Source organism: Macaca mulatta, chromosome 18, assembly GCF_049350105.2.
Source record: "Macaca mulatta isolate MMU2019108-1 chromosome 18, T2T-MMU8v2.0, whole genome shotgun sequence".
NCBI lineage: Eukaryota > Metazoa > Chordata > Mammalia > Primates > Cercopithecidae > Macaca > Macaca mulatta.
The window spans coordinates 23,195,334-23,412,343 of record NC_133423.1 but is presented as its reverse complement, the minus strand read 5'-3'; the positions used below and the strand labels follow the sequence as shown (position 1 = coordinate 23,412,343).

At 43.8% G+C, this 217,010-nt stretch overlaps 2 protein-coding genes, 3 long non-coding RNA genes and 1 other non-coding gene across 14 annotated transcripts; 2 read left to right on the top strand and 4 right to left on the bottom strand.

The window, feature by feature from the left end:
- Positions 1 to 7,417: 7,417 nt before the first annotated feature.
- NARS1 (asparaginyl-tRNA synthetase 1) lies at positions 7,418 to 199,028 on the bottom strand. Of its 2 annotated transcripts, XM_077974754.1 has the most exons (15): positions 199,000 to 199,028; positions 28,619 to 28,677; positions 27,497 to 27,576; positions 22,924 to 23,082; positions 22,748 to 22,837; positions 21,020 to 21,098; positions 18,148 to 18,218; positions 15,853 to 15,939; positions 14,802 to 15,023; positions 14,491 to 14,690; positions 13,970 to 14,105; positions 13,166 to 13,279; positions 10,118 to 10,249; positions 9,103 to 9,234; positions 7,418 to 8,521 (listed from the first exon to the last, which is right to left on the bottom strand). In XM_077974754.1, the coding sequence occupies exons 1-15, from the start codon at positions 199,011 to 199,013 to the stop codon at positions 8,390 to 8,392; spliced, it is 1,707 nt and encodes a 568-aa protein (XP_077830880.1). In that variant the 5' UTR covers positions 199,014 to 199,028; the 3' UTR covers positions 7,418 to 8,389. The 2 variants fall into 2 exon arrangements, with proteins under 2 accessions (XP_077830880.1, XP_014977553.2); XM_015122067.3 differs by lacking the exon at positions 199,000 to 199,028 and having other exon boundaries at positions 28,619 to 28,739.
- Positions 34,685 to 37,304, bottom strand: LOC114673824 (uncharacterized). 3 transcript variants are annotated; one of them, XR_003724640.2, is made up of 3 exons: positions 37,033 to 37,304; positions 36,161 to 36,254; positions 34,685 to 35,422 (listed from the first exon to the last, which is right to left on the bottom strand). It is a non-coding gene; the product is annotated as an uncharacterized LOC114673824 (long non-coding RNA). The 3 variants fall into 3 exon arrangements; XR_013408116.1 differs by having other exon boundaries at positions 36,165 to 36,254; XR_013408117.1 differs by having other exon boundaries at positions 35,316 to 35,438.
- LOC114673825 (uncharacterized) lies at positions 37,424 to 56,604 on the top strand. Its single transcript, XR_013408118.1, has 4 exons — positions 37,424 to 37,563; positions 41,200 to 41,295; positions 41,931 to 42,050; positions 56,470 to 56,604. It is a non-coding gene; the product is annotated as an uncharacterized LOC114673825 (long non-coding RNA).
- Positions 48,323 to 209,220, bottom strand: ATP8B1 (ATPase phospholipid transporting 8B1). Of its 6 annotated transcripts, none has more exons than XM_028838128.2 (28): positions 208,292 to 209,220; positions 131,791 to 131,996; positions 112,119 to 112,216; positions 110,167 to 110,280; positions 106,556 to 106,654; positions 106,380 to 106,441; positions 103,111 to 103,183; positions 102,934 to 103,004; positions 100,461 to 100,543; positions 100,182 to 100,340; positions 99,614 to 99,702; positions 96,537 to 96,727; positions 92,721 to 92,929; positions 89,387 to 89,430; positions 88,346 to 88,502; positions 79,799 to 79,987; positions 76,761 to 76,873; positions 73,969 to 74,133; positions 72,985 to 73,096; positions 71,647 to 71,722; positions 67,435 to 67,567; positions 66,150 to 66,438; positions 60,171 to 60,394; positions 58,950 to 59,033; positions 57,295 to 57,540; positions 56,847 to 56,985; positions 52,226 to 52,356; positions 48,323 to 50,614 (listed from the first exon to the last, which is right to left on the bottom strand). In XM_028838128.2, exons 2-28 carry the CDS (start codon positions 131,969 to 131,971, stop codon positions 50,390 to 50,392), a joined length of 3,756 nt encoding a protein of 1,251 aa, XP_028693961.2. In that variant the 5' UTR covers positions 131,972 to 131,996; positions 208,292 to 209,220; the 3' UTR covers positions 48,323 to 50,389. The 6 variants fall into 6 exon arrangements, with proteins under 6 accessions (XP_028693961.2, XP_028693960.2, XP_077830875.1 ...); XM_028838127.2 differs by having other exon boundaries at positions 131,791 to 131,993; XM_077974749.1 differs by lacking the exon at positions 208,292 to 209,220 and adding an exon at positions 207,247 to 207,364 and having other exon boundaries at positions 131,791 to 131,993.
- LOC144336383 (uncharacterized) lies at positions 94,778 to 95,706 on the bottom strand. The gene is made up of 2 exons (XR_013408120.1): positions 95,155 to 95,706; positions 94,778 to 94,835 (listed from the first exon to the last, which is right to left on the bottom strand). It is a non-coding gene; the product is annotated as an uncharacterized LOC144336383 (long non-coding RNA).
- Positions 155,522 to 155,628, top strand: LOC114673949 (U6 spliceosomal RNA). The gene has a single exon (XR_003724787.1). It is a non-coding gene; the product is annotated as a U6 spliceosomal RNA (small nuclear RNA).
- Positions 209,221 to 217,010: the final 7,790 nt, after the last annotated feature.

Genomic DNA, 217,010 nt, shown 5'->3' with positions numbered 1-217,010 from the left:
GTCAGGACAGCCCCGAGGGAGAGGCTGCTGGTGCCCCGCATCATTTCCAGGAAGAGGGGGCAGCTGCTAGGGGACAAGCCTTGCAAGTCAGGAGAACAGCAAGCACTGTGACAGCAAGATATGTTCTGCAGCTGCTGGTTGGTCAGCGGGAGGGGGACTATCTGAAGGATTTAGCGAGGCGAGCACTGAGTCCTGGAGGCGGGCAGGGGGCAGCTCACAGGGAGCCTGGTGAGCCAGGGTCAAGGTCTGGGCTGGGTCCTGTGTGCCACAAACTAAAGTAGCTGCAACAAGGAAAGTCAAGACAGGCTTCTGGGTCACACACACATTTAGCCCGTTGGAAAAGGAGTCACAATAACTGTAACGGCTTCCATTTATTTATTTATTTATTTATTTTTTTTTTTTGAGACGGAGTCTCGCTCTGTCGCCCAGGCTGGAGTGCAGTGGCCGGATCTCAGCTCACTGCAAGCTCCGCCCCCCGGGTTTACGCCATTCTCCTGCCTCAGCCTCCCGAGTAGCTGGGACTACAGGCGCCCGCCACCTTGCCCGGCTAGTTTTTTGTATTTTTTAGTAGAGACGGGGTTTCACCGTGTTAAGTGCCAGACATTGAATCACTGCAACTGGCTTATAAAGAGAAGGCACCACCCTATTTTACAGATGTGGATAACAGAGTCACACAGGTCCCCTGACTTGCCTGAATCCAGCTAGCAAGGGGCAGAGCCAGTATTTGGACCCAGGTATGTTTGGCTCCCAAGCCGGGGCTGGCTCCATACCTTCAGCGTGCATCTCACAAGAGAAAAGATGACAGAAAACAAAGGTCAGGTCAGGCGTGGTGGCTCACACCTGTTATCCCACACTTTGAGAGGCTGAGGCAGGTGGATCACTTAAAGTCAGGAGTCCAAGACTAGCCTGGTCAACATGGAAAAACTGCATGTCTACTAAAAACACAAAAATTAGCCTGGCATGGTGGTGTACGCCTGTAATCCCAGCTACTAGGGAGGCTGAGGCAGGAGAATCACTTGAACCCAGGAGGCAGAGGTTGTAGTGAGCCAAGATCACACCACTGCACTCCAGCCTGGGCAACAGAGCAAGACTGTCTCAAACAAAAAAAAGAAAGAAAGCAGGGGTCAGAGAGCTCCAATGGAGTTCTCACCACTCACCCAGGTGTTCCTGTCACCGATGTCTTGGATTTGTTAGAGGCACTGTAGGAAGCTATGAGACAATTATGAATTCAAATTTGTCAGTGAACCTGAATGCACTAAGGAAATTCTTTTTTAACAGACATAGTCAAAGAATAATAAGTATCTACCCATTCCCATAACCCAGTTAAATTTCACTTATAACCTTTCAGAGTTATATACTGCTTTTTTCCCCATTTACAGAGAATTCATCATTCTCCTTGCTATTTTTTCCTTCCTAATAGCTAATAACTGAACATTTCTTCCCTTTTGTTTATGCCCACTCCCTTTTGATTGGTCTTCAAATACAGAGTAATGACCTCTGGGTAAAGATGGGGCTTGAACACAGGGGTATAGTTTCACTCGCTCCCCAAAACCCCACTAAAATGACGGTAGGGGTTTTGTTCATGATGGTTCATATTTTTTGTTTGTTTTTAAGCACAAACCTAAAAGGATGGGAAAAAAGAAAAAGTGAACCACAATAGAATTTTTAAAGCGGCAGCAGATGAATAAATACTTAATGTTTTAGCAGACCCAAGAAAATTGAATCCTAAGCTGGCCATCCTTAGACAAGAACCATCCAGATTACACTAGGGTGCTTGGGACTGGCAATAGCAGTTACCACTGGAAGTAGGGATGAAAGGAGATGCTAGAATGAAATATACCGAAAGTCTGTTAAAGCAGGCTGGGCATGGTGGCTCACTCCTGTAATCCTAGCACTTTGGGAGGCTAAGACAGGAGGATCCCTTGAGCCCAGGAGTTTGAGACCAGCCTGGGAAACACAGGGAGACCCTGTCTCAAAAAAATAAAATAAAATAAATAAAATAAAATAGTCTGTTAAAGCAGCAGATTGCCTAGATTCCCACCCTGCAGTGGGGTGACTGTTCCCCCAGAACCCCCAAAGCCAACTAGATGTTTGGTTCCTGGAGAGGTAACCGAGGGCTATGGACTGCAGATCCCAAGCACAGCTGAGAGCAGGGCGACCACAGAAAACAGCTTAGTGAACTGTACTAACTGAAGGTGCAGAGACCCAGCCCTCTTCTTTTTCCCTCCACAGGAAACCCAATCAGCCTAAGAAGAAAGACCTAACAGACAATGGCATGGGCCTCCCCTGCTAGCCCGCCTAGGGCAGATAGCTTACAGTAAGGCTCACATCTATTCACATGCTTGGAGCATCCAATGGACATTTTAATCTCCTATCCTGAATTATCTCTGAATTATCAGCAGATAACCAAGCAGCACCTGCCATCTGAAGAAAGCCTCTAACAGGAAAACCAGAGACCAAACAAAGCAGAAAAAAAAAAAAAGAAAAAGAAAAAAGGCAATCCAACATGGAGGAAACGGGAATGATACAGGAAGAAAACTAGAAAACTTAGATAAAAAAACTAAAGATAGAACTTTCTGAAACCAGAATAAGGATTTTTAAAAATATATTTTTACTATGGTTAACAGAAATAAAATACTCAATCAAAGGACTGGGGAAGAGTTGAGGAAAACTCCCCACATTAGCAGCTCAATAAAGAAGATGGCCAGGCCCGGTGGCTCACGCCTGTATTCCCAGCACTTTGGGAGGCTGAGGCAGGTGGATCACTTGAGGTCAGGATTTTGAGACCAGCCTGACAGACACAGTGAAACCCCATCTCTACAAAAAAAAAAAAAAAACGAAAATTAGCTGGGCATGGTGCCATATGCCTGTAATCCCAGCTACCTGGGAGGCTGAGGCAGGAGAATTGCTTCAACCCAGGAGGCAGAGGTTGCAGTGAGCTGAGATCATGCCATTGCACTGCACTCCAGCCTAGGCAACAAGAGCAAAACTCTGTGTCAAAATAAAATAAAGATAAGGGCCAGGTGTGGTGGCTCCCACTGTAATACCAGCGCTTTGGGAGGCCAAGGTGAAGATTGCTTCAAGCCAGGAATTCAAGACCAGCCTGGGCAACATAGGGAGACCCCATCTCTACAGATAATTTTAAAAATTAGCTGAGTGTGCTGCATGCACCTATAGTCCCAGCTACCCAGGAGGCTGAGGCAGGATCACTTGAGCCCGCGAGGTCGAGGCTGCAGTGAGCTATGATCATGCCACTACACTCCAGCTTCAGCGACAGAGTGATAATTTGTCTCAAAAAAAGAGAGAGAGAGAGAGAGAGAGAGAGAGAAAGAAAGAAAGAAAGAAAGAGAGAGAGAGAGAGAGAGAGAAAGGAAGGAAGGAAGGAAGGAAGGAAGGAAGGAAGGAAGGAAGGAAGGAAGGAAGGAAGGAAGGAAGGAAGGAAAGAAAGGAGAAAGAAGAAAATTAAAAGGAGGAGGTCTAGTATGTAGCAGTTGTAGAAAGAAAACAAAAAAAACAGAGGGGAGATCTTTAATGAAATAATTTAAGAAACTTTTTCACAATTGAAGGGCATGACTTTCTGTATTGAAAGGGCCAATTAGAATGGATAGTCTCAATACATATTACCATGAACTATCAAACACTGAACTAAGCTCATGTATCAGAATGCTTAGGAATTCTCAATAACACCACCAGAAAGCCAAACTTCAAAATTCTGAAGGAAAAATTTTTTTATTATTATTTTTAGAGACAAGGGTCTCACTCTGTCACCCAGGCTGGAGTACAGTGACACAATCATGGCTCCCTATAGCCTCAAACTCCTCAGGGCAAAAGATCCTCCTGCCTCAGCCTCCCAAGTAACTAGGATTAAAAGTGGGTGCACCATCACACCTAGCTAACATTTTAATTTTTTTGTAGAGACTGGATCTCGCACCAGTCTGGCCAACATGGCAAAACCCCGTCTCTACTAAAAATACAAAATATTAGCCAGGGATGGTGACTCGTGACTGTAGTTCCAGCTACTTGGAAGGCTGAGACATGAGAATCACTTGAACCCGGGAGGCGGAGGTTGCAGTGAGCCAAGATCACGCCACTGCACTCCAGCCTGGGTGACAGAGTGAGACAAAAAAGACCAGGTCTCAAACACCTGGCCTCAAGCAATCCTCCCACCTTGGCCTCCCAAAGTGCTGGAATTACAGGCATGAGTTATTGCACCCCACTGGAAAATGTTTTCTAACCCACAATTCTTTACGGAGAGTATGTGAAGATAGATTTAAAACATTTTTAGACAAAGAAGGTCTCAGTGAATTTACCTTCCATGAACCCTTTCTCAAAAATTACCGGACAGTCAGGAGCAGTGGCCCGGGCCTGTAATCCCAACACTTTGGGAGGCCGAGGCGGGCAGATCACCTGAGTTCAGGAGTTTGAGACCAGCCTGGCCAATGTGGTAAAACCCCGTCTCTACTAAAAACACACAAATAAGCTGGGCGTGGTGGCAGACGCCTGTAATCCCAGCTGCTTGGGAGGCTGAGGCAGAAGAATTGTTTGAACCCAGTTGGTGGAGGCTGCAGTGAGCCAAAATCGTGCCACTGCACTCCAGCCTGGGCAACAGAGCCAGACCTTGTCTCAAAAAAAAAAAAAAAAAAAAAAAAAATTACCAGAGGATGTGCCCAACCACAATGAGGATGTAAACTGAAAAACACAGGAAACAAGATGTCCAGTACAAAAAAAAAGGTGAAGGGAACACCCAGGATGGTAATGAGAGATCTCAAGATGACAGCTGCGTTCCTAGAGGGCAACTCGTTCAAATTAAAGCAGGCAAAGGCTCCAGAAGACGGGAAGAAGTAACTGATAGACAACCCAATATATGCGAACATCTTTTGTGATTGAATTATTAAAGGAAAAAAATAAGACAAATTTATTATAGGGAAAATAAAAAGTTGGGCAGAAAGAGAAAAGCAATTATTGTGAACTACGCACCCAACCAAAATTATAATTGAACTAAGTTGGAAATATGACGACATGGTTTGAATGTTTGTCCCCTCCACATCTCATGTTGAAATGCAATCTCCAGTGTTGGAGAGGGGGCGCCTGGTGGGAGGTGGTGGTCATGGGGACGGATCCCTCATAAATGGCTTGGTGCTCCTCATGAAGTGATATGTAAGTTCTTGCACTGAGTTCACAGCAGATCTGGTTGCTTAAGAGTGTGGCACCTCCCCCATCTCTTGCTCCCTCTCATCATGTGACATGCTGGCTCCCCCTTGGCCTTCTGCCATGATTGGAAGTTTCCTGAGGCCTCACCAGAAGCAGATGGCAACACCATGCTTCCTGTACAGTCTGCAGAACGGCAAGCCAAAATAAACCACTTTTCTTTGTAAATTACCCAGCTGCAGGTTATTTCTTTATAGCAACCCCAAAACAGCCTAATACAGTTGGGGAGATGAAAAGGGTGAACACGAATGGTGGGGATAGGAAAAGGAAGAAATGAAATAGTCGTATGCCAGAGAAGGGCAATAAATAACGCCTAAAACTGAAAAATCAATGAAGTAATATAAGTCTGTTATTTAGCAATATGGAGGTAAATACTGAAAAAAAGCTAAAACTTTTGAACACCATTTCTGTAAGTTGGGGTACTAAGACAAGTTATATCCAATCAAACTTGACTTTGACTCTAGAAACTAGTCTTTGTCCCACATACCAAGTTTATCAATCTCTTCAAAGATGTTCCTCACCTGATCATCACGTTGGTTACGATCCATAAGGTAGAAGGAAACTGAATCATTAACCAGCAATTTCCAAATACTAGAAATTGCAGTATTTGTATATCATGACATCCCTTCTTTTTTCCCAGAAGGGCTGGATGAAATATACTGATTCTATGGCAGTTCAAAATTCAAGCTTTAAAGTTTCTCAGCCCTGCTTCAGTGTTCCCATTTCAACTACAGAGATTAATATGAAATCAAGAGAGAACCTACAGCAATAATAAGAGAGGCTTAAGGTTGAGTTTAGGAGTAGGAGGAAGTTACCTGGCGACTGTCCACCTCACTGTGCAACAACCTCCCCTGGGGAGCTTTTAAAAAATACCCTGGTCCCATTTCTGAAATTCACATTCAACTGGTCTGGGGTAAGGCCCAAACACCATTATTTTTGAGGTCCCCAAATGACCCCAATGTTCTGCCGAGATTGCTTCTTCACAGAGTTGAAGTACTCTACGTATTAAGGACATTTTTAGGAACTGTTACGAGGCAGCAAGATGGCAGGGACTGAACGGCAAGGTGGGAAACTGGGTCACTTGAAATGGCTGAAGGACATTTAAGAGGGCAAGCTGATACTTAAGCAATTGAATTAGCCTCCTGATTTGTCTCCAAAACTGAGCAGGTCACACAAGTGCCAAAGGTGAAGGGGGCTTTTGGTATAAAAAACAGGGAGTTTCAGGGAGAAAGTCATGAGATGGGGAGTCCTGAGAGGGTAGGGTTGTCTGTGAGCTGTCCAAGGAAGCGGGATGGCATCTGTGACACCTGGATTAGGGTAGTAACTACACAACGAAGGAGTGAAGTCCACACCTGTGAGGTTTGCTGCTCACCGTGCTCAGTCTCTCGGCCTGAGGTCACGACCTTAACTCCCTTATCCATACCTTATCCTGGCTCTCCTTTAATATTTTAAAACTCTCGACCTGTTTACACCATTAAAATTTAGGCTGAGCCTAACCTCTTCACTTAAATTCTGATAAAATGAATTGCCTAGTTCAATCTATAGCTCATTCACATTCTTCCAAGCATTTTTTATTTAAAGATGCAGGCCGAATAGATTATAAATGCCTCATTTCTTCCTTTTCTTTTCTTTTTTTTTTTTTTTTGAGACAGAGTCTTGCTCTGTCGCCCAGGCTGGAGTGCAACGGTGCGATCTTGGCTCTCTGCAAGCTCTGCCTCCTGAGTTCAAGCAATTCACCCACCTCAGTCTCCTGGGTAACTGGGATTACAGGCACCCACCATCATGCCTGGCTAATTTTTGTATTTTTGTAGAGATAGGGTTTTACCATGTTGCCCAGGCTGGTCTTGAACTCCTGACCTCAGGTGATCCACCCGCCTTGGTCTCCCAAAGTGGTGGGATTACAGGTGTGAGCCACCACGCCCAGCCTAAATGCCTCATTTTGACCTGTCATTTCACTTAATTGCAAAACAGGATAAAATCTAATGTCTCCAAAAGTAACACAAAAATGATTACAAAAAAGATGTAACCATGACCCACATATCTAATTTAAAAAAATCATTCCTTCTCATCACCATGTAACATTAGCAATACCTAAATTTAGTAGTACTTAATTTCACATATATACATCAAAAAAAGATAAAATAATTGCAAAAGCATGAACTAATGTGACAGAGATGTTTAGCTTCAAGAAAATTATGCCAGCAAAGAGTTTTTACGGATGTTCATTTATTGACTGCTGGGAATACAGCCTATTGAGAATACATGACATGCATTTGGTGGAGAAATCAACTAAATCTGAAATGAAGCCATTCAGTAAGCCTGCTGTGAGTTAATAAGGTAGCACAGATTAGATCTAAGGACATGGTGGGGGCAACTCAAACAGCCACCAACAATTGTTATTAAGATTCCAGCTACAAATTCTTTTGGAACTTACTCTTAATTACTCAGGAATTACCAGGAAAGAGGGAACATCAGTCTGCCTCTTTACCTTAAACTAATGCTAAGAGGGATATTGTGAATCACTAAAGAACTCTCCCCAAAATTATGCTCTTACTTAAAATCCTTTAAGGCAATTCTGTTTTTACAAATTCTTCCATATCAATTTGTATGCCTCAGAATTATAAGCAGCTATGCAGACTTAGAAAAGATTAATAACTGATACAAAAGACTATCATTTGATTCTAGTGTCTGCTGCTGAATTATACTGTGTTCTAATATGAGCAGATTTTTATACCATATTGCCAATTTCTTCCCCCAAGATTTTTGCTTTAACTCATTAATGCAATAAAATAAATCAAAGAATTCCAGGTACACTTAAAAGCACAGATAGATTAAGTTACCGGAATATCTTACACCATAATCTAAAATTGTTGAATTATATATACATATAACTTGAATAAAATGAATAACTTGAATAAAGTGAATAAAATGCTGGAATGTATCCCTAACTACAGTTTCATGCCAGGTATTTCCCCCAAACTTCATAATGGATATTTTTTCTTACGATGATAACCTTAACTCGATGTTCAGGTGATCTGAGGTACTTTTTATGGTAGTAGAAAGAAACACAGACAGAGAAAACCCCAATGAAACAGAAAAACGAAGATTCTGGCTTTTTGTTTTCTTTTTTAAAGAGCCTGTTCCTTTCACAACCTTTCCTCCACACTTCTGGAGAAATTGGTTATGGCGTGCAGCGCTGGACAAATCGAGGGTATAAGCACACGTCTCGGATGTGATACCTATTCAGAATCCATGTTAAGAATCGTTCCAAGCCCAGGCCATATCCTCCATGTGGACACGTGCCATATTTTCTCTGTTTAAAAAAAAAGAAAGAAAGAAAGAAAGAGGAGTAAATACTTAGTTAAAAATTTCATCTGAGGTAGTTAAGATTTTCCACCATGAAAGGAGTTAGCTCACTGTGATTAAGAATTCAACTACGGCCAGATTCAGTGGCTTGTGCCTGTAATCTCAGCACTTAATCTCTGTGCCTTCATGAACCATGTGTAACGAAATAATTTGGTATGAAAAATCAACCAGGGAATAAGTACCACCCTGGAAAGAAGAAATTCTTAAAAATTTTTAAAATAAGTCAATGTCTCTTTATGAGAGGAAAATGAAGAAGGGTACTAGATACTGGGAGGATCAATTTTTTAAAACTCAGTTGCAATCAACAAGCCAGGCGTTAAACAGGTTTTCCAATGAAATCAACATATAACTTGGCCAAGACAAAGCTGGCAATATTCACACACCACATTATTATAACCTGGAAGCTGAACACATACAGCTCATTCAAATACCAAAGTACTACCCTGAATTCTCCCCTTTAAAAAATTTCAATATATACAGAATTATTACAATGAAAAAAATTTTGAGTGCTTAAAAAATTGGTTTTACCTGATCTGTATACCAGTAATAGGGAGCAGGGTCAATCCCTTCCCTTTTATAACCTGCCAGTATTTCTTCAGCATCGCTGGTACGCATTGAGCCTCCCACAATCTCACCAACATTGGGCATCAACACGTCGACCTTTAAATGTAAGTGAAAGAAGATACACAATTACTCTCAAGCGATCAGACACAGGATTGCTCTAGAGTTCAAATGAAAATTACGATTGGCCGGGCGCGGTGGCTCAAGCCTGTAATCCCAGCACTTTGGGAGGCCGAGACGGGCGGATCACGAGGTCAGGAGTTCGAGACCATCCTGGCTAACATGGTGAAACCCCGTCTCTACTAAAAAATACAAAAAACTAGCCGGGCGAGGTGGCGGGCGCCTGTAGTCCCGGCTACTCGGGAGGCTGAGGCAGGAGAATGGCGTAAAAACCCGGGAGGCAGAGCTTGCAGTGAGCTGAGATCCGGCCACTGCACTCCAGCCTGGGCGACACAGCGAGACTCCGTCTCAAAAAAAAAAAAAAAAAAAAAAAGAAAATTACGATTAAGCTCCAAGGGCTAAAGGAGGCACTATGATTACGTAATATTCAAATATTTACATTTCTCTAATTTAACCAAGCATGTTAACCTCAATCAGGGGAGGGGGAAAAACCCAACGTCTTTAACTATTGTCATTCTAGATAGAGAATGATATATTTGCCATGAGCTGTATCTGATTCCAGATGACAGTCCCCATCCCCTTAGAAAGCAAAATTATGTATCCTGGCTAACACGGTGAAACCCCGTCTCTACTAAAAAATACAAAAAACTAGCCGGGCGAGGTGGCGGGCGCCTGTAGTCCCAGCTACTCGGGAGGCTGAGGCAGGAGAATGGCGTGAACCCAGGAGGCGGAGCTTGCAGTGAGCTGAGATCCGGCCACTGCACTCCAGCCTGGGCGACAGAGCGAGACTCCGTCTTAAAAAAAAAAAAAAAAAAAAAAAAAGAAAGCAAAATTATGAATACTCTTTGAAACAGAAACTGACAGATTCAGTAAGACAGGAATCCTCAGGACATCGCTGCATGTAGAAGGACTTGATCTCCACGGGAAATCGACACAGCAAGATTGGTTCATTAATGGTGTCTGTCATCAGTCTCTCAGGAGCTTCTGGGATATCCTGAGGTTAAACAAGACTTCATTAACATTTACAACTTAGATCGCAACAAGACAGAAGCAGCTCCTTCACCCTGTACCAGTCCTTCCTCCTATCAATTCAACAGAGTAGAGACACACCTACCCTTAACCCATACACGTTTGTGTAAAGAATAATTTCTTTCAAAAAGAAATAAACATATTCTTAAAACTCAGTTATTTAATGAAGTGTAAAAGATCTGTCTCCCTTGACAGCATATCTCAAGCACTATGCTGCTTGACGAAGGAAAATCAAAAAAACAAAAACAAAAGCCAGCCTCAAGCTGTAACTAGACACAGCTCAGTAGTTTTCTCAGTGGCCTGTTTTGTCTAGCTCTGAAGCAAATGAGGTCCACTTAGTCCCATAAGGCATACGGTAATCATGAATGCTCTAGAACATCATTGATCTACACACAGAGTATATTACTAATGACACTAATCTTTAAACTCTCTGTTATCTGCCCTTCTTTCCTGTTGTAATTAATCAGTTATGCCTTCAATGACAGAAAGGCACAATCATGAGACAAATAACCAATGTCAAACTGGTAAGGGTAAGCACACCTGGAATAGTTAGCCAAACAATGTTAGATGATGACTCAAGCTCATTAGTTTCTCTCTCAAAACATCCTTCCGTACCACACATAAAGTTAACACATAAGTTAAAACTGAAAAGTCTTGTCCCAGTAAAAACGGATTGAGAGAACTGGAGAAGACTCGTAGATTTGTTTAATGAAGAAGTGAAATGGAGGTAGCAATCACCCAGCACACCTGTTTTCAAGCTCCGGGCCCTGGAGCCCTTGCGTCCTTGGAGACGCCGAGAGGCAACAGGAGATGAGCAGGAGAGCTCTAGTCTCTCAGCTTGCATCTGCATTACACAGCAGGGTTCTGCATAAGATTTAGTTAGGGGAAAACAGGTCTTATTTCATACCCCTCAAAAGCCTGAAGGCCATGTATCTACTCTAGTGTCCTCATGTGTGTGGAATAGCAATGTATAGTAAATGCTGACAGGCTCCCCTGCCATTGTCCCGGCTAGGCATTTTGCTCCCTTAGTCCCCACAATCTTACAAAATGGATGTTACTTCCAACGTAAAGATAAGGAACCTGAGAGGGGGTCACTGGTCTTCAGTTACACAGCACAAAAGAGGTGGGAGCTAAGCCCACCTGGGGGGCTTCTGACTCCACAGCTTGTGTTCCTTCCACTCAACTACACTATTTTACTAAGTATTAAGTACACTAAAAGTATTCAAGTTCTCAATACAAAATTTTGTCATTATACATCATAAACTGAATTCACAGGCTGGGCACAGTGTGGCTCACATCTACAATATCAACACTATACAGTGTGGCTCATGCCTATAATCTCAACACTATAATCTCAACACTCAGGAGGCTGAGGTGAGAGGATTGCTTGAGGCCAGGAGTTTGAGACCAGCCCAGTCAACAAAGCAATACCTCCATCTCTTTAAAAAAGAAAAAAAACTGAATTCACAGAAACAATAAGAGTGCTTTACATAGACCTAGTATATTGTTTCTATTAATTCCTTCTAAAACCCAAAAGTAGTAGCAGCTACACACATTTCAACTGTAAAACAATTAGATGTGCAAATATTATGTAAGTAATGGTTAAATGCATAGGAAAGAGGGCCTAGCATAGTGTTGAAAACTTGAACCGGACGCGGTGGCTCACGCCCGTGATCCCAACACTTTGGGAGGCCGGGGTAGGAGGATTGCTTGAGCCAAGGAGTTTGAGACCAGCCTGGGCCAACATAGGGAGATGCCATCTCTACAAATAATAAAAAATTAGCTGGGCGTGGTGGCTCACATCTGTAATCCCAGCACTTTTGGAGGCTGATGTAGGAGGATCACTTGAACTCTGGAGTTCAAGGTTGTAGCCAGCTATGATCGCACCCATGCATTCCAGCCTGGATGACAGATGGAGACGCTGTCCCAAAGAAAGAAAACTTGCAATCCAAGTGCATGCTGGGAGAGTGGTTCTCAGGCAAAACCGAAATGCTAAGTTTATCTGGGGCACTAGGCTACCTTTTCCAACACCTTCTCTCTTGGTTTTGCATTTTTAACCAATGGCTATCTTCTTTCTCATCTTCCACATTAAGGAGCTTTAAATCACTGTTTTGGGGGAGGTGATGAACCTCTTTTTAAAAGCAAAAGATACATTCTCCAGAAAAAAAATATACATATATATCTATATACCATCATTTTGCATGTGATTTCAAAGGCTTCACAACCTTCTAAAGCACTCCTGCCAGCCTAGAGAATAAGGAGAGTTTATAAGCTGTGGCCAAGGAAGAACAATGAAGGAAGAGGGAAGAGGCAAAGCAGGAGACGTGAAGGCAGCTTAGAAACTCACACTTGGCCAGGAGCGGTGGCTCACACTTATAATCCCAGCACTTTGGGAGGCTGAGGCGGGCGGATCATGAGGTCAAGAGATCGAGACCATCTTGGCCAACATGGTGAAACCCTGTCTCTACTAAAAATAATAAAATTAGCTGGGCGTGGTGGTATGCGCCTGTAGTCCCAGCTACTCGGGAGGCTGAGGCAGGAGAATTGCTTGAATCCAGGAGGCAGAGGCTGCAGTGAGCCGAGATCATGCCACTGCATTCTAGCCTGGGCAACAGAGTGAGACTCTGTCTCAAAACAAACAAACAAACAAAAAACAAAAAAAGAAACTCACTCACACTTACTGGACGCTACAGAACTGGCACTGTCCTAAGGCTGACTCTGTTAACTCAGTGAATCTGCAGGCAACCCCATGAAGCAGGTTCTGCTGTTACCATTTATTTGAGGACAGGCAGATGCCACCCACATTACTAGTTCATTAACCAGAAAAAGAGAACTGGAGCCCAATCCCACCTTGGAAACAATGAGAGAAAGGAATACATACTTCTCCAAATTCATAGAAAGTTCCATCTTCTTTCTTTATATCATGTTCTTTTAGCCAAATGATAGCATCTGAATAGTTCATCCGTTTGAAAGGCCGTTTGGGGGGCTGAAAGTTCTATAGAAGAAAGGAAAAATATAATGTGTATATACGTAAATGTAAACATTAACACTAAAATTTCCATTAAAAACTATTATTATAAAATATTATTATTATAAAATATTACTTCAGTTAGGGGTGGTGGCTTATGCCTGTAATCCCAGCATTTTGGGAAGCTGCGGTGGGCAGATCACTTGAGGTCAGGAGTTTGGGACTAGCCTGGCCAACACAGTAAAACCCCATCTCTACTAAAAATACAAAAATTAGCTGGGGGTAGTGGTAGGCTCCTGTAATCCCACCTACTCAGGAGGCTGAGGCAGGAGAATCGCTTGAACCTGGGAGACAGAGGTTGCAGTGAGCAGAGATCGCGCCACTGTACTCCAGCCTGGGTGACAGAGTGAGACTCCGTCTCAAAAAAAAAATACATATATACACACACACACACACACACACACATATATATATAGAAAACGTCAGACTAGAAAACTATGTAGACATTCCTAAAATGGAAAACATGAGTCTCTTCTTACATAACTGAAAACATTATAAAATTATCGACAATGACTAACATCAAATTCTAGTCTTCAAAATAATTAGTCACTTATTTCAGCTCACCAAGCCATCAAATCTACAAAAACTGAGGATGACGACTTCATTGTCTTCCAAAAAAGGACTGTGACTTTTTCTTTCCATAAACACTGCACCTACCGGGTTGAGCTCATACACTATGCTCCCTGCAGGAGACTTCAATATTCGATCTACCACATCACAAACCAAGTCCTCCAACCGGTTCAGGAGGTCATCAAAGGTCAGGAAAGGACACTCAGCTTCCACGTGAGTGTACCTGAAGAACAAGACACTAGTTCAGAACTGCTTTTCTCCTGCACTGTTTTTTCCTCCAGCAAGGCTTTTAACATCGGGAAGCTGTCCATAAAATTCCAACAATGCTACCAATTCCCAGCTTTGCAAATTAGCTGTGGACTCCCCTCTTCTCCACTGAGTAGCAATTTCCCGTTTGTTCCTTCATATATAAAAGATCAAGTCAAAGTGAAAAAAGAGACCTTAGCTATGATCTAAGGTGGCAAAACTTTGTTACATGTTCTTCCGTTAACCACTTAATGTATCAGTTTTTTGTTTTTTTTTTAAACAGACATAATTTACCTACACTAAGATTTCTTCTCTAAAGATATGAACTAAAAAGAAATAAAAACAAAAAGGCAATTTCATACTCAGCCAGGTGCCTTCGTGTTCTGGACTGCTCTGCCCGGTATGACTGCGCAATACAAAAAACATCTCCCAGGGCTGGGAGGCAGGTCTCCAAGTACAACTGAGAGGATTGAGTCAAAAATGCCTCTTCTCCAAAATAGTTAAGCTTGAAGAGTGTGGCACCACCTTCTACTTGTGTTTGAACTAATGATGGAGGAGTAATCTGTTCAAATGCAAAGAAGGAGTAAATCAATGTCTATCGTGAGCACCACTATTCAAGTTTCAAAATGGCAAAAAACGTATTGTTTGCAAAAGCTGACGAACACATACTTACTTCATGGTACCCCCTATCAAAGAAGTGATCTCTAAAGCACCTGGTGATCATGGATCGCGCTTTTAGGATTTTGGACATGTTTTCTCCTCGGATCATCATGTGTCTGTTGTTGAGCTGGACGTCAACGTCGGACTCCTCATTGATCAGGTTGTCAGCTCCTCCAGCAGGGGCCAACCCAATTAGCTCCCAGAAGTCACAACTCAGCTCATGGCCACCTGGAGCCTGCATTTTTAAAAAGTGGGGTCCAGAGAAAGAAGGAAAAGGAAATAAAAAATTAACAGTATTGAGGATTTTAATTTATGTCAAAGTTTTGGTAAGCTGAGATTTTTAAGAACCTCATAATTCTCTTACTTTAGTTTTATATTGATATTTTTATGAATATTCTTTCTGGATCCACACTCACATACACACAAATATCTTTTTTGAGATGGAGTCTCGCTCTGTTGCCCAGGTTGCAGTGCAGTGGCACAATCTTGGCTCACAGCAACCTCTGCCTCCTGGGTTCAAGTGATTCTCCTGCCTCAGCCTACTGAGCAGATCCACCCACAGTGTGGATGGGCATCACCCAAACGGCTACCAGCCTCGCTAGAAAGAGCAGGAGGAAGATGGTGGAAGTGCAGACCTGCCAGGTCTTCCGGCCTTCATCTTTCTCCCATGCTGGATGCTTCCTGTCATCGAACATCAGACTCCAAGTTCTCCAGCTTGTGGACTCTTGGACTTACACTAGTACTTTGCCAGGGGCTCTGGGGCCTTCGGCCACAGACTGAAGGCTGCCCTGTCCACTTCCCTACTTTTGAGGCTTTTGAACTTGGACTCAGCCACTACTGGCTTCCTTGCTCCATAGCTTGCAGATGGTCTATCGTGGGACTTCATCTTGTGATCTTCTGAGTGAATTCTCCTTAAAAACTCCCTTTCATATATACATCTATCCCACCAGCTCTGTCCCTCTGAAGAACCCTAATACATATGCCAAATGTACAAACCAAGACACTGGAAAACAAACCAATAAATAAACTATTCGTTCACCCAGTGCAAAACTCAATCCACTCACCTGCTTGCCCTTTGGGGTAAGATTTAGCATTCCATACACTGCAACACTGCTCTCCGTGGACAACAATACTCCATTGTAGCACTGACACTATAAAAAGGTCAAAGCTCAACTTTAGTTATTCACATTGATTTAAAAATTCTACCATATAGAAAATCAAAGGGATTATTTACAAACAAGTTATCTGATCAAATACTAGTAAAATAAAGAGTGAGATGGCCACATATTATTAATATTAAAATATAGCTATTTTTGTGGAAGACAGAGGTTTATCTATACATACACAAATACATGTAAATATAAACATATACATGTAAATACACACTTTACATACATATGAATAAACAACACTGACCCACATCACTTAAAAATATCTGGACAGTTTATTTATTTATTTATAAAAATCTAGACTATTAAAGTAACATACAGGTTGGGCACAGTGGCTCATGCCTGTAATCCCAACACTTTGGGAGGCTGAGGTGGGAGGCTCACTGGAGTTCAAAACCAGCCTGGACAACAAAGGGAGAGAGAAATAAAAATTAGCTGGGTGTGGTGGTTCTTGCCTATAGTCCTAACTACTTGGGAGGCTGAGATGGGAGAATTGCTTGGTCCTGGGAAGTCGAGGCTGCAATGAGCCATGATGATGCCACTGCACTCTTTTTGAGAAACCCTGTGTCTCAAAACAACAAACAAACAAACAAAAACCATACAGAGCCCATCTACACTATAATCACTTCTTACTAAAGTCATTAGGAAAAAATTGATAGGGGACTCTGAAAGGAAGAAGTCAGGCTGCCAACACCTGAACCCACTAGTCATAAAAAAGACAACCAGCCAGGCATGGTGGCTCACACCTGTAATCACAGCACTTTGGGAGGCTGAGGCGGGTAGATCACCTGAGGTCAGGAGTTCAAGACCAGCCTGGCCAATATGGCAAAAACCTGTCTCTACTAAAAACAAAAAAAATAGCTGGGTGTAGTGGCATATGCCTGTAGTCCCAGCTACTTGGGAAGCTGAGGCAAGAGAATCACTTGAATCTGTGAGGCAGAGGTTGCACCAAGCTGAGATCACGCCACTGCACTCCAGCATAGGTGACAGAGCAAGAATCTGTCTCAAAAAAGAAAAAAAAAAAAAAAAAACATAACCACACCTTACGTGCCTCTTGACGTGATGCAACTAAAAGAACGTAGCTTTGCCCAAGTAGTTGTGCCAAAAAACTGAACCTAATCAGACTTAACCTGCAACTTCCAATTTATAAAAAATACAGAGACTAGAAGAACATGCTAAAGAACACCACAAGGATGCAAACAACCAAATCCAGAATGTGAGAAGTTCCACAGGACAATCCACCAGGGTTTTCCCAACAAATCTATATCAGTGGGTGGGTGAGAGCAGAAAAGAGCATGCAAAGGGAGCAGCAGAGTTATAAAGAAAATGTCAAAGTCATATTACTAAATGCAGCATGTTAATCTTGTTAGAATGCTCATTCCAATCAACCAACTATAAAAAGGCAGTATGAACTGGTAAGAATCTGGATATTAGATCATATTTAGTAGTTGTATTAATTTGGTGGAGGGTGTGATAATAGTAGGTGACTATATTATCTGTCCTTCTTTCTTTCTTTTTTTTTTTTTTTGAGACAAGGTTTCACTCTATTGCCTAGGCTGGAGGGTGGTGGCATCGTCTTGGCTCACTGCAACCTCTGCCTCCCTGGCTCAAGCCATCCTCCCACCTCAGCCTCCTGAGTAGCTGAGACTACAGATATGCACCACCACACGTGACTAATTTTTGTATCTTTTGTAGAGACAGGATTTCACCATGCTGCCAGGCTGGTCTCAAATTCCTGGGTTCAAGCAATCTGCCCACTTCAGCCTCCCGAAGTGTTGAGATTACAGGTGTGAGCCACCATGCCCAGCCACATTATTTTTCTTAGAGATGCATAAGCATGTGTATTTAAATGATATGATGTCTGAGACGCAATATCTTACCAGGATTAGCCATATACTGGTAGTTACAGAAGCTGGGTGATGAGCATTTGAGGATTTTTTTATATGGTTCTATTTTTTAATGTGCTGGAAATTTTCCATAAAAGTTTTCTTCCCCTAGCCTTATTAAGGTATAATAAACAAATAAAAATTGCATGTTTATAGTATACAATGTGATGTTTTGATTTATTGACATTCATTGTCAACAAAATAAAAATTTTAAATAAATGTATAGATTCTAGAAGTCCCAGAACAATAGAGGAATCTACTGAAAACATCTAATTTTCAGGCATAAGTAAGAGAAAATATTTACCAACTCATCCGCCAAGACACACTGAAGATAACCTGTACCATCTCGCAACACCAGAAACATTAAATTCTTTCCTAAAAATGAGAAATAATAATTTAGGCAGACTGTTCTCAAAGCACCAAATTTTTTATATATATATATAAATAATTTTAAAGATAGGGTCTCACTTTGTCACTCAGGCTAGAGTGCAGCGGCACAATCACAGCTCACAGCAGCCTCCTGGGCTCCAGCAAACCTCTCACCTTATCCTCCCAGATAGCTGGGACTACAGGCACATGCCACCACACCTGGCTAATTATTTTGTAGTGACAGAGGTCTCACTGTGTTGCCCAGACTGGTCTCAAACTCCTGGGCTCAAGCAGTCCTCCTACCTCAGGCTCCCAAAGTGCTGAGATTACAGGTATGAGCCATTGCACCCAGCCATGACTTAATCTTATCTAAAGGAAACTCCAAGGTTAAACACTGAAGTTCAGACCTCCCACATGGCTCCCTACCCGTGAAGTAACCACTGGTAATACCACTACTCAGTATTTGTAAAATATTTTATTTTCAGTGTTTTAGACTTTCAAATCCTACATGATCCCCAAGATCCATACAACCAGGGGAAAGCAAGACAGAAGGCAACATGAGTTAAGGCATTACGCCTTATCCACCCTTGAATCCCCTGCAATGTCTGGTGTAGTACTGTGCACTCAGTGGGTGATGCATAAATGTTCTTGAACAAAATCACTTTTTCTTATTTATGTCTCAAAGGTCCATTACTGAAATCTACTTAAAACATTTCATTTGTATTTTTTGTCCCCTCCTGACCGCTTTTTTTTTCAGAGGAAGTTTCGCTTTTGTTGCCCAGGCTGGAGTACAATGGCATGATCTCAGCTCACTGCAACCTCCGCCTCCCAGGTTCAACTGCTTCTCCTGCCTCAGCCTCTCGAGTAGCTGGGATTACAGGTGCCCACAACCACACCCGGCTAATTTTTGTATTTTTAGTAGAGACAAGGTTTCACCATGTTGGCCAGGCTGGTTTTGAGCTCCTGACCTCAGGCAATCCACCCACCTTGGCCTCCCAAAGTAGTGGGATTATAGGCGTGAGTCACGGCACCTGGCCCATCCCACCTTTTTTTTTTTTTTTTTGAGACAGAGTCTCGCTCTGTCGCCCAGGCTGGAGTGCAGTGGCCGGATCTCAGCTCACTTCAAGCTCTGCCTCCCAGGTTTACGCCATTCTCCTGCCTCAGCCTCCCGAGTAGCTGGGACTACAGGCGCCCGCCACCTCGCCCGGCTAGTTTTTTTTGTATTTTTAGTAGAGACGGGGTTTCACCGTGTTAGCCAGGATGGTCTCGATCTCCTGACCTCGTGATCCGCCCATCTCGGCCTCCCAAAGTGCTGGGATTACAGGCTTGAGCCACCGTGCCCGGCCCCATCCCACTTTTTTTTTTTTTTTTTTTTTTTGAGATGGAGTCTCGCTCTGTCGCCCAGGCTGGAGTGCAGTGGCCGGACCTCAGCTCACTGCAAGCTCCGCCTCCCGGGTTTACGCCATTCTCCTGCCTCAGCCTCCCGAGTAGCTGGGACTACAGGCGCCCACCACCTCGCCCGGCTAGTTTTTTTTGTATTTTTAGTAGAGACGGGATTTCACCATATTAGCCAGGATGGTCTCGATCTCCTGACCTCGTGATCCGCCCGTCTCGGCCTCCCAAAGTGCTGGGATTACAGGCTTGAGCCACCGCGCCCGGCCCCATCCCACTTTTTTATGAAAGATTTGCTAATCCCTCATAATAAATAGTAAAAGTAATAATGTTTATATATTATAATAATAAAAAGGGAAAGAGGAAACAAAACGTCAGAGCCAAGCGAGAATGCAAATACACTGTTTATAAGAGTCAAAACTATGGCCAAGTTTCAGACTCAGATGTAAACTTCCTATGGTAACACCCCTTGGTTTTTGCTAAATAATTAAAACTGGTCTCAAACTCCTGACCTCAGGTGATCTGCCCACCTCAGCCTCCCAAAGTGCTGGGATTACAGGCTTGAGCTACCACGCCCAGCCAGATTTCCAGTAGTTCTTATTGCTGATGAATTTTTCTATTATTTCCTTAGTGATGGAGCTGGGGTTTTTTGGCTACATTCACCAGCCCCTTCCTCTACTCATCTCCTTTCTCGCTCTGTTGCTCAGGCTGGAGTGCAGCGGTGCAGTTTCTGCTCACTGCAACCTCTGCCTCCTGGGCTCAAGCGATCCTCCCAGTTTGACAAATACTTGACAAATATTTACTGGACATGTCTTCATCACTGTAATTGCTAACTGTTAAAATAGCATTTAAAAATTTTTATACTTTCAATAGTCATTTTAAACAAGAACAAATTTAAGATATAAATCACTCTATCCTTTAAAGCCAGGTGAGGTGCTATGTGCCTGTAAGCGCAGCTGCTCAGGCTGAGGCAGCAGGATGGCTGGGGGGAGTTCTAGCCAGCATACCAAAAAAAAAAAAAAAGAGGGCCGGGCATAAGCGCTCATACCTGTAATCTCAGCACTTTGGGATCCCGGCCAAGACGATGGATCACATGAGGCCAGGAGTTCCAGACAAGACTGGCCAACATGGTGAAACACTGTCTCTACTAAAATTACAAAAATCAGCCAGGTGTGGTGGCAGGTAACCTGTAATCTCAGCTACTCAGGAGGCTGAGGCAGGAGAATTGTTTGAACCTGAGAGGCGGACGTTGCAGTGAGCCAAGATAGCACAACTGCACTCCAGCCTGTGCAACAAAGTGAGACTCTGTCTCAAAAAAAAAAAGGCAGAAAAAAACCCCTGCAAATCTGTGTTTTTCTTCATCTAAGACCAGAGATATTTAAAAATTAGAAAGAAGGAAAAGCTTTGCCATTTACCTTGCCTACGCAGCCTGTGGACCCAGCCAAACACCTTTACTCTTTGGCCTCTATATCCTTCTAATGCACTAATCTTCACCTGTCAAATTGAAATAAATAACATTTGTTCAATAATGTCATTTATATACACCAACTTTTTCACTAATATTAGACAGACGGTAGTAAAGTGTTAAAAATCACAAATGGTTCAAAACTGGAGACAGCCCCTCTACTGCAGGTCAGAACCAAACACATTTCACTGTACTGGAGTGGTTTAAAACAAAAAAACACTTCAAGTCAGTCTTCTTTCTTAGGGTAAAACTGGTAATGAGAAACACCCAGAAGAATTTCAGGTATTGCTAGATGAAATTAATTAATAAATGAATTCATTTGTCATAAGTGGAGCACTTGCGTCCCACAATAGCAACAATCCCAGTCCACACGGAGCCTTTTCGTGACCCCACAGTTCTTCGATACCTTCCAGAACCTGGTATCTAAAAAGGCTAACTTTTGTTTGGGGGATGAAGGAGAAAGGAGATGAGTAGAGGAAGGGGCTGGTGAATGTAGCCAAAAAACCCCAGCTCCATCAATAAGAAAATAATAGAAAAATTCATCAGCAGTAAGAACTACTAGAAATCTGGCTGGGCGTGGTGGCTCAAGCCTGTAATCCCAGCACTTTGGGAGGCTGAGGTGGGCAGATCACCTGAGGTCAGCAGTTTGAGACCAGTCTGGCCAACATGGTGAAACCCCATCTCTACTAAAAACATAAAAATTAGTCAGGCATGGTGGCGGGCACCTGTAATCCCAGCTACCTGGGAGTCTGAGACAGGACGATCACTCGAATCTGGGAGGTGGAGGTTACAGTGAGCTGACATCTCCCCACTGCACTCTAGCCCGGGTGACAACAGCGAAACTCTGTCTCATAAATAAATAAATAATAAAATAAAATAAGAACTACTGGAAATCAAACCATTTTCATTCATAGTCCAGCAATCTATTTGGGTTCCAGAAAGAACAGAAGGAAGAAGAGTGAATCTAATTTCACAATTCACAAACTTTTACTCTATTTAAATAAACATGAAACTCATGGATTTCAACCTCTTCGTTTTATAAGCAAACCGACACTAGAGAGGGTTAAATCACTTGACCAACATCATGAAGCGCAGTCAGGCCTGGGTCCCCCATCTGCTGGCATTCAATTGGGACAGAATTCATTCAACATGCATTTACTTGACTGTGTAATAAAATGAACCCCTAAAGAACTAGCCTCATAACTCTAAAACATTATTTTTCTATGTCCCTTCTGAAAGGAAAGTAGGCCAGGCATGGTGGCTCATGCCTGAATTCCCAGCACTTTGGGAGGCTGAGGTGAGAGGATCCCTTGAGCCCAGGAGTTTGAAACCAGCCTGGGCAATATGGGAGCCTGTTTCTACAAAAATTAAAAATAAATAAAAGTTAGCCAGGTGTGGTGGTGCATGCCTGTGGTCCCCGCTACTTGGGAGGCTCGCTTGAGCCCAGGAGGCAGAGGTTGTAGTAAGCAGAAACTGCACCACTGTACTCCAGCCTGAGCAACAGACCGAGATTCTGTCTCAAAATAAATAAATTAAAATTTAAAATTAAGAAATAAAAAATAAAAGGAAAGTAAAAACAAAATGTAAAGGAACAAACCACATGGCATGCCCCTCACACACAGAAATAATGATCTGAGGTAGCCAAGTCCACGGTATTTGAAAAGATAAACAAACTTACACATTTTGGCTCTGGGAGAGCTGGATCGTTTTTAATGGTAATCTTCTTTGCTTCTTCCAGGTTCTTTTCTCTTCGTAAACTATCTTCTGCCTAATTTTAAAGATGAAGCAGTTGGTTAACATTGTTTCCAGAGTTCTAACTTTAACAACGTTCAATGTGGCAAGTTCAGGACTCACCTCTTTCTTTTCCCGGGATTCACTCTTCATTTGTTCCCTATGCCACATCTTTTTAATGTTCTTCAACTGTGATTTAGAAATAACATTCCACCTCTCATTTTCTTTTTGTGAATCTACGTAAATGGTAGGAAATGGTTCTTTTCCTACTGTCATCAAAGCCTTGGGTAGGGAGGAGAAAAAAAGACAGTTCTTGAACATCGTACAACACTTAAAATCAAAATAACATCTCAAGTATAAGGCAACTTGAACAATCTAAGCATAAAGACCCCAACAACCAAAAGCTGATGTCGGCGGAGTGACTGGTTGAACATTTAAGCAGCACACTGGTTGGCTGGGCATGGTGGCTCACGCCTGTAATCCCAACACTTTGGGAGGCCGAGGTGGGCGAGGTCAGGAGATTGACACCATCCTGGCTAACATGGTGAAACCCCGTCTCTACTAAAAACAATATACAAAATTAGCTGGGTGTGGTGGTAGGCACCTGTAGTCTCAGCTACTCAGGAGGCTGAGGCAGGAGAATGGTGTGAACCCAGGAGGCAGAGCTTGCAGTGAGCCGAGATCACGCCACTGCGCTCCAGCCTGGGCAACAAAGCAAGACTCCATCTCAAGAAAAGAAAAAACAAAAGCAGCACACTGGCTAAAGCTCAAGCTCTGAGGTCCTCTCACAAACAATTCCAGCAAGTTCGGGCATACACTATACAGTTCTCCAGGACAAGCAGACTACAAGCAACAGATCTTAAGTGGCTGTAGCAACCAGCACAGATATACAGACAACAGAAGAGACACCTGACAGCAAAAGCCAACTGCAGGTGACATCTAAAACGTAGTCCTCTGTGAGAAATCAGAGAAGTGTCAGACATTTTTGAAACTTTCAACAAAACAATGGTTAAGAACACAAAAAGGGGCTGGGTGCGGTGGCTCACGCCTGTAATCCCAGCACTTTGGGAGGCCGAGGCAGGAGGATCACAAGATCAGGAGATCGAGACCATCCTGGCTAGCACAGTGAAACCCCGTCTCTACTAAAAATACAAAAAATTAGCCAGGCGTGGTGGCAGGCGCCTGTAGTCCCAGCACTTTGGGAGGCCGAGGCAGGAGGATCACAAGATCAGGAGATTGAGACCATCCTGGCCAACACAGTGAAACCCCGTCTCTACTAAAAATACAAAAAATTAGCCAGGCGTGGTGGCGGGGGCCCGTAGTCCCAGCTACTTGGGAGGCTGAGGCAGGAGAATGGCGTGAGATGAAGCTTGCAGTGAGCCGAGATCGCACCACTGCACTCCAGCCTGGGTGACAGAGTGAGACTCCGTCTCAAAAAAAAAAAAAAAAAAAAAAAAAAAAACCCCCAAAAAGCTAAACTCATTTAATCTGAAAAATTCCCACACTGTAGAATACCTCTTTGCAACAATGGAACATATCAGGCATTGCTGTGTTACATATCATTTGATAGTTTATCGTTTGTGGTTTTTAAAACACAGTTGAAAGTATATAAAAGATGAATACTTTAAAGCCTCAAATAATCTTTCGAAATCTCTTCCAAGTTATTAAACCAAACAAGAAATGCAATGAATTACTCTCTTGTTGCAAGATCTGCAGCCTGTAAAAACGGACTTTTTCTCAGTTCTATGACTGCTGCAGAGAAAGAGGGAATCTGGATCTTTTGAAAACATTCAAGGGCTGGGTGTGGTGGCTCACGCCTGTAATCCTAGCACTTTGGGAGGTTGAGGTGGGCGGATCATGAGGTCAGGAGTTCGAGACCAGCCTGGCCAATATGATGAAACTCCGTCTCTACTAAAAATACAAAAACTGGCCAGGCGTGATGGCACACGCCTGTGGTCCCAGTCACTCGGGTGGCTGAGGCAAAAGAATCTCTTGAACCTGGGAGGCAGAGGTTGCAGTGGACTGAGATTGCACCACTGCACTCCAGCCTGGGTGACAGTGTGAGACTCTTTCTCAAAAAAAGAAAAAAAAAAAAGAAAAAAAAAGAAAACATTCAATAGTCCATCCTTTTAACAACTAGACATTGTAAGAATACATGTAGGGGCTGGGCGCAGTGGCACACGCCTGTAATCCCAGCCTTTAGGAGGCAAGGTGAGTGGATCACCTGAGGTCAAGAGTTCGAGACCAGCCTGGCCAACATGGTGAAACACCATCTCTACTAGAAATAATAATAATATTAAAAAAAAATTAGCCAGGCATGGTGGCGGGTGCCTGTAATCCCAGCTACTCAGGAGGCTGAGGCAGGGAGAACTGCTTGAATCCAGAAGGCAGAGGTTGCAGTGAGCCGAGATCATGCCACTGCACTCCAGCCTGGGCAAGAAGAACGAAAGTCTGTCTCAAAAAAAAAAAAAGCCATTGATTAAAATGCAAAACCAGGAGAGAAGGTCCCATGAATACATCTAAGTCCTTCAGAATTCACTTACTACCCGACAGTCTGTACTGATCCCTCCTTTTGTATCACTGAAATTGAAAGAGCCAAACTATCAGTTCCCAAATCAGAATGCTACGCTTTTGTTAAGAGTGACATTCTGCAAACGTTCATCTAAACAGTGTTGCTAGTTTTTGGGAGCTGCAAAATGAGGCAACCAACAATCCAGAAATTAAAGATTTCCCCTTAAGAGTGGTTAAAAAGTAAAACCCAGCCAGGAGTGGTGGCTCACACCTGTAGCCCCAGCACTTTGGGAGGCCAAGGCAGCAGGACTGCTTAAGCCCAGGAGTTTAAGACCAGCCTGGGCAACATTTGTAGACCTCATATCTACATATAAGAAACAAATTAACTGGGTGTGGTAACATGCCCCTGTGGTCTGGGCTACTTGGAAGGCTGAGGTGGGAGGATCCCTTAAGCCCAGGGTTGAAGCTGCAGTGAGCCATGATGGTGCTACTGCAATCCAGCCTGGGCAACAAAGTAAGATCCTGTCTCAGAAAAAAAAAAAAAAAAAATTAAAAACAAGTACCCATGTATGACACACCAAAGTATAACCATATGGTATGATCTACAAGAGGAGAGAGGAGAATGCTCCCAGGTTAGGAGGACTTGACAGTAACTATAAATGTTGTAACACAGTTAACAAAAGGGAGGCACAGAAAAAGGAGGGTCAAGGCACCGCTTTTCCTAACATACTTCAAGGAAGGAACTTTTTTGTTGTTGCTGTCCAGGGTGCAAAGCAGTGACACAATCACAGCTCACTGCAGCCTCAACCTCCTGGGCTGAAATAGTACCCTCATCTCAGTCTCCCGAGTAGCTGGGGCCACAGGTGCATACCACCATGCCTGGCTAATCTTTTTTTTTTTAAATTTTTGTAGTTGGCAGGGTGTGATGGCTCACTCCTATAATCCCAGCACTTTGGGAGCGTTAATATCCTATCTTTATTTTTTAAATTAAATTTATTTAAAAAGTTTTAAGAAGTTAAATTTTTTGTAGAGATGAGGGTCTTATCACGTTGCTCAGGCTGTTCTCAAACTTCTGGGCTCAAGCAATCCTCCAGTCTCAGCCTCCCAAAGTGCTGGGATTACAGACCTGAGGCACCAAAGCCCAGACCCAAGAAACTTTTAACCATCTTCCTTATGTGGCAGTTGTAGCCAATGGATTCTAGCATATGAGTTCACAGCTAAGTCCATGGTCTATTTTAAGAAGGTTGTCTTAGGCCACACTTTACCCTGATACAATCAACTACCTAACACCCACGTTGTGAGTCCAAGCACCCCCCCCCTTTTTTTTTTTTTTTTTTTTTTACTTTTGAGACAGGGTCTCAGGCTAGAGTGCAGTGGCACAATCATGGCTCACTGCAACCTCCACCTTCCAGGCTAAAGCAATCCTCCCACCTCAGTCTCTGGAGTAGCTGGGACCACAGGCACGCACCACCATGCCATGCTAATTTTTATGTTTCTTTTAGAGACAGGATTTCACCAAGTTGCCCAAGCTGGTCTCAAACTCTTGGGCTGAAGCGATCCATCTACCCCAGCCTCCCAAACTGTTGAGATTATAGGCGTGAGCCACTGCACCTGGCCTGAGTCCAAGTTCTTGACAAACCTCTTTGAGAATGAGCTAAACTCATTCAAGGATTCTAGATCCTGAGAAATAATTGCACGTTAATAAATTGGCATTCTAGCTTCAAGCTCCAAGTCATGAGTCAGCTCCAAGAATCCATTCTTGGTGTGCTGGTATAAACCAGGTCTTGGAGTCAAATCTCAGGATCATACTCTGAATTGTGGTAAATTCACCAAAAGTCCTCTCAGGAGCCCCCTGGTCATGAGCTCACTGTGATTGAGGAAAGAACTTTTATCTTTACAAGAATTGAAAATCCAGCAATCTGACTCATTGCAGAGAAAGATTCCAAGAAGCAATGCCATGTGGTAAAAAAGAAGATACCTTTTTTTAAAAATGTTAAAGTAAGTTTAGACTTCCATCATCTAACAATCTTAAAGTCACATATCTGTCCGCATTCCTTACTTTCCCTTTTCTGAAAATTCTCTTTGGAACTCAGGGTTTGAAATTAAATTTTTGACAAGTCACATGATAATTGACATAAGTCATTAACAAATGCAGTCTCATTTTCCTAATGAGAAGAGACTCTACCTTTAGACCAGTTTTAAATGGTTTCTCCTTGGTTCCATCTCCCGTGGCATCGCTTCCCTCTCGGTCAGAGACGTACAGCTCTGTTGTTTGACAAAATGAGGGTAAGTTGTGGTCTGACCATTAACTATTAGTCACCTTACTACTTTATTCATTCCTTACCTTTGTAAACAGAACAAGCATCGATTAGTAAAAATTACTGAGGTCCATAAGAAATTAATGTCCTAATTATTTCCCCACTCCATTTCAATAACATCCATCTCATTAAAAACATTAGTTAACAATCCAGGTTTTCAAAATGAACTCTCATCATTTCACTTTGTGATATTTATTCTATCCAACTGGGCACCCAAAAATAAAACAAGGGCTTTGAAGTTGGTCAGACATATGCTGGAATCTTCGATTTTGTACCTTAAAAGGAAGGGTGATTCTGGAGAATTTACTTAGCCTTTCTGAGCTTATTTCTTTATCTATAAAATAAGAAAAACAATCCCCATCTTGAAAGGCTGTACTGAGGATGAAATAAAATAACACATACAAATCAGATATCCCAGTGCCAGTTTTTGTAGAGATGGCAAATAAACACCAGCTCCCTCTGATCTTCAAAGGAAACAGAAGCTCTGAGGTTGGAAAATTTCAGGCCTCACAACTAGTAGGTCTGAACAGTGACATCCATACAGGTCTCTCTCTTTTTTTTTCTACTGCACAGTATGGTCTCCCCGGAAACCTCAATAAAAAAATGAGGCTGGGAGAAAACAACTGGAATCCTAAAGCCTCTTCCTGACGATCACTTTGAAGATCTGCGGGAGTAGGGGCTACCCTGTGTCTGAACCCCTCCCAGCGCCTGAGTCTCAGCGTAATCGGGATGTTTCTCAACGGCGCAGGGGCAGGGCCCGGAGCCATCGCCATTGCAGCCCGGGAGAACGACGGACTCGGGGAAGCCCGGCCTGGCCCTTCAAGTCCCGGGCCCAGCGAGGGCCAGGACCCTCCCTTCCTCCCTGTAATCGGTCCCCAAACATTCGCGGGGCGCCCACTCTAGTACGCACTAAGGAAAGCGCCGGAACCCGGATGGAGCAGAGTTCCTGCCCCAGGCAGGGAACACCGCGCCACACGAGTCTCACCCACCTAGCACCATGCCTGCAGTGGCCCTGGTCACCTCCAAGGACATAGACTGCAATACCGCCGACGTCTTGCCACGCCGACGTGCACCAACGGCTTCCGCGACTCCGGCGTTGCATCAGAGAGCTCAGAGCAGAGACCGCCTGCGCGAATCAACCGACCGCCGCGGTTCCATTGGTTACGAGAGGCGGGCGAGCGGCGCCGGGGCCGCCATATTTGGTGAGGGCAGAGGCAACTTCCGGATCCGGAGACGCACCGACCCACGCGTTTGCGCAGGTCGGAGTGCACAGCCTGGCCCGGGGCTGCTTGGCCCTGGAGACCGTGGCACAGCGTCACTTTTGCACTCTTCCTTCCCCACCTCCCCAGCTTTCCTTTCTGAACCTTTCAATTCTGTCCCAGCTGGAGGCGTGCGGGTCCTCTTGCAAACCAGACCAAAGGATGTCACCCCGATCCCCAGATGCTGGAGGCTGGTTGAGTTCATGTCACCAGCAAACACCATGCCAGCTGCGAGACTGGGTGCGCGGCGGTGGAGGGGACGCAGCGGGATGCGTTAACTTTCTCACCTCCGTGAACCAACGTCTCTCGGTGTTCAGGACAGGAACTATGGTGTATGTTCATTTAAAAATTACAAGGATTACTGTTAGGGAGTCCATAATAATGTGGTGGAAAAGAACAAAAGGGCTTCGGAATACAAACCTGGGTTCTGCCTTTTACTAACCGTGTGTCTTCAGATAAATTATCTAATCTGAATGAGCTTCATTCAGCGAGTTTGGGGACCGATTGCAGGGAGGGAGGGAGGGTCCTGGCCCTTGCTGGGCCCGGGACTTGAAGGGCCAGGCTGAGCTTCCCCGAATCCGTCGTTCCCCCAGGCTGCCATGGCGGTGGCTCCGGGCCCTGCCCCTGCCCCGCTGCGAAGCATCCCGATTGCGCCGAGACTCAGGCGCTGGGAGGGGTTTATCTGTGTCTTCAGATAAATTACCTAATCTGAATGAGGTTCAGTTTCTCTGTTTGTGAAAGATGATGTAAGTTCACTGCCCGGGCATGTAAGAGGTGCTAATAAAGGATCTGTCATCATTTTCAACTTTTTTTTTTTGGTGGTTTTTTTTTTTTTTTTTTTTTTTTTTTTTTTTTTTTTTTGGAGACTGGGTCTTCTCTGTTGCTCAGGCTGGAGTGCAGTGGTGCTGTCATAGCTCACTGCAGCCTCGAACTCCTGGGCTCAAGCGAGCCTCCCACTTCAGCCTCCCAAGTAGCTGGGACTATAGGTGCACGCCACCATGCCTGGCTCGTTTATTTTTATTTTTATTTTTTTTTTTTGTGGAGATGGAGGAGGGGAGGGGTCTCTCTGTGTTGCCCAGGCTGGTTTCCAACTTCTAGGATCAAGTGATCCTCCTGCCTCAGCATCCCAAAGTGCCCGGCCCTTTATTCTCTATTTAGTGGACTACCAGAGTTTGTCCCTGAAGCAAAAGAAAACCCTTTTTTTATGAAAGGTCCTCAAAAAAATAACTCCATATATAGGTTCAGGGCCTATCAAGAATATGAACCAGGTCCAGGCGCAGTGGCTCACACCTGTAATCAACCCCAGCACTTTGGGAGGCCAAGGTGGGTGGATCACTTGAGGTCAGGAGTTTCAGACCAGTCTGGCCAACGTGGTGAAACCCCGTGTCTACTGAAAATACAAAAATTAGCCAGGCGTGGTGGCACGCGCCAGTAATCCCAGTTACTCAGGAGGCTGAGACAAGACAATCACTTGAACTCGGGAGGCAGAGGTTGCAGTGAGCCGAGATCGTGCCACTGCACTCCAGTCTGGGTAACAGAGTGAGACTCCATCTCAGGAAAAAAAAAAAAGTACCAAATACTATTCCTAAGGAATATTTCACCTAATTTTATGAACTTCTCTCTTTTCCTCTTTGCTGAATGTTTTCTGTTGGCTCATGAATTAGTATCAATTGCTGCAAAGCAAATTATCCCACACCTTAGCAGCTTAAAACCCCAAACATTTATTACCTTAGCAGTTTCTTTTGAGACAGTCTCAGTTCTGTCACCCAGGCTGGAGTGTGCAGTGGTGCAATCTCAGCTCACTGCAACCTCCACCTACCAGATTCAAGAGATTCTCCTGTCTCAGCCTCCCGAGAAGCTGGGATTACAGGTGTGTACCACTACACCTGGCTAATTTTTGTATTTTGAGTAGACACGAGGTTTCACCATGTTGGCCGGGCTGGTCTCGAACTCCAGACCTCAAGTGATCTGTCCACCTCGGCCTCCCAAAATGCTCGGATTACAGGCCTGAGCCACCACGCCAGGCCCTACCTTGCACAGTGTCTGATGGTCAGGAATAAGGTAGTGGGTTAGCTGGAGATCCTGGCTCAGGTCTCTCATGAATCATGCTGAGGGCAGGGTCTGCAGTCATCTGAAGGCTTGGGTGGGTGGGATCTGCCTCCAGGCTCAGTCACAAGCTGTGGTCAGAAAACCTCAGTTCCTTGCCAGATGGGCTCCCCGTAGAGCTGCTAATGACACAGCCGCTGACTTCACCTAAAGCAGGTGATCAGAGAGAGAGAGAATATTAGTTACCTTTGTTTTATAATAAATTACCCCAAAGCATCAAATGGCATTTGTTATCTCACATTTCTGTGGACTAGGAATCTGGGCACGGTTTAGCTGAAGACTCGGAGCTGAGTCTCTCCAAAGGCTACAGTCAGCTTAACTTGAGATTCTTAAGTCTCACCTGGGGTGGATCCCCTTCCACACGCACTCAGGTGGGTGTTGGCCAAAGGTCTCCCTCAATTCTTTCCACACAGGCCTCTTGCTTGGCTAAAGCCAGCAACCAAGATGGAATTTAGAACCTTTAGTTGCCTGATCTCACAAGGGATATATCCCAATACTTTTGCCATATTTGATTAATTAGGATCAAGTCACTTGGTCCAGCATACACTCGAAGGAAGGGTATTACACATGGGCATGGATGCCAGCAGGTGGGAGTCATGGGCCATGAAAAGCTCCCCACTGCAGTGACCAAAACTGAGGTTTCAGTGCCTTTTCTAACCTGGCTTGTTAGGTGAAATGTCATTGTCTCTGCCATATTCTACTGGTTACACAGACCAGCCCTGGAGGTGAATACCAGGGGTGCAGCTCACTGGGTACTATCTTAGAGGCTGCCCACCGTAGCCTGTCCAGATGAATTTCTCCACTTCATCCTGCTCTGCCCCAGAGGCTGACTCACGTGAACCACATTGATGGGCTCCCTCGTTCTCTGACTCCTGATCAGCTGCAGCCAATGGGGAACACTTGTGGAAGAACAGAAGTGGGATGTGAGGTTGGGGTCCTTATTCCCCTAGCTCCTCATTGCAGGCTGGCTGCATCCTCACTTGAGGGCTGCCGCTCCTGCCAGGTGGCACCAAGAGATTCATCTGAACTGCCCTTCATGAATTTAGTTTCATCTGAACATTAAAACTGAATTTACTGGCCGGGCATGGTGGCTCACATCTGTAGTCCCAGCACTTTGGGTGGCTGAGGCAGGCAGATCACTTGAGGCCAGGAGTTCAAGACCAGCCTGGGCAACATGGCAACATCCCGTCTCTATTAAAAATACAAAAATTAGCTGGGTGTGGTGGCGTGCTCCTATAATCTAGCTACTCAGGAAGCTGAGGCAGGAGAGTTGCTTGAACCCGGGAGGTGGAAGTTCCAGTAAGCCAAGATCAGGCCACTGTATTCCAGCCTTGGTGACAAAGTGAAATTCTGTCTAAAAAACAAAAAAATAAAAATTGAATTTACACAGCAACATTCCGTTGTGAAATAAAAAGTGTATGTAGAACTGTACAAGCAGGCTGTACAAGAGGGTCATTTAAATTCCCACCTCTGCCTCAGCCCACACCTATAAACTCATAGGATTTCTCTATGTCCAGTTAGTGCAGGATGGAAAAATGAGCCTAGTGTTGACATCTGCATAATATTCTGGCACGTGCCAGACATGAACAACCAGTCTACTCTAGCCTCACTTGGAAGAAGCCCTAAAAAGACAGTGGTGAAGCTGGGCGAGGTGGCTCACACCTGTAACCCCAGCATTTTGGGAGGCTGAGGCGGGCGGATCACTTGAGGTCAGGAGTTCGAGACCAGCCTGGCCAACATGGTGAAACCCCATCTCTACTAAAAGTACAAAAATTAGTTGGGCGTGGTGGCAGGTGCCTGTAATCCCAGCTACTCAGGAGGCTGAGGCAGGAGAATCACTTGAACATGGGAGGCAGAGGTTGTAGTGAGCCAAGATCACACCACTGCACTCCAGCCTGGGCGACAAGAGGGAGACTCCATCTCAAAAAAAAAGACAGTGGTGAAGGGAAGTCATCTCAGATGGTGGAACTCTGAGCACTGTGCCTGGTTTTCCACTTCTCAGCTAAGTAGGGATGGCCTGAAGGACCAGGCTGGGAATGGTGGCTCACGCCTGTAATCCCAGCACTTTGGGAGGCCTAGGCGAGTGGATCACCTGAGGTTGGAAGTTCGAGACCAGCCTGACCAACAAGGAGAAACCCCGCCTCTACTAATAATACAAAAATTAGCTAGGCACAGTGGGACATACCTGTAATCCCAGCTACTCAGGAGGCTGAGGCACAAGAATCGCTTGAACCTGGAAGGCGGAGGTTGCAGTGAGCCAAGATTGCACCATTGCACTCCAGCCTACACAGCAAGAGCAAAACTCCATCTCAAAAAAAAAAAAAAAAAAAAGGACTGATGGACACTGGCTCGAGGGTTGGCCAGTTGATCAGGGACTAAGAAAGAACAAGATTAAAAATTAGGTACAGGAGGTCTGGTGGGGATGTGGATAGACCTTTTTGAATGGGCATTGAATGTGAAGATTTCTTGTCCTCTGCAAACATCCATCAGAAGGCATTCGGTATGGAGGAGGTTTCTGTCATCTGTGGGTGTTGGACTTTTCCTCCCAAAACATCTCAGTTCTTGCTCAAAGAGCCCATATGCGAAGTGGCTATAGTAACAGGATAGAGGGTATGCATGTGTTCAGCCTCATGAACTGCCCTTCATCCTGGCTGATCTGGCTGGCCACTGTCACTGTTAGGTGCCCAGCCTGCCAACAGCAGAAGCCAAGTTTGAGAACCTGATAGGCCACGATTCTTTTTTTTTTCTTTTTTCTTTTTTTGAGACAGAGTCTCACTCTGTTGCCCAGGCTGGAGTGCAGTGGTGCAATCTTGGCTCACTGCAACCTCTGCCTCCCTGGTTCAATCAATTCTCCTGTCTCAGCCTCCCGAGTAGCTGGGACTACAGGCGGCCACCACCACACCTGGCTAATTTTTGTACTTTTAGTAGAGACGGGGTTTCACCATATTGGCCAGGCTGGTCTCTAACTCCTGACCTTGTGATCCTCCCGCCTCGGCCTCCCAAAGTGCTGGGATTATAGGCGTGAGCCACCGCATCCAGCCAGGACACGATTCTTTAGGGGGACCAGCTGGCCACTTGACGGCAAGTAAATTACATCAGACTCTTGGAGGAGGCAGCAATATGCCTCCCAGGTATAGACTCTGTCCACATAGGGATGTGCCTTCTCTGCCTGCAGCACCCACATCTATGGACTTATAGAAGGCTGCATGTGTCTTTACGGTATACAGCATCTCTCACCCTGGGACACATTTTTAGTAAAGAAAGTGTGAGGCCGGGCACGGTGGCTCAAGCCTGTAATCCCAGCACTTTGGGAGGCCGAGACGGGCGGATCACGAGGTCAGGGGATCGAGACCATCCTGGCTAACACGGTGAAACCCCGTCTCTGCTAAAAAATACAAAAAACTAGCCGGGCGCGGTGGCGGGCGCCTGTAGTCCCAACTACTCGGGAGGCTGAGGCAGGAGAATGGTGTGAACCCGGGAGGCGGAGCTTGCAGTGAGCTGAGATCCGGCCACTGCACTCCAGCCTGGGCGACAGAGCGAGACTCCGTCTCAAAAAAAAAAAAAAAGAAAGTGTGACAGTGAGCTCATACCTATGGAATTAATTCGTGGTCTAACCATGTGCTTTGTGTTAGATTATTATATAAAGTAATCAGACATGCTCCTGTGAACCCAGAAAATCAGAGACAGGTCTCAGTTAATTTAGAAAGTTTATTTTGCCAAGGTTAAGGGTGCATCCATGACACAGCCTCAGGAAGTCCTGATGACATGTGCCCAAGGTGGTGGGGCACAGCTTGCTTTTATACGTTTTAGGGAGACATGAGACATCAATCAATAGAAGAATTACATTGGTTAGGTCTGGAAAGGCAGGACAATTTGAAGCAAAGGCAGGAAGACTCGAAGCACGGAGGGGTATTCCAGGTCACAGATAAGTGAGACACAAACGGTTGCATTCTTTTGAGTTTCTGATTACCGTTTCCAAAGCAGGCAAGTAAGATGTGCATATATCTCAGTGAGCAGAGGGATAACTTCGAATAGAATGAGAGGCAGGTTTGCCTTAAGCAGTTTCCAGCTTGAGTTTTCCTTCATAAAAAGGAAAATATTTTCGGGGTCCAAAATATATTCTTTTCACACTCCCCTCTCCCATACAGAAGGAATATACTTCCCTGCTTCATTTCTGCTGGGCTTAGCCATGTGCATTGACTTTGGCCATAGGATATTGGCAGGTCTGATGCAAGCAAAGGTTTACAATGTGTTTGTGCAGTTGAACTTGTGTTTTTGCTTCTGCCATTATTAGGGAAGCTGGGGCCTGGGAAGGCCAGAGTGACACCATTTTCAGTTCAGCTCCATCTTGAGACTAAGGCACATTCCTTGCCAGTCATGACCCATGGTCATAAGATGTTTACAGTCGAGAAAACAGCCTAAAGATACCTGCAAGGACACAATCCTGTAACAACAGAACGACCAGATGTCCCAATATTCGCAATATATGCTTTCAAGATAATTATAGTTATGCTTACTTACACACTAAAATGTCAAAGACAGTTTTCTTTACATCAACAAAATAATAAATTTTGTCATGCTGTCAGCCCACATGCACATAGGTACAGCCTTTACATAGACAAAACCCCTATATAAGAAAAAGTTAAAACAGGTGGGGCGCAGTGGCCCAGCAGTTTGGGAGGCCGAGGCGGGTGGATCACCTGGGGTCAGGAGTTTGAGACCAGCCTGGCCAACATGGCGAAGCCCTGTCTCTACTAAAACTACAAAAATTCGCCGGGCATGGTGGCAGGCGCCTGTAATCCCAGCTACTCAGGAGGCTGAGGCAGGAGAATCACTTGAACCCAGGAGGCAGAGGTTGCAAACCGAGATTGCACCAGTGCACTCCAGCCTGGGCAAAAGAGCAAGAGTCCCTCTCAAAAAACAAAACAAAACAAAAAAAAAACAAAAAGAAGGAAAGAAAAAGTTAAAACAAAGATGGGGCATTCCTTTGCTTGCTTCCTGAGGATACCCTACTCTAATGGAGGAGCTTTCAATAAACTCTCACTGCACCCTGCAACTTGTCTTGAATTCCTTCCTGCGTATAATTCAGGAGCCCTCTCTTGGGGTCTGGATCAAGACCGCTTTTTCTGTGAACAATCACCATGAGAAGAACACGCCCTGACTGACCCACTGGTCCAAGGAAGGTGAGAGACATGGAGAAGACAGGGACCAGTCTTCAGCTTGAGGACACGTCCAGCTGAACTCAGCCCACATCAGTGACCTGCAGATGCATGAGAGAGAATAAACGATTGTTGGGTTAGGCCTCTGAGTTTGGGAGGCATTTTGTTACACCTCTTTTTTTTTTTTTTTTTTTTTTTTTTGAGACGGGGTCTCGCTCTGTCACCCAGGCTGGAGTGCAGTGGCCGGATCTCAGCTCACTGCAAGCTCCGCCTCCCGGGTTCACGCCATTCTCCTGCCTCAGCCTCCTGAGTAGCTGGGACTACAGGCGCCCGCCACCTCGCCCGGCTAGTTTTTTGTATTTTTTAGTAGAGACGGGGTTTCACCGGGTTCGCCAGGATGGTCTCGATCTCCTGACCTTGTGATCCGCCTCTTTATTGTGGCAATAGTAGACTAATACATGCTCTATTATCCAGAAGTGTGTGGCCTAAAATAATAGTTGAATGGCCAGGTGCGGTGGCTTAGGCCTTTGGGAGGCCACGGTGGGAGGATCACATGAGGCCAGGAGTTCAAGAGCAGCCTGGGCAACATAGTGCGACCCCCGTCTCCACACATTTTTTTTTTAAATTAGCCTGGCATGGTGGGCGCACGCCTATAGTCCCAGCTACTCGGGACGGCCAGAATGAACAGCATTGTTCGTGTCTCTTCATTCCGATTCTGGCCAGCAAGGGGCGGCCTCCCGCTGCGGTCCTTGCTGTTAGGTCTCCGCGCCCACTCATATTTGCGCTCAAGGTCGCTTCACCGGCCCCCACTTCGCTCTTCCAGGCGCAGGATGAGCGTCTCTGTTCTTTTAATGTGGCGTCCCCCACAGGCCACCGTACCTGGCCGCCGGCTCGAGGTTAGGGTACTTGACGCCTGCGCCGCCATGTTGTCTCCGGGCCACTTCCGCGTTTCAGGCGCGTTGTGCTGTATTTCTTACTTGGTCCTGCTCGCGGCGCCGCGCCTTTGGGTGTTGGGGAGTCTGGGATGGTGGGGAGTCCGGGGCTCGCCCTAGTCGCGGGGACACTGCCTTCCAGGAGCTGTCCTCAGGCAAACTCACAGACATCTTCAAAGAGCCTTCCTGGACATTCTGTTTTTTGCTCCTCAAAACAGGCTTCGGAAAGAGAACAGGCAAACATCTCTGCGAGCGCCCCTAGGGCTCCGTTCCCTGTCCCAAGACCGGGAATCGGGGAGGGGGTCCAAGCCGAGTGCACTTAATTAACAAATCAATGAAACAGTTGGAAAATCTCAGTAATATTTTACATGAGATCGAGGGCGGTGACTCACGCCTGTAGTCCCAGCACTTTGGGAGGCCGAGGCGGAGGTGGAGGGTCGCTTGAGGCCAGGAGTTCGAGACCAGCCTGGGCAACATGGTGAGCTTCCCCTCGCCCCCACCCCTCTACAAAAATTACAAAAATTAGCCGGGCTGATTGGCATGGGATTGTGGTCCTAACTACTTAGGAGGCTGAGGTGGGAGGATCGCTTGAGCCAGGGATGTCGAGGCTGCAGTGAACTGTGATCACACCACTGCACTCCAGCCTGGGGCTACAGAGAGAAACCCTGTCTCTAATTAATAAATAAATTATAGATAGATGATAGATGCAATAAAAAATAAAATTGGCTTGTAAATGGCAAACTAAAAGTGGGAATTATCATTACGATGAAACTATTAATTTGAGGAACCGAAAACTTAACTTTCCTTTTCCTGTAGTTAAGTTTAAGCACTGAGATTTGCTTCAGTGATTCCCAGGCTTCTTCGTTATTGCAAGCTGCTTCCTTGTAAGCACTTTGTCTCTCACTAAAAAAATTACAATTATTTTAAAGTCCCCCTGGATGCTCACTCTTTAAGGAGGGTGAACAATGGTAACTCCTGTACAGTTAGAGCTCTGAATGAAGCCAGAGAGATGCATTCCATAGATCACAGAACTCATTTTCTGGCTTGGTGAGCCTGGTCAAGTTTCTTAACCTTTCTAAGCCACAGATGTTTCAATTGTAAAGTGATAATAAACCGTAGGGCCTTCCCACAGCCCCAGATCTCAGCAAATTACCAGTCTTTTGTTTCAAGCTATTAAATGGGTGCTGTCTGACAGCCCTCCCTTGACACCTATACTCTTGTGCTTTGGCATCCATCCTTTCCCTCTAGTGCAATGCAAGTCGCATCCTCCCTCTGGCTAGCCTCTCCACCTATCTTCTGGATCCCCCACACCTCTCCAATCTAATCTCCACACTCCAGCCAGGGCGAACACTTTCAAATATAAACAGTCATTTCATTCTCTATCTAGCAGCCTTTTCCATGGACTTACTTTTGCTCTCAGGGTTCACCTCAACATCCTTACAGGCTTACCAGGCTGTGTATGCTCTGGCTTGCCACTGCTTCTTATTTTTATTTTTCTTCTTTTTTTTTTTTTTTGAGACAGAATTTTGCTCTTGTTGCCCAGGCTGGAGTGCAATGGAGCAATCTCAGCTCACCGCAACCTCTGCCTCCCAGGTTCAAGTGATTCTCCTACCTCAGCCTCCGGAATAGCTGGGATTACAGGCATGCACCACCATGCTGGCTAATTTTGTATTTTTAGTGGAGACGGGGTTTCTCCATGTTGGTCAGGCTGGTCTCAAACACTTGACCTCAGCTGATCCACCCACCTCGGCCTCCCAAAGTGCTGGGATTACAAGTGTGAGCCACCACGCCCAGCTATTTTTTTTTTTTTAATTCTTTTGAGACAGGGGTGATCCTCCCACCTCAGCCTCAAAAGTAGCTGGGACTACACGCACACACCATCACACCTGGCTGATTTTTTCTTTCTTTCTTTTTTTTTTTTTTTGTAGAGACAGGGTTTGGGGAGTTTTGCCCTGTTGCCCAGGTTGGTCTCGAACTCCTGGGCTCAAGGGATGCGCGCACCTTAACCTCCCAAAGTCTTGGGATTACAGGCGTGAGCCACTGCGCCCAGCCCTATTGCTTTTTAAAGGTACAATTAACTTTAGCCCAGGCTAGCTGCTTCACGGAATTGATCTGGGTATGATGTGGGATTTGGGATAGCTGTTAAGAAAGGTGAAGACAGAGTCAAATAGAGAAGAACATTTTCTCTATAGAGGTGGGGAAACTTTCAAAGCAGAATTAATTGTGTCCTCTAAAAGCAATGAAGTCCTCTTGGTTAGCTTGAAGAACGATCTTGTATCAGTTTATAGAAATTGAGACTTTTTTTTTTTTTTTTTTTTGAAACGAAGTCTCACTCTGTCCCCCAGGCTGGAGTGCAATGGCATGATCTCGGCTCACTGCAACCTCCACCTCCCAGGTTCAAGCAATTCTCCTGCCTCAGCCTCCCGAGTAGCTGGGATTACAGGTATCTGCCACCATGCTCGGCTAATTTTTGTATTTTTAGTAGAGACGGGGTTTTTCCATGTTGGCCAGGCTGGTCTCGAACTCCTGACCTCAAGTGATCCACTTGCCTTGGCCCCCCAAAGTGCTGGGATTACAGGCGTTAGCCACCGTGCCCAGCTGGAATTGAGAGTCTTAAGGGGTCTCTGGGGGTCTCAGAAGCTCAGCTGATGATATTTTAGTTAATCAGGTTTGGGTTTTTGTTTTGTTTTGTTTTGTTTTTTGCTGTTAGGTCATAAAAATATTTTCACCCCAAGCCACAAAATCCTATAAAATAGCTCATTCTTGGACAAATTCAGTAAATATAAAGAGCCCTTTTGAGTTTCTATTTACTCAAGATGTTTGCAGTGATAAAATCTTGATGTAAATTTTCTAGAACTTTCAAAGCTCCTTTAGAAACAGTCCTTTGTGTTGTTTTTATTAAACTCTTCGATGAGCACAAAGTTTTTATGTTTTTCACACAAAATTTAAATAAGGAAGCCAAAGGTAGGTGGGAACCCCCAAATGGATGGTAACAGAAAACCTCCGATAGCATTTCCATAGATTGGTTTATTCATTATGCAGCTTGGCTCAGCAGAACCATTTTATAATGAAACTGCAAGATGACTCCCAGTGGGCAAATCAACCTCTATTCTAAAGGTTGATTCTTATCAACTGGGAGAATTGATTCCTGATGAGAAATGCTAGACAAAAAACCCTCGCACGTTCACTCTACAAGCCAGATCCAATATCTTTAATCCTCTCATGGAAAAGAAACAAGGAGACATTTCAGGGCTTACAACAGCCTTCCAGAATAATTGCAACAGTCTCGGCATCAGGGGCCAAAGGAATATTGACATCTTTCCAACTGGAAGTCATAAACAGGTTATCTGGAGTGAGACAATCTATATTTTAAACTTGGCCAGAGCACCTTGGATTTTGGAATTTTTTTTTTTTAAACGGAGTCTTGCTTTGTCGCCCAGGCTGGAGTGCAGTGATGTGACCTTGGCTCACTGCAACCTCCGCCTCCTGGGTTCAAGCGATTCTCCTGCCTCAGCCTCCCCTGTAGCTGGGACTACAGGCATGCGCCACCATGCCTGGCTAATATTTTTGTACTTTTAGTAGAGATGGGGTTTCACCATGTTGATCAGGCTGGTCTCCAACTCCTGACCTCAAATGATCCATCCATCTCAGCCTCCCAAAATGCTGGGATTACAGGCATGAGCCACCGTGCTAGGCCAGCACCTTGGATTTTTAACCACCATCCTAGATCAGGAAGTTTAAATTTCTCTCCATATTAAAATTTTCCTTCCTCATATTTATTAACACATTACTATTTGATTAATACAAATTATTTGTTAATACAAATACATTCTATTTGATTCACGTTTTGAAGCAAAATTCCTGATAATTTTAAAATTGTGAGAGTTATTTCTTTCTATGCATCTTATTGCTAAGGTCATCTTAGCTGATAATTAATTGGACAATATGGTGGTAAATCCATACTGGTCTTTGACTCTGAAAACAGTCTTTCAAATTCCACTGGTCCTTTCCACTATTTTGACACGACTTTAAGTTGTTACCCAGACTCTTCTGAGGGCAAAGAATATGTGTGTGTATATAAATGGCCTAACAAAACACACCACTCTGTCTGTAGCAACAGGAAGTCCCCATCTCTGGGCACTGGCAGTCCCCCAAGAGGACAATGTGAAGAGCTGCGGTTGCTGCTCTAGGGAGAAGCTTGTGGGCTTGGGTGAGTCTCAGTTTGGGAGGCTTTGTGACTTAAGCAGGAAAAATATTAACTCAAATTACTCCTTCTGGCCTAAAAATCATTTTTATTTTTTATTGTTTAATTTTTGAAATAGAAAATGTGTCCATATGGTTCAGTATTTTTAATTTTAAAACTATGAAAAGATAATTCAATATTTAAAGGTCTCACTCCTCTTAACAACTTTCACTAGTCTCTTTTTTTTTTTTTTTTTGAGACGGAGTCTCACTCTGTCACCCAGGCTGGAGTGCAGGGGTATGATCTGAGCTCACTGCAAACCTCCGCCTCCTGGGTTCAAGCGATTCTCTGCCTCAGCCTCCCGAGTAGCTGGGATTGCAGGCATCCACCACCACACCCAGCTAATTTTTATATTTTTGGTAGAGACAGGGTTTCACCATGTTGGCCAGACTGGTCTCGAACTCCTGACCTCGTGATCCACCCACCTCAGCCTCCCAAAGTGCTGGGATTACAGGCATGAGCCGCCATGCACGCCCTACTAGTCTCTTTTTTATATCTAGAGATTCTTGTTGAAAATATGACTATATTCCTCTCAATCTACCTCCTTTATTCCTTCCTTCCTTTCCTTAAAACAGCTTTTTTCTGGTTTTGTTTTGTTTTAGGCATAAATAATATACAACAGCCTGAGCACTGTGGCTCATGCCTGTAATACCAGCACTTTGGGAGACTGAGGCAGGCGGATCACCTGAGATCAGGAGTTCAAGACCAGCCTGGCCAACACGGTAAAACCCCGTCTCTACTGAAAATACAAAAATTAGCTGGGCATGGTGATGCATGCCTGTAATCCCAGCTACTCAGGAGGCTGAGGCAGGAGAATCTCTTGAACCCAGGAGTTGGAGGTTGCAGTGAGCCAAGATGGTGCCCCTGCACTCCAGCCTGGGCAACAAAGTGAGACCCTATCTCAAAAGGAAAAAAAAATATATGACAAAGTGCACACATTTAAAATGTGCAATTTGATATGTTTTAACTTATATGTATACCTGTGAAACCATCACCACAATTGGGGATAGGGAACAAATCCATCACCCCAAAAAGTTTTCTTATGTATTTCCCTAGTGACTAATGATGTTGAGCATCTTCTCATGTGCTTTTTTGCCTTACCTATATCTTCTGTGTTGAAGTGTCTGTTCAGATCTTTTGTGAGGACAAAGTACGGTTCCAGGTAGGGATCCGAGTTCATTTCTTCGCATGTGAATATCAAATGTCCCGGCACCATTTATTGAGAAGGCCATCCTTTCTCCACCTCATCGCTTTTGTAACCTTGTTCAGTATCAGTTGTCCACTGATGTATGGATTTATTTATGGACTCTATTAGGTTCCATTGATCTACCTGCTCTCTTTAAGCCAATACTATGCTGTTTTGATTGCTGTAGCTTTATAACAGTTTCCTCTTTTTTGGCCCTAATTTCACATTTATTTTATTTTTAAAATTTTGACTTGTATTATAGATTAAAGGGTATATGTGCAGCTTTGTGGCATGGGTAAATCGGATGACTCTGAGGCTTGAGGTCCCAACGATCCTGTCCCCCAGGCAGTCAGCATAGTACTTAACAGGTGGTTCTTCAGCCCATGCCAGTAACAACTTTCAAAATCAAGTCGTGTTCTTCCTCCAACTTGTTTTTCTTCTGCAGAGTTATTTTGGCTATTTTAGGTCCTTTGCATTTCCAGATGAATTTTAGAATCAAATTATCAATTTTTACCAAAAAAAAATCTCATGGGATTTCAACTGGAATTGCATTGACTCTACACATCAATTTAATCGCCTCCTCTTTTTTCTTTTTTATATGAAAGGTTGTCGCCACATACACAGTTCTGTACCTGACTCTTCCCACTCCACAATGAATGGAGATCTTTTATTCTTCTCCCTTAGCTCCCATTATAGTTTCATTGTATCCTGTTATTGGGATGGAACTTATTTCATTTAACTGTAGTTAAACTGATGGATTGCTAGCTTACTGCCTGCCAATATTTTGATTATACAATCACTGTACATGTCATTTCCGTTGTGGGCAAATATATCTGCAAGATGAATTTGAGAAGTGTGATTGCCAAGTCAAAGGGAATATACACTTAAAATTTTAATGGCAAGGACTGAGCGTGGTGGCTCACACCTGTAATCCCAACACTTTGGCAATCTGAGGCGGGCGGATCACAAGGTCAGGAGATCGAGACCATCCTGGCTAACATGGTGAAACCCCATCTCTACTAAAAAAAAAAATACAAAAAATTAGCTGGGAGTGGTGGCACGTGCCTGTAGTCCCAGCTACTCGGGAGGCTGAGGCAGGAGAATAGCTTGAACCTGGGAGGCGGAGGTTGCAGTGAGCTGAGATTGCACCACTGCACTCCAGCCTAGGTGACAGAGCTAAACTCTGTCTCAAAAAAAAAATAATGGTTATGGCTAAATTGCCTTTCCTAGAGTTTCAATTTATATGCTTTTCAGTAATAAATTAGAAGGCTTGTTTTGCCACAGCCTTAATAGTGCATTACCAAACTTTCTTGTTTTTGCCAAATTAATAGGTGAAGATGGCTTGTCAAAATCATTTTGATTTGCACTGCTTTATTTCGGGTAAGTTTAAAGATCGTTTCATGTGTTTAAGAGCCATTTGTATTTCTTTTTTTTTGAGACAGAGTCTAGCTCTATTGCCCAAGCTGGAGTGCAGTGCTGCAATCTCAATTCACTGCAACCTCCACCTCCCAGGTTCAAGTTATTCTCCTGCCTCAGCCTCCCTAGTAGCTGGGACTACAGTTGCACACCCAGTTAATTTTTGTATTTTTAATGGAGACGGGTTTTCACCATGTTAGCCTGGCTGGTCTCGAACTCCTGGCCTCAAGTAATACGCCCACCTTGACCTCCCAAAGTGCTGGGATTACAGGGATGAGCCACCGTACCCCGCCCCATTTGTATTTCTTTTTCTCTGACTTTTTTTTTTTTTCACAACCTTGACTGCTATGGTCTGAAGGTTTGTGCCCCCTTAAAATTCATATGCTGAAATGCTAACCTCCAAGGTGATATTAGGAGGTGGAGACGTTCAGAGGTGATTAAATCAGGAGGGATTATGTCTTTATAAAATAGTCCTGAAGGAGCTTGTTGGCCCCTTCCACCATGTAAAGACAGAGTCAGAAGGCACTATTTGCGAACCAGAAAGCATTTCCTCAGCAGGCACCAAATCTGTCAATCCCTTGACCTAAGACTTCTAGCTTCTGCCAGAACTGTGAGAAAAAATTTCTGTTGCTTATATAAACCATACAGTTTGTGGTATTTTGTCACAGCAGCCTGAACTAAGACTTGCACACTTTTTCTCCATTTTGCCATTTGTCTTTGCTTATACCTTTTTTTCTTTTTCTTTTTTTTTGCCATAATGGGGGTTTTAAAAATATTGATGTATTTGAAATTATTAGCCTTTCCTTTGAGGCTTTAGATTTTTAGTCTTAATTAGAAAGTCTTTCCCCACTCCGGTATTTGAATTTCCTCGTGATTTTCTTCAAGTACTTTTATGAGTTTTTTTTTGTTTTACATTTAAATCTCTTTATTATTTGGAGTCTATTCTACTACAGTGCATGATATCTAATTTGTTTCCCTCTTGTCTCAACACCATCTATTTAAAAGCCCATCTTTCCCCCACCCACCTTTGATGCCACTTTATATAGTAAATGTTCACGTGTTTGTGTCTATTTCTGGATTTTCTATTCTGTTCCGTGGAATGTCTGTGTCATCATGCATCAGAACCATACCACTGAAACTGTTTTTCAAATTACAATATGGCGTAATATCTGGTAGGAGTAGTCTCACCTCATTGCTTACAGTTTTCTGACATTAATTTTTCCATATGAACTTTTGAATCAGCCTGTCTATTACAGGAAACTGTTGGCATTTTTATGAGGAATATATGCCATTTTTAAATTATTGTAGGGAGAATCAACCCTTTCTAGTATGATGTGTTTTTTTTTTCTTTTTGTTTTTTTTTTCTTTGACACAGAGTCTTACTTTGTCACCCAGGCTGGAGTGCGGTGATGCAATCTCGGCTCACCACAACCTCTGCCTCCTGGGTTCAAACGATTCTCCTGCCTCAGCCTCCCAGGTAGCTGGGATTACAGGTACATGCCACCACCCCTGGCTCATTTTTGTATTTTTAGTAGAGATGGGATTTCGCCATGTTGGCCAGGCTGGTCTCCAACTCCTGGCCTCAGGTGATCCGCCTACCTCAGCCTCCCATAGTGCTGGGATTACAGGCATAAGCCACCGCACCCAGCCTCAATTTTGATGACTTTCCCTGATGACTAATGATGTTGAGCATATTTTCATATGCTTATTGACCATTTATATCTCTTTTTTTTTTTTTTTTTTTTTTGAGGTGGAGTTTCTCTCTTGTTTTCTAGGCTGGAGTGCAGTGGCTTGATCTCGGCTCACTGCAGCCTCCACCTTCCAGGTTCAAGCAATTCTCCTGTCTCAGCCTCCCGAGTAGCTGGGATTACAGGCACACGCCACCATTCCCAGCTAATTTTTGTATTTTTAGTAGAGACAGTGTTACATCATATTGGTCAGGCTGGTCTCAAACCCTGGACCTCAGGTGATCTGCCTTGGCCTCCCAAAGTGTTGGGATTACAGGCGTGAGCTACCCACTGTGCCCGGCTATATCTCTTCTTTGGAGAAATATCTAATCAAGAAAATCATTTTTGCTGTTTCTTTTTGTTTGTTTTTTTCTCTGAGATGGAGTGTCACTCTTGTTGCCCAGCCTGGAGTACAATGGCGTGATCTCGGCTCACTTCAAACTCTGCCTCCTGGGTTCAAGTGATTCTCGTGCCTCAGCCTCCCAAGTAGCTGGGATTACAGGCGTGCACCACCATGCCCTGCTAATTTTTATTTTTAGTAGAGATGGGTTTCTCCATGTTGGTCAGGCTGGTCTCGAACTCCTGGCCTCAGGTGATCCGCCCGCCCGGGCCTCCCAAAGTGCTGGGATTACAGGCGTGAACCACCGCGCCCGGCCTTTACTGTATTTTTTAGCAGAAAGAAAATGATTGCATTACAGTGGTTATTTTTAAGGGCCCCAACCTCCACTTTGTCCTGAGATCTACGTTGTATTGTTTTCAGTGTTTTGACAGGCCTTTTCATTTTTATAAATGCCCCAGAAGTTATAGTGCAGCCCTAACTTTCTAGCAGGACTCTTAGGAGCTGACGGTTTTCCTAAGTTTCATTCACATCACATGAAGGCAGCAATTGTTAAAATATATTTCGATTCCATTAGGGTACATTTTGCTATCCCATTGAAGTCTCTCAAGAATCATTTTATTCCCATCAGATGTTGTTACTGAGCAGTTTCTGGTGCTGAACATGAGTAAGAACCTTTAGGTGGTGCTCTTTGATTGAAAACATTTATCCGTCAAACAACTTAAATACAGAAGTATATTGCAGGAAAAAGTGACTTTTATTTTTTTAGGGATGATCTCCCAGGTTTACTTGATTTTCCTGCCATTTATATTGCAGAGGCTAGTAATTTGCCCATCTCCTCCAACCCCAAGCACCTCAAGACTGATATTTTTCTATCACCTGCTGCTAATTATGCCTCCCAAAGAGTCTCCCATCTCTGACGCAGAGAGAACCTTCTTAGTGGGGTCACGGCTTCCCTTGCATCCAAGAGCTGTCTGTCCCACAGCCTGGTCAGACTCCCGCAGCCTCAAACCCCAGGTCTCCCATCCACTTCCTTACTCACTCCTCTTTGCTCATTTTTCTGCCAACGATTCATCATGTATTTCTAGGACTCTCTGCTCACTTCCCAGCCCTTACTTTTTTTGTTTTGTTTTTTGAGATAGAGTCTTGCTTTGTCACCCAGGCTAGAGTGCAGTGTCACAATCTCAGCCCACTGCAACCTTCATCTCCCAGGTTCAAGTGATTCTTCTGCCTCAGCTTCCCAAGTAGCTGGGATTACAGGCATGCACCGCCATGCCTGGCTGATTTTTTTATTCTTAGAAGAGATGGGGTTTCGCCATGTTGGCCGTGCTGGTCTCGAATTCCTAACCTCAGGTGACCTACCCACCTTGGCCTTCCAAAGTGCTGGGATTACATGCGTGAGCCACCATGCCCAGTCCCAGCCCTTACTTTTGGTTGAGGGTTACCTTTCCTTTCATTCTGGCTAAAGAGTTGAAGTCAGTTGGAAAAACCCAGAGTTAATCCTTTTTTTTTTTTTTTTTTTTTTTGAGAGAGTCTCACTCCATTGCCCAGGCTGGAGAACAGTGGCACAATCATGGCTCACTGCAACCTCCGCTTCCTGGGTTCCAGCAATTCTCCTGCCTCAGCCACCAGAGTAGCTGGGACTACAGATGTGCACCACCTCACCCGGCTAAGTTTTTGTATTTTTAGTAGAGCCAGAGTTTTGCCATGTTGGCCAGACTGGTCTCGAACTCCTGGCCTCAAGTGACCCACCCACTTCAGCCTCCTAAAGTGCTGGGATTATAGGCATGAGCCACCATGCCCGGCTGACCTCCCTAACTCTAAATCTTTACCCCTCTGTCTCTAAAGTCTGACCAACTTTTTAATTCTTTTAGAGACAGAGTCTTGCTCTGTCACCCAGGCTTCAGTACAGTGGCATGAGCAAAGCTCACTGCAGCCTCAAACTCCTGGGCTCAAGTTATCCTCCCACCTCAGCCGCCCAAGCAACAGGGACTACAGGCACATGCCACTACACCCAGTTTTTTTTTTTTTTTTTTTTTTTTTTTTTTTTAAAGACGGAGTCTTGCTATGTTGCCCAGGCTGGTCTCAAACTCCTGGCCTCAAGTGATTCTCCTGCCTCAGCCTTCCAAAGTACTGAGATTATAGGCGTGAGCCACAGTGCCTGGTCCTGATCACCTTTTCTCCATCACTTCTTCCCTAACACTTAGTTTCCCTGTCCCTGACTTTCTCACCACTAAAGGACCCCTGCATTCCTCTAGAAACCTTGTGGGACTAGATTCTTCTGTCACATACCCTATTCTTAAAAATAACAACAACAACAAAAGCCAATTTAAATACTTTAGAAGATTATACTTTTCAAAGCTTTTACTAAATCATTTTTTTAACAAAATATACATTAAATCTCAGATTTACAGAATATAGAAATAATTTATCCAAAGAAATTTGCATTTTAAAATTGTTAGTATTGCACCCAACAGTATGTCTTTGACACATTTGCATTGTCAATCTTTCCCACAATTTGCGAAAACAGGAGAGAAATCTGAAACTAACAGAATTATACAAGCTAACTTTTCTGTAAAAAAAAAAAAAAACTTACAATTTTTTATTTACAAGGAAAAGTTGTAAACGTTCAGCATTTTACTTCCACAGAATAAAAAGCCATACATTCTTTTATCAAACCTAGAAAATGAACTATATACACATTGTGATTACCTCATAGGAATTCAACGGGACTGATATTGTGAACATTCACAGCCCGATGGTAAAAAACAGAAATATTGAACTATTGAACTGTGTGTGAAAGACACAGAATGAGAAAAATGTCTGGAAAAAAATTACTTTTACCTCTTTGAGGAGTTTCCATAATTACCTAAAGTTATCTTCAAATTTAAAAGGACACACCATTCCCCAGTCTTAGGAATGTGGCTGCCAATAGCCTTTTCTCTCAAGACATAAGACAAGTGAAAAAGAGTGAGGTCTCTGTTCAAGTCCCTTATAAAATACTTTACATACAGGCAGGCACAAAAGTTTGCTTTCCAAAAGAAAGCTTTACAAAATATTCTGCAATTTATTACTGATATCCTCAGTTTTTAAAAACCCTTTTTTTAAGCCCAGAAATATTTAGATGCTTTAAAAAATGAGAGTAGGGAATTAAATCATTTGGTATTATGGGAAGCTGCTAAAATAATATTTGATAGTAAAAGTATGTAATGTGCTGTCTCACCCAGTAGTAAACCAAAAATAAACTGAAACTTTATGGAATCTGAAGTTATTTTCCTTGATTAAATAGAATTATTAAACCAATATGAGGAGAACATGAAACCATGCAATCTACTATCAACTTTGAAAAAGTGATTGAACCACTTAGCTTTCAGATGATGAACACTGATGTCATTTGTCGTTACTATTATAAATTTAAAAATATGTTAAGGTGGCCTAGGGAGGGTAAACAGGAGCCTCTGGGAAATTATGCTGAAGATCACAGAAAGGAAAATGTAACTAATTTTATAATACAATACCATTTGAACTGAAATACAACATGCTTTGTAATTCTATTGCCCTGGATTGAGACCGGATTAGAACGTTCCCTTTCAACCATAGTGTACATAATCAGTTGAATAATAGGACTTTTATTATTATTAAAAAAATTTTTTTTGGAGATGGAGTCTCACTCTCTTGCCCAGGCTGGAGTGCAGTGCCACGATCTCGGCTCACTGGAACCTCCACCTCCCAGGTAAAGCAATTTCCAGCTAATTTTTATATTTTTAGTAGAGACGGCGTTTCACTGTGTTGGCCAGGCTGGTCTGGAACTCCTGACCTCAAGTGATCCACCCGCCTTGGCCTCCCAAAGTGCTAGGATGACAGGCATGAGCCACCGTGCCCGGCCTATTTTTAAATTTTTCTTAAGACATAGTCTTGCTCTGTTACCCAGGCTAGAGTGCAGTGGCACAGTCTTGGCTCACTGTAACCTCCATCTCCCAGGTTCAAGCGATTCTCCTGCTTCAGCCTCTCAAACAGGTGGGATTACAGGTGCCCACCACCAAGCCCGGCTCATTTTTAATTTATGGTAGAGACAGGGTTTCACCATGTTGGCTGAACTGGTCTCGAACTCCGGGCCTCAGGTAATCTCCCCTCCTCAGCCTCCCAAAGTGCTGGGATTACAGACATGAGCCACCACGCCCAGCCGAATAATAGGACTTTTAAAAGTCCTATTTCTTGGCTCTGCTATTGTTCAATAGTTCAACCCAAGGAGTTATAAAGGTTATTTATTGTCTTCAATATCTTTGTGACGAATGCAATTCACACACACACACACACACACACACGAAGTCCTGAGAATCTTTCATAAAAAAATAGACGTGCTCTGTGGCCGCGTCCCGGCCTGGGGGTGAGGGATCAGCTGTCCCCGGTGCGCCTGTACTCCGCGGTGCCATCGGCCACGATGGCATCAAGCGGCGAGCGCTTCTTGCGGATGCTGCGCCCGGAGGAGATGAGGTCCGCATAGCCCCGCTGGTGCGAGAAGGCGTAGGCCGAGCGCCGCGATGACACGCCCCGGCGGAACACCTGCTGCCGCCGCTGCCACTGCTCCTCCGCCTTCAACCGCTTGCGATGCTTCTGGATCTGCAAGAGGGAGAGATGGGGAGGGATGAAGATAAGGTCCACTCCAGGGAGGAGGGCTGGCCAGACGCCTGCCCCATTTTGATGCAGGCAGCTCTGTCCCCACTTTATAGTGTGTGTGTGTATGTGTGTGTCTATATCTTTTTTTTTTTTTTTTTGAGATGGAGTCTCGCTCTGTCACCCAGGCTGTAGTGCAATGGTGCGATCTTGGCTCACTGCAACCTCTGCCTCCCAGGTTCAAGCGATCCTCCTGCCTCAGCCTCCTGAGTAGCTGAGGTTACACGCGCTGCTACACCTAATTTTTGTATTTTTATTATGTTGTATATTTAGTATGTATTTTTACCATGTTGGCCAGGCTGGTCCTGTCCTCCTGAACTCCTGACCTCAAGTGATCTACCTGCCTCGGCCTCCCAAAGTACTGGGATTACAGGTGTGAGTCACAATGCTTGGCTATATCTGTTTATCTATAGAGAGCTATATTGACATATAGATATGATGATATAGATCTATATCCATCTCTCTATAGTTATACATAGATTGATCGATCGTTCTACCTACCTACCTGGAGATATATATAGAAGCTGAGGGAAGGTTATCTAACTTTGCCAAGGTCACACAGCTAGAAAATGCAAAGCCGAGATTCCCACTCCCCGGAAGCTAGTGCCCTTTTCTAGTTCAGACCAGATGGGTACAGCCAAAGAGAAAACTCAGTAGGGCCTTTCCGGGTTGTTACTGTGTACTGTTGGAACTGCAAAAGGGAGACCCGAGGGATACTGAAGGTTGCCTCACTAGCCTCTGCTCTCTCCTTCTTTCTAATGGAAATTGATTGTGTTCATATCACCCCCCCAACCCCCCACAGCCACATTTCTCATGGGCGGTGGGCAGGTTGATTTCCTTTACTAAACTAGTCCAGAATGGGCAAGTGACCTAATTTTGGCACATGAGACCTGAAGGCACTGTACTGGGGCCCTTGGGTGAGAAGTTCCATGGCCCCTAAGGAGCTACAGAATAGTATCTTATCTCTCCCCGACACTGATATGTCAGGATGTGATGCCCAGAACTGCTCTGGCCATCTTCCAGCATCCATATGAAGCTAATAATGAGGGTTTCTGGGAGGAGAGATGGCAAGAACCTGCCCAATCCTTTTTTGACATTAAGTTGCTCAATCCGCTGGGCCTGAAGTCTGCTAATGATTAATGATGACGCACTACTGTAGAGATATTTTGAGTCACAGATTTCGGTTCCTTGTAGCTCAAAGGGTCCTGCTACAGAAGGTACATTTTTATTTAAATAAAGAAAAAAACCCAATCTGATTTGTATGACAAAATGTTAACACAGTAATTGTTAAACTGAGGGGATAGATATACGGGGCTCATTATTCTATTCTCCCTTTTTTGTTTATGTTTGGTAATCTTTGTATTAAAAAGAAAGTACACTAAATTCCCAATTCCAAAAGACTTATTTGTGAGATAGAGTTAAAGAAAGAGAAACAATCATGAAAAATCATTCTTACAAAACTTCCCATGAGCTTAGAATTTTGCAGGAAAGGTGCTGTTGGGAAACGCTTTGGTTTCTGTGAGGGACAGATTTGGGAGAGGACTATATTCGATATACCTTATCACTTTCTGATGGCCAAATGGTCATTGACAGGAATCTGATGGCAACGACGGGCAGTAAGCACACGGCAACGGTCAGGATTATAGTTAACCAAATGTATGGCTGTCTCAGAGCGTTTGAAGCTGTGCCTGTAAAGAACATGGCAAATGAATCACTGTGGTCCCTTTTTCCTAAGAACATAGTTAATATTTCACGAGGTGCGGTGGCTCATGCCTGTAATCCTAGCACTTTGGGAGGCCAAGGTGGGTGGATTGCCAGAGCTCAGGAGTTCGAGACCAGCCTGGGCAACATGGTGAAACCCCGTCTCTACTAAAATACAAAAAATCAGCTGGGTGTGGTGGCATTCACCTGTAGTCCCAGCTACTCAGGAGGCAGGAGAATTGCTTGAACCTGGAAGGCGGAGGTTGCAGTGAGCCGAGATCATGCCACTGCACTCCAGCCTGGGTGACAAAGCAAAAGCAAAACTCTGTCTCAAAAAAAAAAAAAAAAAGTTAATATTTCATAATCTATAAATAGATCATTTATGGTAAAGTTTTACCACCAGATTGGACTCCCCAAAATATCCATTATGACTCAAAGAAAAGACATTTTAAAATCAGACTAAGCAAAGCAAAATTGGGAAGGTAAATTATTTGAAACAAGGCAAATGTACATAAGTGAGCAAATAAGGAAAAAAAGCACATTTGTTGACATTGCATTGATTAAAAATGCAAAGTTAGGTGATCAAGACTTCTGACTTTTTTTCTGAGATAGGGTCTCACTCTGTTACCCAGGCTGGAGTACAGTGGTGTTATCATGGCTCACTGCAGCCTCAACTTGCTGGGCTCAAGTGACCTCCTACCTCAGTGTCCTAAATAGCTGGGACTATAGGTGTGCACCACCACACTTGGCTAACTGTTGTATTTTTTGTGGAGATGGGGTTTCACCATGTTGCCCAGGCTGGTCTCAAACTCCTGAACTCAAGTGATTCGCCCACATTGGCCTCCCAAAGTGCTGGGATTACAGGCATAAGCCACGGCACCTGGCCTTCTGAATTTAAGGATTTAAAAAAGCACTTTTCAGCCGGGCGTGGTGGCTCACACCTGTAATCCCAGTACTTTGGGAGGCCGAGGTGGGTGGATCACCTGAGGTGGGAAGTTCGAGACCAGCCTGGCCACCATGGTGAAACCGTCTCTACTAAAAATACAAAATTAGCCGGGCGTGGTGATGCATGCCTGTAATCCCAGCTATTTGGGAGGCTGAGGCATGAGAATCACTTGAACCTGGGAGGTGGAGATTGCAGTGAGCCAAGATCGTGCCACTGCACTCCAGCCTGGGCTCCATCTCAAAAAAAAAAAAAAAAAAAAAAGCGCTTTTCAATTTTAGTTCTGGTTTGAAACTCCAAATAATAAAAGCTATAGCATTACCAGGCTGGGCGTGGTAGCTCACGCCTGTAATCCCAGCACTTTGGGAGGCCGAGGTGGGCAGATCACCTGAGGTCAGGAGTTCAAGACCAGCCTGGTCAACATGGTGAAACCCTGTCTCTACAAAAATACAAAAATTAGCCAGGATGAAGGCAGGTGCCTGTAGTCCCATCTACTCCGGAGGCTTGAAACCAGGAGGTGGAGGTTGTAGTGAGCCAAGATTGTGCCACTGTACTCCAGCCTGGGTGACAAAGCGAGACTCCATCTCAAAAAAAAAAAAAAAAAAAAAATGCTAGTACTGCCAGTACCTGGTGTTTTATACAGATCATGTCATTGAATCAGATCTGAGAGATGGGTATTATCCCTGTGTCACATAAGTAAATTGTGTTATGGAGAAGTTAAAAAGTTTGCCCAAGCTAACAAAACCAACCATGGCAATGCCTGAATTAAAACCTCCTTCTGCCTGACTGGAGCCGTGCTTTTCCACTGCAATTTGTTTTCTGAATTTTTATGTCAGATGAAGTAATAACTCAATTCAATAATACAATCACATAATCACAGACATGACCCAATTTTCAAAATCAAATGACCATCTTTTAGAGCCATGTTTCTCATCATGTTTTCTGTACTTACACTCTCAGTTTGTAAAAACAATGGTCTTAGCCGGGCGCGGTGGCTCAAGCCTGTAATCCCAGCACTTTGGGAGGCCGAGACGGGCGGATCACGAGGTCAGGAGATCGAGACCATCCTGGCTAACACAGTGAAACCCCGTCTCTACTAAAAAATACAAAAAACTAGCCGGGCGAGGTGGTGGGTGCCTGTAGTCCCAGCTACTCGGGAGGCTGAGGCAGGAGAATGGCGTAGACCCGGGAGGCGGAGCTTGCAGTGAGCTGAGATCCGGCCACTGCACTCCAGCCTGGGCGACAGAGCGAGACTCCGTCTCCAGAAAAAAAAAAAAAAAAAAACAATGGTCTTTATTTATTTTAAATGTGGTTTTTACCCTGCTAAGTGTGTATGGGATTAAAAAACTCCCTATGGGAATATGCTAAGTAACTGGGTTACTAGTATTTTAAAACACAGAGTTAGTAAAGGAAATCACAAAAAGCTGAGCTGAATCCCAAGAAGGAAAGGGTTACCACAGCAACGGACTTTTACAACCCAACAACTGGTCATAAAAATCTAAATCTTTTACAGGGAAACTAGTTTTTTTTTTTTTTTTTGAGACTGAGTCTCACTCTGTCGCTCAGGCTGGAGTGCAGTGGCACGGTCTCGGCTCACTGCAAGCTCCACCTCCTGGGTTCACGCCATTCTCCTGCCTCAGCCTCTCGAGTAGCTGGGACTATAGGTGCCCACCAACACACCTGGCTAATTTTTTCTATTTATTAGTAGAGATGGGGTTTCACCATATTAGCCAGGATGGTCTCAATCTCCTGACTTCGTGATCTGCCCACTTTAGCCTCCCAAAGTGCTGGGTTTACAGGCATGAGCCACCGCGCCCGGCCAGGGAAACTAGTTTATGGGGATTGTTTTTCATTGTGAGTCCAAGCTCTCTATTCAAAATAAGAAGCTCATGAATTCCAGTTCATAATTAATTTTTATTAATATTTTATATTTATAATATTTATGATATTTTTATCACTTCAAATTCATTCTAGCATTTGTCATTTTGTTGTATATTTTATGCAATTGTAATCATTGGTCACGTAACTATTTTGTTTTCTATCAATTTACTTATTGCTCTGCACACATATTTCTTATTTGTCTCTTTTTTATTACTTTATTATTATTTTTTTTAAGAGACAGGGTCTCGCTATGTTGCCAGGCTGGTCTTGAACACCTAGGCTCAAGTGATCTTCCTGTCTCAGCCTCCCAAACTGCTGGGACTATAGGGGTGAGCCACTGTGCCTGGCCTGCGCACATATTTCTAATAATGTTGACTACTTTTGAATTCTAGAATTTCATCATACTGGTATTTCATGGTATGATTAGCTAATTTAATAATATTCTTAGGTCTTGGGTTATTTCCATTTTTTCCTCTTGTTTACAATTAGAAATGTTATGGTGGAGCCATCTGTACAAATTAGCTTTGCCAAAACTTCGTGTGTTTTATTATCTTAGGATACTTTCCCCAAGTAGAAATACCTGGCCAAAATGTGTAAAAAGTTTTATAATCCCTTATGCATTTTCAGATGTTTGAAAAACTTAAAATATATTTCAGTGTTACCAGCAATACTTGTATACTCACTTTTCCAAAAACCTACCAATACTAGGTTTTGGGGATTTTTTTTTTAAGAAAGGGTCTCACTCTGTCACCCAGGCTGGGGTGGCATAATCATGGCTCACTGTAGCCTCGATCTCCCAGGCTCAAGCAATCCTTCCCACCTCAGCCTCCTGAGGAGCTGGAATCACCAGTGTGTAGTGTGTACCACCATGCCCATTAATTTTTTTTCAATTTTTTTTTTGGGGGGGGTAGAAACAAGTTCTCCTTATGTTGCTTAGGCTTGTCTTGAACTCCTGGATTCAAGAGATCCTGCTGTGTTGGCCTCCCAAAGTGCTGGGATTATAGGCATGAGCCACCACATGTCGCCCCAATATTAGGTTTTATGAGAAAGAAAGAATAGGCTTTTATTTAGCCTTTTAAATCTTAAGTTATCTAATTCAACCATGTACAGCGCTATTGTAAAGCTATTTTAATTTGTTTTCCTCCCATCACGTTACGCACTTTTAACGCACCATCACCACTTAATTTCCAGACAGAACATTAATTTTTCACTAGCAATACTTAATACTTTGTATATATTTGTTTTGTTTTGCTTTGTTTTTTTCTTTTTGAGACAGGGTCCCGCTCTGTCAGCTGGGCTGGAGTACAGCAGTGCGATCACCGCTCACTGTAGCTGCAACGTCCAGGTCAAGCAATCCTCCCATTTCAGCCTCTCCAGTAGCTAGAACTACAGGCATGTGCCACCATGCATGGCTAATTTTTTTTGTATTTTTTGTAGAGATAGGGTTTTGCCATGTTGTCCAGGCTGGTCTTGAACTGCTGGGCTCAAGCAATCCACCTGACTCGGCCTCCCAAAGTGCTGGGATTATAGGTGTGAGCCACTGCGCCTGGCCATTCCACCTTGTATATTTTATTACTTACCAGAAGTTATGTCAAAATCTAAACTACTGACATTTGTCTGTACATTTATTTTTGGAATTTTGAAAATACCAACCTGTAAATTGAAACATAGATGGAAAGAGAACATGTATTCCAGCACTATGAAAGTCAAACATGATGCCAAAATAAAGTGCAATGCTTCCAAAAATTGAAAAAGCATTCACAAAAGTCCAATAAGAAGTATCCAAGCCAATCTGTTGAGAAACCAGAGAAAAACAGCATTCATTTTGGGGAGTTAGCAAGAAATAAAGGCTCTAACAATCCTGAAAACAGAATTCAGCACATTAGGCATGATGTGACTTGAATACTGGACCAGAAACTAAACCATCCTTGACTCAGGCAAGAAATAGAAAATGTGCTTGGTATAAGAGATGAAAATAGCATTTATATTTTGTAAGTGGCACAGGTGCAGTGGGAGTCAGTTGGATGTGCACGCCACCCTATATACAGAAATATAGATAGGTACCAATAGACACTGAATACGGCCAATGCAAGCCACGTACCTGGAAATTGACTGTTATTACAAGAGCAGAGGCAATGGTGACAGCAAAAGACTGGTAGTCAGAAGGTGCCTCTCCATCCTGCCCTACGGTTTGCAGATAAGCTCCAAGAGGTATGAAGAAGAGGATCATCGATGTTAGGACCCCATGCAACAAGCTTACGAAGAATCTCTTATAGTTGAATAGTAAGTCTCTTTGTCCCACTATGTATAACCCAGGGAATCGGAGGCTCAGTTTGTCACTCACATCCTTAAGGAGAAAACAAAATGATGATATTTGATTCATCAGGTCAAAGCAGTCAGAGATACATTATAATGAATATCTCACAAAAAGTTGCAGCCTGCTGTTAAATTTTAGGAAGGCACAAACTAAACAAGATAATCGATCAATCCTGCAATATTTGTGGTGTGCAGAGCTCCACCTCATTGTTTCGACCACCATTACTTAATATTTAATTTAGAGATGGGCTAGGTATAAGTTTATTACTTTGCTACTTATGAAAAGAAAACAAATTAGTAATGTCAAAAAATATTTTTTTTCCTGAGTGAATTTTTACCTCCTGAGGCTATTTTTACCTCCTGAGTGAATATATATTGTTGCAAATCCTTTGGGGAAAAATTTTCTCATGCAAGTTGATGAGTTAATTATAAATTATTATTTTTTAGTCTTTATAGTACTTCTTTTTAAGAATTGGTATTAGATAAAAATATACACTGGCTACATAAATTTTGGAAAGGATTTAAACTTACTTTAAAATGAGTAAATTATTATTGTAGAGACATATTGGACTCTTAGGTGCTTTTTTTTCTTTTCTTTTTTCCTTTTCTTTCTTCCTTTCTTCCTTTCTTCCTTCCTTTCTTCCTTTCTTCCTTTCTTCCTTTCTTCCTTCCTTTCTTCCTTTCTTCCTTTCTTCCTTCCTTTCTTCCTTTCTTCCTTTCTTCCTTTCTTTCTTTTTTTTTTTTTTGAGACAGTTTGTTGCCCAGCCTGGAGCGCAGTGGCACAAACATAACTCACTGCAGCTTCAACCTTCCAGGCTCAAGTGATCCTCCCACCTCATCTTCCCAAGTAGCTGGGACTTCACAGGTATGCACTACCATGCCTACTAATTTTTAAGTTTTTCTGTAGAGATGGGGTCTCCCTATGTTGCCAGGACTGGTCTCAAACTCCTAACCTCAAGCAATTTGCCTGCCTCAGCCTCCTAAAGTGCTGGGATTACAGGTATGATCCACCATGCCTTCAGGTATCTTCATAGTAAGGTCTTACTGTCTAAAAGGAACATAACAAATATATGTGCCAATGAATTCAACCCCAGTCACAGAAATCCTCTTTTCTCTCTTTCTGTCTTTTTTTTTTTTTTTTTTTTTTTTTTTTTGCCTTAGAGATGGGGTCTCACTTTGTTGCCCAGGCTAGACTTGAACACCTGGGCTCAAATCATACTCCTGCATCAGCCTACTGAGTAGCAGGGACTACAGAGAAATCCTCTTTCCTTACTACAAAACAAGAAGCATAGCCTTGACCCTTGATGCCTGACAACAGAATTATAATAGGGTTTGATCAGAAAGAAGTAAACCAGAAGAATGCATTGAAACATTTGCTTGGGACTTCTCTAACGCGTGCTCATCTGTCCTGAAGTGTCCCTGCTCGTGCGAGGCTCCTACCTGGTCGAGCAGTCCCATGAGGAGCACGGGCAGGCTGGAGTATAGCACGTTGTAGAGAGTGATGAACCAGTCCTCGTATGCAGTCTGTGAGGGGAGGACAGAGGCTCCACGTCACCAACAAAGACACATGCCAGCCTAGTTAGCACATACTCCTCTACTTCCTTTATTTAACATTTTGTTTGTTTGTTTTAATAGAGATGGGGTCTTGCTATGTTGCCTAGGCTGGCCTCGAACTCCCGGCCTTAAGCGATTTCCCCTTCTCAGCCTCCCAAAGTGTTGGGATTATAGGCAAAAGTCTATGCGCCTGGCCTGTTATCACTATTCTTTTTTTTTTTTTTTTTTTTCCTGACACAGGTCTCACTCTGCCGCCCAGGCTAGAGTACAGTGGCACAATCTTGGCCCACTGTAACCTCTGCTTCCCAGGTTCAAGCAATTCTTCTGCCTCAGCCTCCCAAGTAGGTGGGATTACAAACACACGCCACCATGTCTGGCTAATTTTTATATATTTTGTTGAGACGGGGTTTCACCATGTTGGCCAGGTTGGTCTCCAACTCTTGACCTCAGGTGATCCGCCCACCTCGGCCTTCCAAAGTGCTGGGATTATAAGCATGAGCCACTGCACCCAGCCCTGTTATCACTACTATTAATGGCAAGGTAACATGAAAAAATAACCAAAGATAAAGACAAAAGCATACAAGCAAATCCCCTCCTTTTTTTTTTTTTTTTTTTTTAAAAAAAGACAAAGTCTTGCCCAGGCTGGAGTGCAATGGCACAATCTTGGCTCACCCGCAACCTCTGCCTCCCGGGCTCAAGTGATTCTCCTGCCTTAGCCTCCCGAGTAGCTGGGATTACAGGTGCCTGCCATCACACCCGGCTAATTTTTGTATTTTTAGTAGAGACCGGGTTTCACCGTGTTGGCCAGACTGATCTCGAACTCCTGACCTCAGGATATCTACCTGCCACAGCCTCCCAAAGTGCTGGGATTATAGGCATGAGCCACTGTGCCCGGCCAAACCCCTTCCTTTCTAAGGCAAAATGTTTTTACAGCACCAGAAACATTTAGAGAAGTCATGATCATTCTTAATTATGCCCCAACTGTAAGGAGACACAGCCCCAAAATTACAAATATAGAAGAAACAATTTGGTTTTTCAGAACGAGAATTTTATTCATTTAAGAGCTCTACTTAGTAAATGACAACAATAACAACAACATTACATTACCTGTGCAGAGTAGCCATTGAAGAAGGAGTACCAGAAATGAACCAAAGTAAAGGCAAAGTTTTTGTAAAAGAAGTATCGTAGGAACTTGCACATCCTTATGTAAGACCACCGGCCATGCACCAGCAGTAGCCTCTGCAGATAGCGGAACTGAGCAAAGGAATAGTCACTCGACATGACAGCTTGCATTCCTTCTTGTCCACTTATTCCAACGCCAATGTGGGCAGCTATAGGGCAGAGGGAGAAAACACTGTGAATCATAAGCCGATTGTGAGGCAAAACATCAGATGATAAAAAGGTTTCATAGCAAACAAAAAACAAAGACAGACATTGATGGAACAATAATACAGAAGCTCTTGCTCACCATCCCTCGCCCCCAGCTCTTGAACTCAACTCAAAGTCAGTTACAAGTTGCTAAACAGAGCACATAGTAGGGCCTCCATAAATATTTGGGAAAGGATCTCATGTGGGTGGTGAATTCCATTTGGATTATCTGCCCAGATCACAGCCATCCCTTCCACCCACAGGGTGAGCCCCAGGCACCCATGTGTACACTGTGTCCTTGCCTCTCTGGCAGCAGCTGTATCAGTCATGGGCAGATACATAATTTGTGGTAGGTACTACAAATCGGCTCCCCCAACTTGATTCCACCATCTCTCTAATTAGAGAGATGGGAAAGGAAATAAAAACCCTACATTTCCCAGACTCCCTTGCAGCTAGGCTCTTTGTGAATTAGGTTCCACTGTTTAGATCCACTTATGACTTGGAAGCAGAAGTGAATCGGAGCCCAGCATCCCTTCCTCTTTTGGCATTTCTGCAGCAGAGCTCATATCTACTTTCCAGCTACCTGAATGTTGACAGGCTTCTTAATTAGAAGCTCTTTAGAGGAACCTCTTACCACTTACCAGAAGGGTAGAAGCTCTTCTGGTCAGTGACCCAGCCTAGAACCTGCTTCTGTAGACCATCCAGAGCTTTTGAAAGTACCTAGTCCCCTGTCTTAATCATTTCTTGCTTAAATACCAACTGAGGTCTGTTTCCCATGCTAAACCCTGACTGACAGAAAACCCAAGTTGAGCCAGTCTCTCTCTTGATATTCTGGAATTAGAAGTCAGTTATTTTGTGTCTAGAATTTTAAGGTCTAAATTCTTGAGGTAAAAAATAGTTATATTTCTTTCTCTCTCTCTCTCTTTTTTTTTTTTTTTGAGATGAAATCTTGCTCTGTCACCCAGGCTGCAGTGCAATGGTGCAGTCTCGCCTCGCTGCAACCTCTGCCTCCTGGGTTCAAACAATACTCGTGCCTCAGCCTCCCGAGTAGCTAGGATTACAGGTGTGTGCCACCACACCCAGCTAATTTTTGTAGAGACAGGGTTTCATCATGTTGTCCAGGCAGGTCTTGAACTCCTGAACTCACGTGATCCACCACCTTGGCCTCCCAAAATGCTGGGGTATTACATGCATGAACCACTGTGCCTGGCCAAAATAGATATATTTCTTCCTGAAGATTTCTAAGGGGCAGAGAAAAAAACTAGGAGGGGAGAGTTGTGGGGAGAAGGGAGAGAATGGAGGGAGAAAATGGGGAGAGAGAATGAGGGGAGAGAAGGGTGGGGAGAAGGGAGGGAGGGGAGAGAGGGAAGGAGGGGAAGAAGAAGGAAAGGGAGACAGAGGGGGAGAGAGAGAGATAGACACCGGGTTCCTGGTGCAAATCTATGTCCTTGTTCCAGTATCTTCCTGAGGCCTAGCTGCTTCTTGGACAACAGGAGGTGTCTTTGTATCTTTTTAAATAAATTTACTTTTTTCTTTTTTTTCTTTTAAGTTCCAGGATACCTGTGCAGAACGTGCAGGTTTGTTACTTGGGTATACGTGTTCCATGGTGGTTTGCTATACCTATTGACCCGTCCTCTAGGTTCCCTCCCCTCGCCTCCCACCCCCCCCAAATTTACTTTTTTCTTAAGCTAGCTTTGGTTGTTCTCCAATACTTGTAATCAAAAGAGTTTTAACTAAGAAACTATTAAACTTTCAAAATCTTATTCATGGCCCTCCAGGACCTTAAGACATTTTTTTTTTTTTCTTTACAGGGGGAAGGTTTGCAGAATGTATAAAATCCTTCCAATAGTCATAAATAACACTTTCAAATTAGAGAATGATTAGTTTTGTCTGGGTCTTAAAAGTAATGAATGTGAAGATAGACAAGATCATTTAGAAAAGATATGTTGGAGAACACAACCTATTGTTACTCAGACCCTGAACAGTGGCTGCAAAGCTGAGGCGTTTCTAACTAAAAAGAAGCTTCAAAAATCCTGCCCTAGTTATAGAACACAAGGTCTGGCAATTCAAAACACAACTGTGATGATGTTTCCAAACCTACGTTTTCAGTAACACTTTGCAGTTCTAAAAAAACAGAACAAATTGCATCTCATATAATATTTACGATCTCTTTGAAAACACACAAATATTTCCTATGACCAGCATGGTTGCCAAACTGTGCTTTCCTGCCAAACCATGGCCTTTTCTTTCCCGAACAAGCCACCGAGGAAAATGCTGAGATTCTCTTGGCTGATGCGGCTGAGGAAGAGGAACCCCTGTCCCGGGCCCTGGTCCTGCCCCAGTCCTCAACTTTCCCACTGAGGAGACGAAGGACAAATGTGAAATGAACACTGTCATAGTTCCCAGGGCAACCAAAAGCACTGAACAGATACACTACAAGGTGACATTGGTCTTTTTTGTAATATTTAAGTATAGGCACTTAGAGTTTCCTGAAATCTCAAATGGGGTGTTAGGTGATTCACTGGTAGGCACTCCTTTATCATTCCTTAACAAAAGGATTATTTCCTCACTGCAGCAATAATCCCTCTTGCCGTTTTTTGTGTGTGTGTTTTGTTTGTTTGTTTTTTGTTTTTTTTTTTTTTTGTGAGATGGAGTCTTGCTCTGTCGCCCAGGCTGGAGTGCAGTGGCGCGATCTTGGCTCAGTGCAACCTCTGCCTCCCAGGTTCCAGTGATTCTCCTGCCTCAGACTCCCAAGTAGCTGGGATTACAGGTGCCCGCCACCATGCCTGGCTAATTTTTGTATTTTTAGTGGAGACGGGGTTTCGTCATGTTGGCCAGGCTGGTCTCGAACTCCCAACCTAAAGTGATCTGCCTGCCTTGGCCTCCCAAAGTGCTGGGATTACAGGCGTGAGCCACCATGTCCCACCTTGCCTTTATCTCTCTCCTGCTTCATGTATATTCTCAGGGTCTAAGACCAAGAAAAGACAACATCCACCCAGCTGGTATGAGATATCTTCAGGTAGGATAGAGGGAGAAGGCAGTCTGTGATAGTCTTTGGATCCTTGCTAGGGGCAAAAACATGGTGGGTCATGATTCCTTCACTTCTTCCAGACTATACTGCTAAACATGAATGTTAGCAAATGCTCAGATTATTTTTTGACACTTGAATTTCACTTGACTACTTTATGACCAACAATTTCTCTCTCTGTGTGTGTGTGTGTGTGCGCTTTTGTGTGTGTGTGCTTTTTTGTTGTTGTTGGGGAAAGGGTCTTGCTGTGTCACCCAGGCTGGAGTGCAGTGGCGCAAACATGGCTCGCTGTAGTCTCAACCTCCCAGGCTCAAGTGATCCTCCTGTCTCAGCCTCCCAAGTAGCTGGGACTACCTGTGCATGCCACCATACTTGGCTAATCTTTCTGTATATTGTTCTTGATGCAGTTGGAAGAAATGACAGCTTTTACAAAGTACATAAAGGCACTAATACTACTTGTATTAGTTAGTCTAAGGAGACCCCCAAAGTTTCCTATATTATTATCCCAAAGGGATGCTCTACAACTTACATATAAAAGTACCTGGGACAAGGTGCGGAGGCTCATGCCTGTAATCCCAGCACTTTGGGAGACTGAGGCAGGCAGATTGAGCCCAGGAGTTCGAGACCAGCCTGAGCAACATGGCAAATTCCCAATTCTACAAAAAACATAAAAATTAGCTAGGCCTGGTGGCTCATGCCTGTAGTCCCAGCTACTTGGGAGGCTGAGATGGGAGGATTGCTTGAGGCCAGGAGGTAGAGGTTGCAGTGAGCCAAGGTTGTGCCACTGTACTCCAGCCTGGGTCACAGAGGGAGACCTTTTTAATTTTTTCTTTTTTTTCTAAATGCACCTGGCATATAACAGTGCTTAATAAAAATTTTAAAACAACTTGAGGAAAACAAGCCCCTCTAAGATTATCTATGTTGACTTTGTGCAATCCCTCTCATTGCTGAACTCAGAGGAACAAAATGTTTTAAGCCTAAGTCACATAATCAGTTGATAAATCTCCAAAGCAAACCCGTCCCCTTCCATTATCTAGAAGACTACTTTATAACTGAATAAAAATCATGTTTGACTTGTCCTTTTGGCACAGCTAGTTATGTTAAAGGTACGTAATGGAAAATAAACTAGAGCTGGCTGGCTATGGAGGAAAGAGATAGATCTAATTCCAAGCAAGCAATACCATTTGCATGGTAGGGCAAGCACATGCAAAAAAAAAAAAAACCCCGTGTGGATGAATTAAACTGCTAGTGACGACAGACATACGCACTGGTAAAGAAGGCAAGATGACATACATCATACAGCTGACTCCTGTTGAGGAAGATAAAGTTGGAATATTCTTAGTATACATCGAGGAGGAGGAGGAGACTAAGAAAAGAAAGAGACAGACTCATGAGCCACAAAATAGACTGAAAAGTCTAGTTATATATAATGCATTTAAGCACCACAGGAACATGCAATTACCTATGTACAGTCAGGTAATACTTCAGCTCAGTGATAATACGACAGAGCTGGAGGTGACATTGGGGATTATTTTCTTTTCCGATGAGAAAACTGAAACCTGAGCATAAGCCCGAGGTGACACCAGATTTTGGCAATAGGATGAGGATGAATATCCAGGTCATTAGTTTAAGTATTTTTATTACAAGATACTCCCTTATAGTAACAGAGGGAGGAAAAAGGAACAGGATTCAGACATAGAGATGAGGGCCGCGGGTGTGGTTCTGCAGGCTTTGATACCAGCACAACTGTATTTCTGCAAGGCAGGACTCAATCTTTTACTTGTGTGGACTTAACTTCTAGCATCCAGCAAAAGGCAGCCTTCTAGGGAGGTCAGGAGGATGGTGAGAAAACATGGAAGCTTTTCTTCAATGCTAAAACTCTAAACTCACTCCAGGTGACCCAATGATGAAGTTCCCACAGATTTACCAAAGGTAGGAAGAAAGTCCCAGAAAGAAATGCTTAGGTGAAGGAGAATGACATTGTCAAAGCAAGCACCAGAGCTCAACAATTTATGTCTTACAAAACTTATTAAATATCAGGGTTTTGTTTTGTTTTGTTTTTTTGAAATGGAGTCTCACTCTGTCGCCCAGGCTGGAGTGCAGTGGCGCAATCTCAGCTCACTGTAACCTCCGCCTCCTGGGTTCGAGTGATTCTCCTGCCTCAGCCTCCCGAGTAGCTGGGATTACAAGTGTGCACCACCACACCTGGCTAATTTTTGTATTTTTAGTAGAGATGGGGTTTCACCATCTTGTCAGGCTGGTCTCGAACTCCTGACCTTGTGATCCGCCCACCTTGGCCTCCCAAAGTGCTGGGATTATAGGCGTGAGCCACTGTGCCCAGCCAATATCAGGGCTTTTAATAAACCCAAAATATGGGATAGAGGGGAAAAAATACACCACATCTATGTAAAAGAAGAAAAATATAAGGATAAATTCCCCCCTCCATAGACCTTATCTTCCTCTTAGCATCCTTCAGGAGCCCTGTTAGCGATACTCTTTCCTCCTGATGGGCTATGGGCTTTCTGGGGGTAGGGTCACAGGCGTTGTCATGGTTAAGTTGCTTTATGAAACATCTGTTCTATGAAAACTAAAGCTGTAAAATCTACCAAAAAAAAACCACCCCCTACACATTCCAGCCATTTTTCCTCTCCAGCACGTTGGGCCCCACTGGCCGTCGGTGCATGACTCACTTTTGATCATGTTCACATCATTGGCCCCATCTCCGATGGCCAGCGTAATGGCTTTCTTGTACCTCTTCACCAGGTCCACCACCATGGCCTTCTGCTTGGGGGTGACGCGGCAGCAGATGACTGCGCTGCACTCGCAGGCCAGGTCCACAAAGTTTTTCTGCTGCTGCTCTTTCTTAGCTTCTAGCCTCCTTTTACTTTGGGTCCGCATCCGTCTTTCTTCTTCCGTTCTTGGGAACTTCAGCTTCAGAATCTTACTTCTCTTGGTCTTTTTCTCGAGAAGAATTTCATTCTGTGAAATCAGAGAGGGAAAAGGTTACATTCATTTTAGTTTTACCCCAGGAGTACCATTCCCAAGATTTAAATTATGTGAAGGATAATTTTTGGGTTATATCACTGATTGTATTTGACAAACAAATTTGATTTTATAATCAAAATATGTATATGTATGTGTATACATATATATACACACACACACACACATATATATATATGTATTTTTTTGAGACGGAGTCTCTGTTGCCAGGCTGGAATGCAGTGGCACGATCTTGGCTCACTGTAACCTCCACCTCCCAGGTTCAAGCGATTTCCCTGCCTCAGCCTCCCGAGTAGCTGGGACTACAGGTGTGCGCCACCACGCCTGGCTAATTTTTTTTTTTTTTTTTTTTTTTTGTATTTTAGTAGAGACAGGGCTTCACCATGTTGGCCAGGATGGTCTCCATCTCCTGACCTTGTGATCTGCCCACCTTGGCCTCCCAAAGTGCTGGGAGTACAGGCGTGAGCCACCGTGCTTGGCTATATATATATATATATATATATATTTTTTTTTTTTTTTTTAATGGAGATGGTGTCTTGCTGTGTAGCCTGGGTTGAAGTGCAGTGGCTATTCATTCACAAGTGTGATCATTGCATGCTGCAGCCTTGAACACCTAAGCTCAAACCACCCTCCTGTTTCAGCCTCCGGAGTAGCTAGGACTACAGGCGCATGCTACCACATCCAGCTTATAAAATATATATGCAACAAAAATTTAGAAAATCCAACAATCTATAAAGAAGAAAATGGAAAATACCCATTAATTAATAAACCAAGATAAACACTTTGACCTCTTTGGTATACATCCTTTCATATATCATATACTATTAAGTCTTAAACTTGGAAAAATCGCACTTTCATGTATAGGCTAAGAGACTTTTAGGTTGGCAGTTAACATGTGAAAACATCTAAAAGTGGCCCCAAAAGAACTTCTTTCTTCTGAGTTAAAGGCACAGATACACTAATGATACATACCAACCAAGAACCAGTGATGATTAACGCACGGTTTCCACCGGGTGGAAAAAAACGTTCCTGCACAGGAGGTGCAAACTTTGCATAGACTCCACCTCTATTCCTCTGGTTTTCCATCCTTGCATGGAGAAGAGAACTAGGGGAAAGCAAATTTAAGTGTTTAATAGGCCCTTGATTCTGAGATAATTTTGACTTAAAAAAAAGGTGACAAAAAACCAAAGTTTACCATCTTAACTATTTTTGTTTATTTTATTTTCATTATAATTTTTTTGAGAGAGGGTCTCACTCTGTCACCCAGGCTGGAGGGCAGTGGCATGATCATGGGTCACTGCAGCCTTGACCTCCCAGGCTCAAGTGATTCTCCTGCCTCAGCCTTCTGAATTGCTGGGACTATAGGCACACGCTATCATGCCTGGCTAATTTTTGTATTTTTTGTAGCAATAGGGTTTCGCCATATCCCAGGCTTTGGCCATTTTTAAGTGTACAGCTTAGTAGTATTAACTATAGTCACATTGTTATCTAACCAATCTCTAGAACTTTTTCATCTTAAAAAACTGAAACTCTATACCTATTACACAATAACACCTCATCTCACTCACCCTCCAGTCCCTGGTAACTTCCAGTTTACTTTCTGTTTGAATGAATTTGAGCACTCTAGATACCTCATATATGTGAAATCAAACAGTATTTGTCTTTTTGTGACTGGTTTATTTCACTTAGCATAATGTCTTCAAGGTTCATCTATATAACATGTCATAATTTCCTTCTTTTTTAAAGTTGAATATATTCCATTATGTGGAGGCACCACATTCTGTTTATTCATTCACACAATGATGGGCACCTGGGTTGTGTCCACCTCTTGGCTACTGTGAACAGTGTTGCTATGAACATGGGTGTGCATGTATCTCTTTGAGATCCTGCTTTCAATTATTTTGTGGATATACCCAGAAGTGGGATTGTTGAATTATATGGTAATCTTTTTTAAAATTTTTTTGAAGCATCACCATACTGTTTTGCATAGTGGCTGCACCATTTTATATATTTCATCAACAACACACAAAGGTTCCTTCAACAATGCTTATTTTCTATTGTGTTTTGTTTTTGATAGTATCCATCCTAAACGGTGTGAGGTATTATCTTGCTTTGGTTTTGATTTCTCTTCCCCTAATAGTGATGATGAGCATCCTTTCACATGTTTATCAGCCATTTGTATGTCCTTTTTGGAAAAATGTCTACTCAAAGTGCTTTACCCATTATTATTTTTTTTTAGACAGAGTCTCGCTCTGTCACCAGGCTGGAGTGCAGTGGTGTGATCTCAGCTCACTGCAACATCCGCTTCCCAGGTTCAAGCAATTCTCCTGCCTCAGCCACCCAAGTAGCTGGGACTACAGGTGTGTGCCACCACGCCTGGCTAATTTTTGTATTTTTAGTAGAGACAGGGTTTCACCATATTGGCCAGGATGGTCTCAATCTCTTGATCTCACAATCCGCCCGCCTCAGCCCCCCACAGTGCTGGGATTACAGGCATGAGCCACCGTGTCCAGCCAGCCTTTTTTTTTTTTTAACTGAGTGACATGTAATTTTACTAAGTCTTGATTCGTCCACCATGGGGGGGCACCATGTTGTTGGTAATTCACCATTTTTCAAAGACAGCTAAAGGAAGATACAGTTGAAAATGTATACACAGCAACAGAAGAAAGGCAATCTTAGGCCAGGCACTGTGGCTTACACCTGTAATCCCAGCACTTTGGGAGGCTGAGGCGGGCAGATCATCTGAGGTCAGGAGTTCCAAGCCAGGCTGGCCAACATAGTGAAACTCTGTCTCTACTAAAAATACAAAAATTAGCCAGGCATAGTGGTGGTGCCTGTAATCCCAGCTACTTGGGAGGCTGAGGCATGAGGATCACTTGAACCCAGGAGGTAGAGTTTGCAAAGAGACAAGATTGCACCACTGCACCCCAGCCTGGGTGGCAGAAATAGTCTTTTTCATTAAAAAAAAAAAAAAGGAAAGGCAATCTTGATCTGAATTAGAATACTATTGTTGTTAGGAAGAAACTTATTTTCATATAAACAAAATTATATCTGTGAGAAATTCTCAGTGCTTTATATCAACAAATTGAATGTTTATGTTAAAATGATATATGTGACAAGGCCACATATAACACTTTCATGTGATAGAAAAATGAGTCATGAAACTTTGGAGTGGAAGGGACCTTAAATATCTTGTCCAATCTCTTCATGTTACAAATAAGGAAATCAAGCCAGAGGAAGGTGATGTGATTTGCCTGCTGCGAGTTGATAGGAAGAATGGAATGAGGACTCAGTTATCTTGTAACTCCTGGCTCAGGACTCTTACTATTACACGCAAAAAGCCATTGTTCTTCTCCTTCCAAAGAAGGTTTCTCAGCCTTGGCACTCTTGATGTCCTGGGCCTAATAATCCTTTATTTTATGTGGCCATCCCTTGCACTGGAGGATGTTCAGCAGCATCCCTGGCCTCTACCCATTAGAAGCCAGGAGTACTTCTCCTCCGCAGTTGAAACAAACAAGTGTCTCTGGACAGTGTCAAAAAGGGTCCCTGGAAGGCAGAGTGACTCCCCACTGAGAATCATTGCATATAGTAATTAACCGAATTACTTGAAACCCAGAACTAAAAGTAAACTCATTAAGCATTTATTTGTCTGTTGCTACCTTTTTTTTTTTTTTTTTTTTTTTGAGATAGAGTCTCGCTCTGTCACCCAGGAGGGCTGGAGTGCAGTGGCACGATCTTGGCTCACTGCAACCTGTGCCTCCCAGGTTCAAGCGATTCTCCTGCCTCAGTCTCCCGAGTAGCTGGGATGACAGGCACCCGCCACCACGCCCGGCTAATCTTTGTATTTTTAGTAGAGAGGGGTTTCATCATATTGGTCAGGCCCTCAAACTCCTGACCTCGTGATCCACCCGCCTCAGCCTCCCAGTGTGCTGGGATTACAGGCATGAGCCACCGTGCCTAGCCTGTTGCTACTTTTTTAAAACCTAAAAACACTAAGGGGCATGGTTAATGTGCCTCTACTCAGGCACACAAACTAAATCAGTTCTAAATGGAACTGAGTTAGATCATAAGGCTACTGATTTTGTCTAATTTAACGGAACACCTAATATACTAGAACAACTAGAAAACACTTTATCACCGTCATGAGAAATAAGACGAATATTGACCATCAATTCCCTCATCACTTTATCACACCTCGCAAGTGTGTATGTTAACAGCTTAATCTGACCTCATGCTGGCCTGAGAGAGGTGTTGTAGGGAAAAAGCTGAGGAACTGTCAGGCCATCAGTAAACACAGTAACTGTGTGCAGCGTATTATAGCTTCAGAACAAGACATGGCTTTTTCATCATACATTTCCAGGTCTGCTGCGACTCTGATTTAAAGCTAACAAATGTTTCAGCATATGCTGACATTTGAATTATCAGGCCTGCCCCACCTAGACTAGATTACAGAGGACCTACATGATGTAACCCACCCACACATTTCCTTCCGGGCAAAAGCTTTTTTTTCCTTTCTTCTATTTCCCTTTCAAAAGTAAAAGTTCCTAGAAAAAGCAAAACAGGACTATAATTCATATTAATTTGCTAGGGATATGACAGGCTCACTTCCTTTTCCAGTAGGTGAACAGAGAAGACTTTTTTTTTAATGAGAGAGTTTCGCTGTTGTCACCCAGGCTGGAGTGCAGTGGCGTGATCTTGGCTCACTGCAACCTCTGCTGCCTGGGTTCAAGTGATCCTCCTGCCTCAGCCTCCCGAGTAGCTGAGATTACACTTGCCAGCCACCACACCCAGCTGATTTTTGTAGTTTTAGTAGAGGTGGGGTTTCACCATGTTGGCCAGGCTGGTCTAGAACTCCTGACCTCAGGTGATCCACCCACCTCAGCCTCCCAAAGGGCTGGGATTACAGGCATGAGCCACTGCGCCTGGCCTGAGCTAAGAAGGAATGGAGAAAAGTGGCCTCTGAAGGGCCCCAAGTTTCCCTAAAAGTAAAATCTGCTCAAATTTAGGCTGAACCTTGATTACTTGGAACTGCCTGTTGTTGTCTTGCTTCATTTAAACTTGAGGAAACTGCCCCAAGTGACATATCGTAGCCCCTATTTCTCCATATCTGCTATCTTCTACAGACAGCCTTGCATTTGAAAAGATGAGCTCTTATGTAATTTCATACTGCAGGCTTTTACTCACTTAATATCTTCCCCATAGCAGATGGTGGTGTCTTCAGTCAGAAGTTCACAAGCAAATCCTATATTTTCAGCAGTTTCTACAATAGAATAAAATTAAGTCAATGTCATTCCTGCTGTTTTTATTTTGTGTTTTTGAGACAGCATCTCACTCCCATTGCCTAGACTGGAGTGCAGTGACACGGTATCTGCTCACTGCAGCCTCAACCTCTAGGGCTCAAGTGATCTTCCCATCTCAGCACTGTCCCCAGCCCCCAAGTAGCTGGGACTACACAACTCGCTACCAAGCTACCAATAGAAAATACTTTTGTATTTTTTCTAGAGACAGGATTTCGTCATGTTTGCCAGGCTCATTCTTACTGTTGAACTGAATAATTGATTTTACCTAGTAATGATAATTTTTAGTTCATGAACATAACCAGATTCACACAAATATGCTGTTTTTCTATAGCGATCTATAGGAATCACATGCAGAAAAAAAATGCTGTTCTCTATAAGAAAACAAGTGAAAGTCAAAGTCTAATTTGAAATGTTTTCAATAAATAAAATGTGCTATATTATCAAACATATAAACTGGTTATTTAATAAACCAATGTTCACTAAATTACTAAACACTTTCAGTTCATGGTTTAATTACTCTGTTATTGGCAGGGGGAGGGGGGCAGAGGGAAGCATAATAATTTCCACCAACCCTTACGTGAAGATTTTTTTCTTCCTTTTAAATTACCACCCAATTTGGCATTTATTTAAGGTCAGGGCTGTGCCTCCTGTAATTTTGCAGAGTGTATAACCCATTGACGATTTCAGAGCAAGAGACGTTATTTGATTTCTTGTGGAAGGCTTGCAAAGTAAAGTGTCAATACCAAACAAGTGCTTGTTGAGTTCTAAAGTTAAAAAATTAAAATCGTTCTTTCCTTAGGTATACAATTTTATTGCCAAGCAATAAAATTGGCAAGAAAACCGAAGTTATTGTTCAGCACTTTGTATTGTTCTACTCTGTACCCACCAAATGTCAAAGCACTGGAAGGACAGAGGGATAAGAGGGATGGCCCTTTCAGGACGGGAGCCCATGTCTGGCTGGAGAGATAAGACCAATTATAATCATCAAGACATGGCCAGGAGCTAAATTATGAGGAAGAAACTGCTGCTGAGGGGGACCAGGAAGGGATGCAGAAGGGTGTGCTGGAAAAACAGAGGAGAGTTTCTCAGAAAAAGCATCTTCCGCCCAAAGAAACAGTGTTTGTACAGGATGAAAAGTCTGAGGAGGTCATCTTGGGCAAAGGAAACGGCAGCTATAAATATTTGTGAATTAACAGATATGCTTCCCTGCACAATGAATTACCCTTTTTGTCTCCAGTAAGCACCCAGATCTTAATGTCAGCTTTTGCAAGTTTTGAAATGGTTTCTGGAACGCCATCCTGTAGCTTGTCTTCAATAGCTGTAGCTCCCAGGAGCTAGAATGTATATTTAAAAAAAGGGGGGGGGATTAGCAAATAAACCAAAAGTTTTCTGTAATTACAGGTTGCCAACCTGTAAAAAGAAGGGCAAATTATACTTCCTGGTTGCTGCTCTCCTGGTGCCAATGGCCAGTGTTGACAGGGAAGGCTGCCATGTTTCTCAATTATTGCAAACCAACACAGCTAAAAACATTTTCCCTAAAGGATGAACTATTTAATTTAGCAAGATAAAAATGCAAGTACAAAATCAAGGATGTTAAAAATACTTTCCTTGTGTATTTGTGGGCACCCGCCACCACGCCCGGCTAATCTTTGTATTTTTAGTAGAGAGGGGTTTCATCATATTGGTCAGGCCCTCAAACTCCTGACCTCGTGATCCACCCGCCTCAGCCTTTACACTGACATTAACCAGTTGCAACACTAGCTATTTGTTGAATATTTTCCACTGATCTAAACTCTATGAAAACTATGTATTAAATTTGGAAAACTTTTAGAAACAATATATTTTTCTTATTTCAAGATTTTGCAGAATATGAATTGTTTCAGTAATTCCCCCAATGTAATAAGTATTAGATGCAGATTCGTTATTGTTTAAAAATTATAATGAATTTTAATAAGTGATATACAAATTATGGAATTGAATTAGAATCTCTCCTAATGTATTTTGTCTTTTGGTTTCTCATAATGGCAACTTCTGTTCTGCTCCTATTTTGGTGAACAAAAGAAATTACCTTCTTCCATTGTGCCAGTGTCAAATGTTGAAGTTGCAATTATCTCTTAAGCATGAGATCAAATATTCAATAAAACTTAATAAAAATTTCAATTCTGCTTAGAATATCAAAGAAAAAGTTATTAAGGCTAAAACTCACAATTAAGTCTTTTTCAATCTCCTCATATACTTTATCCAGAGCTTCATCCCGGTTGGTGGAGGCCACACTGGCAGCCATAAACTTTTTATTCCATTGTGCAAATTCTTTTTCTTCAATTTCCTTGTAGCAAAGGCATAGGGTTCTAAGAGTTTCATTTGCAAAGATCTGTTTTATTTAAAAAAATAAATCCACCAATGCAAAGAATAGTTAATTTTATGTAATTCAGGATCAAGTATGAAATTTTACTTTGAAGTAATATACTAACAGAATTTAAAAAGAGACCATTAAAGATGACGGATTCTGTACAAATACATTTTAGAGAGGGGATTAAATGTCACTTCTTTTTTTTTTTTTTTGAGACAAGGTTTGGGTTTATCATCCAGGCTGGGATGCAGTGATGCAATCCTGGCTCACTGCAACCTCTGCCTTGCAGGCTGAAGTCATCCTCTCACCTCAGCCTCCCAAGTAGCTGGGACTACAGGTGTGCACCACAACGCCTGGTAACTTTTGTACTTTTTTTGTAAAGACAGGGTTTCATCATGCTGGTCTTGAACTCATGAGCTTATGTGATTTGCCCAACTCAGCCTTCCAGCATGCTGGGATTATAGGCATGAGCCACTGCGCCCGGCCTAAACGTCACTTTATAATAGACTTTGCTTTTCTAAACTTCTGTAGGGTCCAGGACTGTACTTCTAGTTTCCAAAGGGAAAAGTTTGTCTTTCTTCTAAGTCTTCTATTACCTTTCTCTTTTTCTCTTAATGATTTTTCTCTTAAAGATTTTCTCTTTTTCTCTTAATGACTAGGAAAATATCAGACTAAGGGAGCTGCCTTGTAGTGTAATGACGTAAGCATGAACCTGACAACTTTATAACTTGTTCCAACAAACTGTGATACGAGTCCAATCACCTATGAACTCTCCACCAAGCATGATTCCCTCAAACCAATTCTAAAATACAGAAGCCATTATTAAAGCTGAGGTCAAACCTTTTAATGGTAAAGAGTATCTGGCAATTTTTCAATGGTGAACGATTTGAACATTTTCTTTTTTTTTTTTTTTCTTTTCTTTTTTTCTTTTTTTTGAGATGGAGTCTTGCTCTGTTGCCCAGGCTTGAGTGCAGTGGTGCAATCTCGGCTCACTGCAACCTCTGGCTCCCGGATTCACGCCATAATCCTGCCTCAGCTTCCTGAGTAGCTGGGACTACAGGCACGCGCCACTGCGCCCAGCTAATTTTTGTATTTTTAGTAGAGATGAGGTTTCACCATGTTGGCCAGGATGGTCTCGATTTGTTGACCTTGTGATCTGCCCGCCTCACCCTCCCAAAGTGCTGGGATTGCAGGTGCAAGCTACTGTGCCCAGCCCGATTTAAACATTTTAAGCAGTTTCAACAAGAACCAGTAAATATCTCATTACTTTATAGTCACATCTTTTTTTTTAAATTAAATTAAATTTTTTATTTTTTGAGACCAAGCTTTGCTCTTGTCACCCAGGCTGGAGTGCAATGGTATGATCTCGGCTCACTGTACCCTCTGCCTCCCAGGTTCAAGCAATTCTCCTGCCTCAGCCTCCCAAGTAGCTGGGATTACAGGTGCCCGCCACCACACCTGGCTAATTTTTTGTATTTTAAGTGGAGACGGGGTTTCACCATGTTTGGTCAGGCTGGTCTTGAACTCCTACCCTCAGTTGATACACCCACCTTGGCCTCCCAAAGTGCTGGGATTATAGGCGTGAGACACCACGCCTGGCCTATAGTCACATCTTGTCTAGCCAAGATGGCAGAAGTGGTTCAACTGGTTGAGTATTTGCTTTCAAGATTCTTTGGAAGGTTCTGCATTTATTTGATTAGATTGTCATCGTTCATATCCTCATAAGATCTCATCAGTTTTAAGTGCATCAACATCAGTATATAATCTTAAAATGTGACTCTATCTAGGAGACAATATATTAATCAGGCTCTTCTCTGAAGAATGTTTGGGTGGTTCTAAAACTCAATCGATCCTTAAAGCAAAGGGGAAAAATCTCCAACCTTTATTAAGTACCTCCTAGGTGCTAGCCAGTATGGAAGATGCTTTCTCTTGCAATGGTCCTCCAAGATAGGAATTATCCCTTCCCTCTTTCACAGGGGGAATTAATGATTCATATGATATATCTACCATTTTTTCCAAAGACACAAGCTAGTAAAGAGGCAGGGACACCAGGTCTGCCTGATCTCCTCCATGCCTCCCTGCCATTGTTGTACCAAACAACAGTGCAAGATCCAGAGATATTCTGAGTAGTGGCAACATCACGGGACTAAACATATAGACAGCTTCCTAAGGACTTGGAAGTAATTAAGATCAAAGTGATTTTACCAACAAAGCTATCAAAAGTCAATGATCCAACACATTGCTCTGTCATCCTGCCACATATGAATGCTTTCCTTCCTTCACACTACACCTTGAAGTTAGTGGAGTTCTTGGGGGCCACATACATAGTAAGACTACAACCTAGTATGGTTGTGTAGCTTGCTTAAGGTCACTGGAAGAGAGCTAAGTCATTCTCCTGCCTCAGTCCTATAGACCCTGAAGACCCACATGCTGGGAGAAGGCACCACGGTGATATCCCAGAAAGTCAGCAGTAGGGGCAGAACTGGAACCCAGATGGCTATATTTCTACTTTGCTGCTCTTTCCACCCCAACTATTCCAAAGCAAAGGGAGGGTCAATAGTTAACATACAGCTTTCATGCAAACTTAACAGACAGCGTCAGAGAGTAAGATCAGAATCCCTTGCAGAAAGAATAAAAGTGGAACTTACATCCAGGGCATCCTGTGTTTCTTGCTTAGTAGGATTCATTCGATGTAACCGTTCATAAATAACTGTGTCAGCACCTTTACAGTAAAGCCTGATATTGCCTTCTGGGGTTCTTACTGGCAGTAAAAGAAGGAAATAAACACAACAAAGTTTGATTTTTTTAATATATATTTTTTGAGACAGGGTCTTGCTCTGTCGCCCAGGGAGGAGTGCAGCAGTGTAATATTGGCTCACTGTAGCCTTGACCTCCCAGGTTTGCAATCCTCCCATCTCAGCCTCCCGAGTAGCTGGGACTACAGGTGCATGCCACCATGCCTGGCTAATTTTTATTTTTATAGATATGGAGGCCTCACTATGTTATCCAGGCTGGTCTTGAACTCTTGGGCTCAAGTAATCCTCCTGCCTCAGCCTCCCACAGTGCTGGGATTACAGATGTGAGCTACAGCACCCAGCTAAGTTTGATTTCTTAATATAAAACTACATTTACAAAGTTAATTTGAAGTGTTACTATCTCATAATTCACTATTAGCTTAAAACCATCAGTTCCTCTAGAAAAGTGTTGCCTTCAACAAAACTGGTAAGTCATTATCTACATTGAATATAATAGTGAAATAAATATAAAAATATTCCTTCACAGTCAGCTCTGTTTTTCATAACCTTAGTTATCCTTCCAACAAATATTTACTGATTCCCTACCATATGCTATGCCATGTGCTAGTTACTTTCTTTCATAGAATTTTTCTCCATCCAACCAACAGGAAGTTTCTTACCTATGAACTCACAACACTTACTGCCTTTAATACTTGGACCACAACACCCCTCCTTGTGACCTTTTTATTTTTTTGTTTTTTTGATTAATGCAATAATTGTAATACATCCCTCATTGCTAACTAGATTTTAAGTCAAGGTAGATGGCAAGCATGATAATCAGTCTAGATCTGTGTGAGGGACACAGAAAGCATTCAGTAAGTGTGCCTAAGGAGAGTGTAATAGACAGTTAAACCTATATATTTTTATTGGTTAAAAATTCAGTCATAGTGGAGAAGGCTTGTAGACACCACCTTAACCAAGTGTTCAAAGTTAACATCTCCAATAATGAGACAAACCAATAATATATACCTTCTGGCCAGGCAGGGTGGCTCATGCCTGTAATCCCAGCACTCTGGGAGGCCAAGGTGGGCCGATCACCTGAGGTCAGGAGTTGGAGACTAGCCTGACCACCATGGAGAAACCTTGTTTCTACTAAAAAATACAAAATTAGCTGGAAGTGGTGGCACATGCCTGTAATCCCAGCTACTCAGGAGGCTGAGGCAGGAGAATTGCTTGAACCTGGGAGGTGGAGGTTGTGGTGAGCTGAGATCATACCATTGCACTCCAGCCTGGGCAACAAGAGTGAAACTCAGTCTCAAAAAAAAAAAAAAAATATATATATATATATATATATATATATAAAATATATATACACACATATATACACACATATATACATATATACACATATATGTATATACACACATATATACACATGTGTATATACACACATATACACATATATGTATATATACACACATATATACATATATGTATATATACACACATATATACACATAAATATATACATATGTGTGTGTGTATATATATATATACACCTTCTGATGTGATACTTAAAGAAGAGCACAGCATCACTTACGGACTCTTCCTGCCAACAATGTGTAACCTAGCTTTAATCATGAGGGAATATCAGACAAACCCAAGTTGGGGAATAGCCTATAAAATAACCAGTGTGTGGTTTTTAAAAATGTCAATGGATGAAAGATCAAAAAGAGATTGAACCATCCTTGACTCAGAGTCATGATCACCTAACGTAACCTGTGATCTTGGATTGGATCCTGGATGAGAAAAACAAAGAATGAACTTCCCTAGTAAAATCTGAAAAAGTCTATTGATTAGATAATATTGTATTGTGTTAAATTTTCTGGTTCTGATCATTGGACTGTATATATAAGTGAGTGTTCCTATTCTTAGGAAATACCTACTATGGTATACAGTATAGTATTTAGGGGAAAGGACATTAGGCCTGCAATTTAGTCTCTTTTTTATATTTTTATTTTCTTTTTTTATTATGTAATCTTGCTCCTTCTAGTGCAATTTATTCTCAAATGGCTCAGAAAACAATAATCTGTATGTATGTGTGTGTACATATATATGTATGTGTATATATAGATATATATAAAATGAAATTATATATATATGGCAAATGTTAACAATTGCTGGATACGGAAGAGTATGAGAGTTCTTTAAACCATTCTTGCAACTTTTCTGTAAGTTTGAGATTATTTCAAACTTCAAATTTAAAGCAGTTCAGTAGTAGGAAGTGATTTTCATCTTCACTTGGTGGTCTGCTATGTGCCTGCATTGCAGGCATGATTTTGATTCATAAGCATAGCCTTGATTTTCTCAGAAATCTTTTCTTGCTGAGCCCTCCCTTCCCTGCCATCAAGTACAGAAGACAGCACTCAGAGGTGCTCAAAAAATAAAAGAGCTTGTGTTGTTTAAAATAAAAGACTGCTACAAATGTCCATCTGCTACTTCAGAAGCGTTCCACCTGCCACCCCAGATTCAGCATCTGGCAGCCCACATGGTTAAAGAATGTCAGCAGCTGTAATCCCAGCTACTCAGGAGGCTGAGGCAGGAGAATCGCTTGAACCCGGGAGGCAGAGGTTTCAGTGACCTGAGATCACACCACTGCACTCCTGGGTGACAGAGCAAGACTCCATCTCAAAAAAAAAAAAAAAAAAAGAGAGAGATTAAAAAAGAATATCAGCAGCATTTGCAAGATTCAGAGATACTGCGGCTGTCCCTTTGAGTAGGGAACACAGTGAAGAATGAAGAAAACAATACTAGTTTCAAAAAATCTGCAGAAATCTCCCAGGAGCCAAGTAGCTTGTTTGCTGGCTGCTTTATCCTGGTGCCATTCAATACAATGGGCACAAGCAATATCTAAATGAGCGATTCATAGACAGACTCTGAGGGGGACTTACCAATGATAGACATTCGCTTCCGGTCACTGTTGAAGTCCAAAATGGCAAGAACATTATAAGTCCTTTCAGTGCCCAGCTCACTGATGGTGATGGTGTTCTGGGTCCTGGCGAGGAAGGCAAAGCCGAAGTTCCTGGCAGCGTTTACCAGGGCACCTTCATCTGGAGAGGCTGCCTGGTAGTTGAGCTGACCTAACAAGGAAGCGAGAGAAATCCCAGAAAAGCTGTAAAATCAAATGCAGAGCTCGTTGTTGAGGCCTCCGCTGAGGCTCCTGTGGGGGTCAGCTGGGCTGCAAAGCCCAAAGCATCCCCAGGAAAACAAGTCATTGACTCTGAAGGGTTATGCCAAGATGGAAACTTCTTTGTTTTATCTTGACTTATAAACAGTAATACAAACTAAAAGTGAAACATTGGCGAAGAATGGGGGAAAATTCCCATAATCCCACTATCCACAGGAAAAACAACAGGTGTCGACACTTTATCATTCCTTCCAGCGCCTTTTAAAATGTCTGTATCTGAAATTGTTTCTATCAAGCTGAATATACATTTACATCTTGATTATTTTAATGCTGTATCTGAGTATATTGCCATCCCTTTTTAAATTCTTTATAAACATTTGAACAGATGTAAACATGTTATCATTTTCCCATTACAGACACTTAGTTTATTTCCAAAGTTTTTTACTCTCAAAAAATAACATTTTAATAACCCTTTTGTATGTGTGCAAAGACTTTTCTGTTTCTTTTTTCCTTTTAGAGACAGAGGTCTCCCTATGTTGTCCAGGCTGGTCCTGATCTCCGGGGCCCAAGTGATCCTTCTGCCTCAGCCTAATGAGTAGCTAGGACTACAGGCGCATGTCACCACACCTGGCTTATTCTCTTTCTTTCTTGTTTTTCTGAAACAGGGTCTCACCCTGTTGCCCAGGCTGCAGTGCAGTGGCACGATCATGGCTCACTGCAGCCTCAATCTCCCCAGGCTCAGTGATCCTCCTACCTCATCCTCCCAAGTAGCTGGGATTACAGGTACATGCCACCACACCTAGATAATTTTTTGTATTTTTTTATAAAGACAGGGTTTCACCATGTTGCTCAGGCTTTTCTCAAACTCCTGGACTCAAGTGATTCACCTGCCTCGGTCCCTGAAGTGTTGGGATTACAGGCGTGAGCCACTGCCCCGGCCCCTGGCTTATTTTCTAAGAGCAGATTCCTATTAGGAAAATACTGAGCCACAGAACACCGACAATTTTAAAACTCATTGGTATACATTACTAATTTGTTTTCCAAGAAGGTTGTACCAGTTTATCCTCCCTCTGAAAGAGTATGTTTTCTTTCTTTCTTTTGTTTTTTTGAGACAGGGTCTTACTCTGGCACCAAGGCTGTAGTGCAGTGGCACAATCTCAGCTCACTGAAGCCTCAACCACCCCTGGCGCAAGTGATCCTCCTACCTCAGCTTCCCAAGTAGCTGGGACTATTGGCGCATATCACCACGCCCAGCTAATGTTGGTATTTTTTTGTAGAGATGGGATCTCACCACGTTGCCCAGGCTATTTTTTTCTTTACCATAGCCATATTCTCCTTATAAAAAAACAAAACAAAACAAAACACAAAACAAAAAAACACAGGCTAGGTGTGTTGGCTCACACCTGTAATCCCAGCACTTTGGGAGGCTGAGGTCAGGAGATCGAGACCATCCTGGGTAACATGGTGAAACCCTGTCTGTACTAAAAATACAGAAAGTTAGCCAGGCATGGTGACGCGTGCCTATAGTCCCAGCTACTCGGGAGGCTGAGGCAGGAGAATCACTTGAACCCAGGAGGCGGAGGTTGCAGTGAGTCGAGATCGCACCACTGCGCTCCAACCTGGTGACAGAGCAAGACTCCATCTCAGAAAAAAAAAAAAAAGAAAGAAAAGAAAAGAAAAGTTGAAACCAACCAACCAACCAACCAACCAACCGACCAACCAACCAACCAACCTTAGTTTGATCACTATCCGATATCTTAATGTTTAAAAGTTAAATAATGGGAAATTATCTTCTATTCACAACTACATTTCAACAATAAGAATAAGCTAGGTTCAGTGGCACATGCCTGTAATCCCAACTATTCAGGAGGCTGAGGCAGGAGGATCACTTGAGCCCAGGAGTGTGAGGTTATAGTGATCTTTGATCATTCCACTGCACTCCAGCCTGGCAGACAGAGTTAGATGCAGTCTCTTTTAGGAAAAAGGAAAAAACCAATAAGAATAGGAATAAATCTCACAGCCAGATACACAAAAGAGTACATATGCTACATGATTCCACTTATATAAGCCAAAAACTGACGAAGCTAATCTGTGTTATTCCTAGTCAGGAAAGTACTTTTCTTGGAGAGTTAATAACTGGAAAGGAATGTAAAGGGAATTCTAGGGGGATTGACAAGGGTTTTTTTTTTTTTTTTTTTTTTTTAAATCTGAGTGCTCATTACAAGAGTATTAGTTTGTGAAAATTCATTGAGTTATGTACTTATGATATGTACGTATCTCTGTATACGCATGTTGTACTTCAGTAAAAAGTTTAAAAAATACTCTGCCTACCCAAGATCTTCTATTTTTCTACTCTAGTTATTTTGTCTCAAAATAGAAGGAAAAGCATTTCCATGGCCAGATGACTTTGGACAGAAAGAGCATTTAGTTTTCCAGAATACTTTGACCAGGATGAAGGCCACAGATGCATGAGCAGCTGTTTATCCCCTAGTCTCACTTGGAATCGTCAGTGCTCTGGGGTAATGGTGGCAGAGAGAGCTAAACACACCTCCTTCCTTCACAATTGGCTCAGAAGATTCACTCTTTAAGTCAGTATTAATCACTTCCTAATTAATAATTAAAGATGACACTTTAGGATGTCTCTATATTAGTTCACCCAGAAAGTCATTCACTAGAAGCTATAAATGCACTTCCTAAATCCGGCCACGTAGCAAACATATACAAGTGCCAGAGGGCAAAGTATTCAACCAGAGACAAATCAGCAGCGGTGAGAACAAAGCCTTTCCCTTCAGCAATTTAAGCTGGCACAGCGATATATGGCATAAGTGACAGCAAATGCATTTCCAGTAGAAAAAAGAAACAAAATAATAAAAGGTGGTAAGGTTCCCACAAGTAAGACAATCATATCTAGAGCAAACACCTTAATCTTTTTATCATTAAAGAAAAAAGAAATGTTTTCCATTACCTTCCGATAATGGAATCACAGAATTGTAGACTAACAGAGATGGGAAGAATGTCAGAGACTTGGTCCAAATTCCAACCTTGTGACTGCTGGAAGACACTTGGACTAAAAAACTATGCAGCCATAAAAAAGAACAAAATCATGTCCTTTGTCACAATAGAGATTAGGCCATTATCCTAAGCAAATTAACTCAGGAACAGAAGACCACATACCTAACACATGTTCTCACTTAACATTGGGTACTCATGGACATAAAGATTGCAAAAATAGATAGTGGGGACTTCAAGAGAGAGGAGCGAGGGAGGGCAACAAGGGTTGAAAAACTTATTATCAGGGCCAGGCGCGGTGGCTCACGCCTGTAATCCCAGCACTTTGGGAGGCCGAGGCCGGTGGATCATGAGGTCAGGAGTTTGAGACCAGCCTGGCCAACATAATGAAACCCCGTCTCTACTAAAAATATGAAAACTTAGCCAGGTGTGGTGGTGTGCACCTGTAATCCCAGCTACTCAGGAGGTTGAGGCAGGAGAATAGTGTGAACCCAGGAGGCAGAGGTTGCAGTGAACCGAGATCGTACCATTGCACTCCAGCCCGGGCGATAGTTTGAGACTCCATCTCAAAAAAAAAAGAAAAAAGAAAAGAAAAAAACTATTAAGTTCTGTGTTCACTACCTGGATGATGGGATCAATTGTACTCCAAACTTCAGGATCATGCAATATACCCATGTAACAAACATGCACATGTATATCCTGAACCTAAAATAAAAGTTGAAGGTGTAAAAACAAACTAAAACAAAACAAAGCCACCTTCCTAAGAAAACTCTTTATGGCAAACTCTTTATTTATGGCACATTTAGAGGCAACTAGAAAGACCTTCTTTGTGTTTCACACACAATTTGTGACTCGTGAAATTGATGTAATCAAAGAAAGATGCTCCAACCACAAATCCTACCTCTCAGTTCTCATTATCCTGATTCCCTAGCCTCAGGGTAATGGTGGCAGGAGAAAGCTAAATGCACCTTTCTTCCCTCCTTCATGACTGCCTCAGCTGATTCCCTCTACTATTTTTTTGAGACGGAGTCTTGCTTTGTCACCCAGGCTGGAGTGCAGTGGCACGATCTTGGCTCACTGCAACCTCCGACTCCCAGGTTAAAGCAAGTCTCCTGTCTCAGCCTCCCGAGTACCTGGGACTACAAGTGCCCGCCACCATGCCCACCTAATTTTTGTATGTTTAGTAGAGATGGGGTTTCACCATATTGGTCAGGCTGGTCTTGAACTCCTGACCTCAGGTGATCCGCCTGCCTCAGCCTCCCAAAGTGCTGGGATTACAGGCGTGAGCCACTGCACCCGGCTCACTCTAATTAAGTGACAACAAACTACCTGGCCGGGCATGGTGGCACACACCTGTAATCCCAGTGCTTTGGGAGGCCAAAGCAGGTGGATAGACCAGCCTGGGCAACATGGGGAAATTCCATCTCTACTGAAAATACAAAAAGTTAGCCGGGGTTTGGTGGTGGGCACCTGTAATCCCAGCTACTCAGGAGACTGAGGCAGAAGAATCGCTTGAACCTGGGAGGCGGAGGTTGCAGTGAGCTGAGATTGTGGCACTGCACTCCAGCCTGGGCAACAAGAGTGAAATTCAGTCTTAAAAAAAAATCCGGGCACAGTGGCTCACACCCCGTAATCCCAGCACTTTTGGGAGGCCAAGGCTGGAGGATTACTTGAGGTCGGGAATTCAAGACCAGCCTAACCAATATGGAGAAACCCCGTCTCTATTAAACATGCAAAATTAGCTGGGCGTGGTGGAGCGTGCCTGTAATCCCAGCTAGTCGGAGACTGAGGCAGGAGAATCGACTGAACCCAGGAGGCGGAGGTTGCAGTGAGCCAAGATCATGCCATTGCACTCCAGCCTGGGCAATAAGAGTGAAATTTGGTCTCAAAACAAAAACAAAAACAAATAAACAATAAAACCCTACCTCTCAGATGTCTTTTTGTCCTCAATCCTCTCACCCCCTTTAAATGATTTGCCAAGTGTCTCCCACATTCATGGCTTTGTCATCCTTCCCAAAGACCCCATGCTAATACAAACCTTCAGCCTCTGTGCCAATCTCCAGTGCCTGCCTGCTTCAGACTCTCGCACCCAATGTGATGCGCAAAACTCCTGAGACAAGCTCTCTGATCATTGATTCAAAACCTCCAGGTGAAGTGAAGGCTTCCAAGTCTTCCACACTCTGCTCTCACATGACCTCTGTGCAGGCGGGAGTCTGCAATGGCCTTAAGGTTCCCATCCTAGGGATGTACATTCACTTTCTCCCAGTCAGACAATCAAGCACTAATCTAGGTACTGCTGTGAAGGGAATTTGCAGATGTACGATCCTAATCAGCTGACCTTAAAAATAGATTATCCAGGTGTTCCTGACTTAATTAGATGAGCTTAGCACAGGCCTCTTCTTGTGGGGAGACTTGGAGCAGTATGAAAAAGGCCCAATTTAAGGGAGATTCTCCACTGCTGGCTTTGCAGATGGAGTGGACCAGCTGGCAGGGAATGAGGACAGTCTCTAGGAGGGGAAAGCAAGCCAGCTGACAGCCAATAAAGAAATGGGGACTTCAATTCTACAAGCATAGCGAACTGAATCCTGCTGCAACCACACTGAATGTGGAAGACACTGAGCTCCAGATGAGAACATGGCCCAAACTTGATTTTAGTCAGATGCTGAGCGGAGAACCCAGTCATGCCATGCTAAGAATTCTGCCCTACAGAACCGTAAGCTAATGAACGGGTGTTTTCAGTAGCTGAGTTACACTAATTCACTACAGAGTAGCAGAAAACTAATGCATGTGGCCGGGCACGGTGGCTCACGCCTGTAATCCCAGCACTTTGGGAGGTCAAGGTGGGCAGATCACTTGAAGTCAGGAATTGGAGACCAGCCTGGCCAACATGGGAAACCCCATCTCTACTAAAAATACAAAAATCAGCTGGGTGTGGTTGTGGGCACCTCTAGTCCCAGCTACTCAGGAGGCTGAGGCATGAGAATTATGCTTGAACCCGGGAGGTGGAGGTTGCAGTGAGCTGAGATCGTGCCATTGAACTCCAGCCTGGGTGACAAGAGCAAGACTGTCTCAAAAAAAAAAAAAAAATTGGAGGCGTAGTCCTCAAGGTCCTTTCAAGGGATCCTTTCCTGGTACTTTATGGTTAAAAGCCAAAATCAATTTCTCTAAGCTCCTGCACTAGAAACGTAACATGTCTCTATTCTGTACAACCCTTGACCTCACCTGACAGTGGACAAAGAGTTGCAATAGGTTAGGCTGGAGGGACTTTGTGTTCTTGTTTTTTTTTGAGACCGAGTCTTGCACTGTTGCCCAGGCTGGAGTGTAGTGGCATGATCTCGGCTCACTGCAACCTCCGCCTGCCAAGTTCAAGCAATTCTCCTATTCAGGCTCCTAAGTAGCTGGGATTACAGGCACATGCCACCATGCTAGGCTAATTTTTTGTATTTTTAGTAGAAACGGGTTTTCACCATGTTGGCCATGCTGGTCTCCAACTCCTGACCTCGTGATCTGCCCGCCTCGGTCTCCCAAAGTGCTGGGATTACAGGTGTGAGCCACCACACCCAGCCCTGCTGGAAGGAACTTTGTACATCCAACCTTCTTACTACAACACCGAGGAAGGTGGTTCTCAGACAGGGACCCAAACTGGACTGACTCATCTCTAGCACGTAGTCCAGGGCTCTTCCCATAATATCCCACTGGGGAAAAATAGAATAGGGACTACAGGATGAATTTACATTGGCCTAAGTTGACCAGTTAGCCCTTAAAATACTATCATGTACTCAGAGAAGAGTACAACAATTGTACTAATGAGTCAAAACCAAAGAGAACCAGGTGACTTTGTAACGTCATACTTTATGCTTACAGACTGAGTAAAATTGGCTTGGCGAGTCAAATAGACTTTGACCTCTGCTTCCATGATTCATGACCTGGTATCATCCCTTTCTATCTTTCCCCACATTGTCTGCTGATAAACGCTTCCATGTATCCACCCTAATCTGAACTCTGTTACCTTGCTTCATTGCAATATTAGATTCATCTTTGGAAAATGGGTTTCTTTGCAACTTGCTGAAAAGTATCACATACAGCTTCTATACATTTAGGTGTTTTTTGTTTTGTTTTGCTTTTTGTTTTTTTGAGATAGGGTCTCACTCCATCACCCAGGCTGGAGTGTAATGGTGAGACTATGGCTCACTGCAGCCTTGACCTCCTGGGTTCAAGTGATCCCCACCTGAGCAGCTGGCGCTACAGACATGTGCTATCACGCCTGGCTAATTTTTGGTATTTTTTGGTGAGATGGGGTTTTGCCATGTTGCTCGGGCTGGTCTTGAACTCCTGAGCTCAAGCAATCCACTCACCTCGACCTTTCAAATGCTAGGATTACAGGTGTGAGCCACCATGCGTTGGCCTACACATTTAGTTTTTATGCATATTCCTTCTCTAGAAATTTCATACCTGCTACATATGAAACATCAAGGTTGAGAAGAGAGACTTATGTATGCTGCACTGACTGAAGTAAAAAGTGGAAGATGTAGTGAAGTGGATGAAGTGAATGAATGAAGTGAAGGCAGACTATGCTTCATTACAGAAACACCAAAGGAACTCCTTTTGCTCTTTCTATAAAGTGCACGTGTGTCTATATAACTTATCATTATGTCTATTTGTGATAAAATGACTAGCTTTCCTTGATATAGGACAAACTTGCTGTGACAAAGCTGGCACAAACTGCATTGAAGGATTCTGCAAAGGAACTTACAAGTCATTCTGCTTGTTCCCATGAAATTCACATTAATTATGCTCCTTTAAATGGAAAAGGCACCCAGAAGAGATCCAGGCTGAGGCTGATATTATTTCAAACCCAAACTATAACAGAATCTAGTAAATAAGAGCATATATCTAAAATTATTTGGTAGAAAAGATTAGTCAAGTTCAGAGTCCATTTCTGATATAGATAAGGCTTGACTTTTCACACTCAGTAAATGCTCAGTAATAAATGTGCTAAGAAAAGTTAGATTCTTCTATCATAATTCAAGTATCAATCATTTCAATAAGATTTCATTTGCAAAGTGAAAAAAATACACCTGGAGCCATAACTATGAATAAGATGTAAATTTTCAGGGACAAGAAGCTTGTTTCCTACTTTGCTCTTCCATAAACCCTCTAGTGGTAAGTGCTGAAAAACATTCACTGCATTCGAATATGCGACAGATTTGTACTACTTGACATGCATTTGAGTCATAAGCAGGAGTTACCCGGAAACAAAAAACCTGGTCTCTAATGCCTGAGATGCCAGAGAAACACTCACCGTCAATCCTATCCACCATGACCGTGTGGCAAACTGCGAGCAAGAAGAAGAACTGTCGTACTTCTGGCTCTTTCCCCGACTGGATTTGCTCAATAAGATAGTGGTCATAAAATGCAAGCTTCCCATCAGCATATGTATTCCAGCTAAAATCAACTTGCTGAAAGAAATGGAGAAAAACAAAATATAATTTTATAAAATATTTTTCACTTAACACATGACATGAACTTTCCTTGAAAGGCAAGGTTTCAATTATGCAAAAACCACCTTAGGATTTTAGCACATTCTTAAATGTCAAGAGGCTCACAACTGTCTTCAATAAAAAGATACCTTTTTTTTTTTTTTGGAAACATATATGACCATATATGGGTCTCACTCTGTCACCCAGGCTGGACTGCAGTGGCTTGATCTCAGTTCTCTGCAACCTCCGCCTCCTGGGCTCAAGCAATCCTTCTGAGTAGACGGGCCTATGGGCGTGCACCACCATACCTGGCTAATTTTTGTATTTTTTTTGTAGAGATGGGGTTTCTCTGGTTTCACACTCCTTGACTCAATTGATCTGCCCATCTCAGCCTCCCGAAGTACTGGGATTACAGGCATGAGCCACCAGGACCAGTCAAAAAGGTACTTTGTGGTGGACTAGACTCTGTTCCCCCAAAAGATATGCTGAAGTTCTAACCTCTGGTACCTATGAATGTGACCTTATTTAGAAACAGGGTCTTTACAGATGTAATCAAGATAAAATGAGGTGACACTCAATTAGGGTGGGTCCTAATCCAATGATTGGTATCCTTATTAGAAGGGGAAGTGTGGACACAGAGACACACAGACACACAAGGGGACACCATGTGACAACAAAAGCAGAGATACAGAGTTGTGTTTCCAAGTCTCCAAGCCAAGGAACACCAAGGACTGTGGACAACCACCAGGAGCAGGGAAGGGGCAACGAAAAGAGTCTTCCCTAGACCTTCAAAGGAAGCATGGCCCTGCTGGGACCCTGACATCCCTAGCATCCCAAACAATTCTTCAGCTTAAAGGCCTTACCTCTATTTTGTTATGGTTGTGTTGAGAGGCATCCCGATGGTCCCCTGAGAAACAAACAGGACAAAACAAATTGATTCCCCGCCTGTGTCCAGAGGCCCCTCCTTACATGGCTTTGCTTATGTAGTGGTGGAGGTAAGACCATATATGGCCTGCACGGGCTAACATTTTTATTATCTGGCTCTTTACAGAAAACATTAGGTGACCCCTGGTCTAGTTATTCAAATACTGGTGCCTGTCGCTCCCTACTACTTTCTCCTAGGGGCCTGGGTCATATCCTTTAAAATGCTTTACCTCCCCCAAGTCAGAAGGATCCACACATGTGAGCCACGTCCTCAGCCCCTCAGTGCCCCACCATCTTCACTGATACTCCTTATGAGAAAAGGCACTCACGGTGTACAGTTTCCTACAAGTAGGAAGTATATATACATATCCCTATATCATTTTAAACAATTGTGTTTTTAAGTCTATTTAAAATAGAGAACACCCTATTTGAATCTAGTATTAACCTTAATATTATTTGTAAATTTACAGAAAATTAAATTTCTAAATGTTTCAGAAAATTAGAACCGAAATCAACTTTTAAAACTATTGGCTGGGTGTGGTGGCTCACGCCTGTAATCCCAGCACTTTGGGAGGCTAAGATGGGTGGATCACCTGGGGTCAGGAGTTCAAGATCAGCCTGGCTAGCATGGTGAAACTCCATCTCTATTAAAAACACAAAAATTAGCTGGAAATGGTGGTACACACCTGTAGTCCCAGCTACTCAGGAGGCTGAGGCAGGATAATCACTTGAACCCGGAAGGCAGAGGTTTCAGTGAGCCAAGATTGCGCCACTGCACTCCGGCCTGGGTGACAAAGCGAGACTCTGTCTCAAAAAAACAAAAACAAAAACAAACAAAAAAAACAATTGTAGGCCAGGTGTGGTGGCTCATGCCTGTAACTCCAGCACTTTGGGAGGCTTAGGCAGGTGGTTCACTTGAGGTCAGGGGTTCGATACCAGCCTGGTCAACATGGTGAAACCCCATCTCTACTGAAAAAAAAAAAAAAAAAAAAAAAATTAGCCAGGGGCGGTGGTGTGCGCCTGTAATCCCAGCTACCCAGGAAGCTGAGGGAGGAGAATCATGTGAACCTGGGAGGTGGAGGGGTTGCAGTGAGCTGAGATCGCGCCACTGCACTCTAGCCTGGGTGACAGTGAGACACTGTCTTAAAAACAAAAACAACAAAGAAAACAAAACAACTGTAGTGAAATACACATAATAAAATTTACCATCTTAACCAATTTTTGGTTTGATTTTTTGAGTCAGGGTTTCACTCTGTCACCCAGGCTGGAGTGCACTGGTGTAAACCCAGCTCACAATAACCTTGATGTCCCCGGGCTCAGGTGATCCTACCTCAGCCTCTCAAGTAACTGGAACTACAAGCACATACCACCATGCCTGGCTAATTTTTGCATTATTATCATTTTATTATTGTTTTTTGTAGAGGCGTGTGTTTTTTTTTGTTTGTTTGTTTGTTTTTGAGACGGAATTTCGCTCTGTCACCCAGGCTGGAGTGCAGTGGCACAATCTTGCTCACTGCAACCTCTACCTCCCGGGTTCAAGTGATTCTCCTGCCTCAGCCTCCTGAGTAGCTGAGACTACAGGTGCCTACCACCACGCCCAGGTAATTTTTGTATTTTTAGTAGAGATGGAGTTTCATCATATTGGCCAGGCTGGTCTCGAACTCCTGACTTGGTGATCCACCCACCTCAGCTTCCCAAAGTGCTGGGATTACAGGCGTGAGCCACAGTACCTGGCCAGAGATGGGATTTTGTCATGTTGCCCAGGCTGGTCTCAAACTCCTGGTCTCAAGGGATGTGCCTGCCTCAGCCTCCCAAGGTGCTGGGATTGCAGACGTGAGCCCCTGCACACCAGCCAACCAATTTTTGTGGTTGCTGTTTTGAGACAGGGTCTTGCTCCGTCACCCGTGCTGGAGTGCAGTGGTGTACTCACTGTAGCCTTCAACTCGCAGGCTTAAGGGATCTTCCTGCCTCAGCCTCCCAGGTAACTGGAACTATAGGCATGCGCACCAAACTCTGCTAATTTTTTAAAAATTTTTGCTTTGTTACCCAAGCTGGTCTAGAATTCTAGGCCTCGAAGTCTTATCATTTTAGGCATGAGACACTGCACCCAGCCCATTTTAACCACTTTTAAGCATACGGTTCAGTGGCATCAAGTATATTCACAATGTCGTGCAGCTATTTCATCTTGCCAAATTGAAACTCTGTACCCATTAAACAGTAACTCCCAATTCCCCTGACCCCGGCCCCTGGTAACCATCATCCTACTTTGTCTGTATAAATTTGATTATACTAAGTACTTCATATAAGTAGAATTATACAATATTTGTCCTTTTGTGACTGGCTTACTTCACTTAGCATAATGTCCTTAACTCATTTATGCCTAGTGTTCCATTATTGGAACACTAAGCATGTGGGAGTTATTTATATCCTACTGCTCAAGGTCATCACCAAGTTCTGATTGCAAAAATTCAAAAAAATTTAACCTCTGGCATAAATGAGTTCAGGTTCATCTGTGTTGTAGCATGTGTCAAATTTTCCTTCCTTTCTTAGACTGAATAATATTCCATTGTGTGTATCCACATTTTGTTTATCCATTCATCCACTGATCAACGTTTGGGTTGCTTCTATCTTTTGGCTATTGTGAATAATGCTGTTATGAACACAGGTGTACAAATACCTCTTTGAGCCCCTGTTTCAGTATTTTTGAGTATATAACCTGAAGTGGAATTGCTGGATCATATAGTAATGAGACTTCTAATTTTTTTCTTTTTTTTTAGACAGAGTCTCGCTCTGTCGCCAGGCTGGAGTGCAGCGGTGCGATCTCAGCTCACTGCAACCTCCGCCTCCCGGGTTCAAGCAATTCTCCTGCCTCAGCCTCCTAAGTAGCTGGGATTATAGGTGTGTGCCACCACCATACCTGGTTAATTTTTGTATTATTAGTAGAGATGGGGTTTTGCCACGTTGGCAAGGCTGGTCTTGAATCCCTGACCTCATGGGATCTGTCCGCTTCACCCTCCCAAAGTGCTGGGATTACAAGCATGAGCCACTGCCCCGGTCGTGATCCCACTTCTGGCCGCTGTCCTCTCCCACGCATGTGTCCCCAGTGCTGTCCATGGTGCTCCTCTGGTGCTCAGCTGGAGAATGGTCCCAGCAGCAGGACTCCGCATTGGGAGGGCACCAGCAATGCCAGGAGACAGGCTCTGGTCCAGGTAGTGCCCTGCACACGGCAGGCAGCCCCACTCCCCCAGAAAATGAGTGACGGCTTCCACTCACCGTATATCTGCCCGTTGATACAGCACTTTTTAAAGGTCATGATATTTTGTGTGAGTGTCCCCGTCTTATCAGAGAAGATATAATGGATCTGCCCGAGCTGTTCATTGAGTGTGGTGGTTCTAGCTTTTGCAGGTGTGTCCTTCTCAGCATAGTACATTTGCAGGTCCCAGTTGATGAAGTGACTCTGTCCAAGACGAATCACTTCCACGCTAGGAAGACAGAAGAGTATTTTCCGTAGGGAGCTCAGATATGAGTGGCAAGTAGTAGAGATTTTATTCTCATTGTACAGACAAGAGCAAGCTGCTTATTTACTGCTATGGTCTGAATGTTAGAATCCCCCTCCAAATTCATATGTTGAAACCCAGTCCCCAATTCAACAGTATTGAGGTGGGGCCTTTCGAAGGTCATTAGGTCACGAGGGCTCCACCCTTACGAATGGGAATAGTGCCCTTAATAAGGGGCTCAAAGGAGCTTGCTTGCCCCTTCTGCCATGTGAGGATGTAGCTGGAAGGCACCGGCTGTGCCTATAAAGCAGGAAGTGAGCCATTGCCAGACCCTGAATCTGCCGATGCTTTGATTTGAGACTTCCCAGCCTCCAGAACTGTGAGCAATAAATTTCAAAGATCTTTTGTTACATCAGCCCAAACTAAGCCCTCTCCAAGGAGACAAGCCATGCACTCAGCCTCTGGTTTCTCCTAACCACATGCATCATTCTCAGGCGTCAGGGTCAAGCTGATTTTAGACAAGTAATTTCCATTCAAAATTGCTCAGTGAGATTTGCCACTCACTCCTGGGCACATTTAGCCAAGGCACCCATGTTCAGAATCCACAGCCCAGCAGAATGGATGACACAGCAACACTGCAGACAGAGCAGTGGACACAGCAAGACTGACTCTTCTCCCCCATTCCCCATAGCACCCAGGGGCACTGGAATGGTCGCGTTCACCTTTGCCCTCAGTGGTAGGGCAGAGGGAGTGAGAATATCCTAGGGTACAGACTCCTCTGCGCTCTCAAATAGGGCAAAAGGCTTTTGGCAAATACCCCAAATCGTGATCCCTAAATTATGATAAGGTTATAGAATATCCAAAATAAGATATTATAAAAGGATCATGTGAATTTTAAAACTGTAAGGGACATTACCTATCTCAGTTATAAGGAAGCTGTTTACATAGCCCGCAATTGTTAGGTGGGCAAAGGAAGTCCATAACAAGTTAAACAGATGGAAAAATAATGCTCTCCCCACTTCTTTCCCTTCCATAAATATTTCTTAAGTGCCTACTATGTACCAGATACCATTCTAGGTGCAGGGGACGTGTCTGTAAACAAAACAAAGTCCGTTCTCTTAAGGAGGTTACTTTCTAGTAGAGACAGACAAATATATAAACTAATAAAGAGAGGCTGTATCAGAGACAGAAGTTCTCTGCGGAAAATCAAAGCAGAGGCCAGGTATGGTGGCTCATGCCTGTAATCCCAACACTTTGGGAGGTTGAGGTGGGCAGATCATGAGGTCAGGAGTTCAAGACCAGCCTGACCAACATGGTGAAACCCCATCTCTACTAAAAACACAAAAAGTAGCCAGGCATGGTAGCATGTGCTTGTAATCCCACCTACTAGGGAGGCTGAGGTAGCGGAATCACTTGAACCCGGCAGGCGGAGGTTGCAGTGAGCTGAGATCGTGCTACTGCATTCCAGCCTGGGAAACAGAGCCAGACTCTGTCTCAAAACAAAACAAACAACAAACAAACAAAAATCAAAGCAAAGCAAGGTAAGGAGATATGAAGATCTCCATGAAGGAGAAGTGGTCAGAAACAGAATGAATCAGGAAAGGCCATGGTAATAAGGTGTTGTCTGAGTAGAAGCCTTTTTAGTGAAAGGGGAGCAGATAGATACCTACATAAGGATGCTCCTGGCAGAGAAAAGAGCAGGTACAAAGGCCCTGTGGCAGGAAGAGTATCAAGGGGCCAGAGTGGCAGAAGCACAGGGAGGTGGGCTGAGATGCAAAAGGTACGGGCAGAGTGGAAGGCTGAGCACCAGATCACACTTGGGGCCTTGCGGGGTGGGTTTATTCTGAATGAGGGTTGAAGTCAAAGCAGAGATACTATCTGGAAGAACTTGCTCCAGCATGTTTTCTTTTTTTTTTTTTTTTTTTTTTTTGAGACGGAGTCTTGCTCTGTCACCCAGGCTGGAGTGCAGTGGCGGGATCTCAGCTCACTGCAAGCTCCGCCTCCCGGGTTTACGCCATTCTCCTGCCTCAGCCTCCCGAGTAGCTGGGACTACAGGCGCCCGCCACCGCGCCCGGCTAGTTTTTTGTATTTTTAGTAGAGACGGGGTTTCACCCTGTTAGCCAGGATGGTCTCGATCTCCTGACCTCGTGATCCGCCCGCCTCGGCCTCCCAAAGTGCTGGGATTACAGGCTTGAGCCACCGCGCCCGGCCTCCAGCATGTTTTCAAAGGACCTTTATCTCCAAGAAAATAAATCATATTTGTCATGTGACATACCTTTATACAAAATTATGTATACAGTTTCTTTTATAATACACATTGATAGTTTTAGGCAAAATTATCTGTGTAACAGTTCCCTTGACAAAGGTAACACTCATCTCAGTTTTTCTCAAAGTAGCCGTGGAACGGATGGCTGCCCCAGGGCTTTCCTTCATGTTAGAAGAACAACAGTAACTACATGTAATCAAATTAAAAGTAAAGCAAATGCACATATAATGACACTAAAATAAAATAAATGCCTCTAATTATAGGTGTGTATGTGATCCCTATGTCTCTGGGCTATTCTTTATCAGAACTAAGAATGAACTCTGGCTGCTGGGTTTATTCCAAAGCACTAACCCTCCCAAAAAGCTCTCAAAGTCAGTTTGGCCAAGGGCAGTGAACTTTCCTATTAAAAAGAGAAAAATCCCGGGCGTGGTGACTCACGCCTGTAATCCCAACACTTTGGGAGGCGAGGTGGGCAGGTCACCTGAGGTCAGGAGTTCAAGACCAGCCTGGCCAACTTGGTGAAACCCATCTCTACTAAAAATACAAAAAAGTAGCCAGGCGTGGTGGCGGGCACCTGTGATCCCAGCTACTCAGGAGGCTGAGGCAGGAGAATCGCTTGAACCCGGGAGGCGGAAGTTGCAGTGAGCCAAGATCATGCCATTGCACTCCTGCCTGGGCAACAAGAGTGAAACTCCATCTCAAAAAAAAAAAGTAAAAGTGAAAAATTAAGAAATATCACCAAATCAGCTGCTTACCACTTATCAGAGATATTGCCCCTGACTTTGTTGTTGTGATTGAGATTTGAGATGAAAAGAGAACATTTTGAGAGGTTGATGAAGGACAGGAAATTTCTTTCCTACCAGGAGGTAGTGGCCAGAAAGCACAAGTTCTCCACCTTAGGTGTGGCAGATGATAATAAGGAAGGCTCAGATAAGAGGTGAGGACCACTTTCGAAAGGGAAAACTAAGTTTTTCCATCACATGCTAAATCTTCCCCTCCTCCCAGGTTCTTTCTGAAGTCTGGGCTTTGGAACCCGGTGTGAAGGGAACCTCACTAATAAAACAATGACTACAGGAGTATCAATCGATCTTTGAAATTCCCTAGCCTTATCTGCAAACAGGATGAGATAAAAGGTGCCTGGCACAGAGTGGATACTCAAATGTTAATTTCCTTTTCCTCTCTTACCCTCAGTTCTGAAATGAATGAGATTTTCTTACCTGTTCTTTGTGACCTTTGAAACAATGATTGTTAGAAATGAAGGCACTATGTTGGGAGAAGGTACAACATTCTTCCATTAAAGCAAAATGCCAGAGAGGACAGCCTTACCTGACATACAGAGAGATGGGTACCATGGTATTGAGAACAATGATATAGCCCCAGAAATTGAGGAATCCACGGTAGGAGGGTGTAAAGTCTTCTCCATCATAGAGGTACCAAGAGTAATTGCCCACCTGTGCTTCCCAATAAGCATGGCCGATGGCAAGACCAGCAGAAAGCAGACTAAGAACAACAAAGATCTAGAAGACAGAAAACATTTAAATGCATTCTGAAGATGGATTTCCAACCTCTTGCATTTCCTAGATGCTAATTAACTTTACTCAATACTTCATACGTTTGAGAATTTAGTAGTCTGTAAAAATAATGTATGTCAAATAAAAACAGCGCCAACATAACGCTTTGAAAGTCTATTTAATTGCTACGATTGACTGATGTATCCTACATCTCCCACAGAAGGTGAGGTTTTGTTCCCAAAATTATCTTTCAAAAGAGAAGGTGGTGTCTTATATTCAAATCCTTGAAGAGTCTTATATTATAGGGCATTCTCTCAATTATGTTTACTTTGAACAATAACATACTGTTTGGGGAAGATATCTTGCTTAGCATGAAACAACTTCCAACAAGGCTGAATTGGAAAACTGGAATGCTTATAGAAAATATTCAACAGATTTTTTAAAAGACAGTCTCACTGTATCGCCCAGGCTGGAGTGCAGTGGTGCCACTGTGGCTCACTACAACCTCCGCCTCCCTGGTTCAAACAATTCTCATGCCTCAGCCTCCTGAGTGGCTGGGATTACAGGCATGCGCCACCATGCCTGGCTAATTTTTGTCTTTTTAGTAGAGATGAGTTTCACCATGTTGGTCAGGCTGGTCTGGAACTCCTGGCCTCAAGTGATTTGCCTGCCTCAGTCTCCCAAATTGCTGGGATTACAGGTGGCCCTCGCCCAATCAGAATTTTTTTTTCAGGGTAACAAAATTTCACCTATATTTGGGCCATTATTCCTTAAGGTGTAATGTCACAAGTATTGCATAACATTGTAAAATAAGATCACTTAAGAAGCAATATGATAAGTATTATGTTGTAGAAGTTATGAGCATATATTTATGGAAGGAATAAAAAGTCAACTCTGCTAGTGGTACTCAGAGATTCGCAACTGGGAATAAAATTCCAGAGACAAATTTAAATTTCTGAACAAAGACTACAAAAGTGCTGTATCTCACAACTTTGTCATGGAAATAGCAGAGTGCCAACAGGCTTTTGAGAGTGCCGCACTCATAACCACAACCATGACACCAGCGATGACTGTGAAAAGTTCAAATACAATTCTCATGAAACGAGAAAGCAGGGGAAAAGGTTTCTTAAATTATTATTTTTATCTGATTTTAAATATGTATATGCAATCAAAGAGTAAGTATTAGAAGTATGCATTCAAATTGAACTAAATACTTGAAAAAATTTTCGTTGGGAAGTAGAAGGAGTGCTTAATATTTGGGGTCACCACATGGGCAGAAAAGAGCGAACATAGCAGGTCTGAGACTGCTTCCTCCGAAGCCTGCTTGCAGGGTTTGCCCTGGGCTGGTATCTGGTAACTTAGATGTTTGGAGGATTTCCCGGTTATTTTTTATTCTCTGATGAGAATAGCTCATGGGCTGGGTGCAGTGGCTCATGCTCGTAATCCCAGCACTTTGGGAGGCCAAGGCGGGCAGATCACTTGAGGTCAGGGGTTCCAGACCAGCCTGGCCAACATGGTGAAACCCCATCTCTACCAAAAATACAAAAATTAGCCAGGTGGGGTGGCGGCTGCCTGTAATCCCAGCTACTTGGGAGGCTGAGGCAGGAGAGTCCCTTGAACCTGGGAGGCGGAGAGTGTAGTGAACCAAGATCATGCCATTGCACTCTAGCCTGGGCAGATGGGCGAAACTCCATCTCAAAAAAAAAAAAAAAAAAAAAAGGAATAACTCATGATGCCTAACTGTGCAAACAGCATGGTTTATGCTGACCATCTGTATTCTTTTGGGGAGTCTAGAGTTTTTTTTGTTAAAAACCCTTGACACCGAGTCTCTCATGGGCTTCCTTGGTATAGACAACATTTCACTTGTGGTGTCATTAACTGCTGCTGGGAGAATTAAGTGCCTATTGTGTGTGTGGCTTGGTGGGGAGTGCGGGCGGGATGGCAGACTTTTGGAAGCTTGCGCCTGGTTTCCTTTGCACTTTGCTCCATGAGCCTCTGGCTGATCTTGCTCTGTGTCCTTTTGTTGTAATGAGTCACAGCTATGAATACAATGATGTGTTGGGGCCTATAAGTCCTTCCAGTGAATCATCAAACCTGGGAGTGATCTTGGGGGTCCTCGACATACTTTATTTTAAGCCTTGCCTTGTATTTGGAGCTATACAGTAGATGTTGCGGGGTGGGGGGGCCAGGGGAGGTTTGCTTCTAAGAGAACTGCCACTATGGGAAAGTAACAGCAATGAAACCAACCCTACATTGATTTCAGGAGCCCAGCTTCACTAATTTATCTAGGGCTTCCGGGTTTTCCAGTTCCCGTCATCAAAGCACTCAGGGCACCCTACAACTGAAATTTCCCTTCCCAAGGGGATTCTCCTGTTAAAAGTGTAGCATTTCTGAGAAAAAGTGAGGTGTTTTTGAGGAAAATCCCTTCTTCCTGCATTTGAAGCTTGGAGTGCCCAAGAATTTTTCTGTTCCACCTAAAGAGGTAAGATTTCTTTGTATTAGAAAAACATATAATGGCCGGGCGCGGTGGCTCAAGCCTGTAATCCCAGCACTTTGGGAGGCCGAGATGGGCGGATCACGAGGTCAGGAGATCGAGACCATCCTGGCTAACACGGTGAAACCCCGTCTCTACTAAGAAATACAAAAAATAGCCGGGTGAGGTGGCAGCGCCTGTAGTCCCAGCTACTCGGGAGGCTGAGGCCGGAGAATGGCGTGAACCCGGGAGGCGGAGCTTGCAGTGAGCTGAGATCCGGCCACTGCACTCCAGCCTGGGCTACAGAGCAAGACTCCGTCTCAAAAAAAAAAAAAAAAAAAAAAAGAAAAACATATAATAATATTAGCGCAAAAGACAGCAATCTAGATGAGAGATCTACTGAGATGAAAAATAAATACCGTGTAAACCATGTAGTTCATCAAGTAATCAATTTTAGTTCTTTTAAATCTGGTTTTCCCACTATTCTTCATTATTTTAGTGTCAGCACCTGAAAATAGAAAATTCAATGTAATTATCAATTGGGAAAAAAAATCAATTCACTGGCTCACCAATTAAATTACTCGTCTTGGCCAGGCATGGTGGTTTACGCCTGTAATCCCAGCACTTTTAGAGGCTGAGGTGGACAGATCACCTGAGGTCAGGGGTTCGAGGCCAGCCTGGCCAACATGGCAAACCCTGTCTCTACTAAAAATACAAAAATTAGCCGGGCATGGTAGCACATGCCTATAATCCCAGCTACTCTGGAGGCTGAGACAGGAGAATCACTTGAACCCAGGAGGCAGAGGTTGCAGTGAGCTGAGATCGCACTACTGCACTCCAGCCTGGGCTACAGAGTCAGACTCTGTCTCCAAAAAAAAAAAAAAAAAAAAAGGAATAGCTCGATGGAGAAAGGACAGAAAAGCAATCCCCTCCTTTAAGTCTTTAAAGATCATAGCTGATTAATTTCCCAAGAAACTCTGAAAGTACCTGCAAAAATGACTAAGCCATGGCAGAAATCGGTGTTCCTAATTACACAGCCACGTAACAAAATTTTATCAGCATCCAAAGGAAAACTTGTGTTTCTCCAAAATAGTGTTCCCGTAAACTTATCTAGTCGGTTATTGGGTTCTTCACATTCAACAAGACCTTTTAAAAATATAAGATTCACATAATTAATCACATACAAAACTCTTTCTGGTGTTAATCAATAGGAATTGAACCAAGCAACTAAAATTTAAAGCAAAGTAAGACATGTTTTGTACAAACCATCAAATGTTGCCAATGTATCTTCTCTTTGGAGGTACTGGTCTGTGATTTCAAGTGACATCTTAAATTTTAAATTGGTTTCTCTAAAGGAAGGGGGAAAAATGAAAGAATTAAATGAACAAATTTTCGAGTTCGAAATGGATGTTAATTATCCAAAGTTACATTAGCTGTATCTGGATATGAAGGCTAAATAATTAGCTGTTTCTATTTTCAAACTCTGTTCACCTTGGAATTTCAGGCTTGGATAAAGTTATGCCCTGAACTAGAGAACATTTCCGACCTTGGGAAATGTTGGTTCCCTTCACTGTTGTTGTGATGGTTAGCACAGAGGTGCCCACAAACATCCTTCTCACTGACTTGACCTTTACCACCAGCGGGGACTACCAAAGGGCTATTTGAAAAGGTAGCGTCTACTATTTAATCATATTAAGATGATTCTATAACACGTATTTGTTACAGAAATTCTGTTTCGCCTCTGTCAAATTCTTTTCCAGAGTGAATAACTGGATCACATGTTTTTGAAAGACAATTTCATTTGGAAAAGGAGGTGGTAGCTTTACTCCCAATTGCCCCACCATAGCGCAAGGTAAGGTCGTGGGTGAGCACAAGGGCAGGCTGGGGACAGGATGAGGCTGCCTTCTCATGACTGATGGCTTTATATAGGATTCAGGAACACTCAGGAATTTCCATGGACTAGATAAGTTCATTCTCAACCTCACCATTCTGTTCTGACAGGGCATATTAGGATCTTATGTCTTTGTAAAGCTTTAGAATCTCTCATGGAAATAATAGCAGTTTTATAGTTCAGAATAAACAGTCAGTTGGGCGCGGTGGCTCACGCTTGTAATCCCAGCACTTTGGGAGGCAGAGGCAGGCAGATCACTTGAGGTCAGGAGTTTGAGACCAACCTGACAACACAAAACTCCATCAGGCAACTGCCCAGACTCCAATTTGGGTATAGCCTCAAGGCCTTAAAGGGAATGCAGTGTCTTTGTCAGTTAAGTCTTTACAATTAAGAAGTGGTTAATTGTTTTTTAACCAATTAGCCTTTACAATTAAGAAGTGGTTAATTGGTTTGAAGTTTTTCTCAAAAAAAAAAAAAAGGGTGATAGATTTCCAACAGTCAATTGACTGATCTATGAAGCAAAGACAGCCCTAGCTTTTTGTTTTTTGTTTTTTTAATTGAGACGGAGTCTCTCTCTGTCGCCCAGGCTGGAGTGCAGTGGTGCGATCTCGGCTCACTGCAAGCTCCGCCTCCCGGGTTCACGCCATTCTCCTGCCTCAGCCTCCAGAGTAGCTGGGACTACAGGCGCCCGCCACCATGCCTGGCTAATTTTTTGTATTTTTAGTAGAGACGGGGTTTCAGTGTGTTAGCCAGGATGGTCTCGATCTCCTGACCTCGTGATCTGCCCGCCTCGGCCTCCCAAAGTGCTGGGATAACAGGCGTGAGCCACCGCGCCTGGCCAGCCCTAGTTTTCAGTCTCATGATTTCGGCTCTCTGTAAAGCAGTGTATGCATATCTGGAGCATGAGGCACGAGGAGCAGAGGGAGCAATGTCCCGACTCTACCACTCACTGTGTGACCTTGGGCAGGCTGCTGCACCTCCCTGGGCCTCCGATTCCTCATGGGTAATACAGACCAGTAATATTCATCTCACATGGTCATTTAGAGGATTCAATGAGCTAATATGTAAAGTGCCTGCAACCTCGTGAGCACTCAATAAATGCCTTGAAAACTGGTCAGAAAACTGGTCAAAAACAGAACTTTATTCTCTTTTAAATGATAGCATAATAACCAAAACCAACACAAGAAGAATTCAGAATTGCCTATTGAGGCCAGGTGCAGTGGCTCACCCCTGTAATCCCAGCACTTTGGCAGGCCGAGACAGGCAGATCACTTGAGGTCAGGAGTTCGAGACCAGCCTGGCTAACATGGTGAAACCCCATCTCTACTAAAAATACAAAAATTAGCTGGGTGTGGGGGCTGGCGCCTGTAATCTCAGTTACTCAAGAGGCTGAGGCAGGAGAATTGTTTGAACCTAGCGGGTGTGGAGGTTGCAGTGAGCTGAGATAGCTCCACTACACTCCAACCTGCGCAACAGAGTGAGACTCTGTCTCAAAAATAAGTAAATAAATTGCCTATTGGTAAAGACCTTAAAAATCTGTTCCATTCTCTGACACAGATAATAACCTCAGTATTATTCATATCTGTCTGGACACTGCTCAGCAGTTGATAAAGGGCTCAGACAGATATGCGCCTGTCTGATCCTTTTACCTTCCCTGAGAGGTGGTGACAGGCAGGTGGGTAGAGCTCTGCTTCACAGAGGGGCAAAGGTGAGATCGGTAGGGACAGGCAGCAGGTGGCAGAGGCAACGCCAGATACCAATCCCTCTGGTCCAGAATGCTCCGATTTCAATGGAATGAATGTGCCTTCAAAGGCCAGCTTTAAATGAGGCCCATTGAGACACACTTACCCATCCAGTTCTGCTGTTTCCACATAGCAGAGGCTGTTAGGCTCAGAGCTAGACAGCAGGAGAATGTCAGCCTGTCCAAAAGAAAACACACCGATAACACCGAGACCCTGAGGGAGAAGCCGAGCGCAGGGGCTGGGGGAGAACAAGGAACGAGAGAAGCAGAAGTTGGTCACTTACTGGAACAAAATCATTTTTTTTCAGACGAATGACGTCTCCAACTTGAATGTCTTTCCATTTGGCAACTTTGAACCTAAGGATTAAAAATAATGAGGACTTATTGAAATTTTAAGTTACAGGCAAGGGAATTACTATTCTTTCTGGATGTTACAGATTCTGGAAAATGTGTAAGTCACAGAGAAAATGATAAAATTTTGCTTTTTCATGACGTAAACATATTAAGTGGGCATGAAAATCGTATTGACCTCTGAAGGAAGCAATGATGATGACTTTGATATGCTCTTTCCCTCTACGTCATGTAAGGAAGAGTTTATGGGGGCCACTTATGTGTGTAGCAGGGAAATACTTGCCACCGCCTTTTGTTTTTGCTTATGTCCAACTCGCCTCCCTGCTGTGTTCCTTCTCAGTGACCCATCACTTGCTCCGTGCTGGTCCCGGGACAGGAGCACCTACGTTATGGCACCCACGTGGGCCTGCCAGAGTCTTCGTGGGGGCTTCAGAGCTTGCCTACTCTCTACTGTTTAAATTATCTTTATTATTTATTTATTAATTATCATTATTATTTTTTATTGAAACAGAGTCTCGCTCTGTTGCCCAGGCTGGAGTGCAGTGGCACGATCTCAGCTCACTGCAACCAGTGGCACGATCTCAGCTCACTGCAGCTTCTGCCTTCTGGGGTTCAAGAGATTCTCCTGCCTCAGGCTCCCGAGTCGCTGCGACTACAGGCACGTGCCACCACGCCCGACTAATTTTTGTATTTTTAGCAGAGATGGGTTTTTACCATGTTGGCCAGGCTGGTCTCGAACTCCTGACCTCAGGTGATCAACACAGCTGGGCCTCCCAAAGTGCTGGGATTAGAGGCATGAGCCACCTCACCTGGCCTGTTAACTTCTTAATTGTAAAGGCTTAACTGGCAAAGACACTGCATTCCCTTTAAGGCCCCGAGGCTATACACAAATTGGATTACGGTCAGTTGTCTAATGGAGCTTTGTATTGTCAGCACAACTTGTGTTTACACAACTCCTTCAGCCTCCCTAGCACATCATCTTCAGGGCTTTGCTCAGTCTTGACATCTTTCCCCACATTCCCTTGCTAAAGTGACTTTTGCCTTCCCTGAACTGTCAGAGCATTTTGTTTTTATCGTTTTTTATTCTGATATGGATTTTATTAGAATGATGTGTGTAGGTGTCTCATCTTCTGTCTTGACCTGTAAGTTTCTCAAGGATACTGTCCTGCCTCCAACATGCAGAAAGTGCTCCATAAGTGTTTGTTAATTTAATGTAGTCAACTGTAACGAAAGCACCAACTCAGCGATCAGTAATGAGTTGTTTTTTGAGCAAGAGCCTCCAGGCAGAACTGCAAATTCAAGTGCTAAAAATAGTAACTAAGGCCTAATTCCAAGACTTTTTAATGTGTCAACACTGAGGAAAATAACCTGACTTACAGCCGTACTTCCACCCTGTATAATTCAAATATAGACTATACCAAGCTATAAATATGTTTAGGTGGCTTTTTTTCCCTTGCAAATAAAAAAATTATGTTCCAAAGTTACCTTTCAAGTGTCAAAAGACAAAATCACAACAATTTAAAGATCTTAATTGGCTTTGTTTACAATTCTAGGATTAGGAAACACTTCATTCAGTAAAACAGAATAAGTGTCCCAATGAGCCTAGCAGAAGAGGTTGTTGTTGTTGTTAAGACAGGAGTCTCACTAAGTTGGCCAGGCTGGCCTCGAAGTCCTGGCCTCAAGTGATCCTCCTGCCTTGGCCTCCCAAAGTACTGAGATTACAGGTGTGAGCCACCGTGCCTGGCCAGCCCATATGTTTAGCCTGTACCATAGCTACTACACTGGTAAAGACGAGCTCTGGGTTGCCCTGAATTGGAAGTCTAGGGTGCATGTCTGGAAGGGCCATGGCTTGAGCAGCCCTTGCAGTGGGGTCACAATTCTAACAGAATTGCCTCCAATATTTCAGTATTCAGAATTGCCTTCTAATAGCCCTGCCAAGAAGGTGCAGGCCTATCCATTTGTCATTTCAGACTTACATAAATAGACTTACTTCTATTTTAAAATTTCAGAAATATTGAAATGTAAAACATCTACAATTTCGTTTATTGAAAGATAAGCCAAATTTTTTTTTTAATCCTGGAGTTAAGAATTGTATACCAAATTCTTGTGACATTAGGGGAACTGGGGCATAAACATATATTAAAAATGTGTTTTAAATCTCCAGGTCATTTTTGGCCATAAATGAATGGCAGATAAACATATAGTGATTAGATGTCTGCCTCCAAATAAATTAATTTTATTATTATAGTAGGTTCATTATGTCCACTGGGTATATCGTTTGTATATGTGAAAATCTTTTTTTTTTTTTTTTTTTTTTTTTTTTTTTTTGAGACGGAGTCTCGCTTTGTAGCCCAGGCTGGAGTGCAGTGGCGGGATTTCAGCTCACTGCAAGCTCTGCCTCCCGGGTTCACGCCATTCTCCTGCCTCAGCCTCCAGAGTAGCTGGGACTACAGGCGCCCGCCACCTCGCCCGGCTAGTTTTTTGTATTTCTTTAGTAGAGACGGGGTTTCACCGTGTTCGCCAGGATGGTCTCGATCTCCTGACCTCGTGATCCGCCCGTCTCGGCCTCCCAAAGTGCTGGGATTACAGGCTTGAGCCACCGCGCCCGGCCTGAAAATCTTTAAAACAATATTATAGTTTAAAACTTTTAAAAGTGTTGATATGTTAAAAATGTTAATGAATATTTCCTATGGAATTTAGTACCCAAAGTAGTCATCTTTTTATCTATTTTTATCACTATCCTTATTAGATATATTATAACAGGGGTACATACTCATTAAAAAGATAATTTAAGGCCAGGTGTGGTGGCTCATGCCTGTAATCCCAACACTTTGGGAGATCGAGGAGGGCAGATAACTTGAGGTCAGGAGTTTGAGACCAGCCTGGCCAACGTGGTGAAACCCCGTCTCTACTAAAAGTACAAAAATTAGTTGAGTGTGGTGGTGCATGCCTGTAATTCCATCTACTCGGGAGGCTGAGGCAGGAAAATTGCTTGAACCTGGAAGGTGGAGTTTGCAGTGAACCAAGATCGCGCTGCTGCACTCCAGCCTGAGCGACAGAGCGAGACTCTGTCTCGAAAAAAAAAAAAAGTTAATGTACTAATAGCCTTCTACATTGTAATAATTATCTCTGAATATGTTTCTAGGCAGAATTGTGCATTACATCCTTGAAACTCAGTTACTAATTAAAGAAGACACAGTACCTGCCATCCTTAATGACTTCACACGTCCTATTGTTGATTTCCTTATCCATTTTATGGCGAGCCTTGAGAAGGAAGATGGGGAAATGCTGTTTTAAACATCTCAATACAGAAGGAAGGCATGAGAACTTAAAGTCAATTCAAAGCAATGAGTAGAAGGTTGTATGAGAAATCCTCACCACATCGTCCACCAGGTCTTTGATTGCGGTGACGCCCAGCACCAGAAGCAGGGGCACTAGTGTGGTGTACCAAGCCAGGGTAGAGATTTGAGGAATTGCCTAAAAGAATAAAAGGGCTTATGTGTGTGTCCATGAAGGCATATCAAGCTTACAGGTAACTTATTGCTAATTCTAAGCTTGCTAATTCCAAGTCTCATCTCCGTCATCACATAAGTCTACATCCTGCAGAGTGTGTAGGAAAGGCTCTTTAAGCATCTGGACAACCTCCTTCTAGTGGTTCTCTCTAGCTTCTGGACACCTGGAACAGAGCCTAGAGGGCAGTGGCTCCTGAAATCATCTCATTGCGACCTTAACTGGACACCAAGGAAGTTTTGTATCATGATACCTAAAAGAGAGTTGCTCTAAATTTTTTGTGAAAATTATATTTAACTGGGGGTGAGGGGGTAGGAATGGCAAAGGAAAAGTCTCGTCTTAACTTTTTTTTTTGAGATGGAGTCTCCCTCTGTCACCCAGGCTGGAGTGTAGTGGCACAATTTTGGCTCACTGCAACCTCCACCTCCCAGGTTCAAGTGATTCTCCTGCCTCAGCCTCCTGAGCAGCTGGGATTACAGGTGTGTGCCACCACACCTGGCTAATTTTTTTGTATTTTTAGTAGAGATGGGTTTTCACCATGTTGGCCAGGTTGGTCTCGAACTCCTGACCTCAGGCAATCTTCCTGCCTCAGTCTCCCAAAGTGCTGGCATTACAGGTGTGAGCCACCGTGCCTGGCCAAAGCCATCTTAACTTGTAAGGAATGCATGCATAGTAGGTTCTCCACTGCAGGTTTCTCAGCCAGTGGTTTCTGAGGATCCCATGTTAGAGGCAAAGATGGCAGGAGGTACTAGCTGCCTCTGAAAGTGAGGGATTAGGGAGAGTATCTCTGAGGGCATTAGAAGAAAGTGCTTCCTTCATGATCATCACTATTGGCCTATCCGAGAAAGTGAGATGGCCTTGCAAGAAGCCCTACCTCCATCAAGATAGCCTCTAAGTTTGGATAAAGATTGGGACACAAGTTTAATAAAGTTATTTCCTAACCGTCCTCCTGATCAGTGGGCTATATAAGGTAGTGGTTAAAATGACAGGCTTTGAAGTCAACTCCTAGATCCAAGGCTTAGTCAGCTCTACCATTTATGGCTTATGGGACTTTGAGCAAGTTACTTTAGCTTACTAGGCCTCAGCTCTTCTCTGCAAAATGGAGGTCACACCAGGCCTGACCTTCTAGACTAGAAGAATTAAGTGTAGTGACAACACAAGTTAAGAAGCTACCTACGGCTATTACTGTTACCCTAATTTGGATTGCTGACCTTAAGAGAAGATAACTGGGCCAGATGTGGTGGTTCACGCCTGTAATTCCAACATTTTGGGATGCCGAGGTAGGCAGATCACCTGAGGTTGGAAGTTTGAGACCAGCCTGACCAACATAGAGAAACCCCATCTCTACTAAAAATACAAAATTAGCCAGGTGTGGTGGCACATGCCGGTAATCCCAGCTACTCAGGAAGCTGAGACAGAAGAATGGCTTGAACCTGGGAGGCAGTGGTTGTGGTGAGCTGAGATCACACCATTGCACTCCAGGCTTGACAACAAAAGCGAAAGTCCATTTCAAAAAAAAAGAGAAGATAACTGGGGTACAGTTGGAAGACAGAAAGATCCTTCTTCCCATATCATGGTGAATATGTGAAACTCCTATCCCCTGCTAGAAGGAAGTAAGGAAAAATGGCCTACTTCCTATAGAGCTGCACCTTAGAGTTTGCAGTGCTAACCTCTACACACAGCTGTCTAAGCATCTCCTTTGATAACAGGGCCATCCTTTACTATCTGACTTGCAGGTCTTTCAGTTTCCTAAATCATTGCGTATTCATTTCTCCTTAGCATCGCCTCTTCTTTTTCCCTCCTCTCCACGCATCCTCCATCCCCACCTAGACACACATTCTACCCCATTTTCATAAAACCTTAGAGGGTGAATCCCAGCAGGTGTAAGTTTTCCAAATCCAACGCTTGCTGTAAAGAATCTGATAAAGTACCAGGCACAGTGGCTCATGCCTGTAATCCCAGCACTTGGGGAGGCTGAGGCGGGTGGATTAACTGAAGTCAGGAGTCTGAGACTAGCCTGGTCAACATAGTGAAACCCTGTCTCTACTAAAAATACAAAAATTAGCTGGACGTGGCAGCGGGCAACTGTGATCCCAGCTACTCGGGGGGGGGCTGAGGCAGGAGAATCGCTTGAACCCAGGAGAAGGAGGAGGAGGTGGCAGTGAGCCAAGGTGGCGCCACCGCACTCCAGCCTGGGCAACAAGAGCGAAAAAAAAAAAAAAAGAGAATCTGGTGAAACCAGGTGTATATTCTGGGCTTGAGCTTTGTAATCTGCACAGCAGACACTAAAGGTTGATTCTGGCGCTAACTAGTGTGTGTGGAGTTCCCTCGATTACAGTTAAACTCATGCTCTCCGGATAACTGGATCCTTTGCCACAATTAGGAAAAAAAAAAAATTTAAGTAGGCCTTTTAAAATGTAAAAACAGTTCACAAAAATAACTTACTGAAATTTATGACCAAAATTTTAATAAAAAATCAACGATCTTTTTTTGGGGAAATTCAGCATGTAAATACAATAATAAAAGACAAGCACAAAAATAGGTTTAACGTTAAGGTGCAAATAATTTTACAAAGTAAGGATTTTATTTTATTTTTTTTTTTTGAGATGGAGTTTAGCTCTTGCTGTCCAAGCTGGAGTGCGATGGTGGGATCTCAGCTCACTGCAACCTCTGCCTCCTGGGTTCAAGCGCTTCTCTTGCCTCAGCCTCCTGAGTAGCTGGGATTACAGGCACGCACCATCATGCCTGGCTAATTTTTTGTATTTTTAGTAGAAACGGGGTTTCACCATGTTAGCCAGGCTGGTCTCGAGCTACTGACTTCAGGTGATCCACCTTCTTCAGCCTCCCAAAGTGTTGAGATTGCAGGGGTGAGCCACCGCGCCCAGCCTTTTTTTTTTTTCTTTTTTTTTTTGAGACAGAGTCTCGCTCTGTGGCCCAGGCTGGAATGCAATGGCATGATCTCGGCTCACTGCAACCACCGCCTCCCAGCTTCAAGTGATTCTCCCACCTCAGCCTTCCAAGTAGCTGGGATTACAGGCATCCGCCATCATGCCCTGCTAATTTTTGTATTTTTGTAGACATGGGGTTTCACCATGTTGGCCAGGCTGGCCTCAAACTCCTCACCTGAGGTGATCCACTCGCCTCGGCCTCCCAAAGTGCGGGGATTACAGGCGTAGGCCACTGCGCCTGGCTGGATTTTAGTTTTATTCACTTCAGGGATAGCAGTTTTAACACCAATATCAGTATAACATGAAATTTTTAATAATACAGAATTAGAATAATATTTCCATTTGCTCCCTTTCCCTGTTCATGTGGCACTGATTGAGCTGGTTCTGTGTATGAGGCACTGTTCCTTTATATACAGAACCCTGATGCTAATATAAAACACTTTCAAGATTATTCGCATTATATGTGTCTACAGCTTAAATGTTATTGAGTCACTATAATTCAAACAGATTTAAGATAGCAAAAGGCATTACCTGTAAGATAAGAAGAACCAGGAAATATATATTGGCTGCTCTCTTAAATTGCTCAAACAGATTCATTGGTATAAAGGTAAGTGCGTTGTACTTGTATGTTTTAATTGCATTATTCTGTTGGAAAAAATAAGAGTCATTCTAAATGATGCTGTATTTATCACAATGTATACACATCTGCAAAAATCACTAAGTCCCACAGCTTACAGTGACAAAGGAACATAATCTATCAGAAAGATATTGAGGATTTTGGCTGAGTGCGGTGGCTCATGCCTATAATCCCAGCACTTTGGGAGACCGAGGTGGGTGGATCACTTGAGCCTAGCAGTTTGATACCAGCCTGGCCAACATGGTGAAACCCCATCTGTACTAAAAATACAAAAATTAGCCAGGCGTGGTGGTGCACACCTGTAGTCCCAGATACTTGGGAGGCTGAGGCAGGAGAATCACTTGAACCCGGGAGGCAGAGGTTGCAGATCGTCCCACTGCACTCCAGCCTGTGCGACAGAGTGAAACTCTGCCTTATAAAAAAAGAAAAGAAAAAAAGAAAAGAAAAGAAAAGAAAGATGCTGAGATTTCGTTTAAGCTTTTAATTCTAGCCAAGCAGCCAAGCCTCAAAATGACTACTTGGAGTCTTATGACAGAGGCAGTAAGAAGAAACATACATCAGACTGTGTCCAAATAAATCACGCTATCAGATTCCTTGACCCATTGGAGACTGTTAGAAAACAGGGTAAAGGTAGACAACAACATGGCAAAAGCCAGGAAAAGTGACGCTTTTATTTAAGTGAGGAGACAGAAGACCTACTACGTAAGAAAGAGCAAAAGGCACTGTAGTGGGTTGCATTGTGTCCTGCAAAAGGTATATTCAGGTCTTAACGCTAATACCTACGAGTGGGATCTTATTTGGAAATAAGATCTTCGCAGAGACAATCAAGATGAAGTCAGACGTGATTAGGACAGGCTCTAATTTAATGAGGTGCTTATTCGGACTGGGGTCCCCATAAGAGGAAAGCTGCCACACAGACACACACAGGAAGAGTGCCCCTTGAAGATGGAAGCAGAGATTGCATTGACTTCATCTGAAAGCCAAGGAACTCCAAGGATTGCCAGTGGCCACCAGAAGCCAGGGGAGAGGCAGGGAACAGATTCTCCTGCAGAGGCTCCAGAAGGAGCCAACCCTACCAACACCGAGATTTCAGACTTCTGATCCCTGCATCGGGAGAGAGTGAACTTCTGTTGTTTTAAGCCATCCAGTTGTGGTACTCTGTTATGGAAGCCCTTGGAACTAAAACACACATCTTACAACATTTAAGCCCACAGTTAATATTTATTATTATTATTATTGAGACAGGGTCTCACTCCTGTCACCTAGGCAGGAATGCAATGGCACAATCTCAGTTCACTGAAATCTCTGCCTCCTGGGCTCAAGCGATTCTCCTGCCTCAGCCTCCCGAGTAGCTGAGACCATGGGCACATGCCACCGCGCCAGGCTAATTTTTGCAATTCACGTTTAATCTTTAAGCATTCTTTATCACATTCCAAAGGTAATAAGTATTTCTGAGTCGAAAATATGTTTAAAATCTCTAAATCCATTCCAGGCAGAGAAGGGGAAGATAAGTTCTTAAGAGATTCCTTTGAAACCCATTACTTTTGAACAGGAGGCTTCTGTGCCGTCATTGTATATTCTTTCATAAAACATTTTTAGAGAGCTTAAAATTTAAAAAAGAGAGACAATTTCAATCTACATAATTCTGTTTTGTTTCAAGTCACCCTCTACGCACCCCAAAGATAAACATCAATAAAAATGACATTCTATAGAAATAATAATGATTATCAATAGCCCCAGGCAGGTGGTTACATAGAAGGCAGGTATAGCAAGAAGGTAGTAAGCATGCCAGCTACTGGAAGAAACTGCATTTTAATAAAAACAATTCAGAAAGTTAACAACTCACCGCATATTTACTCTTCTTAATACAAAAGAACTTTGTGTTCATAAAGTGAGGTTGTCCATGGTACTTGCGATCATTTGCTTTGACTTGCCATGTACATTCTTTATAAAAAAGGGAGAGAAGTTCATAAGTACCAAATTAACATGTTGTTATGAGTTGAATTGTGTCTTCCCCAGATTCAAATGTTGAAGTCCTAAATCTCCACCCCTCAGAATGTGACCTTATTTGAGGAAACTGCTCACTGCAGATGTAATCAAATGAAAGTGAAGTCATTAGAGAGGACCCTAATTCAACATGACTGATACCTTTACAAAAAGGGAAATTTGGACACAGAGATAGACGGAAGACAATGTGAAGTCACAGGGAGAAAATGGCCATCTGCAAGCCAAGGAGAGAGGGCTAGAACAGACCTCTCCCTTGTAGCTCTCAGAAGAAATTGATCCTGCTGATACCTTGATGCCTAGAGGAAGGAATAAGCATGCCGCTGCTATGAAAGCGGAGGCAAGCATACTATAAATCAGGAAGAAAATGAGGAAGCAGGCCGGGCACAGTGGCTCACGCCTGTAATCCCAGCACTTTGGGAGGCCAAGGCGGGTGGATCACGAGGTCAGGAGTTCAAGACCAGCCTGGCCAAGATGATGAAACCCTGTCTCTACTAAAAATACAAAAATTAGCCGGGTGCAGTGGTGGGCACCTGTAATCCCATCTCCTCAGGAGGCTGAGACAGGAGAATTGTTTGAACCCGAGAGGTGGAGGTTGCAGTGAGCTCAGATTGCACCACTGCACTCTAGCCTGGGCAACAGAGCAAGACTCCATTTCAAAAAAAAAAAGAAAAGAAAGAAAACGAGGAAGCACCTCTTTGGCATCAAGTTCTCCATGAACATGCATGCTGGATGAAGCTCCCTTGAGTGACGCACATAATGGAGTGAACTAGGTTTTGACGAATCCCCACCAAATTGGCAGAGAGGAGAAATGAATGATGGATGTGGCACAACTATTTGTGGAGATAGGAATATATTCAAAGACACTTGAAAGTAAAAAATTACAAAAATATCAGTCTTAACAACTATAATAATAAAAATATATACGTTTGAAAATATTATATTTCACTTTTAAAATAATGTATTATCCTTTTTTTTTTTTTTTCCTTTGAGACAGTCTCACTCTGTCACCCAGACTGGAGTGCAGTATGTGATCTCGGCTCACCGCAACCTCTGCCTCCCGGGTTCAAGCGATTCTTCTGCCTCAGCCTCCTGAGTAGCTGGGATTACAGGTGCCTGCCACCACACCTGGCTAATTTTTGTATTTTTAGTGGAGACGGGGTTTCACCATATTGGCCAGTCTGGTCTCGAACTTCTAACCTGGTGATCCGCCCGCCTTGGCCTCCCAAAGTGCTGGGATTACAGGCATGAGCCAGGGATTACAGGCGTGAGCCACTGTGCCCAGCAAAATGATGTATTTTCTAGACTCCTACTCCAAAGGAAATACAGACTATATGGCAAGAGTAACAAGTGTAGGCCAAGCATGGTGGCTCACGCCTGTAATCCTAGCACTTTGGGAGGCCAAGGAGGGTGGATCACTTGGGGTCAGGCATTCAAAACCAGCCTGGCCAACACAGTGAAACCCCACCTCTACTAAAAACACAAAAAATTAGTGGGGTGTGGTGGTGTATGCCTATAATCCCAGCTACTTGGAAGGCTGAGGCAGGAGAATCTCTTGAACCTGGGAGGCAGAGGTTGCAGTGAGCCGAGATAGTGCCGCTGCACTCCAGCCTGGGTGACAGAGCGAGACTCTGTCTCAAAAAAAAAAAAAAAAAAAAAAAAAGAAAGTAACAAGTGTAGACTATTGAGGAATGCAAATAGTTAACCTGATTGCTTTTTTAAAGCCACAATATCACTATTGAACATTTTTCTCGCATCATTTTGGCTGCCTTTCATCGGGTAATCATAACAGTTGTGTTATTACAAATGAAAATGTTCCTGGTATCTTTGTAGCTCAAGTGCAATCTTATCAAAAGCGAAAATAAAAATGGAAATATAAAGCCACTCATAAGCACTGTAATCATGTATGCAATCAGAACAGCGCCTTCCACTCAAAAAGGAGATCTCAAAGTAGGTAGACAAGATCTTATATAAGGTACTCTTGAATCCATTCTATTTGGTGGTAATTTGCAAATGCATGCACTTTTCACGGTTTACTTTAGCTCACAGATGACTTGTGACACATCCCAGCCACCAGTGTTCTAGAACACTGTTCAGAACCACTGTTCCAAATTTCAGGAAGGCTGAGAAGAACAACAGACAAGATTCTTCAAGAAGACAGAAAAGGCCAATAAGGGATTTTTTTAAAGTCAATTTTAGAAATACTCAAGCAGAAAGAAGAAACTGCCCTGTTAAGGAGCTGGACATAAATAGCTTTCCCACCCTGCCTCTGGTCCATACCCCTTGTGGCTCTGTAAATTGGCTTCATAATTAAGCCATCAGCTGGTGGTGGCTCTGACTGGTCCCAGCACTATACCCTCATCCCTGGCCAATTTTGGTTTGGATGATTCAGACAGAGAGGCTGGCATCTGACTTCGAGTAGGAGCAGTGAGGGGTTACCAGAAATGACCTTGATCTCTTAATTTTACGCTTCTGCCAATACTGTGGGGAGCCTGGAGAAAGTAACCAGTATGTCTTCGTCTGCAATTGAACCACAAACACGCTTTTACTCAATTTTAGAAATCTGACTGCAGTCAAGCAATCAATAACCCTATTCCCAGTTAAAGATCCTTGTTTGGCCTAATTCAGACAAATCAGGGGACAAAGAAATTGATGTCTACTCGGTTCATCTATGAGTTTAGGCTAATTGCTTGAGCTGTATTTCGATGAGATACCATGAAAGTATGAAAACAGAGTTCTGTGGACAAACACACTTGCAGAAGACAGCACGTTGCAACCCTCTCTTGGAAGTTCAATGGATTTGCTGGTACATTAAAGGCTGTGAGAAAGCCCTGTAGCAAATAAACTGATTGTATTTTATAAGTTAAATGTTTCAAAATGCTTTAATATTTAAAATAGCTTTTCTAAAATTAATATAATCCCAGGCACTTTTAAAAAAATCACAGAACACCTGTTAACATGAGTCAAGAAGTGCTGCACTGACGCACATGCCTTTTGGAAGGGCAACAAAACAGCACGCAGAGGAATTGACCTTTTTGAGCAAACATTTATTTTAAGTGTCTGCTTGGAACAGAGAACTTTACTGAACACTTGGACTACAAAGATAATTTACAGAAAAAGTAGGCATCTTGCCCCATTTTCTTTTTTGTCCTTTCTTTTTCTTTGTTCTTTTCTTTTTTTTTTTTGAGACGGAGTCTTGCTCTGTCGTCCAGGGTGGAGTGTAGTGGCGCGATCTCAGCTCACTGTAGCCTCTGTCTCCCAGGTTCAAGCAATTCTCCTATCTCAGCCTTCCCAGTAGCTGGGACGACAGGCGCACACCACCATGCCCGGCTAATTTTTGTATTTTTAGTAGAGCTGGGGTTTCACCATATTGATCAGGCTGGTCTCAAACTCCTGACCTCAGGTGGTCCACCTGCCTCGGCCTTCCAAAGTGCTGAGATTACAGGCTTGAGCCACCATGCCTGGCCACTTTTTCTTTTTCTGTTCTTTTCTTCTTCTCCTTTTTTTTTTTTTTTTAAGAGATGGAGTCTCACTATGTTGCCCAGTGCCTATGCTGGTCTCAAATTCCTGGGCTCAAGTGATCCTCCTGCCTCAGCCTTCAGAGCAGCTGGGATTACAGGCATGCACCACACTGTGCCTGGCTCATCTCATTTTCTAGAATGGATATATTGACAAAGAAAAGAGAAGAAATAAGAAATGTACCAGCAAAAAATGCACCTTCACCATATGGCCCTTTACCTAAAAGCTACAAAGCTAACAAGGGTGTGTCATCAAAACCATCCATGTACATGTAGAGATGATTTTAACAGCTGCCACGTGACATGTGGCTCAAAGTCAGCCCGAGTCTACTAAATGGATGTGTTGTCAATATATTTAAATGTGGCTACGTGCTCTCCACAGTGTTCCCATGATCACCACGTCCTTTGATCACTTCCATCTGGAAGAGCAGATGAGTGCAGCCCTCCCCTCATCCTCTCTGTGCTGGCACCAAATGCTTGCTTACAGACCTACCAACAACCAAGAAGCTGCGCCGGTTGGTACACACTGCAGCAAACAAGGAAAACAAGAAGATAAAAAGTCTAACATCAAAAGAAGAAGAAAAAAAACAATAGAAATAATTGAAGAGAGAATGGGTAAAGGACATGAAAAGACAGTTCATACAAAGGGAAATTCAAATGCTGCTCTCGCTGAGGCTGGAGTGCAATGATGCAACCTCAGCTCACTGCAACCTCTGACTCCCGGGTTGAAGAGATTCTCCTGCCTCAGTCTCCCGAGTAGCTGGGATTACAGGTGCCCGCCATCACGCCTGGCTAATTTCTGCATTTTTAGTAGCGACCGGGTTTCATCATGTTGGCCAGACTGCTCTTGAACTCCTAACCTCAGGTGATCTGCCCACCTCGGCCTCCCAAAGTGCTGGGATAAAGGACATGAGCCACTGCACCTGGCCTCAAATGACTCTTAAACCTGTGAGAAGATATTCAAGTTCCTAAAAGAGAAATGCAATTCTTCACAGAGACAGTAGTTTTTACCCTGTAATAGCAAAATATTGGCACATGGTAATGATTGGGATGACATTCTAGGTTGAAAAGAGAGCAGAGACACAGATGCTCCGAGGTAACCTTTATGGAGAGCAATTTGGCCAGATCTGAAAATTTAACACGCACATATGCACTGAGCGAACAATCGCATTTCTAGGAAATATCCCCCACGTACCTACTGCAGGGCTTTTCAATGCAGCCCTATTTATCAGAAAGACTAGAAACAACACAAATGCCTACTAGGAGTAGCCAGTTAAACACGATTACAATAAAAGCCTATGCGGTGCGCAAAAAAACGATGAGGTGACCCCATAAATATGATAGGAATGACCTCCAAATTACACTGTTAAGAGGCAAAAGCATAAGGGTATCTGCCATCTTGTGCTTTCAGCTATGTGATGCACAGAATTCATACACAATATGAATGCATATGTGTACACACATACGCACAAGTATGTTTCTGCATATGTGTATGGGCACATAAGGAAACAAGTTTGTAAGCATTCTTTGTGCATGCAAGCATGTGTATCTCTCTGGAAGGATATATTTTGAGAAACTGGTAGCCGTAGTTTCTTTTTGTTATTTTTTTAAAAGACAAAGTCTCATTGTGGCACCTGGGCTGGAGTGCAGTGGCAAGTGGCATGCTCACAGCTCACTGCAGCCTCTGAACTCCTGGGCTCAAGCGATCCTCCCACCTCAACTTCTGGAGTAGCTGAGACAAAAGTGCACCTAATTTTTAAAAATTTTTGTAAATATGAGGTCTTGCTTTGTAGACCAGGCTGAACTTGAACTGCTGCCCTCAAGCTATCCTCCTGACTTGTCCTCCCAGAGTGCTGGGATTACAGGTGTGAGCCACCGTGCCCAGTCCAGCAGTATTTTTTTGGAAAGGAAACTGCATGACTGAAGGACAGAAGAGGCAGGAAGGAAAACTTCATTTTCATTCTGGACCCTTTTCTTTTTTTTTTTTTGAGATGGAGTCTCGCTTTGTCACCCAGGCTGGAGTGCAGTGGCTGGATCTCAGCTCACTGCAAGCTCCGCCTCCCGGGTTCACGCCATTCTCCTGCCTCAGCCTCCCGAGTAGCTGGGACTACAGGCGCCCGCCACCTCGCCCGGCTAGTTTTTTTGTATTTTTTAGTAGAGACGGGGTTTCACTGTATTAGCCAGGATGGTCTCGATCTCCTGACCTCGTGATCCGCCCGTCTCGGCCTCCCAAAGTGCTGGGATTACAGGCTTGAGCCACCGTGCCCGGCCCATTCTGGGCCCTTTTCTAATTGGATTCATTTACATGTATTACTGTTTTAAAGCAATGTTTGTGATTCCACTCCTTCCCTCTATTGGCTTATATATATAGCGAATATGGAGAGGAGCAAGATGGCCAAATAGAAGCTTGCGCTAATTGTAACTCCCATAGGAAGTTCAAATTTAACAACTCTCTACAAATAAAAAAGCACCTTTAAAAGAACCAAAACATCAGGCACTCACAGCACCTGGTTTTAACTTTATATTGTTGAAAAAGGACTGAAGAGGGTAGGAAAGATAGTCTTGAATTGCCAAGGCCACCCCTCCCCCAACCCCAGCACCAGGCTTTGCATTAAACTCCGTGCTGCCCTATTACAGACAGTAGAAAGCAAAACCAGGCTGAACTCAGCTGTTGCCAGACCATAGAGGGAGCATTTAGACCAGCCCTAGCCAGAGGGAAATCTCCCGTACCTTGGTCAGAACTTGAATTCTCGCAAGCCTCGTCACCGAGGGCCAAAGTTCTCTGGGGCTCTAAATAAACTCGAAAGGCAGTGTAGGCCAACATGAACGACAACTCTTAGGCAAGTCCTAGCGCTGAGCTGGACTTGGAGCAGTTGACTTAGCAGGCACATGACCTACTGAGACACCAGCCAGAGCAGCCGGCGGAACGCTTAGGCGGCCGCTCCCTGCCAACCTCACTGCTCCAAAAGAGACCCCTTCCTTCCGCTTGAGTTGATGAGAGGGAAGAGTAAAGAGAACCTTGTCTTACATCTTGGATACCAGCTCAGTCACAGTAGGATAGGGCACCAGGCAGAGTCATGAGGCTATTTCAGGCCCTAGCTCCCAGACAACATTTCTAGACACATCCTGGGTCAGAAGGGAGCCTGCTGCCTTGCAGGGCAAGGACCCGGCTCTGGCAGTCCATCACCTGCTGATGAAAGAGCCTCTGAGCCCCGAATAATCAGTAGCAATACCCAGTTAATATCCGAGGCTGCGGGCCTTAATTGAGGCTGAGACGTCCTGGCTTTAGGTGTGACCCAGTACATTCCCAGCTGTGGTGGCCATGGTGAGAGATTCCTTCTGCTCGAGAAAAGCAGAGGGAAAAGTAAAGGGTACTTTGTCTTGCACTTACTTTATTTATTTATTTATTTTCAGAGATGGAGTCCCGCTATGTTGCCCAGGCTGGAGTGCAATGGTGTGATCTCAGCTCACTGCAACCTCTACCTCCTGGGCTCAAACAATTCTCATGCCTCAGCCTCCTGAGTAGCTGGGATTACAGGTGTGCACTACCATGCCCAGCTAATTTTTAAAAAATTTAATTTAATTTAGTTTAATTTTTGAGACAGAATCTTGCTCTTTTACCCAGGCTGGAGTGCAGTGGTGCAATCTCAGCTCACTGCAACCTCTGCCTCCCAGGTTCAAGCAATTCTCCTGCCTCAGCCTCCTGAGTAGCTGGGATTACAGGTGCATGCCACCATCCCTGGCTAATTTTTGGTTTTTTTTGAGACGGAGTTACACTCTTGTTGCCTAGGCTGGAGTACAGTGGTGCGATCTTGGCTTACTGCAACCTCTGCCTCCCGGGTTCAAGTGATTCTCCTGCCTCAGCCTCCCGAGTAGCTGGGATTACAGGCATGCGCTACCATGCTTGGCTAATTTTGTATTTTTAGTAGAGACAGGGTTTCACCATGTTGGTTAGGCCGGTCTCAAACTCCTGACCTCAAGTGATCCACCCATCTCGGCCTCCCAAAGTCCCGGGATTACATGCACCACCGTGCCCAGCTGTGTCCGGCTAGTTTTTGTATTTTTTGTAGAGATGGCGTTTCACCATGTTGATCAGGCTAGTCTCAAACTCCTGACCTCGTGATCCAACCACCTTGGCCTCCCAAAGTGTTGGGATTACAGGTGTGAGCCACCACACCCAGCCTATTTTTTTTTAAATTTTTTTATTTTTAGTACAGACAGGGTTTCACCATATCGGCCAGGCTGGTCTTGAGCTCCTGGCCTCAAGTGGTCTGCCTGCCTCGGCCTCCCCAAATGCTGGGATTACAGGCATGAGTCACTGCGCCCAGCCTGTGTTGCACTTTAGGTACCACCTTGGTCACAGTGAGGTAAAGCAACAAACAGGCTCTTGGGGTCCCTGAGTCTAGGCCTTAGGTTCTTGGATGACACCTCTGGACTTGCTTTTTGCCAGAAGGGAGCTCACTGCCCTGAAGGGTGACTGAAAGCATTTACCACAAGCTGACTGAAGAGGCTGTAGGCCTTTATTGAACATCAGCAGTAACCTGGCAGCCCTCCTCATGGGCCTGTGTTGGTGGTGAAATGGGGAGAGGCCCCTGAGCCTATGGAAAGGAGAAGGAAGAGTGGGAAGGACTGGCTAATGGTTTGAGGCCAGCTCAGCCACAGTAGAATAGATAGGACACCAGGTAGATTTCTAAGATTTTGGACTCCAATCCATGGCTCCCAGATGGCATCTCTGGATCTGGCTACAGCCTGGGGGAACACACTGGCTTAAAGCTAGCCTGACTGGTTTCAAGACCTGCTTATTGCAGAGCCCCAGGGCATTGAGTGAACATAGGCAGTAGCCAGATCACGGTTAGAGTGGGCCATGGTGAGACCCAATGCGGTGCCGGCTTGAGGTCTGACTCAGTACATTTTCAGTGGTGATGGCCACAGTGGTGCTTGTATCACCACACCCCTAGCTCTGGGTGGCCCAGCACAGAGGGACAGAGAGAGGGAGAGGGGGAGAGGGAAGAGGGGAGAGAGGGGGAAGGGGGAGAGAGAGATAGTGAAAAAGAGAGAGAGAGATTGAGATTGATTCTGTTTGGGAGAAAGTAAACAACAAGAACAAGAGTCTGGGCTTGATGATCCAGATAATTCTTCCAGATAGTCTGCAAGAAATGCAGTGTTACTGAGCTTGAGATGCCCCCTAAGGCAGATATGGGTTTGATCATAATATCCAAGTTCTTTTGAATACCCGGAAATCTTTCCCAAGAAGAATGTGTATAAACAAACCCAGACTGTGAAGGCTACAGTAAATATCTAACTCTTCAATGCCCAGACTGATGAACATCCACAAGCATCGAAAACATGACTTTACCAAACAAACTAAATAAGGCACTAGGGGTCAAGCCTGCAGAAACAAAACTTCATGACCTTTCAGACAGAAAATTCAAAATTGCCATTTTGAGGAAACTCAAAGAAATTCAAGATAGTACAGAGAAGACATTCAGAATTCTATCAGATAAACTCAACAAAGAGGAAACTCAAAGATATTCAAGACAACACCAAAAAAATTAGAATTCTATCAGATAAATGTAACAGAGATTGAAATAATTAAAAAGAGTCAAGCTGAAATTCTGGAGCTGAAAAATGCAACTGACATACTGAAGAATGCATCAGAGTCTTTTAATAGCAGGATTGATTAAGTGGAACAAAGAGTTAGTGAGATGGAAGACAAGCTATTGGAAAATATGGTCAGAGGAGACAAAAGAAAAAAAGAATGAAGTACACCTACAAGATCTAGAAAATAGACTTTAAAAAGCAAATCTAAGAGTTATTGGCCTTAAAGTGGAGGTGGAGAAAGAGAAAGGGGTAGAAAGTTTATTCAAGGGGGTAATAACAGAAAACTTCCCAAACCTAGAGGAAGATATCAATATCCAAGAACTAGAAGGTTGTAGAACACCAAGCAGATTAACCCAAAGAAGACTACCTCAGGCATTTAGTAATCAAATTCCTAAAAGTCAAGGATAAAAGGAAGGATCCTAAAAGCAGCAAAAGAAAAGAAACAAATAAAATACACTGGCACTCCAATACGTCTGGCAGCAGACTTTTCAGTGGAAACTTTATAGGCCAGGAGACAGTGGCATGACATATTTAAAGTGCTGAAGGAAAAAACTCTTACCCTAGAAAATATATTTCAAGCATAAAGGAGAAATGAAGACCTTTCCAGACAAATAAAAGCTGAGGGATTTCATCAACACTAGATCTGTCCTACAAGAAATGCTAAAGAGAGTACATTAATCAGAAAGAAAAAGGATGTTAGTGAGCAATAAGAAATCACCTGAAGGCACAAAACTCACTGGTAACAGTTAAGTATACAGAAAAACCCAGAATAGTGTAACACTGTGACTGTGATATGTAAAATACTCTTCAGTAGAAAGACCAAAAGATGAACTGATAAAAAATAGTAACTAGAACAACTTTTCAAGACATAGCACAATAAGATATAAATAGAAATAATAAAAAGTTAAAAAGCAGAGGGAGGAAGTTAAAGTGTAGAGTTTTTATTAGTTTTCTTTTAGCTTAAAATAATGAGTTATTAGACAGTTTTTACAAACCTCATGGTAACCTCAACTCAAAAAACATACAATGGATACATACAAAATAAAAAGCAGGAAATTAAAGCATACCACAAGAGAAAACCACCTTCACTAAAAGGCAGAAAGGAAGGGAGGAAAGAAGGAAGAGAAGACCACAAAGCCACCAGAAAACATAGCAAAATGGCAAGAGTAAGTCCTTACTTATCAATATAACATTGAATGTAAATGGACTAAACTCTCAATCAAAAGACATAGAGTGGCTGAATAGAATTTTTTTTTTTTTTTTAAAGACCCAATTATCTGTTGCCTACAACAGATACTCCACCTAGACTGAAAATGAAGGGATGGAAGAAGATATTCCATGCCAATGGAAAGCAAAAAAGAACAGGATACCTATATTTACATCAGACAAAATATATAGACAAAACTGTAAGAAGAGTCAAAGAAAGTCACTATATATTGATAGAGAGGTCAATTCAGCAAGAGGATATAATAATTGTAAATATTTATCCACCTTACACTGGAGCACCCAGATATGTAAAGCAAATATTACTAGAGCTAAAGAGAGTTTTAGACCCCAGTAAAATAACAGCCAGAGACATCAACACTACACTTTCAGCATTGGACAGATCTTCCAGACAGAAAATCAACAAAGAAACATCAGACTTAATCTGCACTATAGACCAAATAGATATTTATAAAATATTTCATACAACAGCTGTAGAATACACATTCTTTTCCTCAGCACATGGATCATTCTCAAAGACAGAACATATATAAAGTCACATATATGACTTAACAAGTCTTAAAACATTCAAATAAATTGAAATAATATCAAACATCTCTGACTGACCACAATGGAATAAAACTGGAAATCAATAATAAGAGGAATTTTGGAAACTATACAAAAACATGGAAATTAAACATGTTCCTAAATGACCAGTGGGGTCAATGAAGAAATTAAACAGGAAACTGAAAAATTTCTTCAAACAAATGATAATGGAAACATGATACACCAAAACCTGTGGGACACAATGAAAGCAGAACTATGAGGGAAGTTTATAGCTATAAGTGCCTACATCAAAAAATAAAAAAAACTTCAAACAACCTAATGATGCATCTGAAAGAACTAGAGCTGGGTGCAGTGGCTCATGCCTGTAATCCCAGCACTTTGGGAGGCCAAGGTGGGCAGATCACGAGGTCAGGAGATTGAGACCATCCTGGCTAACACAGTGAAACACCGTCTCAACTAAAAAATAAAAAAAAATTAGCTGGGCATGGTGGCAGGCACCTGTAGTCCCAGCTACTTGGGAGGCTGAGGCAGGAGAATGGTGTGACCCAGGAGGCAGAGCTTGCAGTGAGCCGAGATCGCACCACTGCACTCCAACCTGGGCAACAGAGCGAGACTCTGTCTCAAAAAAAAAAAAAAAAAAAGAACTAGAAAAGCAAGAGCAAACCAAACCCAAAGTTACTAGAAGAAAAGAAACAATAAAAATCAAAGCAGAGACAAATGACATTGAAGCAAAGAAAACAATACAAAAGATCAATGAAACAAAAATTGTTTTGTTTGTTTTGGTTTGTTTTTTTTTTTTTTGGAGACAGAGTCTCACTGTTGCCCAGGTTGGAGTGCAGTGGTGTGATCTCGGCTCACTGCAACATCCGCCTCCCAGGTTCAAGCGATTCTTGTGCCTCAGCTTCCTGAGTAGCTAGGAGCAGCCAGGACTATAGGCAAGTGCTACCACGCCTGGCTAATTTTTGTAGTTTTAGTAGAGTCAGGGTTCCACCCTGTTGGCCAGGCTGGTCTCAAACTCCTGCCCTCAAGTGATCCACCTACCTCAGCCTCCCAAAGTGCTGGGATTACAGGTGTGAGCCACTGTGCCTGATCAAGAAGTTAGTTTCTTGAAAAGATAAGCAAAATTGACAAACCTTTAGCTGGACTACCAAAAAATAAAAAATAAAAAAAAAAAAAAGCAAAAAAAGAGAGACCCAAATAAATGAAATCAGAGCTGAAAAAGGACACATTACAACTGTTACCACGGAAATTCAAAGATCAATAGTGGCTACTATGAGCAACTATTTGCCAATAAATTGGAAAATGTAGAACAAAAGGGATTAATTCCTAGATAGATAAAACCTACCAAGATTGAATCATGAAGAAATCCAAAACCCAAACAGACAAATAACAAGTAACAAGATCAAAGCTGTAATAAAAAGTCTCTCAGCAAAGAAAAGCCCAGGACCCAATGGCTTCACTACTGAATACTACCAATCATTTAAAGAAGAACTAATACCAATCCCACTCGATCTATTCTAAAATATACAGGAGGAGGAAATACTTCCAAACTCATTCTACAAGGCCAGTATTACCCTGATGCCAAAACCAGACAAAGACACATCAAAAAACAAAAACAAACAAACAAACAAAACCAAAAAAACCTACAGGCCAATATCATTGATGAATATTGATGCAAAAATCCTCAACAAAATACTAGAAAATCAAATTCAACAACACATTAAAAAGATCATTCATCATGACCAAGTGGGATTTATCCCAGAAATGCAAAGATGGTTCAACATACACAAATGAATTAATGTGGTATGTCATGTCAACAGAATGAAGGGCAAAAACCATATGATCATTTCAATAGATGCTGAAAAATAATTGATACAATTCAACATCCCTTCATGATAAACATCCTCAAAAAACTGGGTATAGAAGGAACATACCTCAATATAATAAAAGCCATATATGACAGACCCATAGCAAGTATCAAACTGAATGGGGAAAAACTAAAGGCCTTTCCTCCTAGATCTGGAACATGTGAAGGATGCCCACTTTCAACAGAAGTGCTAGCTAGAGTCATCAGACAAGAGAAAGAAATAAAGGGCATCCAAATTGGAAAGGAATAAGTCAAATTATCCTTGTTTGTAGGTGATATGAGCTCATATTTGGAAAAGCCTAAAGACTCCACCAAAAAACTATTAGAACTGATAAACAAATTCTGTAATGTTGCAAAATACAAAATCAACATACAGAAATCAGTAGCCTTTCTATTTGCCAATGAAAAACAATCTGAAAAAGAAATCAAGAAATTAATCCAATTTACAATAGCTATGAATAAAATACCTAAGAATTAAGTTTACCAAAGAAGTAAAAGATCTCTGCAATGAAAACTATAAATTGATTGCAATGATGCTAGAAACTAAAGAGGACACCAGAAAAATGGAGTGATAGTCCATGCTCATGGATTGGAATATTGTTAAAATGTTCATACTACCCAAAGCAATCTACAGATTCAATGCAATCTTTATGAAAATACCCATGGCAGTCTTCACAGAAATAGAAAAAACAATCCTAAAATTTGTATGGGAACCACAAAAGACCCAGAATAGCCACAGCTAATCTAAGCCAAAAGAACAGAACTGGAGGAATCACATTACCTGACTTCAAATTATACAACAGAGCTATAATAACCAAAACAACATGGTATTGGCATAAAAACAGACACATAGATCAATGGAACAGAATAGAGAACTCAGAGATAAATTCATCATCCTCAGTGAACTTATTTTCAGCAAAGGTGCCAAGAACATACACTGGGGAAAGGCAGTCTCTTCAGTAAAAGATGCAGGGAAAAACTGCATATTTATATGTAGATGAATGAAAGTAGACCCCATATCTTGCCATATGCAAAAATTGAATCAAAATGGATGGATTAAAGAATTAAATCTAAGACCAAACTATGAAACGACTACAAGAAAACCCTGGGGAAGGCCAGGCGTGGTGGCTCATGCCTGTAATTCCAGCACTTTGGGAAGCCAGGGTGGGTGGATCACGAGGTCAAGAGATTAAGACCATCCTGGCCAACATGGTAAAGCCCTGTCCCTACTAAATACAAAAAGTTAGCCGGGCATGGTGGCGCATGCCTGTAGTCCCAGCTACTTGGGAGGCTGAGGCAAGGGAATCGCTGGAACCCAGGAATTAGAGGTTGCAGTGAGCCAAGATCGTGCCACTGCACTCCAGCCTGGTGACCGAGCAAGACTTGGTCTCAAAAAAAACCCCAAAAAACAAAAAACACACACACACACTGGGGAAGCTCTCCAGGACACTAAACAGGGCAAAGATTTGTTGAGTAATACTTCACAAGCAAGGCAACAAAGGCAAAAACGGACTAATGAGATCACAAGTTAAAAACCTTCTGTAAAGCAAAGGAAACAATCAACAAAGTAAAGAGACAACAGAAAGGGAGAAAATATTCAGGCCACTGAATTCATTTTCAATGATAGATTCTTCCCCTTGTCTCATCCCAGAACCACTCTATATCTGCAGGGACTGGGTCCAGGCACCTAGAGAGTTTGTAAAAATTCCACAAGAGGTTCTGATGTACAGGCAGGACTGAGAACCTCCAGTTAGTGCAAGGGAGAGTGTCTTCCTATGGTGACTTCTGTCATTAAAAATCTACTTCTGAACTTGGGCTGCAAAGTAGCAGGAAGAAAACCAACAGCTGAGTTAGGTTTCCATGAGCAAGAGATTCGTACCCAAGGTTCAATCATAAATTACATGACTCGAAAGCAAATTCTCTAAAATGAGCATGTTGCCCAAGATCTTAAAAATAAATAGAATAGACTGGGCACAGTGGTTCACGCCTGTAATCCCAGCACTTTGGGAGGCCAAGGTGGGCGGATCACCTTAGGTCAGGAGTTCAAGACCAGCCTGGCCAACATGGCAAAACTCCATCCCTACTAAAAATACAAAAATTAGCTGGGCATGATGGTGGGCGCTGGTAATCCCAGCTACTTGGGAGGCTGAGGCAGGAGAATCGCTTGAACCCGGGAGACGGAGTTTGCAGTGAGCTGAGATCGCACCACTTCACTCCAGCCTGGGCAACAAGAGCGAGACTCTATCATATAAATAAATAAATAAATAAATAAATAAATAAATAAATGAATAAATAGAATAAAATGAGATGGCACAGTATCACCACCCTTCCCCATCAGTAATCACTCAGTGCAGGAACACCCCTCACCCCGCGGCTTTACAAGCTTCAATTACTCGTGTCCTTAGGCTATGGAGGTGGATGGCAATTTACAACCAATCAGAGAAAGAAGGAAATTAAGTAGCCAGAGTAGACTACCAAATGTGGTATGTGCCAAAAATGGAAAATGCATCTTATTAAGTGGAACAGCTCCCTCAGCACTTTTCACAGATTCCCTAGGATATCCTATGATTGATATGTTTCAATGAGCCGTCTTTATCTGTGTGTTGGTTCCAACTAAATATTAATTCATAGATGCTCTAAAGACCCCACATTCTTAATTTCAGATTATTTTATGAAGATATCACTTTAAGGCTGGGTGCGGTGACTCACGCCTGTAATCCCAGCACTTTGGGAGGCTGAGGCTGGCGGATCACAAGGTCAGGAGATCGAGACCATCCTGGCCAAAATGGTGAAACCCTGTCTCTACCAAAAATACAAAAAATTAGCCAGGCATGGTGGCACACGCCTGTAATCCCAGCTACCCTAGAGGCTGAGGCAGGAGAATCGTTTAAACCCGGGAGGGAGAGGTTGCAGTGAGCCGAGATAGCGCCACTGCACTCCAGTCTGGGTGACAGAGAGAGACTCCGTCTCAAAACAAAAACAAAAACAAACAAACAACAAAACTCCAAAAATACAAAAACTAGTGTTTCCTAGAACACATGCTGAGAAGTGTGTTCATCAGGAAACGAAGGAGCTCATCCCATAGCACTGAAAACATTGCTGCTCATTTCTGAGAATCTTTGCTCCATCTTTAGACAAAGGGTAAAGTTACTCCACTCAAACCTGTGGGCTTATCTTTCTCCATGGCACATTCTAACAGCATGTTTGTGCCTGTCCTTCTTTCTCACAAAACACAATAAAGGTCCTTTTACTGAAAAGTACTCCGAATGGGTCTCTCAAAACACTTGTTTAACAGGAAAGCTTAGTTGGGCTAGGGGATTTCCTTTCTTTAAGAAAAAAGAAAGCAACTTCTACAATCCTCATTAAAGAAACGAGCGCGGTTCAGGCCGCTTAGGCAGTGCTTTGCTGGAACGGGTGCTGGTCCCTGGTGATACTCAGCCTGGTGGTACCTCGCCGGGTGACTCATATTCTGATGTCTTAAAGAACTGATCCTCTGCAGGAAATTATTCAGGATGTGAAATGTCAAGAAAGACAGATGATGATTAAAAAAAGAAAGAGAAGTCAGGGTTACACTGAACTTAATTGGGAAATTGTCGAAATGAGAATATGGCAGGAAAGGAAAGAGGAGGAAAGAGGGATGAAGAGGGCAAAGAGAGGAAGGGAGGAAAGAGGGAGAGCAGACTGGCTGTGAGGGAGGCAGGGCAGACGGGAAATGGGAGGAAAGAGGTCTGGCATTTACTGAACATCATCTGTGTGCTTGGGAAGGGCACAGAGAGGTACTAGAATAAGAATTTTTGTAAAAAGTCACAGGCAAAGTCATTTGATATGGGTTTTGAGAAGTGAGAACCACCCACATCCCCTAGGAATATAAACCATCCTTGGAAAACACGACTAAGATTCAAAACTGAGATTTTTTTTTTTTTTTTTTTTTGAGATGGAGTCTCGCTTTGTCACCCAGGATAGAGTGCAGTGGTGAGATCTCAGTTCACTGCAACCTCCACTTTCCAGGTTCAAGCGATTCTCCTGCCTCAGCCTCCTGAGTAGCTGGGATTATAGGTGTGCGCCACCATGCTGGGCTAATTTTTGTATTTTTAGTAGAGATGGGGTTTCACTATGTTGGCCAGGCTAGTCTCGAACTCCTGACCTCAAGTGACCCAACTGCCTCGGCCTCCCAAAGTGCTGGGATTACAGGCATGAGTCACTGTGCCCGGCCAAGACTGAGCTCTTTTAATGCCCATATGCTGAGAGTAGAAATCTACAAAACATATGACCTGCAAACTGAACCATCAGGAAAGGACCCTAACCACCAGAATGGGCAGGCAGAGTTGGTAAAAAACAGGGGATGAGAGTTTCCACCCACTACATGCTTCTCTGACATTTCTGCAGGCACCCAATCCCGGTCCCTTTGCTGTGTCCCAGACTACACGTCTGATGGCGTGCCACCAAGCACCAAGAGCGAAGTTGACCCTTGACCCCATGGAGCCAATTCTCCTGCCACCCCATCAGATATCTACATTTGGTAGAGATACCAAAATTGTGATAGGAGACTAAGCAGTGCAGTTGTGGGGGAAAGGAATGAGGAAGAAGCATATTTTATTCACTGTTTGGGCAATCAACTAGAACTTCCTTGTAACTTGTCCGGCTGCTTCAGCTTTAGCTAGTTCACCAATATCCAGTCTGGACCTGTTATGACAGAGGCCACCTTCCTGTTCAGGTGGGTGGGAATTCCATTTTCTTTCTTTCTTTCTTTCTTTTTTTCTTTTTTGAGACGGAGTTTCACTCTTGTTGCCCAGGCTGGAGTGCAATGGTGCCATCTCGGCTCACTGCAACCTCCGCCTCCTGGGTTCTAGTGATTCTCCTGTAGTCCCAAGTAGCTGGGACTACAGGTACATGCCACCACACCTGGCTAATTTTTGTATTTTTAGTAGAGATGGGGTTTCCCCATGTTGGTCTGGCTGGTCTCGAACTCCTAATCTCAGGTGATCCACCCACCTTAGCCTACCAAAGTGCTGGGATGGCAGGCGTGAGCCACTGTGCCCGGCGGGAATTCCATTTTAATTCTGGTCAAATATCATGATTTTAGTACCTTCTGCTTCAGGGCAGAAGGCACTTAAGCTCAATCCTCAACAGCTTGAAATTAAATCCAGAAACCCACTGTAAGAGGTAATGCATCTAAATGTTTACTATGGAGAGGTAGGGGACAAACGACATACAGGAGTCAATGGCCTCCCCAAATTTAGGTGAGATGGGGCTCCCAAGGGTACATGCACTCCCCACACTGAGAATCTCCCCACAGGGAGAACAGAAACAGGAAGAATCATTGCAGAAATGGGATTTCATGGCATGTCACATTTTCTACAGGTGAAAATTATTAGAAAAAAATAGCTCATCCAGGTAGCAGAACTCAAGAAAGAGAAACTGGGGTGGGGGCTGGCATGGGGGAAAAACAGGCTTCTAGAAAACGTGCAAGGGCAGAATGGCAGGAACAGAGACCTCGGGAAAACCAGCTAAAATCTGAGGCTTCTCTGACTAAGGCTGCAGGGAGGCGTGTCTGGAGGGCTGAAACCGGAACAGTATGATAATGATTTCTGTGAATGTGATCCTAAGGTTGTTCAGTTAGAATTTTAGGGAACACCGTGGAAGAAATATTTTCAGCCTGATATCAAACCTGGGGTCCAGAGAGAAAAGTCTCAGCTTGCTCATGGAGAAGAGCTACAAGAGAAGCACACATCTGTTTGCCAGGGTGGGAGAACCAGTAGCAGATGAAATAGAAAAGCCACAAACGAAAAGGTGTTATGGTAAAAGCAAGCCAAGTTCTACTGCCCTCAGTGATGTACTGTCTATGGCTACTTACGCACAACATTGGCAGAGACCACGTGGTCCACAAAGCCTAAAATGTTTACTTGCTGGCCCTTTACAGAAAAAGTTTGCTGGCCTTGGTCTAGACCCTGCCTCTGATGCTGACCTGACCCGGGGCAGACCATACATACATACACACACACACACACAAGGGTGGTTATTTATATAACTCATACCGCCAGTTTAACAATACCAATAGTAAACATCTAAAGATTGATTGATATGTATCCTTTAAAAATTTCTGGGTGCAGTAACATGCAGATTCTCGTACACATAACTCCGTTTTAAGAATATATACACTGGCTAGGCATCCTAGCTCTCATGCCTGTAATTCCAGGAGTTTGAGAGATTGAGGTGGGCGGATCCCTTGAGCTCAGGAGTTTGAGACCAGCCTGGGCAACATAGTGAAATACCATCTACACACACAAACACACGCACAAATACAAAAATTAGCTGGACATAGTGGTGCATGCCTGTAGTCCAGCTACTCAGGAGGCTGAGGTAGGAGGATCGCTTGAGTCCAGGAGGTCGAGGCTGCAGTGAGCCAAGTTCATACCACTGGACTCCAGCTGGGGAGACACAGTGAGACCCTGTCTCAAAAAACAAACACACACACACAAAACAAACAAACAAACAAACAAACAAATATACACACTAACAAAGACCTTAATGTATTTTCTCTGCAGAACTTGTCAGATATGCTCTCCCAGCCCTTCATATTAAGCACAATGGGTACTTGTCCAAGCCCATCCACCATTCTGTCAGTCGCATCCTAAGAAGACATCAGAGAAGATTCCCTCCTAGACCACACAAAATGGACCGATCATCTTTGGCACGTGTGGCCACGACCCACATGAGGATTTATAAGCAACCTAGTCACCGGGACTTCATTTGGTTACCTTTTCTGAATGGCTCCTGGTTCTCCTCCGCTTCCCTGTTGACTCGGTTTTGTTCTGGTTCAACAGTAGACCCCTGGTCATCAAGTTCATCTTCTGTTTCATCATCACTATAGGGAACCACTTCGTCATTAGGCTGAGAATCCTCATCAAATGTCGTTTCTGAGTCTCTTTCTGTACTCATTCTGCCGGCAAATTGGAACTACCTGCTTAAAAGGAAAGAGAAATCAGAGTGGATTATGACTCTTGCCCAGTTTTTGGTTGAATCCTGCCTGTATCGCGTTACAATGCCCCTTTTACAGAACATTGTCTTACTCACATGTAAATATTCTGGAATAGTACCCCCAAATTCAACTTAACATGCAAATAAGAACAAAACCATTCAGTACTGATTAAATGCTTGGGTAAGATTTTTAAAAAATATGTAACTGCAAACCTTTTATTTTTAAACAAGGGTATATATATATATATATATATATTTTTTTTTTAAGGCAATATTTAAAATTAGGGGGTCTCTACCCAATGAAATAAATTTAGTGGGTAACAATCAACATTAAACTAAAATGAAACAGACTATAAAATATCTGATTATAGCACATATAATAAGAATAAGTACTGCTTGATAACACAGTTGTACACATTCACACGTTTATTTGCATTGTGGGTGTTAATGGAGTTGAATTTCTTCCTGTGGATTGCTGGCAAAGTTGACAAACCACTGCTCTAAGATATCTGGTTTCTGCTAACACTAACATTCCGAGCCTTTGTTCTGACACAACATTTTTAATATAACCTTAGATCTTCCAAGTTTACTGACTTCCCAGGAACACTCCCTAGCTTTTCTATCTTCCCAACTACCGCTGCCCACTCTGTATCTGCAATTTGTGCTTGAGCATCTACTGCATAAGATGACTCCAAACAAGTGCGAAGAACAACCTTAGTTATATTTATTTTAGGAAAATATTTACACAAATACCTCAGGTTACAGACACACAGCCTGACATTTACATAAGCATCACGGTGCCGTGTAGTCAGTATTGTTAATGACAGCAGCTCACATTTATTTTGTGTTAACTGCATGCCAAGCCTTGTACTAAGCACTTTATAGACATGGGCTCATTGAAACTTCCCACACCACCATGGTGAATAACAGTTTTATTGTTATTCCTACCCAGCAGAGGAGAAAAATCAAAACACTGGAATGCTAAATAACTTGCACAATAATTATTAAAAATTTAAGGCAGCCACGCACTGTGGCTCACGCCTGTAATCCCAGCACTTTGGGAGGCCGAGGTGGGTAGGTCAGGAGATCGAGACCATCCTGGCTAACACAGTGAAACCCCATATCTATGAAAAATACAAAAAATTAGCCGGGTGTGGCAGCGGTCGCCTGTAGTCCCAGCTGCTCGGGAGGCTGAGGCAGGAGAATGGCGTGAATCCGGGAGGCGGAGCTTGCAGTGAGCCGAGCTAGCACCACTGCACTCCAGCCTGGGCAACAGAGCAGGACTCCATCTCAAAAAAAAAAAAAAAAAAAAGGCAAAAACAACTGCTTCACAAGGAGAGGTCTACGCTCTATTTTTGTATTATGGTTTATGATATATTTTGAACGAAAATTGCCTCAAGTAGAACTATGTAGCTGATTGCACGTTTTGCACCAAATCTTAGACCTCTAAAATAATTTTTACATTCACAAATGCACACTTACGAAATTTTCAAATATTTATATGAGGATTTTTGCCAAGTATTATGTAAAACAGTAAAAGCCAAAAGCAAGCTGGGTTACAATTGTCGACTATATAAATAAATTGTGGCATCTGATATTCTAGGATAATGTGCAACAATTTAGATGATCAGAAGAGTATTTGATGACATTGCATTAATGACCTTAATAGGTAAGTTATTAAGCCATATGTATAGCATACACCCAGTTATTCACACACACACTTGTTCATTTTCCAAAATCTCAACAATTGACATACATTATTTTATTATTATTATCTTTTGAGACAGAGTATTGCTCTGTCGCCCAGGCTAGAGTGCAGTGGTGCAATCTTGGCTCACTGCAACCTCTGCCTCCCAGGTTCAAGCAATTCTCCTGCCTCAGCCTCCTGAGTAGCTGGGATTACAGGTGTGTACCACCACGCCTGGCTAATTTTTGTATTTTTAGTAGAGACAGGGTTTCACCGTGTTGGCCAGGCTGGGACATACATGATTTTAAGTGAGATGATGCATGCAAAATGCTCAACTCAGTGCATAGCCTACAATAAGTACTCAATAAACATTAACCATTAATTTTTCATATACTTCTTGGTGATTTGTATGTTTCCTTTTGAAAAATGTCTATTCATGTCCTTTGCTCACTTTTTAATGGTATTATTATTATTTTAAAATATTGTTGGCATTCATTACAAAGAATAACTTAGATTCTATTGCATGATGCTGTACGGTGGCACAGTTCTAAAGAGCCCTATAGTCACAGAGGCAGAGTTCCTAGCACTCCCGGTCCTCAGCACCTCAGGCCATTCTCTTCCGCCTTCAAAGAATATTTACTCCCCAAATCCATAGTCTTTACCTCTGGCCTTAGCTTTTCAGTAGCAAGCACAAGCTTTCCTGGCAGTACTTACAATTTCATTGGTTATGCTTATGCTTTCCTGGTTATATGTATACTTTCCTGGCAGTACATATACTTTCATGGTTTATACTATTTTAAAATTATTTTTTATTAAATGGAGCTAAATTTTTAAAAAGTCATCTTTTCCACTAAATCGGCATCGCCATGTTAAATCTAAAGTTCCCTACTAAGTCTTTCTTTTCTTTTCTTTTCTTTTACTTTAAGTTCTAGGATACATGTGCAGAACACGCAGGTTTGTTACATAGGTATACATGTGCCATGGTGATTTGCTGCACCCATCAACTCGTCAGCTAGGTTTTAAGCCCTGCATGCATTAGGTATTTGTCCTAAAGCGCTCCCACTCCTTGACCCACCCCCCTGCCCCCGACAAGCCCCAGTGGGTGATGTTCCCCTCCCTGTGTTCATGTGTTCTCATTGTTCAACTCCTGCTTATGAGTGAGAACATGCAGTGTTTGGTTTTCTGTTCCCGTGTTAGTTTGCTGAGAAAGATGGCTTCCAGCTTCATCCATGTCCATGAAAAGACCACCATCTCATTCTTTTTTATGGCTGCAGGGATTATTTGTTTTTGAGTTGTTTGAGTTCCTTGTATATTCTGGATACTAGCCCTTAGTTGGATGAATAGTTTGCAAATATTTTCTCCTATTCAACAGGAAACATTGCACTCTGTTGATTGCTTCTCTTGCTGAGTAGAAGCTTTTTAGTTTAATATAGTCCTATTTGTCTATTTTTGTTGTTGTTGTTGCCTGTGCTTTTGAGGCCTTAGCCATAAAATCTTTGCCTAGACCAATGTCCTAAACATTTTCCCTATGTTTCCTTCTAGTATAAAGTTTTATTAGTTTTTTTTTTTTTTTTTAAGAGAGAGATAGGTTTTCACTCTGTCACCCAGGCTACAGTGTAGCAGGACGATCATAGCTCATTGCAACATTGAACTCTTGGGCTCAAGGAATCTTCCTACCTCTGCATCCCAAGTAGCTGGGACTACAAGCACATGCCATCATGCCATTTTTTTTTTTTTTTGGTAGAGATGGGGTCTCACTGCATTGTCCAGACTGATCTTGAATTCCTGGGTCAAATGATCCTCCAGGCTTGGGCTCCCAAAGGGCTAGGATTATAGGTGTGAGCCACCACAGCTGGTCCCCTTTAAGTCTTTAATCCATCTTGAGTTGACTTTTGTGTATGGTGAGAGACAGGAGCCCAGTTTCATTCTTTTGCATGTGGAGATTTATTTCTGGGTTCTCTAGTCTGTTCCATTGGTTTATGTGTCTGTTTTTTTGCCCATATTATGTTTTGGTTACTACAGCCTTGAGAGAGAGATATATATATATATATAAAACAATGTGTATATATATACATTGATATATATATCTATATCTATAGTTATATGTATATAACAATGTGACTCTGAAAGTATCATATGGAAACATTTTTTATTGTTGCAAATTATACGTAACAAAATTTACCATTTTTGCCATTTTGTTTTGTTTTTCTCATTGCAGCCTCCTGGGCTCAAGCAATTCTCCCCCCCAGCCTCCTGAGTAGTTGGGACTACAGGTACAAGCTGCAACATCCAGCTGATTTTTGTATTTTTAGAAGAGGCAGGGTTTTGCCATGTTGCCTAGGCTGGTCTCAAACTTCTGGGCTCAAGTAATCTACCTGCCTAAGCCTCCCAAAGTGCTGGGATTACGAGCATGAGCCACCATGCCAGGCCTTGTTTCACCCTGTTTTTTTTTTTTTCAAATTTCTTAAAGGTGTACTATTGGAGAGTTTAAACTTTTTGTTGGTTGGTCGATTTTCTTTCTCTCTCTCTCTCTCTCTCTCTTATTTTTTTGCATCTCAGATGACACAAACCATTGTTTGTTTTCTCAGACACGGTTTCACTCTGCCACCCAGGCTGCAGTGCAGTGGCATGATCCTAGTTCACTACACTCTCAAATCTGTGGGCTCCAGCAATCCTCCTACCCTGCTCCCCAGCCTCCTGAGTAACTAAGACTAGAAGCACGAGCCACCATGCCTGGCTTTTTTTTTTTTTTTTTTTTTTTTTTTTTTTTTTTTTTTAAAGAGATACGCTCTCCCTATGTTCCTCAGGCTGGTCTCAAACTCTTGGCCCCAAGCGATCCTCCCATCTCAGCTTCCTTTTAGCCATTTTCAAGTGTAGGGTTCTGTGGCATTAAGTGCATTTTATACAAACATTTTGTAAGTTATCCTTTTCATCATTGCTTCCAAACTGCCAGGCATCTGGATATTAACACTGTCTCCAGCCCTGTGAGGTTAAGAGAGGAAGCAAGCACAAAGGAATGGATTTGACAACCCACATGTCCGTGACTCAAAGCAAGCAAGGCCTTGCACAACCAACTCGCCACCCACACAATCTGCACAGGCTCAGTGAGAAAGCAGGGGCAGGGAGCTCTACACTGAGAGTGAAGAAATGTCCTCAACTTGATTTCTCTACAGTGTGCATGTGTGTGAAACACACACACACGGGAGGAATTTGGCTGTCATTTTAGCGTACCAAAGAGAAAAACAGGGAGAAATCACTTGTTTGAAGCCCTAAATGACATAAAGAATTTTTTCCCAGGTCTAAATAATGATTCCTAAGGTCAGGTGCTGTGTCCGGTATGGATTTGGAAACTTGACAGTGTCTCTCACTGCCACTCCAGGACACTGTAGACAGGTGTGCATCTACTCAGCACCCAGGAAACACCTGCAAGATGCAGAGTACTACGCTAGGCACAGGGAACAGAGCCACTGACTGACTGCGAGTTTTGAGGAATGCAGATAAGTCAACTATTAAAGCTAGGAAACAGGCAGGGTGCAGTGGATCACGCCTGTAATCCCAGCACTTTGGAAGGCTGAGGCAGGTGGATCACCTGAGGTCAAGAGTTCGAGACCAGCCTGCCAACATGGTGAAACCCCATCTCTACTAATAATACAAAAAAATTAGCCAGGCGTGGTGGCACATGCCTGTAAGCCCAGCTACTTGGGAGGCTGAGGCAGGAGAATTGCTTGAACCCGGGAGGGTGGAGGTTACAGTGAGCCAAGATTACGCCACTGCACTCCAGCCTGGGCAACAAAATCTAGTTAGAGGGATCTGGTAGCATTTCCAGGGAGAGGTGATGGTGGCCATGGAGATGGAGAGGAGGGGATGAATTGGAGGAGTATTTGAGGCAAAAATGACTGGCTTTGCTGTTTTATAGCTTTATTTTATTTTATTTTATTTGTTTATTGGAGGTGGAGTTTCGCTCTGTTGCCCAGGCTGGAGTGCAGTGGCGCGATCTCGGCTCACTGCAACCTCCACCTTCCGGGTTCAAGTGATTCTCCTGCCTCAGTCTCTCGAGTAGCTGGGATTACAGGTGCCTACCACCACGGCAATTTTTGTATTTTTAGTAGAGACGGGGTTTCACCATGTTGGCCAGGCTGGTCTTGAACTCCTGACCTCAAGTGATCTGCCTGCCTCAGCCTCCCAAAGTGCTGCACCCGGCCATGGACTGGTGTCTTTAGAAGAGGAGAAATAGACACATGATCTCTCCTTCTCCATGCACACAGAGGAAGGGCCATGTGAGAACACAGCAGGATGGCAGCCAACTACAAGCCAAAGAGAGGCCTCACCAGAAACCAACCCTGCTGGCACCTCCATCTTGGACTTCCAGTCTGCAGAACTGTGAGAAAATAAACGACTGTTGTTTAAGTCAACCAGTACATGGCATTTTGTTATGGCAGCCCAAGTGGATTAACACTAATCCACTATGGATTCCCATCACTTTAAATTAAGTCCAAACTCTTTTCACGACTCTAAGGGCTCTCCACACTTCTATACCCTCCTTCTTGCTCACGATTGCTGAGCCCCACGGCCCTGCTTTCAGCTCCTCAAGCAAACAAAGCATTTCCTGCCCCAGAGCCTCTGCATATGCTCTTCCTAGTACCTGGAATGCTCTTCTCCCAGTTCTTTGTATGACTGCTATTTCTCACTCTTATTTTACTTTTTATTTTATTTTATTTGAGACAGAGTTTCTCTCTTTTTGCCCAGGCTGGAGTGCAATGGTGTAGTCTAGGCTCAGCACAACCTCCGCCTCCCAGGTTCAAGCGATTCTCCTGCCTCAGCCTCCCAAGTAGCTGGGATAACAGGCTGGGATAACATGCCTGGTTAATTTTGTATTTTTAGTAGAGACAGGATTTCTCCTTGTTGGTCAGGCTGGTCTCAAACTTCTGACCTCAGGTGATCTGCTCACCTTGGCCTCCCAAAGTGCTGAGATTACAGGCATGGGCCACCACGCCCGGCCGATTTCTCATTCGTTAGGTCTCCACTTCAGTGTCCTCTTCCACTCATGGTATTGAACAGGATTCTGCCCTCCTCTTCCTGCTACCACTGGCCCCCTTGAGCACTTACATTTCTGTTTCCTTCCTAGCACTTGCCATGATTTGTAAATATGTATTTGCTTTTATTTATCTGCCTCTCCCACCAGACCATAAGCTCTACAAGAACAGACTGGTCTGTGAATACTCAGTGCCTACTACACAGTTGACACTGAAAGATCTGGGGAAAGAGCAAACCAACTTTCAATAAAGTCCTCAAGGGCTCAGAGAGTTGTCTGACACCGAAGTTCTTTACCGTCTTTACACAGATCACACCTACCACATGGTAACAGATTCACAAAGTCACTGGACTAAGGATGAAAGATCGAGGGCAATGATGGGAGAGAACAGCAACAGCTAAGTACAGAAGTCATACAAGATGGAACTTTTTAGGAGTCTGAGTCATTTGAGGCCATCCAAAAACCACTGCCCAAGATTTTACCATGTACAGAAAACTAAACCAGCCTTCTGGTAGGGTACTAAAGATATCACAGGTGAGGACCGATCTTTCTTGTTCATCACTAGCCCCTACCAGAGTCTGTCATATAGGAGGCTCGTTTGCTTCTGTCCTTAGGAGGCTTGACTAGACCAGACTATAGTCTAGATAAGAATTGGCAAATTATAGCCTATGGGCCAAATTCGGCCCACTAACTGTTTTTTAAATAAAGTTTTATTAGAATACACCCTTACTCATTACTGACATACTACTGGCTATGATAGGTTTCTTCCTTTTTTTTTTTTTTTTTTTGAGACGGAGTTTTGCTCTTGTTGCCCAGGCTGGAGTTCAATGGTGCGATCTCAGCTTCGCCTCCTGTGTTCGAGCAATTATCCTGTCTCAGCCTCCTAAAATGCTAGGATTACAGGTGTTAGCCACCATGCCTGGTCCTTCATCATTTTTTTTTTAATGGCTTTTAAAGTTCACAAGAAGAAAGACTATTTCTGAAATGTGTTTTTCCTCATTTTGTTTATTATTATTATTAAAGACAATGCTGTAAAATATTTAACATATCATAATTTATAAGTATGAATTATATTTCTATATGTTCTATGCTATATGTGTTTATTACTATATGTTCCATACTAAATATAAATTACTACTCTAAGATGGCCCCTGGTGATCCCACCTTCTGGTGTTCACATCTTTAATTCCTTGTGAGTGTGGCATACACATGAGGTGCTTTGCTTCTTTTTTCTTCCTTTTTTTTTTTTTTTTTTGGTGTTGGTGTTGTCATTGATACAAGTTCTTGCTCTGTCACCCAGGCTGGAGTACAATGGTGTGATCAAGCTCACTGCAGCCTCAATCTCCTGGGCTCAAGTGATCCTCCCGTCCCAGCCTCCTAAGTAGCTGAGACTATAGGTGTGCACCATCACACCCAGCTAATTTTTTTGGTTTTTAGTAGAGATGAGGTCTTGCTAGTTTGCTCAGGATGGTCTTGAACTCCTGAGGTCAAGCAATCCTCCCTCCTTGGCCTCACAAAGTACTGGGATTACAGGCATGAGCTACCGTATCCAGCCCCTTTTCCTTCTTTCTTCTTCTTCTTCTTCTTTTTTTTTTTTTTTAATAAGCCTGAGTTCCTGAACCTTGCTTCTTTTTTGTTTTTGAGATGGAGTCTCGCTCTGTTGCCCAGGCTGGAGTGCAGTGGTGTGATCTCGGCTCACTGCAACCTCCGTCTCCCGGGTTCAAGCAATTCTCCTGCCTCAGCCTCCCGAGTAGCTGGGATTACAGGAGTGCGCCACCATGCTGGGCTAATTTTTTGTATTTTTAGTAGAGACAGGGTTTCACCATGTGGGTCAGGCTGGTCTTTAACTCCTGACCTTGTGATCTACCCACCTTGGCCTCCCAAAGTGCTGGGATTACAGGCATGATCCACTGCCCCCAGCCTTGAACCTTGCTTCTAACCAATAGAATATGGTGCAGGTAATGGGATGTCACTTCCATGATTATGTTATAAAAAACCATGACTCCCTTCTTGCCAGTCAACTCTTTCCCCTTCCTGGCTTTGGTGAAGCAGCTGCCCTATGGAGAGGCTCACATGGCAAGACACGAAGTGAGCACTGACCAACAGCCAGCAGGGACTGGAGTCCTCAGTCCCTTAAGGAATGCAGTGAATTTTGCAATCACTATATGAACTTGGAAGCAGATCCTTCCTCAGTCCTGCCTTCAGATGAGACATCTGGCTGGGCTGACACCTTAATTGTAGCCTTGTGAGAAATCCTGATATGGAGAACCCAGTTAAGCTGTGCTCAGACACTTGATTCATGGAAACCATGAGATAATAAATGCATGTTGGTTTAAGTTGCTAAGTTTTGGAGTAGCTTGTTACACAGCAATCGATAACCAATACACATACCATTAGTCACAAGTAATAATTCTAGGGTCAGGCACGCAATGTGGCCACTATTATTCCCAAGGTATTCCATAGAGCTCCCATCTAAAAGGCAGCAGAAATCTTCTCTATTATCCTAGTTAGTCCAGACCCTGTTTGGAATCTGCCCAGTATTCTTTTATTTACTTCTTTGAGACAAAGTCTCATTCTGTGGCCCAGGCTGGAGTCCAGTGTTGTGATCTCAGCTCACTGCAACCTCTGCCTCCCAAGTTCAAATGATTCTCTTGCTTCAGACTTTCCAGTAGCTGGGACTACAAGTGCATGCCACCACACCTGGCTGATTTTTGTATTTTTAGTAGAAACGGGTTTTACCTTGTTGGCCAGGCGGGTCTCGAACTCCTGACCTCAAGTGATCTACCCACCTCGGCCTCCCAAAGTGCTGGGATTACAGGCATGAGCCACTGCACCCGGCCAATGCTCAATTATTCTTGAAAGTAAAATGACAAACTTGATGACAGTTGTAATTAGATAAAGAATCTCATGAAGCAATAGTAATAAAATGTATCTAAGATCTACATTAAATTTAAACTTTATACTATTATAGAAACAGCATAATTACAGTTCCCAGCAGGAACAGGATTACATCTTTTTTCCTCCCAAGGCAGGACCGAAAAAAATCTAGAAGCCTGGGATAAGTAACATAAAACTAAGGGATCAACAGTATCAATGTAGTGGGGACAATTCAGCCAGGATCTTTACACATGATAGAAAAGGCTGCCCTGGGTCCACAGCTTCACCCCCTATTCCTCAGAAAGTCCACCCCAGAGCCCTTTCTCACAAAGGAAGATTGGCTCCCTGGGTGCGGCGGCTCACACCTGCAATCCCAGCACTTTGGGAAGCTGAGGCAGGAGGATAATTTGAGGCCAGGAGTTCAAGAGGAGTCTGGGCAATATGGCAAGACCCCATCTCTACAAATAATAATTTAAAGAACTAGCTGGGCACCTCTAGTCCCAGCTATTTGGGAGGCTGAGGCAGAAAGATCGCTTGAGCCCAGGAGCTCAAGGCTGCAGTGAGTTAGGATCATGCCACCGAACTTCAGGGTAGGTGACAGAACAAGACCCCGTCTCTATTTTTTTTAAAAAAAAAAAAGCCTGGCTCTTGTTTCATTCTGCACAATTTCAATGGCGGTCATTAGAAAAGATACAGGGGAAATTTCAACACCTTGGCCTTTCAGAGATGAGCAGATTTTTCATTCCCCTGGCTAAGGTTCAAAGGATTTCTTAGTCCAACATTGCCATGGGCTCCCAGCATTTCCTAGTAATATTGTATTTCTTCTAATCCATATAAGGTAGCCCCTTCCAGGACAAAGGATTTTTCATACACATTGTCTCATGCAATTGTCATGGAATTATGCTGAGGCGAGTCGCCAGGCAATGTCATTACCTTCTTACTAATGGAAAAATCTGGGGTGGTTTCAAAGCTTGCCCGAGGTGATTTAACTCCTAGCTATTCAGGCGCTCTCCACACACATCCCAGCTCTGCGCTCTCTGTGGTACAGTGAACGCAAATCGTGGATTCAGACTGGAATACAGGCTCTGCCCAGGAAGCATCAGAGCCTGCTCCCACTCCCAACATCACCTGCTTCCCTCCCTTCCCCACGCCTGCTAACAACATCATTAATCACAAGAAAACCCTAAGCAAAGGAAGAATTTGACAAGCAAAATCAATCAACCTTTGAGGCCCACAGGCAGATCTATCCCACGCTAATGAATTCTAAAATGTAAAATGCTTCCCAGTGTATGCCACCGAAGAGTGAAGTGAGATCAATCATTATTTCCTAGGCGGTTTTTGAGCTGGGCAACCTGGGAGTCACAGACGTGAGCAAGAACTTGGGGTGGGTGGGAGAGAGATACTAAGGAACCAAAAGAAAAAACTCAGAGGCAGGAAAATGCAATGGAAAGGCCCAGGACCAGTACAGCTGGGAGATGTGGGGGAAAGAGCAGAGCTGGGGAAAGGTCGTTTTGGAGTCACCTTCAAAAGTAAGGTGGCCCATGCAGCCTTGACAAGGCTTTATTCTAGGGAGTGAGAGGGCCCGTGGAAGGCAAAAGAAAGAAATCTGATCTGCACAGCGCTCATCTGACAGGGGGAAGAGTGTGAGTAGCAGGGAAGGTAAGATCCTAGGAGGGAGACTGTTCAAAAGTCACCCTCGAAACAGCATCTCCTTGTCACAGTTTCTTCACCGGGAACACCAAGTGGTTCCACCTTATTACCTCCACCATCACACTCAGCAGCAACACTCAGTGCGTGAATCTAACCACAGCAAGAAGAAACACAGGTCTGGGCCAAACGCGGTGGCTCACGCCTGCAATCCTAACACTTTGAGAGGCCAAGGCGGGCTGATTGCCTGAGGTCAGGAGTTTGACACCAGCCTAGCCAACATGGTGAAACCCCATCTGTACTTAAAATACAAAAATTAGCTGGGCATGGTGGTGTGCACCTGTAGTCCCAGCTACTTGGGAGGCTGAGGCAGGAGAATCGCTTGAACCCGGGAGGCGGAGGTTGCAGTGAGCCAAGATCACGCCACTGCTCTCCAGCCTGGGCGACAGAGTGAGACTCTGTACCAAAATAAATAAATAAATAAATAAATATATAAAAAATAGAAAAAAGAAATACCGGCCTGAATTGGGGTGGTGGCAGCTAGAAAAATGTGCTTAAAATGAAGGCAGGGTGGGGCTGCCATTCTTTTGTCTAGAAAATGAAGGGAAAAAAAGTAAATAAAAGACTGGGCTGGTTCCCATAGGATAAGAATGCTGTAGTTCCCCAGATGTTTATTTTGGAGACTCCGCCTCAATCCACAATGTACTTTTTATAGTAAATAATGAAAGTTACCAGGATAAAAGCCTTGTTATTTTTATATTCAAGCGTCATCCTTACTTGTTAGGGACAATAGTCTCATTTTTACCCCATTACTATTGACTCTATAATTAGGCTTTAAAGTTATATTCACATTTGAATAAAACAAAGTCATAGGAGCTTTATAATTGACAGCTACTTGGAAGCAAACCCTCCAGGGTAAAATAAGTCTGTCAAGCTGAATTCATTTTAATGTTAGAAGAGTCACCAAGCTATTAACACAAGGATTGCACTCCCGAAAGACATACGAATCATCATAGCTTTCTGGAACAAAATATAAACTTTGAAACTTTTGATCTACAGAGAGACAACTTATATTACCCATCCAGACTCACTAGGAATGGCTTGTTTGAATGAAAAGGCAGTAGAAGAGGCAGATAAGTAAATAGAAATAATAAACACATAAAATGATACAATAAAAGATTACTCTTACTAGTAATCAAAGAATGGCAAGTTGATGAAAACATAGACACTATTTTATGCCTATTCAGTTGACGCTATTCAATATTTTCTTTTTCTTTTCTTTTTTTTTTTTTTTGAGAAAGAGTCTTGCTCTGTCGCCCAGGCTGGAGTGCAGTGGCACGATCTTGGCTCACTGCAAGCTCCGCCTCCCAGGTTCACGCCATTCTCCTGCCTCAGCCTCCCAAGTAGCTGGGACTACAGGCACCCGCCACCACACCTGGCTAATTTTTTGTATTTTTAGTAGAGATGGGGTTTCACCATGTTAGCCAGGATGGTCTCGATCTCCTGACCTTGTGATCTGCCCGCCTCAGCCTCCCAAAGTGCTAGGATTACAGGCATGAGCCACCATGCCCAGCTACTATTCAATATTTTCAGTGTCAGCAGTGGAGATGAATGAATCCTCACCCACCTTGCTACTGACCTTGAAATTAATATATACATTACTGATGGCAACGCTTTATGTACCCAAAACACTAAAGATATATTTGAAGCAATCACCTCATTTACAGAGCCTTTTCCAACAGGAACACTTCAATAAAAGGACTCTTACTCAAACTTTTTTTTTTTTGAGACAGAGTCTTGCTCTGTCACCCAGGCTGTAGTGCAGTGGGGAGATCTCGGCTCACTGCAACCTCTGCCTCCCAGGCTCAAGCAATTCTCCTGCCTCAGCCTCCCAAGTAGTTGGGATTACAGGCATGCACCACCATGCTTGACTAGTTTTTTATTTATAGTAGAGACAGTGTTTCTCCATGTTGACAAGGCTGGTCTTAAACTCCTGACCTCAGGTGATCTGCCCGCCTCAGCCTCCCAAAATGCTGGGATTACAGGGCTGAGCCACCGCACCTGGCCACAAATTTTTTGATTGGCATCATTGGTTATAAAAAGCAGAAATGGAAACCACATGAGTGTCCAACAAGATCTCATGGTTTTACAATTTTTTTTTTTTTTCTGACGCAGGGCCTTGCACTGTCACCCAGGCTGGAGCTCAGTGGCGTGATCATGGCTCACTGCAGCCTCAACCTCCTGGGCGTCAGCGATCCTCCCACCTCAGTCTCCCCAAGTAGCTGGGACCACAGGCACATGACACCACAACTGGCTAATATTTTGGGAAAATTTTTGTAAAGACGAGGTTTCACTGCATTGCCCGGGCTGATCCCAAATTCCTGGCCTCAAGCAATCCTCCCACCTCAGCCTCCCAAGGTGTTGGGATTATATGCATGAGCCATGACACCTGACCTATAAATTTTTACGTTTTAGTGTAGCTATTAAAAATAACAGCTATTTGTAATAACACTATGAGATCAAACATAGGAAATGTTTTACAGTATTAACCGTGGGGGCGAGGCAGAAATCAGAATTGTGTTCTATAACTGCAGCTTTGTAAATAATACGTTTGTTTTTAGAGCTAACATTTGCACTGAAAAATACATAATTCTCTGTGTGTTTTTCCTTCCAAAATAATCAGCAATTAATAATAGCTATCCACCCCCTATATCCAAACACTGCTGAGCAATTGCTCATATACTGGGTACATTTTGTGCAATTTTTACAGCACACACAAAAGGAAGGGCTTATCCTCATTTTGTGGGCTTAGAGAGGTTAGGTGACTTACTTCTCTAGGGTCACATATTGAGGTTTCTACCAGGTCTGTTTGTCCCCAGCTCTCTTATGATTTGTCCCAGTGCTGTTCAAAGGGGGTGAAAAGTTGGATCAGGCGATTAGGATTATGCCCACTGATGCTTACTTTTTTTTTTTTTTTTTTTTTTTGAGACAGAGTCTCACTCTGTCACCCAGGCTGGAGTGCAGTGGTGCGATCTCTGCTCACTGCAACCTCCGCCTCCCTGGTTCAGGCAATTCTCTCCTGCCTCAGCCTCCTGAGTAGCTGGGATTACAGGTGCACGTCACCACGCTCAGTTAATTTTTGTATTTTTAGTAGAGACAGGGTTTAACTGTATTGTCTAGCCTGGTCTCAAACTCCTGACCTCAAGTGTTGCACCTGCCTTGACCTCCCAAAGTGCTGGGATTATAGGTGTGAGGCACTACCGTGCCCGGCCACCGATACTGTCTTAATATCTTTCTGTCTCTTTGTCAATGATTACTAAAACAAAAATGGTAGCATGGAAGTGGGTTCATGGAACCCAGTGTCCATGGTGCACGGAAGTGAGCTCAGAAGGGATGGTTTACATGTCAAGGCAGAAGAGATGAAACTTGCCACATTTTGTCCCTTGTATTATATCTTTCCGGTACGTTAGTAAACCGAAGATTCCATCTCCCTCCTAAGGATGGTGAGCTGCACGACATGTAGTCTGGGTCCACCTTTTCCTCCAAGAGCCCTTTCTGATCCTCAGCAAAGATCCCCAACCATTGCTTAGCACTAAGGACAATGGACCTTGAGTGCCCTGGAGAGGGGCCAGTGACAAAGACAGCTGGAGAGGGGCCAGTGACAAAGACACTGACAAAGACAGTCAGTGGCCCTGGCTGGGTGCAGTGGCTTACACCTGTAATCCCAGCACTTTGGGAGGCCGAGATGGGTGGATCACCTCAGGTCAGGAGTTCAAGACCAGCCTGGCCAAACATGGTGAAACCCTATCTCTACTAAAAATACAAAAATTAGCTGGGCATGGTGACAGGCACCTGTAATCCTAGCTACATGGGAGGCTGAGGCAGGAGAATTGCTTGAACCTGGAAGGCGGAGGTTGCAGTGAGCTGAGATCGCACCACTGCACTCCAGTCTGGGTGACAAGAGCCAGACTCCGTCTCAAAAAAAAAAAAGAAAGAAAAGTCAGTGGCTGTCCCTAGTGATCTGCATCCAAAGCTGTGGCTTAGCTGAAAATGCTAACAGATGCTCTTAAAATTCCCACATGGCACCTTTTCATATGTAAATGTCTGAAATTTCCAAATATTTATATGTAAACACGTTCCAAAGCTTAAACAGACACTAAGGTGACTGGCATAGTAAGTATGATTAGGGCACTTACTTGGTATCTTTTCTAGATACTACCATGGTTTCCTGAACATCTAAGACTGGTCAACAGTCTTACCTCTCATTCCATCTGAAGGTTAACACCTTTACAAATTCTGGGTCTGAGATATTTAATCACTGTCTCTTGTGCTGTATTTCAAGTCAGGTTAGAGTTCTCAACTTAGATTACAAATTCTTCCAAGGCAGCAGAGTTCACATCCTAAGTTTTTGACCAAGATTCTACTACAAACATATGGTTAATATTTTATAGGTCCCTTGGAAATATTTGCATTTGGCTTGAAATACCTACAGAGCTTCCTACCAACAGTCAGCAATTCTATCTGTTCTGGCTTTCGGAGTTTGAACAGGTCAAATAAAAGGAGTGTGTCCAAGCTTCTCCTACAAATCTATCAGTTTAAGGACCCATGGTAAGACTTCTGATGTAAGGCTTCTGAAACTTCCCAGGAAGTTTTCCTAGGATGACGGTGCGTGCGTTTACAGAGAGCTAACTATGTGTTCTATGCATCAGGCTCTGCACTATGTATTCGCATTAGCTTAGTTTGTTTGTTGAGGATCGAATTATTATCCCCATTCTACAGATAAAGAAACCTAACTGAGTAGATTGCAAAAATTTTCTCCCATTCTGTAGGTTGCCTGTTCACTCTGATGGTAGTTTCTTTTGCTGTGCAGAAGCTCTTTAGTTTAATTAGATCCCATTTGTCTATTTTGGCTTTTGTTGCCGTTGCTTTTCAATCATCCATTGATCCCAAGTAGTACCAATTTATTAGGAACAAGAAATGTGACCATATTATTTGTTCTGAAATTACAAATAGTGTCTTATATAAAATCATTAATAGCCCAGAAACAAAGTCAAAAATCAGTTAGACTGTATTGCAAGTTTCTAATATTAATCCTCAATAAAGATTTTTAGAAATCCAAAAAAAAAAAAAAAAAAGAAAAAGAAACCTAACTGAGAGGTTAAGTTCTTTGCCCAAGGACATACGAGGGGTAACAGGAATAAAATCCCTTGGAGACATGCTGCCACAAGCCAAGGAACTTCCAGAAACTAGGAGAGAATCCTGAAACAGATCCTTCCCCAGCACCCTCACAGGGAAGATGGCCCTTCAAAACCTTCATCTTGAACTTCTGGCTTCGAGATTTGTGATACGATAAACTTCTGTTCTTTAAGCTGCTCTGTGTGTGGTACCTTGTTACAGCAGCCCCAGCTAACTAATATATGGCTTTAATGTGTAGCTTTAACATTGCAGAGGGCTTTTCAAATTCCTTAATTCCAACAAACAGAGGCTTCACAGTCAGGTACTGCAAATTTGTTACTTGATGTCTTTAAATTCTGAATCCACCTTTGCCAATGACTATGTACACAAAAGGAAAAACTGTGGTTACCTTTCATAACAAGTTATATAAATAAGACCTAAATGACCATGTTTTCTTTTCTCTCTTCTAATTACCCAAAGGTTAAGCATGCTGTTTTAAAGTTTAATTTAATTTGATTTAATTTTGCAGCTTACCCAGGTTTAAGAGTTATTTGCAGAGAATAACCAGAAGGAACTGCAACTGGTGTTTAATGCAAATAAGGCCAGGCTACTGAACTAGGGATGACTCATGCAGGCCTTGTGCAAACATCTATTTTGATTTGCATTTAAGAGAAAAGGTACACCTGTAAAAGTATCCAACATGTATTAAAATATCTTTGAAATGTTTTGGAGTTTTCTGTTCCACCTCTTAAAAAACGCATGACCCCAGGAAAAATGCTAATGTATTCTAGAACGTTTTCTGCTGTGATATTTTCTCCTCCCAACCAATGTTTGCTTCCCCTTTAAAATCTCTGTGTACTTTCATGGGTGCGGTAGCACATGGTGATGAGGGCTTGGGTTTGATTGGGTAATGCTCACCCCATCTCCAGTCCCTGCCCCACAGAGGCAAGTAGTACAGAGAATATATATACATGATTCTGACATAAAATACAATGTAAAGCCAACCAAAATGTTTGCGTATTTTTTGCTTTTCCACATTCCCCCTTCTCCATAGACCTAGACGTCAATCAACCTGCATCTCCTATAAAGAGAAAATGACTTTCTTGAATGCAACTGGACTCCAGTGATAAAGAAAACAATCCTCTTTAACTTTATTGTTATCAAACTACTATTTACGACTTTTATCTTACTCAATTAATGCTATTATAAGCTCTTATATATTCAACATGTTATTAACCTGAAAACTTACCCCCAAATTAACCTGATTTGGGTGAAGACTCCCTATAGAACTCTGAGTTGAGTCAGGAAGATTGATCCATTATTTAGGAAACAGAGCTCACTGTCATTGTCCCCTGTAGGTCTGGGGACAAAGCAAGCTCTGGCTGAATTGTCTAGGGGATTCTCTCCCTTCCAGCAAACTCATCTCCTTCCTACCCCACCTCTACTCTTGTGAGCAAACCCTCGGCTGTCCATCAATAAATCAATGCCAGGGATAAATTCCCAACAATAGCAAATCTAACTGGTCTGAACTCGATACTTTAACACATTGATCCTCCTGACTTCCCAGAGCTCTTTTTAAAAAGAAAGGAAAGAAAATGGAATTAGTGTAAGAATAGAGAGAAGAACATTAAGGATAAACTAGGGGTTTAGGGCCAGGGGCAGTGGCTCACACCTGTAATCTTAGCACTTTGGGAGGCCAAGTTGGGAGGATCTTGAGGTCAGGAGTTTGAGACCAGCCTGGCCAACACAGTGAATCCCCATCTCTACTAAAAATACAAAAATTTGCCAGGCGTGGTGGCGTGAGCCTGTAATCCCAGCTACTTGGGAGGCTGAAGTACGAAAATCTCTTGAACCTGGGAGGTGAAGGTTATGGTGAGCCAAGATCATGCCACTGCACTCCAGCCTGGGCAGCACAAATGAGACTCCATCTCAAAAAAAAAAAAAAAAAAAAAAAGAAAAACAGAAAAAAAAGAAAAGAAAGAAAGAAAGACAGAATAAACTAGGGGTTTAAATAGTCCCTAAATCGGCAGTCAGAAATAAATCAGGAGTACTCGCACACTGCACAACTCAAAGAAAATTACTGAAAAGCCTTTAAATGTCACATGGATTTGAACTTTACTATTAGATATCTGGGGCTAATTAACATATTTTCAAAGATGTTTTAAAAGCGCTGTGAATAGACTGTGCTCTGGATTTATATGATGCCATCCTTTCAAATATTTCAGTGTTGTGACGTAGGTTCTTTTGCAGTATTCATCAATGAAAACCTGGGCTACACTCAAGATCAAAAGCTGGTGTTTGGGCCACAAAACAGGTCACCTCCAAGTGCTCCTCAGCTAGGCCTGCCTTGCATGTCTGTTCCTAGGCTCGTTCTGGCTATGGCCCCATCCATCCTCAAAGTCCAACCTACTCTTTTCCTCCTTCATCTTAAGAGATCTGTCTACAGTGAATTTGTGTCTTAGTTTTCCAAAGCTCAAACCTCACGCACAGAACAATGTTGCACTAACCACGACAACTAACTTTGTGCATGTGTCACATGAGTATTTAAATATTATCAATGTTTGGCTTGGGCACGATGGCTCACGCCTGTAATCCGAGCACTTTGGGAGGCCAAGGTGGGTGGAACACTTGAGACTGGACTTCGAGACCAGGCTGGCCAACATGGGGAAACCCTGTCTCTACTAAAAATACAAAAAGTTTAGCAGGGCGTGGTGGCGCACACCTGCTGTAATCCCAGCTACTTGGGAGTCCGAGGCACAAGAATCGCTTGAGCCCAGGAGGTAGAGGTTGCAGTGAGGAGAGATCGTGCCACCGCACTTCAGCCTGGGTGTGAGAGCAAAACTATCTCAAAAAATAAAATAGAATAAGAAAATAAATATTATCAATGCACGTTATGGTTTAAACATTAGTAATTTAGGCTATCAATAAGGAATTTTGGGTTGTGCCTGTGGCTCACACCTGTAACCCAGCACTTTGGGAGGCCAAAGCAGGAGGATCACATGAGCTTAGAAGACCAGGCTGGGCAGTATGGTGAAACCACAGCTCTACAAAAAAATGTAAAAACTAGCAGGGCACGGTGGTGTAGCTGTAGTCCCAATTACTTGGGTGGCTGAGGGAGGAGTATCACTTGATCCAAGGAGGCAGAGGTTTCAGTGAGCCAAGATACTGTCTCAAAAAAATAAAAAAAATAAATAAAAAAGGGAATTTAGTTTGCTGTCTGGACCAAACACAAAATACAATTACACTCACCATATTCTGAAATCAGAATCAAGGACTCTCAAGAAACGGCTTCCATAAGTCAAATGGGGATCTGCAAGGCTTTCAAATTATCTTCAAAATCTATTTGATAGACATTTCTGTTGTGCTTCATTATGGAAATTACTAGATTTTCATACACGCGTTAGAACTTGGAGAGGCTCTATCTGCTCTGGCCCTGCCCGTTGCAGGCCCTACCCTAGCTCCAGCCACCTTCTGCCCACCTCACAAGTACACTCACAAGGGCAGCTAGGCACCTTCATTCCTTTTCCAGGTCCTCAAATCCCAATGTAATGGCTTTATCATTTGTGCTTTAACAACTTATTGCCTGAACCATTCTTTGCATTATGGCTTGTACTGTGGTTGTTTTTCTTTCTAACATAGTAAAAATCCAAAGGTGCAGGCAAGGCATGGTGGCTCATGCCTATAATCCCAGCACTTTGGAGGGCCGAGGTGGGCAGATTGCTTGAACTCAGGAGTTCAAGACCAGCCTGGGCAACATGGTGAAACCCCATCTCTACAAAAAAATACAAAAATTAGCTCGGAGTTATGGCGCACACCTGTGGTCCCAGCTACTTGGGAGGCTGAGGTGGGAGGATTGTTTGACCCCAGGAGGCAGAGGTTGCAGTGAGCCATGATTGCACCATTACACTCCACCCTGGGCAACAGAGTGAGACCCTGTCTCAAATAATAATAATAATAATGAAAATCTAAAGGTGCAAGACCATTGCCTATTCCTCTTATTTCTCAAGTGGGGCAGAATCAAGAGATGGTTAAAGGCTCCTGTCTGAGGATAGACAGACAGGGGATGAAATCCCAGCTCTAAGGCCTACCACCTGCAGAAGCTTGGGAAAAATATTCTTACTAAGCTCCCACTTCTCCATTTATAACATGAAGATAATGGTTACCTTACAGGGTCCTCGTGAAGCTTAATCTTGATCCCATGTAAAGCCCTTAGCAGTGGGCACAGTATGTGGCCCCAGATATCCACTTAGTGAGGCATTCCAGTGATGCGTTTCATCAGAAATTCAGTAAGACACATAGATATAATTCATAATATTTCCTCCTTCAATAAAACTTAGTTTATTATTAACTATTGTAAACCTGAAACATCAGGGAACTTAAGTTTTCAAGTGAAAAACAGAGTAGGAAAACAATAAAAACCTTTATAATTGCACTTCACAGCTTGCAAAAGCTTTTCACATACCATTAACATATTATCTATAAAACATCGTTGAAAAGTAGATTATTTTCATTTTATTCTCTACAATAGCTCCATTGTCCAAAACAGCATGTAACACACAGTAGAGCTTTCATAAAGAACTACCAAATGTAGAATCGAGCTCGGAGTTCAAGGCTGTATCCAGATTCTCAGAAATGATAAGATGTAGAGGAACCAGAACCAGATCTTAGCATCTGAATCCAAATCCTGCATCCTTTCCCCTCAATCACACTGTCTCCTGCCCCCAGGGTAAGGTTTCACAGAACTGTAATTATTTAAGACATTCTATATTTTCTAGATGACAATAACTTCAAGATAAGTGGAGTGCTTAAAAAACCCCGATTAAACGACAACAAAAAAAGATCACTCTTGTGTCAAAAGGGAAGAGATAGCCAGTAATATAACTACTTTGATACACATTTTTGCTTTCCTCAAAGTATACTCAGCAAACCACCTTGATTTTTCACCTGTATGAACAAGTGAAACAAACCAAATTTCAAAACCAGGTTGAATGGAAAGATGCATTGGTTGAACTTGCTTGGAAATAATATGAAGAGAGAGGAAGTGGACAGATCTATAGATAAAAACAACATTGGCCTTTGCCATGAACAAGGGGGTTCATTTTCCTATTTCTACATACATTTGAAATCTTTCTAAATCAAAACAACACCAATAACAACAACAACAACAACTCTCCTTCAAATAAACCAGTGTATTAACATTAGGTCACCATTGTGTAAGGCACATGTGTACTAATCACTAACACAGGCTCTGAAGGGAACACATGCTTTGTGCAGCCATTGGCTCCATCTTGAAAACTCAGATATTAAATAATTTTTTCATAGACAGTTAGAAGGAGATTATTTTAAAAAATGAAATATAGGCCGGGCACAGTGGCTCATGCCTGTAATCCCAGTGCTTTGGGAGGCTGAAGCAGATGGATCACCTAAGGTCAGGAGTTCATGACCAGCTTGGTCAACATGGTGAAACCCCATCTCTACTAAAAATACAAAAATTAGCTGGTTGTAGTGGCGCACTCCTGTAGTCCCAGCTACTCGGGAGGCTGAGGTAGGAGAATTGCTTGAACCTGGGAGGCGGAGGTTTCAGTGAGCCAAGATCACACCACTACACATCACCCTGGGCTACAGACAGAACAAGACTCTGTCTCAAAAAAAAAAAAAAAAAAAAAAAGAAATACTCCTGAATATTTAATAAAATGAAAATGTTATAGAAAACCATGTTTTATGAGTTGGGGCCACTGCATTTGCACTGGACTTGAGGAGGCATATTTGCTCTTTGGTTAAACAGGAATATTTAGCATTTACTTGTTTTTTTTGTGCATTACAATTTTTTTCTTTTAAGAATCAGTTTCGGCCTGGCACAGTGGCTCACGCCTGTAATCCTAGCACTTCGGGAACCTGAGGCAGGTGGATCACTTGAAGTCAAGAGTTTGAGACCAGCCTGGCCAACATGGTAAAACCCTGTCTCCACTAAAAATGCAAAACTTAGCCAGGCATGGTGGCACATGCCTGTAATCCCAGCTACTCAGGAGGCTGAGGCAGGAGAATTGCTTGAACCCTGGAGGGGGAGGTTGCAGTATGCCAAGATCGCACCACTGCACTCCAGCCTGGGTGACAGAGTGAGACTCTGTCTCAAAAAAAAAAAAAAAAAAAAAAAAAAAAAAAGGTTATGAAGTAATATTGCTGTTCTTCAGTTTATCATCTGTAAAATGAATAAAAACAATAGCAGCTGCCTTTTACAGCTGCTGTGAGGATAAAATGATTCAATATATGGAAAGGTCTGGAATAGGGCTTGATCCAAAGGAAGTCTTAGTAACTATTAGCTGTTGTTATTCTTATGTGAGAGAACTAAATACTAGGAGAAGAAACACATCACCAAATTGACACTTCAGGGACAGCTGAGAAGTTACTACAGCCCACGCCGGGGCTCAAATTTACTTTCGTGTGTTGAATCATTAATAGCAAGGGAAATACCTAACTCGTAACCTACTGTGCTCAGGCCACAGGAAAATGTCACCCTAGTAGTGAGAGAGACATTAAATATTTTACTCTACCAGCTGCTCAGAGCAAAGCAGCCTGGGGTGTATCCATTACTGCCTCTTTCAGATCTCCTGAAACATGTCACAAACCCCAAACTCTGGAATTTCGAATATAATATGAACAAAGCATCTTAGAGTTGGTATCTTTGCATAGTGAGTAAATGTGGGATTTTTCAGAGTGATAAAGTGTTTTTGTTTATGGTGTTTGTTTTTTTGAGAAATAGAAATTGTCTTTATATCTGACACCTCTGCCACAATATCCAGTGTATATCTTGCCAGTAAGAGACACATTACACCAGCCAGCCTAAAATAGTCTCAGGTTGTTTACCAACAATGTGTAATTGTGCATTGGAGAACCCAGAGCTGAACGTATTCATATATTCATGTTACACTCCCATCAGAACTGCCTTATTAAATGGTTCTAATGCTAGCATCGTACATAAATGGTAAAATTCATGCATTATATAACAACATCAACATTTGGGAAGGGAAAGATTATAACAGACGCTGAATCTTTTAATTTTTTCTCTACCAAGATAAAAAAAAATCCTTGATATGTGCTTGCTTCGGCAGCACATATACTAACATTGAAATAACGTAGACAAGATTAGCATGGCCTTTGTGCAAGGATGACAAAAGAATTCATGAAGCATTCCATTTGTAAAAATAAAAAAAAAAATTAAAACCCTTGATAAAATGTCCTGCGGTTTTGACAGTTTCACACTGACTGCTTAATTAAGTTAATTCTGGATTATGTGTGTTGACTGACTGATGTAGTCATTATCGGTGAATCCCAGGCTGGTCTCCCTTTCTGGTCAGCTGCCTGGCCTCACCGAAGTTTACATAGGCAAACTCCCAAAGGGAGCTTTTAACTTTTAACTGTTTAAAAAGCAGTTAGAGGTGATCAATATTCTAATTGTTTCCAGGTCTTGAAAACAGAGAATCCCATATTCTCTCCTGTTCTCTACACAGTCACAACAGTGCGATTCCAATTCCATTCAGTCCCCAGCCATAACATAATTAACAGCGCAGCTCTGCCAGGGACAGACAGATGAGGAGGGCTTGTGTGCGCCCAGACACCAGGCTCCCTGCTGAACCATTTGAGCTTAAGTTACGTAGTTCATTATCCCCCTTTACCCCTAAATACTTCAGGGATAGTCTCTCACATTCTCTTACATAACCACCGTAGAATTATCAACTTTAGACAATTTAACATGAACAATAACATTCACAGTTATCTAATAGTCTGATTTTGTCATTGACCCAATGATGTCAGTTATAGTATTATTTTTCCTCCAGCACAGGATGCAGTCTAGAATCAGGTTGTTACTTTAAGTAGCCATGCCCTTTAATCTGAAACATTTCCACAACATATATATATATATATATATTTGAGACTGAGTTTAGCTCTATCTCCCAGGCTGGAGTGCAGTGGCACGATCTTGGCTCACTGCAACCTCCACCTCCCGGGTTCAAGCTATTCTTGTGCCTCAGCCTCCCAAGTAGCTGAGATTACAGGTGGCCGCCACCATGCCCAACTAATTTTTATATTTTTAGTAGAGACAGGGTTTTACCATGTTGGCCAGGCTGGTCTCTAACTCCTGACCGCAGGCAATCTGACCACCTTGGCCTCTGAAGGGGTGGCCTGCCCCTCCAGACCTGTGGGCGTTTCTCGTTAGGTGGAACTAGAGACTTGAGAAAAGAAATGAGACACAGAGACAAAGTATAGAGAAAGAAAACGTGGGCCCAGGGGACCGGCGCTCAGCACACAGAGGACATGCACTGGCACCAGTCTTCGAGTTCCCTCAGTATTTATTGATCATTATCTTTACCATCTTAGAAAAGGGAAGTGGCAGGATAATAGGATCATAGTAGGGAGAAGGTCGGCAGAAAGACGTATGAATAAAGATCTCTGTGACATAAGTTTAAGGAAAAGTGCTGTGCCTTGATATCCATATGTAAACATCTCCATAAACCTTTTTAATGCATAAAGAGCAGCATTGCCGCTAGCACATCCCACCTTGGGGTTGGGGGTAGGGTCACAGATTAACAGCATCTCAAATACAGAACAAAATGGAGTCTCTTATGTCTACTTCTTTCTATGTAGACACAGTAACAGTCTGATCTCTCTTTCTTTTCCCCACAGGCCTCCCAAAATACTGAGATTACAGGCGTGAGCCACCGCGCCCAGCCTCCACAACTTGTATTTGTCATTTACAACACTGACATTAAAAGATTATGGTATTCCTTCTCTCTCTCTCTCTCTCTCTCTCTCTTTTTAAACAGAACCTCCCACCTTTGGGCTTTCTCGGTCATTTCTTTGGGATTGAATTCAAGGTCTCTGTTCTTGCTGGAACATCACATAGGTGATGCTGTGTCCTTTCAGATGTGACATCTGGAGGCACATGAGGTCTCCGCCCCTTGTCAGTGATTGCATTTTGATTTTATACTTTGGTCATGTGGTCAACGTGTTGTTTGATTTCTCCACTGTATATATTTTTTGAACTTGTAATTTGTGGGGAGACACTTTTAAGACATTGCAAATGTCCTGCTCCTTATCACAATTTCCTCCTAAACGTGACATTCATGGACGGTACTCCCCTGATCCAGTCTCTACTACAATGGCCATGAAAGGACGATTTCACAGCACCCATTCCCTCCACGCACATTAGTCAGCCTGGGCATGCCGCTGTAAGCATAGCCTCCCTACTTTCCGCTTATCAGTTAGTAATTAATATGGATGTGTAAATTCCTATTTTTTTTCCAGTGGCATATAATTCCTTACTGTCCATAATTATTTTGGTGTCCACATGGTCCTTGGTTTGGCCAATAAAAGCACTTTCAAGCTAGCACCTGTGTCCTTGTGACAGGCTCCCGTCATTCTTTCAGCATGTCCATACCGTGTGACAATAACAAGATGTTCCAGGCTCAAGTTGTACCTCTCCTGCCCCAGCCTGTAATCAGCCATTTCTTCCGGTAGCCCTGGTTCCTTTGAATGGGAAATGATAATAGAGACCAAGATCTTGGCACTTGATGTGCTTGTTACTAGTGGGGTGGCTTTGCTTCTTGGTCCTTTGGAGGACAAGCTAAGTAAAAAAATATATACACACACACACATACATATACACTTATGCACACACGCATGCTACATGGGAATGCTTATACATGCATGCATTTCAGAAATCATTTCATACCTATTCCTCCAATTCCAATTGATTCCCACAATGTTCTTTTCCCCCATCTCCCATTTCGTATCTATATGTTCCTTCTTTCTCAGTGAGAACCCTGGCTCTCCAAAACAATAACTCATTTGCTCAGTGCTAAAATACACCTAAAGCTGTTTCAGAGTTGCTTTGCCAGTATCACTACATAAAGTATACCGTAAGAGTTTAACATTTCTTTGCAAGTGTCCCTCATCAGCCAACTTTAGACAAGATGGAGCATATATCATAGAATACTGTGCTCATAGCTCCCTGGATTATTTCTGTTTTTCCCCTCTTCACTGTGGTTATGGAATTCATTTGAAATACAGTTGGGTTTCTTCATTTCATGTTGCTCTCAGTTTTAGAGTTTCTCCTATCCCTATTATATATATATATATACTAATATTTAAATATAACTTAAAAGAATAGGGATGGGGTCTCACTATGTAGCTCAGGCTGGTCTTGAGTGGGAGGAGCATTTGGTCCTCAGCTCAAACGATCCTCCCACCTCAGTCTCCCGAAGAGCTGAGATTATAGGCATGAGCCAGCGAGTCTGGCCCCATCCTTGATTTAAATTTATGTTTGAATATGTAGGACATAGGCTCCCCAAAGCCAAAACTATGCAAAAGGGTGTCTTAGAAAAGTAACCTTCCTCACATAATCCCTTCTCCTTGTTCCCAGCCACCCTTTGTTGGTGATCGACTTTACTGTTTTCTGTTTATCCTTTCTGTGTGTTTTATAAAGATAAGAAGATAGGCCAGGCGCGGTGGCTCACTCATTCCTGTAATCCCAGCACTTTGGGAGGCTGAGGTGGGTGGATGACCTGAGGTCAGGAGTTCAAGACCAGCCTGACCAACATGGAGAAACCCTGTCTCTACTATAAAAAAAAAAAAAAAAAAAAAAAAAAATTAGCTGGGTATGGTGGCGCATGCCTGTAATCCCAGCTATTTGGGAGGTTGAGGCAGGAGAATCGCTTGAACTCAGGAGGCAGAGGCTGTGGTGAGCCAAGATTGTGCCATTGCACTCCAGCCTGGGCAACAAGAGCAAAACTCTGTCTCAAAAAAAAAAAAAAAAAAAAAGAAGAAGATAGTTATATTTTTCCATATGTTTCCTTTTTTCTTTTACAAAAGTAGAATATATATGTTCTTTTGCACTTTGCTTTTTCCACTTAGCAATATCTCCTATAATCACTAGAAGTCACTTCTCAGGCAACTGTTTGCAAGTAGAGAAATATTTATGTCTTATGTCTGTGTATAAATCATTTTCCTGGAAAACTTTTTAAAGAAATCCATAGGCTGGTCATGGTGGCTCACGCCTGTAATCCCAGCACTTTGGGAGGCTAAGGCGGGAGAATCACGAGGTCAAGAGATTAAGACCATCCTGGCCAACATGGTGAAACCCCATCTCTACTAAAAATACAAAAATTAGCCAGGCGTGGTGGCATGCACCTGTAGTCCCAGCTACTCGGGAGACTGAGGCAGGAGAATCACTTGAACCTGGGAGGTGGAGGTTGCAGTGAGCTGAGATGGCGCCACTGCACTCCAGCCTGGGCGACAGAGTGAGACTCCATCTCAAAAAAAAAAAAAAAAAAGAAATCCATAGATCCCACCATGGCTTACTTCCCTTTCTTTCTCTGTTTTCCAAGACAGACGTCTTCATCTACCACCCTAGGTCCTTAAAGTCTAGCTTTCCTTAACTGGGGTAAATTACTGCAGTAAATTTATCAACCTCTAGGCAAGATATTTATGACTCCAGGGACCTTCCCTAGGAAAAATTTCAATCTAAGGTGGTAGCTCCAATAGTAGCAACTAAGTAAATATTCACTGAAAATTTTTCAAAAATCACCTTGTGAACCTTTAATCCCTGACAGATAATCTGGTAACTCATGGTAAGTGGTTATCAAAGAAACCAGGAAGGGCTGGGCGTGGTGGCTCACGGCTGTAATCCCAGCACTTTGGGAGGCCGAGGCAGGCGGATCATGAGGTCAGGAGATGGAGACCATCCTGACTAACACAATGAAACCCCATCTCTACTAAAAATACAAAAAAAAATTAGCCGGGCATGGTGGCGGGAGCCTGTAGTCCCAGCTACTCTACTCGGGAGGCTGAGGCAGGAGAATGGTGTGAACCCGGGAAGCGGAGCTTGCGGTGAGCAAAGATTGCACCACTGCACTCCAGCCTGGGCAACAGAGTGAGACTCAGTCTTAAAAAAAAAAAAAAAAAAAGTTATTTGGATGACTCAGAACAGGCCACCATCACTGTCAGGAAACTCCTAGTCCTGCCCCGTGCAAGCCAACTGCCAACTGCAGCTTAATTGTCTCTGACTGGCAGTTGCTACCACTATCCTACCATTCCCATCATGTAGGAGAGCTGCTAGGAGGTCCACTCACTTTGTCACTAGCACCCAAGTTCAAAGGCACTAGAAAGAAGCTATCACTCCAAACCCTCTACACACCAGCAAGAAGGAGGTTGGTACTGCAGTACCTGGATATTCCAAGTTGGCCAATCTCTCCAAATCTCTCCAATATACAAAGATCGGGGGGGGGGGGGGAAATGACTAAAAATTATCCTCCCACATAGTGATTTTAATTCCCGGTAGAAAACCAAAGATGAATTCAGTACAGTAATATCATGATTAACAAAGTCTCAGGATTAACATTGCATAAACACAATCACTCTAGAATAATGCCTGGGTGGATGAGATACTTGAATAGCTTCTGCTTCTACCTGTCCTAGATCCAGCAGAGGGAAAGGGCCTGACCCTAACGCCCTGCCAGCTGGGAACAGAGTCTGCAGCCCCAGAGATGCCTGAGGAACCCCCTCTGTGGCCAGCCCATCTCCACCTTCGCCTTGCTCTTCCACCTTCACCAAACTGAACATGGTTTCTTTTAAGGGAAAGAGCAGTTAGTGGCTTCCACAAGATCCAGTCTAAGAGTAATGCACCTTCTGGCACTTAACCCAAACCTCCTGCAACCTCTTCTCATCTTCATGAAGCTTCTGACAAGGAAATGTGGCTATACTATATCCTCTTCTTTGTTCACCAAGGTAATAAGGAAGATAGTTTTTATTTTTTTATTTAAGATGGAGTTGGTTGGGTGTGGTGGCTCACGCCTATAATTCCAACACCTTGGGAGGCCGAGGTGGGTGGATCATGAGGTCAGGGGCTGGAGAGCAGCCTGACCAACATGGTGAAACCCCGTCTCTACTAAAAATACAAAAATTAGCCAGGCATGGTGGTGCGCGCCTGTAGTCCCAGCTACTCCAGGAGGCTGAGGCAGGAGAATCGCTTGAACCCAGGAGGCAGAGGTTGCAGTGAGCCGAGATTGCACCACCGCCCTCCAGCCTGAGCGACAGAGTGAGACTCTGTCTCAAAAAACAATAAAATAAAATAAAATGAAGCCTTGGATGGAGTGCAAACTGTCTGAGAAATCCTTTGAGAGTGTGTGGTAGTAGGAATATGAAGTAGATAAACCGGCTATTCTGATTCCTATAGCAGTAGCCATTACTAACCCTGTAAGTAGGGGTATTCGTTGTATGGCTCTGCATTGACAGACTTGAGCTTTGAGGGGTATTGATAAGGTCTGATTTCCTGGGACAATGTTAATGTTGGGACTTCGACAGAAGAAGGTGCAGGTGCCTGTCCAGTTAGTGGGGAGGCAGATATAGGTTGATGTTCCTCATAAGAAGAATATGCCTTGGCTGGGTAGACATTTAGAAATTTACTCTGGGGGCTTTTAAAGGAATAGGGCACACCATTTTTTCTTTACTATTTCTATCTCTCTTTTTTGACTTCTTCATTGTCTCTTTCTCTCTTTCTCTCTGACACCCTCTTTTTCTCTCTGTCTCTTCCCCCCCCCCACCTTTCTCTTTCTCTCTTTCCTTTCTGCTGCCACTGCCAGCTGCTTATGCTGCTGTTCTCCCTTCTCCTTCCCCTTTTTGATGGCTCTGGCAGTGTAAGACTGACACCTTCTTCGGTTTTTGCACTGCATGCAGTAACTCCATGATTTCCTTGTGGTATTTAATGGGGGTTCCTCGAGGTTAGGAACTCCCTTTCTTTCCACACTGCAGCATGGGCATGTAGGATTAGATAAGCATACTTGCTAGCTGTATACACATTTATTCTTTTTCCCTTTCCCAGTTTTAAGGCTCAGGTAAGTGCCACTAGTTCTGCTAACTGGGCACTGGTCCTGGGGGAAAAGGCTTACTTTCAAATACGGTTACATCACTAACTATGGCATAACCTGCCCTTCGTATCCCATTCTCCACAAATGAGCTTCCATTGGTATATAGGTTAAGGTCAGGATTAGCTAAGGGGACTTCTAAGAGACGATCTCGGGCAGCATAAGTCTGGACTATAATTTGTTGGCAGTCATGCTTGATTGGTTCCCCATCCTCTGGGAGAAAAGTGGCAGGGTTGAGGGCCACGCACGTGTGTATTTGAAGCACCGGTCCCTCAAGGAGTAGCGCCTGGTATCTAAGTAGGTGGTTATCTAATAGCCATAAACTTCCTTTGGCACCTAGTATGCCATTTACATCATGAGTAGTCCAGACAGTGAGATCCTTTCCTTGTGTTATCTTGATAGCCTCTGACACTAAGACAGCTAGTGCTGCAACTACCCTTAAACAGTGAGGCCAGCCTTTTGCTACTACATCAGTTTCCTTACTTAGGTATGCCACTAGTTGTGGGGTTCTCCCACGAGTCTGAGTAGGGACTCCAAGAGCTATCCCTGCTCTCTCTGTGACACATAAAAAGAAGTTTTGTCCTGTGGGAAGGTTTAAAGCTGGAGCTTGTACTAGGGCCTGCTTTAAGGTTTTGAAGGCTGTTTCTGCCTCTGGTCCCCATTCTACCAGATGAATATTTGCCCTCTGGGTTTCCTTGATTAGAGTATAGAGGGGCCTGGCTATCTCGCCAGGGATCCATAGTCGGCAAAATTCCAAGGAACCCCCGCAACTGTTTTAATGTCTTAGGGCAAGGATAAGCCAGCACAGGCTGTATTCGTTCCTTGCTGAGGGCCCTGGTCCCTCCGGCTAAGATTAGGCCTAGATATTTGACCTGCTGTAGGCAAAGCTGGGCCTTCGACCTAGACACCTTGTACCCTTGATTAGCTAGAAAGGTCAAGAGATCTAGAGTAGCCTGCTGGCATGAGGCTTCTGAACTGGTAGCCAAAAGTAAATCATCCACATACTGAAGAACCAGAGCGCTTGGACTTGAGAGTGGCCTAGATCTTGGGCCAGTGCCTGACCAAACAGATGAGGGCTATCCCGAAACCCTTGGAGCAAGACTGTCCACCTAAGTTGGGACGTGTGGTCTGTGGGATCCTCAAAGGCAAAGAGAAACTGGGAGTCAGAGTTCAGGGGAATACAGAAAAAGGCATCCTTGAGGTCCAGAACAGTGAACCGTTCTGCTTCCTCTGGTATTTGAGAAAGCAAGGTCTAGGGGTTGGGTACAACTGGATATAGAGGAATTACTGCCTCACTGATGCGTCTAAGATCTTGCACTAGTCTCCACTGACCATTTGGTTTTTGTACTCCTAAAATTGGGGTGTTGCAGGGATTGCTGCATTTCCTTACTAAGCCTTGAGCTTTTAAATGTTTAACAATATCCTGTAATCCTTTATGAGCTTCAGGCCTTAAGGGATATTGCCTTTGATAAGGAAAAGTGTTGGGATCTTTTAACCTGATTTGGACTGGGTGCCCTTTCAAATTGTCCTTCCAATGCCCAGACTTTAGGGTTGATTCCCTCCTCAAGCAGGGGACAACAAATGGGTAACTTGTTCCCTATATTCATGTAGATAATAGTTTCAGCCTTGGCTAATATATCCCTTCCTAACAAGGGTGTGGGGCTTTCAGGTATAACAAGAAAGGCATGTGAAAGAGCAAAGTCTCCCAATTACAGCTGAGTAGGTGGGAGAAACACCTGGTTAGAAGCTGTCCCAGGATTCCTCGGATAGTAATGGACCTTGAGGACAGTCATCCAGGACAGGAGATTAATACTGAAAAGGCCATGCCAGTGTCCAGGAGGAAGTCAATTTCCTGGCCCTCAATGGTTAAACATACCCGGGGCTCAGTGAGGGTGGTGACATGAGCTGGCGCTTGCCCCGGGCACCCTTAGTCCTGTTGTTGGAGCATCTGGTTGGGGGCTTCTGACCCAGAGAACCCTCATCCTCTGGGGCAGTGCACCTTCCAGTGATTGCCTCGGCATAGTGGACAGGGACGAGGGGGCAGCTTGTTTCTCATTGGACAATCTTTTTTAAAGTGTCCTAGTAAACCACGCTGATAACAAAGCCTACCGGGTGATTGGCCTGCTCCATTTTCTGTCCTCTCTGAACCACCAAGGTTTGTTTGTCTGAGGGCCATGACTAAGGCTGTGGCCTTTCTCTGATCTTGCTTTTCCTTTTGGGCCTGTTCCTCTTGGTCCCTATTATGGAACACCAATGTTGCCAGGTTTAATAATGCCTCCAAATTTCGTTCAGGGCCCAGGGCTTGCTTTCGGAGCTTTCCCCTGATATCTGCAGCTGATTGGGTAATAAATTTATCTTTTAGAATCAAGTGACCCTCAAGTGATTCAGGTGACAGGGGAGTATATTTTCTTAAGGCCTCCCGTAGCGGCTCGAGGAAGGCAGAAGGATTTTCTTCCTTTCCCTGAGTTATGGTGGACATCATTGAATAATTCATGGCTTTTTTCCTAATTCTTCTTAGTCCTTCTAGAACACAGGTCAGCAGATGTTTACGACTCCAGTTCCCATGATCTGAGTTGAGGTCCCAGTGGGGATCCATACTGGGGATGGCTTGCTGACCGGTAGGAAATGTATCCCTTTCTTCAGCTGTCATTCTATCATTTACTTGACTAAGATAACAGGTATCTCCAAACTCTCAGGCTGCAGCTAAAACCGCATTTTTTTCATTAAAGGCCAGGGTTTGATCTAACAGTAGCATGACACCTCTCCAAGCGAGGTCGAAGGTTGGCCCTAGACCTGTAGGACATCTATGTACCTATCAGGGGATCATCTGAAAACTTCCCAAGGTCTGCCTTGATCTGCTTTAAATCAGAGAGGGAGAAGGGGACATGTACCCGGGCTGGGCCAAATTCCCCTCCCTCTACAGCTTGATGGGGACGTAACCAATAGCCCTGGGGGTTTTGTGGTCCTTTGGATATTTCTTTGCTTATTTCCTTCTGGGCAGGGGAGATTAGAGGAAGATTATCATTTATAGGAAGGGGAGCTATAGGGAGGCTAGGATATGGGGGTAAGCTGAGAGGTCCTCCTGTGGGATGTAAATTGTAAGCTTTGCAAGGTTGTGTATTCTCCCTCAATGAAAAGAAAGTTTGGACATAAGGTATTTCACTCCATTTGCCTTCCCTCTTACAGAAAAGGTCAAGCTGCAGGATAGTATTGTAATTTGTACTTCCCTCAGGTGGCCATTTTTCCCCATCAGAGAGAATATTGGGGCCAAGCCACAGTGTAGAAAAAAATGAGCCACTTCTTTTTCAGGGTTTACAGGTCAAATTGGTCCCAATGGCTTAGGATGCATTTCAAGGGTGAGCCTGTTGACGCCTGAGTGTTTCCCATCCGAAAGACAAAACCGCCCGTGGTTTTGGTTTGTTTTGTTTCTCCCCCTGCCCAAGAACCCGCAAGGATCCCTGGACCCTGCTGATCAGAATAGTTGCGCTCACTGACACAGCAGCAGAAACAACTCCTGCCCAAGAACCCACAACGGTCCCTGGACCCTGCTGATAGGAAGAGTTGTGCTCAGACCACATGAGCTGATAGGAAGAGTTGCAGCAGCAGACCACATGGAGGACTGAGGAAGATCGGATTTAGTGGCTCTTACTGACACATTCTCGAAAACCTGCACCTTGCCTGTCCTCCTAGACCACAAAGAGGACTGAGAAAAATCAGATTTAGTGGCCTTTGCCGACGCATTCTCAAAAACCTGTTAGAGTCCTAAGCATTCTCCTGCTAGTATTGGGACTTTACCCCTGTCCTATGAAGATGTTGTGCCCCAAAAATCAAGTGGAGGCCATAACCTGAGGGAGGGAAGGGATCTCCAGGGTTGGAAGAGTGGCACCTTTTGTCCTCACTTATATGAATAGGAAGGATATAATTTCTGAGGCTCCCCATATCCTAGCTTCAGGAATAGCTTTTGTTAGGCCTGCTTGTCTGAGCAGGGATCCTAAAATTCCAGGTAGTCCCCCCTACAACGGGGCTTTGGGCAAAAATTATGTCTTTCTGATTGGTGAGCCCAAGTGCCTCAAGAAGGTAACAGAGTCCTGGAGTTTATACTAGAAGTTGTTCTTATAGGAGAAAATAGAAAAGCACCAGAGACAGGGAGTGATTTTTAGAAGCAGGACTAGCCTCAGAGAAGAGAGAGGAGAGGAAGTTTGTCTGGCAGGCATTAGGACCCAGGGGTGCAAGGGTCAGGATCGATAGGAGAGATGGGCGAGTCTCACTTGGGTGACATGCCTTTGACAGTTCTGCTCATGGCCGCGGGGTCAACCAACTTGTTGTCGGGACCCCGGAGCTGCATGGCTTTCCTCTCTGTCAACCCTCGGCTCAGCCCAGAAGTACAGGAAAAGCGGAAGCTGGTTCTAGGCAAATCAATGCTCCCAACTCCAAAGAGTCAGGGGTTGTTTGAGAGCCCTTTCCCAGAAAGCCTGATACCCGTGTCTTTTTTTTTTTTTTTTTTTTTTTTGAGACGGAGTCTCGCTCTGTCACCCAGGCTGGAGTGCAGTGGCCGGATCTCAGCTCACTGCAAGCTCCTCCTCTCGGGTTCACGCCATTCTCCTGCCTCAGCCTCCCGAGTAGCTGGGACTACAGGCGCCCGCCACTTCGCCCGGCTAGTTTTTTGTATTTTTTAGTAGAGACGGGGTTTCACCGTATTAGCCAGGATGGTCTCGATCTCCTGACCTCATGATCCGCCCGTCTCGGCCTCCCAAAGTGCTGGGATTACAGGCTTGAGCCACCGCGCCCGGCCTATACCCGTGTCTTTAGCCCAGCGGCTGCGCTAGTCACTTTTAACTGGCCGACAGGTGCCTGGTATTTAGCCCCCGAAATTCTAAGGAAAAATAGGACAGAATAGCAAGCGAAAGGGGTCCGTTGGTGCCCACCACTCGGCGATAGTAAATGTCCCACTGCTTGGAGGAGGTGCTGAGAGCGAGGGCTGCTAGCATGTTGTCACCTCTCATTATCACACAATAAGTGCTCAATGTATGGGTTTTAATGACCAAGTAAATAAATTTAAGAAAGTTTGGAAAACTTTCTCTTCCTCTGACACAATTCTTCTCTTGTTGTAGTTGTTGTTGTTTGTGATGAAGCTTTGAAAAATTTCTTTTTCCATAATACAAACACATCAGTCTCTCCCTTTAACTCCTCCTTCCACTCCTCCTTCACTGTGCTAAAGAGATACTGAGTTCTTCCAGATTTTTGCTTAGCTGCGTAGTTTCCGAACTCAACAGACTCTCCAGGTAGGTAGTTCCTGCACAGGGCTTTCCTGTCACTGGATCTACGACTTTTCCAACTTTGAAAACATTCTTGGCCAGTTCATGTTTCACATGCTTCATTCATGGGACAGGTAAAGCTCTGAGAAGCATGATATCCCCAGCTGTGCACTGCCAAAGGCCATCATGAACAAAGGAGGCTTTCCACTTATTATAATACTTTAATAAATAGGGATCCAGAACAGGCGTGGTCACTCTTGCTTTAGCAGTCTTTTGCATTTTTGTCCCAATCACCTTTCCCGATGAACTAGAGACATGTGGCTTTGGTCACCTCCGCCATGACTGTGCAGCCACCTGATCCAGGGAGTCCTTCCTTCCTTCCTTCCTTCCTTCCTTCCTTCCTTCCTTCCTTCCTTCCTTCCTTCCTTCCTTCCTTCCTTCCTTCCTTCCTTCCTTCCTTCCTTCCTTCCTTCCTTCCTTCCTTGTGGCTTTGGTCACCTCCGCCATGACTGTGCAGCCACCTGATCCAGGGAGTCCTTCCTTCCTTCCTTCCTTCCTTCCTTCCTTCCTTCCTTCCTTCCTTCCTTCCTTCCTTCCTTCCTTCCTTCCTTCCTTCCTTCCTTGTCTTATTCTGCAGCCCAGGCTGCAGTGCGGTAGTGCAATTTCAGCTCACTGCAACCTCCCCCTCCTGGGTTCAAGTGATTCTCCTGCCTCAGCCTTCCCAGTAGCTGGGATTACAGGCTCCCGCCACCACACCTGGCTAATTTTTATATTTTTAGTAGAGATGGGGTTTCACTATGTTAGGCAGTCTGGTCTCAAACTCCTGGCTTCAAGTGATCTACCTGCCTTGGCCTCCCAAAGTGCTAGGACTACAGGTGTGAGCCACCATGCCTGGCCTGACACTATTCTTGGATTAACTTTTCACTTTCAGTTGTCAAAAAACAGAAAATAAGTGTTGGTGAGGCTGTGGAGGAGTTGAAACACTTTTGCACTGCCAGTGGCAATATAAAATGGTGCAGCCACTATGGAAAATAGCATAACGGTTCCTCAAAAAATAAATATAGAATTACCATTGGATCTAGCAATCCCATTCTGGGTATATACCCAAAAGAATTGAAGGCAGGAATCTGAGCAGATATTTATACAGTAGACCCATGTTCACAACAGCGATATTCACAAAAGCAAAGACGTAGAAACAATCCAAATGCTATCTGATAACTGGATACACAAAATGTGGCATAGAGACAAGGAACTATCATTTGGCCTTAAAAAGGGAATCCTGGCACATGCATCCTATGACATGGATAAACCTTAAAGACATTATGCTAAGTAAAATAAACCAGTCACAGAAGGACACATACTGTATGATTCCACTTATGTGAGGAATGCAGAGTAGGCAAATTCAGAGACAGAAAGTAGGATGATGGTTGCCAAGGGTTGGGAGTTGTTTTATGAGTGCAGAGCTTCAGTTGGAGAAGATGAAGAAGTTCTGGAGGTGGATAGTGGTGATGGTTGCACAACCATGTGAATGCCCTGAAAGACACTGAAGTGTACAATTAAAAATGGTTGGGTCAGGTGCAGTGGCTCGTGCTTGTAATCCCAGCACTTTGGAAGGCCAAGGCAGGCAGTTAACAAGGTCAGGAGTTCGAGACCAGCCTGGTCAATATGGTAAAACCCCATCTCTACTGAAAATACAAAAAATTAGCCAGGTGTAATGGTGGGCACCTGTAGTCCCAGCTACTTAGGAGGCTAAGGCAGGAAAATCGCTTGAACCTGGGAGGTGGAGGTTGCAGTGAGCCAAGATCGCGCCACTGCACTCTAGCCTGGGTGACAGAGCAAGATTCCATCTCAAAAAAAAAAAAAAAAAAAAAAAGGGGTTAAGACCGAGCACAGTGGCTCACACTTGTAATCCCAGCACTTTGGGAAGCTGACTGAATCATCTGAGGGCAGGAGTTTGAGACCAGCCTGGCCAACATGGTGAAACCCCGTCTCTACTAAAAATACAAAAATTAGCCGGGCGTGGTGGCAGGTACTACGCAAGACGCTGAGGCAGGAGAATGGCTCGAACCTCAGAGGTGGAGGTTGCAGTGAGCTGAGATCACGCCATTGCACTCCAGCTCGGGCGACAAAGGAAGACTCTATCTCAAAAAAAGAAAAAAGAAAAAAGGAAAAAGAAAAGTTAAGATGGTAGATTCTATGTTGTGTATATTTTACCACAATATATTTTTTTCTTTTCTTTCTTTCTTCCTTTTTTTTTTTTTTTCTTTTTTCTTTTTTTTTTGAGACAGAGTTTTGCTCTTGTTGCCCAGGCTGGAGTGCAATGGTGCTACCTCGGCTCACTGCAACCTCTGCCTCCCGGGTTCAAGTGATTCTCTTGCCTCAGCCTCTCCAGTAGCTGGGATTACAGGTGCCTGCCACCACACCTGGCTCATCTTTTGCATTTTTAGTAAAGACGTGGTTTCACCATATTGGCCAGGCTGGTCTTGAACTCCTGACCTCAGGTGATCCACAGGTGGGAGCCACCGAACCTGGATGACAATAATTTTTTTTAAAGTGCTCAGTTGTTCTTTATCTCCTTTGGAGAAAGGAGAAGAGATTTAAACTGATTTCAACTAAAAAAATTCCTGATCAGACAAGTTGCCAAAAGAATAACTGGGATTTCTTCTCTGGCTGTGTTTCTCAAGTATCTAGCTAGGCAGTGTGCTAAAAGCTAGGGACAGTGGCAAACCAAAAATCACGGATCCTACCTTCATGGGGCTAAGAGTTCAGCCCAATGGCTTTCAAACTTTAACACATATGAAAAATCCTCTGGTGGGCTTGTTGAGGACAAATTGCTAGTCCCTATGCTCAGGACTTCTGATTCAGGAGGACTGGGCTGGGGTCTAAGACTCTTCATTTCCATCAAGTTCCCAGGTGATGCCAGTGCTGCCAGTAGAGGGACCACCCTTTAAGAAGCTCTAGGGCAGGAAGAGGGACTCGTAGGTAAATAAGCAGTTTCAATCAAGTGTGCTGTGATGGGAATCCACTCAGTACACATAGTAGGTAAAGGCACCCATCTGTCCTAGGAGAGGTCAAGGAAACCTTTCCCAGAGGAGGTGGTGCAGAAATTGAGATATAACCTGAGACCTAGAGGACATGTAGGAGTCAGACAGGTGCACGAAGGGGATAGAGCATTTCAGGTGGAGAGTGCCCGATTTGCATAGGTCTAGAGGTAAGAACAGCCTGTTCTTGAAATTGCAAATCTTTCCATGTCATGGGCAGTCAGAGAGTGATGGGGAAAGTAATGAGTAAGGAAGAGAGAGGTGAGATCTATCAAAAAGGGCATTAGGAGCCTAGAGTTTATCCACAGGGTAACAGGAAGCCAACCTCAGGCAGGCTTGCAGCATTCAAGAATTGAAGCTCTAAGAACTAAGGTGAGCTCACCGCCTCCGGGAGAAGGCATAGGTACAGTAGAGTCGCAGTCTAAGCATGTGGGGAAGGGGGCAGTGGTACAGGCCCCTCTAATTCTCGGACCATCTCACACAATCCAAGCTCCAGTTCCTCAGAAAGCCTTCTGCTGCTCAGGTAAGAACAACCCAAGGCCACTGTGCCATCCAGTACAGTGGCCACGAGCCATGTGTGGCTATTAGCTAAAATTAGAAGCCAGATCAGCAGTCGCACTAGCCTTATTTCAAGTGTTCAACAAGCCACCCGTGACTAGTGGCTAGAGACAGAACACTTTCGGGCTGGGCTCGGTGGCTCACGCCTGTAATGCCAGCACTTTGGGAGGGCGAGGCGGGTGGAACACCTGAGGTCAAGAGTTTGAGACCAGTCTGGCTAACATGGTGAAACCCTGTTTCTACTAAAAATACAAAACGTTAACTAGGCGTGGTGGTGTGCGCCTGTAATCTCAGCTACTCAGGAGTCTGAGGCAGGAGAATCGCTTGAACCCAGGAGGCAGAGGTTGCAGTGAACCAAGATCGTGCCATTGCACTCCAGCCTGGGCAACAACAGCGAAACTCCATCTAAAAAAAAAAAAAAAAAAAAAAAAGGCAGAACACTTTCATCATCCCGGAAAGTTCCCTAAGCCAGCACTGGTCCAGGAAATGAAGTATAAGCGGGATTAGATCTAAGACTTGCCAGGCATTTCGGTTCTACTGCCTGAAGCCAGCAACCAACTGGTTTGGGTCTTCATTCATGAAAACACACACACACATACAAATATATACACACAGAGCTCTAAATTGATTTTTTAAAAATCTATAGGGTATAAAGCTAGACAGTTAACGATTATACATTATGTACAATCTACAAATATCCTAGATGTCACTTTTGTAATGAGATATAAGGAATTCTGGCTGGGAGCAGTGGCTCATGCCTGTAATCCTGGCATTTTGGGAGGCTGAGGCAAGCGGATCACCTGCAGTGAGGAGTTCAAGACCAGCCTTGCCAATATAGTGAAACCCCGTCTCTACTAAAAAATACAAAAATTAGCCAGGTGTGGTGGTATGGGCCTGTAGTCCCAGCTACTGGGGATGCTGAGGCGGGGAAATCGCTTGAATCCAGGAGGCGGAGGTTGCAGTGAGCAAAGATCATGCCACTGCACTCCAGTCTGGGCAACAGAGTGAGACCCTGTCTCAAAAAAAAAAAAAAAAAGAAAAAAGAATTTTCTTAAGCCACTAGGAAGAATCCTAGAATCATACCTATTCTCCAAAGCTATCCATAAATCCTAAAAATAACCAGTCAAGGGAATTGAGAGAGGAAAATACAGTCCAGATTAGAATTCTAAAAGGCCATTTTTACTGTTTATGTGCAAAACAAAAAAACAAAAACAAAAAAACAAAAACAAAAAAACTAAGCTTTTAAACCTTTCTCTATTGTGTATTTTACTAAAGTCAGTATGAAGGATTCAAAATATTACATAGCTAATCCTTACTCTAAGTTCTAAAAATAAAACGCAAGAGATAGTTGCAAGCCAAGCTGGTAACAAATCCCTATGCCAAGGATAGAAGTGGAAATTGATGCAAGGAGGAAATGACTTATGCCGTAAAATGAAACACACACCCAAGAGAAAGGCTTAACCCTTGGGCTGACCATAGCAGCAAACACTGTAACCAGTTAAAAAGCCCAAGAAGCCAGAGGTAGATGATAATTTTTACAAATAAAAATTCAGAGATGTTCTTGTTTTCCCAGCTGCTCTGCAAGGACTTGACCAGCCTGGATAAAAAAAGCCCACCTCCCACTTCCCGTGAAGGATCAGGTGGGCAGCTTCCCATTGAGTAAGGTGGGTGGCTGAGTATCCCGATCTTGATGGTGAGGGACAGGTGGCTTTGGGAAGCACACTCAGACAAGACAGCTTCCTTGCTCAACCGTAGTCTGACCCAGGCATATTAAGGGGAGGAGCAGCTCAGAAAGAAAGCAGAACCAAGTGTATGCATTGCTCAAAACCTCTGATGGCCAGGAAGGCTTGGCCGCCATTCCCCAGAGCCATGCATTCTGCCTGCCTCACATCTCCTCCATCCTCAGAGCCGTATCTCCTCCTGGGCCTGCCCTGCCAGATCTGACTGGCTCCCTTCTCCCTGCTCTGCTCTTAAACCCCTTCCTTGGGTTCAAATAAAGCTAGTTCCTCTAGAGCCTTTCTAGGTATGCCCATGGACCTTCCCACTCCAAACCCACTATGAATGGAAGATCATTCATTCACCAATTCCTCGTTTAGTTAAAACCAAGACCCACCAGCAAGAAATTCAGTGCAAGGCTCCTTGGAGGTGCTGGGGTAAAGCAAGAAACTGCTAGTACTTCATTAAGCCAGCAGGCAACTGGTTTCAGCCTTAATTCATGAAAACACACACACTTTCCTCTAAGTTGATTTTTAAAATGTCATAAATGCCATCGGACTATCTCAAATGGCAAGAAACAGCCAAAGATCACTCCAGAGTAGATAATTGAGATGGGTGTGGGGAAAGTAAGCTCATTCAGGAGCACTGAGCCCAGGGCATCCCAAATGCACAGCAAATAGTAGATCTGATCGAAGAACCTTTATTTGTAATTCTGATTTCATAATGTATTAATGATAGCACCAGCTAGCATTTATTGAGCCAATGCTATGTGTCAAGTACCATAGCAAGCGTTTAACACACACAAATGCATTTAAATGTACAAGGATCCAATAACATAGGTCTTGTTATTCCCCTTGTGTAAATGAAGACACTGAGGTCAAGAAACTTGTCCGTGGTCTCACAAGTGTGAAGTCGAGCCCAGATTAAAACCCAGCTAGCCCAGCACCCTGCTCATAAAACGCTCATGCTGAGAACTGCTGAACTGCTTTTGTTTTTTTTTTCTTTTTTGAGACAGGGTCTCATTTTGTCATTCAGGCTGGAGTGCAGTGGTGCGATCTCAGCTCACTGCAACCTCTGCCTCCCAGGTTCAAGCAATTCTCCCGCCTCGGCCTCCTGACTAGCTGGGACTACAAGTGCGTGCCACCATGCCCGGCTAATGAGAACTGCTTTTTCTTGCACTCAGGCAGAAGTGCCTCAGCCTAGCAAGCCTCCCTAGGTGCCCACCCACCCGAGCTGCCAATGGGAACTGTAGTCCAAGATTTCACATTTCAGTTAGATGTCTCAAAATTTGTTTAGATCTGTCCAGAGCAGTCCACAAAATGCCACTTGCCTTGACAGGCCTGTGTTCTATATGCAATGGCACCACAGAATTTAGTCACTATGTGTGATGCCTCCACCCAGTTTGGGATTGTCCTCACTCTGTGAGACACAAGGCTTCTTTCTCCTGCCTCCAGCCAGCCCACCCTCAGAACAGAATACCCCTGGAGCCAAATTGTTGAGGCAGGAGCTCCAGATGGGTAGAAATGGGTTAGAAGAGAAGGAGAGTCTGAGACAGGGACCTTGAGATGCACAGCAAGCCAGCCAGTGGGGAGGCTACCCCTGGGGGGCAAACCACACGTAGGGTCAGGTACACTGGGGCTCGCCTACTGAGGCAGATCGCAAGTTCATGGCAACATACCTGTAGGTGAAAACGTGTCAACATGCCCCAATGTTAAGGACAGAACAGCAAAGGGACAGTCAGATACGAGTTAAAGTCACCATTCTGCTAGGAACATGGATGTGAATTTTGTTTGTTTTGTTCTGTAATGGAGTCTTGCTCTGTCGCCCAGGCTGGAGTGCAGTGGCATGATCTCGGCTCACTGCAACCTCTGCCTCCCAGGTTCAAGCGATTCTCCTGCTTCAGCCTCCTGATAGCTGGGATTACAGGCACATGCCACCACACCTAGCTAATTTTTGTATTTTTAGTAGAGACGGGGTTTCACCATGTTGGCCAGGCTGGTCTCGAACTCCCGTTCAAGTGATCTGCTCACCTCGGCCTCCCAGAGTGCTGGAATTACAGATGCAAGCCACTGCGCCATGCCTGGACTTGAATTTTTGTCAGGAAGAGATCTGCAATTAATGCTGATTGCAACTGATGGCAGAATTAAGATGGTAAGTCTTATATCACAACCACCTCCTAAAATCAAAATGGAGCTGTTTCTGTAGGAGTCAGACTACCTCCTTTAGAGGATATGGGAGTAGTCCATCATGCATTCAGACAGTTTTATGAAGCGTATATAGTCTACCTCTCTCAGCACTGGGTGTGGGGCATCTCCTATTGTTAGGCAATTCCCTTACTTCCTGATCCTTCAATTCACTTTTTAAATGGTCTGAGATTACCAGGTTTCCCTTGCTCAAGCTTCCAAAAAATCAGGCTGACAAGTTACGTTTGGGCATCTGCTCCTCAAAAGCCAAAGGCAGAGTTTTCTCTCTGTTAAATAATGAGCTGTCCAGGCATATTTTGATTCACTCAGGTCACACACAGCAGCAGGAGGCTCTGCGTGGTGACTCAGGTCTAAATTTTACTGTAGTCCTACAGGTTAGAAATCAATGAGCTGATCAGAACACATCCAGTTTCCAAAGATATGAGTGGCACCATCAATATAAATTAGTTCTCTAGTGATGTCAAAGGGCACACTTAGCAGTGCTGTCGGAACAACCTGAAAAACCACATTCAACAGGGAACACAGCCTAAGGCACACAACTCATGATAAATACCTGGGAGGAAACCAGTTAGCTCTGCCTTTAGCTGTTCCCACCTCAGTTTTCACAATTAAAGCTACAATCAACATACTGACTATTTGGCAGACATCTCTATAATGTTTATACTCCTAAAAAACATATTATATTGGTTAACTGAACCTACACAATACTTAGAAATCTCCCTAAAGTTATCCTAAAAACAAAACAAAAGCAAAAACTTTGCAAGCTTTCTGAGTTCAAACCTGTAATTTTGTTACATATCAGTGCTTTATAAAAGAGCTAAGATAATTAAAGGAACAAGCCTTCTAAAATGTAAAATTCCATTGTTCCTCTATTACCCACCCATCAATCCAATAAACAAATTATGCATTATATATATACAAAGTATATACAGTACTTCAAGTATATATGTATATAAAGTTACAAAGTATCTAAAGTAACACATGAAATATACACCACATCCTCATAAGTGTGTAGTCAATGCATGAATAGTGGCAAATAAACACCTTACCATGACATTCACCATGAGTATTGCTAGCGGGAGAAGTGGAAGAGAAAGCAGTCATTATACTTGATGGTCAGGGATGGAGAGAGAGAGGAAGGTTGTTGAGTTGGCCTTGAAGGTCAAATCCCAAGCCGGGCCACTATCTGGTTGGGAAATAGAAAGTGAGAGGAGAAAGGCATTTCTGGAAAGAAATCCCTGGGGGCAAATATTCTGCAGCACTGAAGGCACGCAGGATTAGTTTAGAGTTACTAAAGCGCCGGTAGACAGGGGAGGAGGAGGAAGAGAGTTGAAAGAGGAGACTGGAAAGCAGACTGAGGCAAGGCTGGGAAGGCCTTGGGTGCTAGAGGTGTTTGGAATTTGTGTGCTAAGCAGGGAGAGGCCATTCGAGTTCCCCCGTGCATTGAGTAAACACCACCTCCTGACGCTGTGACAGGTATTCAGTTAGCTGCTGGTGAGGAACGTGGCTCCTGTCCCTGTGAAGCTTAAAGTCTGGAGTAAGGTAAACCCTAAGAATTCAGACCACAGTAGCATGTCCACTGTGATGGAGAAGAAACAGGGACAATGAGGACATAGAGCAGGGAAGGGGGCCTAGGAAGCTATTCTGGAACAAGTGAGTTGGTCCCTGAAGTTGAAGCATCTGCAGAGGTAAGGAGGTGGGGAGCAGAAGTGCAGGAACTGTCTGTGCAAAGAGCCTGGGGCCTCTACAGCAGAAACTGTTCTAATCAGATTTGCATTTTAGAAATGATAACCCTAGGCCTAGCGCGGTGGCTCACGCCTGGAATTCCAGCACTATGGGAGGCCAAGGCTCTACTAACAAATCTCTACTAAAAATACCAAAATTAGCTGGGTGTGGTGGTGCACACCTGTAATTCCAGCTACTCAGGAGGAGGCTGAAGCAGGAAAATCTCTTGAACCCAGGAGGCAGAGGATGCAGTGAGCCAAGATCACACCATTGCACTCCAGCCTGGGTGACAGAGCGAGACTCTGTCTAAAAAAAAAAAGAAATGATAACCCTGACCAAGGACTCCAGGAAGAGATGGTGTTAATCTGTGCCAAGACAAGATTGCAGAAAGTCCCTACTGTCCTCTGGCGACAGGGGCTAAAGGCAGAGGCTAATAAGGTGGTGCAGGCAGAAAGGATGGGATTTATGGCAGAACTTTCGGAGGCAGAGGCAGCATTTCACAACTCACTTCATCCGGGCAGGGGGTCTGGGAGGAAAAACACTTTTTTCAAAGTGCCAATTTCTAGCCTTAGTAACTGCTGCAGGCGGCTGAACTCTGCAAAGGTTCTTATTTGGCCCCGACATTCTATACGCACTTATTGGCATTTTGTTCAAGAAGAGGGTGGTGCCCCCAAATGTTTCCATATTGCCAAAGGAAGCTAAGTTTCAAACTTCAAGTGTCTACTCAAACCTAAGACTGAACCCCTCAATTTCCCTCATAACTCCATTATCCCCCAGGCTTCCTCCCAGCAGTAAGTAAAAGGCAACCCCATCTCGCAGGTGCTCACGCCAAACACCTACAGTCATGCTGGAGTCTCATCTTCCCTCCTACCCTGCTCCCTATCCATCTGCAAGCCCTAGGCTCTGCCTTCCAAATGTTTTCAGAACCTAAAACCTCTCCCTACCTCCCTGCAACCTGCTTGGCTGAAGCTCTGCTCTCCCTCACCTGGATTAGAGGTAGCCCCAGAAAGCACGCCCTTCGGTCTAACTGCAACACGGGGGGCAGGCTGATTCTTTCCAAAGGTAATCAGATGGAGTTACTCCTTGGCTCGAAACCCTGCAATGGGTTCTCACTTCTCTCAGAGTAAAACCCAAAATCTATCTGCCCTCTTTTCCTCTCACCTACAGCCACCCTGGTGTCTCCCTGGTCCTGGAGCTTGGGGCCACACAGTACCTGCTCCTGTACCTGGAACACTCTTCCCCAATAGCTCCTCACCTTACTGTCCTAGCTCTAATGTCACCTTTTTAGGAGCCCAATCAATCACCACCATATTAAAACCCCAGCCTTTCCGGTCCCCCTTCTTTACATTGTTGTCCATAACACTTCTCATCTGCTATCAGACTTTAAAATTTATTAGGCTGGGCGCAGTGGCTCATGCCTATAATTCCAGCACTTTGGGAGGCCAAGGCAGGTGCATCACCTGAGGTCAGGAGTTTGAGACCAGCCTGGCCAACATGGCAAAGCTCCATCTGTACAAAAATACAAAAATTAGCTGGGAATGATGGTGCGTGCCTGTAGTCCCAGCTACTTGAGAGGCTGGGGCGGGAGAATTGCTTGAACCTGGGAGGCGGAGGTTGCAGTGAGCTGAGATTGTGCCACTGCACTCCAGCCTGGGCGACAGACTAAGACTCCATCTCAATAATAAATAAAATAAAATTTATTTATTAATAATCTCTTCTGACCAGAATGTATACTCCCAGAGCGAAGGGATTTTAGCTTATTTTGTTTAGCTACATCCCCAGCACCTAGAATAGAGTACAATACACAGTAACTATCTTACAGATGTTTGTTGACTAAGTGGAAGGTCATCTTATTAATGAGGCTCCCTGAGTCACCTGGACAAAATAGTAAGCCCTCACCTCTTTTGCCCTTCACGCTTATTCATTTTTCCTTGCACATATCATCAACATGTGATAAATGTTAATACCACATATTAGTGTGTTTATTCTCTTCTCCACACAAGAATGCCACCTCCACAGGGGCAGGGATCTTGTCTCTTTTCTCTTTGCTGTATGATGAACACCCAGGGCAGTACCTGGCACAGAGGAGACGAGAAAGAGAAGGAAGGAGAAACAGAGAGGTCAGGTGTGATGGCTCATGCCTGTAATCCCAACAATTTGGGAGGCCAAGAGGGGTGGACTGCTTGAGCCTGGAGAGTTTGAGACCAGCTTGGGCGACACGGTGAAACCCCGTCTCTACAAAAAGTACAAAAATTAATTGGGTGTGGTGGCATGTGCCTGTAGTCCCAGCTACTTGGAAAGCTGAATAGGGAGGATTGCTTGAGCCCAGGGGTCAAGGCTGCAGTGAGCAATGATCATGCCACTGCACTCCAGCCTGGGTGACAGAGGGAGACCCTGTCTCAAAAAAAGAAAAGAGAAAGAGAAGGAAGGAAGGGGAGAGAGAGGAAAGAAAGAAAAAGAAAGGAGGAGGGAAGGAGGAAGGAGAGAGGGGAAATGGAGGGAAGGGGAGAAGGAAGGAGAGAAGCAGGAAGAGAGGGAGGAAAGGAGAAGGGAGGAAAGAAAGAAGGAGACAGGGAGGGGGAAAGAAATAGAAAGGAGGAAGGAATTCTAACTCCATATTTTCAAGGTCACAGATGAGTAGCCTAAAATAAGAAATTGGTTGTTCTACCTAGAGCAAGAGATTCTGTCAGGGAGCAGTGAAACAACTAGGCTTAAAAAAATTTTTTTTTTTTTGAGATGGAGTTTCGCTCTTGTTGCCCAGGCTGGAGTGCAATGGGCAGTCTCGGCTCACTGCAACCTCTGCCTCCTGAGTTCAAGTGATTCTCCTGCTTCAGCCTCCTGAGTAGCTGGGATTACAGGCATGCGCCACCATGCCCTGGTAATTTTGTATTTTTCGTAGAGATGGGGTTTCTCCATGTCTGTCAGGCTGGTCTCGAACTCCCGACCTCAGGTGATCGCCCTCCTTGGCCTGCCAAAGTGCTGGGATTACAGGCGTGAGCCACTGCGCCCAGCCTAGGCATTTCTTTAAAATCTATCCATTCGTGTGTTCCTTTAGTCAAAATAAAAGGCAATGTCTAGTAATGATGCCAGGATAAGGAGTAGGCTACATTGGATTCTAATCAAAGGAGGCATGAGTCACTGAAAAACCATCATCATTTGTTGGCTGCTTTCTTCCATAGTTTCTGAACAATAAATAAGAAGGATTGGCCAATCTTGTTACTTGGCATAACAAACCAGGTAAGCATACTTGATGATTCAATTCCATTTGGAACCGATACTACACATTAAAGAAACAAAACTAACATTGGTGTTCAGCCGAGTTCTGTCCAATGAGCCTTTGCCTCCACTGTGTCGTGCTGGGCATGCCGCTACAATTTTAAAGGTAATGACTGTTATAGTACCACCTCGTATTCATGTGATTCACCTGAGTCAGGCTTCCACCACTCTTGAAAGTCATTTTAATTATCTCGTTTAATGACCTTCACCTTGCAGGAAGGAAACAGAGACATGAAGAGGTTAAGATAAGTGACGAGGTCTCAGGGCCAGGCAGGGAAAGAGTGACTTGTTCTGGAGCCTGGGAGTCCACCCACACAACCAGCCACAGTCCCCCAGATCTGCCTGCTCTGGTGAGAGAAAGGAGGGGACAGAAAACAGCAAGCCCTTTCTTTCCCCCTCACATCTGTTCTCAGGACTCATTTCCTGTCTAACTCAGAGTCACCTTAGATCCTTGTAAGTGACTGGAACCAAGTCACCAAAAAAAAAAAAAAAAGCAATTGTTTTTCAAAATATGAAGCCTTCTTTGGGAGAAGTTGGCTAGAAAACATGGGAGAAAAGGCTGGAACAATTGTCTGGGACGTTTTCTAATATGTTATTTTCACCCCCTCTTCCCTCAAAGGTCAACAAGATACTCCATTGTGGAAGCTTCCTCAAAAGCTGTTCATGTGGATGTCTTCAATACTCCAGATGGCTTCTCTAAGTCCGACTCCAGGCCGATCGTCATGCAATCTGTTATCTTCCTTTCCATCTGTTTTCTCAGGCAATTTTTTTTTTTTTTTAATAGGGTCTCACTGTTGCCCAGGCTGGAGTGCAGTGGTGTGATCACAGCTCACTGGAGCCTCGACCTCCTGGGCTCAGTGATTCCTCCCACCTCAGCCTCCCATGTAGCTGGGATTATAGGCATGTGCCACCACACCCAGCTGAGTTTTACATTTTTTGTAGAGATGGGATTTCGCTATGTTTCCCAGGCTAGTCTTGAACTTTTGGGTTCAAGCAATCTGCCCATCTCAGCATCCCAAAGTGCTGGAATTACAGGTGTGAGCCACAGTGCCCAGCCAGACTAAGTTCTAATCTATTGAGAGTTGGAATCCAAATGCTGGAATCCAATGCAGAAACTATGTAAGATTTCAATCTGTCACATGTCTACCATCTTCCTGAGACAGGCCATTGAAAGTCAAATTCCACTGTCATTTGTTTCAGGAGAAAAAAGATATATGAATGTATATATTTGTAAACACAAAGATGATTTCTAAAAAGATAACCAATAAACTGGTGATGGCCAGTGCCTTTGGGTAGGAGAACTAGGTAACTGGGATAAAAGGAGGCAGGAAGACTGACACTTTTTTTTTTTTTTTTTGAGACAGGGTCTCACTCTGTTGCCCAAGCTGGAGTGCACTGGGATCTCGGCTCACTGCAACCTCCGCCTCCCAGGTTCAAGCAATCCTCCCACCTCGGCTTCTCAAGTAGCTGGGATTACAGGCCTGTGCCACCATGCCTAGCTAATTTTTTGTAGTTTTTGTAGAGATGGGGTTTTGCCATGTTGGCCAAGCTGGTATGAACTCCTGGGCTCAAGCGATCCTCCTACCTTAGCTTCCCAAAGTTCTGGGATTACAGGCGTAAGCCATGTCACCTGGCCAAGACTGACACTTAATACCCTTTTGTACCTTTTGAAGGTTGCACCATTTGCATGTATTACTTATTCCAAAAATTAAATGAAAAAACAAAATAATAGGTGGAACAAAACCGAAGCTTGGAAACTGTGGGAGCCCTTTATCAGGAAATAACAAACATGATGGTATCACATCTTGACTTTTCAGTGATGGTTGACAACAGAAGCATTTACCAGGTAGTGAGCTCCCCACATGCAAGCGGCAACTTTAATTGTACTGTAAATCTTTGCCCTTACCTTAGTTATCTGTTGCTGCCTAACAAAATACCCTGAAATTTAGCAGTTTGAACCACAAGTATTTATCATCTCGGTTTCAATGGATCAAGAACCTGGGTATGGCTCAGGATCTCCTTGCAAGGCTGCAGTCAAGGTGTGTGCCAGGGCTGCAGTCATCTAAAGGTCTGCCTGGGGAGATCCACCTCCAAGCTCACTCACAGGGTTACTGGCAGGATTCTGTACTCATGGGCTGTTGGCCAGAGGCTAGCTTCAGTTCCTTGCCATGAATGTCTCTCCATGGGACAGCTGGCTTCTCTTACAGCAAGTGAGAGGGTGAGAGAGCAGCAGCAAGAGGAAAGTGGGATGTTTCTGTGCCCCAGCCTCAGAAGTGACATCCCATAACCGTGGCCATATTTTATTCACTAGAAGGGCATCACTAGGTCTAACCCCTGCTCAAGGGAGGGGATTTCCCAGAAACAGAAGAAATCACAAATTACACTTAACAAGAATCCTGAGATATTTTAGAAAGGTTCCAAATTTGGCCAAAAGTAACTTGAGAAGGCTCTTATGGACCAAGCATAAGAAGTCTAGCAGGGCTGGGTGTAATGGCTCACGCCCGTAATTCCAGAACTTTGGGAGGCCGAGGTGGGCAGATTGTTTGAGCCCAGGAGTTTGAGACCAGCCCAGGCAACATAGCAAAACCCCATCTCTACAAAAAATACAAAAATTAGCTAGGCATGTGCTTGTGGTCCCAGCTGCTCTGGAGGCAGAAGTGAGAGGATCGCTTGAGCCTGGGAGGTCGAGGTTACAGTGAACCGTTGCTGCACCACTGCACTCCAGCTGGGTGACAGAGTGACACCCTCTCTCGGAAAAAAAAAAAAAAAAAAAAAAGAAGTCCAGTAGCGGCCGGGCGCGGTGGCTCAAGCCTGTAATCTCAGCACTTTGGGAGGCCGAGACGGGCGGATCACGAGGTCAGGAGATCGAGACCATCCTGGCTAACACGGTGAAACCCCGTCTCTACTAAAAAATACAAAAAACCAGCCGGGCGAGGTGGTGGGCGCCTGTAGTCCCAGCTACTTGGGAGGCTGAGGCAGGAGAATGGCGTAAACCCGGGAGGCGGAGCTTGCAGTGAGCTGAGATCCGGCCACTGCACTCCAGCCTGGGGGACAGAGCGAGACTCCGTCTCAAAAAAAAAAAAAAAAAAAAAAAAAAAAAAAGAAGTCCAGCAGCAGAGAGAAATGACTTCACTCAAACCAGCATCGAGAGAGGCAGATAATTAGGAGCACTCACAGACAGAGCTGAAAGGCTCCCAGAAGGGGCAAAAAGAAAATGTAAAATTAACCTTTGAAATCCAAAGTTGGTGTCAGGTATAGCCTAATGTTCACTTTTTAATGTTAGCAACACCGAACATGGTATTTCTACTTTATTTTTGGTATAATTATCCATTCTTAACTTTTGTAATGAAAGAAAATACAGGGCAGGGCGCAGAGGCTCACACCTGTAATCCCAGCACTTTGGGAGGCCGAGGGGGTGGATCCTGAGGTCAGCAGTTCGAGATCAGCCTGACCAACACGGTGAAACCCCGTCTCTACCAAAAATACAAAAAAAATTAGCTGGGTGTGGTGGCGGACGCCTGTAATCGCCGGGACTTGGGAGGCTGAGGCAGGAGAAGTGCTTGAAAACCCAAAGGCAGAGGTAGCAGTGAGCCGAGATTGCCCACTGCACTCCAGCCTGGGCAATAAGAGCAAAACTCCATCTCAAAAAAAAACAAAAAACGAAAAAAAAATAACATAGGTAAATTAACACTTATAATATTAAACAGTCTCTTTTGGCTAAACCTGTCATAAATCACCACAGCATATAAATAAATGCTAGAGCTTAGATGGTGAATAAACCAACTGGCCTTGAAGCCCATGTTTCTAATTCTCATAACAGATTTATTATGAATCTCAAATTTCACAAATTTGTCTATCTATGTAAAATTGTTTTGGAAGATGTCAATAAATGTAGAGAAATGTTTAAAATCTGAAGCTAGAAAAAGGTAAACATTCGTTTTTAATCTTTTGCTTACTTGAGTAAACCCTTGAAAGGATTCAAAAATATCCAACTTGTGAAATTTGTTTAAAGTCCTTTTAAAATAAAAATGCATAAATGTATAATTACCTCTAAACCTAACTGAAGACTTTATAGAATTCACCCAGTTTGAAAACAGAGGTCTTCTGGCCTGTCTCCCAAGTCACTATGCACAGCTGTGGGAAACATCCTGTTGTATGTTTACATATATTAACAGCTTCGGGAATTTCACAATTAAAACTATGGTGGGCTGGCTTCCAATTCAGGCAGGCAGGTGTGGGGGTGTGGAGAGTGGGCGAACCGGAAATGAAAACAAGCTTCTCGAAAGATGGAGGGAAAGGAAGTCATAATTACTTAGCAATCAGGAGTCCATATAGTTTGCCACTTCTAAACGCTGGAGGGATTTCATTTAAACTCTAAGAAATACACTTGTTCAATCCTTACATTTTGCAACCTTCAAAATCTCTTAATTGGCTTCAACCAAGAGGTTGCCTGATGGAGGTGATATTGTACACGATATGTAAAAAACCTTTATTTTTTCTGTGGACAGTTTCACCCCAGTAGAAGCAAGCTGTGGTTTCACCTTTCTCTCTTTTGTTTTTCCAGCATGTGCCCACCCCTCCTCCTGACATAACTGATTAGGAAAATGATTTCTAACTGGTCAAGAGTCCAGCCTCGACAGCCACGTCTCTGGTTCCGTCAGAATTTCTACAGAAGACAATTTCCTTGTCTCAGCAAGGTATGTATGATATATGTGGCCTGGTCAGTGGCCGGCTGCTCAAACGGAGTTGTGTTTGGGTCAGTCCACTGTTTAAAATGTTAAAATCAGACATGAAGACCGTTCACATAACCACTGCTGGTCAGATATGAGTAATCTCCAAGAACACCAAAAAAGGAAGCTTAAATGCTGATTGGCCTTCTTCAAAATCACTTGGGAAACTCCAGAAAGGGAAGGGATAAAACACAGGAACTTCTACTTTTTTAAAGTCTCCCGAGGTGATTTTTAATCCTCAGAAGATGGGACTGAGTTCCTGATCTAGGTTGAAGTGTAATGTGAATTCCATTCTTGCCAGTAGGTGAGTTACTTTGATCATTATCTTTATTCTTGAGACTATTTCATTCCATCTGGAGAGCGCTTTGTTGAGTTTTGGCAACACTGCAGAGTTGTTAAAATTATAAAACAGAACCACCTGTTTTTGAGCTATATAGGTTATTAGAAAAAAATCTCCAAAATTCTTTATTTTTACAAGAGGAATCCAGAGCTCAGAAAGATTAGGGGAGGTGAGAGTGCTGAACTTGTATTTAGTCTCCCTGTGCCTCAGTGTCTCCATCTGTAAAGTGGAAATTAATATATTCATTAATTAATCAGTTATTGAATGCCTACTAGGTTGTGGACTCTAGGGATGAAGAAGATATGGTGATCTCTCACCATAACTTAAATCCTAACACAAACTGTTACAGTTCAATATGGGAAACATAGGCAGGTGCAGTGGCTCGCACCAGTAACTCCAGCACTTTAGGAGGCCAAGATGGGAGGATAACTTGATGTTGATGCCAGGAGTTTGAGACCAGCCTGAACAACATAAGGAGACCCCCTGTCTGTACAATATTTTTTCTTTTTTAATTAGCCAAGCATGGTGGCACACATCTGTAGTCCTAGCCACTCAGGAGGCTGAAGCTGGAGGATGGCCTGAGCCCAGAAATTTAAAGCTGCAGTGAGCTGTGTATAATCAAGCCACTGCACTCCAACCTGGGCAACAGAGCGAGAACCCATCTCTAAAAAACAGTAATAATAATATTTAAAATACAGTAAATGCCAGGAGAAGACAATATGCTCAGGTTGCCGTGGAGGCTTAGCAAAACCATACCTAACCCAGCCTGGGAAGCACATGGGAGGCCTCTGCCATAGGCCAGAAAGCTGCTGCAGTGAAATCCATTTAATTGGAGAATGGAGCAGAAAGGCAGAAGATGCAAAGATAACCTGCTGTCTATAGAATTTGCGAAAATAAGATGAAGCAATGGTTTGCCAGTAGCAAATAACTACACATATATGAGCTATGAAATTAAGTAAAACTAATCAAGGCCACCCACAGCTGCTGCATTGCAGACGCCAATCCAGCATCCTTAAGTTACACTATTCATTTATTTCCATCATTTTCCCCACAGGTTTATATCTAGACATTTCCATAAACCCAAGTAAATTTTTTATGCGTGTAGGCATCCTATTAAGAGTCTACTCTTTATAGGGTGTCTACTTTCCAAGCTGTTCTCTGTCTTGACTATGCATGAGAGAATCAGCCAGGTTTATCCCAGATTGGCTAATAAGACTCTCTGGCAAGGAGAACTCAGGCATCAATGTTTTTGATGCTTCCCATCTGAACTTGAGAATCTCATTTATCAAAAAGTCAAGAATGAATGGCGCACATACACACAGACAGAAAATTCTTCAGTCACCTCTGGTTTATGCATTTTTAGAGAGGCTCCAGATAATGTGAAATCTATTTGTTTGAGCCTTGACTATAATATGATTCTTTTAGGAAAACAGATTTACTGTCTGAATGATACCTGGCTCAGATTAATTCTAGTTTGTCTTTTTTTTTTTTTTTTTTTTTTGAGACAGAGTCTCACTCTTGTTGCCCAGGCTAAAGTGCAATGGCACAATCTTGGCTCACTGCAAACTCGCCTCCTGGGTTCAAGCAATTCTCGTGGCTCAACCTCCCAAGTAGCTGGGATTAGAGGCACCCACCACCATGCCCAGCTAATTTTTTTATATTTAGTAGAGACGGGGTTTCACCATGTTGGCCTGGCTGGTCTCAAACTCCTGAGCTCAGGTGACCTGCCAGCTTAGCCTCCCAAAGTGCTGGGATTACAGGCGTGAGCCACCGTGCCCAGCCTAGTTTGTCTTTTCTAAAGATGCACTGGCTGATGGGAGGCAGGGACATTCCTAGAAGTATGATAGGTGACAGAGAACACACTGTCCAGGTTAAGAACGTTCTACAGAGAGACTATAAAATAGAAACTGTAAAGATTACAGGGGAAAGAGGGCATCTGATGGAACGCAGGCATGGATAAGATAATATTTACGTATCTTTTTTTTTTTTTTTTTTTTTGAGACGGAGTCTCACGCTGTTGCCCAGGCTGGAGTGCAGTGGCGCGATCTTGGCTCACTGCAAGCTCCGCCTCCTGGGTTCATGCCATTCTCCTGCCTCAGCCTCCTGAGTAGCTGGGACTACAGGCGCCCGCCACCGCGCCCGGCTAATTTTTTGTATTTTTAGTAGAGACGGGGTTTCACTGTGGTCTCGATCTCCTGACCTTGTGATCCGCCCGCCTCGGCCTCCCAAAGTGCTGGGATTACAGGCTTGAGCCACCGCGCCCGGCCATTTACGTATCTTTATGTTTAACAAAAGTGCTAACGTGCTTACTGTGGTCCTCTGAAACTGATGACAGGCACACAACAGGGTGGACACATATGGTTTAACAAACAAGTCTTTTTTATGTATTTATTTCCTTTAATAATACAGAAAGACTGCGGGGAATAAGAACTTTAAAAATATCAAATATGCCTGGTAGATGCTGCCTTAAGTGAAGCAAGACTCCTGATATTCACAAGAAGAGACAATATAAAAGGAAACTGAGGGCCAGGCACGGTGGCTTATGCCTGCAATCCCAGCAATTTGGGAGGCCAAGGCAGGTGGATCACTTGAGGTCAGGAGTTCAAGATCAGCCTGGCCAACATGGTGAAACACCATCTCTACTAAAAATACAAAAATGAGCCAGGCATGGTGGCGTGCGCCTGTAATCCCAGCTACTCAGGTGGCTGAGGCAGGAAAATTGCTTGAACTGGGAGGCGGAGGTTGCAGTGAGCTGAGATCGCGCCACTGAACTCCAGCCTGGGTGGCAGAGCAAGACCCCGTCTTAAAACAAATAATAAAAGTAAAACTAAAAAAGGAAATTAAGCATTGAAGAAAACACAAAAGCTGTCTCCTCTACCATACATTGAAGGGCACATGGTGACAGAGCCATTTCAACAGTATTTCTGGGCTTCCCCTGTTCTCTACATCCTTGCTACTCAAGAAAGAAAGAGGAGCAGAGGGCATAACTCAGGAGGGACTCCTACTTTAACTTTAACTGGGGTGGGCAGAGACTACGCTGAAGAAATGACACTTTAGCCAAAAGGCAAAAGATAAGGAGCCGTTCAGAGGAAGAGCTTTTCAAGCGAGAAAGCAGCAAATCTGAAGTTCCTGGGACAGGAAGGGACTCATCATGCTTCAGAAACTGAAGTAGAAAAAGAATGGAATTTGCAGGGGGAAGCCAGGGTCGGGGCAGGCTGGGCATGGTGAGCTGTGGAGAGAAGGTGGCTGTTGTTAAAACCACAGCATGAGCTACTGAAAGGGTTGGCAGGATCTGAGTGGGTACTCTGGTTTGGAAGGGGCGGGGTAGAAACGTAGCCCTCATGTGAGAAGGCTACTGGAATGGTCCAGGAGAGGGAGGATGACAGCTTGAACCTCGTGGATGGCAGCCAAGATAGAGGTTATTGGGTGGAGTCAAGGTCTTCCAGAGGTAGAAGCAACAGGCCTTGGAGATGGATTGGAAATGAAGGCGGGATGCAGTCTGGAAGAGAAAGGGGTCAGAGATCCCCTGGAGATCGAGTCCAGGCTTAAGCCAGAACTGGCTTAAGCTTAGCTGGCTTAAGCACCAGCTAGAGGGGTATCATCTTCTCAACTGATGTCAGAGTTCAGTGCTCAAGGTGCTGTGTTTAGGGGCATGCAGGAGAGTATGAAACGTGCCTATGACTAAGTCCTGTGGGACCATAGTGTTTTAAGAGGACTCCTACCCATGGTTTAGGGTAGAATTCCTCAACCTCAACCCTAGTGACATTTTGGGTAAGATACTTCTTTGTTGTGGAGGCTGACCTGCATATTGTAGGATATTTAGAAGTATCCCTTGCCTTGACCACTAGACAGTTGTAGCATCCTGAATTGTGGCAACTTAAAATGTTCCCCAGGGAGCAAAAGTCACATCTGGTTGACTAAGTTAAGTATACTTTTACAAAGTCTTTAATAAACTGCCGCCTGTCTTCTGTCTCAAAAAGTTCACAGGCAGGCCAGGATAAGAGCTTCACAAATCATTTCAACTTTCTCATGTTCCGGATTTGTTGACAAGCACCTAAAATTGACTTTAAAAAACCAGACCTAGTATTAAGGTGGATGCTGCCTCATCGAATTGGGAAACAATTGGAGTTATACTAACCCCAAAATACACAAGATCTTGAAAACTCTATCCTTTGTCTTTTGACAACAACATAAACCCAAAATAGAACAATGAGTGGATACAGCTGTTAGCTGGTTTTTCCCCTGTATGTAAATATTTCATAGCTCAGAGTTATGGGATGGCGTTTATTTCCAAGTACCATTTGTAAAAATATCTCTAACCCAAACTAAAATGCCACAAGAGTCCATTTTTTCCCAAGTAGATGCTTAAAAAAATTCCTGGTATTTTTGTTACGTTTCCAAAATATGGCAATAAGTACCAAAAGTTAGTGCAAAAATCTTTAAATATCTATTTTTGTTGTTGTTTGTTTGTTTTGTTTCTTGAGATGGAGGCTTGCTCTGTTGCCCAGGCTGGAGTGCAGTGGTGCGATCTCGGCTCACTGCAAGCTCCACCTCCTGGGTTCAACTGATTCTCCTGCCTCAGCCTCCTGAGTAGCTGGGATTTCAGGCACACACCACCACGCCTAGCTAATTTTTGTATTTTTAGTAGAGATGGTGTTTCACCATGTTGGCCCGTCTGGTCTCAAACTCCTGACCTCAAGTGATCCACTGGCCTCAGCCTCCCAAAGTGTTGGGATTACAGGCGTGAACCACTGTGCCCGGCTGTAAGTATCTATTTGTGTTTGTGACTATTTTACTAAGTTATGAAGTCTAAGAAAGAACTTGATTATTCTCCTCTGGCAACTTAGGAAGGAGTAAAAGTCATAAAATTCACTTAATTAGGCTACGGTGGATTCTTTTTATTGTAGAGTCACTATAAAAATAGCCAATAATTATTGGTTCGATGTTGTTCAATGGCCTTCTCTCTCATAAAACGTGCCTCTAATAATGGCAGCTAATGCTAGTGCCTCTCAGTGTGGAAAGGCATGTTTCTGAGTTCACTATTTAATATGTAATTATAGAACAGCTGCTACAATTTAAGAACTGCGCTGGGGGCTGAGCTACAACATGAGTCTTGCCAAGGTGCTAGTCTCACCGAGGTGGCCACTAATGTAAACACAGACAAGTAGACCAGCAATGACAATATAACTCAGGGATGCTACACCCCTGGGCCCACATCTGTCCTGCTTCTCACCTGCTCAAGGTGACAGGACTAAGGAATCCTAACACACCTTTTCCTGCTGTGGCTGGACATGACCTCAGAATCCTGCTCATCAAACACCTCTTAGCCAGGGATTCTCAATCTGGAGTAGGCACGAGAATCACTGGGAAGTTATGTTAGGACACTGACTGCTGGGTCTTAACCCTAGAGCTTCTGAGTCAGCGAGTCTAGAGTGTAACCCCCAGTTGTGCTGATATGGCTGGTCCAGGACCATATTTTGAGAACCAGTGTCTAGGCAACCACCACTGATCAAGCCACATCTGAGATAAAAGCCAGCTACCACCTCCGAGATGGTACCACCCATGCTAGGATGAGAATGGACAGGGAACCACCAGAACAAAGGAGAGGTCCCTCACCTTGGTGTGGGAAAGCGAAGGAATCAGAAAATCTTCCAGGAGGAGGTAGCACCTCCTGGAATATTTGCAACTATACGATGCTCAGAGCTAGTCTAAAAATGTGCCTGTAACAGTCAGAGAAACAAGCAAAGAAATTAAACAAAAATCCCAGGATCACCTTTTAAGTGGAGACCAATTGGTCCAGGGCAGAGGAGGGGAGAATCCACTAAATTTAACATAAACAGGACATTCAAGCTGAGAATGTTGCTGGGTATCTTCTAATCTAAGCCCCTTTATTTCTTTTTTTCTTTTTTTTGAGATGGAGTCTTGCTCTGTTGCCCAGGCTGGAATGCAGCGGTGCAATCTCGGCTCACTGCAACCTCTTGAATCCCGGGTTCAAGAGATTCTCCTGCCTCAGCCTCCTGAGTAGCTGGAATTATAGGCACGTGCCACCACACCTGGCTAATTTTTGTATTTTTATTGGAGACAGGGTTTCACCATGTTGGCCAGGCTGGTCTCAAACTCCTGACCTCAAGTGATCCACCCACCTCGGCCTCCCAAAGTGCTGGGATTACAGGTGTGAGCCACTGTGCCCAGCGAAGCCCCTTTATTTCAATAACACAATGTGTTCCTCTACTGGTTCATGGAAACTAGAAACGCAAAAAAATGTTAAAGGGTGTTTTTAAAAATTAAGATTTGCTTGAAAGAGATATTATTATCTTTTTAAATGCCTAGTAAGGGGTATTGAAATATAGCAGATATGGAGAACAGTATCAACTTGGAACAGAAAAATGACCCCTAACAACTTAGAACTTGGACAAATTTGAGAGTTTACAAAGACTGCCAGACAGGATGTTATGTTAGAAATATATTTAAGCGATATTAAAATAAGTATTCAAATATAAAATTTTGAAGACAAGAAACTTTGTAATATTCATGTTAAATTCTAAGGGTATTCTGGACCGGAAATCATTGTATAATGCCTAAGATATCATGGTAAACAAAATTTTACAAGCAAATAAAATGTACTTTAGTTCTCACAATGGTCACCAATCTTTATATACCCTTAGTCCTCTGCCAAGTGCAATAAAAGCCATTTTATGCTTACTGATTTCCTTATGACTCACACAAAAAAATCTAAAAGACGACAACTTCATCTGATAAAAAGTGGGCCTAAGAGTTCCATCTAGAACACTGCAGTGGAGCTCCATCTAGAACACTGCAGTGGAGCTCCATCTAGAACACTGTGGGTGGAGCGCCATCTAGAACACTGTGGGTGGACCTCCATCTAGAACACTGCGGGTGCAGCTCCATCTAGAACACTGTGGGTGGAGCTCCATCTAGAACACTGTGGGTGGAGCTCCATCTAGAACACTGCAGTGGAGCTCCATCTAGAACACTGTGGGTGGAGCTCCATCTAGAACACTGCAGTGGAGCTCCATCTAGAACACTGTGGGTGGAGCTCCATCTATAACACTGTGGGTGGAGCTCCATCTAGAACACTGCGGGTGCAGCTCCATCTAGAACACTGCAGTGGAGCTCCATCTAGAACACTGTGGGTGGAGCTCCATCTAGAACACTGCAGTGGAGCTCCATCTAGAACACTGTGGGTGGAGCTCCATCTAGAACACTGCAGTGGAGCTCCATCTAGAACACTGCAGTGGAGCTCCATCTAGAACACTGTGGGTGGAGCTCCATCTAGAACACTGTGGGTGGAGCTCCATCTAGAACACTGTGGGTGGAGCTCCATCTAGAACACTGTGGGTGGACCTCCATCTAGAACACTGTGGGTGGAGCTCCATCTAGAACACTGCGGGTGGAGCTCCATCTAGAACACTGTGGGTGGAGCTCCATCTAGAACACTGTGGGTGGACCTCCATCTAGAACACTGTGGGTGGAGCTCCATCTAGAACACTGCAGTGGAGCTCCATCTAGAACACTGTGGGTGAAGCTCCATCTAGAACACTGCGGGTGGCGCTCCATGTAGAACACTGCGGGTGGAGCTCCATGTAGAACACTGCGGGTGGGGAGCGTTGGCCCCGCTATACCATTTCCTCTTGCAATTTTAGCTTCTTTGCCATGAGCTTCTTTTTCAAAGCCGGCTTTTAGAGTCCATTGATTGCTGATATTTACTGATTTTTAATTTTTAAAAAGTCTATTCCTTTAAAATTGCTCTAAAGTTTGTCAAACCTTAGGGGTTAGGTACCTTTTTGAATGTCAGTATTTTTTCTGGAGGTTTAACATCTATCAAAATGGAGAAAAAATATCTTTGAAATAAATAAGCCTCATTTGAAATTTTGCAGATCTTCTAAAGGGACCTATATAGTATCCATTGTGTAGACATAACAGTACTGGATAAAAGTGAATATTAGTCCCAGATACTTGGGAGGCAGAAGCGGGAGGATCCCTGGAGCCTAGGCGTCTGAGGCTGCAGTGAGCCATAATTAGACACTGCACTCCAGCCTGGGCGACAGAGTGAGATCCATCTCTAAAACAAGACAAAGTGAGTAGGGAATGAACAAAATAAAACCTATTATATATCCCTGCTACCAGAAACACATATATTTTATTGTCATCTGGACCTACAATGCTTGAAATTATTTACAACCTGTAAATCTTAAAATTGGAAGCTTATGACAAATGAGGTCACAGAGAGGCATGAATTACAATGAGAGGGTATCCTATAAAACATCAGGTCCATCATTTGAAGCACAAAAAAATTGGATCTTAGAAAATTAACCGGCCGTGCGTGGTGGCTCTCAACATTTTGGGAGGCCAAGACGGGAGGATCACATGAGGCCAGGAGTTCGAGACCAGCTTGGTCAATAGGTGAAACCCCATCTCTACTAAAAATACAAACAATTAGCCAGATGTGGTGGTGCACATCTGTAATCCCAGCTACTTGGGAGGCTGGGGCATGAGAATCGCTTGAACCCGGGAGGCAGAGGTCGTAGTGAGCCAAGATTGCTCCACTGCACTCCAACCTGGGTGACAGAGTGAGACGCTATCTTAAAAAGAAAGAAAAAGGGAGAGAGAGAGAGAGAGAGAGAGAGAGAGAGAGACAGAGACAGAGACAGAGAAAAGAAGAAAGGAAGGAAGGAAGGAAGGAAGGAAGGAAGGAAGGAAGGAAGGAAGGAGAAAAAAGAAAAGAAAATTAACTGCTCATCACTGAACTAGAAGTTAGGAAAAGAGTACCTAACCCAGTTCCTGGCACCACCCACTCCCCCAAACCCTGCTTCCCTTGTGTTTCTCATCTGTTCCATGGGGATAATTCCTGTCCTGCCAACTCCCAAATGAGGAGATTTTAAAACTATGAAGTGCTTTAAAAATGTAAAGAATTGCTATTATTAGCTGAGGTCAGCCAACCATTCAGTGACTCACCAGAGCTGACATCTCCTGGGCGTGTTTCCCAAAACCGGGCTGCTGTTTATTGCAAATCATAGTTATTGAAGATGGAAAAAATATCACAACACAGCCCTTTAAGGAGAATAGGAAAATCAGTCCTCCTCCCACTCTCACCCCCAAATGCAACAAAATGCTTGGCAGATCCAGGAGTTTCTATAAGGAGCTTGAATATACAGGAAGTCCACAAATTACAAATGATTTTGTGTTCCAAGAGTTCATTTCTGGGTGGGTTACCAGATGAAATATAGGACACAGAGTTATGTTGGACATTAACATAAAGAACGCATCATTTTCAGTATAAGTCAGCCTCAAACATTGCATAGGACATAGTTATACTAAAAAAAATTACTGACCGTTTGTCTGAGATTCAAACTGAACTGTGTCCTGTATTTTTATTTGTTAAATTTGGCAACTCTATCTCTGAGTCATTTGGATCGATTTTCCAACCTTCCCCTGTGAGTTCTTGGAGAGAACCTTCGCCTTGTGAGTCTGGAAACACGACTGCAATTTCTGGTTTTGTCAATTACTAGTTCTGAGACTTCAGGCAAGTTATAATTCCTTTGTTTGCAAAAAGAGACCAGGAAATTAATACACCATGGGCCTAAGTGGGTCGATACAACATGTGGAAATACAGTACATTAAGCACAAAAGCAGCACTACTTTGTTATACCACCCTACACACGTGAAAAGAGTGATTTGGTTTTTAAGTCAGGCCACACCAGCCAATTTTAAAAGCCGGTTTTCTACAAGAAATTCCCTGGCTTTAGCAAGTTCCTGTACCATACAAAGAGCCCCTTTCCCACATATGAGAACGTTTTGAGCCATGTATGGTGGTCTCGTTCACTAGGCAGCCCTGCATCAGCCCTCCACCCTGCCATCTTTGTCCATAAAGCAGGGCTTGTGACTTTGCACAAATGGTTTTTTTTTTTTTTTTTTTTTTTTGCTCACATGTACATACTTTGAGGCCAAAACATAGTTGATTACTTTACAAAAATTAGTCCAAACTAAAAGGCTGATACCAACGATAGGAAGCACTGGCTTCTGAAGCGCTTCCAGCATCCACAAGCAGCTCCTTAAACTCAATCCTATGCTGCAATTCCCAAAATTGTGTCTCCAGCCCAGACTTCTGAATCACCAATGCTTGACCTCCGACCACACCCAGCTGTCCCAGCAACTCAAACTCAACATGATCGAAGCTACGTTCATCTTCTAAAACTACTCCTTCCCTCAGTGACACCAGCACCTTTTGTCACTTATGTTAGAAATCTGAGAATTATCGACAGTTCTCTTCTACGTCTTCAAATCCAGCCCATCACGAAGACCAGGATTCCCCTTGTGAAGTGCAGCTCCTACCTTCCACTTCTCATCCCCACTCCCATTATCGGGCCCAAGCCCCCACCCTCTCTCTCATGGACACTGCAGCAGCCTCCCAAATTTCCTCTCCTTGCTTCTGGCCTCATATCCTGCCCTACTCCCCCCCTCCCACCCCCACAAACAACCCATTCCCCATATTATAGTCTCTGGATTATCAGCCAAAACCAGGAATCAAATCACATCACTCCACTGCTTAAAAATATGTTAGTGACTTCCTATCAGGTTCTCTGCAGTTTGGTGCCTGCCTCCCTCATACAATGGCAGCCCGAGCTGTCACCCCCGGTATTCTGGCCTCTCACAATTCCTAGAGCACAGTACTAAGCTCTCACCCACCCCAGGGCCTTTGTACATGCTGTTCCCATTGACTGGACCACTCTTCCCCTGACTGGTCCCTTCTTATCCTCTAGGTCTCAACTTAAGTATAACCTCCTTCAAGAGGCCCCACTCCCTGGGCCATTTTTAAAATTATGCTAAAATAGACAAAGCATAAAATGTACCATTTTAACTACTTTTATTTTATTTATTTTATTTTTTTGAGACAGAGTCTTGCTCTGTTGCCTAGGCTGAAGTGCAGTGGTGCGATCTCTGCTCACTGCAACTTCCGCCTCCTGGGTTCAAGCAATTCTCCTGCCTCAGTCTCCCAAGTAGCTGGGATTACAGGCATGCACCACCACACCTGGCTAATTTTTGTATTTTTTAGTAGAGATGGGGTTTCACCATGTTGGCCAGGCTGGTATTGAACTCCTGACCTTAGGTAATTTGTCCACCTCAGCCTCCCAAAGTGCTGAGATTACAGGCATGAGCCACCACGCCCGGCCTTTAATGCCTTCTAAGTGATATTAAGTGCATCCACATGATTCTGCAATTACCACCACCACCCATCCCTAGAAATTTTTAATCTTCCCAAAGTGAAACTCAGGGTCCATTAAACACTAACTCCCTATTCTCCCCTGGCCCCAGCCGCTGGCAACCGCTGCTCAATTTTCTGTCTCTATGAACTTGACAATTCTGGGCACTTCGTATAAGTGGAATCGCAAAATATTTGTTTGTCCTTTTGTGTCTCACTTATTTCATTTAGCATAATGTCTTCAGAGTTCATCCATGTAGCATGTATTAAAATTTCCTTCCTTTTTTCTTTTTCTTTTCTTTTCTTTTTTTTTTTTTTTTTTTTTTTTGAGGCCGAGTTTCACTCTGCTGTCCCTGGTGGAGTGCGGTGGTACGATTTTGGCTCACCGTAACCTCCGCTCCTGGGTTCAAGTCATTCTTGTGTCATAGCCTCCCGAGTAGCTGGGATTACAGGTGTCCACCACTACGCCTGGCTAATTTTTGTATTTTTAGTAGAGACAGGGGTTCACCATGTTGGCTAAGCTAGGTCTCGAACTTCTGGTCTCAAGTTGTCCCCCAGACTTGGCCTCCCAAAACGCTGAGATTACAGGCATAAGCCTCTGTGCTCAGCAAAAATTTCCTTCATTTTTAAGGCTGAGAGATATCCTAATCACATGGATACATCAATTCTGTTTATTCATTCATTTGTCAGTGGATGCCTGGGTTCCTCCTAGGCCATTTTAAAGTAGGTCCTCATTATTCTCTTAGAAATATCTTATTTTTCTTTAAGGCCCTTATCACAGATTATAATTCTAATATCAAATTGTTTCATGTCTCTTTTGTTCAGTATTTTGTTTAGTCTCTATCTCTCATCGAACTCTCAACAACCCTGTAAGCTCCCTGAGGGGAAGGGCACGTCTGCTTTGTTCCTGACTGTATTTACTGGCAGTACCTGGCAATGTAGTGGGTATTTAATAAGCAAATGTTGAATCACTGAATGAAAGAAAATCACTAGGCCACCAGAAGGCCCCTTGTGTTTAGAGTCACTGTGCACTCTGTAATCAATTGTGAAGGTGAGCAAATGCACACTTACATCCACACACACATATTTGTAGCTCTCTGGGCACAAAACGTTCCTTTTATAACATGTCAGTCTGTTTGCAACTAGCACACATTTCCATTGCCTGTGCATTTTTTCAAGAATGTATCATGTGCAAAAGTAGCTAGTGTGTTTGACAATATAAAGAAATTAAGTATTGACAAACAATACAATATGGATGAAATTTTTTATTAATTTTTTTTTTTTTTACAATTTAAAAAAATTGCGACAGGGTCTGACTATGTTGCCCAGGCTGGTCTCGAACTCCTGAGCTTGTGCGATCTGCCCACCTCAGCCTCCCAAAGTGCTGGGATTACAGGTGTGAGCCACCGTACCAGACCATAATATACACTAAAAACATTATGCTAAGTGTAAAAAGATGATCACAAAAGACCACATATCATACGATTCCATTTACACAAAATGTCCAGAATTGGCAAACCCGTAGAAGCAGAAGGTAGATGAGAGGCTGCCAGGGCTGCAGGGACAAGGAGATAAACGAGGCACAGCTCAAAGGTACATGATTTCTCTTAGGGGGTGATGAAAAGGTTCTAACACAGATTGTGGCAATGGGTGCACAGCTCTGTAAATATACTAAGAACCACTGAATTGTATATTTTAAAAGGCTGAATTGTATGGTACATGAATTAGATCTCAATATAGTTGTTTAAAACAAAAAATCCATGTGTATGGAGATGGGGAGTGGCTGGAAAGAGCTTAACCTCCCAATTAGGCAAAAGACGAACAGGATAGGGAAGGGGACTAGGGGCTTGTGAGTGGCAATATCTGCGACAGCCGCCCTGGCAGGACAGCCTGTGGGTTACAGGCCACTCTCCTGTCAATGAAGTCAAGTCCTCTGCTTCCTGAAAACCGACTCTCTTTTCTAACAATGCCCTTTCCTCCAAACTAGGAAGACAGGCTGATGGTAAACACAAAGTTCTCTGAACCAAAGCCTTATATGTATGTTTCTGAGGAGCCTCTTTATAACCTAGTTGCAAGTGATCTGAACACAGCCCAGCGAATTTCCAGCATTTGAAACTCAGATTTCCTTTTGCGACCCAGGTTCTGCCGAGAAGGTTATCTTTGGCTCCTCTCTCTCTCACACCCCACATCCAATCTCTCCGGAAGTCCTGTTGGCACTTCGATCTATCAAAATAAAAGTTGCACGTATGCCTGTGTCCGATCCCCTTCTCTCTGTGTCCTTTCTTCTCTGTCTTTCTCAAGAATCTGACATTTCAGCTCCACAGCCACCATCCTGGCGGACACTACCCCCCTGGCAAAATCTTCCACCCTCACTTGCCTGGCTTTGTCTCCTGCTTGAACTCCTGGATTGGGAGCCTTCTGCCCGGGCGGGTCTTCACACAGATCACGCCACTCCAAGGAGCAATGTCCTGCACTGAGCCGCCATCTTCCAAGAAATCAAAGCCAAAGTCCTTACACAGCCTGGCAAGCTCTGCAAGACCTGGCTCCCCTTCCTCTCTGCCCTTACCTCCTTCTTCTCCTTCCCTTCCCCACTCACTCATTGGAGGAACAGCTAGATAAGCCAAGCACTCTTACCCTAGGGCCTCTGCAGCGAGTTGGCATTAAACAGGAAAGTGGGTGGACACCTAGGGATAGTATTTTTGGTTGGCTTCAAGCTTTGATGAGTTTTTGTGTGTTTTGTTTTACTTTAAAAACCTGCTTTTTAAACACGCAAATCTTTATTTGACTAATTTTCAGGGCACAGTATGAGTATAAACTCATATGAGAGTCTATTGTTCTCTAGAAACTACAGATTAAGGTGTCTTTAACAGATTGACATCTAATTATTACATAAAGGCGTCTGGCTTTTATACCAGGACACCTAGAAGCACATTGTTATAGAGGTGGAACATTGGATAACTCTGCCATGCTATAGTCTGTAACTGACCTTTTGCCTTGCCATGGATTCTACCCTAAGGGGAAAAACAACTTGACATTATTAAAATTTAAAAAAAAAAAAGTCAATTCTATGGAATGTCATCTCTGGAAGGTGGCTGTGGTTAGCAGAGATGGCCAGATGGTGGGGCTACAACCCCGGGGCTTTTACACCCACCCTGACACAGAGGAAAGAGTCACCCATAGCACAGGCCAGTTGGATGATAGAATGGCATATGACAGGCATGTGGTGCGTGCCTGTAATCCCAGCTACTTGGGGGGCTGAGGCAGGAGAATCACTTGAACCTGGGAGGTAGAGGTTGCAGTGAGCTGAGATTGCGCCATTGCACTCCGCCTGTGCGACAGAGCGAAACTCCGTCTCAAAAAAAAAAAAAAAGAAAAGAAAGAAAGAATGGCATATGACTGCCAGCTCAGTGAGAGCAGCTGCAGGTGAAAAGGAGAGGCATGTGCTGCCTTCAGGTGTCTTCAACACCACCCTGCTCCCACATTCCCTGCATTCTTATTTCCATGCTACTCTGGAGGAAAGCATGGTAATAAATACTATAATATGTGGCCCTGCCCATCTCATTTACGAAGGATACATTTTACCAAACTGAGTAAAGGGGGCTCAAAAACTGACATGAACAAATAGATACATGTATGCCCAGGTCCATGGCAGCATTAGTCACAATAGCCAGAGGTGGGCCAGGTGTGGTGACTCACACCTGTCATATCAATACTAGGAGGCAAAGGCAGGAGGATAGCTTGAGCCCTGGAGTTCAGCCTGGGGCAACATATCAAGACCCCCATCTCTACACACACACACACACACACACACACACACACACTTTTTTTTTTTTTTTAAATTAGCTGGCTGTGGTGGTGAGTGCCTGTAGTCCCAGACATTTGAGAGGCTGAGGCGGGAGGATGGCTTGAGCCCAGGAGTTCAAAGCTGCAGTAAGCTATGATCACAGCACTGCACTCCAGCCTGGGCAACAGAGTGAGACCTTGTCCTAAAAAAATTTTTTTAATTGAAAAAATTACAATAGTGAAAACTACCCAAATATCCATCACAGATGAATGAGTAAACAAAATGTGGTATGTGCATACAATGGAATATTATTCAGCCCTAAAAAGGAAGGAAATTCTGACTCATGCTACAACATAGATGAACCTTAAGGACATTCCACTAGTGAAATAAGCTAGTCATAAAAGGGCAAATATTGTGTGATTCTACTTAACCTGAGGTACTGTAGAATAGTCAAATTCATGGAGCAAGCAGAATAGAGGTTATAGGGACCAGGAAATAGGAAGAAAGGGGTAGTTACTCTTTCGTGGACAGTGTTTCTATTTGAGATGATGAAAAGTTCTGAAGGTGGATGGTGGTGATGGTTGTACAACAGTGTGAATGTACCCAATGCCACCGAATTGTGCACTTAAAAAGGATCAAAATGGTAAATGTTATGTTATGCATATTTTACATTAAAAAAAAAAAGATCAGGCACAGTAGCTCACACCTGTAATCCCAACACTTTGGGAGGCCAAGGTGGGCAGATCACTTGAGGTCAGGAGTTCAAGATCAGCCTGGCCAACAAGGTGAAACCCTATCTCTGCTAAAAATACAAAAATTAGCCCAGTCTGGTGGCCATGCCTGTAATCCCAGCTACTCGGGAGGCTGAGGCAGGAGAATCACTTGAACCCAGGAGGCAGAGGTTGCAGAGAGCCGAGATTGCACCACTGCATTCCAGCCTGGAGGACAGAGTGAGACCCCATCTCAAAAAAAAAACAAAAAAAATTCCCATGAAATATACTTCTACACTAAGAAGACAAGATCACGAGGAACCTCTCCTCCTCTCAAAGTTGTACTGGTACAAATCAGGGCACAGATTTTCTTTTAATTCTTACAATCTTTGTAGTCTGATGAACTTCACACACCTAAGAGTCCTTATTGTAACAAAAGTTCTGGAGGTTGCTGGGTGCAGTGGCACATGCCTGTATTCCCAACTACTCGGGAGACTAAGGTGAGAGAATCACTTGAGCTTAGGAGTTGGAGACCAGCCTGGGTAATATCTTGAGACCCTGCCTCTAAATTAAAAACAAACAAACAAACAAACAAAAAAAAACCTGGAAGTTGTTATAGCATCTGGAAGTTGATACAGCAGCTACTAGTGCCTGACTTAGAGGACTCACACTTTAATTTTTCAATATAAAGATAGGAGCATTATTTCCCAGCATGAAATATACAAAACCTACCCATCTCCCCGGTGAGTGAATATTTAAACCACCCAAGTCAAAGGGTTACCTATGTTGTTGTTGTTGTTGTTGTTTGTTTGTTTGTGTTTGAGACAGAGTCTCACTCAGTCGCCAGGGTGGAATGCAGTGGTGCAATCTCAGCTCACTGCAACCTCTGCCTCCCGGATTCAAGCGGTTCTCCTGCCTCAGCCTCTGGAGTAGCTGGGACTACAGGCGTGCGTCACCACGCCCAGCTAATTTTTGTATTTTTAGTAGAGACGGGGTTTCACCATGTTGGCCAGGATGGTCTCGATCTCTTGACCTCATGATCTGCCCGCTTTGTCCTCTCAAAGTGCTGGGATTACCGGTGTGAGCCATGTTCTTATAGAAAATGTTAAGTGTTCCTCCTGGATTTACAGATCATGCACAGAAATCTCAGAGGATCATGTCAGTAATTCACTAAGTTCCAGGAAGAGAAAATAAGGATTTGTACACAAATCACACCACACTCTATAAAATAAATAGTGCATCCAATCCATGGAAGCTTCCCTAAACAGCAAGAAGAGACATTCTGATACTAAGTGAAGGACAGTATTTGGTGCCTGAGGGTTTCCAAAGAGGATTTTCTAGTGCAACTCAATTTTAACAAAGGTTAGAAAACTGTTTTCAAACACTACTTGCACTAAATCAAACAAACCGCAACTCCGGTGGAACGAAAGACACTCGGCAGCAAAGTAACAAAGCCATAAACGACAGCCCTGTCGATAAAGACCAAGCTACTAGCCAAAGGTCAGGCTCCACAGTACTCAATGCAGAAGTGCCAGGCTTCCCAGTCACGCTGGGGGGATGGTGGCCTTCGCCACTGAAAGGCTGCCCGGGAACACAGGTGACCCTCCCCTCCAGGAGTCAATGTCAGACTGACAGCTGGTTTCCCACTCCATCCCCACCACAGCTTCCAGGCCCATTTGTCACCTATTAAATGCAAATATACTAGATTGAAAGACTGATAAAGAACACAGATCGGCCGGGCGCGGTGGCTCAAGCCTGTAATCCCAGCACTTTGGGAGGCCGAGATGGGAGGATCACGAGGTCAGGAGATCGAGACCATCCTGGCTAACACGGTGAAACCCCGTCTCTACTAAGAAATACAAAAAATAGCCGGGCGAGGTGGCAGCGCCTGTAGTCCCAGCTACTCGGGAGGCTGAGGCCGGAGAATGGCGTGAACCCGGGAGGCGGAGCTTGCAGTGAGCTGAGATCCGGCCACTGCACTCCAGCCTGGGCGACAGAGCGAGACTCCGTCTCAAAAAAAAAAAAAAAAAAAAAAAAAGAACACAGATCTTCCCAGCAGAAGTGGTCTGGGCTGTCCCCCCGGGCCCTAAGGAAACCATCCCTCCATGCAAAGAGGGACAAGGTCCCTAGCAGAAAGAGAGCAAACACCCGATCTGCTTGCTTGCTTGCTTGCCTTCCTTCCTTCCTTCTTTTTTTTTTGAGATGGAGTCTTGCTCTGTCGCCCAGGCTGGAATACAATGGCAAGGTCTCAGTTCACTACAACCTCTGCCTCCTAGGCTCAAGTAATTCTCCTGCCTCAGCCTCCCGAGTAGCTGGGACTACAGGCACATGCTACCACACCCAGCTAATTTTTGTATTTTTAATAGAGACGAGGTTTCACTATGTTGGCCAGGCTGGTCTCGAACTCTTGACCTCATGATCCGCCCACCTCAGCCTCCCAAAGTGTTGGGATTACAGGGGTGAGCCACTGCGCCAGGCCTCTGATCTGCTTTCTCACCAAAGAAGAAACCCAACTCAGGCCCTCTGTGAACCCCATAGACTTTCCTGAAGCAGAGAGGTATACCAAGGTTCTCTGTCATTAGCAATGCCTACCCAGGATCCACAACTAAGAAAACCACAGAGAGCAATGAACCTTTCAAGAAGCCACAGGGTTCAGAAACTGTCAAGTTTTAAACAGAATAGTAATTAAAAAACAAAACAAAAAAAAACAGGAGTGTGGGTCAGGCATGGTGGTTCACACCTGTAATCCCAGCATATTGGGAGGCCCAGGCGGGAGAACTGCTTGAGCCTAAGAGTTCAAGAGAAGCCTGGGCAACATGGTGAGACCCTGGCTCTACAAAAAAAAAAAAAAAAAAATAGCTGCACACTGTGGCACACACCTGCGGTCCCAGCCACTTGAGAGGCTGAGGTGGGAGAATCACCTGAACCCAAGAGGTCAAGGCTGCAGTGAGCCATGTTCGTGCCTCTCCCCTCCAGCCTGGATGACAGAGCAAGACCCTGTCTAAAGTAAATAAATAAACAAAAATTAAAAATAGGAAAACAGGAGCGTGGAGGATGAGGGAGAGAAGAGACAACTGAAATGAGGGGTAAAGGGGGCTCAGGAGCATTCCTCGGGCTTCTACCGTGCCGGAGGAGGTAGCACCCAGGTGAGACAGCAACCAGGCCCCCTCACAAGTTCTCCTGCAAGGTTAAGAGGCAAACGAGCACTCTGGTCCTCTGAGCCACCTGGGTTTAAGAACAATAGTGTGGATCGGAGATTAGAACCTTGCCCCTGCTCTGGGGAACTCTGTCTTTCCAGTGCCTGGTGCAAATGGGCACTGATGTTTGCAAAGTAAATACTAACTTGTAGAATGATTCCTGTTTCCTACATAGCCCAGGAGAAAGGCAATGACTGGGTGAGTGATATTTACAAAGTCATAGCAACAACACAACAATGTATTAATGACTACCTTTTACTGAGCTGTGTGCTAAGTCCTCTACCTCAGCTATCTCATTTGGAACTCATCACAGCCTTGTGAGGCGGTACTATTATTATCCCATTTACAGATTAGGAAACTGAAGCCTAGAGAGGCAAAGTAACTTGCCCTAGGTTATGCACCTAGGAAGCTATGAGGCCTGCGTTTCAATCCAGGTCAAAGGCCTCCAAGCCCGGCAACCTCTGTTTCACTGCTGCCTCTGGACTGCTTGCAGGGACCAGTTATGAAACGTATTTCTCATTGTGGAAGGGTTGGGCAGCAATTTATTTAAAAGTGCAATGCATTTATAAGTATCAGGGAAAGTACTAATATGGCCTTAAGATTCAGATGATAAAAGTTATCTGTTTTTTAAGAAAATGAGGCATGGTGCAGTGGCTCATGCCTATAATCCCAGCACTTTGGGAGGCCACTTTGGTGAATTGCTTGAGGCCAGGAGTTTGAGACCAGCCTGGCCAACATGGTGAAACCCGTCTCTACTAAAAATACAAAAATTAGCTGGGCATGGTGGCACACGCCTGTGATCCCAGTTACTCGGGAGGCTGAGACACGAGAATCGCTTGAACCAGCGAAGAGGAGGTTGCAGTGAGATCACGCCACTGCATTCCAGTCTGGGTGACAGAGCAAGATTCTGTCTCAAAAAAAAAAAAGAAAGAAAAGAAAAGAAAATGAGAAACAAGACTGATATGTACACATACACACGTATATATACATGCACATATCTATATACATACATGCACATATATATGCTTTCAGAATCTTCCTCCACAATACCAGGTCTTCAGTGACAGAGGACCTCAAAAGATCTTAGACTAGGTATTACTTTTAGCTGAGCACAGGAATGGGGATTCAGGAGTAACTTGGTTAACGAAATGAAAAGATAACCTATCTTCTTTTTATGTTAACTTCTGATAGCAAATTAATTTTTACTTAATAAGTAAGAAAAAGCCTACAGGCATGAATACAGTTAATCTAACGAAATGTCAACAGACCTGAAAACTCACAAGATACCTGAAGACACCACAAAGAAAAACTTTCCAGGAGACTAAACTAGAAGCAAGTATAGAAACAAACTCTAAAATTAAGTGCTTAAGCAATTTAAAAGGCATCTCTTTTTTAGAGAGATTTGGGACATAAATTGTTCTAGGGCCAAGCACAGTGGCTCATGCCTCTAATCCCAGCACTTCCCAGCACTTTCGGAGGCCAAGGCAGGAGGATTACTTGAGGCCAGGAGTTTTAGTTCAGCCTGGGCAACATAACAAGGCTCTGTCTCTATTTACTTGATTTATAAAAAAATTTTAAAACACAACTTGTTCTGGTACCTAAAAAGCAAGTTCCTCTGCATTCATGAGTGCATCGGTTTCTTTTTCAGTGACCGACGCCGAAGAGCAAAGGTAACTCGTAAAAATCTCTCTAGAGTTATAAGAATTACCTGCATTCTGAGAATGTTGCTTAATAAAAACTAAATTGGAATTTTAATTCGTAAAGCAATAAAATATTAAAAATATACCAGATACTGGCAATAATAGTATTTTTAGATATCAGTCTAATAAAGAAAGTAAGAAACCAACATTCAAACACTATGTATAAAGAATATTCATATGTTCTCTGATTTAATTCCTTCAACAATCCAAAGAGATTGATAGTATCTTCTGCCCTCAACAGAGGTTCAGAAAACTTAAGAATTCATTTAAGGTTATACAATTAGCAATTAAAAGAACTGAAATCTGTGGGCATCTAAATTCGTATGTTTTCCACTTCTCCTTGCTTCAAAAGGAAGGAAAAGAAAGAGGAAAGAGGAGTGGACAGAAGTAAAGGAAAGGAACATTCTATAGCCAGATCTGGTAGTGACTCCATTAGCACTAAGATCCCCTAGACTGAAAATCAGATTAAACATAAAATCAGTCCTGAACTTGCCTTACTACCGAAGACTTCTTTTTGCTAAGCCATTTGCTTTACCACATTATTATTTTAAAACCTCTATTAAACAAAAAACAAAACGAAACCTCTCCTAGTTCTATCACTAGGATGTACTAACAAGTGCACGCAGCTGTGTATGTTCCTTAAAATCCATAAGGAAACCTTGAAAGGAGCCAGAGCTGACCTCACACAGGTGGCATCTGTGTTGGACAGTAATAACCACACGAGTCTTGCTCGGCCCTTTATAACTCACACAAAGAATCACTAAAAGTTACTAAAATACAGCCACTGGAAAATGACAAATGCACAAAGCGGTTAATGTTCTTTCCCAAAATTATAGCAAGGAAAGCTCCACTACATAATGGAAATCATTAAGAGGATTCAGAGGAGTTAACTGCAGGCAGGCGGGAATTCTCCCCCAGAAAGTAATCAGCTAACAAGCATTAATCATCTTGTGCACAGTCTATGCATTTATAATAGGGTTTAATAAAGCCTTCAACAATAGGCCCAGAATTAATGAATGGCTTCTTAGGTCTAACACAAAAGTATTCCTTAGCCGATGAAAATTAGCGCTTCTCCTTCACATCCGCTGTTGTGTCCCCCATTTTTACGGGCTCATATTCACTATCCCTAGAGGCTTTATCACGCGTCGTATTTTTAGTTTTTTTCCTGAAAGCAGTTAACCTTCATCGATAACCTATCGTGTGCTGGGTGATCTCCAAACATCCCACTAGTGTTTTCTTTTTAATTTCCCATGGGTAGGGGCAAAATTTTGAAGGCAATAGAACCAGGAAGATGAGAGCGAATATTTTCCCACGCCAACAGGGAGGCCAGTTTCCGGCAGAGGGACTCGGCGGTGTGGGGAGCTACCCAGGAAGGGCTTGCAGCCCCCCAGGGGCAGCGTGTGCAGGCCAAGGGGGTCGGGTAGGGTTGAGCGGGGATTCACCCGGCAGAAAGGCGGCCCAAGTCTCCCTTACTTTTGCGTGTCAATCCCTCTCTCCCATTTTGCATCCTTACTGCACCTCAGTCTCACCCGTACGGCTGTCACGGATCTGCGCTCCGAGCCTCCCCCCACCCCCGCCCAACCCCGGCAGGGAACACAGGCACACGCCTCCCTTGGAAAAGTTGGGCGGACACTTCAGGACTTTTCTTTCACTTTGGGGAGAAGGAAGAAGTTGGAGAAGTGTGGGCGGGGGGTGTGAAAGCACTGGGCCATTCTCTGCAACATCTCCCCGCGCCCCTCCAACAAGTAGTCCCTCTGCGTGCACACAGCGAGGTGACAGCGCCGGGCACCAAACTGCTGAGGGAAGGAGATGCCTGCAGCCATCTCAGCTGGGCTGGCGGACGCGACCCGACAGTCACCGGAAAAACAGTGTCGGTTTTCCCCATCACCTCCCCTCCCCATCCCACAATAAAGCGCACGGAAGCTGTCTGCGCGTACCCTGCCCTGCCGCAGGAGCTGAGGAGGAGAGCGATCTCACCCCTCCATCCCTCCGGCAGGTGGGCTGCGGTCAGGTACGTTTGGTCCGCAAGTCCTTTTCGGACACATTGGCATCTGCTCCCACAGAGCGCCCCAGCAGAACCTGGTCACTGGGGACTCCCAGAGGGGCGGTAGCCACCGCACAGAAGCCAGCGGCATCCCCCAAGGAGCCGCAAGCCCTACCTGGCTGAACCCCCGGACGTGTGTGTAGCTACCGATCGAAGAACCCAAACACCCCGAGAGTTCCCTCCTCTAGGCAAGTGAAACCCCACGGAACTCTCCGCAGCGCTGCCCGCCCAGCTGGCCGTGTCTCGCAGTCCCCGAGGCCACGGGGGCTCCCAGAACCTCCACCCACCTGTGCGGGCTCTGGAGTACTAGGGCGCGGACAGCTGCTGCCGCCGCATCCCTTATCTCCAAAGTGCGGCGGGAACGGCCAGGAGACCTGCAGGACACCGCCGGGCCAGTGGGCTTGAGGAGGTCCGGGGGCCCCCGGCGCCGCTCCCCTGCTTACCTGGCGCTCGCTGGGCCCCGGCTGGGGCATCCGCCGGGTGCCCGCCGCTCCGAGCGCTCGCTGCGCACCTGGCCGCAGACACCGCCCGCTCGGCCCCAGCCCTGGCCGCCGCGCTAGCGCTGCATGGCGCACGGGGGCTGGCCGGGGGCCCCGGGAAGCGTGTCCAGTTGGCGGCGGCACCTCCGGCTCTCGTGGCTCACCAGTGGCTCCTCCGCCTTTCCCCGCCCCGCGTCCGTGCACCCTTCCTCTGCAGCCGCCCTTTTCTCTCCGCTCCGCGGGACCGGCCAAACTGGTTTCTCCGCTCGGGGAGGTGCCTCTCGTCACCCTCCAGCAGCCGCAGCCGCCGAGCCCGGCTGGGGCTGGGGCTGGGGCTGGAGGCGGGCTCGGCCTTCTCCCCTCCCTGTTTCCCTCCCCAGGGCGGAGAGGGGCTGGACTGCAAGCCCCGGGGCGGCCCGAGGCGGCCCGAGGCGGCCCAGGTCCAGCTCCTGCCCCACGCCCTCCGTGAGTCCTGGAGTCAGGTGGGCACCCGCGTCAGTCTTCCGAGTCCAGCCCGCGACCCCCTTGCCTGGCCCAGCTTGAGACCTGGCTGCTGCAGCCGCTCTCGGCTCCCCGGGGGCCGCACTCGCCACCCCGCCTCTCCAGCCCAGCGTCACTTTCCCGCCGCCCTTGGCTGACTTGGCCGTCACCCTGGGTCGAGGACTGAGCCAGCCTGGAAAGCTGGCGGGGCCGCAGCGCGCCCGGGACCTGAGCTCCCTCGGTAAGGAGAGCTGTGTCCTCTTGATGCCAAGTCACGTTTGGGGACCGGTCATCGAGTGCGCGTCAAGGTTCGCCGCGTGGAGGGTGAAGAAAGAGGCCGCACCTCAAGACTTCCAGAAACGTATCCTGTGATTGCAGCCAGCAGGCTTTCTGCCGAGTCCAAACGCTCTCAAGTGTTTTGGGGTTGGAGTCAAAAGGAGTTAAGGTGCGGCACGTGAACCACGCAACGTAGGTGGAAATTTTGGACTCAGTGTCTCGTCGCTGACTGGTGTCTGAGCGGGTGAATCGCGCCTCCCCGGCGGTATAGACATTACCCTCCTTCTTGAGTAGACTTTTACGGCTCCCCGACTATGGACGGAGTCGTTGAGATAAGAATTGAGGAAAATCAAAGATCAGAGTTTGCTTAAAATGCAGTAGAGGAACCAGGACTCCTAGACAGATTCCCAGTCACCTAGAGGCTCACATCTGTGCCCGAGAGTCCAGACTCCCAACTGGATCATCACAGAGGCTTCCTACAGGAGGCCGTGCTTGATGGAACTCAAAGATCCACAATTTTAGGGATCAGAGTTGTGTGGAGAGGGTATTCAACGGGTGGCCGACTGGCTGGATCTTGTCTGATACCAACCCCGAGGCTGCTCTGGGCTTCCTTTTCATGAGCCAAACTTGTTCTCTGACTAGTTGCTGGTCAATCACTCAATCTCTCCAGGCCTCAGTTTCCTCATTTGTAAAATGAGATTGGACCAGATAGTCTCTTCCAGCACTTCTTTTCTGAAGCTAACAACAGAACAAAGGTGCCGATGCAAGAGAACATGGGGCCTGTTGGTGACACTGGTTGATCTAAGACATTTAGACGTGTTTTTTGGTAGCACCTGCAAACCACTGACAGTTTAGGACCAGACCATGAACATGATCAAGGCTGTGTTTTAGCAAAAATAATAGGGAGACAGTCTAGAGAGGATAAGACTAAAGATGGGAGAATCACTTGGGAGGCTGGGACAACCACATACGGAGGGGTTGCCCGGGGAACTGAAAAGGGGGGGATTCAAGGGACACCACAGAGGAGAGATACGGCACAAAGTGGCCACAACCTGCAACTGACTGGGAGAGGGGAGCAATGGAAGGTAGGTCAGGTTCTCAAGACTGGGTTATGGCATGCAAAGAACAGCAGACTCCAAAGGAGGGAAGCCCTTTAGGAAGACTCTGCCCCTATCTGGATACATGCCAGCAAACCTAAGGAATCAAGAAGCGATTCCAGATTAAAGGGGACACCCCCTCCTTGCAGATCCACTACCAAGTGCTCAACCTGTCCAAGAAAATGTTACATAGAAGAGACTACACAAGGACGCATCCAATCCACACCTGTACCTAGGTCTGATCGGTATCATTCTGATGTCTCCATTTATTTACTTGTTTATTTATTTATAGAGACAGGGTTTCACTATGTTGCCCAGGCTGGTCTCAAACTCCCCAATTCAAGTGGCCCACCTGCCTTGGTCTCCCAAGGTGCTGGGATTACAGGCATGAGCCACCGCCTGGACTAAAAATACAAAAATTAACCAAGCTTGATGGCGGGCGCCTGTGGTCTCAGCTACTCAGGAGGCTGAAGCAGGAGAATCGATTGAACCTGGGAGACTGAAGTGGCAGGCAGTGAGCTAAGCTTGTGCCACTGCACTCCAGCCTGGGCAACAGAGTGAGTCTCTGTCTCGAAATAAAATTATATTCTTTCATTCAACAAATATTTATTGAGTGCTTACTATGTGTCAGGCACTTTTCTAGTTGCTTGGGTACATCAACGAGCCAGTCAAGTATCTTTTTTTTTTTAGACAGAGTATCGCTCTGTTGCCCAGGCTGGAGTGCAGTGGTGTGATCTCAGCTCACTGCAACCTCTGCCTCCTGGGTTCAAGCAATTCTCCTGCCTCAGCCTCCCGAGTAGCTGGGGTTACAGGCATGGCCACCAGGCCAGACTAATTTTTGTATTTTTTAGTAGAGACGGGGGTTTCACCATGTTGGTCAGGCTGGTCGTGAACTCGTGACCTTGTGATTCACCCACCTCAGACTCCCAAAGTGCTGGGATTACAGGCGTGAGCCACTGTGCCACCATCTTAAAAGGTGGCAAATGCTTTGAAAAAATAGAACAGGCTGGACTGGGAGAAGCTCCCTGAAGGAGCTGCCTTTTGGAATGCTGTAAAAAGTTGTATTTCTTGATCTGAATGGTAATTATATGAGTAGACACATATGCAAGAATTCATTGACCTGTATGTTTAAGATTTATACATTAAAAAATAATAGACCAGGCACGGTGGCTCACGCCTGTAATCCCAGCACTTTGAGAGGCCAAGGCAGGTGGATCACGAGGTCAGGAGTTCAAGATCAGCCTGGCCAAGATGGTGAAACCCCGTCTCTACTCAAAATACAAAACATTAGCCAGGCATGGTCGTGGGCGCCTGTAATCCCAGCTACTCAGGAGGCTGAGGCAGATAATTGCTTGAACCCTGGAGGCGGAGGTTGCAGTGAACCAACATTGCCCCACTGCACTCCAGCCTGGGCGACAGAGCGAATAATAATAATAATAATAATAATAGAGCAGGATTAAGAGATTAGGAGTGGGAGGATGAGTCACAGTTTTAAATAATATGGTCAGGGTAGGCTTCTCGAAAAGTTGCATTTGAAAAAAGACTTGCAAGAAAGTAGAGTTTCATCTTTGATGAGACAAATCCTTTGAAAATCCATCTTGCATGGAACCCACTAGATGGAGGCATGTTAAAATCTTATCCTAGGCGCAGTGCCTCAGGCCTATAATCCCAGCACTTTGCGAGGCTAAGACCAGTGGATTGCTTGAGCCTAGGAGTTCGAAACCAGCTTGGAAAACATGGTGAAATCCCTTCTCTACGAAAAATACAAAATAAAATTAGCAAGGCGTGGTGGCCCGCACCTGTAGTCCCAGCTACTCAGGAGGCTGGGGTGGGAGGGTCCTTTGAGCCCAGGAAGTCAAGGCTGCAGTGAGCTGTGATTGTACCACTGCACTCAAGCCTGGGTGACAGGGCAAGACACTGTGTCAAAAACAAACAAACAAAAAAAACACCCACACAACTCCACAACCTTATCCTAGAACATTTCCCCTATGTAAGTCTTCCGCGTCTTAGGAAGAAGGTTCTCAGAGTGCATCAGCTGGTGTTGCTGATGAAGGAATTAGCTCACCCGGAAACCGACCTGATCCCTTCTGAAAGAACCATGCCAAATTTTGGGGTGCCTTGTCAGGGCAATCACTGGAAATGTCTCACATGCAACAATTTTAAAATGCATCTTACATGAGTCACTGAGAGGTGACTTCTTTGTCCTGGCAGAGCCCTGATTCCACCAGCTTCAGCAACCCTTTCTCAGCGTTCTCAGATGGGATTGAATGAACACGCTGGTTTTATTTAGAAGTCACTCTCATTTAGTAACCAACAAGCTGCTGGGGGAAATCATGAAATGTAACAGAAACAGCCATTTCTTTTTACTTTTTATTTTTTATTATTATTTTTTTGAGACAGGGTCTCCCTCTGGCACCCAGGCCAGAGTGCAGTGGTGACCATTGCTCACTGCAGCCATGGCGCCCAGAAATAGCCATTTCTAAAAGAGGGTAACAATGATTTTCAACTTTCATAGTTCATAATTTCCTGTTTCTTTTTTCCCTCCTTTTCTTGGCAGCAGTCTTATGTACATTTGCATGATGTGGATAGGAAAGCCAGGGAGGTTGCCAAGAGAGCTAGCTCAGTTTTACTGAAAATTTATTTCCTGGAATTTTTTTTTTTTTGACAAGATAAGTGATAAAAAGATACGTTTAAAGGGAGGTGTTACTGCTTGTATTCAGTCTGTGCTAAGCCCAGTGGTCATTTAAGCTTAAGCATTTAATGCCAATGGAAAGATTCATGCTGCACTAGGTGCTATTGTAACCCATGCTTGGCAGTCAAGATTAAGTCAGTTAAAAGTTCTTCACAGTCATTATCCAGACCAGCTCCAGAATTTTAAATCTGTTAAGATACCTCTTATGTGAATCTGTCCTAGCAATAAGTGACATTAGAATTTTCAAATATCTGCCCCATATCCTTCGAAATGGCTTTTAAAACAACAGATACAGATGATATATTCTATTTTCTCTGGCACAATGAGTTTTCCAACATTCCTTCTGAGTGACTGGGCTTTCCACTTCCTTTACTACTTAGTGACTTCTTTTTTTCTGACTAACATTTTAAAATAAGAAATTAGATTGCAAAAGAAATATTAAACATCAAGTAACTAAATGTGTCTCAATTATTTTGGCAATCACCCAGACTTAACATGCATAAAATGTTAGAGGAGGACTTATCATGTTATTAAAATTCACTTCCCTTTCTTTCGTATTCATAAGCATGCAAATGTGTAGGATTGTCTACCGTTCTTTTCTACAAGGAAGAGATTTTAATAAACTACTTACTGTCTTTCTTTATGGAAATGTAATAAACATTACATTGACTTGATGTTGATAATGTAAATCAGTTAAACTTAATGAGTATAATTAATACAGACAGTTCATGAATAATTTTCCAAAATAACTTGCGATTGTTGTTTGTATATGTAGCCATGTGTTCATGTAACTGTAGGAAGTTTGTATGTATTATCTTAGGCTCTATTCTCATCATTTTCCATTGTGTCATGAAAACACATTTACCTTTTGGACTTTATTCCTCATCCTTCCTGACCTGTACCCTAAATGTGGCTAATTCCAGGCTGCTGTGAATAGAAGTTTAAACAGATTTTTTTTTTTTTTTCTTGAGACAATCTCACTCTGTCGCCCAGGCTGGAGTGCAGTGGCACGATCTCAGCTCACTGCAACCTCCACCTCCCAGGCTCAAGTGATTCTCCTGCCTCAGCCTCCCAAGTAGTAGCTGGGATTACAGGCACGCACCACCACGCCCAGCTAGTTTTTGTATTTTTTTGTAGAGATGGGGTTTCACCATGTTGGCCAGCCTGGTCTTGAACTCCTGACCTGAAGTGATCTGACCTCCTCGGCCTCCCAAAGTGTTGGGATTACAGGCCTGAGCCACTGCTTCTAGCTGAAATTTACTAGATTCTGAAGAGCACTTGCTATGCCTTCTGTTTGAAATGCCCTACCTCATCTGCCTGATCCCGTCATCCTTCACATCTCAGTTCCCAAGTGGCTTCCTCTGGGAAAGCTTTGCCCTAGTCTCCCCCGAACTAACGAAAATTTCCAACATTTAGTTGGCTCTTGCTGTTTCCACAGCATTTTGCCCCTGACTTCTAGGGAAAGCTTCTCATTGTATTTTCACTGTTTACCTATCTCGTTCCTCACTGCACCGTGAGCCCATTAGACATAAAACTGAGTCTTCTTCTTTTGAGACGGAGTCTCGCTGTGTCGCCCAGGCTGGAGTGCAGTGGTGCCATCTCGGCTCACTGCAAGCTCCGCCTCCCGGGTTCACACCATTCTCTGCCTCAGCCTCCTGAGTAGCTGGGACTACAGGCGCCCGCCACCACGCCTGGCTAATCTTCTGTGTATATTTAGTAGAGACGGGGTTTCACCATGTTAGCCAGGCTGGTTTTGATCTCCTGACCTCATGATCTGCCCGCCTCAGTCTCGGCCTCCCAAAGTGCTGGGATTACAGGTGTGAGCCACCGCACCCAGCCTGAGTCTTATTCTTTTTGATCTCTTTTGGCATAGAGCATTAAATAGAGCATTCCAGGTGCTTACCAATTCTTATAGAATGAATGAATGGTTGGCATAGTCATAATTCTCAATAGTTGTATAGTGTTTTCTCCTGCTGATGATTTCTTTAATCACTTGTTATTCTTGGATGTTTATGCATTTACCAAATCGGTTTCCAGAAATATCTCATTTATCACAACCCACCACTATGTTAAGGGCTTCTGAAGGTCATATTTCTATCTGGTTTCTGTTATTTTGCAGGCTGTAATCTGTCCGTCTGTATTTCATTCTAGAAACAGTGTGCCTCAGCATACAAACAATTTTTGTCTTGTTAGAACTAGGATATGAGTAAGCCTTTGTTGCTATCACTGGAGTGATAAAAAGAAGGGTATTCAAATTCTTCCATAAAATCACAGGAGTGTACCGTGCGTATGAACATAGCCTTCTGTGTTTTCCTAAATTTCCAGTGAGCATGAGTGACTGTCCCTCCCAGTTAAAGAAAAGCAAATTAAATGCAAAGTAAAACAACGAGAAACAAATTTTTGCTTATCACATTGGCAAAGTTTTTTTTTTTTTTTTTTTTTTTAAGTCTGGTGTTGCAAACACTGGCAATGTTTAGGAGGAAACAGGCACTCACATACTGTAGGTAGGGGTACAAATTATGCAACTTCTTTGAAAGGAAATTCAGAACTATATCAAAATTTTAAGATACAGGCCATGTGTCCCAAGAATTTATGTCTAGGAATTTATCTTAGAGATATACTTGAACATTTATACAAGGTAAATGTACACATATATTCATGCCTGCATGCCTTTTCTGCAAAAGACCAACAGTGGCCTCAGTGTCCATTCACAGAGGTTACTTCCATACAATAAAATACTAATCTGCCATTTTTTAAAAAATTAAGGAACTCTAGTTTATTTCTGTATACATAAATAAAATTCATGTGTACAATGTTTATAGGTTTCCATTTGTGTAACATACATAATATAATGTAATAAATAATATAATGTATAATGTATGTATATATTATAATGTATATTATGTATACAATATAATGTATATTGTATGCATATAATATAATGTATATTATATGCATATAATGTAATATGTATGTGTTATATATTCTATGTATGTGTAACATATGTTAATATATGTCATATATTACACACACATATGTGTATATATAGACTGAAAAGATACACAAGGAGTTAATAATGGTCCTCATCTTTATGATGGGAGACTAATTTTCACATATATGTTTGTATAGTTGAAACTATTTTATTTTATTGTATTTTTCCCTGCTTTTTTAAACTGTAGAACCTTTGTTTTTTACCATATTTCTGGATGTTTTCTTAATTTAATTTTTTTGGCAAAAAATACGCATACACACACACATATATATATTTTAAACTCAAATAGTACTTCAGAGTTTCTAAGGGAAGACAACAGTCCTGTCATTGCCCTCTTTTCTCAGGCTCAAATGATACTCTCCAGAGACACTCGTTTTAAACTTTTAGTTGGTTCTTACGTTCACTTTCTTTTCTTTTCTTTTTTCTTTTTCTTTTTCTTTTCTTTTTTTTTTTTTTTTTTTTGATACGAAGTTTCGCTCTGTCGCCCAGGCTGCAGTGCAGTGGCGTGATCTCGTCTCACTGCAACCTCCACCTCCCAGGTTCAAGCGATTCTCCTGCCTCAGCCTCCGGAGTAACTGGGACTACAGGCACCCGCCACCGCGCCCGGCTAATTTTTGTATTTTTAGTAGAGACGGGGTTTTACCATCTTAGCCAGGCTGGTATCATACTCCTGACCTGTGATCCATCTGCCTCGGCCTCCCAAAGTGCTGAGATTACTGGCGTAAGCCACGGCGCCTGGCACATTTATTTTCTTTCCCCGCCCTCCACAGGTGGAGTCTCCGTGTGTGTTGCCCAAGCAGGAGCGTAGTGGCACGATCTCTGCCCACTGCAACTTCCGCCTCCCAGGTTCAAGCAATTCTCCTGCCTCAGCGTCCCAAGTAGATGGGATTACAGGCCACCACCACCACGCCCGGCTAATTTTTATATTTTTTAGTAGAGGCGGGGTTTCACCATGTTGTCCAAGCTCATTCACTTTCATATTACTAATAACAAGCTCTTTTGGCCATGTCTTGATGTTTTCCCATTTTAGACATTATCTATTGAATTCCTCTCAGTGAGGCAGATTTAACTGGCTTACGAATCCCACTCCTGACACCCTCCCATACAAACTCTTGCTCCTACTCCAATTTCAAATCATAATTAGAT

Excerpts from the sequence above, each read along its gene's own strand:
- ATP8B1 (XM_028838128.2), bottom strand. The coding sequence starts at position 131,971 with ATGAGTACAGAAAGAGACTCAGAAACGACATTTGATGAGGATTCTCAG. Across the intron at positions 110,281-112,118 it reads TTAAGAAGAGTAAATATGCG|AATAATGCAATTAAAACATA; the intron begins GTGAGTTGTTAA and ends TTTTTCCAACAG. Across the intron at positions 59,034-60,170 it reads TCAATGGCTACTCTGCACAG|ACTGCATACGAGGACTGGTT; the intron begins GTAATGTAATGT and ends CTCCCCTCACAG.
- NARS1 (XM_077974754.1), bottom strand. Across the intron at positions 22,838-22,923 it reads AATCCCGGGAAAAGAAAGAG|GCAGAAGATAGTTTACGAAG; the intron begins GTGAGTCCTGAA and ends CTTTAAAATTAG. Across the intron at positions 10,250-13,165 it reads CTTTCTATGAATTTGGAGAA|GATATCCCAGAAGCTCCTGA; the intron begins GTATGTATTCCT and ends GTTTAACCTCAG.